This window comes from Paroedura picta, chromosome 12, assembly GCF_049243985.1.
Source record: "Paroedura picta isolate Pp20150507F chromosome 12, Ppicta_v3.0, whole genome shotgun sequence".
Lineage (NCBI taxonomy): Eukaryota > Metazoa > Chordata > Lepidosauria > Squamata > Gekkonidae > Paroedura > Paroedura picta.
Genome location: NC_135380.1, coordinates 33,052,535 through 33,340,892, shown reverse-complemented (window position 1 = coordinate 33,340,892; position 288,358 = coordinate 33,052,535). Strand labels below are relative to the sequence as shown.

The 288,358-nt window shown below is 47.5% G+C and overlaps 1 protein-coding gene and 1 long non-coding RNA gene across 6 annotated transcripts; one reads left to right on the top strand and one right to left on the bottom strand.

Moving 5' to 3' along the window:
• Positions 1-64,698: 64,698 nt before the first annotated feature.
• Positions 64,699-242,193, bottom strand: LMX1B (LIM homeobox transcription factor 1 beta). 4 transcript variants are annotated; one of them, XR_013225759.1, is made up of 9 exons: positions 241,532-242,124; positions 239,573-239,759; positions 87,524-87,756; positions 86,409-86,587; positions 83,719-83,796; positions 82,137-82,203; positions 78,118-78,279; positions 69,154-71,907; positions 64,699-69,079 (listed from the first exon to the last, which is right to left on the bottom strand). XR_013225759.1 is itself a non-coding variant. In XM_077305057.1 (8 exons), exons 1-8 carry the CDS (start codon positions 241,668-241,670, stop codon positions 71,750-71,752), a joined length of 1,182 nt encoding a protein of 393 aa, XP_077161172.1. In that variant the 5' UTR covers positions 241,671-242,193; the 3' UTR covers positions 64,699-71,749. The 4 variants fall into 4 exon arrangements, 3 of the variants coding, with proteins under 3 accessions (XP_077161172.1, XP_077161171.1, XP_077161173.1); XM_077305057.1 differs by having other exon boundaries at positions 64,699-71,907; positions 78,139-78,279; positions 241,532-242,193; XM_077305056.1 differs by having other exon boundaries at positions 64,699-71,907.
• Positions 242,194-242,382: 189 nt separating this feature from the next.
• On the top strand, positions 242,383-275,451 carry LOC143821718 (uncharacterized). Of its 2 annotated transcripts, none has more exons than XR_013225886.1 (5): positions 242,383-242,589; positions 265,655-266,045; positions 266,215-266,337; positions 272,912-274,096; positions 274,241-275,451. It is a non-coding gene; the product is annotated as an uncharacterized LOC143821718 (long non-coding RNA). The 2 variants fall into 2 exon arrangements; XR_013225887.1 differs by having other exon boundaries at positions 272,912-272,995; positions 275,179-275,450.
• Positions 275,452-288,358: the final 12,907 nt, after the last annotated feature.

The window sequence follows — 288,358 nt, the reverse complement described above, 5'->3', positions numbered from 1 at the left end:
CAGGGTTTAAAAAAAAATCAGTTCAGTTTTTCTTGTACCATACTGGGGTCACAATGAAAACTTCAAGCCACTTCCACTGTCCATGTCCACCTCTGAACCCACGGATCTAGCAGTGACTCCCTGAATAAACTGAACCACGATTCATTGTTTTTAAGGCCATTTTCTGTTCCCTAGACCCATTTCCCCTCCCCCAGTAACTATGTATTCTTCAACATTTCTTTGCACATTGATACGTCAACATTATACGCATACATGTCCTACATTGTGCATATAAACATTGCACAAATATGTGCACTCAAAGTCAGCAGCAAAAAGTAGAGCCCCACAACCATTGTCAAAAAATACAAGCCAATAGGGAGAAATTAACTAAAAGAAAAGACAGTCCTTGTTCGCACTTCCCTACCTCGATGACTTAATACAGAGGAGAATACCTCTGAACATGTGCAAAGTGTAATTCTGTTGCCACCAAGGGTCCCATTAATCACCTGCCTATTCTGTGCAGAACGAGATGGTGATGAGTAAACGGCCTCTGCTCTGGCAACTTCCAGGCATATATGGGGGTTGGATCACATGCATCCCAGTCGTGCTGTGCATGGGGCGGGGATGAGCAGCAGTTTCCAAAACCTCCAGCTGTATGCATTTCCCTGTGGGGAATTTCCCTCTTCTCCTGAGCAGTCTCAACTGGGGGTAGGTCTGTTGTTCCCAGCTGGGGGCTTTTGAAAGTTTCCTCCCACCTAGAGGCAGCTTCGCCTCAAGGGGGCAGGAGAACAGGCTCGGAGGATCCCCTGCTGCCTGAGGCTTGGTTAGGGTTAACATACAAAAAAGGATACACAGAATGAAGCCATAGCAAAAGACACAGCCTGTGTATTACTGGCTATCCGCAATCATAAAGACGTCTTGGAGAAAAGTTCTTCATGCAGTTGTCAGCTTAGATACTCTTTATTCCATTAGCTTCAGTTTTATTATTCTAAACTTCGGTTATAATCTCCAATAGTAGCGTAGTGACAAGCAGCTAGTTCAGCTTGTTTCAATAATTCTATCTTTATATAAAGGCACTTCCCTTCATTTGATCCTCCAGTATTTAAGAGCTATCATCGCCAACATCCAGAGCTAACTATGAAGAAAATTTTGTGGCAGGCTCCGCCGTTATCCCCTTACCTGGGGCTTAACCACTGCACCAACGCTGTCTCTGCAAGGAAGCTAAGCAACCGTAGCTAGCTAAGGGGAGGGGGGACAGACGTAACGTTTAGGAGATGCAACATCCATGGTCTGAAGCTGGCTTCCCCCCAGCTTCACCATTTGCATGACAGACTTCCACTCTATTCAGTTGAACACGAGGTCAGCTGTTAGCTTCCTTCATTGCTTCAGTCCTTTTTTGTTTCCTTTTTTTAATGCACCCAATGTACACTTATCTTAGGGGAAATAAAAACACAGAAAGAAGGTGAGCAGCTGCAAATTGCTTATGGGGGCTTGAGGGAGGAAATGATCTCGATAACGATGCATGCGTTGGTCAACCAGTGCCATGCGCATCTGGGCTTCACAGCAAACTTGCAGAATCCCTCAACTCCCTTGGCTTGACCCGCAAGAGGAAAAGGTATTTGATTACAGATTTTGAGTGTGTTTCACCATCAGTCCAATCACTCTGCAAATTTTATGAATGCCATTCCTATGGACAGACTTGGAACCACGGGGAATACAGTTCTATGTCTGCTCTACATTGGGCTGCTCTGGAAACTCAAACTGGTCCGGAACACAGGAGTTCAGGTCCTTACAAGGGCCCCATGGAGAGCACACATTGCCCCTGTGCTCCCTCAACTGCACTTGCCCAGACTGGGGACCAAATCAGGTTCTTGATCCTTATGTGCAAAGCCCTAAACCAGGGGTAGTCAAACTGTGGCCCTCCAGATGTCCATGGACTACAATTCCCAGGAGCCCCTGCCAGCAAATGCTGGCAGGGGCTTCTGGGAATTGTAGTCCATGGGCATCTGGAGGACCGCAGTTTGACTACCCCTGCCCTAAACAATCTGGGACCCTTGTGTCTGCAGGACCACTTCTCTCCTCCTAGTATGTCCCCCAAAGAGCATTAAGGTCAAGTAGTCACAACCTACTTTGGGTCCCCGGCCCCAAAGAAGTGAAACCACAACCAGGGCCAGGGCTTTTTTGGAGATGGGCAATGGCAAGCCATCTCTGACGGTCTCTTGCCTAGAACACCTGACAGAATGGGTAGCCAAACTGTGGCTCTCCAGATGTGGCTCCCCAGGGTCTCATGGTCATTGTAGTCCATGGACATCTGGAGAGCTACAGTTTGGCCACCCCTGCCCTACAGGGTCACTAGAAGTCTTTTGCAACTGGATGACACTTTATGCACAAAAAAGGTGTATACACAGAGGTGCATGAGGTTGTACTGGCACCTCCCTGAATGAAAAATTTTCCAAGGTATCTTTCAGGAATGCTCCTCCACCACTACTGTCCTTCTCACTGGGGAATCCTTCCAAGATGCTGAGGACACAGCTTGAATATGTCATCGGCCACCCCTCCATCATTATTCCTGCTCCTGTGAATGATGCCTCCCTCCCAGGTTACCTGCCTTTGGAAAGTCAAATTAGGCAGCCCACGTGGCACGGCACAGAATAAATGCTGAACCGGTTTCCCCTCCAGCCGCTAGAAGGGTTCCCTGCTGAGATCCGTGCACCATTAACGTCCATGCTTAATATTCCACAAGTGTATTGTGTGTGATCGATCTGATTGTGCACTATGCCAGCAGATAGCATCCTTCATCTTGGTAGCAGAAAAGCCAGGCTTCAAAGGACACCCATGTTGTCTATGGTGCTGCCTCTGGGTGTGATGGCGTGTTTGTGATATTTGAAATGACATAATTCTGCTGCACGTTTCCAGATATGTTTGCCATAGTGTGGCCTACAGTTGTATTAAGGGATATGAAGGTATGGTGTCTATTGTGAGAAATAAGATGCTTTTGGATTGGTGAATGACAAGGATGATCATATGTGTATAACAAGGATTTCTTTACCAAGAGAATCCAACGGGAAACAGACTGTACTCATTAGAATACACTGACCTATTTTAGAGAGCACATAGCTATGCACCATTGGGTTATGGGGAAAATAAATTAAGTTCACGGGCAGTCTGGTGTTAAGAGAAAATTGGTATGAAAAGTTTTTCAGATGGTGTATTGCTCCAAAGGATATTGAGAAAGCAGATAAAAATTAAAAAGAAAATTGAAAATGTTAAGTTATAGAGAGAACTTTTTACCGTATGTGGTAGACTTGTAAAAATGGCCACAAGATATTGAAAGGAAATAAATGGCAAAATGCAAACTATACAGAAATTTAAATTCCCTATGGAAACTAAGGATATTGCATTAGGAATATTGTCTAATAAATTACCAAACATTTTGGAAGAGATATTTGAATGTACAGTCGTAGCAGCTCCATCTCTCCTCAGATTGCAAAATTGATCTGTTTCTCAAATAGGTTGTCAAATTTGCCAAAATCCTTTGCCCAGGGCCTCTCCCCTTACCTGCTGCTGGCTCCAGGCACTGAGGCATCTGAGAGCAAAGAGGCTAGAGTCCAGGGCCAGAGGGAGAGAGCTGCAGGGGCAGGGCCAATCAGAGCAAAGCTGGCTGCACCCTGATTGGCCCTATTCCAACTTGGACAGCCGGACACGTCCCATCCCCTAGGCTGCTCCATAAATATATAGAGGAACTACAATGGATAAAGATACACACTCACACATATATGAAGGAACAGAAGGTAGAAAAGAATCCTTGGCGCGATTTGCATGAGGAAGAAGAGAAACTGAAATGGGGATTTTCAGGTTGAAGGGAGGAGAAATTCAGAGCCTGCTCAACAGAAATGGGCTATACACGTCCCGTATAAAGAGAGCTTCACAATTGTGGACTCAAAATAATGGGCATTCTACTGCTCAGAATAATATATTGAAGAGCAATGCAAAAGGGTAAAAGAAACAGAAGCAAACAAATAAGCGCTCCTAACTAATATCTCATCCTGAAGTGTACATTTCGTTGACAAGCATTTCTCAGTAGCTGGCCTCCTTAAAAGACCACATCGGGTGTTTTTAAAAATGTGTTTTGGAACGTTTTAAAACAATGTTTTCCAACTGCTTTTCTCTCAGGATTATGCTGGTAGCATTCTGTGAGGAATGAAATGAGGACAGGAGGTGGGAGGGAGGGGGAGGGGGAGGGGGACAGAACTCCAGGTGAACATTCCAAAAGCATAACTCTGGTGCAAAGGCACTTTTGCTCATGACATTAGAAGGCGGTGGCCTCCCCATATCGAGCGGTGTCAGGATGGCTGCGGACAGCTAAGAAGTCTCGATGCAATTGAAGACATCTGTTTTGGTTTTCATTTTTCAGTGTTATTAGTGCTCATTGGTACATGGCTCAGGAATGCAAGCAACCCTTTTGAAGTAAAGAGTGGGATTGCAAAGCCAGAGGTGTTTTGGTGGCGGCCGATGACCCCACTGACTCACCTTGGAGCAAAGCATCCCAAATGCAAGGGCTGGGGGGAGGGGTCAGAGACATGGATTTCAAACCAGGGCCAAAAAAAAAGAAAAAAAAAGAACACACACCACACACAAACACACACAGGAATTTTCCATATGACACCAGAGGGAAAGAAATGCAACAATGCAAGCCTGTCCTCTCCATTTCTCTGTCACTAAGTGCATAGAAACAGAATTGATGAATCAGCTCCCTTCCAACAAATGGAGCTATTAACACACAAGAATTGTGTCAATATATCCATGCTCTACGAAGAGGTGAAAACTGAATAGGGTTGCCCCAAATATTCTATGTTTCCCATAGCACAACGTTGCTAGGATTAGGAGACAATTTAATATTTTTTTAATTTCATTTTATCATTCAGTCTGGGTGGGACACATGGTTCTCCCCAACCTCATTTCTTCCTTACAAAAGGCTATGAAAGTAGGCTAGACAGAGAGAACTTGAAAGGCCCAAGTAACCCAATGAGCTTCATGGCTCAGGGTCAAACTACATGTGACATTATCACTGGGGAATATTGCATTATTGTTGTTGTTGTTGTTAGTTTGATTTATGGTATAGCCCCATCTTGTCCGATCTCAGAAGGTAAGTAGGGTTGGAAGGCCACCAAGGAGAGACTCCGCAGAGGAAGGCAATGGCAACCACTTCTGCTTCTCACTTGCTTTGAAAGCCCCTTGCCGGAGTCACCATAAGGCTAAGCTAAGCAGGGCTGTTGCTTGAAAGAGAGACCACCAAGGAAGACTCTGCAGAGAAAGACGATGGCAAACCACCTCTGCTCACTTGCTTGGCTTGCTCTATGTCAGTTGTGACTTGGCCGCATAGGGGTACATTCTGAGGGATAGTGGTTTATTTTCAAGAAACCAGAATGTTCAGGGAGCTGATAAAGTTTGGAGTCTTCATTTGAAGAACAGTATTCTACTTTTTAAAAATGACAAAAACTAATCTCATCAAAAAACTGAACTTGAAGAGTCTTGCTGATAAATGACATTGGATATCTTAGAATATTTCTTTATAGCCAGTATAGCCCAACCCTCTTCTGCCATGGAATGCAAGGTGGCACATGATGGATTTCAGGCCTGCTTGGTTGTAGCAGGGATGCTGACTGTGAAGATGGTTCTGCATTTCTCATCCCTGCCATTTGGACCCCAATACCCACTTCAATTTTGCTTCTCTCTTGTGTGACCCAAACCTGGGATTCTTAATTTCCTTGCCATTTTCTGCTTCCTCATGTCAATTTTTCCCCTGTCAAATGTGTGCGTAGATCAATGTTATCGGTGTGACAGTAAATCAACATTATACACAGTATGTTTATTATACAAATAAATCCTATATAAATTGTGCGGTTGCCATACAGAAGAATTCAACAGTGAAAAGTGAAGTCCGGAAACCATTGACAAAAAGATAAATGGATGTAAACAAGAAGGAACATTTCCTTATGCCTTGGTTGCTAGGTTGTACGTCTCCCTGGATATGCTTATCGCCCAAAAGGTTTCCCATTTGGTCCCCAGCATGTTCTATTATAGAAGATTTCAGGTAATGGAATGGGCAAAGACCACAACTTAAGATAAGGGAGAGCCATGTTGGACTGACTTGAACAGGTCAGTTGCTAAAGGCAGGTTCATACTTCATTAAAAGCAAGTGTCTGAGTCCTGTTATCCACGTTTTGAAGATAGTTTAGAAGTTTCATGTGGAACAAAACTTTGACTACCTTGAATTGGCTACACTAGATACTCCATGATAAGACCTACATAGCTTGGAACATAACTAAAGAACTTCCTTATGAACCTGCCCAGTGTATTTTTGAGACCGCCTCCCTGCCTTTACCCCCCAAAGAGTCATACGCTCCGCCAACTCCAACTGGCTACAGATCCCTGGCCCCAGAGAAGTGCATCGGACTTCAACAAGGGCCAGAGCCTTCTCGGTCCTAGCCCCCACCTGGTGGGACGAGTTACCTGAGGAAATCAGAGCCCTGCCGGAACTTCCACAGTTCCGCAGAGCCTGCAGAATGGAGCTCTTCCACCAGGCATTCGCTTGAGGCCGACCGACTCGGAACATCTGCTGGTCCCCCCCTCAGACACCCTTCCATGACTGAACAATTTGATCTTCCCAGCATTGTTGTTATTCATGTTGTGTTGTAATTGTTACTGATAGATTGTGATGTTATATTGAAAATTATATAATGTTATATATTGTTATAATGTTCCATGTACATTTATGCAGTGTTTCATGTAAACCACCCAGAGCCATAAAGAATGGGCAGTATAAAAATTCAAATAAAATCAAAATAAATAAAGAACGAACAAATGATGAACAGTCGTTGGTGATGTTGCTTTGGCTGCCCCCAGCTTTTGATGTTAGGGGGGGTGGCAACCCAAAAGAGGATCTTCTTGGCCATAGTGCCGAAACTCCGGAACTCTCCTCCCAAGAAAGGACTGTCTGTCCCCTTCTGTTGCCATCTTCCACTAGCAGGTGAAGACTTTGAATGTTCGAAGGCTTTCACGGCCAGAGTCAACTGGCTGTTGTGGGGGTTTTCAGGCTGAGTGGCTGTGGTCCGGTAGTTTTAGTCCCTGACTTAAAGGGACTCTCCCCATGCCCTCCACCCAGTCACTACACACTTCAGCACGAAGAGATTCCTACCTTCCCACGTCCTACCTCTGTCACACTTACTGATGACGTGTCAGGGACTAAAACTACCAGACAACAGCGAGGAAAGCCCATAACAACCAGGGGGAGGTGTTGTTGGGGGAGCCAGCTTGTGGTGTAGTGGTTAGGAGTGCGGACTTATCTGGCATGCTGGGTTTGATTCTGCGCTCCCCCACATGCAACCAGCTGGGTAAACTTGGGCTCGCCACAGCACTGATAATGCTGTTCTGACCAAACAGTAATATCAGGGCTCTCTCAGCCTCACCCACCTCACAGGGTGTCTGTTGTGGGGAGAGGAAAGGGAAGGCGACTGTAAGCCACTTTGAGCCTCCTTTGGGTAGAGAAAAGCGGCATATAAGAACCAACTCTTCTTTTCTTCTTCTTCTTCTTCTTCTTCTTCTTCTTCTTCTTCTTCTTCTTCTTCTTCTTCTTCTTCTTCTTCTTCTCCTTCTTCTTCTTCTTCTTCTTCTTGTTTGTCCGGTTTGGGATTCCCTCCGTAATTCTTCTTTCCTAACCAATGTTTTATTTGATGATTTTATGTCTTGGATATGTTTTAACCTTGTTTTCAATGGTTTTAATAAAGCATTTTTTGGCTGGAAGGGTATTTCAATGATATTTAAAATGTGATTTAATTGTGTATGCTTTAAATTGCCTCGGTGGCCTTTATAAGGGTAGAAAGGTGGGTTATCATTTTTTTTTAAATTATGAAAAAACTATCTTAGTTGCCTATTTGCTTCCAGAGTGAATGCTGGAACCTGGATGCTAAAAAGATTCCCTTCTCCTGGATGTATGCCAGTTAAGAACTTATGGACAGGCCCTTTTCTGAGAGCTCACAGCAGCAACAAAACCATGTGGATGGAACGTTCTTTCTGGAACGCATGTGCAGTTTGGAACGCATTTTGTGTGTGTGTGTGTGTGTGTGTGTGTGTGTGTGAAGCTGGAGCTTCTCTGTGCTCAGACTCTTCCCAGACTCTTAATTGAAGGTCATTTACATCCAGTATTTTTAAAAATACAAATCTGGTGTTTGTGATTGTGAGATATTTCGTGAACCCAGAGGGGTTAAGAAGAAGAGACATGATTTTAAAAGGGAGGGGGAAACCCCGAAATGAAGAGAAAAAACAAGCAATGGAGATCACGTTTGTTTTCCTTTGGCACAGCCCATCAATGTCAGTTCCGAAACAGAAGCCACAATAAAGATTTTTTTTTTCTTTCTGAAGCAAAAGCAATTTGATTTTAAAAAGCAAAACAAAAGCACAACACCACCAGAATAAATTCCACATTTAGGATTCTTGGCCCCAAAGATGGAAATAATTGTTGCTTTTTGTAATAACAATAAAAGCAGATGTTGGTAAGAACAAGAATTTTGCGCAGAATGTTCCACAGAGACTATTGGCCATTGTTGTGTTTTGGTGCCGTCGGGACGGAGCTGCAAATTGTTCTTTGTGGATTATCGCTGGTGGATTCAGTGGGGGGCAGGCGCAGTTAAACAAAGAGGGGGAGTTAACAACACCGCGGGGTCTCTTGAGCAAAGGCAATTTAACACAGAACTATTTTTCTCTGTGTGGGGTGACATGGAAAATGATTAGCCCGAGAAGCCGTCACCCACCCTCCAGGGCCCTGAGATCTCCGCTTAGATTTCCTGTTCCTATGAAGTGGTGGGACTTCCATATCCGTTTGGGGTTGCTCTGCTTTTTAATTTGGTACAACCAGTAAGTGCAGAGTAGATTTTCTTGCAACTATTGCTGTTTGAAAATATTGACTAAGTCTGACCCGGTCCTTATGTGGATATATGAAATCTGGATGGTAGGGAGCCTGAAATGTTAATGTTCTTATTCACCCCTAGTGGCTGGATTGTGGAAACGTGAAGCTGATAATCATTGATTTAAAGGAAGGCATATTTTTCTCTTGGACTGCAAGGCGAACAAACCGGTCAGTCCTAGAGGAGATCAGCCCTGACAGCGCCTTAGAAGGCCAGATCCTGAAGATGAAACTCAAATACTTTGGCCACCTCATGAGGAGGAAGGACTCCCTGGAGAAGAGCCTAATGCTGGGAGCAATCGAGGGCAAAAGAAGAAGGGGACGACAGAGAATGAGGTGGCTGGATGGAGTCACTGAAGCAGTCGGTGCAAACTTAAATGGATTCCGTGGAATGATAGAGGACAAGAAGGCCTGGAGGATCATTGTCCATGGGGTCGCGATGGGTCGGACATGACTTCACAACAACAACATATTTTCTGTAGCTTGTTGTGATCGGGGGTCACCAATTTAGTGCCCAGGAGCTCCATGGCATCCAAGAACCTTCTTCAGAAGTGGGTGGGCTCAGATTGTGTAGTAGTCAAGAGCCAGTGTAGCGCAGTGGTTAAGTGTTGTGTCTGTAGACCTGCAGAGGACCGAGCTTACAATGTGTCTGTAGACCTGCAGAGGACCGAGCTTACAATGTAATTGACCAGTGAGCAGCTAGATCCCATATGCCAGATCCAGTCACTTTAAATCGAAACTGACCAATAGCGTGCATCGGCAGGAAGATCCATTGTTTGTTTGTATATATAAATTGGGTTTTTTCTAGGGTGGTTAGTTCAGTTCCGTTCTTCTTTGTACCATGGTGGGATCACAATAAAAAACTTAAATCATTTCCAGTGTCCATGTCCACCTCTGAACCTACAAATTTAACAAGTTGGATTCCCCACTCCACACAAACTTTGCTTGAGGCCTTGTGCCAGACCCAGTTCTCTCAGAGCTCTCTCTGCCCCACCCTCCCATAGTGTCTGTGGTGGGGAGAGGACAGGAAGGCAATTGTATAAAACCCAACTCCTCGTCTACTCTACTTTTTGCCCAGTAGGGTTTTTGACTGGTTTTGCAGATTTTTAAAAAACAGCTTCAGCAGCTCCTATCACTACAGTACAAAGATCTTCGCCAAACGACGGAAGCTCAGCTGTGGCTTCATTTTAAAAGGTGTACTGTTAAGCAGAGCATCGGCCTGAATTGTTGTCGTGTTATGATTAGAGTTATCCTTCACCTCACTCTCTGATAGTCTGCGTTTGGCTCTGCCTCCTGCAGCAGCCATTTTGTGACCACCCACGCCAACCCATGTAGAATTCCAAAGGTACACACGCAGGCGAAAAATTCGGGAGACCCTTGGTCTAGATCTTTGGTCATAGGTAAATCGTATGACATTTAGAAATAAGATAGAAAAAGACAGTTCATGGAGATAAACAATGAAACAAGCTATTTTGGCAGGGCGATTAAAGAGCCAGCCTAGAATACGAAAGACCTATGAACACAAGCAATCTGATATGTTTTATTTGGGCCAACCCAGTGGCATATAACAATCTACAAGCTTTTGAATTCTTCATCAGGCCAGAGGCTGCAAAAAAAGTGGGAAAGCCAGGTTTTTTCAGATCAGTGTTTTAAGACCATGCCATGAGAGCATGTGGTTGATCTTTTGGCAGGCAAAAAATAATTTGGTTTCAAGCACTGGTAGACCAAGGCCCATAAGAGCAAAACCCTAGAATCCAGCAGACCTTGAATCAAATTTATGTATTTTTTTTTCACCATGCCCCAAAAGGAAGGGTAGGATTTGAGTGGCTCAAAATCACCCAGAGAGCTTCACAACTGAGTTGTTGTTAGCCAAACACAGTCTCCTCTTGAAGGCCTCTTGAAATGCCTCAGATATTTATGAGGAGCTCCTCAAATTATCTTGGAATATCATTTTAACTGAAATATTGATATCGGCTTCAGATGCAAAAGATACACATCAGGAGCATGCATTCACCCAAGGGGCTTCTTTCCCCTTCGTGACCAATAAAAACATAACAGTTTTCTGGTATTGCTACTAAAATGTGTGTGAATGTCCTTCAGTAATGATGTTAATGTTCACAAAGAAAGCCTCAAAACCTCTCACAATAAATCCATATGGTTAAGATATTAGCAATAGAGATTATAATCTTTTTCTATGTTTTTTATGGCTGACAAAGTGGATAACCAATAACTAATATTTTTATGACTTCTAAAGCCCTGAAGGAGTAAGGTCTTTTAAATTATTTCTGAGATTCTAACAGATTTTTAAAATTAATTTTATGTATTTATTTAAAATGTTTAAAGATTCTGCCTACAATCAGGGTACCCAATGTGAAATGTAACTGTATAAGATTAAGGGAAAAACTTAGAATTACTATATATTTTTAAGACACACCAAACTTTAACAACTGGCAAACAAAACAATTTAAAATAACATCATGACAGACAATAAAACTCCACAAGGAGTACATCTCAAACGATTACTTCCAACCAAAGCATTCTTCAAAAGTATGATTGTTTCTACTTGCCTTTGGAAAGCAGATGTGACTAATGTACATTTCTGTGGAAGGAACTGGGGCTAACACCAACAAGTCCATGTCTCTGTTAATTATTCTTCCTTTTCTTCAGTCAGTAGGAAAACCTAGAAGATGGTCTCTGGGGATGACCTGAACATCTAGGAATATTCACATGGGGTAGGTAGTCCTGGACTTTATGAAAGCATGGTATGTCAAAGACAGGTCAATATTTCAATAGCCTGAGGGCATATATGGAAGTATCTTCTGGGAACATCTACTTTCATATAAACCTATTCTGCTCAGAATAATATTTCAAATGGATGCAAGATTGTTCAGGTTCACACATGCAGGGAAAGAAGCTGGTAGAATGCCAAGGAGACACAATGCACTACATTCAATCCAGCTTTGCTATTTCCTGGGGAGGTGGGGAAATCCCCCTGCAAATAGAAATTGCTCTGGAGCTGTTTCTGGACTGGTACCAATGAAACCCTTATATGGTTCAGCAGATGGGGCTGGTTTTGTGCAACGAATCCTTACCACCAGATCCACTCCCACATCCCAAACATACCCTTGTGAGGATGGGCAGCAGTGAGGGGACATTATGTTTAAGCATCTGCAGGAGTATCTATCGTGAACAGGAACCATGGGGAATATAATTAACCAGGTTGCCAGCATGAAAGGGTGTTCTGCAATGCTCCAATAAGCACATTGGTAGCACAACAATGTGTTGGTAACTTACCCCTTGGGCAAAGTGTTGAATGTATGCTCACATGTCTTCTTAACTGAAGCCCTCCTGGATCCTACAGTGCACAGGAGTAGTGGCAAGCACATTGTTCTCATTCCATTCCTTTGGAAAGCTCATTCCACGCTGCATCCCACTCTATCTTAATTTTGGTTTAACAAAGACCATTTATAAAAATAACCCCAGAAGTGCGCCATGCGCATTTTGCCACAGTTTTCAAATCCTTCAGCTTATTTGCATCTTTCCTCTCTCCGTTTTATTGATGAGGCTGTGTGCATGGATAAACACACTGCAAAATGCTCTCTTTATGCAAGTGTACATACCATTAGTTCCCATTTTGGCGTGGTGTTTTGCTAAAAGGCACATTAGTAAAGCACCAGATTTTTAAAAGAACCTTTATAGAGCCATACATACGATCGCATCAAGAATGCTATGAGGCAGTATTTTATCAACCTGCATGTGCGCATCAGCAATGCCAAGAGGAAAAAGCATGAAAAGGAAGGGACCAAAACCTGTGACAAACTGTGGATGCTCAGTGCATTGTACAAAATTCAGAAATTTTGGGGGGAAAGAAAGAAATAGCAGAGATTTCCTAATTCTCCAATCCATAATACAATCCCATGTCAAAAACAAGACAAGTCATTCCAAATCCAGGGAAAAGTTGCACAAGGAAATGTTTAGAAATATCCAACATGAGCGGCAGACTCCTTTCGTTTGGATTTCCCATGTTACCGTTGTGATCCATTTGGGTCCACCTAACTGGTTGTTGTTATCATGCCACTTTCATGCCACTGATATGCCCATTTACCCCAAAGTAGATTGAACAAGTCCTGACCTGGACGGCCCAGGGTAGCCTGATTTCATCAGAACTTGGAAGCTAAACAGGGTCAGGCTTTGGTTACTACCAAAGTGGATGGGAAGCCACCAAGAAAATGCAGGGTTGCTCTGCAGAGCCAGGTAATGACAAACCACATCTCTGGCCTTGAAAACCCTACAGGGTAACTATATGTTGGCTGCAACTGGATGGCACTTTTCACCACCACCACCACCACCATTGAACAATGTGCTCATTTTTAATGGGGGGGGGGGGACTTTAAGAAATGAGATACATTTTTCATGGGTTCACATAACAGGGAAGAAATTAAATCAGGAAGAGTCAAAGCTTGCCGAATTGAGGCTCATTCTCATCAACAGCTGTTCATCCAATGTGCCGTGAACCTGTGGTCTGGAAAGTTTAGATGATTTAGAGAAGTAAAAAGGAAAGTGGATCCCTGCCTTTGACTTCTAGGAGAAAAAAGATCTCCTTCCCTCCGCTGACTGTGTTTGCTTTCCTGGGACAGGTTGCACAACCTTCCACTGGGATGAAATGTCTTCCAACATCAACGGAGTATTTTTTTGTTGTTGTTGTTCTCAGGTGTGGCAGGAAACTATTTTGGATCACATACCTTGTTTTCCCTCCCTCCCCACCTTTTGATGTGTGCATTCCATGCAGGCAGGGATTGGAATATGCTGGATTGAACTAAACAGGGGAAAGAAAGAGCTGCTGAACACAAACTGCCTGCCAAGTCTCCTGGGAAGGGATGACGAAATAATATCTTTTTTCAAAAAAAACAAATAACGAATGTGACTGAAGTTGAGCGGCAGAGAGAACATGCTCTGAATGCAGCAAGGCTGAAGCTCCATCTCAGGCATCCTCAGTGCCAAGGAATACCAACAGGAGGTGCTGGAAAGACTGCCTTGGATAGCCACTCAATTGGGGGAGACAATACCAGATTAAATGGGTCACTGGTCTGGTTTGTATCAAGGCAGCTCCAGTAATTTAAGGGCAAAAATATCTGGATGTTTCCCTGGGATGCAAATACTTGAAGAATGCCTTGATTCTGCATAAAGTCACATGGCACAGAACAAAGAACTGGTGGGGACAGGGTTGGGAACTACCTGGATACTTTGGGACTGGGCAGAATTTGGAGCAGGGAGGGACTTCAGTAGAGTATAACACTAGAGTGCCACCTTGGTGTAGTGGTTAGGAGTGCGGACTTCTAATCTGGCAAGATGGGCTTGATTCCGCACTCCCCCACATGCAGCCAGCTGGGTGACCTTGGGCTTGCCACAGCACTGATAAAGCTGTTCTGACTGAGCAGTAATACTGGAGCTCTCTCAGCCTCACCTCCCTCACAGGGTATCTGTTATGGGGAGAGGAAAGGGAAGGAAAATGTAAGCTGCTTTGAGACTCCTTCGGGTAGAGAAAAGTGGCATATAAGAGCCAACTTTTCTTCTTCCTACTATGGAGTCCATCCTCCAAAACAGCCTATTTCTCCAGGAGAACTGATCTCTGTTACCTGGGGACGAGCTGTGATTCTAGGCGATCCACAGGTGGCCCTGGGAATCTCCTGGAATCATAGCTCATCTCCAAACTAAAAATCTTTGGCATCCCTAGGTGAGGGAAAGCTCAACTTTCATTTTTAAACTTCCTTTAAATAGTATAAATAGCACTGACAGTCCAAGCTGGAGAAATCTTAGAAGCCAGGAGAGATTCTGAAGATGCAGGATGGCTGCCCTGATGTTCCTACATCACTGGGATGCGGCTCCCTACTGATGGGTGGTAGCCAGAGCAACTGTCTTCATTACACAACTAGATCAGGTTAGCAACTGTGGGTTGAGGAATTCCTGGAGATTTTGGGGGTAGATCCTGGGGAGGGACCTCAGCAGGGTACGCTCCTGAGCAGCCATTTCTCCAGGGGAACTGATCTCTCTAGTCTGGGGATCAGTTATCATTCCAGGAAATTTCCAGGCCCCACCTGGAGGCTGGCAACCCATCTCAAACTAAAAAAAATAAGAGCTTACTAACCCCCCCCCCACCTCCCGCACAATTATTACTCTACATCAGGGGTACAACTGCAGCCCTCCAGCCCTACTCTACAACTGCGGCCCTCCAGATGTCCAGCATTCACTGGCAGGGGCTCATGGGAATTGTAGTCCATGGACGTCTGGAGGGCCGCAGTTTGACTACCCCTGCTCTACATATTCTTCATGGTGGAAGATAGACACACACACACACACACACACAAAGGGAAGACACTTCCACCAGCGTCTGTTTGTTTGCTTGTCACAATTTGCTCATGTGAGCGCCTCTTAATCCCAAACAGGTGCCTGCAAAATGACAGACTACTACCCGGGTTTTGGAAAGGAAAAAGACAAAAGCATTAAACAATCTTGTAGGTAGCTGAGATGGCTTTTGCTGATAGGACGGAGCCTTGAGGCTTCCCACGCCCACTGCTGGCAAACCTGCCGCACTGACTCATTTGGGGACGAGCCCTCTTGAAGCAGAAGCAGCTTCCCTCAGTGGGAGGCGAAGGCCCCGGAGACGCCTCCTGCTCTGAGTCCCCCTGGGCAGGCCGTGACGTGACTGATGGGTCACATGAGCGTGGCGGGGAGAGGGGGGAAGGGAGCATTTCCAACTTCCTTACGGCATAGCTCAGATGGGATGGCCACCTGGCATTGACTCGCTCTGCACCTGTGCATTTAAGAGCAACTCACCACAACGGCTTCCCGGCTTCTCTGTCCCTTTGCCAGGAGGAGCGTCACTCACTCAGCTCCTTGCACAGGCAGCAAGCTGTCCACATTCTCCCTGCCAGGCTCCTGTGCTTTGAAGAATGATAAGACAGGCAGAAATCCAATAGGTGACACTTCATCTGACATGGAGATGCAGTGGTGGGAATGACAGAGACATAGACGCCCATGGAAAGCTGACCCCTGGCCTGGCAAGTTTTCTGAGACTGAGGGGCCGGGTGAAGACACAACAGTTGTCGTTTTTGTCAAGCATTCTGCTGATAGTGTTGTGAGCTTTCTCTTGTCAAACTCCTTTTGAGTTCTTTGCTGGAATATTTCACTGTCCCCACTCCCTGCTTCCTTCTAAACACCTGATATTATGCCACCCCCTTTTTGAAAATTGTTTATAGTTCTTACGGTGCTTTAACTTTCTGATTATTTTTAATCCTTCCTTAAGACACTTTTAGGGTTTGTACGGGGGTTTGAATCCTCACAGTATTTACTGTAGATAGATTCAGGTGTGTTGCCAGGTTGGTCTGGAGCAGCAGAACAAAGTTTGAGTCCAGTGGCATCTTTCAGACCAAAGCTTTTTCAAGGTGCATCTGATGAAGTGTACATGCATGAGAAAGCTTAAAACTTGATTGATCTTAAAGGTGGCATTGGACTCAAAACTTTGTTCTGGATTTATGCTTGTGAAGTTTTATTTTTATTTTTTTTTAAATTTTGCACATTTCACATTATCCAGCCCAAATATTAACTCAGCTGGGTTGGTCAGGGAGAAAGATCTAAAACAAATGAATAGGCGAAGCTGCCGTAAATCACATCAGATCCTTAATCTGTTTTTGTCTTTAACACTGATTAGCGTGATTATTAATTTTTGCATTGCCTCTACTATGTAATCCACAAAAGAGCTGCTGCTAAAGTTAAAATACTACAAAGCCCATGTTTCCATTTAGTGGATCAGGACTAGGATTTTTTTTCAACCAAGACTACAAACCCTATGGTGCATTGCGCAGCCCAGGAAGAATGCACATATGACAATCACTGGCATCTATCTTATCTATCCAGTGGGAGCTTTTACCCAATGCGTGTTCAACTGACCACAGGAAAGGAATGGAAAGATGAGCAGCAGTGAATAAAATATGAAAACAAATGCATTTTCCTACGGTTCAGAAGACAGACTGAGAAACTTCACCAGGCGTTCCTCATCGCGCAGGAAAAGGGTTTCTCAACTGCCTTCCGACTGACAATCTTTATTCATTATTCTCAATTTCTTTCTTTTTTTTTTAAAGGGGGGGAGGGGCAAATTACATTTCCACAAAACTGACGCCCACCACGTGGCCTGTAAGCCGTATTAGTGTAAATCCCAATTAAAAGGCACTGGAAAGCTATGACTAATCCCGTCTGGGCGGCGCAGAGTGAGGAGCTGCCGTTAGCTGTCACCGTGCGTCAAGGAGGCCTGACAGGTTTCTTCCCACCACACTTGAGGGGCAAATCAAGGACCGAGGGAGACCAGCAGGTGGACTGGCCCCAGCGCTCAGTGGTGGCAGCCTGGGGATGAGAACCCCTCCGCTCCCGGGGAACGGTGGCCCCTCTGGCCGGCCTCTGAACGCAGGTGGGCGCTCTGGTGCTGCCTCCCTCGCCCGCCCACGGTTGCTGAGGCACCATGTAATCGGGTGAAATTGAAACACATGTCTAGACTGCCAAGAACCGGGGCCCACTCTCAGGGTTATTTGCATGTGTGCACAAAGAGAGGGAATTTCTCTTGTCAGCAAAACCGCCTCCTTCTACCGGCACTGTGGAGCCGGGAGGCGGTAAGCTTACATATAATTAGCAATGAAAACACCGGCCCACTTACCCATTCTGATGAGTCTCCTGGCAAGGAGACAGATTTGCCTCAGAAGCAACAGCTAGGGAGGTGGGGTGGGGGGAGGACACGGACAAGCAGCTGCTTTGCAGGGTTTCTAGAGGTTTTTCCAGGTGATTTTTTTAAAATCCAGATTTCCCTCCTTTACCATGCTCAGCATGAGTCATGCGCCAGTCCTGATCCTATTCTCGTCCTTTCTTCTGGCATTTCTCTTGGGGTTGCACTATAACCCTTGCTAATACACCTTTAAACTCCAGGGTTTTCTCAAACGCATTCCTTCATTGGAAAAGGTGCGGTTTTTTTGAAGCACTCCTCCCTGTGTGTTCTTTTCTCTACCTTGCGAAGGTGCTTGAGCACACTGATCAAATACGGCAAAGGGAGAGAAAGAGTCCAGTCTTGATGCACCTGTCTAGGTGATTGAATTGAGATTCTTTTTCTTTTAGCAGCTTGTGTCTGAGCTCCTAATAGGGATGCCAGTCCTCAGGTGGGGCCTGGGGATCACCTGTATTCTAGCTGCTCTCCAGACTAAAGGGATCAGTTCCCCTGGAGGAAATGGCTGCGTTGGGGACTGGACGGGACTCCACTGAGGTCTCTCCCCACCTACAAACCCTGCCTGTTCCAAACTCCACCCGCAAAGTCTCCAGGCATTTCCCAATGCAGATCCTATATTTTGGTACAGCTGTGTACAAAAAGGATCATGGTCTACAAGGTTTGTCAACCTCCAGGTGACATCTGGAGATCTACCACCGTTACAATTGAACTCCAGATGACAGAGATCCCTTGCCCTGGAATAATGGCTGCTTTGGAAGGCAGGCTTTATCGCTTTATACTTATACTAGGGACCAAGCCCATTGCATTCAGGAATACAACGCTAGATTGGGGGAGGGTGGAAGAACTCTGCGGATGGCCTCTCCCTTCCCTCAGGACCTGGAAATGCAGCAGGCAGCTTTTAGGGTGGTGTGACCCTGGCCAAGGCTGGGGCCGGGTGGCTCAGTTGTCTAGGGGCAAGTTACCCTCCTGGGAAGCCCCAAGACTAAGGGGCTGGAGGCCCCTGGGCAGGGAACTCACTGTCAAGGGCAGCTCTTACACAACAGGGATCTGCAGCCTCTGAGGGAAGTAAAAGGAGGAGGGGGTGGTTAGGGGTAGGGGACAGAAGGTGATTGGCTGGCCGCTGGACAGACAGGCAAGCCGGTTGGAGGAGGAGGCACTCAGGCAGGACAGCTGCTCTGAGTGGGTGTTAAGCACTGAGTGGCACTTAAGCCGTGAGACCACTCTCTTCCTCCAAGCCCTTACCATAAATATATTATGCGGAACAGATGTCCCTCCCTGAACTCGACCTTCCCCAGGCTCCACCCCCCAAATCTCAATTTTCCAGCCCAGAGTGAGCAATGCTATGGTCCAATCATCTATAAAATGTATTCTGGCTCTCCAAGTACTTGCTTGTGGTGGCAACAATCATGACAAAATTATTCTTTATCGTGTCTTTAAGGCAGCAGACATGCAGTCTGAAAGCTCTGCACATGAGGCTGGGAGTTCAACCCCAACAGCCGGCTCAAGGTCGACTCAGCCTTCCATCCTTCCGAGGTCGGTAAAATGAGTACCCAGCTTGCTGGGGGGTAAACGGTAATGACTGGGGAAGGCACTGGCAAACCACCCCATATTGAGTCTGCCATGAAAACGCTAGATGGCATCACCGCAAGGGTCAGACATGACCTTTACCTTTACCTTTTAATCTATGCATGAACTACACACACACAGCACATTGTACAAAATTCAGAAATTATATTAAAAAGAAACAGAATTATAGAGGAATGCTAAAGCTTCAGTTCTAGTTCAAAAACCAGGCGAGGTCTTTCCAAATGCCAAATTTGGGCAGGAATTCAGATATGGAGAATTTTGGGTTAGCAATAGAAACCTTGTGTAAGGTGGAACTTGATAGTATTACGGAACTTTATTTGACGTTTCTCCTTAAGTGAAAAAGGAATCTCAAGGGAAAGCAAAGGCCACTGAAATGGCTCCAGTTTCCACACGTCCTTTAGGCGCCACTAGATTTTGCCCCACTCAAAATCTGAATAATGTTTACCCTTCTGGTAAGAATCTTGTAGGGAAAAAATTCCCAGAGGGAAGCATAAAGAGTTTTAGTGAGAATTAGTGAATGGTCACATCACTTTACAATCCTACATCCACTTTGGTGAATGGGACTTATATATAAGATTTGCACTCATAGTTATTTTGTTAATTTTTATTCCTCAGTCCATTAAAATGTTGTTAAATGTTCATACATTTTCCTGATGATAAAACAAAGCCCTGACAAAAAAAAAATTCCTTGTTTTAGAGATGTCTCAGCAAATGCTATAGTTCCGCTGGATCAGACCCAGGGTCCATTCGTCTGGCCTCCTGTTTCTAACAATGACTGACTGAATGTTGCAAGGTTGAGCTGCTTCCTTCCCCTGCATCTGCCCAACAGAGGTATTTCGCTCTGAACCCGGAGGGGTAGTCAACCTGTGGTCCTCCAGATGTCCATGGACTACAATTCCCATGAGCCCCTGCCAGCAAATGCTGGCAGGGGCTCAGGGGAATTGTAGTCCATGAACATCTGGAGGACCACAGGTTGACTACCCCACAGCATACAGAACATCTCTATCAATTACATTTTTCTCCTCCAAGAAGCTCAGGGCATGGGGTGATATGAAATACCTTGACCTGAGGCCCTGGAGAGACATTCTCAGTGTGAGTAGACCATACTAACTTTGACGGACTGATGGTCTGATCTGGTATAAGGTCACTCTAGGTGTGTTCACAAGTATGCAGGATCCTCTCTTCCTTTCCATTTCCTCCTCACACTAAAAACAGAGGGATTTCTTGTAAGGTAGCAAAGGAAATCAAGGCAAACAGAAGACTTATTTTTGTACTAATCAGGCCTTGGAATTCACTGACGCTGTACGTGTTGACAGCACCTTACTGAGTTGGCATAAAACAACAATGGAACAAATTCAGGGATGTATCTATATCACTAGAGCCTCTGTATACAGGGGTAGTATATCTGTGGCCACTAACTGCTGCTGAGGCCGAGCCATCCCTCCCATGCCTTGCTTCAGAAGATCCATGGGACTCTGGCTGGCAGCCTTGTTCCTCTGAGAAAAATCGCTGGATACATTTCAGGAAAGGAAGAGGAAAGCGGTGTGCATTACAGGGGGTGGGGGTGGGGAACGGGCTGGGAGGAGAAGGCAAGCTTGCATAAGCAGGGTATAATTCTAGGAAAAGCCAGCCTACCTCGTGGGAGGATGGCAGAATGCTTTGCAAGCTCAGGGCCCTTGCCAAAGGGCACCGATGTTATCTCGCCGGTGCAGAATGGGCAAAACTTGCTACCCCCGAGGTGTCGCAGTGAGTCACCGGTATCCTTGGGAGGGACCCAAACATTCTGCCTCTTGCTCCTTCCACTCCAAAGGGCTGGGGAGCTTTGTCGGTATGAGAATGTGCCCTGGGGATCGCTTACCGCGCCGGGCAGAGGTACTATCTGAGCTCTGAGTGCAGTTCACACACATACTTAGCTTAGTTCAAAGCAAGGCCTCCCACACAGAACCTTCTCCACTCTCCGGGGCGCTGGAATGGTGGCACAGCCTGCAGAGTAGCAGCATAACAAGCGGAATTACAATCAAGGTTTCTAGTAGGGACAAGTCTATATGTTCGGGGTGTGTGTGTGTTTGTGTTGCACACAGCAGTCCTCATCTCCCTGCCTCTCTCCCAAGAGTCCATAGAAGGCTTGCCAGCCTCCAGGTGGTGGCTGGAGGCCTCCTGGGATTGCATCTCTTTATTTATTATTATTTATCGTATGGATCGTGTGCAGCGTATTCGGCAGAGCCAACAATTGTAGGACGGTCTGGCAGCCAGGGATGGGACATTTGGAGGGCTTTACTGTTGTGTATACAAATCTGTCGAGGACCAAGCTCCTGATTGGTTTGCACAGACTGGCTTCCCCCACGAGAGCCAGTTAATTCAAAAGGGGTTTGCCATGCCCAATTGGGCCACTCCTGGCAGGATCCACTAGGATCTATTAGCCTTAAATCTAGCTCCTAACCAATCGCCTGCGACTGTGGGTAGGTCTTTTGTGTCCGACCTGTATATATTGGGGAGAAGGAGTTGTTCAAGAGTTGCCAGTTGGTTCTTGTACCATGAGCTGATCGCAAATAAAGAGCTGAAAGATTCCAGTGCCTCCGTGTTCCTTGACCCACGGATGTATTGTTTATCATTGCCTGCCTCTGCGATCTCCCATCAAAGAACTAGTTAAGGCTGACCCCACTTTGCTTCTGATGAGATGGGGCATGCCTGGGCCATCCAGGTTACAAATGATCTCCACATGACAGGAATTAGTTCCCCGGGAGAAAACATTTGCTTCAGAGGGGGACAGCTATAGAATTATACCCTGCTGATGAAGTCACTCCTCTCCTAAACTCCACCTACTCCAGGCTCCACCCCCCTCCCCAAAAATGTCCAGGTATTTCCCACCCCAGAGCTGGCAGCCCTGGCCGATCGACCCTCCAAACACATCTATTGGAGGGCTTAAAATCTATCATGTTTTATCCCTCCCTGCTTCCTGGAAGGAGCTCATGACAAAATTCTCCCCAGGGCAGAGACAGAGTGGCTGGGCCAAGATCAGCAAAATGATTGACATGCCAGAGCATGGGTTTGAAGTCAGTCTGCCCACTACACCACCCTGCCTTTCGGTGCAAAATCCAAAGAAAGACATGGAGCAGGTGCAGGTCTGCATCTCTTGGTTTCTTCTCTTGCTTGGAGGTCTAACAAAATCCCACCCCCGCTTAATAATAGCCTTTGGGCTTGCTCGCTTTCCTGCTGGCCATGATTTTGCCAGCACAGCACTGTCCAGTGGCTGGAGAGCTGGAGGAAGATCTAGGATGCCCAGATCTGAACGCCCACTCTGCCAGGGAAGCTTGCTGGTTCTCCCAGCCTAGTCTACCTCATCAGGTTGATGTGATGATAACATGGAAGGGAATGGAGGATGGGTTGTTTTTATCATTGTTTGTTTGTTGTTTGTTTGTTTGTTTTTGATTTTTATACCACCACTACCCAGCACGATAAGCGATCCCCCAGGCACATTTTCATACCAGCAATGCTACAATTGTGTTCAGGAGTGTTCATGCACCATATGGGATTCTCTTTCCCCCTTCATTTTCTTTTCACAGTATCCCTGAAATGTTAGGCTAACCACAAGCAATACATGCCAGGTCACCCAGTGCGTTTCATGGCTAAGTAGGAATTTGAACTCAGGACTCGCCAATCCTAATAGAGACTGCTAATTTCCACACCAGCACTACAACTTCGGTACAAAGCTGGAGTACTTTCTGTCTTCCAAAACTGAAAATTCTCAGCTTTTCTGTAAAATTCAAAGAGCTTCTGAGAGAGTTAAACATAAGATTTGTGTTGGGGAGACTTCTTACACAAACTCACGGTGTGCCCCTGGGCAAGTCACAGCCTCTCAGCAACTCACTTGCAAAAGGGGAATACCAATGGCCAGCCTCAAAGGCCAGCTGGGGGGACGTGCAACCAGAAGACTGCTGAATATATTGCCTATGAATTTAGTCGGCCATGCGATTCATCTAGAAAACACATTGAAGTTACTTTAGAGTCCTTTTAATATGCTTTTACAGAGTTTTAGATCTATTTGGATGGCACCCAGTTTGTAGATGCTTTGGGATGCGTTTATAGAGCTGTGGGCAGACGTTTAAAGAGAAGAATAGCAGAAAAATAATTTTAAAAAGAGATTCCCCCCGTTATTTTCAATGCCATCCTGCCTCTCTCTCTCTGTACAGTAAAAGTTACTTACCTCACAGGATGTCAGCTTCCAGTGGTTCTTGACCTAGCTGCATGGAGATCACAAAGGGATTCTGGGCATGTTGCCCCAAAGTGGGAATTAAAACAAGCTCGTCCACAGCTAAACAAGACTCTTTGCAGCGACTGGCCAGAGTCAGGCTTGGAGACTTTTTCCTGTCTCTTATAAACACTTCCAGATCAACCTTCTCTTGCTGCTGTGAACCGCCAGATCTTTTAGACCAGGGCCTATTCTGCACACAATAGATAATGCACTTTCAATGCACGTTAGAAGTAGATTTTCCTGTTCCGCACAGGAAAATCCAGCTGCATATTGAAAGTGCATTATCCTATGTGTGCAGAATGGGCCAAGGCTTTCTCAAACGGGATTTCCTGAGGTTTCTTGATAGCCCTGGAAGGGTTTCCTGAATCAGTGGGAGTTAATTCATTCTAATATTTGTTTAAAATTTGCTAAACCTTTATAAGTGATGTAAACATATATGGTCATGTCAGCCCATTTCCCCCCTCCTCCCAAAATGGCCAATGATGGGACTGGAGGGGGTGGGAAGGGGCGGGGCCCTGGGTGGGCATGTACAGAGCTATGCTTCCCAACCATATTCTGCATGATTGCATGGCGGTATACCCTACTGAGGCCCCTTCCCTTCCTAATGTCCCTCCTCCTAGGCTCCACCCTTGAATCTCAGGTATTTCCAATCCCAGATTTGGCAACCTACTATTGCATGAATGCACACATGCAGTGGCCTGGTGCTGAATCAGACCTCTCATGGTCAGCAAGCATGGTCTTCTCTCACCAGTAATTGCTCTCCAGGCTCTGAGATGGAAGTCTTTCACACTACCTGACCCTTTTAAACCAGAGACGGCAGGGACTGAGCTGGGGATCTTTGGCATGCAAGATAGATGCTCTGCCACTGAGCCATAATCCCCTTCCCTGCATTATGGGCTCGGTGTGTAATGGATCGGTGTGTCTACACCTAAAGCCCTATACCTCAAAGAGCCAATATGGTATAGTGGTTAAGAGCAGTGGCTTCTAATCTGGTGAGCCAGGTTTGATTCCCTGCTCTTCCACATGCAGCCAGCTGGATGACCTTGGGCTCGCCACAGCCCTGATAAAACTGCTCTGACCAAGCAGTAATATCAGGGCTCTCTCAGCCTCACCGACCTCACAGGGGAGAGGAAAGGGAAGGTGATTGTAAGCCACTTTGAGAGTCCTTCTGGTAGAGGAAAGCACCATATAAAAAACAACTCTTCTTCTATCTTCTGTGGGAAATAAATCTGTGAATCCCTTTGTCGTGCAGATGAGCAGAGTTCTATTTAGCATCGTATGGCAGACTCAACTATGGGCCGAGGGACACTACATGTGCCTCTTTCAATCAAAGTTATGATGGGAGATAGTGCTGCCATCCTCCAGGTTGACCTCTCATTTTGGACCTTTTTGCAAAGAAGCACATAGCAGGATTCTCCAGTTCCCAGGGGAGAAATAAGAGATATTTGCTGGCTGAGGATTCTGCTGATACAAATACCTTGCAGGACCAGAACCAGCCATAACAGACCAAAGAAGTTTGTTTTAAACCCCCTGTTGAAAATTGTAAACAAAATGTTATCTATAACTGCGTATCAGTATATTGACCTCTGATGAAGGTCAGCATGATCGAAACACATTTGGTTTGAACTTGATGGCATTACTGAGATGTTTTACGTACCAAGTAGATATTCTTTTACAGTTTTTAGACATATTTAGACATATTTGCACTCTAATAATAAATGGTTCCCATTTTTCTACATTTGGTTTTATCCATAACTTTTTTCATTCTAACCTCCAAGTAGGGCCTGAATTTATCATGGAATTACAACTCATTTTCAGTGGAGAGAAGTCCCTTGGAGAAAATGGCTGCTTTGGAGGGCAGTCCCTATAGCATCATAGCCCCGCTGAGGTGCCTCGGTTTCCCAAACCTTGAGCCCCCCCAGGCTCTACCCTGCCCCCCAAATCCCCAGAAATTTACCGCCTTGGAGTTGGCAACCCTAGCAAGGGAGACTGGAGCATGTTTCAACAATCTGCCTTGAAAGGTGTTGAGAGTGGAGACCAAGATGGCAAAGCTGAGGAACGTGTTTTGGGATGGATAGATGTCCAGGAGCCATTCATCGTCTGCATGGCTTTGGGATAGGTGTTATTCTTCTAAGGCCCAGACTGTTCCTGGCTTTCAGAAAGACCATGTACTCTGCAAAGTGTTCCTTGCCGCGAGATGCCCACAGGCACAGTGTTGGCACCGCATAGCTGGCAGAAGATTACCAACAGTTCTGCACAGCCTGTAAAATGGAGCTCTTCCACTAAGCCTTTGGCTGAGGCCAGCATGGATATATTCAAGCAACTGTGGGCCTCCCCATGCTCTCCGTTCCCACCGTCCCACCAGGAACTACTCTGATAAGCAGTGGGTGGCCATCAGGTGGCTGAACCCAAAGGACGGGTTTTGTTATTCTAGCAAGGTATCCTCCAATCTTCACCATCATGTTTCCTGTTTGTTGTGATGCTGTTTACTAATTTGCTACTAATTTACTCTCTCCTTATATTTGTACTCTTAAGATTTCTGTTGCATTGTCTGAGGAAGTGTGCCTGCACACGAAAGCTCATACCTTGAATAAAATTTTGTTGGTCTTAAAGGTGGTCCTGGACTCGCATTTTGTTCTCTGAGTTTTATTGATAGTCAGGTTTCAGACTGAGATGTTTTATTGTTTTAAATGTTTAATGTCATTCAAGCTGTATTTTAACCAAGCTGCTCCGAGACGGGATGGATGGAAGGCAGCAAGAAAAGAAGAGTCAACATGAGACGGATTGGCTCCGTCAAGGAAGCCTTGGCCCTCAGTTCACAAGACCTAAGCAAGACCTACCTTCCCAGAGGAACTGCCATGAGGGCCTTTCTAACATAAGTAATGATTGGGGGTCTAACTTCATCTCACCCCTATCTGCATCCTTAGCAACCAACTTTGTGGTAAGAAGCAGGGGAAAGGCTGCCCTGCTTCAAGCCAGGAGTGAAGAACACACGTGGGCTTCACAGAGGCTTAACTCTTCTCTTTATTAGAGAAAGAAGATGAATTTTGCAAACCTGCATTGCCTTTTTTGTTAATTCCTTTCAAAGATGGAAATCTTTGCTCTCCTTGCTCTCCCTAAGCCAGTGTTGCAACTGTGTGTGTGTGTGCCTTCTAGCTGTGAATCTAATTGTTTTCAGGTCTCCAGAGTACAGTGGAGGGCTTGCCTCCAAAAGAACACCAAAGCTCCTTCCATTCCCAAGAGTTCTTTCGCGTCCGGGTGCAATGAGAGGCTTCAGCCATGGACCAAGGGGGCGCGAGGGAGAAGGAAGGAAGGACGGTTGGTACAGACAAGATCCTCGAGCTGCTAAATACGACACGTTCAGGCAATGAGTGGATGGGAGTGAAGTAGTTTTCCTTTCTTTGACCCAGAACTACCACTGGCACGCACCAAAAAACCCAGAGTTGATCCCTAGCAGAAGAAGAGGATTAGCGTCAGGAAACGGCTGTACAGTAGCTTGGATTGCCATGCTGAATAGAAGGCATTCTCCCCCCACCCCCCTCCACCCATGCCCACAACAGGAGGATGTTTTTGCAACTGCCTTTTGCGGCGCCCCAGTTGGGTCAAAATTCTCTTGGCAGAAAGGAACACCCTCTTTTGCAAGGCTATTGGAATGCTCTGCTCTCAGGGCCAGAATTGGACCAGAGGCTGTACGTGGGTCTCATTGTCAAGAGTTTGGAAAGTAGCAGTCCAGAAGAAGAAGAGCTGGTTTTTTATACCCCGTAATCTTTACCCAAAGGAGATCCAGAGTGGCTATAAACACCCTTTCCTTCCTCTCCCCACAACAAACACCCTGTGAGGTAGGTAGGGCTGAGAGAACTCTAAGAGAACAGCTGAGCTCCATGAGAACTGTGACTAGCTCAAGGTCACCCAGCTGGCTGCATGTGGAGGAGTGGAGGCTCAAACCTGGTTCCCTGGATTAAAGTCCATCGCTCTAGATCACTACACCATGCTGGCTTTCAAGAGTATGGAACGTAGTGGTCCAGAAGAAGAGCTGTTCTTTTATACCCCATTTTGCTCTATCCAAAGGATTCCCAAAGAGGCTTACAAGCACCTTTTCCTTCCTCCCCCCACAACAGACAACCTGTTAGGGAGATGGGGCTGAAAGAGCCCTAAGAGAACTGTTCTGTGAGAACAGTGACAGGCCTGAGGTCACCCAGCTGGCTGCATGTAGAGGAATGGAGGATCAAACCTGGTTCCCCACTACACCAAACTGGTTCTCAAGAGTTTGGAACATAGCAGTCCAGCAAGGGATGGACAGGGACATACCAGCACCCCAGAAGATGCTGAGCCAAGGGTCCACTACAATGATGGAAGAGCCACAAGAACTGTTAAGCTCTGATCAGAGCCACAGTAATTATGGCACCTTTTTCTAATTCAGAATGAACATGGCTGGCTCCTAGTTTGTCTCCAGTATGTTCTGGGGATCAAATGGAAAGTGTGCAAAAGGGTAGGGCGGCTAGCTTTTAAGCATGCGTGTACCCAACCCAACAAGCTGGTAGCAGGCTGTTGTTTGTTTACCTATTGCCGTCAGTTAAAATATAGGGCAATAAATAAATACATCAGCCCAAGGTAGCATTAGTGGTCAGAAGTCTGAAGACGGGGGAAAAGAAAAACATGATTTCAGATACGTGTGCTCTTTCAGCAGCTATATGGATGAATGTCCTTGATTACATTTTTTGTTTGTTGGCTTTAAAATGTTCTTTCTTTCTTTCTTTCTTTCTTTCTTTCTTTCTTTCTTTCTTTCTTTCTTTCTTTCTTTCTTTCTTTCTTTCTTTCTTTCTTTCTTTCTTTCTTTCTTTCTTTCTCTCTTTCCCTGCTAAATCAGCCCAGTCCTCCATCTAGCATAGCATCCTATTTTGCCTAGCAGTGAAACCATAGCTCTGATAGAGCAATAAACTAGGCACAGAGACCCAGGCAGAGCACTGGCAGTCCTAGGGATGCTGCCTCTGAGGTTCCATTCAGTCCCCATGACTAGTAGACATTGATGGATCTCTCCTCCAAGAATCTGCCTGACCCCCTTTTAAAGCATTTATGCTTTGGCAATCTTTACATCCCCTAGTAATGACACCCACACACACACATTTAGTCACTAGTTGAGTAAAACAGTATTTCCTTTAATCCATCATGAACTGATTGCCAGCAAACCTAATTGGCTGCCCCCTCCCAAGGTCTAGTGCAGGGGTAGTCAAACTGCAGCCCTCCAGATGTCCATGGACTACAATTCCCATGAGCTCCTGCCAGCAAATGCTGGCAGGGGCTCATGAGAATTGTAGTCCATGGACATCTGGAGGACCACAGTTTGACTCCCCCTGGTGTTATGGAAGAGGGGAAAGGAGAATATTCTTTTTGCCACTGGATTTTGCAAATTTGCTTATACACTTCTTATACATAATGCAAATAATTCCCTCCATGCGGAAGCCCAATCGGTCACCTTTCCCATCTATTAAGTTCGTTGTTTCCCAGTGGAGCCTGTGCCAACTTAATTATGGCCTCTACTCTGAGGAAGAGCCTACTGGAGGAAGCAGAAAAAAGCTTGCATAGTGCAGGGGGTTGGACTAGATGACCCATGAGATCCCTTCCAAATCTATGATTCTATGATTCTATGCCCTTTGACAGGGAGTGCAGAATTCTCTGGTTGTGCAGGGCCTTTATAAATCGACAGATATTTCCATTCGATAGCATCACTATTGCAACCAGCCCTCTACAGGCCAGCTAGAAGGCAAATAAACAAGTAAGCACAATGAGCCCACATGTGTGAACAAGATGTGCATGCTCTGGCTGGCTGTCTCTCTTGATGGTGGAAAGAGCTCTTTCTTATCATCTTGTGAATACCATTTAAAAAACCAACTCATTTATTATGTTGCCGGGCATTTCGCATCCCTGTTTTTCCCTGTTGGTTTTGTCAATTTGTTTCCATCAGCCGGCCATATCACTGACGTCGGAAAGGAGCGATGTTAAGTGTGCTGCACAGGAAAGCTTATATGGCTGAGGAAATTGTGTTCCCTTGTATTGGAAGAAGCATGCTTGTACACAAAGACTTATATTATGAGTGACGTTTGGTTGGTCGGAAAGGTGCCACCGGATTCGAACTTTTATCTGGAATAAAACTCCGTGGGCCTGACTGGCGCCAAGGGACTCAAACTTTGTTCTGCTGCTTCAAGCCAACTGGGCAACCCACCTGAACCTCTCTGCCTTCCATTTGGACACGGGGCTTCAGGTGGAATCAGCAGAAGGACGCCACATTCAGACTCCTCCTTCCAAGGCAGCCTTTTGGCGCAGGCCAGATTTCCTTCCGGGCCGCCAAGCTCGCCTCCTCGCCATTTCATTATTATTAATTAATTATATTTGTTACCCACCCTTTCTCTTCCGACAGAATAAGTAACCTATCAAGGCAGTATATGATCAGTAATTGACAATCCAGGGGTAGTCAAACTGCGGCCCTCCAGATGTCCATGGACTACAATTCCCATGAGCCCCCTGCCAGCATTCGCTGGCAGGGGGCTCTTGGGAATTGTAGTCCATGGACATCTGGAGGGCCGCAGTTTGACTACCCCTGAAACATCTACAGTCTGTTCTATTCTTTCTCTAAAAAAATAAATGTCAGCTTAGACAATAAGGGGAAAGATTTTTTTTTAAAATATATAGTAACTCCCTTCTCCTGCGATCCATCCAGATTTGCCCAGCCTGACTTCCAGCGCAAGGGAGGGCGGAGGGGCCCCAGAGGATGCGCAGGTGGGGCTTGGGGAGGGAGGCCACCTCAGTGCAGCCCCAGGCGGTGGCACAAGCCCCCCGGGAGCGAGCCGGGCCCCGCAGGGCTCCGATCTCCTTGGCTCTTACGCACCCGCAAGCCCCCATCTCTGCGCCGACGGAGTCCCCTTTGGCTGTGCTCGCCTGGAGCCGCGTCACCCTCGCAGCGCAAGGCAGGAGCGTCCTGGGCCAGGCGGAGGCGGAGGCGGCTCCCTCCCGGGGCCCGGCCGCAATGGAAGCCATCCGGTTAATTGTGGCGGCTGCCCGCGAGCGGAGGGCGGGCGGCCCGCTTCTGCCGCGCTGCCAGACAAAAGGCCTTTCTCTGCCCTCCTTTTGTGGGCCGCGACAAAGGCTACAGCTGGGATCAGGCCCCGGGGCCGGCTCCTTTCAGCTCGGCCGGGGGCGCGTCCGGAACAAGGCAGGGGCTAGGGCAAGGCGGCGGGGACAATGGGAGGGCGCCGCGGGGGGAGCGGGTGGGCCGGCCCCCTCGCTTGGGATGTCGCCCCTCGCCTCGCAGGGGGCCGGGAAGGAGGGCTTTTGTCTGCAGAGCCCGGAGGGGGCACGTGGGAGAGAGACGGGCCTGCAACCTCTTTCCATGCATTCATGGAGATTAGATAGATAGATAGATAGATAGATAGATAGATAGATAGATAGATAGATAGATAGATAGATAGATAGATAGATAGATAGATAGATAGGTAGGTAGGTAGGTAGGTAGGTAGGTAGGTAGGTAGGTAGGTAGGTAGGTAGGTAGGTAGATAGATAGATAGATAGATAGATAGATAGATAGATAGATAGATAGATAGATAGATAGATAGATAGATAGATCAGAGTCCAGTGGAACTTTTAAGACCAACAAAGATTTATTCAAGGCGTGAGCTTTCGAGTGCAAGCACTCTTCCTCAGACTATGAACTACCATCATGACAGTGGGAATGGGTATATTCCCCATTTAGATGCACCCATATATGGTATGACCATATATGGGTGCATCTAAAAAAGTGGAACTTGGGTCCAGAATTCAACACCCTGAGAATCTTACCTTTGAAAAAGTGGTCAGTGCTTAACACTTCAGATGTAAACTGGAAAGTTGGGTAATGTGTCTCTTAGAGTCAAACTAGACAGGCAGGCATCTGTGTGTCAGCCACAAAGACATTGTTATGTCTAGTTTGTCCCTTAGGATCTGGGAGGGAATAGAGTGGGCTTCTCATTGGTTGGGTGGCTTGCCTTTCCCGGTATTGAACAGAAGCCGAATCAACCACAAAATAAGCCACTGAGAACAACTCTGTTAATAGGTGTAATATATGCAGGCTGAAGAAATAACGTTTCCAGGGGGCAAACTCTGGGTTTCCATAGAAGGGTTAGAGGGGTAGTCGAACTGCGGCCCTCCAGATGTCCATGGACAACAATTACCATGAGCCCCTGCCGGTATTCGCCGGCAGGGGCTCATGGGAATTGTAGTCCATGGACATCTGGAGGGCCGCAGTTCGACTACCCCTGATAGACATTATGCAAACAGGTTTGAAAGGACAGAATTTGGTGTCACGACTGCGGACATCACAAATGCAACGATGGACGGAACGGGAAGGCACCCCATAGCAGTTCCTGGGGAGAAGTCAGCTCTTCCCCCTCTTTACCAGTGGAACAGTTTCGAAGGAGAAGGTGGACAAGCAGAGTTGCAGTGTTGATGTCTAGCTTCTCATCCTTGCTCAAGGGCAAAGGAAAACAGGAACTAAACTCATGCTTTCTGTACTGGCATATCATTGGAGAGTCAGTGTTGTGATGCCAGTCTAGGACAGCTTTTCTCAGCTTTTTTGCCACTGAGAAACCCCTGAAATATTCTTCAGGCTTTGAGAAACCCCAGAAGTGTTGCGATTGTGCAGAATATGGTTGGGAAGCACAGCTGTGGACACGCCCATATGGGGCCCCTCCCCTTCCCACCCCCTCCAGGCCCATCATTGGCCATGGGGGAGGGGGGAATGATAATATATATATATTACCAATTAACTCCCACCCTTCCAGGGCTGTCAAGAAACCCCAGGGTTTCATGAAAGCCTGGTCTAGACTCTGTAAAACCCAGGTTCTAATCCCCACTCGTGCATGGAAGCTTGTTGGATGGCCTTGAGCCAGTCACACTCACCCTGACCTACCCCACAGGGTTGTTGTGAGGATGTAATGAAAGAGAAGAGAATGATATTCCATTTGGGGAGAAAGGCAGGGTACAAAGGAGCCATTAAAGGTTTTGTATTGTATTGTACAAAGGAGCTAATTTAATTAATTCAATTTTTCCGTGTCATACCAAATTATTCCTGTAAAATGTATGACTTGGTCAGCATTATTTGAGCACTGTATAGCAGCATTCTACCTCCTGTGCATATGATATACATATTAAAAATTGCACACTGTATATATAGAAACGCTAAAAAAAACTTGCATCATGAAAAAGCAAAGAAACAAATCTACAAGACTGAGAGAGAGACCAGAAGAGAATCAAAACAGCTGACAGAATATCATAAAATAAAAATAAACAAGAGCGGAAGCTTTAGCTTGTCCCATAAGATGTCACAATAACCGTTGACTTGTTACCAGGAAACCCCCAAATCAAGGCACACCTTTCCCAAGTGCCCTGGAGCTGCTTCTTTGGTACCTTTTGTTAAGGCTCAGATTCAGGGGCTGCCTGCACCCTGGGGCTGGCAGATTTTGTCAACTGCTGTTGGCGACCTGCCCCCTATGTTCTCATGGTGCCTGCCCCCTCCTGGGTCTCCTGCAGGGAGTTTGCAAACAACAAAGGCTTCCATTGAGAGCGACTTCAGTTTTTCTCACCCATGTCTGAACAAACAGCCCTCTCGTCCGAGGAAATACTAGAAGAAAGACAAATATTTTTGCCACACGAGTGAAAATTTATTTCAGGCACTGGATTTCCTGGTGACTTCTTTTGCTGATCAAAGAGAACGTTATAGTCAGAGGTTATGAGTATTTCTGAGGTTCATTGCTTTTACTGAGACTTTGTTTCTTGCCCCTTTCTTCAATAGTAGCGTTGAAAACTGTGGGTTGGGAAATCCCTGAAGATTTGGGAGGGTGGAGCCTAGAGAAGGGGGGGGGGTTTGGGAAGGGACCTCAGCAGGGTCCACCCTTCAAAGCTCCTATTTCCTCCAAAGGAACTGATCTTGGTCATCTAGAGATATAATAGTGAGAGATCTCCAGGTCCCACCTGGAGGCTGGCAACCCTACTTCATTAGCATGTGGCCAGTGACTCTGGTGGCTCCTTTTCTCCACAACTGGCTTACACAGGGCTCTGTGATGAATCAGAATCATAGAGTCGGAAGGGACCTCCAGGGTCGTCTAGTCCAACCCCCTTCAGAATGCAGGAAATTCACAACTACCTGCCCACCCACAGTGACCCCAATTCCATGCCATGATGATGCCCCCCCCAAAAAAAACCCCCACTATCCATGGCCAGTATGGCCTGGTGGAAATTTGCCTCCTGAATTAAGTATTTTGGTGGTAACATCCAGGGTGGACGTTTCGGGAAGAGAGAAGGCAGGGTCTGACTTGCATTGCAATTCTGAGCAAAGTTACACTCTTCTGAGTTCATTAAGGTGAATCAAGAGAGTTCTGAGAACCAAATAGGTTTCTTTTTTAAAAAGAAAATTCAATCTTTCAGCAAAGGAGTTTTGGAGAGGGAGACGGGATGCTAGAATAAGCAGTTTGTGAAAGGATTGGCAAGGAAAGGTTTTCACGGTGCTAAAAAAGGCTTTTTAGAGATGCTTCATGGAAAGGGAAATGATAGAACAGTTGCCAGTAGTTTGAGTGCTGCAAACCATGCACAGATTTTTGCCACTGCACTAAAATAAATGCAGGATGCTCCTGCAAATCTTTAGTATTAACTGCATTTAGTATTAACGTCTTGATAAAGAACTTGCAATTAATGATATAGAACTTGTTTTGGCTGAAGAAACTGTATGGATTATTAACAAACATATCAAATATTAGGTGAATTATATATTATATGTGTTGTAAGCATTAATGGCATACATTGCACATAAAACCCCTGCAGAATCATAGAATCATAAAGTTTGAAGGGACCTCCAGTGTCATCTAGACCAACCCCCTTCAGAATGCAGGAATTCACAACAACCTGTTCACTCCCAATTCCATTCCCAGATAATGCCCCCCCCCAAAAAACCTGGAATACATGACCAGTCTGGCATGCGCATCAATTGATTTTTTAAAGGTACAACATGCATTAACCTCCTATGCAGTCTACCAGAAGAAGAGCAAAAATCAGACAACCGAAACCAACATATTAACAAATATAAATGTAAGTAACATAGGAAGCATTTGCTCATCCCTGAACTGTAGTCACTCATTTATGAGAGAACGCTACTCGGAATCTGTCTCTCCTATGCTTCTGCTTTACACTCAGAAAGAATGAAACCAACATTGACAAAAGGTCTTAGGGATTAGCAGGTTTCCCTCTTTCCCTTCCCATATTGTTCTGGAATTTCACCTTCCTTTGTGTTTCACATCTCCTGAATTCAGTTTAACAAGGAGAACTCCCAAAAATAATGTTATCCAGCTCTGTTTGTCTCTTGCCTTAACCCTACAGGGTCACCATAAATCAGTTACAATTTGATAGCACTTTTCACCACCACCGTAATCGTCTTAAAGACTACTGAACCGTCACTAAAAACTTTGCAGCAGCGCTCATAAAGCTCCACAGAATTTCATTACTTTCACAATAAAATCTCGCAATTCAGGTGCATCGCCGAATGCACTGCCTGTTAGCTGCGCATTTTGTGAATCCCAAGAAAACATGATTTCCCCCTCTCCCCTGGGAGGAAATTCACAGTAACCTAAAATGGAAGCTCAGAAGTCACATTGGCTTCCTCTACTGCAGGGGTAGTCAAACTGCGGCCCTCCAGATGTCCATGAACTACAATTCCCAGAAGCCCCTGCCAGCATTAGCTGGCAGGGGCTTCTGGGAATTGTAGTTCATGGACATCTGGAGGGCCACAGTTTGACTACCCCTGCTCTACTGTTTCTTGCCTCAAAATGGTGACGTTTGAGATCCAACCCATGTGGTGTCTCTGCCCACCCGCCTCCCCTCCCCACCATGTTCAAAAAAATTGTGCTACTTTGGAACTGTGTTTTGGAACTGGAAATTGTTTTGAACATGATTGCATTACAACACAGTTCCAAAGCAGCACAAGCACAACAAGCGTAACACCTCCCTGTCTTCCCCTCCAGCAAGACTGACAGAACACTCTTTGTCAACTTCATGGAGGGAAATGAAGCCTTGGTCAATTTCATGCAGGGAGACTAGGAACATTGTTAATTTCTCCAAGTACAAAAAAAAAGTGCCATCTCTGTGTTACTATGTAGGAGCATCCTAACATAATAAAAACAACAACAACATGCACTATATGGGGGTGCGGGGCAGGAGAGGCAATTGACAGCACAGGATGCTTGACTGAAGGGATATTTTAAACAGAGGTGCAAGCAGGCACCATTTTTTCCAAAGCTGTCTTTGAATTTGCATTGCTCCCAAGAAGGCTGGGGTGGGGGGGAGAGTGATGAACCACAAAGCATATGGAAATAGGGAGCACTTGGGCAGCTTTCCCATGGGAGGGGGAGGAAGGGAGAGGGAGAGGATGGTGATGAGAATGACGTTATTGCACATGCTTGAAAGTTTTTTTAAAGGGAAGGTAAGCAAGGTGGGAGCCAGGAATACAGACTCTCCCAATGGAAGTGTAAAATGCAAGCCACAAACAGACTTCTGGGCAGCGCCGAAGAAAACCACAAATGTAGAATGCCAGGCGCAAAGTTGGGATTGGCTTCCAGAAGTCAATGTGGCGAGAACACGCTGGCAAATACAGGAGTGGCTTAAGGATTTGTGGGGCCCGTAGCACCAGAGACAGTGCAATTGTGGTGGAAGCAGCCAGAGTGGGGGTGGAGGGGCCCCCACAGTGGAAAGGGGTATCATTCCACGTGTCCTTAAAGAGAGAAAAGGGGTGTCACTAAATGGTGCCCTAAATGGTTTGAATCATAAACCTACCCGTTCATTCAAATCTTTCCAAAAGGGAACTTCATGGATCCCCCTTATTCCAAGGTACAGCAGGCTCTGATGCCACAGGGGGTCTTTCCAGCAATGGTACTAAGGCTATGGAGCATCCTGCCTAGAGAGGTTTGCTGTGCCTGTTCCTGGTTGTTTGCTAACGTCAGAGAGTTTCGTTTCAGAAGGTGTATGGCACATGATCCGTATTACAGCCATTGTTTCCCATTGGCTATGCTAGGTTGATTGGGCTGTATTATTCTCGACTTTCTATGCCGTGTGCATGTTGTATAATGTGCCAACATAACACATTTTTTGTTCCATAGATGGGCTACAGGTATTTTAATGAATAAAATTAATTATCAGATCTGAGCTAGACCTAGTTCTCTGATACACCAGAAAGGGTTCTGTAGAATTCCTTCTTGGCTGTCACAGGTAGGGGCTCAGCTAATGGGGTGATTTGAATATTAAAAATCAATATTCCCAGCTAAATTTGGGAAATTCTTGGAGATTTGGAGCTGGAGCCTGTGGAGAGTGTGATTGGGGAGGGACCTCTGATGTTAGGTTCTGTCAAATTGTTTCTGACTCCTGGTGACTTTATGAACAAAGGCCTGCAATCCAATTCTGTCTGAAGTCACTTCTTTTTAAGTCATGGGAATTGTAGTATCTAGTAACTAAAGATTTATATATATATATATATATATATATAGATTTTATATATATATATTTGATCTCTGAAGCAGCCATTTTCTTCTGGTGAACTGAACTCTTGTCATTCTGAGAGATCTCCAGGCCCTACCTGGAGGGTGGTAACCTAATTCCCACAGAAAACTAGCACACTGAGGAGAGCTCTAGCTTAGTCCATTCAATGTACACAGAACCGAAACAGACCGTCCCCATCTGCAGTCTGATGTGGTCCAGGAATGGTGGAAAGTGCCTTCAGGTTGCAGCCAGTTTTCATGGCAAGAGATGAACACTCTTCATGGCCTGCCTACACATAGCAACCTTGGACTTCCTTGGTCATCTCCAATCCAAGTCCTAATCAGGGCTGAGCCTGCTTAGCTTCTGAGACTGGGCTAGCCTTGGTCTTCTAGAGGTCTCTTCTGTGTTAGTTTCTGAGATTGAGCTAGCCTTGGTCTTCTAATCTAGAGGTCTCTTCTCTTCTGGGTGAGCTTCTGAGATTGGGCTAGCCTTGGTCTTCTAGAAGTCTCTTTTGAGTTTTGTGAAGTTTTTTTTTTTTGAGAATGTATTGGCTCTTTCACTTTAATCAGTTTGGTGTCCCATCTCTTGTCGGTTCAGTCTTGGCCTTGAAAATTCATAGCTCTCAGAAACCACTCACAATAGACAGCTTTTGTAGAGCACCAGAGGTGAAGGACTCAAAAGCGGCATGTCTCCAGGCTGCTTAACAGCCCACAGTTCTCCTGCTGAACCGGAGAAACAAAGGCGACGTCAGAAGTTCCCTTTGGTCTTAGTGCTGAGAGCACTGAGCTAATTACAGAACCTCAAGGTTTAAACCTACTTTGGGGCGTGGTGCCTGATGCTCAGATCTAGCGATTGCTGAGGAAGAGAGGATCAGCAGACGCTGGCCCAGTTCTTTGAAAGGCACCATGCTTGAGGTGATCTTGGGAACTTCAGGCCAGAGAAGCTTAAGCTTCTGCAGCAATGTAAATCAGGGCTTATTAAGCAGAGAGTCACAAAACCACAAGATGAGCCCATGATAGGGAAGGGAGAAACCAAAAAGCTTAGTGTCATGGAAAATCATGCTCAACCAGGCTGCAGAGATCTCTTCAGCCTTGTCAGCACAGCGCTAAGCTGAAAGGGAAAGAGGTGAACGATGTTTATCTTGGACTCCCTGAATCCCTGAGGAAGTTGTTCCCATGATGTTACAAGTGGATTTTCCTTATCAATTTCCTTTACTATTCCAGACGTTCACTACATTCCACTCTTCCGTAGTTCTTGTTTGGCGAGAATTTCTAAAACGAATTATTCATTTGGGGGCATGCGCAGTTTGCCAGTTTTGCTCCATCAGTTCGCTTGCATATCCCCAAATACACTTCACAATGCACACAAACGTTGATGATACATTGCACAGCAAAGCAACCTTGGTGGGATCGGATGTAAGATTTATTTATTTATTTGGTGTTTCACTGGTGCACATAAGGACTGTCATGCAGGAAAACCTGCGCGCTGGGAATGTATATTTGATCTTACATATTGCCGCATTTGGTCACATAGATGGGTAAAACATCATGCATTTTAATGTACTCATGTTGAGACTGCTTTGTATAGTGTTTTAACAATGAACATTGATAAATCAGTGAAATGGGGAAGGGGGAACCGTCACAAATAAACTCAGAACTGTAGTGAGCTGCGTGTGTGCAGTCCTCTGAGCAAAATCTAGAAATTTAAAAAATGAAAACATTAGAAGATGCCTAATGCAGCATTTCCACTTTAGAAACAAGCCTGGGTGGTTTGAGATGCCAAAATCCAGGATGAAAATTGGCCAAGATGATTTTTGGCAGTAGCATTCCACGTGATAGAGTGAAGGACTTCAAAATACAGCTTAGCTAAGAAGCTCACTTGGCAGTTTTGGCAGAACGGGCCTAATTCTTAACCCACTGGGTGGCTAGCCCCCTTGTGTGATGAGGAAACTGTATGTGGGCTTAGGGGTAGCTTCTCTCTTAGCTTGCAAGAAAAGAGACATTGCAAACAGGGTAAATTCAATTTCGGAGCATGTCATTTTTCAGAGTTACTTCTTGTCATATATGGTTGGTGGGAAAGGAAGAGACATGGACTGAAATCTTTTGAGTGATCTGTTATCTCAAAGTGACGTTTACTTTGCAGGGTAAGAACGGGGCCTGCCACTGATGCTTACAAGAAAAACGAGATAATTCAGCCACTGAAACATCTGGGGTAGTCAAACTGTGGCCCTCCAGATGTCCATGGAGTACAATTCCCATGAGCCCCTGCCAGCATTCTCTGGCAGGGGCTCATGGGAATTGTAGTCCATTGACATCTGGAGGGCCACAGATTGACTACCCCTCTAGTAACTAAAGATACACTGCTTAGGAATGTGCAGGTGCCACCTCTACCAGCCATTGATAGTCGGGAAGAGGCTTGGTATCCAGAAGGCTTCAGGCCCTGTCCTCTATGACCACCAGTTAAAAATAAATCCAGGGGAGTTGGTATTTTAGAGAGATTCTGCTAGTTAGAACAGACCATTCTTTTCCCAAAGGACCAAATCATCCGTGTGTAGAATCTTGAAACAGTACGGAGAAAAGAGAAGAATGAAAAGTGTGTGTGAATTTATCCTCTCCCTATATATATATATATATATATATATATATATATATATATATATATATATATATATATATATATATATATATATATATATATATATATATATATATATATATATATATATATATATATATATTTCTAGCACTTTTGAATAGTTCTTAAAAAATCCGTCAGCTTCCTCTTGAAAACCTGCTCTTTTCTGCTCCGGCTAGACTAAGCAAGCCACTCTCCCCCTCCTTCTACAATGTATACAATGTAAATCCTCATTCTACATCTAAACAAGTTGCTGACTGATGAGGATTAGGAAGAAACTCCCCCCCGGGGGTGCGTTTATTATCATTATCTCATAATTGTCAATTACAGGGTTGCTTGAAGATTCCCTTTGCTATACCAAGTGCTGGGCTCCAGTGAATGCCAGGTGCTCAAAGAGATGGACTGGATGGGGCTGCTTGGATAAGATATCTTGTCTAACACAACAAACTCCAGCAAGCATGTAGTACTTGCATGGAGGTCTGGAATCTCAGGCTTTAATCTCAACTTCACCATCTGCCAGTTGCAAGACCATAGTAGGAAAAATAGACTTGAGAAGCATTGGTAGATTATTTTATTTTATTTACTTTTGATGTCAAATAATGTTATCATGACATTTTCAGAATTGTGTATCTGTGCACAAAGGGCAAACCTGGTTTGGGGGTTGGGTAATTCCTACCCTGAGAAACAAATGGGTATCATATGACATGCTGGAATGTGTGGTCTTTCAGGGAAATTGTGGCTTTGCTAGTTTACCCTTGTCATCAGATTAATTTGACAAAAGGAAACACCTGAAGTAAACACAGACCACGGTCTTAGAGATTTCAGTAGCTGTTTGCTATAAGAGTTCCAGCTTTAGAACGCTAAAGTGAAACCTCCCTAGCCATTGGTTCTGCTAGAGAGGTGTTATGGAATGTTTATGAACATTCCAACTGCTCAACAGAGAAGTCTAAATTCTGTCAGCCCATGAAGAAGCCTATGGACTAAGAGGATTGCTTGTGATTGCTGGCAGGAGTTCAAGTGTGTGTTTGGGGGGCGGGGAGAGTAGGAACCACTGCTTGCTTGCACAGTGATTTTGGCCTGTGAAAGTGGCCTGTGAATGGCACATCGGTACAAACATTGTGCATATGCAGTGTGCACTGTGGTTTGCATATACAGTTATGCATATATAGATTCCATGCACTTGAAGTCCCACGAGCGCATGGCAATCATCCATTCACTTAATTCATTTTAGTTATAACTCAGAATAAGCAGATTAGGCTGGGGTAATGCTAACATTTTGCTCTCAAAAACCTTGTGAGTAAAGCTAGCCCAGGAATGACAAAATTTATGGCCATACTGGGGACTTGAATGTAGAGGGAGTTTCCTCTGTAACATCATTAGAGAGAAATCTCCCTCCATATTTTAAATTTAGGTTAGGGTCCCTTTTGTGCCTCCAGGTATGTTGCTTATAGCTGAGCTCCTTTGGACCCTTTGGAAAGTACAGTGGAGAGGTCAGGCAGAGGGAAGCTTGACATCACAGGAGAGCAAAAAATGTGCCTCTTTGACTTGGCTACTGTATTTGAACAAGAGAGCCAACGGCTGAGGTCTGGACTGGGAAGAAAAGGATATTTGTGCTATGCACATTGATGAAATTGTGAAAAAGAACAGTTAATCCTTGCAAAAATCTTTGCTCTGGACATGTTGCCAGGCTTGATGTCAGCAGCAGTTGATTTGCCAGGTGGTGGGTTAAAAGCAACCGCTTGTTCAGAGTAATAGGCCTGTACGCCTGGTGGGAAAACATGAAGTTGGGAGCAGCTAGACATGTCTAGGGTAGCTGCTTCCATGTCGGGTTGGACAATATCTCTTTGCCGCATCAGGTATTCCAGGCCACCTCTTTCAGAGGATCCACTATGCATTTTTGCAAATTTGGTTTGTGTGGATACAGCTGTGATCCACGTTTTGACACTATTTTGTACGTTTCTTAAAAGCTACTTGCTGTGTGTCACAATCTGCTACTTCCGTAGTGGTAATTTCTATCCCAATGCACATCCAAAAAGAAAAGTGAGAACAGAGAAAGGCAAATCCACATGCTGTTTCATTCCACAAGAGGGGCAGCTCAGATGGCAAGGGCATCTTCTTGGGGAGAAGCCCTATCAGAAAGGAATTTGGAAGCACTCTTACTCCCACCTGGAAGGCCCCTAAACATTCTTTGCCAAAATATAGCCCCAGTTTAGACCTATAAAACAAATATCAAAATGAAAACAAACAGGAATCTCTGCAGAGATTTTTCATTTCCAAAAGGGAGACTCAAATAGAAATTCAAATAGATTCATGGGTAGCCAGCCATGCTGGTCTGAAGTAGCACAACAAAAATTGAGTCCAGAAGCACCTTTAAGACCAACAAAGATTTAATAAAGGGGTGAGCTTTCAAGTGCTTGCAATCTTCTGTAGACTAAATAGAACAAGGATCATAAGCGCTCAAATATAAGGCAAAAGTAAATTGTAGCAAATATTTGAACGCTTATGATCCTTGTTCCATTTCATCTGCAGAAGAGTGTTAGTTAGTTTTATTACGGTCATAGACCAGCATAGACCAGAAGAGTGTATGCACTCGAAAGCTCACACCTTGAATAAATCTTTGTTGGTTGTTGGTCTTTGTTGGTCTTAAAGGTGCTAGTGGACTCAATTTTTGTTGAGAAATTCTTATCGAAATCTTATATTTCTGAAAGGGAAGTTCAAATGAAACAGTCTCTACGTGCTTGCAGATTCCACAGTGGAGCCAGTGTAGTATAGTAGTTACAATGTTAGACTAATGCAGGGGTGGCCAAACTGTAGCTGTCCAGCTGGCAGGGGCTCATGGTAATTGTAGTCCACGGACATATGGACAGCCACAGTTTGGCCACTCCTGAGCTAGTGTCTGAAAAGACATGGGTTCCAAACCTCAGTTTGCCATGAAGCTTGCTATATAACTTGGAGCCAGTCCTTCTCTGTCCAAGGGCTGTTATAAGGATAAAACAAGGAAGTGAGAACTATGAAAGCTATTCTGAGCGCCGTGGAGAAAAGATAGAACAAAAAAAATGTACTAGATAGATAGACAAAAGAGGCAGCTAAAGTAAACAGATCATGGTGCAGGATTTCGACATTTGTGTGATATTGGATTACACTGGATTAAGTGTTTGACAGTATGTAGTAGTTGGCACGCAACAGTACTTAGAACTTGACAGCTGATAAAAGTTCAAATCTGATGTCAACCAGAGAACCCAACTAGTTTAAAAGTCTATTTTCAGTCAAGAATACCCATCCAGAACGCACATGTGTTTCTCCTGTTTGAAATTATCAATCCACACTTGAACAGAAAAGCTGGAAATTTTCGCCAGATGTTGAGTAGATGCAAAACTGTGTTGGTGCTTAGTTCAGTCAGCTGGTTGTCTTTGTTCGGATCCAACCTTCCTATTGTTTTTGGCCTCCGTTTCAATATGTAAAACTGTCGGGTTAATGAGCTGTGACTATTGATTGGTGGCTGCTTATGTCCACCTGCTTGGATGGAGACCGAGGAAAATGGTTTGCGCATCCACGTTCTGCTTGCATTTTGAGGGTGCTGGTTAAAGGCACGATTGAACTGGACCTTTGAATTTTTCAGCAGCAGCTATTGGATTACTCTGGAGTAAGCAACTATGGAAAGCAGCAAGGGAGAAATGACCATTTTGTTTGCATATTCTTCCAGAAAGCTTTGCATTTGACAAAGTGTTGCCATGATAAACCATTTCCTTGGAATCGCTTTCATTAAAACCAAGTGAGCTACTCTGGAGTAAAAAAACAAAATGGATTGCAGCCAGGCTAAATAATTACCCGATTTTTATCTTGACAGTCACAATCTTTAATGATTTGGCTGTTTTCACTCTCTCTGGATGTCATGAATCCTTTCTGTAGTTCATCTGTCATTCAAATGGGGAGGATTTGGCTGGAAATTTCACGCATCTGGCAAGAAGCTGGCTTGTGCTTGTTATATCTGTCTCTACTTTGATGCAATGAAAAAAAAGATGCCCTTTGCAACTTTCACTGCCCCACTTGACATGAATGGGAAGCATACATGTGCTTAGAAATTAGCATGCATCTGAAACTCTGCTCTTTCTGTGTAGCCAAAATATAAATGGGGATGACGTGGTACTTGCAAAATGTCTGTCATTTTGATAGATGATGGACACATGGAGGGAGGAGGCACACATGGGCTCACATGCAGAGGACAGGGAAGAATGGCGGTTCCCTGTTTCAGGTCTCTTTATTGGTTGATTATTTATTTGCAAAATGTATACCCTGCCTTTCTGCCCTCATCAAGGGCTACCGAGGTATTTAGTGGGATAAAAACATCTTAAAAACCCTTAAAATCAAACAAAAGTACATCAGGGGAACTATTAAAACCAAGTTAAAATATGCACACAAAAACATTAAAAGGACAAAATATAGGGCATTAAGGAGGCTTCACTAAGGGAATGCTACTGAAAGAGAAAAGTCATCATTCACTGGCAGAAGACACAAACAGAAGGGGACAGGCAAGTTTCTCCTACCTAAGGAGGTGGTGAGCTCCCTCTCATTGTCAGTCTTCAAGCAGTGGTTGGAAAAATACTTAGTGTGGATGTTTTAGGCTGATCCTGCACTGAGCAGGGGGTTGGACTAGATGGCCTGCGTGGTCCCCTCCAACTCTATGATTCTGTTTCTGCAAAGAAAGCTCCTGAATTTGGTACCATGACTGAGAGGGTCATCTCCCACGTTGCCACCTGCCTGATCTCAGAAGTCAGGAGCACCCAAAGCGGAGAACACATGAAGCTGCCCTATACTGAATCAGACACTTTGTCCATACAAGTCAATGTTGTCGATTTAATACTGGCAGTGACTCTCCAAGGCCTCAGGCAGAGGTCTTTCACATCCCCTACTGCCTGGTCTTTTAAAACTGGAAGTGCCAGGGACTGAACTTGGGACTTTATGCATGCCAAGCAGATTCTCCACCACTGAGCCACAGCCCCTCCCCAAGCTGGAGTTGGTTGTACTTTAAGTATGCTCGTTCCAAGCCATGTTAGACTTTAAAGGGCAACGTTGACACCTTGCCTGGAAACAAACTGGGAGGCGGTGAGTTGGCCAGAATGATATGGCACCTACAATCCTAGGGCTGCCAAGCCCCCAGTGAGAATGTGGGATGACCTGTCCCCAGTTACCATTGCCTGCTGCCACTAAGAGTGGAAATGGGTCATTAAAAAAGAAGAAAAAAAACAGTAGCATTGTGTGCAGCTCAACATCAGTTCCATTAAAAACCCAGTAGTAACATAGGGTAGCTCTAAGAATCATCAGAAGCGCTCTGGTTTTTACTATAGAGTTTCCAGTGAGTCCTAGGTCTATGTGTTGTCATTTCTGTCCTCCCCCCCCCTTGAAGAGACATCATCTCAACTGAGACAGAATGCTCTACTGCAGTGGTCCCCAACCTTTTTCTCACCGGGGACCAGTCAACGCTTGACAATTTTACTAAGGCCCGGAGGGGGGGGGGAGTCTTTTGCTGAGGGACATTGCCACAGCCACCTGAACCCCTGCTCCACTTGCATTCCTGCCGGCACCCCTGACTTCCCGCCACCTGCTGGAGGGTGCTGCCAGCAGCAGCTGCGTAGTGCCACACCGAGGGGGAGCCCCAGCCATGGCAGCTACTGGAGAGCACCAAAGGTGAGCCAGTGGCAGAGTGGCAGGGCAGCCCCCGAGGCAGCAGCCGGGGAGGAGGACAAGGAGGAGCCGTGGCCGGGTGCCGACTGGTTCATGGACCAGTACGACTACTGCTCTACTGTATCTACTCTAACTTGGTGCAATCAGCTTGCGCCAATTAGCATTTTGTCTTCTGCATTCTGCATCAACTAAGCTTTCTAGGGCACCACAGAATGGCTGAGGCCACTCACCAAATCTGGGAGGCAGCAGGCTGAACATCATCTTGTAATAGCTGTTTTTCAATGGGTGTTCCCCATGGAGAGACAGACATTGCCTCCTTAGGCCAGGGAGACAGAGCAAAAGCAGAGGACTTGATTTGGGGAAGAGATGCTTTTCAAAGATGCAAAGAGACAGCAGGAAACTTGGTGGGGGTGATGCTGCTTATGGGTGCTTTTCTGGGGGGGGGGGTTTCTGGCCTGCTGCTTAGCCCCTTCCTCATTTGCATAAACATATTTCGGAGTTTCTGTCTAGAGTGGACTGGGAAGCTGAAGAATGGGATTCTGTATAAGGCATAGCCAAAATGGGAAGGTACTTCTATCCAAAAATTGTCATCTGTGTCAAACAATACTTCCGCTCTAGATGGGTTTGGGGGATTCTTTTAAAGGGAGCCAAAAGCCTTCATCAAATGGATAGGCTGCATGAGTTGTCCCCACTCTCAGTTGGGGGTTTTCCCCTTCAGTGACATCACCACATAGCCGAATCTGAGGGCAAATGTAATGCCAATAGCATCTCTAGCTTCATTGGGGGATCGGGGGGAAAGATAGTCATGAAAGGTCTTTATGGAAATTTAGGTCCCTTTTTATTGCCAGTCTAAAAATTGACTGGTGAATATTCAGCAAAGCCCACTTTATGTATACTTTTTATAATAATCTCTGAACCAGACAGAGGGATGCCAGTCTCCAGGTTCCAGTCCCCAGACCCTCTAAGGAAGTCATTTTCACCATGGGAACTGGAAATGACCTATAATTCCAGGGGGTCCCCAGGTGGGTGGACTACATAGCATTATACTCCTCCCTGACCCAAATATTGACCCTTCCTGCCAGCAAATGCTCTCAGGGGCTCATGGGAACTGTAGTCCACTAACATCTGGAGGACCACAGGTTGACTACCCCTGCTTTAGGATGCTTTGGGCTGATCCTGTGTTGAGCAACGGGTTGGACTAGATGGGCTGTATGGCCCCTTCCAACTCTATGGGCCATTTCCCACGGCGATCTTTGTTGCAAATTGTTTGCGGAATGAAAAATCGCCATTTAAAATAGTGGAATTCGTCGTTTTGCACACCTGGCTTTGTAGTGGAATCAGTTGCGTTTTTTAGCGTTTCCCACAGGCTTCCGGTCTCGGCAGAAATCGCTAGAAAGGAAGCGCTATTGCCAAGCTTGTCCCGCCCCTGGCCGTCAAGCAGCCAATGGGCAGCCGTTAGCATGCTCCCAAACAGCCCCTTTCCCTTTAAGAAAGCTTTTTTTAAAAAAAAAACAGACCCATAGCAACGAATCTACGTAGATTCCTTGCACTGGAGAGACCCATCCAGCTGCCTAATGTGATCTATCATTTGATTGTATGATCGTTGGCACGCTGGCTCGAGTGATAAAAAAAAATCCCCCCCCCCCCTTCTCACGGGCTCGATTTTCGGCTGAATTTATGTGTAAAAAATAAAGGGACTTTATTTCTGCAAACGGGCTTTTATGTGGTTTGTGCTTAGTGACTAAAGGTGAAGGACTGAAGCCAGGGAAGCCTCTAAACAGAAAGAGGCTCGCCGGTGCGTTTATCCCCGCTCGCTCCGAGAAAAAAAAATGGCGATCGCTTTGCCGGAAGTTTGGAGGAGAGATCCAGGGGGAGGGACTTTGAAGAACCAGCTACAATGGTAACGCACAGGTCTTTAGCGCTACTGTTGCAGATTGGTTGCAGGAGTGTATCGCTATCCGGAGGGTGAATCCAGTTTTCTGGATTCCCCTGAAAGCGCCACAACGAAGCGCTTATTGCTGATCGGTTTCAGGATTGTTGCAGATTGTTGACGACGTCGTGCGTTATGGCAAATTAGTAGCGTTTTCAATCGGCAACCATTGTGCTATTTTTAAGCCGTGGGAAATGCCCCTATGATTCTATATCCTTTGTGAGCACCATGGGGATGCCATTGCCAGTCATTTTAAAATGCTGTGGTGCAGGACAGTGGGCTGAGACATTCATTCCCTCTTTAAGCCTTGTACCACGGCTGTTTGGGCACTTGAAAGGGGGGTGGGAGTGCTGTGCTGCACGTATGATCAGACTGAGGCCCTTTCAGGCTTTAAAAGGGTTCCCTTATCCTTGTGGTGGCCTCAAGAACATCATGTCTAGTTTGGCCCTCAGGGTAGCCTTGGAACTAAGTAAGGCAGAATAGCAAAGAGGAAAGAGATGGTCACCTGAGGTAAATCCACGGAAGAGACTCTAGGCAGAGGCAGGATGGGGAAAGAAAGAAAAAAAGAAAGAAAGATTGTATTATATTTATTTACTTTCTTCATTTATCATTGGCCTTTTTCATTTCTCCTCAAGGTGGATACAGAGTTATATAAACAGTGCAGTAAAGGCCAGAATAATACAATGATCACTGTGGTAAAACGGGAATCACACCATTATAGAACACTGAAATTAAAACAGTATACTACATTCCATAAATGGGATTTCACAATTAAAGAACAATAGTCCAATAAACTGGCTTTCTCAATTAGAGGCCAATGAAATAAAGGCAGTATAATATATCCAATAAACAATACAGTCTAAAGGGAGAGGAAAAGAAAACTGCTTAAAAATTTCACAGGCAGCTAAAATTAGAACCCTGTTATGTTTACTGAAAGTGTCCTTCCTCCTGAATTCTGGTTTCCTACATCTTGGTTCCCTTTATATAAATGCCTTCCTCAACAGTTCCGATTTATACTGCTTGTGAAATGACAGCAGAGTGGGAATCTTCTTGACCTTGTCAGACAGGTTGTTCTGGAGATGGAAACCACAACAGAGAAAGCTCAGGTGAAGGCATCTGAAGCTCCTTCACTTATCACAGTCCCAATCTGAATTGGACACCGTGCATGTGGGAACTGAGGAGGATCTGTAACTCATAGCTGACTGTTTCACAGGCTATAGGGAAGAATACCCCTGGACTCACCCAACCTGTGTATTCTGTAATATGTAAAGAGGCCATGACTTTACCAAAAAAAATAAGGGAAACCAGTGTAAGGTATGTGACAGAGGGAGTCTCAAGCCAGAGACTTTGATAGCAGAATTCAGTCGCCATATTCCACATCGCCATAGAAGCTTGCCTGGGTCTTCACCTGCTTCCTCCTGCACTTCAGTGCCACCACTATAGATGGCCAGAGACGGTATTGCAGCTACTACCTTAGCAGGAATCAGGTAGACCAAGGGGCCAATAGAGTTCCATCTGATCTGTAAAGCTACTGATGCTGGCCTGCTTCTTGTCAATCAGGCACACAACTGACTTCCACCTCCCAAAGAGACTGGGGAAGTGGACATGGCATTTGGCTGTCTGTTCAGTGGAGTGCCCTCATCAGGAGGTGGGCATCTCATTGCTGTTCCCCCCCCCCCCCGGTGCTGATCTGATGCCATGGTGCTCTGGAATCCACATCTCTTCTGGGTTTCTATCGATGGGTTCTGTTTATACCGCAGCATGAGGTGGCAATTGTTCCCTGGAAGAATCCATTGTTTAATTTCTCAAATTGAAGTACAAAAGAAGAGGAGAAAGGCCAAGAGCCTGCAAACAGTGCTTCGATGGCAAGAAAGCTTTCTCCAGACAAAATGTCAAACAAAAAAGTGGAAACAAGCCCAGACCAATAAACAGGTTTTCAAGATTTGACAGTCACATTGAGGAAATCTAAAGGTGTCAGCGTCTGGGATGTTAACAGCGCTACTCAGGACCACCGCTACATGAGCCACAAAAAATTCCATAAGGGATAAGGTTGTTTACATCAGTTTGCACATGTTTCTGTCATAACTATTACGAGCATAAGCCCCAAGAAATGCTTAGCCAAATCAGAAGCTTTTTTTTGGTTTTGCTAGCAAAATAAACTCTCACTATTTCTCAACCACTCGTTGGGCAGCTGGTGGTCACAGGCCTGAATCTGGCTTGCGAATGATCAGCAGCCAAGTTTTGCTTTGAAAAATTACCAGCTCCCTTGAAAAATTACTAGCTACGTGAGGCCTAGTGATGAAGTCAGATTAAAACTTGGTGGGTTGGGCAAGGGGGTTCACAGCCAGACATGGTAGGTTGGACAGATCAGGACACACTACAACAGGGGTGGCCAAATAGTGACTCTCCAGATGTCCAGGAACTAAATTAACCATGAGCCCCTTCCAGCATGATGCTGACAAGGGCTGGTGGTAATTGTAGTTCAAGGACATCTGGAAAGCCACTGTCTTGCCCATCAGAATATAAGTGCAGTTTGGTGTTTACTGGAATTTTCAACTCTCCCTCTCTGACTGGTTACCTGAAAGCACCCAGATTTACAGTTGAAAACAGAGAAATTGACTGGTCGATTAACTTATTAGTTATCTACTGCACCGTATTTGTATGTATCATTTGTGGGGGTGGAAATACTGTCTCTTTTACAGAGTTATGGTTGCATTATTGGGATGTAAAGTCTTGGAGTTGTTACAGCTGGCCTTGTGATCTCTGCTTCAATTGAAAGACTCCACATCATACTATATTTCATAGGATTTCTTGAATTGATGAATGAAAGAATATATTGATCCCAATTAATAAAATGCCACAATAACCCCAGACTTAACTTACAATAACAATATGATGTGAATGACAGTCATCAGTGGGCTCAAGCATTATTTGACTACAGATTTCCTTTTAAAGATAAGTTGCCTTGATAATCCCCTAGTTCTTGAGCTGCTACACTTGTCCCATAGCAAATGGGCATAGGGTTGTGTGCAAGCCCTGGGACGTTTGGGGGGCATGGAGGGGGAAAAAATCATGTTCATGTTGATGCCACTTCTGGCCAAACTCCAGAAGTGATGTGACCAACGCTCTAGGTTTTTGCAAAATCCTAAAGTGCCTCTAAATTTTTGTCAGATGTGACATCACCATGATATCTCCCTCTTCCCCCCCAGCCCAATTCTCTCCAACTCAGTATAGCAGTGATGGAAGATGGTGGTGGGAAATCACCCCCAACAGTGTGGGTGAGCTGGCAAGCCTAGATGGGCACAGTGAGAGAGCCAGCATGGTATCATGGTCAAGAGTGGTGGCCTCTAATCTGGAGAGCCAGGTTTGATTCCCCACTCCTCCTTCAAATGCAATCAGCTTGGTGACCTTGGACTAGTCGCAGAGCTGTTCTCACAGAGCAAATCAGAGCCCTCTTCGCCCACCTACCTCACAGGGTGACTGTTATGGGGAGAGGAAGTGAAGATGACTGTAAGCTGCTTTGAGACTTCTTTGGGCAGTGGAAAGCAGGGTATAAAATCAACTTTTCTTCATCTTCTTTTATTTTTTAAAATCTCAAGTGCTCTGACCTACTAATGAAGGGCCCTGTGAGGTATTTCTTCTGTTTATAATGAAGAACAAAACAAAAAGTCACTCCTACTCCCATCACAATCTGCCTTCCAAACTTATAATAATGTAATTTATAATAAAGTACCAGCTATTTTAATGGATGTGGCTTCCCCTGAGGAATCCTGGGAACTGTAGTTTGGTCAGGAAGCAGAGAATACCCTGTGAGATGTATCAAGCATTTGCCAGCCTCCCAGAAATTCAGTTCCCGGTATACCCAGGGGCACGGGAGTATCTTGTAAAACCAGTTTTCAGTTTGTAGGGTAGAGTAGATCTACTGCTATCTTGTCAAGAGATCTACATCGATCTAAGCCAGTACGAAAATTATCGTATGCATATTTGAAATGGAAGAGAGTAGAATGTTGCAAGCCTCGTTGGGGAGTATTGTGGGATATAAGTGCAGTCAATGAATATTTAAATGTCTGTTTGTTTAAATATTTAAATGTTCAGGATTTCTCTCTCACACATAAACAGGCACCATACCCAAACTGTTGTATGGATTTTAAAATTATCTTCCAAAAGGTACTTTCTCCTTATTCTTGTTTGCTCCAAATCTAGCTATGAAAGGGGAAAGTGCCATAGTCTGATGCTGCAAGGAGAAACTGAGAAACCTCTGGAATAAATAGAACTGGGATGAAAATGGTCGAAATCTAATGAATAGCTGGGTGTGGAGGGTGAAAGATCCGGGGAGAAGGTTAACCTGGGGCAGCCTTTCCCAACTTTTTTACCCTTGAGAAAATCCTGAAAGATTCTTCAGGCTTCAAGAAACCCCAGAAGTGGCAGATCATGCAGAATATGGTTGGGAAGAAGAGCTGTATACACACCCACCTGGGGTCCCTCCCCTTCCCACTCCCTCCAGACCCATCATTGAACATTTGGGGGGAGGGGAGTATTGACATGACCATATATGGTCATAAGGTAAAGGTAAAGGTATCCACTGTGCAAGCACCGAGTCATGTCTGACCCTTGGGGTGACACCCTCTAGCGTTTTCATGGCAGACTCAATATGGGGTGGTTTGCCAGTGCCTTCCCCAGTCATTACCGTTTACCCCCCAGCAAGCTGGGTACTCATTTTACCGACCTCGGAAGGATGGAAGGCTGAGTCAACCTTGAGCCAGCTGCTGGGATTGAACTCCCAGCCTCATGGGCAGAGGTTCAGACTGCATGTCTGCTGTCTTACCACTCTGCGCCACAAGAGGCTCATATCACCTGGTAAATGTTTAACTTTGTCAAAAATTATGTCTCACTGTTCATGAAGAAGAAGAGTTGGCTCTTATATGCCACTTTTCTCTACCCGAAGGAGTCTCAAAGTGGCTTACATTCGCCTTCCCTTTCCTCTCCCAACAGACACCCTGTGAGGTGGGTGAGGGTGAGAGAGCCCTGATATCACTGCTCGGTCAGAACAGCTTTATCAGTGCTCTGGCGAGCCCAAAGTCACCCAGCTGGCTGCATGCGGGAGAGCACGATATCAAACCCTGCTCGCCAGATTAAAAGTCCGCACTCCTAACCACAACATCAAGATGGCTCTCAAAGTATGTAAGCTGGACATATTGGGTAGGAAATACTGCCAGAATATAGCTGCTAGATTGCCGAGTTGGTCCTCATTGTCTGCACACAGAACATCAAAATTTCGGCACCTGCACAGGCTTCTGATTAGCTTTTGGTACAAAGTCAAAGAGCTGGGTTTGACCTATAAAGCCCTTAATGGCCTGGGACCATAACCCAACCTGATGGATTCTTAAAGCAACATATTGGTGAAATGCCTTGAAGCTAGGGCATTGGCAGGGAGGGGGAAAGTTCTCTGCAACCGTGAAGGAAGCCCCAGTTTTGTAGAAAAATCTGAAAGGTAAAAAAAATCGTAGAAGGGGATTAAAATGCCTCCAAATAAGAGAAACAACACCTGTAGCTTTAAGAATGTCCACTGAATTCTTGATCACTATTTTAGAAGCTGCTGGATAACCACAAAAATACTCCCAAGTCTTCCAAGCATTGTTTCTGGACTTCGGATGGAGTAGGACTCTCCAGGGATAAACCCATAAGTGGCCACCAGACACCCACTAAACCCACATCACTCATCGCTGGCTGCTTTGCAACTGGTCCTGACTCAGAGCTGCTGGCATCTACTGTGTAATTGGACCAAACTTAGAATGCCAGCCACTATGGATGCCAGTTCCCAGGTGGAACCTGGGGATTCCCCGGAATTACAGGTAAACTCCAGACTAAAAAGATTGGTTCTCCTGCGGAAAATGTATTTTAAGCACTATTTAACACCCTATGTCCCCTGCAGGGCCTCGTGCTCTGCAGGTATGAACAGGTTGGGGGTCCCTGGCCCTCGTGAGGTCTGCCTGGCCTTGACCTGGGCCTGACCCCTACCTGGTGGAATGAGCTCCCAGGAGGGCTGAGGGCCCTGACAGAACTTCTTCTTCAGCCTGCAGGTTGGAGCTCTTCCACCTGGTGTTTGGTTGAGGCCAGGATGCGGAAGATATGGCCCCTCCTCCAGTGCTCGGGGTCTTTTGGCACTTTGGTGCCCTTGATGCCTGACTTGTTTTACATCTTCCTGGGCACATATGGCAGCATTGCCGGTTTGGTGCGGGGGAGGCGGGGGGGAGGGGAGAGAGGGAATTTAATGTTATGTTCTGTTGCTTTTATTGTATTCTATATTTGTTGTAAGCTGCTGCGGGCTTGCTGGTCCAGGAGAGGCGGCATAAAAATTTAGCCAATAAATAAAATTAATTAATTAATTAATTAAATGGCTGCTTTGGAGGGAGGACTCCATAGCATTATATTCCATTGAAGTCCCTCCCCACATCCTGACCACCCCTGGCTCCATCCCCAAAGTCTCCAGGTATTTTCCAACCCAAAAGAGGCAACCCTACCAGCAATCGCTGTGCAACTGGGCCAGACTTCCTGGGGAAAGGCTGCCAGGGAAGGGAAGGAGGGAAAGCTAAGGACAAAGGTAGATTAGCTGCTGGGTGGGAAGAAGAAAAGGAAGCAAGAGAGGCTGTGGGGGCTGCCAGGGAAGGAAAAAAAGGGAAATAGTAGAGAGATACATGGGAAAATAAGATGCTCCGATGAGTCCTTGTGGGTCTCCTGCTTGCAAGACTATAAAACCTGTGATGGAGTGTGACCATAAGCAGGAAACATCGGGGCATTTTAAGTGAGGCAAACATTTGGCAATCCACATTGTTGGCACCATATGAAACAACAGTAAGGACGCTTGCATTGTTTTCTTTTGCTATCTGCAGTCTTGTGGCCGTTTAACCCCTGTGTCAAATTTCATGTTTTAAGCTCTTAGACACCAAATCATCTTCCGTCACAGCAGCAAAATAAAGTTTAAAAACCCATGCTGAAAAAAACAACCCTTGTGTTACTTGAAACGTTCTGTTCTGGCCTGTCTGCCCACTTCTAAAGTCAATAACCAAGTGGACACTTGGACTGGAGAGAAGATCGGGTTTGTGATCAAGGGAAGATTGCCTTTGAAATCTCTCATTGTGAAAGTTGAATCCTCCTTAGTCCTTGACTACGATGGGCTTGAATCCATGCGTGGACCAAGATTCTAAAGAGAGGTAGCTTTCTGTTCCATGTTACTACGATACAAATGCTATCATTGATCAGCCTTGCTGATGAATCCCCTTCCTACACACACACACACCCTTTTGGGTAGGTGGTGGCAGCCATTGATGCTCGGAGACGTGTGCTGAATGGACGGGGCGAAATTTATTTATTTGTTAACTTTATACATTCAATAAACCATCCAACACACAGACTTATTCTTTCCGAGTAATTAGAATGTACAACAAGCTTACAAACGTGCCTAAGACTGAGAACTCAGGGTAAAATCTAATGAAAATATTGTTGCTGAATTAATTTCCTATGTGGTGCCAGAGCTGTGGAATAAAAAGAACACTGGAAATCTTTGGGGACTTACGGTCAACAGTGCCCCATTGGCTCTGGCTTTGGAGGAGGACAAGATTGGGTTTCCCTTAACTTAATCATACATGTACTAGTGGCCCTGTAAGGGCCCAGAAAGGCTTCTAAACATTTTTTGCAGGTGTGTGCTGAGAAAAAAATTAAATTCAATTTAAATTCAAGACTCCTGTGACTTTCTTTTTTTTCCCCCAATTCAAATATTTTACTATGATATCAAACAAAATATCCATACCCATCACTAATCCATAAATTCATCAATCTAGCATTCAATCACAAATAAATACAAATATATATTCAAGACTTCTCTCCTCGTCCTAACAAATGAAATAGTAAACCTAAATCTGTGACATAACTATGCTTAGAACCTGCTGTTGCTATGTTAAATTTTACAAATCTTCTCAAAGTCTGGATAGTTTTTTTTTTCATATAATTCCAAAACAATGTCCATTACTCTGCATATTTTCCAAGATTGGGATCTTTGTAGATGGCAGACAATTTGGCAACTTCAGCATAGTTTGCCAGTTTTCTTAACCACTCTTCAGTTGAGGGAATGTCAGGGCTCTTCCATTTATAAACAAAAACAATTCTGGCTGCAGATGTAGCATACATAAATAAAACTCTATGATCTTTGTGGACCCTGCCCTCCAAAAGGTTCAATAGAAATAACTCTGGTTTTTTTTCAAAATTAAATTTTAACATTTTTTTTAATTCCACAAGTATATTCTCACAATACTCCCGTGACTTTCAAAGCTATGAGGAATCATCTTCTAAGGCAGGGGTAGTCAACCTGTTTTCCTCCAGATGTTCATGGACTACAATTCCCATGAGCCCCTGCCAGCAAATGCTGGCAGGGGCTCATGGGAATTGTAGTCCATGGACATCTGGAGGACCACAGGTTGACCGCCCCTGTTCTAAGGAGCACTGGAGGTCATGTACAAGTATAAGAACATGTGATTCTCTTTCTCCACAGCTCTGCAAGAGAGGTTATGCTTGGATGTAGATGGGTACATTTTTTGGCTACGGGGCCAGTTGTGCAATAGTAATTAGGTTTTGTGCAACCAGGCAGATTTGATTTATTTATTAATTAAAATATTTGTACCCCACCTTTAATTGTAACTCAGTGTTCTTTCTTAAGGAACTTGGTCCTTTGTTAAGAATTGCAGAAGGTTAGCTGTGTTAGTCTGTTGGAGCAAAACAGAAGTCCACTGCCCCCTTAAAGACTAACAACATTTATTTCAGAACAAAGTTTGAGTCCAGTGGCACCTGTAAGACAACAAAGTTTTGCTCAAGGTATACGTTTTTGCGTGCACATGCACTTTGTCATGTACACATGAAAGTCTGGAGTAAAACTTTGTTGATCTTAAAGGTGCCTCTGGACTCATACTTTCTTCTGCTTCAGACCAACCCAGCTACACAGCTGAAACTTATTTCAGTACACGTTTGGTGTAGTGGTTGGGAGTGTGGACTTCTAGTTTGGCGAGCAGAGTTTGACTCCTCACTCCCCAAATGCAACCCGCTGGATGACCTTGGGCTTGTGACAGCACTGATAAATCTGTTCTGACTGAGCAGGAATATAAGGCTCCCTCAGCCTCCCTCCCTCACAGTCTGTTGTGGGGAGAGGAAAGGGAAGGTGAATGTAAGCCACTTTGAGACTCCTTCAAGTAGAGAAAAGCGGCATATAAGAACCAACTCTTCTTCTAATTTGCAGGGGAGGGACTTCAGTATGGGGAGAGACCTCAGCGGAGGATAATTCTACGGAGACCACCCTCTAAAGCAATCCTTTTCTCCAGGGGAACTGATCTCTGTTGCCTAGAGATGTGCTACAGAGAATCCTGCTCCTGGGGACCAGCATCTCTCCTGAGCATTCATGTTGCTGCATCTGCTGTCAGGCAATGGCTCATGATCTTATTGAAAACCCTACTTTCTGAGATAGCCAAGGCTGTCTGGACCCAAATCATGCAATGGTCTTCATGAGTAAGAAACTCCTAACCCCCTTTGAAACCACAATCTTCTTTGAAATCCCTCTGTGTAAACCTTCTGAGATGAATCCATACTCCCTCACAGAGCTGCCACAAGTTCTAGTCTAGAGATGCCAGTCCCCAGGGGGGACCTGGGGATTCCCCAAAATTATAGTTCATCTCCAGGTGAGAGAGATCAGTTCCCCTGGAGAAAATGGCTGCTTTGGAGGAGGATCACCATCTCACCTACACCGAGGTCCCTTCCCACCTCAAATCCCATCCACTCTTCACTTCATCCCCAAAGACTCCAGGTATTGGCAAGTCAGAGCTGGCCATTTATCTCCTGGATTCCCCATGGGAAAACTGGCTAAATCCACTGATGTGTAAATTCAGGTCCATGATGTTACATCCCTCCAAAAGAAACAGGAAAGTTTGGGGGCCAAGCCTTTAATCTTTATTCTCAATAGAAACTAAGATATGTATGTTTATGCAACCTACCCAAGTATGTATCCCCCCTCCAGTTTACTTCCTCCTGCATTTGCCTACCCTCAAGGGATGCTTCCCAAACTATCCTCTTCTTGAGAGGTTCTCTGAGCTCCAAATTATTGGTCTTTTCCAAAGTGATGGATTAGCTGTTCTGTGTGGGTGTCTTTTTCATTTTCAGGGTTTGTCCAGAGCACCATGCATGCACAATTTACTGCATCTCTCTGTTCTTTCAGTCCACATGCATTCATTCCCTCACCACATGCACAGCAGTCTCGATGTGAGACATATAAATGGATCAAGACCCTCAGCATGCGTGTGTATGTGGAGGACAGGTCTTGTGCCTATGAACTCCTGTGCACATCATTAAAACCATAAGATTTTTGATGCAATTATAGTTACAACAAAATAACTTTTGGCAGTGTTTTATCAATGGCCATCTCTGCATCCATGATAGGGAAAGAAAAATATAAAGGAACTGATAGCAGGCACTTTGGATCTGGAAACAATTTTAGAAATTCTTCAGAATTCCAGAGGACAGAGAAAAAAAAACAGATAATGCTCTTCACTTTCCCCCTACTTGCTATATTGTTAGTTACTTGGGACATGGTGATATCCATGGGGAAGGGGATTTTACATTGCAAATCAGCAAGCATGTTTGTGGCCCCCCAAAAAGTGTGATAGTTATGATGATTCACTTTCCAGGGTCATTATACTCGTTATCCTAGATTCCTGCGGAACATCTTGAAATCCAATTTACTGAGATATGTGAAAATTACTGGATGTTTTTCTAGCCCAGATGTTTCTGAAGATTGTGAGTTAAGCTTGATAATGTGAAACTACCATGGGGAGAGGTCAGACAGACCCTGTACACAATTAGGACTCGAGTCTCTTCTTAAAGACAGCCTGCTAGCGTAATTTGTCTTATGAAGAAGAGAAATAAAAATAAGCCGAAACGTGAAGATTAAAGGTTCGTGCTCTTGTAATTGCACAAATCATTCCAAAGCACTTGGTGAGTTCAGGCTGTGGTTTTCTGATTTTTGGCTTTGAGCAGGGGTAGTCAATCTGCGGCCCTCCAGATGTCCATGGACTACAATTCCCATGAGCCCCTGCCAGCGACCGCTGGCAGGGGTTCATGGGAATTGTAGTCCATGAACATCTGGAGGACCACAGGTTGACTTCCCCTGCTTTAGAGTGAGAAAAGACAGTTGGGGAGAGGGCGGTCAGGCATTGGGACTAGAGACAAAACCTAGGCTAAATATTTGAACTGTTCAGGAATCTGTCATGGGCCAAATGCAGTGGCAAGACCGTGTGGAAGAACGCTGCTTAGTCACCAAGGATGGCCTTGGGCATGCCAGCATGCTGTAGCCTGCTTCATAGGTTTTCCTGAAGAAAAGCTAGGAAAGCCTCCTGGCATAAGATCGGAAGCTCATTAGGGGAAAGGTCAGATCTAAATAATGAAAGATGCAGCCCATCTGCCCAGCTGGATGTGGTTTGGTGGTAAAACAGTCACTGGGCATGCAGAAGGCACTGTGTTCTGCTCTGCCATCTCTCTCTGATAGCAAAGTTTTGGAAAGTCCTCTCTCTGCCTGAGGCCTTGTAAAGCTGCTGCCTGTCATGGTAGAGAATATCTACCAGAGGTGGACCAACCTCTGGGGAAGGGCAGGGGATAAATGCAATAAATAAATAATTTGAAAGGGGGGAGTGGATCCATTTAATCCTCCTCCTTCAAGAAGACACCAGCTGTGTGGCCTGCATCTGTCACTGCTAAATCCTTTTGGGCTATCTGGCATATTGGCTATAGATTTGTTACTAGAGCAAGGTACAAGCATGCGTGTGAGCAAACCACAGGCTGGGAACAATTGCTGAGCTGTCCTTGTCGTTTTCTTTTCTGGCAGGGATTAAAATGGTAGATACTGTAACTCTGCATGCGAGAGGATCTGGAAAAGAAAGGGTTAAGAGAATTCTCTCCCTACACCTGGAAGTTGACTCCAACCTCTCATGGGTTAAGCAGGGGTAGCCCATGGACTACAATTCCCATGAGCCCCTGCCATTGTAGTCCATGGACATCTGGAGGGCCGCAGTTTGACTACTCCTGGGTTAGAGATTGAGCCTCTTCGGCTCTTTCTTGCCTTCTGTTTTCATCTTATATAGGGCTTCTCTTCTTCTCTCATCTTATATAGGATCTCTCTTCTGTACCAAGTTAACCTTTTTGAAGTTAATCCATTCACAATAAGTTAAATGTACCTACATCAGGCTTTCTCAGCCAGGGTTTCATGAAACCCTGGGGTTTTCCTGGCAGCTCTGGAAGGGTTTCCTGAATGCGTGGGAGTTAATTAATTTTAATATATTTTTTAAATTTGTTAAACACTTCTTGGATGATACAACCATATGTGGTCATGTCAACCCACCCTCCCCTCCCAAAATGGGCACTGATGGGCCTGGAGGGGGTGGGAAGGGATGGTGCTTCCCAATTACATTCTGCACAATTGTGCCACTTCTGGAATGACTCAAAGCTTGAAGAATGTTTCAGGGGTTTCTCCATGGTAAAACAAGTTGAGAAAGGCTGACCTATATGAACATGTCTGAAATTTCTTTCTCCTGTTCCCATTGGAGTCAAGTTGTCTTTGTCATTCGTTGGAACAGCATTGGGAATCAGGGATAATGCATAAAGCTTCTGCACGTCCAAGGCCAATGGTTGGTTGGTTTTTTTTAGCATTTAACCCAGTACTAATGACACAGGTGTGGGAGAAGATATCACCTACATCATATATCAACAAAACATCAGATTGACAGTAACTCATTCACTGAGGAGCTGGCTACCAGCTTGCTGGCAAAGCTCCTCCACCAGGCATTTGGTTGAGGTCGACCAAACCACTGCTTCCAGTTGGCCCTCAAGCTCCCCCCCCCCTCTACGACCAACATTAATCGGTTGCCCACAGGGTCCAGTAAGAGTTGAGCTGAGGCTCTTACAATTTCTATTTTATTGTATTATTGTTATGATCTTGTTAAATTATTATTGTTACAATATTACCGCTGTTACTGTTACCTGTTACCATGTGTTAATTGTATCCTTCCCTGTTTTCTGAAAACCGCCCTGAGAAAGAAAGAAAGAAAGAAAGAAAGAAAGAAAGAAAGAAAGAAAGAAAGAAAGAAAGAAAGAAAGAAAGAAAGAACGGAGCCAGTCCAAGGCACCTAGCTGAACCTGGCTGCTTGAACAGCAAGAAAGGGGGTGCAAGTGAGAGTTCATGCTGAATTCAGAGGGTGCAAGTGAGAGTTCCATGCTGTCCAGAGATGTGCATGTGAAGTAATCATTACTTGACATGCACAAGCACATATCTCAGGGAAATGGGGAAAGACTATGAAAGGAATATGTGTCCCAGGTGCACAACATGCTCCTTGTGTAATCATACAGACCAAGCCTGGGAAACTTACCTTTTGAAAAATAATGCTTTGGGATAGCAGAGGCCAGGTGTTTGCATGCCCCAAAGCCAAATACCACTGTGGTCAGTCGCTCAAAACTCTTGCACGCTTGCTGCACTGCTAAGGCTGCCCCAAACAGAGGGAAGTTGCATGCTGGTTTCAAAACATCTCTGAAGTCAACATTGAACCATGGGGCAAACAAAAACTCTAATTGTTCAGCTAAATGTCTCAGATTTACTTTTGTTTAACTTTTGTTTTCCTTGTACGAAGGCTGTGATAGTGAAATCGGAAGCCAGAGCATGCTAAGGAAGGCTCTGAGGGTCAGAGTGGACAGCTCCAGGGGTGACGTCTGAGGAAGGTGGGGTTTGGGGTGGGGAGGGACTTCCATGGTGCTTAATGCCATAGAGGCTGTTGTGTCTGTAGTTCCGCCGAGGACCAAGTTTGAGGTGGGAGGGAGGATTGCAAGCCTGCACTGTAATTGACGAGTGCCTGGCTAGATCCCTGCTACTGGATCCAGTCAGTTTAAAGTGAAACTGACCAGTAGCACGCACTGGCAGGAAGATCTATTATGCAGGGTTTGTATATAAGTTGGGGTTGGTTGTGGGTTTCTTCGGTTCAGTTTTTGCTTCTTTGTAACATCATGCTGCGGTTGCAATAAAGAGCTGAAATGAACTCCCAGTGTTCTGGGTCAAGTTTGCACAGGGCTTTTTATCCACTCCCAGGCCAAATAAATCCCTCCCCTTTGCACTGAATTCGATTTCCATTTTGATTGTGGGCGCTTTAAATTTTCCCTCTGCAATATGCATGATTGTAAACTTCTTCTAATAAAGTGGCATAGAAGAACCAACTCTTCTTCAGGGGTGGAACTAGGAGTGGGCGGGATTTGGGGCAGGGAGGGACCTCAGTGGAGTATAATGCTGTAGAGTCCCCCCTCCAAGGCAGCCATTTTCTCTAGAGAAACTGATCTCTGTCACCTGGGCCCATTCTGCACACATAGGATAATGCATTTTCAATGTGCTTTGGGAGCTGGCTTCTCCTGTGCAGAACAGGAAAATCTACTTCTAAAGTGCATTGAAAGTGCATTATCTATTGTGTGCAGAATAGGCCCTGGAGATGAGATATAATTCCAGGGGATCCTCAGATCCTGCCTGGGGCCTGGCATCTCTAAAGGTGGACTGTAGGACATTATACCTTACTCAAACCCCTCCCCTCCATAAACTCTGCCATCCCCAAGCTCTACCCCCAAATATCTGCAGGAATTTTCTAACCCAGAGATGGCAGCCACCCTATTCCAACAGGCCACTACCCTCCTGCTTATGTTTACAGGGATTGGTCTTCTGATAGAAGGAGTAGGAAATGGTTACACTTGCATGGGGCTTAGTGTTGTTAACTCCAGCCTGAGAAATTCCTACGGATGTTGGGGGTGCAACCTTGGAAGGACAGCCGTTGGGGAGAGACTTCAGCAGGGTCTGCCCTCCAAAGCTGCTCTCTTCTTCAGGGGAATTTCTCTCCATGGTCTGAAGATCAGTTGTGATTTGAGGAGATCCCCAGGCCCCACCTGGACCCTGACATTCTCTGCAGAATTTGTTCAAAGATGTCCCCCTCCCCACACACATACATTCAGTGTATCAGCTACAGCACCTGCACACCGCAATCTGGAGGCACATATGCTCCATGATTTTCTAACTGAAAAAGATAAACATTAGAATGGAAAGGAAGAAAGATGACAAAGAGCAAAAGATAGACAAGCAGATATAGACAGACAAGCCTTTCATTTATATAGCACCCTCCCTCAGAGGAGCTCAGAGCAGCATCCTTTCTTCTCTCTCTCCCACATATCTCTTCACATCCTTCTCACTCTTTGTTGTGTTCATCTTCTGAGGACTGAGCTTGAGGTCCAGAGTAGGATCGTAAGCCTGCAGTGTAGCTGACCAATGCACTACAGCAGTAGTCCCCAACCTTTTTATCACCAGGGACCGGTCAACATTTGACAATTTGACTGAGGCCCAGGGGGGGTAATCTTTTGCCGAGGGATGTCACTACTGCCGCCTGAGCCCCTGCTCCACTTGCTTTCCCGCTGGCACCCCTGACTTCCCGCCCCCACTGGAGGGTGCTGCCAGCAGCAGCTGTGCAGTGCCATGCCGAGGGGGAGCCCCAGCCATGGTGGCTGCCGGAAAGCACCAAAGGTGAGCCGATAGCATAGTGGCAGGGCAGCCCCCGAAGTAGCAGCCTGGGAGGAGAATGAGCCCCAGCCCGGTACCGCCTGATCCACGGACTGGTCCTGGTCCTCGGACCAGAGGTTGGGGACAGCTGCACTACGGGATCCCATCTACTGGATCCTGTCAATTTAAAGTGACCAATTGTGTGCACACTGGCGGGGAAAATCTGTTATGTCTCTTCTGTATATAAAAGTTGGGGTTGGGTGAGGGGTCTTTGGTAGACTCTTGCAACCTCATGCTGGGGTCACAGTAAAGAGCTGATTCAACTCCCAGTGTCCTGGCATCCTTTGAATCCATAGATCTAAATCCTTCCTTGTTTTTTTTTTTTAATTTCTTCTTCTCAAAGTATTTCAGGTTTCCATGGTGGATGCGTTCACTTGCTACCTGTAAGAAGGCCTGTCAATTTTACCCTACAGAGCGTTTGAAGAAGGGCAAAACATTTCGGCAGATTTTGCTGTGTTCTTTTAAATGCTTAAAACAGCGCTCTTTTTAATCTTGCCTGTTTTTCATCTGTGTATTTTTAAAATCTTGTTAATCAGACCATTCTGCTTTAGAGTTCTTGCAACCCGATGCTGCATGGTTAGCCTCCTTGGGTCTGAAGAGACAAGGTGAGATAAACATGTTTCAAACAAAAACAGACACACCCTTTATTACCAATCCCCCCTTTTCCCAATGGCCAGCTGCACAAATGGTGTCTTCCCACTGCCCAACTACATCTGACTGCGGGCAGCTCAAAATGTGCCAGCGTTTGAAGGTTTTTTGGTGACAGTGTCTCTCTCTCTGTCTCTCTCTCTGTCTCTCTCTCTCTCTGCCCCTCAACCATCCCAGTGGGTCTAATGTTTTTCTTTGCAAATTTGGATGAACAAAGTAAGTTTGTCCTAATTATTTGAGGTGACAGCCCCTTTGCCCCAAGCTGTCCCTCCAAGCTTGGCTGATGAAAAGCAAAGTGTTTGTGTATGTGTGTGTGTGTGTGTGGAATACCCAAGGAATTAAGATAAGGCAGCAATTATTAAGACAAATCTTTTGAAGGGCTATTTGAACTGCTAGTGTGCAGAGATAATCTGATTTTCCAAGGTGCTGCGAGGGAGGGAGGGAGGGAGGAGGGGAGGCAAAGAGTACCCAGGTGTATCGTCTTAGCCTTTGCAGGGGTATTTTACGGACCTCCAGACATTGTCTCCTCTCTGCCTCCCTTTCACTCTCCTTTTGTTCCAGACAGCTCTAGGGTGTAAATCAGTCTTCATTCCCACCGTGCTGACACCAAAGAGAGAACCCAAGACAAACAATGCAGAATGCCACCAATTAATCATCATCCGGCCCCTCTCTCCTGTCTTCTTCAGGGTTGTGTCTTTTTCCGTGGGCCTCTCAGGTTGCCAACTGATGGGGGGGGGACCCTAGCCTCCTCTTGTGTCTTTAACCACATCTTGAGTTGCAGAAGTCACCAATCAAAAGCGTTCCTGCCTTGGATATTAATAAGGCTGCTTGCTAATGCTTGTACATTGATGGAGTCACTGACTCCATCAAAAGTTATGGGAGTCAGTACCAATAAAGCCAGAAAACCTTGTTGCTGACACCATCTGGATTTTCGTCAATCATCATACTCTTACAGGCTCATCGCTATCCCAGATTTATCAGAGGTTGAGAAAGGCTGGAGTCGAGAAGGCACACGCAAAGACGGCAGAAAAATAAAACTCGTTGCAAAGAAATATCCCATTTCATTTACAGGTTGCTTTTATTTACAAATATACTGAAGTGTTCATCTCTCTTTCTCTTGCTTTTATAGAAAAAGCCCAAGGAAGAAGAGTCGCATCGCTTAGCTGCCAGTTGACGGCGGCAGAGGAAAATCAAAACCTCATGACGTGAAAATCGAAGAAACAAAACAAAAACCCAACAAGAACACTAATAAATAATTTAACAAGTGGCAAGTCATTAAATAAAAAGAAAATGTCCAATCTACAAACCTGACATAGGCGGTGAGAACCAACTGAGTTTGAAAGGGGGGGGGGGGAGAGTTAGGAGCTATGCTTCAAAGGAGAACTTTGCGGAGGGACGGGAGACCATCTTAAGAACCGTTATCTTTTCTTTACAAGTTAAACAAACTGGAACAGCTACAAAATACTACATTTTGGTAACATAAATACAGAGTATATAAATATACAATTAATACAGCCATATGCAGCTGAAGAAGTGGGGTGGGTGTTCCTTTCATTAAAAAAAAAAGAAACAGGAAGTCCATCCCAAAAGTAGCTGAAATCTTTCAATGGTTACTTGATTCAAACAACTGAAAAAAAAAATGCAGAAACCCAACAGGAGCTGCACACCCAGTAAAGCCAGGGAACCAATGGAGGCATTAAGCAAATGGTTAATTCTATTTCAGATAGCCCAAGGCCGGTTAAGAAAGTCTGATCCCTATTCTCCTGCACAAGTTTCTTTAAAACTAATAGCTTATTCCTGTACAGACCATGTCCAGACATTTCAACAGAGCTTTTCCCGGAGAGCTGGGCCCCATAGTCCTCCATATCACAACAATATAATTTGACCAATAGAACCAAAAATACAAGCTGGAGCTTTAGAACTTTAAAGGTAGACAGAACATTTTAGATTATTTAGGAAGGCCCTTCATGGCACTCATAATCAGTTGCCTAAAACGGCCATCATGCTTTGCTCTGCCACAGGGCCTCAGCAAAGCAATTCATGGAGATGCCTGAGATTTCAGTAAAACATCCTGTGACATTACCTGAAGCCAAAACAACGGTCTCCAAACATTTAAAAAAAGAGAAATTGTGTGCCTAGATTTTTGTTTAATCTCTTCATACAAATTTCTAGAGACCCAAAGACACTGTTTTGACCGTAGTACCTCTTTCCGCTTTTTATGTGTAGTCTAGAGGTACTTAACGATCACCACAATATGATATCCAAATCTCCATGATTGGACATTCTGCTCACGGGAACCAAAGACGTAGAGAGCAGAACACTCTACACAGCCCTGAAAGTTCCAAAAGGGATTTCTCTTGATAACAGTCCTCCTGACAGCTTCTTTGGTGCTTCCATTGAGCCTATCAGTTTGGAAAGCGCATGTGAGAATGTGCCTTCCACTCTAGGCTCCTGGGAGAAGGCATTGTCAATCATCATCATCAATCAAATGACCTCCCAGCAGGGCTGCATCACAAAGCAAGAGACAGAATAAGATGCAAAAACATTTCCCCACCCCAGAGAAAAGGGTTCATTTTAGCTGTCTCTCAATGGATCTTTCTGAAATTTGGAGAGATATGGGATTTGGGGAAATGTCATGTCACAGTGTCATAGGGTTCAGCTGTAAGTTGCATGAGACTCTTGCTTAAGGTGACCAGATGGTCCCACTTTTGGAGGGACATCTCGGGGAACCTGGCAAATTGTACTTATGTTGAAATTTAAAAAAAACATATATTGCAATACTATTTTTGTGTTCTAGGCGTTCTATGAAACTTTTTGTTGCTCCAAATAGAGCAACAAATTTTTAATCAAGAACCATTAATCAATGGTGTCCTGCTTTACCAATGTTAAAATCTGGTCACCTTACTCTTGCTTTGGGTACCAACATCCCATAATAGGGTTGCTGAATCTGGGCTGGGAAATGCCTGGAGACTCTGGGGGTAGAACTGGGAGTAGATGGGATTTGGTCTGGGGAGGAACCTCAATGGAGTATAATGCTATGGAGTCCACCACCACAAAGCAGACATTTTCTCCAGGGAAACTGATCTCTTTAGTCTGGAAATGAGCTATATTCCAGGGGGTCCTCAGGTCCCACCTGGGGACTGCCCCCTGTTCAATAATGCTCAACAAGAGACTACTAAAAACCCTGCTCAACTGATCTGATGCATGTCAAACTTTATGGGTAGCCCCCAACTGGGAGAGGAATTTCTTAATACAATAGCAATGCCCTGAACTTGGGCCTCTGTTTGACAGATGGATCATTCCAACATTGATAGGCCTGGCTGGGTGTCTTTTATGCATTTAACATTTGGCACCAAACTAACCCCGATCATGTACCAAAGTGGAAAGTATGAACTGTGCGGACTCAACCGATATGCTGTGTTTATGCTGCAGGTTGCAATTTAAATTATTTTACTGTCTTGTATCACTTTTAAAAAAAGAAATGTGATGTTTACGGGAGGACAAGGAGGTAGGAAGAAGAGTTATTTTTATACCCCGCTTTTCACTGTCGGAAGGAGTCTCAAAGCAGCTTACAATCACCTGAGACTAGCTGAAGGTCACCCAGTTGGTTATATGAGGAAGAGCAGAGAATCAAACCCAGCTCTCCATATTAGAAGCAGCTGCTTTTAACCAGTACACCAAACTCTCTACAACACTGAAATCTTGAATCCAGCCACCACAGTGCTTTATGAGTGATCTGATTTCTAAAATTACAGCTTTGGGTTGCCAGGTCCCCCTAGGACAACAGCAGTGGATGGGGAAGGGGGTAGGAGTTGACAGATTCAGGTTGAGAAACACCTGAAGATTTGGAGATGGAGCCTCGGGAACACAGGGACCTCAGTGGGGTAAGTGCCACAAAATCCAACCTCCAAAGCATCCATTTTCTCCAGGGGAACTGATCTCTGTAGTACAGAGATGAACTGTAATTCCAGGCGTTCCCAGACCCCACCTGGAGGTTGGCTTCCCAGTTATAGCCACATAAATACCTCTAATCTTAAAATTCATAAGGACTAGAAACTTTTTTTTTAAGCTGAAGTTCTCAGAAATCTAAATGCTCATTATATTTCCTATAGTCCAGTGAAATCACTCGGCTCTGGTAATAACTATTTTCTGGGTATACGTATCAACATTGGTTCTATAGACTTATTGAGTCATTACCATTTTGGTCTTCCAACATTAGAGTATTGGAGAACACGTGACCTCAAATTCTCCCTATAAGCATGGGAAGGTAACACACATTTTCTAACTTTAGTATGTGTGAATGAATGCCTTCACAAGTTTAGGTTTTAGATTGTGTACGTTGAAGCTAGAAAATATGCACATTCATACACTATGGTTGCCATGAGTATTGAGAGAATCACACACAACACAATTCAGTATCTTTCTAAATATTTCCTGAACCACATCAAAAACACACCCTTGAGTTGCCGGTGGCTGACATAATCTTAATGAGCAAAAGGGTTTTTTTTTTTTTTAAGATAATAGATTCTTTCATCCTGCTAGTGCCAAGTTGGATAACACTTTTAATTCCTTTCAGTGCTCTGTAGAAGTATAATCTCTACCTCTTTGGTTCTTTTACAGCATAAGAGAGAAGACATTAAGACTAAACAGTCATATATTTTTTCTCAAGCATACAGGGCTAACCAGCTGTCTTCTGGCTTAGGTGACATTATTTCCTTACCTGGAGGAACACAATTGAATGGCTAGAAGATGGTTTATTTGCACCAGAGAGAGGTTTATTTGGGACTGTACTGTGACCCTTAGTTTTCAAATTTCCACCTGGCCAATTATCCTTTGTGGCTTTCTGTAGCTATGCGATATATTTGTGAAGTGGTTGTGAGATGCTGTTCCTTCTTCTCCTCAGCCTTTCTTTCTTTCTTTTTTTGCTTTTCCTCAGCCAATGACTCCTCCCTTGGTAATACATGTATAAACCTAACAATCAAGAAAAGGTCAAAGGTCTACATTGGACTCTTTGACTGGAAGGTCCTAGGTTAAAACCACAATGATCGTGCTCCTGTGGTATAATGTCCACCACAAATAAGAATGGTGTTTTTCTTTGCCAAGATAATACAGGCACTCGGAAATGGTAACGTGAGCCTGGCTCTCCTGTTTGGAGTCCCCTCGGTGCTATGAGTAAAGAAAAGTACGTTTTCAGTTTATCAACCTGTTTCTGACATTCCATCTCATCTTTTCAACATTCTGCCTTACTTAGGGCAGGAGTGTCCGGTGATAGTTTTTCAGGAGTTTCCATAAAAATCTGTAATTTGGAGGAAGACAGAGTGAGGCCAAGTTCAGAAATGTAGCCTCCTTGTTCTGCCAGAGGCAATACCCTCAATGATGGGTGGAGGGATGGAGAATGTGGGAAAAAAACCACAAGAACATGTGTTGGGAAAGAACTGGAACCTTGCCTATCAAGGATTAACTTGGTCTATCAGTTCTGAGAGGCAAGGTTCCAGTTCTTCCCTAACACCAGGAGTGGCTAGCATGGGGCGAGGGGTACTCTGTGATCAATAGTGTATTTTTCACCTCACAAAATGACTCTCTCACAAGCAGTAAAACTCTGTAACGAAAACGGTGCCACCAAGTAGTTTGATTATAACATACACAAACTCACGTATAGATGAGGTAATACATGTAAAATTTGAAGAAAAGATGTCTAAAATATCAACTATATCTCTGTCAACTTGAAAACATCTTACCCCTTTTTCCTTTAGAAGCATAACTGTGGAGAAACTTGCTGCCACATCTTTAATTAAAATGTTGTACAGTTGCCAGGAGAACACAGATAAACTCCAGTGGATGACCAGATTTTGACTGATAGTCACCCTTCAAGCATCAGGAATAAGAAAAACTTTCTGGTCATTATGTGATAAGTTCAACAAGAGAGCAATGCATGAGCTCCACCCTATAAGTGTTATACTCACTGATAATTTTCTACTTTCCTTTGAAATATCTACAGATATTTCACTTGAGGAGAAATTTGCTTTAGGCAATTTTTTACACTGCTTCTGAAGAAGCTTCTGGATGGGATATTTCCACTAAAATTGTTCACACAATTGTTCACACAATGCACTATTCTCTTGTGGAATTCATGACCACATGGGAATGGCCAATAATTTAGAGAACTTTATTTAAAAAAAAAAGAAGATTGGAAAAATCTCATGGAAGACAAAGCTTTCCATGGATATTTAGTAATGACACTAATGACCCCAGGACTAATGACTAATGTCATTTCTATGGAAGCTCATGTCACAAGAAATTCCATAAGTCTTTAAGGTGTCACATGACTACTGTTTTTACTTTAATATGCAAACACCCCCCCCCCCTTTTGAAGAACATGGCTGTACTCAGACTTCACACACACAAAAACCTTCTGTTGTCTGTCATCACAGGAACAAGACCTGTAGGTCCTTGGTCTTATGACATCTTTCCCCTCCAACATCCTATTTATGTAGCTTGGGAAAAGAAGACTTATTGATTCCAAACAAACCATAGTTTGTCTTTTTCTTATGACAAACATTGGTTTGTTGCTATATCTGAATGTAGTCTGTACTCCCAAGACCAGAATCACTACAACTCTGATTGCTACATGTTCTTGCTATGACACCAAGCCAATCCTGGGAATTACCTGTGGCATTTGGTTGCCCATTGTTGGAGACCTAATAGACACGTAATTTTTAAACTCAGGATAGAAGTCATTAATTGATACCTTTTAAATAGCCAACAATGCTCACTGCTATTTTCTAATACCAATACTAATGAAGTGCTTTGATTAAGGAAGATTTATTTAACATTTGGACTTCCCCAAACATCTTTAGCTTTTCTTTAGAATAAGACTCTTGGTTTTGTCCCTCCTGTGATATAGATAATGAATAGTAGTTATTAATTTCAAGTTGTTACTAGTTTATGTAAATCTGGACTAAGTGAGACGCTGAGGGGGGTGACTCTCCTTTTAAATGGGTTGACAGGACTGAAGGAAAATTCTAGTACTTCCCATAAGCTCTTGCTTGTGGCTGCTACCTGAGTGATATTTGGGGCAGCCTTCTAGGGCCAGGAGGATAGACTTGTTTCTCAGACCAAACAGAAAAAGAACAAAAGCCATTTCTAATTAGTTCAGGTTATGACAATGGAGTTATTTCTGTCAGAGAAGCTGAAAGGAATGACTAACAGAGGACTGGCAGTCAAGGGTGAAGATCATTTGTGGAACTTAATTTACTTTAAGTTTGAACTTAATTTACTTTAAAAGTTAACATTTTATACTCATTCTCCATTACCTAAAGAAGTGATATGAAGGTTTGTGCCCTAGAAATACCTTTTGTTCAGTCCTTTTTGTAATTTTTTTTAAAGCTACTACTAATCTAAATGCATCTGTCCTTCTCATGCACTTTCCTGGGCCTTTAATTTTTAAAAAGAAGTTAACTATTATTTCATTACATTTTTTCTCGCTGCAAGTTGACTAGATTCTCCCCTCCCCCTCCCGTGTTCCATACAGTACAAGGGGGTATTAACTAATGGTCCAGGGTTTTATGGAAAGAAAAAGGTACCAAGAGGAAATGATTACTCAGGAATCACATTTACATCAAAATATCTCACAGTTCTGCGGGCCGTAGGTCCACAACAGAAGGTGAAAACATGCAGTAGAAATGTGGGGGAGAGGCTCTCTCCAGGTTTCCCAAACAATTTTGGTCACGTTGGCCAATCCAAAATATCACTTCCTGTGTATCTGGCAAAGCTCCAGTGGTGAAACACTCGGACAACTCAGGGATGATGGCAACGCAGAAACCAAAAGGGCGGCTGTCGACATCTGGGGCTGCATGGAATGGGTGGTTTCCTCCCTTCCCTGTATTTCTCTTTGGCCCGATGCCAGTGTAGTTCTGAGGGTGACAGGCACCTGTTTTGCAATGTTGGAGAAGATTATTTTAAGTCTTCCTTGACTGAATGCTCCTGCTGTCACAGTGCCGGAAGGAAGAGCAGAGGAAAATATGGCTGTCAGTGTCTGAGCTGGGACATGGGGGCAACGTCTGTTGTGAAGATCCGCTTCCTTTTCGTTTTGCTTTCTTTGAATTTCATGAGGCAAAATAGGAACTCTGCATAGAGTACAGCCTGTCAATAGGGTTCCCTACCCTAGCCTGCATGGAGTTTACTTCCGAGGAGGCCAGGAAACAGTCGCTCAAGCTAGTTAAAGAGGTATCGCTGTCGATGTCATGAAAAATGGAGTCGTTTCCTGTAGGGGAAAAAAAACCAAACAGGCAGGTTAATAGGTCAATCCACCCAGAGAAAGAGAGTCAGGGGTCTCTGACACAATAACGGCTAGACTACACAGGTAACAGAACCATGTGTAGCAACTGGATTCTTGAACTGTGCCACTTCAGATGCTGGGGGTGGTGATGGTCATCATTTGTGTCAACAAAATACCCTCCATGGATGTAGAACATTACTGCATTGGGGCTGGTCTAGAACCCTTCAGCCATTTCTTTTTCCTAATGGAAGGAACACATCCCCCTCCCCAAGAGAACCAGACTTTTTTCAGAAGATCTTGGATTTAACACATTAGCTGATGGGCACACAAAAGCCATATGATGCAGTAGCACAGGGGTAGTCAACCTGTGGTCCTCCAGATGTTCATGAGCTACAATTCCCATGAGCAAACACTGGCAGGGGCTCATGGGAATTGTAGTTCATGAACATCTGGAGGACCACAGGTTGACTATCCCTGCAGTAGCAGATATCTCACTGTTGTCATGTCAGAACAGATCCTAGATCAGGTCTGGGGTGCTTCCTATGTTCCTTAGAATCTGTAAAACCCCAGCGATTAAACACATCCCCACCTCCACCACACAATGTCATCGATTCTCTGTGAAAAACTAACATCTTGGGAAGAAAGTTTGTAATCTAGCCCAACTTTTCTCATCATTTTTACCGTTGAGAAACCGCAGAAGTTGCACAATTGTACAGAATAAGGTTGGGAAGCATAGCTGTGGACACGCCCACCCAGGGCCCCTCCCCTTCCCACCCCCCTCCAGGCCCATCATTGGCCATTTGTGGAGGGGAGATAAAAGGTCAACATGACCATATATGGTCATATCACATACAGATGTTTAACAATTTTTTTTTAAATATATAAAACTTTAACTCCTATGCATTCAGGAGATCCTTCCAGGGCCATCAAGAAACTTTGGGTTTTCATGAACCCCTGGTTGAAAAAACCTGATCTAGCCAGTTCTTCTCCTTTTTGTGTTACATTTTTGATGTGTAGATTTGATGTGCATTTGTAGGAGAATACATTCCAAAAACTGCTTTCTAGAATGGGGGCAGTTGAGTGGAGGACTGTACCATGTATCTGTCTGCAAATTTGGACTGGAAGCAAATATAAAAACATTGATCCTTAATTGCTAATTGCCTTTCTGAAGGAAAAAAAAAGGGAGGGCGAATAAATTAAGCAGGCTTGGTTTCTTAAACTTTATAACAGTTGTCCATGCAGCAATAACCCTGGAGCAGGGAGGGAAGCAGAGAGAAGAGGCATGGATGTTTGCCAAGGACTTGTTTGCACTGCAGCCTGTGACATTTAAGAAGGATAAAAACAACCCCCCCCCAAAAAAAAAGTGGGAGAGTTCCTTTTCTAACTGACATAAGTAAACAATCTGTGGAAAGTGGTTTGGCCAAGGAGAAGGGATTTCGCATTCCAACTCGGAAACTGCAACTCCTAGGAATTCCAACATCCGATCACGTCAATATAGGAGGCAATTTCTTGAAAGCAAGGCACATGAATGAAGGTTCTCCTGCAAAATAACTGAGCACCAAAGCAAGTCTTGGCTTTCCTTAAGATGCTCAGCTGGGCTCATGGCTGCATTTCTATCTAACTCACTCCCTGTTTGTATACATGACTCTTCCCTCCTTCATTTTAGCAGCATGACAGCCTTGTGAGGTACACTCAGCTGCGAGGGAGACTGAATGGACCAAGCTCTTCTAGGGAGCTTCGCAGCTGCACAGCGAATTGAATCTGGGCCTCCTTGTTTAGGGTTGCCAGCTCCAGGTTGGGAAACAACTGGAGATATTGAGGGGAAATCCTTAAGAGGGCAATGATTGCAGAGGAGAGGACTTCAGTGGGGCATATGATGTCAGAAACATCATAAAGTCCACCTTCCAGAGCAGCCCTTTTCCCGAGGTGAACTGATCTCCATCACCTGAAGTTGCTCTTATCCCAGGAGATCTCCAGCTAGCAACTGGAGGTTGGCAACCCTGATGTAGCCCTACTCCAGCAACTGAATTGCTGTTCCACACTGGATCCTTTCCAAGAGCTGGAACAGACAAGCAGAAGACATGGTGCATCTGCTGCTGGGCTGTACCATTTTGGATTGCAAGCAGGGGGGAATGAATGGGCATGAGGAGGTTTTCCTCCCTTTCATCTCATTCTTGTCCCGGAATTTTGCCCTGTATTGCATTCTCAACTCCTGCCAAATCCTACTTTAAGTAGGAGATTTTTAAAACAATGTTCTGGGATTGAATACAGTTTTCATTCCTTGGGACACCTGTTCCTTCTTCCTCTGTAATAGCAAAGTGCTGCTCACCTACAGTTGCCACTCTGGGTTGTTGCTGTTGTTTTTTTTGTTTGTTTGTTTTGGGTGGGGTGGAACCTTGGTAGGGCAGGGCTTTGGGAAGGAAGCAACCTCAGCAGGGTACAATGCCACAGAGAAGACTCTACCCTTCAAAGTCTTGCAGTGTGAGAAATGGAGTGTTTCAAACACATTGTGAAATATTGCACTGTGTACAACATATGTAAGGTAGGCTCCTGATGACATGAAGAAACGTGATTTGTTTGAAATGGGGTGCTGGAGGAGAATTTTAGTGATACCGTGGACTGCCACAAAGTCAAGTCAGTGGGTTCTAGATCAAATCAAGCCTGAATGCTCCCCCCCCCCCCAGAAGCTAAAATGGCTGAACTAAAGCTATCACACTTTGGTCACATGATGAGAAGACAAGAGTCAGTGGAAAAGACAACAATGCTAGGACAGATTCTTATCCTGGATGATTTAAGCTGATTCTGCATTGAACAGGGCTAGATGGCCTGAATGGCCCCTTCCAACTTTGGTTCTATGACCCAACGTGAGATGAATTGACTCAGTCAAAGGAGTCACAGATTTCAGTTTGCAATACCTAAGTAAGGCTGTTAATGATGGGATGTTTTGGAGGTCATTAAGTCTTGGGGTCACCATAAACCAAACTATTCTTGGGGGCTAAATTGCAATTTATGTTGGGATGGTCATTAGCATGCAACAGTGATTGGTGTCCGCTCACCAGTCACCACTTCCTTCCCCATTGCTGAGCCAACTCACAATCTATGATTCTAGGCACACTGCCTGTATCTGACCTGAGTGGCTCCTGAAGGGCTTGCAGGTGACACCCCCTGGGCCCCTTGGCTTGCCTTGCTGCTGCACTGTTCTGACCTCCCAGCCCTCCACTGGCCTGCTTCCGAAAACAAGGTATGCATGGTCAGAATGCGGCTTGTGGAATTCAGTCACAGATTGGCTAAGAGGGCTTTAATCTGGTCATAGTGATTTTCTGGCCACCGGTCTGCTGAGGGAAAACCAGAATTTTACCTACAGACAAATTATTGGAAGGGCACAAGAGACAAGAGCCATCAGTTTGCATGCTAAAGAATTCTATACACAATAAGATCCAAACTGCAGCAAATTTAGCTGTCTGCCTAATGCAATAGTATATATTGTCTGAGGTTACTCATCCCTGCGTCCTCCAAAGTCTAGGGCAGCATATACACTGCAAAGTTATTCTGGCTTGATATCAGTTTTAATCATTTTAGGGTCTCTCAGATCTGCCTGGCATATTGATTAATGTTGATTAATGTTCTCTAGCATTCTACCGTTCTACATTGTTGTTTATTGTTATCACTATAATGTTGTTATTGTTATCACCACATTATTACAAACTGAGTTACCTGTACCTCTGTGATGGAAACACACACCCAAAAATGAAATTCTTTAAACTATGCAAACTGGGACTGATTGACCCAGGACCTAAGTTTGTACATTCTCAGGCATCGGACTGAGCTTGGTGTCGTAACCCCCTCCAGCCTACTCAGCGATTCTGACTTGGAATCCTCTAGTGCAGGGATAGTCGACCTGTGGTCCTCCAGATGTTCATGGGCTACAATTCCCATGAACCACTGCCAGCAAACGCTGGCATGGGCTGGCAGGGGCTCATGGGAATTGTAGTCCATGAACATCTGGAGGACCACAGGTTGACTACCCCTCCTCTAGTGGAGGAGCCAAAGTCAATGAATGAGGAGTGCCGGAGGAACCAGGAAGGGCCCAGCATTGTGGAGTCACCTGCAGACGATGCCTTCTCAGGCCCAGAGGCAACTCTGCCAGAGCCCTGGAGATAGTCACTGGGTCTTTGCCACGCAAAACTCAAGCCTGGTTCTGTAGTCTCCAGGACCTTCTTCCAGAACCAGGCCAAAGTGGCACAAAAGAGGCAAAGTAGCACAAAGGAGGCACAAAGGAGGCTTCTACATGCAGCACTAGGGTAGAGGAGTGCACTGTGGTGAGATCTTGCAGGATCCTGGCTAGAGTCCAGAGCCCTCTCATGAACTGTCAGCAACACAGCTGGGCTCAATTACACCCCAGCCTAATAACAGGGTTGCAAGGTCACCACTGGCAGGAGGTTGGATTGTACTGTACTGTTCTACTCCTATCCTATCCTCTTCTAGTCTGGAGATTTAGGGATGAAGCTTGGGGGGCGGGGGCGGGGGCAGGGACCTCAGTGGGGTACAATGCCACAGAATCGAACCTCCAAAACATCAATTTTCCAGGGGGAACAGGTCTCTATAGCCTGGAGATGAGCTGTAATTCTGGGAAATACCCAGGTCTCACCTGGAGGCTGGCATACCTCCTACTTAAGCAAGGGTCTGGAAAGTCAGCCTTGTTGGATCAACTGATTTATAAGGTCACAGATCTTGCTTGCTAGATCTGGCTCCAGACCCTGTCTGCCCCTGAATTCCAGATCCAGCTCGGTGATCATCTGCCTCTTGGGGAAGAACAGCTGGAGGCCAGAACAGTTTATGAGCATGCCATGCAATATGGAACAGCTTGCGTGCTTGCTGTGCAACAAAGAAATCTGTGTTATGATGCTAACCTATACGACCTGCAGCCATGGTGCCACCATCATAGGGTCTGTCCGACTTCAGTATCAGCTAGATCCAGTGGAGGCATAGTTGTGCATCATAGCCTGTAAGTGAACCCGTAGGTTGCTGTTTTCCAGCCCTCTAAACCCAAGCTGCTTATTTTGCATGTTATCAAACACTCTGCTCTGCGTGGAATTTGGCTTTGGGTGTCTGTTTCTAACCACTGCCTCCCCACCCCCCACCACCACCTCCAAGTTGAGGAAGAAGTGAAGGGAACATGCTTGGCCCTTATTGCTTGCTTGTGGCCAGATCTACTCCTCTCAGGCCACAGGAAAGCCTGTGAGGGAACGATGCCTGTTCATTGTACTGCAGACTTCATTCAGTGGCTAGGAGAATGGAAGAAGAAGAAGTTGGTTCTTCTATGCCACTTTTCTCTCCCCGAAGGAGTCTCAAAGCGGCTTACAGTCGCCTTCCCTATCATCCCCACAACAGACACCCTGTGAGGGAGGTGAGGCTGAGAGAGCCCTGATATCACTGCTCGGTCAGAACAGTTATCAGTGCCGTGGCGAGCCCAAGGTCACCCAGCTGGCTGCATGTGGGGGAGTGCAGAATTGAACCTGGCATGCCAGATTAGAAGTCCGCACTGCTAACCACTGCACCAAACTGGAAGGCAGGAAGAGGCTTGTGTCTTACGAAAGTGACTGAACAGAAGGGATGGTTGCCAGCTCTGGGTTGAGGGATACCTGGAGACTTTGGAGGTGGAGCTAGGAATGGGAGAGACTTGGAGTCGGGAGGGGCCTCAGTGAAGTATAAGGCTGTAGCATTCACCCTCCAAAATAGCCAGGGGAGCTGATCTCTTTAGTCTGGAGATGAGCCAGGTCTCACCTGGTTCCTGGCTTCCCTAACAGAAGGCCATCTGCACCTTTTGCCTCATGTCTCTGGTTCTGCAGAATGCTAGAGTGTGTTTGTTTTAAAGCTGGGAGGGGCAACGAATGGTCTGAATGGACAACCCTTTTTAACGTTACTCTGTGAGCCTCTCCTGGCCTTGCTATTTGGGCTGGGCCCTGGAAACTTCCACTTCCTTCCCCGGAGTTCTAAAACAAGCCAATGAGAGTACAGAGATACATGGTAGTAGCTGAATAGTGTGTGGATCCTTTTCCTCCCACATTTGCTTTATGAACCAGCCCTTATAGGTCCAGAAGACTTCTCAGGATCTGCATGGGGGCAACCCTGGACAGAAGCCTTGGCGCTCTGACTTGGATGTGTCAACCACGGCTGGTTCCCAGTGAGTCTTACCATAGGGGTTCATGTGGTCACCTGGCATTTGTGGTGGGGTGAGACCTTGCTGGAAGGGGTCAGTGGCATAGTTGCTTTGATCCATCGCTACGATCTGCTGCTGCGGTGGTGCTAGCGGCGTGTAGGATGTCATCATCCCTTCCATTCGGTTGGACATTACTTCTGCAAAGAAAGACAGTGGACTTCATCCTGTTTCTTCAGTGAAACGGCTCAAGTTGCAATGCCTTCAAGCCCTGAGAAGTGGCCAAGATTCTCAGGGATGAGCCAAACTGGGAAGAGACGTTTTAAGGAATGTTTTCTTCAATCACAAATGGCAATTCACCCTTTGGCAGCTTTTGGGTGTGCGTGTTTGTGTGTAACTGACATGAAAGGAGACAACAGTGTGTGTATTTTAGGAAACATTGGCCAGGACAGGCCATCTTCACACTCACTAGGTGATCCCTGATTGGCTAGTATCACATTTGCATTTCCATCACTGATGTCATCAAGATAACGAAGTAATATCCAGGAGAAGACAGAAAAGAAGCCCTGAGCAGGAAGAAAATGGTGCAGAAGCAACAGGGGACAGGGAAAACCAATGGCCTTAAACATGACTGGGAGAAGGTGGATGTTTCTTCAATTAAGGGTTTTCTAAAAAGTAAACTTCAGCTGTTGAAAGAACTCATTTCCACCCTCAAATAGAAATGGGGGAATATTTGGCATAGCCTGTGTTATTTTGGAAAGAGTTTTTGCTCTCCAGATCTATCAGTCACAATTCTATCCCACCCTTTCTCCAAGGGCCACTGTTTTAACCCACCCTTTTCCCCCTTCAAAACATCACTGTAAGATTGGTTAAGAGACTCTAACTGGCCCACAATCACCCGGTCAATTTTATGGGTAAGAATAGGATTTGAACCTGGGTCTCCTGGGCTACTGGATAAGGCCCAGGGACCCCTTGGCAAAGCTTTCCTCCAAAACAATTTGCACCCATTGATTTCTGTTTGTTATGAGAATGGCGAATTAATTTAGTAACAATTTAAAAATGGAAAGGCCCATTTATTATTATTACCTTTCTAAATGTTATTTTTTTCTTTGTTGTTCTGCTCTGCAGAGTTCAGTGAGATCAGACTCAAAGGGGTCAGAATGGAAAGCTGCCTGATGGTGGTGCTGTGTGTAGGCTGGGTCAATATTTTATTGAATTATTATTGTTTTGTTATATTACTAAATGCATACCTCACCTTTCTCCTAAGATTCAAGGTTAGAGCTGGTGCTACAAGCCCTGTCCTATCAGGGAGCCTGTGAGCAAGCAAGAAGAAAATCACCCATCTTCTCGGGTCCTGTTTCCAAGTTGCCACGCCACAGGGCATCTTGGGAAATGTAGTCCCCAAGATGTCCCAAGGCATGACCCTTCAGCATAGTTTGAAGGCACTGCACCGCCATTGGGATTGGCACACAGCACAGTAAGTGGGGAAGGGAGAGGGGGAAAGAAGCAAAAATGAGTGGAAATCTTAATAAATAAGGGTTTTTTTTAAAACAAAGAATGTGTCGATATGCTCCTCACCAAAGACACAGTCTTAATATCCGCAGGGGGCAGGGAGGGAGTTCCAAGCCTGTGAGGCGATTGTCCGAAATGCAGATTTAGGAATGAGCAACTGCTAAAATTGTTGCTGCTGCTTGCAGCTTATTACCTATACAAAAGGTAACTGGAGCATGAGATAGCTGCACCATTGGCAAAATTCTCTCTCCCCTGGGAACTGAAGGTTGGATGTCGTGGAAGGGTAGGATCTCAACAGATGCACCAGAAAAGTTGCCAAGATCTTTTGGGGGAAGCTATAAAGTTTACACCAGTTTTAAACCATTTTGTCTAAAACCAGTGTAAGATTCTTGTATTTCAGGGGAGGCAATGAGGAGTGGAAAGTTGAGTAACCTCAGACAATATAATGTGGCCTTTCCCCTCTGTGAGTGGATGACTCCAGCCCTTTTCTGATCTACGCTGGAGTGGGAAACCATAATGGTTAAAAGGGTGTAAAACAATTTTGCGGTATTTCTAGCTTCTCGCCCTTGAAGCGTCGCAGCTACAGCCAATGGAACTATCTGTACCAGGAATTCTTTGCACACAATTCCTAGCTCTTAAAAATAATGTAAAGTTAGGAAAGAAACTGGATTTCCTCGTGCTACGGAAACATTCGGAACCCCTTGTGATCCTTCTGAGATTGTTCAAAAGGGCCTATTTATTTCTGCCAGGGTGGAATTAGGAGCTGCTAATTGTTTCCTTGAAATCAACTCCCACGATCCGGGCTCAAGACTCCAACATTAAGCAATGCCAGTCTGGTGACTGTTTCATCTGTCATACATATGCAGTGGTTTGTTGAATGTTCCCTTCCATGAAGGTTTTGCAAGCCATTCGGGGTGGAGAGTCATGTTTGTCCAGAGCTTGGTGCAACAATGTGCCAGCCCTGACTGGCGCCGATGGGTGCCAATACGGCAAAAACAGATAACACTAATCTGAGGCTAATGGTATCTGGAAAGAGGAATTGCAATGGGGAATGTGTCAGTGCCGTTCAGGAAAAGTGTGACTCGGAGGCGTAATCGGCTTGGGTTCCTTTTTCCTCTCCAAGTGTTGGGCCACAGCTGCCTTTTAATGGGGCCCACATATTGGACAGGTCAGCAAGTCCAGCACCACCCACTAACTCAAGGCCTTCATGGGGCTGTGGCTCATTGGCAGAGAGTCTGCTTGATATGCAGAAGGTCCCAGGTTCAATCCCTCGCATCTCCAGTTAAAAGGAGCAGGTAGGAGGTGTTGGGCAAGACCTCAGCCTGAGACCCTGGAGAGCGGCTGCCGGTCTGAGTAGACAATACTGACTTTGATGGACCAAGGGTCTGATTCAGTAGAAGGCGGTTTCATGAGTGCCTTTTGCAATGCAGAGAGAGGGCAATCAAGATAATTAAGGGTCATTTGCAAGGGGGGCGGGGACTGAGAGCTGGTCTAGCCTAACATTTAGGACATATTAATCAGAATCCTGCCTTTCCTGCAGATTCAGTCTGTGGCCTTAGGCAATCCTCAAACAATAATGTGAAACTTCCTTGTAAGGAGATAGAACAAGGTTTGAATCCAGGGGCACCTATAAGACCAACAATGTTCTATTCAAGGTATAAGCTTTCATGTGCCTGCACGCTTCATCAGATATGCGAGGCTGGCAAGAAGATGCTAATGTGTAGCATTTCCAAGACCTGAAAATGCCTTAAATTTCTAAGTATTATTAATAAACGGGGGGAAGGGGTGCTTCCCTACCAGCCAAGTCCCCACCGCCATTATTGACTCTGGCTAGGCTCTAGGTCTGACTAGGGGGTGAACTAGAGTGGGGGATAAAAGGGAAACCTGGGTGTTGTGGGGAAGGCTACAAACTCTGGTTCTTTGGAAATCCCATCTCCCTTTCAGCATACCTCCAGAAAAGGTGGTGAAATATTTTCCCTGCATGCTGGAATCCACTTCTGGGTTGGGAAATTCTTAGGGGTGGATTCTGGAGTGGGTGGGGCTTGGGGAGGGGCTGGACCTCCATGGGGTATCACCCTCCAAAGCAGCTATTCTCCCCAGGCAAACTAAGCTCTGTCGTTTGAAGGTCAGTTGCAATCCCAGGAGATCTCTAGACCTGGACATTGACCACCCTAGCTATAGTCCTGGACCAGCCATCTCATACAATTTCACTTCTCACTTTTCGTTGCCTATTTTGCACTGTAAAGTCTTTTCTTTTCACATTTAAATATTTTGTGGGTGCCCTGATCGTGATGGCCCAAGATAGCCCAGATTGTTCAGATCTCAGAAGTGAAATATGGTCAGCCCTGGTCAGTACTTGAATGGGTGACCACCAAGAAGTCCAGGATCATTACAAATGCTCCACCATTTTGTCATATTCTGCATGGTTTTGGCCATCTAGTCCAAAATGGTGTAATGGGCCAGAAAAACAGGACAACTTGGGCAGAACCCAACACCACCACCAGGAATCCCTAGGGTCCCATCCACGTCCCAATCGTTGCTTCACCTTGACCTAATCGCTGAGAATTCTGCTGTTCCTGCTGCTGCTGATGCCGTCGGGCCAATTTCTTCATCTAAGGAAGAGGGGAAAGCCAGAGTCAACAGGTGTACCTGGACTGAAACGCAACAAACACAACACTCCCTCTTGCCACACACCTACCTGGTGGTGCCTCTGTCTCTTCCTTCAGTGCTATGAACACTATGCTTTATGCTAAATACCTAATATACAAGGAAGAGTCATTTGCTCCCAGCCTTGCTGCAATTTAACTAGAGCCTTTTAACTGGAAATATCAGGAACTGGAGACCTCTGACTGGAAAACACGAGCTCTACAACTGAGCTATGGCACCTCTCCCGAAGTCCCATCATATCCCCACTCTTGTTCATCCTCTTAATTGTCATTCCTGACTGAGACAGAGGCTGCCTTCTGCATTTGTATGTGTCTGTCTTCAGCACTATCTGCTCATGTTCCGAGCTATCTGTAAAGCAGTTTGCATCTTGCAATCATAGATGCTATCTGGGTGGCCACAGGATCTTTCCCCACATCTTCTAAAGCTCATTGAAAGTGCATTATCCAACGTGTGTGGAATGGCTTGGGGGAAAAATGCACATCGTGTATATGATGGACTCTGCTGGTTTAGGTCCTCAGATTATGAGGGACCCCCCTCCAATACCTAAAGACACTAATCGATTTCAATTATAGAATAATACACTTTTTAATATAATGCTTTTTATAACGTCTTACATTGGACATAGCACAGTCTGGCCTGGCTGACTGATGTTACAAAATCGACTTCAGGTCCTGATTTCTGAGTGAGAGGTATAAAAATGTTGGTATTTCAGGTTTTGGGAGATATGTTGGAAGTATGTCTGTAGCCAATTTCTGGTTTCTGACTTGAATGGAAATGCCAAGAACATTAATAACTCCGTGTGTGAGACACAATTGTCTTCGTAGGAATTCTCATCCTCATCCGTATAAGCCAGCATTATCCTGTGGTTCTTTCTGGGTAGTTCCAGATGTCAGGGAGAATCCAAATGAGAGGCAGTAGAAGTGACTCATAGTTCCTACACTGAAATCCCATATTTTCTCTGCTGCTTCCCCCAGTCTTTATATAAACCTTGGACATCTCACCTTGAGGGAAAATGCATGAGGGACAGTTGGGGGGTTGCACAGGAAGTACCACAAAATGTAATAACAACGTACAAGTCACTCCCACTCCCGCTTTCTCCTTTGTGACTCAATTCCCTATCTCCTCCTTCCAATTAAAGCCAAATCCTATGAATGGAGGCAGATTTGTCAGTAGAAATTTCGCCCAGTGAAACCTGAAGTTCATTTCTGACCAAATGCCAGGAGAATTTGGAGAGCGGTCAAAAGTGTTTTGATAAGACTAACGAAACGATCAAGACAATCTCAATTTTAAATAAACACAACGAGGGTGCGTATATCTGCGCATGTGCCACACATCCCTGACTGGAGCCATTCTGACTACATTTTCGTGCTTGTGGCTTTTTTCTCTGCCATTTATTTATTTATTATTTATTTATTTATTATATTTATATATCGCCCTCCCCGGGGGCTCAAAGTCCTTACCTTTGCTCTTTGATTCTGAAACCACACCTGGACAACGCGAACACTGAGGCCTGTTTCAGCTGCTAGCGTCTCCCTAACCTGGAGGGTAAAGAATGCAAAATAAAGAAATAATTTTTTTTTAAACATTAAAAGATGTTAGGGGGCTTACATGGGATGTTGCTGAAATCCAATGAAGATTGCTAGAGTTGCTACTACTAAATCTGGAAGTTACGCCTCCCACCGATGTCAGTGTGATTCAGTGAATTAAAGAACAGCTTTTGGAATAAGATTGGGTAGGGTTGCTATAGTCCAGTTTCCGAAACCCAGGCGACCTAATCTGCATATTATGTGAATGGTTTGCTAGGGACGCAAATCAAACAGATTGAATGTTGCATTGTGTACCAGCTGGTTTGGGTTCGCTCTTGGCTGTATTCACAAAACAGCTGAGATAGGATCAGAGGATCCACCTTTTTATCTGATGGCTTGCTCCTGCCAGGGTTTGATCCTGCTTTCTTCTTAGACAACATCAAAAACTTATTAGGGAAGAGACGTCAATCACAGCTGCGACTTTCCTCGCTGGCGAGAACAATTGGGAGACAGGAGCTGGCTGGTTTCTCTGCAAAGAACTAGGCAGAAGGCTGCCTGTACGTTTTGCCTCCTGTTACTTGATCGACAACGATGAGAAGCTTTGTAAAAATGAGAGTAGGGAATTCTGGTCAGCTAGTAGCTGAAATGAACACTGGGGAGGGATATGCTCAAAATCCAGCCCAAACAGAAACTACTGGAAGCCCTAGAAATGCAATGCGGAGATAATATATTGCACAGGATAAGAAGGGGATTGTGTGATACTAGTTTTCAAGATGGAGGTGTCAAATCCATTTTGTTTTTCCATGCCCGTCTATAGACGGGCTGTTCCTACATGTTGTTGATGCAAATGTCTGTTGCATTTTGTTTCCGGTAGTGAAGCCATAAACATTTACTAGCTGAAGTAGCAGAGGGGCATGGAAGGGTTTTTGTTTTTGCATTTTATTTTTTGGGCCAAAAAAGGTTAAAAAAAATGATTGCAGTCCAACTCCAGCCAAGGAAAACAAAGTTGTTGTTTGTCCAGAGCTAAAATCTAGGGAGTAACAGTAAGTTTGTGGAAAGATTCAGGTGGGTAGCTGCTTTGGTCTAAAGCAGCAGAACAAAGTTTGAGTCCAGTGGCACCTTGGACCCCAGTACAGTTTTATTCATGGGATGAGCTTTCGTGTGCATGCACAGTTTGTCATAGCTTACAATTTGAATAAAGCTTTGTTGGTCTCAAAGGTGCCTTGGACTCACTTTGTTCAGTAGGTTTGTGACTGCTGGGTGCTAAGTGGGAAGCAGCCCAAGGAGAAAGGGAAGGAAGGGAAGAAGTACAGAAAAGGAAAGAAACCTGTGACAGAAGATGAAGGGAAATCAGGCTTGATTGGGGGTGAACGGCGTTCAGTTCCCTTTTCAGGCACAAAGCTAACTTGAACAAGATCTGGTATCTTTCAGCCTATCTTATGCTTGTAAGAACAGTGCTGTCCCTGAATTGTCAGAATTCCAATATAAGAATGAAAATAAGAGTAATAATGTATATATTACTTTCCGTGTTCAAAGTAAGAGCTCTGTATTGTTTGTTTGCTTATTTACCCTCCTCCCATACAACTCAGGTAGGCTAATGTGATTTGCTCCCTGTTTCAAATGTGAGAAGGGAACTGAAAGACCAGGAAACAGACAGAGTGAGAGGCATCCCAGGCCATTAATCTGTATGCTGTATGCCAGATACTGAAGACACATCAGGGGCTGGAACTACTGGACCAGGGGTAGTCAAACTGCGGCCCTCCAGATGTCCATGGACTACAATTCCCAGGAGCCCCCTGCCAGCATTTGCTGGCAGGGGGCTCCTGGGAATTGTAGTCCATGGACATCTGGAGGGCTGCAGTTTGACTACCCCTGTACTGGACTATGACCACACAGTCTGGGATACCCACCACAGCCACTTGACTCCAGCTGGGAAAGCCTTTGACAATTCCATATGCACAATTCATGCCAAGTTGGACCAGATAGGGCTGCTCTGATTGGAAGAATCTCATGGGGATCTTCAACAAAGTTTTGTTTCCAGAGGAGCAGCCGGAGAGCCAATTCAGCCATTAATTTTCCAGGGGTAGTATCTGGACTCCCCTATTCTGTCATTCAGAGTGACATGAGCTGCAATTTCTTCTCAATCCCCCCAGTTTGGATCATGACTCTGGCATGCAGGGAGAGGGGGGCTTAGCCCAACTTGGGAAGCACTGTTTGAACTCCCTTGGGACAGACACAGCCCCACCGGGGTAACTACCAGCTCGGGACCATTTCAGGTCAGGAAAACAAAGCAAGGGGAGGAGGCGGAAGCATCTTCGTTGCACCTTGTGGCCCCAGTGTCCAATCCAAACTGGGAATTGCAAGCTTGGGAACCGAGGAGAGCCCACAGCTCACCCTGGCCTGAGTGGCAGAGTGGGGAAGGCAGACACGATTCACGGAAAGCATAGCGTGCAGTCTGGTCCTCCTGGGCTGAGGGCCTTGAAGTGAAGATCCCAGAGACCAAAGCTGAGATTGTCTATATGCAAATATGCTTTTATTGCTCGGTCTCACGGAAGTCTTAACGACACAAAGGACTCATGACAAGCATTTGAGTAACAAGGGGGATTTTCCACTGAGCAGCATACCTTCCTACATGGCTTGGAAGAAACTTCAAAGGAGGCTTTGAAAGCTCTTCTCTGTTGTGTTGTCAGTATCGTCCGCGGCCGCTTTGGTCTCCTCGGATCCTTCCCGTCGTCTCCGCCCTTCCCTGGATTTGCTTGCCCTTTGGTGGGTTTGACGTCTCCATCCTCATCGTCACTTTTCACTGTAGATCAATTTGTAAAGAACAACCCAATAACAACACCCGTATGACAATTCCATCCCACCATCCCTGCACTAAGTACCGTGTGTGTGTGTGTGTGTGTGTGTGTGTGTGTGGGTGGGTGGGGAGGGACGCAACACAATTCAGATTTTGAGTTTAAAAGCTCCAAATCTACTCCAAGAAAAGCTGACTTACCCAAGCTGTCTATATTACACCAATATTTCCTCCTACTTTGCATAATATAATCAGCTTCTGCAGTCACAGGGAGGGGCAAAGAGCTAGGCATAATGCTGAAACCCTCTGACCTTGATCAAGTTTCTTCTGCAACCCATCTAGTTCCTGAGAATTTATTAAGTGTTGCCCACACACTTTGGAAATTAGTTTCATACACTGCGGGGTTAGAAAGCTGCAGGGTTTTGTTTTGTTTTTTTTAAGGAAGGTGAGATTTCTAGGGAGCTCACTTATGATATTAATGGTGCAATCCTAAACGGGATTCCTGGTTTCTAGGCTTGGATGGCTAGAAGGCTGTAAAACTGCGTAGGATTTCACTGTGGTTTCTCTCCCAATCCTTGGCTCTTCTTGCCCCTGGCTTTGGTAGACCTCCAGGGCAGTGACCCGCAGGGGTAGTCAAACTGCAGCCCTCCAGATGTCCATGGACTACAATTCCCAAGAGCCCCCTGCCAGCAAATGCTGGCAGGGGGCTCCTGGGAATTGTAGTCCATGGACATCTGGAGGGCCGCAGTTTGACTACCCCTGCTCTAGTGGCTTTCCATGTGAATTTGTGGAATTAACCCTCTCCATCGGAATAGCAGCAATGGGTGCGGTGTCTCAGGTTGCTATGCGGACACCCCAAAAGGCTGCATACCTTCGTTTGCTGGTCAGTAAATTGCAATCAGCCCCCCCCCACACACACACACATGCCCCTCCTTCTGGACCCACCTGAATCAGAGTCATCCGGACTGACAGAGCTCAGCAGGTCTTTCTCCTTCTCGTAATCGCTTTTGCAGAGCAGCTGCCCTTCCTTCAGGACGAATTCGTCTCCTTTCCTCAGCTGCCGTTCGCAGACGCAGCAGCAGAAGCAGCTCAGGTGATAGACGCACTCCAGAGCCCTCATCACAAACTCTGTTGGGGCGATCTTCTCCATGCAACCGCTGCATTTTGCAGCAAACAGCCTGTTGGAAGGAGAAGAGAGGGAGAGAAAGGGTTAGAGAGGACACGGCAGAGGTCCTGATGGAGAACCCTGCTGGGCCAAGCCAAAGGACGACCCAGTCTGGCCTCCTGTTTCCTGCAGTGACCAATAGGGTTGCCAGCTCTGGGCTGGGAAATACCTGGAGATTTGTGGGGTGAAGGTAGGGTTGAGGAGGGGAGGAGGTGCCCTTAATGGGGTATAATGCTACCCTCCAAAGCAGCCATTTTCCCCAGAGGTGCCTGGTTGCTCTTGGTTGCCTGGAGATAAATTTTAATAGTGCAAAATCTACAGATGCTGCCTGAAGGTTGGCAACCCTAACAACTAATCAGATGCCTGCACAAAGGTACGCTACCTCTGAATGTGGGGGTTCCATTTAGCCTTCCAGCTAATGTGATTGATCACTATTATTTGTGGAGGGACATCAAAAAAGATGTAGACCATCCTAATGAGCTTCTGGCTTAGGCAAGAGTCATCCCGGTGGGGAGAAGTGCAACCAGCAACCAAAGTCCCTTATAACTGCCCAGCCCATCCGTGACAGGCAGGCAACTAAGCCAAGAATTGTCTTTAGGACATGATTGTTCTACTGCGACCTCCACAAAGCTCTGAATGCCTTACTGAATAGTTAAACCCCCTCCCCTTGCATTTCAGCTATTGCACCCCAATTGTCCAATGTTGTCAAGTAATAAGTGCTACTGCATGTTGGCTACTGCTAGGGTCCTCATGGGAAAACCTCGGAGGGCTCATATCCAGCCAGTGCTGATGCCGCGGTATTGGTTACCAGTTGCAGCCTGGATCAGGTTCAAGGTTTTGTTTTTAGCCTTTAAAGTCTTCCGCGGTCTGGGACCCACATATCCGAGGGACCACCTGTTGCCCTATGCCCCCCTGCAGGGCTTTGCCTCGTTGGTGGTCCCTGGCCTCCAGGAGGTTTGCCTGACCTCGACCAGGGCCAGGGCCTTTTCGGTCCTGGCCCCAACTTGGTGGAATGAACTCCCCAAAGAGCTAAGGGCCCTGCGGGAGCTTTCGGCATTCCACAGGGCTTTCAAGATGGAGCTCTTCTGCCAGGTCTACGGTTGAGGCTAGGTCATGGAAGATCAGATGGGCGCCCCTAGAAGAGATTGCCCCCAGGCCGGACCACTTCTGTTGGTGGACCACCGGCTTGTGTAGTTACCCCGTGGCATACTGAGAGGCAGCTTGTCACTGCTGTGGGGCTGGGAGGATAGGTTTGGCTGCTGGGGTATATAATTTTAATGAGGATATTATACTGTGTTTTTATGTGTGTGATTTTTTTCACTGTGTAACCCGCCGTGAGATGGCTTGCCAAGAGCAGCAGGAAATAAATACAACAACAGCAACAATCCCTAAATATCATTCAGGTGGATAACCACAGCACACAAAAGCTTACAGTTTGAATCAAACTTTGTTCACTTGAAAGGTGCCACTGGGCTCAAACTTTGTCCTAAATGCCAGCCAGCATGCTAGCTATCAGACATCTCCGGTCAAATATCAAATACTGAAATAAATCTAGGGCTGGATGCCCAAAATTAACTGGCTATTTGGCAAATTATTAAAACATCCAACAACTACAGAAGGAGAAGGAGAGAAGGAGAAGGAGAAGGAGAAGGAGAAGAAGGAGAAGGAGAAGGAGAAGGAGAAGGAGAAGGAGAAGGAGAAGGAGAAGGAGAAGGAGAAGGAGAAGGAGAAGGAGAAGGAGAAGGAGAAGGAGAAGGAGAAGAAGAGCTGTTTTTTTGTACCCTGTTTTTTGCCATTCAAAGGAGCCACAAAGTGATTTATAATTGCCTTCCCTTCCTCTCCCCACAACAGACACCCTGTGAGGTTGGTGGGGCAGAGAGGGCTCTGAAAGATCTGCTTTCTGAGAATAGCCCTAACAGAACTGGGACTGGCCACATACTGGCTGCATGTGGAAGAGCTGAGAATCAAACTATGACACCATTTCTAATCACTGTACCAAACTGGCTCCTTGACACAAATTCTTGACACAAACTCTGAGGGAAACAGAGAGAAATTGCGAGAAGCAAATTCTTTTCAGTTCAAAGTCAGAGTGAAGAGGAACACTATGCAAGGGATAGACCTGGCCATGGGGATTGGCATCTCTGTTTGTTTGTTTGTTCATTTATTAAACGTATTGACCACCGCCCTCCAGCCAGCCAGCTCGTGGCAGTTCACAACAAGATCATAAAATAACAATAAAATTACAAACAAACATGACAAACCCGCCCCACCCCCCAGTACCCCATTGGGCTCCACCCAATTGACATGACTCCAGCCTCAAGTTAAGTGTAGGTGTTTAATAGTTTCTAGATGTTAGAGATTAAAACATCTGAAGGAGGAGCCATATAGGTCTTTCTTGCCCTGGCCTCAACCAAATGTCTGGTGGAAGAGCTCTACCTTGCAGGCCCTGCGGAACTGTGATAGCTCCAATAGGGCCCTCAGCTCTTCCAGGAGCTCATTCCACCAGGTAGGGACCAGGGTCAAAAAGGATCTGGCCCTGGTCGAGGCCAGGCATATGGGCCAGGGATCACCAAGCTATCTGATAGGGCAGGGGTAGTCAACCTGTGGTCCTCCAGATGCTCATGGACTACAATTCCCATGAGCCCCTGCCAGTTTTTGCTAGCAGGGGCTCATGAGAACTGTAGTCCATGGACATCTGGAGGACCACAGGTTGACTACTCCTGTGATAGGGTCTAATCCCTTCAGGAAGGCCTTCTGCCTGCCTCTGAACTACAACAATTAGCAGTGGCAGGATCGGGGCCCTTTGGACCCACCCTGTTCAGGATGCTGCAGAGAACCGCCTCTCCCTCATACCCTCCCTCTTCATTCCCGTGGAGTCTGCAGAGGGTCTCTTTCCTTCAGGGGACTGCAATTATCCCCCCCCCCCCCTTTTAGCCATCCTCACTCATTCACTAGGTTGGACAACAACAAGGGCCTGCTTTTGTGTTGCTGTTGACAGGAGGGAGCAGCAGTAGAATCTGGGAGACCCGGGTTCAAATCCATACTCTGCCATCGGTGCTGGCTGAATCATTCACTGTCAGCTTCACCGACCTCTCAAGGGGGTTGTTGTGATAAAATGGAGGAGGGGGGAATATGGAGAACCACTTTGAGCCGCCAGTAGAAAGAAAAGCGGGGCTTAAATATCTAAATCAATCCATCAGAGCTGGGTCACTCACAAGGTCCTGCTTCCCTCCGTTGTAGACAGACATCACCAGGGGGATCCCATGCTTAGAAATGAACAGGGCAGCCCCAGACAAGGAAGGCAGGATCAACTTCAACTGGGCTGAAAGTTTGTTTGGCTTCTTTTTGTTTCCCCTGCAGGAGAAGCCGAAACAGGAAGCTGGGCTTGACAAATGACCTGGCTTTGATATCTCTTGATCAAAACCACAGCTCATTAGAGGGCCTAGTGTCTTTAAAAGCAGGGCTATAAACCTGCTCAGAGGTCGGTGGGGAAGTTGAGCAGATCACCCGAGGAACAGGTTTCAGTCAGAGCTATAAATCTGAAAAGGGGGAAATGGATGGTCTCAGCAGACATCGATGCTTCCCCCCCCCCCCCTTCACCCCGTAAGGACATAAAAATTGTCTTGCTGGACAGGCCCGGGAACCAGAGCAATTGCTCTCCAAAAGAAAACCAGAATTGATTGCTGTGCTATAATAGGGATGCCAGGCAGAGGCTGGCAACCCCAGGGGTTTCAGGGGTAAGGCGAGGGGTGGAAATGACATCAGGCTAGGGCCTTGGGTAAAAACCCGGACATGACATTGTGGCATCATCCAATGCTCTTGAAACTTAATGGTTTTATCATAGGGTTTCTAGAGAGTCAGCTGGCATCTGAGGTTTGGCCGAGATGTGATGTCCTTACGTAACTGGTGTCATTTCTGCCTCAACCTCCCACTGTTTCTCCTCAGCCAAAGAGCTGGGGGATAAGACGACCCTTCCCCAGGAGATCATTCACAGATTCACATGGAAAGGCTAATATAGAGGATTAGGCTAATGTAGAGGAGAAAGGCAAGGTCACTCAGCAGAGCAGAGAACTCCTCAGTATTTCCAGCCCTTGGATGCACATTTCTTGTTACCTTCTTGCCTCCAGCTCAGGTTTTGGACTAGTGAGGGCATAACATCATCAGCCCCCTTCCTGTCATGTGACATCATGAGTTGACAGTATTGTGCAGGGGTGGCCAAACTGTGGCTCTCCAGATGTCCATGGGCTACAATTCCCATGATCCCCTGCCTGGCAGGAGCTCATGGAAATTGTAGTCCATGGACATCTGGAGAGCCACAGTTTGGCCACCCCTGGTCTAGTGGGACCCATGTGACCGCCTGGAGTTAGAGGTTCATCCAACGTCTGGGATGATTGAAGATTGCTGATGTACACCACCATGAGCTCCCACTCTGGTAGGCTGAATGTTTCTTTAGGGTTGGCTCTGACCCAACAGGGATGCTGCTATGTTGTTAACACCTGCAACGTCCCTGGAGCACCTGCAACGTCCCCGGAGATTTCCATTCCGTTCTGAACAGCAAAGGAAGATCTTTGCCAGGGGGAGGCGTTATAAAAACAAGATGTGCGGTGGATATTCCTGGGAAGCCTCCCGTGGACGTCCACGGTTGAAACGGGGCCATTGCTCTTTTCCATGCGAAGGCACCAACCATCTGGCATTTTGTTTGGGTGGTTGATTTATTGCCGCCCGGATTGTTATCTTGCTTTTAAATATGGCCCCGCTCCGCCACCACCAAATCACCCGTGTTCCGCACTGTTTACTCTTATAATAATGTCCTAACAACCTAACCTTTACCTTTTCAATCGCCTCGCCTGGGTCTTTAATTTCCTCCTGTTTGTGGGGCAAATAGAGTGTGATGGTTTTCTTATAACTCATTTACTGCACGGGGAGAGATAACGGCCACGCAGTGTCAGGTTTGCCGTTCACATTAAGTGCGGTTCAAGAGGTTCTCTAAACAGGACAGAGTCGTAAAAAGAGGCCCGTCCTGCCAGTTGGGCTCATTTCACGGCAAGGCGAATATCATAGGGGATATTATTAAACCTTGTTTAATTTGTGCCCAGGTACTGAATCAGATACAACTTGTCAAATTTTGTGGGATTTTATATCGTAGTTCCTTTTTGTTTGATTAAAAAAAAAACCTAGAGCAGATGCACACAGCTGCTGCCCTCGCTCCTACCCCCCCCCCTAAACACACTGACACATTAATGCAAAGACAGCTGATATCCATCTTGTTCATCCTCCTGGGCAATGTTTTCCAGATTTCTGATAAGCTGAGACCCATTTCTCTTGCAACATATCTTTTTCAGACTGTTGCTATTGCAACTCAGAAGTTTGTTTTTGGAATGTGAAACGGGGGGTGCTCTAAGATGTGTCTCTACGTGTTTCTGATCTCAGTTGAAGGAAGAAAGACTAGAGCAGTACATCACTTTGAGACCGAATGGGCAAGCTCTTCTGGGGCTGGGCAATTCTGTGGCATCTTTACAGAGTGATCACTTCTCATGTGGCTGGCTTCTCTCAAGACTAGTAGAGGCAGGAGCAGTTATGCAAAATAAGCCAATATATGCAAATATTGGTGATTCTTGGTGTAGAATTTAAAGGGGGAAGGGAAGAGAAGCAGGCAATCTGGTTCTTTTATTCCAGAATATCTTTTAATATCAACTACCACTAGTTATAAAGAGCCTCTTGTGGCGCAGAGTGGTAAGGCAGCAGTCATGCAGTCTGAAAGCTCTGCCCATGAGGCTGGGAGTTCAATCCCAGCAGCCGGCTCAAGGTTGACTCAGCCTTCCATCCTTCCGAGGTCGGTAAAATGAGTACCCAGCTTGCTGGGGGGGGGGGGGGTAAAAGGTAATGACTGGGGAAGGCACTGGCAAACCACCCCGTATTGAGTCTGCCATGAAAACACTAGAGGGCGTCACCCCAAGGGTCAGACATGACCCAGTGCTTGCACAGGGGATACCTTTACCTTACCTTTAGCTTTACCTTTACCACTAGTTAACTAAGGAGGATGTCTAAGATGGATTGAAAAGTGAGAGGACAGACAAGGACTTGAAACAGAATTATAATAATAATTAACCCAAAGCCTTTCTTCCCCCCATTAAAGCAATAAAAACAATAAAATAACAGCACAAGCCAACAAGTAACCACTTTTTTAAAAATGCTCCATATGAAAGGCTTGTGTAAAAAAAATAAAGTAACATTCATCTAAAGGAACGTTGTGCAAGCATCAGACAAAAGTGTCCAGTGAGGGAATTCTGCAAATGGGGTGCCACCCCAGAAAAGGCCATGTTAAAAAATATTTTAATGATATTACGCAGAAAAATTGTAGCTGATGTTAATTGGTAGGTATAAATCTCATATTCAATTCCCTATTTATTTGAATGTATTTTAGTTGCCTCCACAGGAATGATAAGGAAAGACACAATACAGGTTCATGTTCTTTGCCCTATTGAGCTTATAGCAATGGGGGAGAGGGTCAATCAATGAAAGGCACAGGGAAGGCAGTAAAGCCTCTTTACTATCTGCTCTGGCCATTACCATATGAGCCATATGCATACACTGTCTGGAATACGTATTATGACAATCTAAATCACATGTAGTTTGGCCTCAAGAGTTTAGGCCAAAGGCAGGATTTGAAGGATCAGAGAGACGTTATCCTAGGACAAGAGTAGTCAAACTGTAGCCCTCCAGATGTCCATGGACTACAATTCCCATGAGCCCCTGCCAGCATTCACTGGCAGGGGCTCATGGGAATTGTAGTCCATAGACACCTGGAGTGCCGCAGTTTGACTACCCCTGCCCTAGAACAAGCTTTCTCAACCAGGATTTTGTGAACCCCTGGGCTTTCTTGATGGCCCTGAAAGGGTTTCCCAAATGGGTTGGAGTTAATTAATTTTGTATATAATTTAAAAAATTGTTAAACATTTCTTAGGAGATATTACCATATAGGGTCATGTCAGCCCCCCACCCAGTGGCCAATGATGGCTCTGGAAGGGGTGGAAAGGAGAGGGGCCTTGGGTGGGCGTGCCCAAAGCGATGCTTCCCAACCATATTCTGCACGATCGTGCCACTTCTGAGGTTTCTCGAGGCCTAAAGAATGTTTCAGGGGTTTCTCAATGGTTAAAAAGTTGAGAAAGGCTGTCCTCAGAGGATGTCTGTGGCTCAGTGGCAAAACAAGTGCTTTGCCTACATAAGGTCCCAGGTTTGATTCCCAGCATCTCCAATTTAAAAAAATAAGGATTAGGCCAGGGGTAGTCAAACTGCGGCCCTCCAGATGTCCATTGACTACAATTCCCAGGAGCCCCTGCCAGCATTCGCTGGCAGGGGCTCCTGGGAATTGTAGTCCATGGACATCTGGAGGGCCGCAGTTTGACTACCCCTGGATTAGGCAGTAGGGGTTGATCCTTTCAGTGTCTGAGAATAGTGGCATTGAGATATCAAGATCTGACTCAGTATAAGAAGAAAAGTTGGTTCTTATATGCCGCTTTTCTGTACCAGAAGGAGTTTCAAAATAGCTTCATGTAAGTATTCTAAAAATCATTCCATTGGTGCAAGTGTAAGATCCAAACAGAAATAAATAAATATGCCTTTCCCCTGTTTCTTTTTCCTTGTGAGCAAAGCAAATAGTTTTTGTTCCCAGCTTTCCCAATTCGCTTATTTCTCACACACCATTTTTATGCCATCAGCCCCCTCCCCTCCAAAAAAACACATTAAAAATATTGTCAACTCCATAGGGCAAATATTTGGCACAGAGAAACAGGAAATGACAAAATTCAAGATAAAGGCTCCTGGGTCCGATTCACAGAGAAGAGAAATGGGACTTTTCAAGTGGAAATGGTGGGGCTGAGAAATTCAGTTTCATCTCTGGCACGACGGGCGGAGAGCTGGGATAGATGGCAGAACCTTAGGGAGGGGGATTTCAAGATAAAGACCCCACTAGCTTCTCAGTGACCGTTTATGCACTGGGAACTTCACTGCCCCACCCCCCTATCAAGAGCACAAATGGGGGGGCGGATGAGGTGCACCAGGCCAAATGCTCCCCCATGTGGGTGCAGGAAGAGGTGGGGCAACCTGCCATGACTAAAACCCCAGCCTGCGGCCCGGCATGAAACCTCCAGTGCATAATTGGTCAGTATGTAGCAAACTATTCCACAAGAAAGCCTGGGCTGAACTCATGGCCTCGGTGGCCGGGCCACAACATGGAGCAAAGAGAAATAAGACCTCCCCTCTGACGATCTGGAGTTTCTTGGGGTGAGTCAAACATCAACAAAACAGACGCGTTCTCTGTTCAATGGCCACGCTGCCCCCTTCTATCACTATCGCTCACGTCGCCTCTGTGGCATCTTTCCCTCCCGGCACTTTGATGGCAGAATTTATGAGGAATCAAATTATTGCTGGGAGAAGAGAATTAAAACAATCCTTCATTTGCAAAATCCCCAATATTGCCTTGCCGTGCTCCACCTTTGGGATTCTAAATGAGCTTCCCTCTCCTGCAAGTCCCACAGCTCTTTCCAAGAGCAGCAATTGCACACTACAGATTATGGCAGCAATTTTCTTCTAATCTGCTCTGGAGCCGGGAAACGATTATATATAAATATATATATATATATTTAGGGTGTTTTTTTTTTTTTTAAGTTAAGGGCGCCGATTGAATTCATAAAACCGGCAGCTGCAATTAAAAAGCCTAATGGATTAACGAGCAGCAATTATTTGGGGGAGAACCGTAGTTTCAAGTTGAACTTTCTCAACGGACAAGGACAATGGCTTCACAAAGCAAGGAGGCGCAGGCGGCTTCTTTAGTCTGAAAAATCCACCCGGGCTGCAACAGCCAAGAGATTATCAAATGCATTTTGGCCCCTTTGCATCCCTCCTCCCCATGTGTAGACACAGAGCCAGCTCAGCAAGACTCTGCATCTCCCGTTTAGGGGAATGGCTGTGGGCCAGAGAACTGTGCACATGTCTCCATGTGTTCAGCTCAGCTTCCTTCAAGCTCATTCAGATTTCAACAGCAGTCTAAAGAAAGCCCTGGGCTGCACCTCCTTCAGGTCCCACATGAGCACATGAAGCTACCTTGTAAGGAATTAGATCCTTGGTCCTTCAAGGTCAGTGTTGTCTATTCAGACTGTCAGGGGCTCTCTGAGGTCCGGGGCAGAGGTCTTTCACACCACGGATTGCCTGGCCCTTTTAACTGGGATTGGACCTGAGAACTTCTGCATGCAAAGCAGACGCTCTCCCACGGAGCAATGGCTTCTCCCCAAATCAGGTATAAAGTTCAGCCATCGAGGCTTTTTTCTCACCGCAAAAAAAGAGATGAAAATGCTAAGCTCCTAATTCATAGGCTGACACGGAGGGGGGGGGGAGTCAAAATGCAAACGTTACACGTGTATGAAAGAGACCCTTCTGATCAGATTGATTGGACTCCAGGTGCTGGCAACTGGTAGGAGACTGGGGGGGGGAGGTGGAAACATAGGGGGTCATCAGTACAATAGCCAGCAAATGCAATTAAACACGTAACTCAGCTGATACATTCCTTACTCATCAAAGCACTCTGTTTCCTGCAGACAAGGAAGTGGAATTTTGCAACACAACATGTAACCTCTTTCTCTGTCCAAGGGAGATCAGTTCCCCCTGGAGAAAATGTCCAAGGCCTTTCCCCTCCCCTCCCCAAGCACCTCCCCAAGCCTCACCCCCAAACCTCCACTAATTTCCTAACTTGGAGTTGGCAACGCTATACGGTTTGGGTGGGGAAAAAAAACTGTTCCCAGCTGCTCACAGGTTCTTTCTTTCTCTGCTCCTGCCTATTCAAGCTACACCTTGATTCAATTTTTTTTTCTTGGCCACATGCCCAAGTCCTGGTCCCTGACCATCTTCTCCAGATTTATATCTCCTGACCCTCTTGGCACCTGTCTCAGTTTGCCATCCTGACCTCCAGTTTCCCCTCTCTGCTTGGTCAAGCTGCTCACTGAGATGCCCTCCCTCCCCCCCCCCCGAAAGGCCTTAACCCTGGTGGAGGGGAGGGGTGAAGAGGGCACCAGAGCCAGCCGTCCCCATATAATTCATACACTTCCTGTGCAGGAACGAACATGAAACTGGCATTTAAATGGATACACGCTGCGATGCTGCACACACACACACACACACACACTCACACACTGTTTTTACACATTGAATACACAAATAGCTAGAATGCCCCCGCCAAAGTCCTCTGTGAGATCACGATGCATTAAAAATAATCTATTCCCTTAGACTCCCTTCTCCGAGCTCACAGATGTTTCCCAGGTGGATCTGGGCCAGGCTTGTTCAATTTCAGCAGCAGAATTGCTTTCAGGCTGTTTCCCCGGCCAGCTGACACAATGAACGCCTTGACAATGTATGTGGAACTTCAATGCTATTTCCGACCCAAGGCTGCCTTCAGCGCTGGCATTTCACAGAAGTGCCACAGTGTCCTTTGAAGCAGTCCTCTGACAAAACCACGCAGCTGGGGTTCCATGCTTGGGCCTACCCCAGCCTAGCGCTGAAAATGAAATGGATAACTCCTCTAAATTGTTGCTTTGTCTTGAAGGAAGATATGTTGGAGGTTAGCCAGCAAGAGTGACTTAGGCAGAGAATTTATTAGGGCCCTTTCCTCTCAAATGGGAGCATTAAAGAAGGGGGGAAGGAAAAAAGAATCGGGGGCTGCATAAAACAAAATAACTTCATATGTTGGCTTGCTGGGGACACCGTTCAAGAGTTCCTCATGCCCAAAGCCCATCACGGAAGCCATTTCGTAGCTGATTTGCTAGGGAGAGATTCCTTAGTCCTGTGGTGTTAATGGCTTTCCAGTGGGGGGTCTATTGCCAAATTCCGAACTCATCAACGCAATCTATTATTAATAACCCCTCGAAAGGCTTTTGCGGTGGCGTTATTGCGGAAGGCATCGAAAGCTCTGCGGTGTCATTCGTTATCTAGATTGCAAGGGGGGGAAAATATATGTGGGGAAATAAAACAAGAGCCTCGACATTTTATAAACAAAATGTTTCATGTGTTACATCGCCTCGCCTTCCCTCCATATAAAACAGTGGGGTGCAGGAAGGAGACGCTGGCGAAGATTTGCTGCAAGGGAGGGAGCTGCCATTGGGCTAGAAACTTTTTCCTCCTTGATTTGTTATGAGGCAAAGCAGGATTGTTTGACCCAATTGGCTTCAGCTTTCAGCTTTCAGCTTCTCGCCTGGGTTCGTGCCAGGTCATTTTCTGAGATGGGATGGCGCATGAGCATGGGACCACTCCTTTCTGGAAAACTGGAAAAGGTGGGTAGAACTCCCTTATTTGGATGACTTTTGGTACATTCACAAATGCCCATTCTAATAGGGATGTTTCCAAAATTCTCTTCTTCTAAATTTTGTCCTGAATTTTGGAGTGTCAAATCTTCCTTCTACAGAGGAACTGGTGCACTGGGCATCCTCCATTGCTTCATCAGCCACCCCCACCCCCCAATTTCTGACTTTTATACAGAGCACCATGAATCTGCAGTTTGCCACCCTTTTCCAATTATTTTGGCTCATTTCCATCTTTCTTCCATGCTATGCTACCAACAAGCATGTGCTCTCTGATAACAGAATCTGCAAGAAAAACAACTTAACATGTTGGATGCGTGGTGGTGACAAGATCCTTTTTAGCATGCCATTTTACCAATGCACATGAGCACCTCAATACACCGCCTCTCGAAAAGAATCGTGGCACAACATGAGTTTCTGACCATGTGTTAGTGTGTACATCTTCATTAGTAATGTACATTAGTAATGTAAAGAGGAAACAACTACAAATGAGCTAAAACTGGGGTAGTCAACCTGTGGTCCTCCAGAAGTTCATGGACTACAATTCCCAGGAGTCCCTGCCAGCATTTGCTAAAGGAATTGAAACAATTTTTTTTTAGAACTGATTTCAGAAATTCTCTGTATCAAACTAGGATTAAGGAGGAGTCCATTGTAGCACTGAATTAAATTCTGGAATAATAAAGGAACAGATCAGGGAAAATCTCTAATATTCCTCACTTGATAACTGCAATATGATGTGGTGACGTTGTCCAGGAAGCAGCCATCACTGATCAAATGCAGCAGAGACCTGAAACATTGGCTGGTCTCCTGCAGTTCTTTCTTTGCCCCCAGTAAAGCATTGACTCCTCCCAATGTACCTTCCTGGTGACCGATTCAAGAATCATTTGGATCCAAGTCTGAAATTCTTCCGCTGAGATTCCGGGACTACTGTTGAGCTGAGGCATGGGCTGCCCGACAAACTGAATCAGCCTTCCCCGATTCTGTGTCCCCTCCCAGGGTCAGAAAGTGACACTCGATACCCCAGGAAATCTAGACTTTCCTTATGGAACTCACACTTTGACATACAAGTGGTTAGTTCCTAACCGGTATTAGACCAGTCCCAGATGATGGTAATCTATTCCCGGTTTTCCATTAGGATCACTTAGATCACTAGCTGTACCCATGCTAGAAACCATAGCTACAAATCATTGGGGAAAGGAGTTTTATTGCATTATTGCTAGCTTAGTTATAATTTTTGCTATTTTTTTTGGTATTAGCTGTATTTTTTGTATTAATGAGGTATTGTAAGATATTTTTAATTGACGTTTCTATTTGATGTTTTACAGTGTTATTGTAAACCGCCACGAGCCAGCTTGCTGGGAGCAGTGGTATACAAATTGAATGAATGAATGAATTCTCTTGGACCATGAGCAGGGATATGCAGCTATGTTCCTTATTCTGTTTGTATATTTATTTACATTTTCATCAGTAGTTTCAAGACTTTGCTTTTCACTGTATGTTCTTCAGGTCCATTTGCATTGTGAAAGAATATCAGATAACTTTATATTCAATTTATGCAGTGCATACACTATACATCACAGATACACTGAATATATTCATGGTACTGATTTACTGATGCACAAACAGTACAGAACAATATGTATATTTCAGGGGGGGGGATTAGGTTTTGGGGACACAGAGAATAGTATCGATACAAGGATCCAAACAAGACAGAAGTGAAATAAAATCTGGGATTTCCAGGTGGAAACAGCAGGAATGGAAAATTCAAATCAACCCTAACTGCTAGGCTTCTGGGCTGCAAATATTTACTCTGCAATAAACGAGTGTGCTCATTTTATTATAATTTGGTTTGTTGTTTTACTGTTGTTAGCCATCTTGAAAGTTGTCAAGCTAGAACTATTTTAAATTAACCCAAGCATCTCTTTAACGAGAAGAACCAAATGTGCTTTGCTCGTAAACGGTGGCTGGGCTGAGAATTTGATTGTCAGAGAGGGATGAAGCTGGTCGGTGCGAATGTCCCTATTTTGATTTCCTTGCTCCTTTGTAAGAAACAAACCTTCTTTTCATGCTTGTTTCTCCTCATTAAACATTCCCTTTTGGTGCAAATATATTTCTCCATTTTATTTTATTTTGACATTGTTTGGATATAAACGGTGTCTAATGAATGAGCCTCTTGTGGCGCAGAGTGGTAAGGCAGCCGTCTGAAAGCTTTGCCCATGAGGTTGGGAGTTCAATCCCAGCAGCCGGCTCAAGGTTGACTCAGCCTTCCATCCTTCCGAGGTCGGTAAAATGAGTACCCAGCTTGCTGGAGGGTAAACGGTGATGACTGGGGAAGGCACTGGCAAACCACCCCGTATTGAGTCTGCCATGAAAACGCTAGAGGGCGTCACCCCAAGGGTCAGACATGACTCGGTGCTTGCACAGGGGGTACCTTTACCTTTACCTAATGAAAACATGGAGTCCTAGAAACAGAACGAGCCCTCACGTAGACTGATGAAAACGAGGCAGACCAAAACTGACCTCAATAATGACGTACAACCCCCCCCAAAAAAACAAAAATTGGGGACTCCCCCTCATTCCTACTCTTGGCCTAGCAGAAAAGCTACAAGTGTTGTGTTTTGTTTTTTAAAGACCATTGTCGTTTTGGTGAAGCGATAGCCCTGTTCACCGGTTCACTGATGAAGGAATGCATGCGGAGCAGAAATCAGAGTGATACCCATTGCTCCTGCTGCTCACCTCTACGTCACTGAGCACCATGCGCGGAGGCCCAATCATGCATAGACTAACCCATACAGCAGAGTAGCTCCTAAGCACACGGGGTCTGAATGTATGGTGAAGGATCGCAAGCTGGGTGTCCCTCACCCTCTCCTGAATGCACTTTATGCAATGAATGAGTGCATGTTGCCATGGCCAGCCATCCCCGACATCTTCCAGAACCTTCTAGGTTATCATAGTGTAAAGTTTACATGGGTGAGAGCTCACAATGGTTGATGCCCTGTGAATCTTTAATTGAACAAATTAGAGGCATGCCTTGAGGATTCTGGCCGGATCAGAACACAGTCCTAGAGTGACACTTGTGGGGTATCTATGTTGGCACACAGTCTGGGAATTCCAGGCCTTCGTCCCTCCTGTTGTGATTTGACTGCAAAAATTGTGCCATCCCTCTATAAGGGGCTGAATTGTCTTCATGGGATACCCCTCAATGAACAATGAGATCATGTTGAAAGAAAGAAAGAAAGAAAGAAAGAAAGAAAGAAAGAAAGAAAGAAAGAAAGAAAGAAAGAAAGAAAGAAAGAAAGAAAGAAAGAAAGAAAACAGCTGGCTTTATTTCCAAAATGTACTATTTTCTAGTCTCTCCCCACCCCCGGCAACCCTGGAGCAAATAAATTGTTCTTTTGCCGCCATTTTGCTTTCTTCTTTTCAGTTGCTCCGCTATTTCCTCTTTTTTGTCACGTCACATTATTTGGGGGGCTGTAATTCCTATTTGTTGCCACGCCTGTCTTCCTGTCTGCCATTGTTCCCCGTTTCTAATCCTCCCCTTACCCGTTCTCCTCTTCTTTGCCTCTTACTCCCTCATCCATTCCTCTTTCTGCTCCCCCTTCCCTCCGCCTTCTATTCTCCAGTGGCTTTTTGAGAGCGGGGTGACTCTCTGCTATAGCAACCCCACCTCTCCAGGAAAAGTCACAACAATCTCTTCAGGGGAGTCGGGGAGGGGGAGGAAAAAGCCTTTTCACAAGCTGGCAGCAGAAACAAATCCGGCTTGAAGGAACAAGGAGGATTAGCCAGGGGGCAGAGGGTTGCGGACTTAACTCTCTCCCCTTGTTTCTTTAGAGCACCAGTCATTCAGAACCCTGCTGCTGTGTACAATTAAACACCGTGATATTTTTTTGTTGTTGTTTTAAAAAAAAGTTCAGCGTGACACAAGGAGGGGAATTGTGGAAAGGTTTAATTCCACTTTAATATCTTTCCAAGTTGAGAATTCCAAAAGTGAGCTATTTAACCCACCAGTTTCCACTGGGACATAAAAACGAGACTGGGATTTTCTCAAAAGGCTGCCTGGTCTACTGGCCGTAGAGCTCTCTGTCACATTTTTTACCCACCCTTTCAAGAAGTGGTTCACAGAACCATACTCCCTATAAGGCTATAAGAAGGTTATAGCCTTTGGAGCTCATAATTTTTAGGTTCTTGCTTTCCCAGCTCAGCCAGGAAGATCCAAGGGTCACTCTGGGCAACTGATTCTCCCTCAGCCTAAACTAGCAACCTCATGGGGTTGTTATGAGTGGAGTGCCCTGAGCCCCTTGAGGGAATATAATGAAGCCATTAAAAATGGAGCTAGCCCCAATAGGTATTCCTTGCTTCCACTGTAGACCTTTAACCTGCCCCATTACGCTACTTCTTGGGGTCCCCTGATCTGCATTTCAGGGAGTATTCATGAAGACAAAGAAATCCTACACTGCTGATAGAAATCACTTTTTTCTGTGAACATTGCGGCTGGATCCAGCCTATTATGAGCATGGCAGCACAGGGATACCTAACAAGATATCCATGAGCACTATGACACATATGAATATATCTGTAGTGCCTCAAAGCATCTCTGCAGAGCAAAATGCCACTTCTGTCTTTCTCCCACATCAGTGCAGCTGGAAGAGTTCCAGAAGAGACCAGGAGGCATCTGCTCTCTGTCTGTAGGGACTACCCATTTGGAAGCAGATGTCTGTATCATAGGTGGGCACTTGGCTTGGAAGTCCTCAGCATTTTGCATTTGGCCCATACTTTATGGTAGCCATTTTGTATTGGTGCCTACAACCTGTCCACAGAATTCCAATAAAGCCCACAGTCTCAAGAGGGTTGGGTACCCCTGGCCCAGAGGACCTACAACCAGCTGGTATGTCACATGCTTCACATCTAGAAAGTTATAGGTACAATTTTTGGCATTTGCAGTTAAAGGAGTTCAAGTCAATGGGATGGGTAAGATCCTTTGTTTGACTGACAGCCTGAGAGCAGCTGCCAATCATAGTTATAGGGGCTCAACAACAATACCACCACCACCACCACCGACGATGGCGATGATGATGATGTTATTCTTGTTGCTCACCCTTCCCTGGTAGGCTCAGGGTCATTTACAACAGTATTCAAACACTCAGTACAATAAGTTAGCCTTTCTCAACTTTTTTTACCATTGAGAAACCCCTGAAGAGGCACAATCATGCTGAATATGGTTGGGAAACATGGCTGTGGATATGCCCACAAGTGGTCCCTCCCCTTCCCACACCCTCCAGGCCCATCATTGGCCATTTTGGGAGGGGTGGCTGGGTCATATCACCCATATATGGTCATATAACCTAATAAATATTTAAAGAATATATTTTTAAAAATAATTAATTGCCACCCATTTGGGAAATCCTTCTGGGGCTGTCAAGAAACTCTGAGGTTTCACAAAATAAGTAAACAATAAATATAATTGAATACTCTTAAGTTTTAACATTTGCTAAATAAATTAAAAGCCATCTCTCCAATGTAACTAAACCATCTAGGGGGAGGGGCTCGGTCTATGTTGGGCAGATTTGTGCACGATGTTTCTCAGCTTCAGATTTCAGATAGGGAGGCCAAGTACTTGTCTGGCGTTGGTTTCCTGGTCATGAAATTACCAGTGCTGATGAATATCAAGGCATGTAAAAGAGAGACAAAATACAATCACTTCTGTTCTGTTCCCCCTCCATTACAGATCATAAATGTTATTGAACGAATCTGAATTGTGGCTGTTTTGGAATTAATGCAGCTAGGGCCTCTGTGGAGTGTGCTATACTTCCCTTCCCAGAAGTGGAAAAGTGAGTAAACCTCAATAAGTAAACCTCCACCTGCTCTTGGTCACCTTTTTATCCCGCCCTTTCAAGAAGTGATTCATAGTGGCATCAGGGGCCCCAGCAGACTAGGCTAGAGCAAAGTTAATGAGTATAACCAAGAGGAAGACTTGAGGGGAGAAAGCAAAGGGAACAAAGGGGTGGTACAAGCCAGGATTTTGCTGCACTCATCGAACGCATACTTGGGAGAATGGAGGTCAATAAAAACTTCATCCATGGATACTTTAATCCTATGTATACTCTGCCAAGAATGTGGAAATGAGACATATTTGAGGGGATAGCAACTACCCCTTGGAATCATCCTTTACAACAAAGAGTAAGGATAGATTCAAGTGGGTAGCCGTGTTGGTCTGAAGTAGCATGACAAAAATAGAGTCCAATAGGACCTTTAAGACCATCAAAGATGTATTCAAGGTGTGAGCTTTCGCGTGCAGGCCTTGAATAAATCTTTGTTGGTCTTAAAGCCGCTATTGGACTCTATTTTTTGTTGAACAAACAGTAAGGAGGGAAAAGCCATCCACAGAGTTCAATAGGAGGAGTTGATGCACAGGTATGGCATAAGTTTGGGAGGCCCGTTAGAGATCAGAAAATGTTCCCTGTTTTGTGTCTTTTTTATATCAATATGTCAATTTTTTTAGCCTCCCGCTTTTCCTCCTTGGTTCTGTGGATCTGCTTCTGTTGTGTGTGCAAATTATTCTTATAAGCAACTTGCATGGTAGTTATAACTACATAGTGCAGCTCATATATGGAGAATTCTAATTTATTAAGGCACAAATAATATTGGAAAAGGCATAGGCTTAGGGAGAGGAAATCATCATGAAGAAGCTGAAAAGGGCATAAGAATTCGTGGAAGGAAGCAAAACTGGAAGGGGAATTTTCAGGTGGAAAATATCAGGGATTCGAAATTCAAAATTGGCCCTAACTTCAGAGGCAGCAGAATGTCACAGTTTTAAGAGAAGAAGAAGAGCTGGGTTTTTTTGTAACCCGCTTTTAACACCCAACAGAGTCTCAAAGGGACTTAGTTACCTTCCCTTCCTCTCCACACAACAGACACTCTGAGAGGTAGGTGAGGATGAGCCATCTCTGAGAGAACTGTGACTGGCCCAAAGTCAACCAGCTGGCTGCATGTGAAGGAGGAGTGGGGAATCAATCCTGGATCTCCATGATAGAGCCACCACTCTTAACCACTACACCAAGCTGGCTCTCTGTTAATCTGTCTGCTGCTGCTTCCTATGTACAAAGGGCTTCTTCTCACAAGGAGAACCTCCTTCACTGCCACCAAGCAACCCCCAGAGATGACAATCAAACAATTGTGGCCTTATGAATGCAGGAGAGGAGCGTAAGTTTGAGGATGGCTCTCTCCTTCTTAGTCTCCTTGCATACCTTCTAAACTCAAAGGGCTCTTGATCAGAAATCCCAAAAGGACAATTTAAAATTTGGCCTGCACACCCAGTGAAAACTATTTGTAAAGATCCACTGACTGATTTTGAAACACATTTGTGGACTACCATAGCATCAGGGGACATCAAAGGAGATAGAGTTTACAAATTTAATAAGAAGAGATTGCCACATCTATCTATCTATCTATCTATCTATCTATCTATCTATCTATCTATCTATCTATCTATCTATCTATCTATCTATCTATCTATCTATCTATCTATCTATCTATCTATCTATCTTTCTATCTATCTATCTATCTATCTATCTATCTATCTATCTATCTATCTATCTATCCATCTATCCATCTATCCATCCATCTATCCATCCATCCATCCATCCATCCATCCATCTATTATATTTATATACCGACCTTCCTTGGACCTTCCTTGAGGCTCAGGGCGGTTTACATGGAACTGGAGAAAAACAGTACAAATAATGTGAAGGAATAGTTATCAGGAACTTTCCCTTGTAACGCAAACACTCTGAAAAATGTAACAAGGGCACCCTTTATCCTACAACTTAATATTTGAACCTGCCAAATTACCTGCACTAATTAAGAGAACCAAAATTTGCAATTGTGGGAGTTAAGTTGTTGCTCAAGAGAAATTTTTAGCCAGTGAAGGGAGGTATTATTGTCCAGATAAGGACCGGCAGAGGGGGCTGAATCAAGAATGGCAAGGGTTAACCTAGATGTGCATTATGCATCTTACATGCACTCTAGATCTATCCTTGCAGTTCTTCATCCAGTAAGGGACACACACGCTGGAGCCTGTCTCTGCACAGACGTCCTTTGTCAGCACAACGTTGCTTTCAACCGTTTGCACAGCCGCATCCTGGTGCAACTAGTCAGTGAGCAATGGAGTTGACAGCCAACGATGGGCCTCAGAACTGAAATGCCGCCTGTTTTAGAAACACCTTCTGATATCTGCCTGTGAATCTAGGGATGGGTGGGTTGACAACTGAACTCTAAAGTCAAGCTGCGGAATCAAGAAAATATCATCTGTAAACAGAGAACGGGTTCATGTAGGAGCACAGGAAATGCTTTGTTGGATCAGACCACAGATCCACCCAGCTCAGCATTCAGATGCTTCTTCTCTAGCCTCAAAGAGGGTGATCCACACCTCCCTTCCCTCTTGCAGACCGCTCTGGGATCCTTGAAAGGAAGGCGAGAGCCAAACATGCTTTAAAAAAGTATTGTTGGGATGTTTTTAATGACATCGATGTGAAGAATACTTTAGAGAAGACAGGTCCCTGCCCCAGGGAGCTCACCGATCTAAAATTAACCATAAGGAAGACAACAAAAGGAGAGAAGGGAAGAGGAGGTGGATCAGCAGGGGAAACAACTCAATTAGTTCCAGCTCTACAGGGTTAGGTTTAGTTTCAGCCAAGGAGAGGGCATGAGAAGAGATGGCAAAGTTTTCATTTTTGGGCTTTGGATTCCCCACCCTCCACCCCTGTGCCATCCTCTAGGGGAGTCGTTCTCAACCTTTTTTGGCCATGGACATTTTAGGAGCTCTTCTCAGGCTCCAGGGCCCCCTGTAGGCTGGCCACATAGACAATGAGCTAGACTAACAAAGGCCTAAGCTAAGAGTGAACTAACTATACTTGACCCACCTTGTCTTATATATATGTGAGACAAACGTCTAGAACATTCCACGAAGAGAAGCATGTCATGATGTCATACATGACAAAAAGGGTCTTTCATCGGTTCAGTTACCAGGGTCCCTCATAAACCCTTTGGGCTCCCGTTCTCACCTTTGCAGTCTGTGCCCCCCCCCCAAATGTGCCAGAGCCCCTCAAGGGGCCATATGGTCCCCATTGAGAATGGTTGCTCTAGGGGGTTTATTTTGCTCAACTAAACCATGAGACAGAAAGACAAGGGGATGAAACGCTGCCACTCAACTGCTGCTCCCATCATCCCTGAACAGGTAACATGAAAAGATCCTTTGAAGTAGGGAGAGGCTGTAGTTCCTCCGTGGGAGGACATTTTGTATGCTAATAGTCTCTTGCTCAATTCCTGGCAGTTCCAGTTCAAAAGGATAGCAGGTAAGATGCCCGAGGAAGACTCTTTTTAGTGCCTGACACCCTGGAGCACCAGAAGGAGCCTGTAAATGTGAATCTGATTTAAAACAGAACCGCCCTCCCGTTCTTCAGTGGGTGCCAGGGTACCAGACCTTCCTCCTGTATTTTATCCTCAGAACAATCCAGGGAGATAGGTTAGGCTGCAGCTTCATGGCTGACTAGGGATTTGACCCTGAAACTCTCTACTCTAGTTTGATGTTCTAACCACTACACCAGACTGTTTTGTTTATGCATGAGCAGATAATGTGCTTTTGGCACTCATTGCAACATCTTCTCTCTGCTAAGTATGGCCACAGTGATAGGCAAATTAGAAGACTATATCACGTCTAATTCATAACCCAACTAAAAGAAGAGGCCTCCTGGTTTAGTCCACTATCCTGTTCTCTCAGAGGTGATCCCAGAAGTAGAGTATGACCCCCACTCCCACTCCCATCTAGACTGTTGCCTGAGCCATTCCCCTGCAATCAAAGCCAACAAAGATTATTCTTTCTTGATAGGTTTTAACGTCAGGCCTGGGAGATGGTTAACTGACGGGATAACTGGAGTAGTATTTTAGTTGAATTTCAAGATTTTTAAAGTTGTATTGTACAAGATTATTCCTCTTGTTGTAAGCCACCCTGAGATCTTTTTGGAGAGGGGCGGCCTAGAAATCCAAGGAATGAATGAACGAACGAATGAGCGAACGAACGAACGAAATGAAAAAAGCTTCCCTCTGTTGCGTCCCCCCTGGAACAAGCATTGGTATAGTGCCCTGAACATGAGGGATTCATTTAGTCCTCTTGGGTATGGGTAGCAGGCATTCTTGATGATGTCCATGAATTTGCTGAACGTCCTTTTAAAGCCATCTAAGCTGATGGCAATCACTGGTGGTAGAGGAACATTCCATTGTATTTGAGAGCAGGGAAACAAAAGTGGGGAACATGAGCACAAGCAAAGGAGAGGCCATTTTTATTTAACCTTTTACTACATTTTCATCGCACTTCCCAATCAAGTCCGTACATGCATGGAAGGTTGCCTACTGTGGGTTGGGAAATTCCTGAAGATTTGGGGAAAGCGTGAGGGTTGTGGAGGGATTGTTATTTATTTAGCGTATGGCATGCATAGTGTAGCCACAAGATCCAGGGCAAGGGACGTTTGGAGATGGTTTGCCATTGCCTGCCTCTGCATTGACTTCTAGAGCTCCTTGGAGGAATTTCATCCAACTCCTTGGAGGTATCCCATCCAAATTCTAGCCAAGATCAGCCATGCTTAGCTTCTGAGATCTGATGAGATCAGGCTTGCCTGGGCTACCTAGCTCAGGGCAGAGGGGAGGGAGCGAAGAGAACTTTAACGTTATTGTTTATCAGTGTTATGAAAATAACAAGATGTATTTGTACATGTCCTGGGAAAAGACCCTGGAAAAAAGATTTTGGAAACAGTAAACAATATCCGGGAACTCCGGTGGTCTTCATTTGTTTATAGGAGGACTCTTATCTTTTGAAACTTTTTTTTTGCATCAGCCAGAGTTTGTGACTCTATGAACATTTCTACCAGGCAAGAAAAGAGAACATACAAAGAAAGTATCTTTCGGAGGCTTTTCGTGCAGTGAGTGGACTAAAGATTTTTGGGGATTATTATTGAATGGCTGTTAATGTAATTCATGTTATTTGTTAATACATGATATATGTGTTGAATAAAGTACTCTTCTTTTTGGTTGCCCCACATGCATTGGGGTGAGGTGGTTAAATCCTGATGTGTTAAATCCTGTGCTGCTTCCAGATGTGGGTGGGGCAGCCACCTTGGTTTGCTCCTCCATGCTACCGCAAAAAAACTCCCTGCACAAAATATACTAGCATCGGCCTAGTCTGGAAACTACTGTTGTTTTTAGGTTTGCCAGTTTAGGATTGGGGAATACCTGGAGACTTTGGGGGTCGAGCCAGGAGCGGGCAGGATTTCAGATGGGGAAGGACCGCAATGGCGTATGATGTTATGGAGCCCTCCCTCCAAAGCAGCTGTTTTCTCCAGGTAAACTGATCTCTCTCACCTGGAGATGAGCTGTAAAACTGGGGGATCTCCAGGTCCCACATGAGGACTGGCATCTCTAGTTGCTTTGCCATGTTTTTTTTTTGGGGGGGGGTGTTTTTAGGTTTATCACCTAATTACCAGTAATTGCCCCAATGTTATCATCATACAACTCCTGAAAATCAAGGGTTGGAGCCTCAGAGTAAGCCCCCCACACACACACACACACAACCCAGCATCTGTGTTTGCTCTGCAGATTTAGCCAACCGGACACTCTGCACCTGTATCTACAGATTTACTGATAAGCCCAGAACCGTAAGGGAGACGGAGCACCTTTCACCAAAAGCATCAACACTGGTGGGCTAGGAAAGCGTGTGAACACATCCTAGTCACCCAGCAAGGCCACATTTAATTCTTGACCTTTTTGTAAGTCTCCTTCAAACCCAAGTAGCCATATCCAAGATCTGGCCATTTGGTTCGCTTTCTCCCTGGGGTGAAACGTTCCTTCCAAGCCCAGAGCCTGTTTCAGGTACGAACTATCCTGGCATCCCTACGAGACTATTTATTTCATCACATTGTCTGTGGCACTGATATTTATCAATCAGGGATTCCTTCTTAATGAAAAAATGTGCCGACTTCATAACACCTGCATGGCTAATTTTTGCTCAGCAAAATCCCAAGGAAAGAGAATTGGTTAGAGAAAAAAGTAGAATTAATAAACTGTCTACTGCGTGGCCAGATTTGGAAAATGGAATGCTTTCCTATCTAGGACGAGAAATTAATTTCGAGCTTGTATCCCTGATGCTTTCTAATAGCTTTGTTGTTTGTATTTCAGAATATTGTTTGTATTCATTTTGTTTCTATTTTTATCAATAAAAATTAGAAAAGAAAAAAATGTACCGAGTTATCTGCAAACCATCTAATAAGAGATCTGACACACACACACACACATCCCCCCAATACCAAATAAAGGAGGTCTGGTTTTGCTTTCTCAATGGTATGAAGACAAATACTCTGTACATGGCTAGAATCACTTTCCTCCTCCATATTATCATCATTCATATTCAAGAAATGTGCTCTATTTCAGGGGTAGTCAACCTGTGGTCCTCCAGATTTCCATGGACTACAGTTCCCATGAGACCCTGCCAGCGAATGCTGGCAGGGGCTCATGGGAATTGTAGTCCATGAACAACTGGAGGACCACAGGTTGACTACCCCTGCTCTATTTGATTGCCCTGTCCTCATCACAAATTGGAGGGAAATGGGGATTTGGAGAAGCAAATCAACAAGTGGCAGAGGAAGTTTTGACTAACTATTCCCCACCCTACATGCGAGTATGCACCTTCCCTTAGTTCAGAGCTAAGTGGAGAGATGGGTTGACTCTCAAACAAGTTCCAATGTCTTTGTACTGTACCCTAAATTAACTTACTCTGCAGCTGCCTGCCCTATAATGCATTAGCCTACATAGGACTTCAAAATGAACCTTGCTAGCTGCTGCGTATGTAATGACAGGATGAGCTCTCCATGGTACCCTAGTGTGCATGTGCAAGTATATATGTTGGTTTTCATGTGTGACTTTATTATTTGTTAACTGCCTTGGTGGCCCTTGTGAGGGCAGAAAGGTGGGATTTGTAAAATAAAATAAATTTGTAAAATAAAATAAATCTAGCCAAGCACTAAGCACAATGAATGGCCTGCTGTGCAATCCAACCGTTCGAAATAAGTTGTCAAAATTGACTTCGTCCACTAAGAATTGCTTAGTAATGACAATGAGTCAAAACCATCCCTAATGTAATTACTGGAACCCTTCGATTATGGCTTTTCAGAACGTGGAATTCCTTAATTGCTCTTGTGCTCTTAACTCTGGACTCATCCTTGTATGCCCATAACTTGATTCCCACCCCCCAATTGATTTGTATAGCTTTGGGGCCCAATTCACACATGCTTGAATGTCACAGTTGGATGTCTCGGCATTTGATTATACTTGCAGCTGACTATGTAAACCAACTACATTGCAAACTGCAAAGTAGTTATTATTAGAGTGTCTTAGGGTTGCCAGCTCTGGAGACTTTGGGTCTGGGAGTGGGCGGGATTTGGGCCAGGGAGGCATTTCAGTGGAGTATAATGCTATGGGGTCCACCCTCCAAAGCAGCCAGATTTTTTCCAGGGGATCCTCAGGTCCCATGGGGGGACCTCCATCCCTAGCTCAGGACTAGGGAAAGCGACATTAAACTCCTGAGCCTGCTATGAAACTCATGGAACTATCTGGGGAAATTTAGTCTGCCTCAGCTACTGCACGGGGCATTTGTGAGGATAAAATGGAGAGGGCAAAAGTATAATTAACACAGAGAAAGAAAAGTAGGTGGCCCATATGTATACATTTGTGGGGATCAGAGAACCTGACAGGGGCCCATTCGGACATGCCCAATTTGCTTGCCTGAATCAGCACCCAGAGCTTGTGAAGGAGAGCTCGGTTTTGATTTTCTAGCCCTCCTTCCCTACTCCTCCCTGCCTTCTGCTGCTGGAATTAAGCCCAGGAACCACCGCCTGTCTTTGAACAGATCAGAGCCCTGTTAAAGTGCGTGACAACATCTTAAGCTTTCGCCGCATGTTGCCCTGCATCTCCCACTAAAGATGTCACCTCCGTCCCGCTGGCCCCACTGACGGAACCCACAGAGGAGAGGGGGAGAAAAGCAGTTTAGTCCAAGAGTGCGTGGAGAATTCCGGCTCGCTAAGCTGACTGCCGACTCGCTCGATTTCACCCGAGAAAGCACCAAATCCTTATCATTAAGGGCTTAAGGCCGCTTTAAACCTCCCCGCCCCTCTTTCGGAGACAAAAAGAATACTGTTTATGGGGCATCGGACGACGCAAACCATCTGTAAACAGTCCCTTTGATGCAGAAACCCTTTCGAACTTCCCGCCTGCCTGGAGGCGCATACCCACTGTGTCAGTAATGAAAGGAAGAATGTAAGGTGTATGCCAGGTCAGGATGAAGCTGGGGAGGGGGAGGATATATGAAAGAGTTCCTAGTTAGCTTTAAAAAAAAAAATCCCTGTTCATCCTCGAGCACTTTTTTTGAGCCTCTTCTTCACATGACCTTTTACACGCAGAGGCACCTCTGTGACTAGACCCAACTTGGCAAGTCTGACCAAGCTGATAGCTACATTTGCTGGACAACCATCCCGCTTTTCCAAAGGCCTCTCCTCTCTGGTCGCTGTCTTTTCTAAAGCATTGGCCCGGTTCTTTCCCTTTTGAGTCAGTCTTGTTATTACATGTTGGTTAGCACGAAGGGCTGAAGCTGCCCATCTCTAAGGTTTACTTCCCTTCCTAGAATCTCTAGGCGTTAGATCTCAGCACGGGGAAGGGATGCATCGTGTCTCTAATGCTCACGTGTACAAATGCACTTGCACAGATTGGCATTTCACAAGTGTTGCTGTTGCTGTTGTTGTTGTTATAATATTTTGATTTTTAGGCCGCCCCTCCCTGCACAGCAGGCTTGGGGCAACTTACAACATAAAACTTATACAAAGATTAAAATCATAAAACATAAGCATAAAAACAATATGTAGGCTAGTAGCTGTATATGGTTGGGCGCTGCGGCCGCCAAAGTGGCCGTTCCAGCCCGAAGCAGCCAGCACTGCGGTGCAGGGAGGAGTGGCGGCACCAGTGCCAGCGCTCCAGTCGATGCATGCATGCTCTGCACCAGTGCTGCTCCTCCTCCCCCCCCCCACGCCACAGCGCTGGCTGCTTCAGGCTGGAATGGCCACCTTGGCGGCCACAGCACCCAACTCTAAAGGAGTGGAGTTTGAATAATTAAATCAGTGGGATTATACAGTTGTTTCCATTTCTGATTTCCCTTGGAGGGGAAGGGGGCATTTTGATGATCTGTTACTCATTTGGACCTCAAGCATGCGCCTGGTGGAAAAGTGCCATTTTGCAGGTCCTGAAAGGGCCAGGCTCTCCACTGGCAGCTCATTCCATCAGGCTGGGGCTGGGGCTGATATGGCTCTGGCTGAGATCAAACATACTTCTTTGGGGCCAGGGACCAGCTGAACACAACACTCTTTGGGGGGTATCCTCGGAGAGGTGGTCTCTTATATACGCAGTACCCAGACTGCATAAGGCCTTTATGAATTATATATGGTTAATTATGCCTTGTGGTCAAAACTTGGCTTGCAAAGAGACTCGTGGGAATCAAAATGCAAGACAAGCCCTGATTTTATTATCTTTTAAACAATTCAGTCTAAGATGTTCCTTTAGCTATGGAGCTAGGTGTAGTGGAGGCAGGGTTACCAGGTTGGGAAATTCCTGGGGATTGCGGGGGGGGGGCAATTGTGAGCACAGTGGGTTTCGAGGAAGGGAAGGACCTCAGCAGGAACTGATCTCTGTAGGATGGAGAGCCTCATAATTGTGGGTTACCTCCAGGTCCTACTTGGACGCTGGTCACTCTAAGCCGAGAATCAAGTGGCTTCTTGCCCTCCTTCCATTTTGGACAGTTATAAGACAATGATTTCTTTTTAGTACATTTTAACAACACAGAGAGTTGTATATTTGGCTTTAACCACAGCGTCTACAGCAGTGTAAGCAAGCGTAATGTACAACCATCAAGGAGCATCTTAAACAATTTGGGGAAAGAGGCTTGGGCTTATCTTTTTAGGCAACCAGCAGGAGGTGTGAGGCTACAGACATGGAACAAGCACTATGTCCTGTGTGCTGTGATGTCACTTCCGGGAGAAACCCAGAAGTGATGTAGTGTAGCTCTAGGAATCACTAGAAATTCTATGGTAAAACCACAGCAGAAATGCTGCTGGTGCAAGGCCTCTATCCATAACAGAAGACCTTGAAGCCCTACTTGCTAAAAAGACAGAAAAACACATTCCTCTTTTCATCTAGGAAATGTTGCAGATATGCCCTGGAATTCTGGCAGTTGCAACCAGTTGGTAGAACAACTGATATTAGCCTTGCCTGTTCCCAGCATCCCAAATGTTGAGACTCATGAAGTGCATCGCTTGGTATCTGTGAACATGTATAGCCATGACCTGTGGCTTTGAAGAGGTGGATGATTCACTACCATTCATCACCACCTCAAAAGACAAAGAAATTAACCATGTGCTCAACGTAAACGTAGTCAGTCAATGGCAAATCGCAGTCTCCCATCTCCAGGCGGCACGCACAGACAAAACCGCAAGCCACCATGCACCGAACTCTTAAAAAGAAACCATCAAGTGTGTGGGTTAGCTGACAGCCCTGCAATGTCAGGGTACAGCTCTGAAGAGGAGCCCTCAAACCGAAGGCTCAGGGCCAACGCCTGGATCCTGGCAACTGTAATTGGATCCCAAGTGTGTCCTCTGTTTCTGTGACCACACTTCCCCTAAAACAGGGGTGGGCAAACTGTAGCCCTCCAGATGTTCATGGACTACAATTCCCATGAGCCCCTGCCAGCATTCGCTGGCAGGGGCTCATGGAATTTGTAGTCCATGAACATCTGGAGGGCCACAGTTTGCCCACCCCTGCCCTAAAAGAGCACTGTGTTTGCAGAGTTCCAGTGGAGACCTCGTAATGGAACCATGCAACTTTCAAAAGTGGGTCTCATTGTGACCCTTCTGAATTACCCCCTATCCGAGAGGCTTGTCTCTCCCCCCCCCCAACCTTGTTTTTCCTTTGTGAGACATTGTCCTGGTTCTACCTTCTGTTAGGGAAGAGAGGAGCCTCGCACAGGGGACCATGAAGAAATGCCACGAGAAACCTTGTCAGAGGCAAGTCAATCTCTTGCATCTCTGCATTGTTTGTGCCTGCATGCGCCAAGCACATCTGATGCTTAGATGGGGCAGAATGAGAGCTCCCCCCCCCCCAGCAGAGGTTGATTGGATAGGGAAAGGTCAAACGAGGAGATCTTGCAGAGATACAGCAGGCACCTTCTTCTGACCTTTGAGCTCACAGGAGCCTTTAATAATTTCGTGATTTACGTTTTCACAGCTTGCTTGTGCCGCCACCTGAGCAAGGCAGCCTGAAATTAATAGCACCAGCTAAATATTAGAGGATGTGAGATGAGTGTGTGGGTTTTAAAGTTGCATGGGACTCCAAGCCAAATGCAGCTTCCTGGGGGACAAGCACAGACCTTTTCCTGAAGAATGCACATGTTCGTTCTCATCATGTTCTATTCTGAAAATGTACAAGCAGCCTTTGGGGGGACCCTCCATTGGACAATTGCATGGACTATACCAACACCAACCACAACAAATCACTCCCTGCATATAGAAAACTAGTATTTCAAGAAGGGTAATGATGGACAGGCCATTCTCTCAATAAGAAAGTTTCCCCCACACGCATACAAAAAAAAAAAAAACAAACCCAAACAGGTAATTCTAATCACACAGAGCACATGACGTTCATGAGCCATCAGCTCATTTAGTTTTAGGGTTCCCAACTTCTAACCTGGTTCCTCTAGCTGTCCCATTAATATCAGATTGATTTGCAAGCAATTATCATATGATTTAACATCATTAAAAAACCACACATACACAATTGGCAACCTTACCATATTCATGTTGGGCTAAGGTGACCAGATTGTCCCACTTTTGGTTGGGGGCACCTGGCAAATTGTAGTTATGTTGAAATTAAAAATATATATATTACAATACTATTTTTGCATTCTATGTGTTCTATGAAACTTTTTGTTGCTCCATATAGACCAAATTTTTAATCAAGAACCCCCCATATATACCAAATTTTAAATCAAGAATCCCCTTCCTGGTCAATAGTGTCCCCCTTTACCAATGTTAAAATCTGGTCACCTTATGTTGGGCTCATGTCGTCCCCAGACCCCACGCCTGATCTCTATCCTGCAGCAGGTGTTACTCTAGGTTTGAATTTCTGCATGGGGCCATAGCCTTACTGTGATGCAAACGACAATCACTTTGACTGTGTTATTAATTTGCATTGATTAGTGTCAGTGCAGGCATGTGGAGATCACAGGATATCAAAGTCCATGTGAAATATGAACAAAACTCGGAAGGGGAAAGAATGGCGGCTTAATGTTTTGCCACATGAAAAAGATCTGGTCACACCATTGGCCCACCTAATTCCGGCAGTGGCTTTCCAGGATCTCAAGCAGAGAAGGGGTTTTTCCTGACACCTCCTTCCTGAGCTCCTTTAACAGGAGATGCTGGGGACTAAACCTGGGGTCCTTCTACATCCAACCATTGAGCCACAGCATCCCCTAACAAATTCTGTTGTTACCTGCCCTGAGACAACTGGGAAGGGTGGGCTATAAAAATAAAGTTATATGATGATGGTGTTGGAATCTGCAGGATCTGCATAATTCAAAAGGATATGAAGAATATCCTACACGGGGCATAAGGGGGAAGATATGTAATTGGTACATTGAGATAGGAACTTCCTAGTATTTTCAAATATTCTCCTCCAGTGTCTTCATTGGCTTCTTTGGAGACTTCCTGCACCTTTGAGTGCACTTCCTCTCTGCTTGCCTCCAGAACAAACAGGACCAAAGGAACAATAGAACAGACTGTTAGATGGTTAGGACTCATTCTCTCTTTCCCCTTTCTATACCAAGTTGCTTGTCTTCATAATATATTTTATTCTTTTAAGCAGCCTGGCGCAGTATTCTTATTTGCATATCTTACTCCGCCAATGAACAACTAGAAATCTTTATGACTCGTAGGAACCAATGGTCTTGGATGGGTAGGATTTACACAGAACCTGGAAAAATGGTTCTTTAAACCGCAGCTGAGTTCTGAATTCTAATCCATAAAGTGGTTCTGGGTTCTAATCCCCATCACTCCCCCCCCCCCAAAATCCCCAACTCCATGTAAACAACACTTCTAGAAATCTAACCATCTCAGGATCCCAATGCTGGGGGTGCCGTGTGACTAACGAGACCATCCCTGTCGCCCTTTCCTGCCAGTTCCCCCCAAAAGCAGAGTCTTAACGACACATCTTGATAATTTATTCTAAGTTAAAAGACTTGCTTGCCTACAGTCTCATAAAACTCTTTGCCCAAACAGCCTGCACTTCATCTTTATTGTCACGTTGATGTCTTTATAAACGTATTCACGTGATCTATAGGGAAAGCAGAGGAGACAGTCTTGGATTTATGAGCACATATAAAAAGCGTCTTATATTTAACAAGTGCATTTAGCTGTGTTAACTGCAAGTCACAGTAATAAAGACCCCGCACGTTTCAACGCTAAATTAAAAAACAAGGGGGGGAGGGAGAGAAAAACTTCCGCTGCTCAATAATACATAGGCACTAGGTTTTTTTATGACTCTTTAATATCATGATTTCCATTTAGTTTATAAATAATTGTAGCCAGCTAATGAAACGAAATCAAAACGGCCTCCAACCCATTCCCCCAGGGCAAACTAAACCCCCCTTTTTAAAGCTTCTTAATCGCAGCCCAGTTCTTACAAAATTAGCATAGTAATGGGCTTTAAATTGAGCCTCTTTGTTTTTTAATTAAGCTCCCAGCAGGTAAAAATAAAACAGATTATTGAAGAATATGCCAACCCTAATAGCCTGGAGCTCTTTTGACAATTAAAAAGATCCTCTGTTAACCCTTCAGAGAAAGAAGGCTCCCGGATCATTAGCTTTAAAAAAAAAAAAAATTGAGGCTATGCCCATCAATATATTTAGGTGCCAACATCCTTGGGCATTCGGAAATATGAGGACAACCCTGCCAGTTACACCCTCTTGCCCTCTTACAACAAGGTTCATCCTACGATATGGTTCATCCATTTAACCCACATTTACAGTTCAGGTTTTGACTGAAGCTGGGACAGCTCTTGGCACCATGTGAAGCATTGATTATTGAGCAAGAGAATCTCTCTCTCTCTCTCTCTCTCTCTCTCTCTCTCTCTCTCTCTCTCTCCCTCTCCATTCATGGCTGGCTTGCTGGTGGGGGCTGAACATTTGAAAGGCAGAGAGAAAGAAAGAGCCAGAGGGAAGGATGTGTTGCAGGGAGAAACTGGAGGAACGGCTAGAGGGGGACGTTGCATCTGGCTGGTTATCCGATTCCTCTCTGGGCCACAAACTTGAATCCCTTGAGTGGGCAGATTTGTCAAGCAAGGATTTTGATGCAGGTACAATCCAATCCCTTCCTGTTCATTGGCTGAGCCCAGAAGCAGGAGGCTACACAGATCCAAGAAGACATGGCTCTCTGGGTCCAAATCGGATGTTTTAAAATAATAATAATAATAATAAAAGACTGTTTGTTTTTTTAAGCCCTTATACAAAGGTACCAGCTACTGTGGCCAGGAAACCAGAAGAAAATGTGCCCTCTCACTAAGCACAGCACCATCTTGACAGGCGGGAGCACTTATGCATCGACTGGAACATGGTGGGTTTAGAGCTGCCAAATTTAGGAGGTAAAATGTGAGCAGTAAATGAACATACAGCATAATGAAAACGTTTCACAGATTCCAGAATCAATCAGGGATAAGGGGCTTAGTTTATAAAGTTACAATTTGTTTGGGTTTGATTCCAGGGGAAAACGTCGTGAGGACAATAAATATGTCAATAGGGGAGATTTATGGGCAGACGTATCTTAAGTATGGACTGGTAACTCCCATTTTGTTGTATCTGAGGAAGCCTGTATGCACAGGAAATCTTATCCCTTGAATAAAACTTCATTGGTCTTAAACCAGACCAGAACTTTGTTTAGCTGCTTCAGACCAACATGGCCACCCTCTTGAATCTGGAAATCAGCTGTAATTGCCAGAAACCTCCTGGCCTCACCTACAGCCTCAGTGATCCTTTGATCCATTAAAAGCTGTGTTACATCCTTGGGTGCTGGGTGTGGTTTATTTCCTCCGCACAGCACCACTCAGCAGCCATGAGTCCGATGCAGAACAGGTCTCTGTAGTACAAGCAAAAAAGTAATAATCTTGCGAGTACTACTGATCTTACACATAGTTCCACTCATCCCATCCCATCTTTGACTATGCTCCCCTGCAGGGGCAAACATGACATATTCTCTCCGTCTCCCCCCATTTTTATTGGCAGCGGAGAGAAATAATTGGGCAAAATACTGGGAAAAACACGGAAAGGAAATGATCACACAGCTCTGACAGTCAAGGCTGACTTTCCAAAAAACTGACTCTTTCCCACATTTATTGATTAAACAGTATTTTTATTTAAACCCTCTGATCAATGGGTACTAGTAACACGTAACAATGTTTATAAATATATTTAAAGTACTGTGTAGGTAAAAAGCATTTAAATTAGCAACAATAACCATCAGAGAAGGGCCTGCTCTGGGGTCCTTGATTGCGAAATAGCATTCCACAGACTTGAGAAAGACATATGTAATAATAAAGTCACTGCGAACATGGACAAAGAACATTTTTCTGTGTGCAGACTGGGCAGGAAAATGTACACTAATGTATACTACTGGCTTCCCTTCCTTGTTCCATCAGATCAAGGACCTTAGCTATATATTTTCTAATAAGATTCCTCTTGCTACCCTACAGACAACTGTTGGTTAGCAAACCTTGGGGGTAAAAAGCGGCATTCCCCACTAAAACCTCTTGTTCTGTTCAAGATTTACCTTTGCCTTGGGGGTCAGCCCAATGTTGCTAGGCAAAGGCTATCGCTGGCCTGCAAGGATGTTTGGGACTCTTCTGGCTTCATTCAAACAGCTAGGCAGATACTTCAAATTAAGTGTCAAGAGGCCAAGACATCTCCTCGAGCTACTCACTCTGGCATTTCGCTTTCGGGTGGGTGAGAGAATGGTACAAAATGGGGGGAGGGTGGCAACAGTGATTCCGAGGAACAGTTGCCAAACAGAGAGGGGACTGGAGAGTGGAAATAGCATTGGTTGTCCTGGCCACCATTTCCCTAATCACTCCTACCGCCCCAACACTCAACTCTGCTGTTTGCAGCTAGAAGGGAAAGCACCAAGCTTGAAAGGAAATTTGCCACAAGCCTGCAGACTTCAGCGTTGGACCCGAATCAACCCTGGATGATGTTAGGCCCCTCTGAGCTGTCTGCTAGCAATGCCTGGGGTGTCTTGGAAGCTTCTCAGGTTCTCATGGCAGAAACGCTTCTGTGGAAGACGGCTTGGCCACCACAACCGATGTTCCCTTGCAGCAGCAGAAGGAGGTTGGGTGCGTCTTGGGACGCGTTCTCCGTTGCAACAGGTTTGGCCCATGTGAACTGAGTGTGCATGCCCTGGGGCACGCTCCCAAACCTGCTGGGACATGCTACTGTACACAGGATCCCTGAAGGCAGAATGTCTGGAAATCTTTATGTTCGCTGCCTTCGAGCCTTTTGCGCTCCGGGTGCGCACCGTTCTTGAATCCGGACAGCTTCCCCCTTCCCATGCTTTCAATTGTGTTGAGTGTGAATACGACAGAGACATGTTTGCAAACCAGGGCTGCCACCTTTAGGGGAACTGGGGTCTGCCCCCTGGGGATCAGTTGTAATTCTGGGAGATCTCCATCCCCCTGCCTGGAGGATGGCAACCCTACTTCAGACACAAGTCTCATTGGGAAGCTGCCACATGCAAACATCAGGTGCAGTCACTATTTCCAGTCCTGCTTTCTTGCCTATATGATGGCCATGATGTTAGCCATTCTGTTGAGTCTGACTCTTGGCGATCCTGTGGTTCAGCTGTCTCCACATCTTCTGATCTTGCACCACTTCTTCTAGTTGTATAATGTCCTTGCCCTTAGTTCTTGCCTATGGGGGTGGCTTAGCCAAATATGTTTCTTAGAGCCGTGAGCATGAACCGCTCCCTCCCTTGGTTCCACTGGCCTGAGATTGCACCTTGCCCCTAGTGTGCATGCCAGTGGAAAATGTGTGCCTATGAACAGCAGGGCACCATGTAGTGTAGTGCACAGCCTGTCATGTCACATCACAGTACCGAGCTGCATAATTCAGGTTTTCAAGCTCCTGATAGCATATTTCATGCTGTCTTCCTGGAATATTGTCCAGGAGAAGATACAGCATTGTGGCTTCTGAACAAACGCTCTCTTCAGACTGGGTTCTATGGTAGGGTTCATGTTGATGTTGACAGATTTTTGCTCCAGTAAGTATTTTTGGAAGGGGGGAGGGAAATCACTCTGCAAACCTGAATCGCTCTCTGCAGTGCTTGGAGATGAGTGAGGCTTTTAAGCAAATGAGCCAGCCCCTTGGCTGTTTGAAGGTGAGCAGCTTTTTGCTGTTATTTATTTCCATGGGCAATCCTTTGGGAATTTCCACTGCACTGTGGTGTACAAACATCTGTGGGGTACTCTTATCAGCCTTGTGGGAGAGGTTTGGTGTGTAGAGATTGGCCCCCAAGTGAGCTTTGTAGATGAAGAGGGATCCGAATCCAGGGCTCAGAAATCTAGATTCAGTGTCCTGCCCCTTCTACAATTCACTGGCTTCATTTTAGGCTTCCTATGTATGATTTCTTCCCTACCCAATTCACTTTCCTCCTGAGAAAATCAGTCAAGAAATAACATAAATCAGCCAACCAGAAAAGTAGAAATGCCAACTCTGGCTTTGGACATCCTTGGAGATTCGGGAGGAGTGTCTGGAAACCAGTTGTTATTGCAGAACTCCAGGCCCCACCTGGAGGCTGGTAACCGTACTCCCCAAATATTGTTTCTGCCTCCCCTTTGCTCTTCATCCCTGATCAAAGCAAGGCATTCTTCCAAAATGTCTCCAATTTCTTCCCATATTTTAGCAATTTGAGTGACTCGGAATTGTTTCTGAAATGGAATTTGGGAATCTCCCATTTCTTTAATTCCAGTGTTTGGACAAATCACGGCACGTGTGCGTCCCCCCATGTTCCAGTCCATTTATGTTTCCTACAACAACATCCTGCCTTACTAACATACACATGGATTTTTACAAAGCAATCTTAATGTGAGTTTGTGTACAGTGTGTACAGTGGACTCCTGGTTAATAGAACTGTGGGCAGAGTCTGAATATGGAGAGAGAGCAAAGCACCAGGGCTCCTTAAAGAATAAAATGGTTTATATTCATAAGGACAGAGAGAGAGACAGAGACAGAGACAGAGTCTGAACTAATAGTTCTTGTTGTTATCCCGAGTCAGTCCCTGTTCGACCACAGTTCTGGAGGCAATCAGAGAGAAAGTATGCTCAACCAAGCAGAAAGTCTCTTGTTAAGCCAATGAAGACCCTGGAGATAATCTGAAAACCATCAGGAAGCTCCTTTTCCAACCATGGTAAATGTGAATATCCTCTGACTCCCCCTGGAGGATATTCTTTATATTCTGCTCCATCATGCACACTGTGGATCCTGCATAATCTGACCAGAACCTCCCCCCCCCCTCAAAAAAATAATCTTCACCCCACACATTCATTCTGTGCTTCTCACCAGCACAGTTTATAAATTCCTTGGGGATAAATATCAATTCCAAGTATGTATATACATTTGGATTAAGTTTACCAGATGACTTAATAACACAAGTGGGTTTGCTAGATTCCAGGCAGGGCCTGGGGATCCCCTGGAATTATAGTTCATCTCCAAGCAACAGAGATCAGTTCCTCTGGGGAAAATGGCTGCTTTGGGGGGGGGGGGGTGCTCCATGGCATTATACTTGCCCGAAATCTTGTTCAATCCCAGATCTAACCTGGAGTTTCCAGGTCCTTCCCAATCACGAACTCATGCTGAAGGGAAAGGAAGGGCCAAGGAAAGTTAAGAAATAAAATGAGCAAGTTTTTTTAAAGTATATTTAAATCTAATTTTCATGGGCGACAAGCATGTACCAAGATAACTTCTAAAGCTCTGCACCTCTCTGCCCAGTGACATCATTTCCCTTCCTCTGTAGTTCTGGCTTTTTCTGCTCCACCCATGTTTATCTCCTACCTGCAAAGACAGGCGAGTGTCGTGGGAGGCTGGCAGACAGGGAGAGGAGGAGGCTGGCAAAAGCAACAGACATCTCTGGTGCAAGACCAAATTCTGGCTGTTGCCCAAGAAAAGACAGAACCCTAGCCTGCATGCATGGGCCACCACAAGAAACAGATGGGCTACCTGGGGTGAGGAGGATGGACCATGCTCAGACCTGGGATGACCATATCACCAGTGGGTAGGGATGCCAACCTCCAGGTGGGACATGGGGATCCCCCAGAATTACACTTAATCTCTAGACTACAGAGATCAGCCACCACCACCACCCCTTGAGAAAATGGAGGCTTTGGAGGGTGGCCTCTGGCACTTGTCCCAGCTGAGGATCTTGTTCTCCCCAAGCTCCATCCCCAAATCTCCAAATATTTCCCAATCTGGATCTGGCCACTCCTACTCCTCCCTATCCCGTCGATGGCTAGGGGGGACCTGGCAACCCTACTTGTAGTTTTCTAGTGCTTATGATCCAGCATGCTGCTTTTTAGGCAGACGGAGTATGGTTGCTAGATCCTGGTTGGGATATACCTGAAGATTGGGGGGGGGGGAGCCTGAGAAGGGTGGGCTTTGGGGAGAGGAGGAACATCAGTGGGGTATAATGCCATGGAGTCCCCCTTCCAAAGCGGCCATGTTCTCCAGGTAAAGCGACCTCTATAGTCTGGAGACCACTTGCAGTCTCATGAGAACTACAGCTACTACCTGGAGTTTGGTGACCCTAAAGTAGTCACTGTTTATTTTGGAGACTCCGGAATGAGCTGTGCCCAGAGACAAAGCTGGAAGTAATAAGGATTTTGCTTTTGTTATTGCTTCATGTAGACTAGATCTAGATCTAAATAGTTCTCAGCTATAAACACTGTCCTGCCTCATCTTCTTTTACTCTGTTGTCTTGAGCGACCAATCCCAAAGGGCACCAGCATTCAGGCCAGGAGATTCCCAGTTTGACATTCCAGTTCATTAGATGGTCTTCAAACAGAGCGAATGAGAGGGGTGGGGAGAGGGGGGGAGGATCATTCCTCTATGCTCTGTTCCCGGCAGTAACTGGCAGACTCTAAAGCAACTAATACGTCATTGGTGTGGTGTCTGTTCCAATGGAAACTGTGAATTTGGCTGAATAAGGGTTTGTTTTTTTTCTAGATTTGGTTGCTGTTCCAAGATTATTCAGCTTCATGGCAGAGCTGGGCAACCTCTCCTGGTGAGACCATATTCTGAGGCAGAGGCCTGTTAACGTTCTGGCTCAAACCACCCCCCCCCTGGCTTGATTATCTTTGCTCTGTCAACAGGCCCCCATGTCTGTGCTCAGCGGCGCGCTTGTTCACCGTCTCCATGGAGACCTCCGCTTCCTCGCAAGCCTCCCCTCCAACCCATGTGACTACTGCCGAGTCACTGTCCTTCAAAATGGACACTGCAGCTGTCCAAATAGCATCTGTGTACCTCAGGTGGGAGAGGCCTACTTGTTGACTCAGCTCTAACAGAATACACAATGGTAATTCTTCCCAATTTCATCGCCATCTCTTGCTTTACACGTCCTTGAAACTCCCCAAGGGAACTGAGGAAAGGCATTGTTCCCTGACAAACATTAGCGGTCACCATGCCAGCAAAAGTGCTCTCTACCTGGGCTCCACTTCCATAGCCCGCAAACAAGGGCATGAGAATTGAAGGTCCCTCCTACCTCCCAATTGTCCCTATTTACTAAGGACAGCCCCTGTTCAGGCATCTGTCCTTGGCACAGCAATGACTACAGTTTGTCTGTATTTGCCTTAGGGGGAGATGTTGAAATGCCAGCTCTACTGCTCTAGTGGAGACCTCCTGCCCAGCAGCCTTGGCTCCCTGCTGCTGCTGGATAGAAAAGAGGGAGAAGGGCAGGAGGAATAGCCATCAGTCTAGTGCTGCAATGTCACGTCTCATGCAAACTCAGAAATGATGTCATTGCTTTGGCACAATGCTTTATGGTAAAACCATAGAGTTTGGGAGAGGGGATCCCAGAGTGTTGCACTGAAACAATGACATCAGTCCCAGGTTTGGACTAGAAGTGATGTTGTTGCGTCAGTAAGCTCTTGCTGAGTGTCCACATAAGGCTGGCAATCCTAGCTGGAGGATGTCTTCTTAAACGTTTGCGAGCGTATGCACATTTGCACTCAGTTTCTTCCTATTTCATATACTCCTCAAAGTTGAAAAGGTTAAATCTCTGAGTAGGGTAACATATCTCAACTCCAATGCAGACAGTCATCAATGCATGCACATAGGCATAGGGATGCTGCCCTCCATGTGGGATCTGGGGATGGGAGAGACCTGGCAACCTAACATAAACACCATGAGCTTATTTACACCTTCCACCCAATCGCTGCACATCAGCCTAGTTGGGTAGACATCAAAAGCCAGCACAAGGCAAAATGATTAAACAGGAGATAGAGAAGAGGTGATATATAACAACGTCTGGGGGGTGATCTTGAGTAGGGACCCTCGGTGAGAAAATAAAGGTATTTCAAGTACATAATAAGAAGGGACTGTACTTTCCTCTGTGGAATGTGGGCAGATCTGCTCCAGACTGATGTATGAAAGCTTGCCAAGGGGGTGTGGAACCTGAATTAACTGTTCGTGTGAGAGCAATCATGAATTTGCAACATGGTTATTTACAGCTTTCCAGCAAAATAAATAACAGATAAATAATTCCAAATTTAGAGGAGCTTGTTTCTAATTTCAACAGCTTCCCCTCTTGCTTATCAAAAATTCTGGCATTGTGGGGGGAAAATACCTGAACTCTTTTGAGAAGTCGTTTTACAGTCTTAATATTACTGTAATATTAAGGGAACAAAGATGCGGAATAATCTTCCTGTCTTCTCCAGACCAAGAGTTACCAAGGATGGGTTGGTATACGCCAACCAGGAAGAGTTCTTAGGAAAAGCCCTTTAGAAGTCAATTGAAACTCCACCTTTTTTATTGCATGGGAAGGGGTGACTTTCACATCCTGCTGCACAGATGAATCAGAGGGTGGCAAGCAGAAAGGAGAACCAAAATGGCTTATTTCCCCCACTTAGAAGAAGAATAAGAAGAAGAGTTGGTTCTTATATGTCGTTTTTCTCTAGTAGGAGTCTCAAAGTGGCTTACAATCCTCTTCTCTTTCCTCTCCCCACAGGTGAGGCTGAGAGAGCTCGGAGACAAACTCTTCAGTGAGAATAGCTCTAAGAGAATTGTGACTAGCCCAAGGTCACCCAGGTGGCTGCATGTGGAGGAGCACAGAATCAACCTGATTTGCCAGATTAGAAATCTGTACTCCTAACCACTATACCAAGCTGGCTCTTACAAAATATCCCCAGAAAGACTTGGAGCTGCGTGTTTTAAATGACCCCAATTACTGCCAATGGGTAACTCACTGGTTGACCATGAAGATATTCCCCTGCCTCCGTTTCTCCACCAGTAAAAAACCTCTAACAAGTTAACATTAACAAGGACCTTTATAGTCCATGAGACTGGAGTGGAAATATTAAACTTCTAATAACATGAAAATTGAAACAAAAGGCCATAATATATAAAACGGTTGCAACATAACACTTAAGACATGTTATCCTGAAGGCAAATAATAATCTAAACAGATATATTGTTAAATGGATTCATATCCAAGTAAGTTTTCAAGTCACCTTGAGAAAACTGATATCAAAATCACAGCAGGTTATCCTACACGAGAATGAGGGGTGGAGAATAAGGACTGTTCATGTTTCCAAAATTGTAGGGTTTGGTGATATTTGCTTCTCTGGATAGTAAACTTGAGAAAAAGAGTGTTTGATTGTCATTCCACATTGAGCTCAAATAGCCTTTTTCAACCCTTTGACCACAGAGGAGTCCCTGAAATAATTGTTCAGACTTCAAGGAGCTCTGGAAATGATGTCAGCTGGCCACACCCCCTGAAGTGACATCACTTTCCATACCCTTAGCCCTCCTTTTGCTCCCCCCCCCCAACCTTTACTACTACTATGGCAACTCCACCTCATGTAGGTTGGAAAAAAGAATAGGAGCTGTGAAGACAACCCAGAACCTCCTCATACCATGCCAATTCAGAGCTTCCGCAGACCCCCTTCAGAACTCTGCAGACCCCCCAAGTGTCCATGGGCCCCTGGTTGGGAATCTCTGATCTAAACTCTTTGACTGTTTGATACACTGACAACAACAAAAACCTAAGCACGTGCACAGTACATTTTGGTGACTGTGACGATGGACTGTGATGATGGGTTTCACTTCGGAAATAAGATCCGGTAATTTGAAACTCCAAAATGCAGGGAGAAATTTGGATAAGAATAACTTTTGAACAATTTAGACACCTCAGGTTATCATGGCATCTGAGCACTGCCCATATCCCCCTCTGGCTTGGTTTACTTAGTTTTCATAACCATGGCACAGGCAGCTTGGGTGAAGCACTCAGTCAGCAGTGCTGCAGCATCAAGATACACACACACACACACACACACACACACACATGTATGGTCCTTCCTCCTTTCATGACAATCCCAAAATCATTGTTCTAGGCTAACTCCTGTGAATCTCCCTTCTACTGAATCAGACCCAGCAAGGTGAGTATTGCCTGCTCACTGGCAGCAGCTCTCTAGAAAGCGGACTTTCACATTACCTACTGCCTGGTCCTTTTAACTGGAGATGCGGGTGGGGATTGAACCCGGGACACTCAATGAGCAAAAACAAGGCTCCTCCTCTGAGCAACATCCTCTCCTCCAAAGATGCAGCTGTGCCAGAGTATAACAAATAGGCTTCCTTTGCTGTGCACTAATATATTTTTTTTTCTAGATCATATCAATGTGCTCACAGGAGAAAGTAATTCTCGGGTCTTCTGGTGCAGAAATCTTTCTGCCCTGCTCCGGCATCTCTCTGGGCACTTTACATCCAATTTAGCCTTCTCGCTGATGGATGTGCCGCCGCCTTTCCTGCTATCATTCTCAGCAGCACAATAAAATCCATTTTGTCAAAGGAGGTCTAAGAGTCATCCTTCTGGAAGAGATGTCCTATTAATCTAGGCCCGTTGGCCGCAGCCACAAAGGGACAGCCTTTTGCCTGGCCCTGCCTGCAAAGCTGCTCTTAAAGCAAAGCAGAATTTAATCCAAGCAACAGGCTTTCCGTTTCCTCTCCAGAGCCTCTCAGGTTATAGTTATGAGTTGCTCCACGGCCAACCAAGATCCGGTTCACACCGTCCGTGGCAGCCGCTTTATCTTTTCGTGAAACATGACTGCACAGAGGCCAGAGGCTGTAGCTCCGTGGTAGTGGGGTGTGGCCTGAGGAGGGGGGGTGGGGAGGGACGAGACCTCACTGGGGTCTAATAGAGTCTGCCCCTGCAAGGCAGCCATTTCTCTAGAGGAACTAACCTCTATTGTCTGGAGATCAATTGTAATACCAAGAGATCTCCAGCTCCACCTAGAGCAGCCTCTCTCAACTTTTTTACTGTTGAGAAACCCCTGAAACATTCTTCAGGTTTTGTGAAACCCCAGAAGTGGCATAACCATGCAGAAGATGGTTGGGAAGCAGAGCTGTGGACTTGCCCACCTGGGGCCCCTCCCATTCTAGGCCCATTATTGACCATCAGGAGGGGCGGGAGGTTGACATGATCATATATAGTCATCTCATCCAATAAATATAAAAATAATTAACTTCCACCCATTCAGGAAACTCTTCCAGGGCACTCTCTTTGGAATGGTGGCACCCTCTTTGGGAGCAGGACTCCCTGGTGCAATCTTCCTAAAACTCCCTCCCTAAGTTCCCCTGCAAATTTCAAAAAGATTGCACCAAGGGGTCCAATCCTATGGGCTCCCAAAGACTGCAATGATGGGGGGTACCTTCTTTGGGAGCCCCTAGGAATTGACCTCTTGGTCCAATTTTCTTGAAACTTGCAGGGGAGTCAATTTCCCTGAGCTCCCCATGAAGTTTAAGGGGTACAACTTACACCCCTTCCCCCCAGTCCCCGGGAAAGGTGGGGACAGGATTTCCAATGCAAGTCAATGGCACCATTGACTTGCAATGGCTCCGAATTGGTCCGAATCGGCCAAATCTGAACCCAAATCATCCGAACCTGAATCAAACCGAATCGGGCCCCCCCTTGATCCTTTCATGAGAAACCCCTGAAACATTCTTCAGGCTTCGAGAACTGCCAGAAATGTGATCATACAGGATGTGGTTGGGAAGCATAGTTGTGTACACACCCAGCTGGGGCTCCTCCTCTTCCTACCCCCTCTAGGCCCATCATTGGCAATTTGGAAGGGGAGGCAAGTCAATAGGACCACATATGGTAATATCAATTGATAAATTAATTAACTTCCACCCATTCAAGAAACCCTTCCAAGTCTATCAAGAAAGCCTGCTCTGAGCAGATGCAAAGTTCTGGGAGCATGTTAATGCAAGGAGTTTTTCTAGGAAGCTGGTTCCTGGGCAAAGCAGAGTTTGGAGGGGGGAGGAGACTCAAGGTGGGGGGGACATGATGCCATTGAGCCAACCCTCCAAAACTGCCATGTCTTCCAGGGAAACTGTTTTCTGGAGATCTGTTGTAATTCTGGGAGAAGTCTGGGCCTCAACTAGAGGTCAGCAGCCCAACCTCCCAATAAGGTTTTGGGGAACACCAGAGTCTCCCCGTCTGAAAGCTGCAGTTTACAGGGGAAGTAGACATTTGGACGTGTTCTCTTCCAGTCCTGTTGGCTGAGGGAAGAGGCTGACAGCAACGCCCAGCCTTCTGGCTCCATCACCCACTCGTCTCCCCAAATAACAGGAACTGGGATAATTAGAATCGTATTTAAGGAATGAGCGGAGATCTTTCTTATTTTATCCCCCTCCATTGTTTAGAAAAGGGAACTGGGGTGCATAAGTGTGAAAAAGATCTCTGCCGCCACCATCTAAACAATCACCCATGCGCTGGCGAAAGACAACAAGGTTGTAATTCTGACAGCTTATTATCGGACAGCCGTTATTAGCAACAGCACATTTGTTCCTATGTGATACTGCTTTGTGCTTTCAAGATGGCTGAGTCCCCCTTGGCTAACCACCAGTATTAAAAGTACTAGCAAGAAAGCCCATTGCAACCAGGAATGCAATGGGCGCTAGGACCCAGGGGACACCAGGAGGTGTTTTTTTTTCTGCTGCGTGGAGCTGTGAAACGCTCCGACAGGGTTTTTTTGTTTTCTGCTGCTTGGAGCTGGGAAAGGCTCCTACAGGGTTTTGTTTTCTGCTGCTTGGATCTGCGAAAGGCTCCTTCCGGGGTTTTTTTTCTGCTGCTTGGATCTGTGAAAGGCTCCTGCAGGGTTTTTTTTTTCTGCTAGCTCTCGTGGGCGTGCCGGCTTGGAGCTCCTACAGGGGTTTTTTTTCCTGCTGCTTGGAGCTGGGAAAGGCTCCTTCAGGGTTTTGTTTTCTGCTGCTTGGATCTGCGAAAGGCTCCTACAGGGTTTTTTTTTCTGCTGCTTGGATCTGTGAAAGGCTCCTGCAGGGTTTTTTTTTTCTGCTAGCTCTCGTGGGCGTGCCGGCTTGGAGCTCCTACAGGGGTTTTTTTTCCTGCTGCTTGGAGCTGGGAAAGGCTCCTTCAGGGTTTTGTTTTCTGCTGCTTGGATCTGCGAAAGGCTCCTACAGGGTTTTTTTTTCTGCTGCTTGGATCTGTGAAAGGCTCCTGCAGGGTTTTTTTTTTCTGCTAGCTCTCGTGGGCGTGCCGGCTTGGAGCTCCTACAGGGGTTTTTTTTCCTGCTGCTTGGGAAAGGCTCCTTCAGGGTTTTGTTTTCTGCTGCTTGGATCTGCGAAAGGCTCCTACAGGGTTTTTTTTTCTGCTGCTTGGAGCTGTGAAAGGCTCCTTCCGGGGTTTTTTTTCTGCTGCTTGGAGCTGTGAAAGGCTCCTGCAGGGTTTTTTTTTCCTGCTAGCTCTCGTCGGCGCGGCGGCTTGGAGCTCCTACAGGGGTTTTTTTTTCTGCTGCCTCTCGTCGCGCTAGCGGCGAAAGGCTCCTCCGGGGGTGTTTTTTTTTTTCTGCAGCTTCTCGGCGGCTGGAGTCTTGTGTTGTGTTTGCGGCGGGGGCTTCCTTGGGGCCGGCCTGACGCGGTGAGAGACGCTTCGCGCCTCTCACCACGTCAGGCCGGGAGCAACTGCGAGCCGCGCTGAGCGCGGCTCGCAGTTGCTGGGGCTGGGAATCGGAGGGACCAATCGGCAGGCGCTTCGCGCCTGCCGTTTGGTCCCTCCGGTTGTCTGTCATGAGGAAGGGTCCAATCCGGACCCTTCCTCATCCCGGACACATCCCGCCCCAGAACCCCTTACTGTTTTATTTAGTCCGTGGCGCCCGCGGCGCCACGGGCGGTGTACAGATGATAGCTTTAATTCAAAGCAGACAGCCCAGGATCTTCAAGTGGTTTGACGACGACGAAGAAACAGATTTGGGAATGTTTTCTTTTTTGCCTGCCTATCATTTCGTAAAATTGATTTTCTGGAAATTCGGCAAGCTTCAATACACATTTCCTCACTGCTATCCTCACTCAGGGAAATTCACACTATCTTTTCTAGCATGCTGGGGGGGGGGAATAAAATTGCGGTGGCAAGCCCCACCCCTGAATTATGCATGCTGTGCTTATGATCTCTCTGTGCATCTGAGAATCCCCTGCAAAAGCACAGCTCCTGATCATGTGGACAGAGCCGTACATAACTGCATACATATGTACATGTATAGGCAGTGGAGACACATTGTGCTGCATGTGCGTAGGTCACAATGGAGTTCATCACCATGCTCCTGCTCTGCCCCCTCCCCCAATTCTACCTGGTTAGAAAGTTCTGAAAAGGAAACCCCTTATTTTTGAGTGAAAGATGTATTTGATTGCAATTTTAAGCCCTATTTCTATATATTTTATACACATTTTATGCCAATAAAATGTTACTGACTGAGTGAAAGATGCCCCATTATCAGGTTTCTATAGTAATTAGGATGTATTGGATTATATTCATCATTTGGGGGTGAAAGTCAAACCAGAGGTTGTTAAATATCCCAGCTAATTTTGACTGCATTGCTTGTCAACAATTTGCAATGCAGTTTTCCCCTGAAACCCTGACTTCAGTTAGGATCACATGTGGGAAAAGAGATGGCAATGTCCACAGCAGCAAGTCAGCATAAAAACAATGTGCATGCATGTGTGTTCTCATGTGCATCCTCTGCTACAGCTGTGACATCTTTATGGAATGTGTGAATGTAAGCACCGGGCTGGGTTGCTCTAGGATGGGAAAGGCTTGAGATGCGAGATACCTCCTACATATCGCTGATTGTAAATTCTTGGTTTCCAGGTTTTTATACATAATAACCTACTGGTTGGATGCAGCATGTCTGTTCCATCCAAGTCAATTTAAATGAGGCAGACCAGATTCCGAGTCATAAAGTGTTTCATACTTGTGGAGAGATATTTAACTATTGTTTCCTTAGGAGGAAAAAAAAAATTCTAATAGCTCGCTTGGTTTAATCACCGTCAGATGTGGCTCAATGTCGCGACTGGCAACTTGGTACAATATTCAGCACTTTGAATCAGGAATGTTTGAATGGAACCTCAGAGGATGGCCTTTTCCCAATATGCAAGTAGATTTGAAAACAAAACAGCGCTTCCAATTTATTGTTTTGCCTTTACAAAAATCAGGACTTTTTGGAGCTGGATGAATCGAGCTTTTATCTTTTCTTTTTCTGCTTCACAAAATAATAAAATTCCTCACAAGGAGGGGAGAAGGAGTCACCGGCCTGGACGAGAATACAGATCCAGAGCTTAAATCTCCTTCGCATCAATCGGCGGTGGATATTAACTGGAACGAGAACGCTGTCTTCGGTGGAAAGGGGGAGAAAAAAAGAGCTTGTTTGCGAATGCCTCTCTTGACTCAGAAATTGCTTCAATGAAAGCTCAGCCTCCCAGCTATGTTATTTGACTTAACTCCGTCTCTAAAGAGACAATCAAAGGCCTTCTCCCCTTTCCCCTCCTTCTGATGTGTAATTAAATAGACGCGGAGGATAATCCTGACACCAAAAGATGGAGAAAAGGTGGTGGCCAGGCAGAAACTGAAGTGGCCTCCTTAATCGAAAACGACTGTCCTTTCTCTGCATACATCATGATTTGCTTGGGGATTTCTCTCTCTCCGTCCCCCTCTCTCTTATTATCTCCCTCCCTCCTTGTTTATATTGTCGTCGTCCCCCAGCCTACAGGATATTAGAACAGCTTTTGTGCGCCCAATGACGCAGCTGCTCATTAATAAAGAATTCCACTCCTCGGCTAGGACTGACCCCCTCATTTTAAAGGACGTTACTATCTTTCAAAAGATACAGGATTAAAGGGCTGATTGAGAGGGGGGAAATCTGGAGAAAGCAATGTCTGAGGGCCCTTTTCTCGCCCTGCGCCACCCCCTTTCCTTCGATGTTTTCGTTGTCTTTTGAAATATTGGTCCAGAGAGGGATGTTTGGACAGGATTTAATTAGCTGAAATCGGGCCCGGATTATTGCTGGGATTATTGACACAGCAAATCTCCAAGTCTGAGACCAGGGGCATTCAAAATGAGACCGAGGAAGAAAATCAAGGAGGGATTTGGTCGGCTTTTTATGAGATAATGGACACTCAGGAGTCTGATCTTATGAGAGGGCTGGATGCCCTCAAAATCCGATGGGAACAGGGAAGGTCTGGATGAGGGGAAGGAATGAGGCCGCTTATTAGCAGACATGAAATGAATTGGGGGGGGGGAGAGAAAAGAGCTTGTGAATCCAATCGGCCCAAATAAGAACAGAAGAAAATGATTTTTTTTAAAGCCATCTACCCCTGTGTATGTTTACCATTCTTTTTAAAAATAGATCTCATTTATATTGGTTGTTATTATTATTACACTCATCTTGCGAGACTCAGAGCAGAATATAGTACAGTAAATACACAAGATTGTAATATAAAAATAGAAATGTAAAATAAATAAATTGAATTTTACGTTTTAAAACAAGAGATAGACTCATTGCCCGCTCTTCCTTTCATGCCATGCAGTGCAACCCAATACAATCAGTTAGATATAAGTGCATACTTAAGATGCCACAATTCACCAGGAAAGGCACACTTTCTGAGCAGGGTTCCAAGTCCAGGTTGGGAAATTCCTAGAGATTCCTCAGCCGGCTATTACACCTAGACACCATAGAGTCTAGCTTCCAGACTGTTTCCTCCAAAGTAGCTGATCTTTATCATTTGACAGTCAGGCATAATTCCAAGAGACCTCCAAGCCCAAACTGAAAGCTGGCAATCCTGTTTGTGAGGGAAATTGAGTCAGCAACTATAGACCAAGTCCTTAGACCAAGTTCAGGCCCTGGAGAAATATTTGGCCCTCCACAGGGCAGGAAAACATCATTAGGAGTATGTCGAAAGGGAACCAGCAGACTGGCCATTTCAGTGGGAAGGAATAGAGACACTGCCTACCACCTGCCTCTCAGGCTGGATCTGCAGAGAGACTAACTGCTGACATGTCAAAATGGGGAGCTTCAGTTCTCACCATCTCTAGTGAGCAGGCCTGGGAAGGACCTCAGATCGAGACCCTGATGTCAGGACCAGGTCAAAAGGATTGGGTGACGCTGATTTAGTTCAGAACGAGGTCATTCTTCATCTAGCTATATAAAGTTCTCAGCCTGTCACAGCATGTCACATTCTATTCCCCAATGTTTTACAGACAGGCAGGCGCTCTCTTATGTAATTGCAATGCCTTTCACACCAAGGATCAGTGTCTGAGCACTCTCACACAAACCCCATATACGCTATTACACATTGCTGATGTCTTCTGCCTGCCAAGATTTGTATTCGTTGACTTGCAGTAGGCTATCCAGCTCCAGCTCGGAGGCTCAGAGATTAATCAGTGGTAAAACAACGGCTTTGCACGCAGAACGTTACTGGTTCAATCCCTGGTACCGGCAGGTTCTTCTTATTTTAAATCAGATAATAGGAGAAGGGAAAGACCTCTGCCAGAGATTGTGAACTGCGTCTGCCAGCCAGAGTGGACAATGTTGACACCAAGGGCCTGACTCAGTAAACCCTGTGCAGATATGGAGGGACGGTGGGCATGAGTGGAAGTCAGCATGATGACCCCATGCCCCACTTCTGCACAATCGCTGAATCATCTGCATGGTACAAATACGCTGAGGAACCATCTGTGTACATACTCCCTTCCTGTGTTTAGCAATGCCGCTGATCAGGGGTGCAGGAACATACGCGGGCTGTTTCCCAGTTGTTTGCACCACACAGGCAACTCAGTGATTGCATGGAGGTAGGGAAGTATCTGCTTGTTCCTTTGTCTGCACAGGGCTACAGACCGTTGTGAATCAAACATTTTTTTGCAACTTTTTACTAACTAGATGGGCAGTAATGCTGAGAGAAGTATAGGGTAACAGTGTGGATATATCCATACCCTGATACATTTTAAAAGCCGTCACTCAGATTTTACCTAGATCAGGGGTAGTCAAACTGCGGCCCTCCAGATTTCCATGGACTACAATTCCCAGGAGCCCCCTGCCAGCAAATGCTGGCAGGGGGCTCCTGGGAATTGTAGTCCATGGGCATCTGGAGGGCCGCAGTTTGACTACCCCTGACCTAGATAGTCAAAATAGTGGTTTACCAGTAACAGGAACCGCCAAATGCCCATGATACATGGGGTTCATTGGTCCAAGATGCTATTTTAAGAACACCGAATTCTACAGGCTACTCATTAATTGCGTAAAGGAGTAATTACTTTTTTGAGTCCTGAGCCTCCTGCCAGACATCTGTTGATATCTGGGCAGGGCATTTTCCACTCTCTCCATATTATAAGTATGGGAGCCATAAAGACAATGGCTTGCCTTAGGCCATCCAGTGAGTTTTTGGAAGAGGCAAGATTCAACCCAGGGACTTCTTGGCTCACAGCTTATCTGTTAACCACTATGGTGCAGAAACTACATTGATCCCATCCACAGGCTACTGTTTTGCATCTGGTGCAAAAGGATGTTTCCATGGACAAATTCATAGTAACCAAGCACAAGAAAATTAACTTATTAAAAAATACTTATTTCAGATTAGTGAGCTCAAAGTCTGATCTCTGGCATGTGCATGAAAGCAGCAAAGAGGGTACATAATCATTTGTCAATAGCCAGAGGGATGAAATTGCTTCAGCAGGTTTCTTCTCCCCTCTACACTTTGCAATCGTTACTATGTACTGAAATGGCTGCTCACTGTGGGATGGCAGAAGTTCTCCTAGAGACACCCTGTTGCCATGTGCACTGTCAAAATATTGGCTGCATAACCTCTACCTGGCAGACGTGCAAAGACAGCAAACAGGATGCTGTAGTTATCATACGCACTGCATTGCAAGCCCCACTTAGGGAGGGCAGCCTGGCGTTTGGGTGAGCTTTCTGAATAACAGTGTTTTACAACCAGAGGTTTGACGTAACAGGTAACAGCCAGTGCTCCAGGAGCAAGCGAACATTTTGCAGTGGAAGCCAGAAATGTAAATCTGAGGCTGAGATATACCTCTCGAGCAAATAGAATAGAGAGGAATATAACTTCCCATTTTAGCAAGCCTTGCTTTGTGCAAAAAGGCATTCCTGGGAATATGATGTGTATAAAGAAGTCCCAGGTTCAAATCTTGCCCGCTCCACAAATCCCCTAGGTGGCCACAGGCAAGCCTCTTAGCTTTGTCCCACAATACATACATCTGCGAAACGGTGGTAATAATAACAACCTAGAACTATCGGACTGTCGTATAGATTAAGATACGTGGAACACTTTGAACAATGAAAACTGGATCACTGCTAAGTAGATGGATGTAAATTCTTTTCATTTCATATAAAATGGCTGCAACACACTCCTTGCTATGGGCATCGATTGCATAGTAATGTAGCTTTTAACTGGCCAGACATATTGAGAGCATTTCAACATTTTTTCAAAAAACTGCGTAAATCTCCTTTTCTGTAGCATCAGGGAAGATCCTGGAGGTTTGTATCCTGCCACTGGGATAAAATGAATATACTCCAGCCAGCCATGAAGAAACTGTTTTGTTTTGCATTTCTGCTTCTCTAGTTTGTTCTTTGAGAGACAGAAATCAGGTTATCATACTGTGTGTGTGTGGGGGGGGGGGTGCAGTTGAGAAAGGAGGGTTGCTGAGTGTGTGTGTGTGTGTATGTGTGTGTGTGTATGTGTGTGTGTGGAATGGCTAGAGGAAAACTGTTTAACCTGGGAGCATGAAAGTCCCGCTGTTCCCCAGATTACAACAGAGATTAGCAAAGGAAAAAAATATTTGAATTTCTGATCAGCAGGACGCCTGAAAAGGGACAAAGTGCGGATTGGCAGGTGTTAGGAAGTCCTTTCCTCCCTCCCACTCCCCAAAAAGCGAGGGACCAACAGAGCTAGCTTTTGTGGTACAAAGTTGTGCCAGCAAAACAAATATGTCTTTCACTTTGAAGATCTGGGGAGGAATTTGTCGCCGTTACCATGGCAACCTGCAAGGCCCTGTGCCTTCCTTGCACACTGGAGACCCAAAGGCCTACTTGGAAATTTCTACCCTGTACTTACGCCACAGAGCCCAACTGGAGTGGCTTTTGGATAAAGCACTGGCCTGCTTCAACTGCACCATCTAAAAAGAGACGGGGCATTTAAACAGGTTTCATAGACTGTTTCTGCGAAACCCAAAGTTTCTGTTAAAAGAAGTTTTTTTAAACGCTGAGCAAATGAAGCCGACTGAATGTCACAACATTAAACGCCACAGTCAACCACAGAACTTGTACTAAAGATCCCGAGCGAGAGCTCTCTGTCACATTTACATTCGTGTGAGCCAAACAGCACGATGCATTTGTGCAGGCTTGCCTGGAGATCTCCTGTACAACTGTTCTCCAATACAACGATTCTTCAGGGATCAGTTTTACTGGAGAAAATGGCTGCATTTGAAGGCGGACCCTATGCTGGAGTGCCTCCCTTTTCCACCCCTGGCATCTCCAGGCTGCACCCTCAAAATTTCTAGGTATTTCCGGACGCAGAATGGGCAATCCTATCAAAAGGACACATTTGCAGTGTGCACTGTTCACAACTTACAATGTACAAGAGTTCTCTCCTGCTTATCTTCGAGAGGCAAAGGTCTCCTTTAGGTAAGGAAATCTATACACATGGGTATGAATTCCAGCCCAGTCCCAAGTTCAGTACTTACATGGTGCTTGAACAAAATTTTTTAAATACCCATGGGCACCCTGACTATTAAAAGAGTAACAAATCTCAAAGGTGTGGGCTCAGGCTTTCCTGGTGTTATAGCTCTCTGAAGCTCAGGCTCAGTTACCCTTAGGGTTGCCACCCTCAGCCACCAGTGGGGGATGAAGAGGTTGGGTTGCCAAATCCAGTTCAGGAAACTCCTGGAGATTTGGGGATGGAGTCTGGGGAGAACAGGGACCTCAACAGAGTAAAATGTCACAGAGGCCAGTCTCCAAAGCATCAGTTTATCCAGGGGGACTGAGCTTTGTAGTCTTGAGATGAGTTGTAATTCTGAGCGAACCCCAGGCCCCACCTGGAGGCTGGCTTCCCTAGTTATGCTGGAGGAAATGCTGCTTCAGAGGGCAGACATTATGATGTTACAAACCCTGCTGAGCTCCTTTCCCTTCCAAAACTCCACACTTCCCAGAGTGAGCCCCTCAAATCTACAGGAATTTACCAAATGGGAGTTGGTGGCCCTATGGTCAATACTGAGAGAACCTTGTCCAGGGGATGTCCAGTGCTCAACCCTTCTCTGTAAAAGAGCTGTCCCTCCTCAAGCAACTGCTCTGTATTTATCTGAACCTGTCACCTGACAGGGAAGCAAGCAACAGCAAAAACTAAAGAGGGATTGAGCCAGGTAGATTAAGAATTGGAGGGCCCTTCAGACATTTGTGGGCTCCTGCAGGCGCCCTACCTTGCTAAGTGCTGGCGCCAGCCACAGGAGTTCCTTGTGGTTCCTAAACCTTGCTGGCCTGGCTTTCTGTTCCAAATTCTTATCAGATTCATCTAAAATATTGCATACTGGCTTCCCTGACAATGTAGATCCTGCTATAAGTAGCAATTAGGATAATATAGTTACACACCGCAGAAACTGAGTCACTCCAGTACGTGACAAGAGTGTTGGTCACTGATTTCCAAGGGTTGCTTATTTACAGATGCACACAAAATGGATTTGTGCAAGCCATTGTGCCTCAGCCTTGTTTTATGGTCTGTGAGGTTAGGACAAGAAAGGCCTAATGTGCAGGGGGAGGAGGATAAAGAAGATCATAATCTGTTTACCACTTTCAAAGTGCAATACAGGATGCTGTTCTTATTAATACCAGACAATTATAATAATAGGTTATAAAAGCTAAACTGAAATCTCCTCCTGTGCTATGTGTTAGAATATCTCCAACGTACATCCCATAAGCACCCTGGTGTTTCCTGGTACCCACTTAGTCCTTCCTTCCTTCCTTCCTTCCTTCCTTCCTTCCTTCCTTCCTTCCTTCCTTCCTTCCTTCCTTCCTTCCTTCCATGTACATCTTTACTGGCCAAAAAGGCTAGTCTTTGTTTTGTCTCAATTTGAGCAGGAAGTTGTTTCAGAAGAACTAAAGCCAGTGGTGGAAAGTGCCATGAAATCTCAGCCAATGTAAGAAAATCCCTCAAGGTATTTTCAAGGCCAGATACAAGCAAAGGTGGGTTTGTCATTGCCTGCCTATGGGTAGCAACCCTGGACTTGCCTACATGCAGCAACCCTTGGTGGTAGGGTTGTTAGCCTCCAGCTGGTGGCTGAAGATCTCCTAGTTATACAACTGATCTACAGACAGCAGAAATCAAATCATAGGGAGGAAAAGGGCCAGTTTGGAAAGTGGACTCTATGGCATTATACCCTACTGAAGTCATCCCCCTCCCCAAATCCCATCCTCCTCAGTGTCTACCCTCCAAATTTCCAGGTATTTCCCAACTCATAGCTCACAACTGTCACCTATCCAAGTGCTAACCAGGGTCATCCCTACTTAGTGTATGAAATCTAACAGGACAGGACTATCCAGGGTCACTCCGGTCAGGGCTTCAGAAAAAGCTATCCTCAATGTAGGAGGATATTTGGGTTGGAACCTCCAAATGATGGAGGTTCCACTGCCCTGGGTGGTGGGTGGTGCCCAGCACCCTTGCTCAGAATTCCAAAAGTGCCCATACTGGTTTAGCAGAATTAGGAACTATTGACATATCATGTAGATAGATCAAGATGGGTAGCCAGGTTAGTCTGTCTGTAGCTGTGGGAAAGAGTCCAGCAGCACCATGAAGACTAACAACATTTGTGGCAGAAAAAGCACTTTTTGTGTCACTACTCACTTCTTCAGATACTTGTAGAGAGCGAGTCTATCTGTCCTATATTTTGGGTGTGTAGTGATAGTCTAGGAATACGGAGATCTGGGCTTAAGCCTTAGTTAGCCATGAAACTCGCTGGAAGCAAATCACTCTCTCTCTCTTTCTCTCTCTCTCTCTCTCTCTGCCTAAGGTCCGAACTCACAATCTGTTTTTCCTGGACATGTCCCTAAGCTGATCTGGAAGTCAGTACCTCCTAGGCGTGTATGGGCCCAATTTGGAATGGGACTGCAGTGTTTGAGAGTGGGGGCTTGCTTAAGCCATCCCCATGCAATTGTTTCATCCTGAAAGGGCCCTGGGGGTGCTATGCGTAACACATCAGTATGCATTGCCTGGACATATGATCTTCCCTCGCCCCAATGGGGCAAACACAGCATGCTCACAGCTATCTGAGGTTAGGAAAATGGCCTGAGAGGAAGCCTACATGCTATCCCTCTGCATGCCACAATCCAATCAGAAATGGGCCTGCACTATCTGGAAAGCACAGCCTCCCAGACTGGGTTGCCAGCCTCCATGTACGGCCTGGAGATCTCCCAGAATTACAGAGATTTGTTCCCCTGGAGAATATGGGACATTATGATGTTACAACCAGGCTCTACCCCCAAAGTCTCCAGGAATCCCTGAGCCAGAGCTGGCAGCCTTGCGTTCCCGATGACATCAGCCAACCCGATTGGGTCAGTCCCTGAGGGGGAAGTCTTGTGTGTTTATATCCTAACATGCCTTTTCGTATTGTTATGAGGATAAAGTGAAAGATAGGGAAAACAGGAGCTCCTAGGAGGCAGAGTGGGATAAATTATGACTAATGGTTGACAAATGATGTGCTGTGCTACATCACATGCTGCCTACCTCTGTCTTCTGATGCTTCCAGGTGATTTCTCTCTTGTCACTCATTCGGATTCCCCGGCATATCTGGTGATGTGGCACGAGCCGGAAGCCACCCATTTTCCTCTGTCTTTGTTTCGAGACTCACCCAGGCAACTATATCCTCCACACTCATCGAACCTTGCCTCAGCCGGAAACTTCCCTTCTTCGCTCCTGTGTAGTGCCCCATTTCTTTTGTTCTCATGGGGACACCTTCACAATGCCTAATTACCAGGTTGGTATAACACACACATCCTGGTTGTAGTCTTTAACGCTTCTGCAATAAGGGATGCCAGTTCCCACATGGGACTTGGGGACTCCCTGGAATTGCAGGTCATCTCCAGACTAAAGAGATCAGTTCCCCGGGAGAAAACAGCTGCTTTGAAAGGTGGACTCCATAACACTATGCAACACTGAGCTCCCTCCTCACCCCAAATTTCACCCTCTTCCAGTTTCACCCCCAAAGGCTCCAGGTATTTCCCAACCCAGAGCTGGTAACCCTACATCTGATGCATATGCCTTTTGTTTTAGAGAAAGCATCAGAACAATGTAGTGATGGCTACAGGAATAAACAGCTTTAAAGGAGGATTAGATGGATATTCATGGAGGATAGATCTGTCAATAGCTACTAGCCATGATGACTGACGGGAACCTCCACATTCAGAGGCACTAAACCGCGGAATCCCAGAGCCAGGAGGCAGCATTAGGGAAAGGCCTTGGCCTTTATACCCTGTTGTTGGGCACCCAGAGGAATGCAGAGGTAGTCCAACTGTGGCCCTCCAGATGTCCATGGACTACAATTCCCATGAGCCCATGGGAATTGTCGTCCATGGACATCTGGAGGGCCGCAGTTTTACTACCCCTGAATTGGTGGGTCGCTAGACTCGACAGGATGCTGGACTAGATGGACTATTTGTCTGATTCAGCAGGGCTTTTCTTGCATTCTTAACAATTCCAACCAGGTAGCCTGATTATCAGAAAACAAAACACCCAACAGGCTCCACCAGTGCCATGCCCCATATAAAAATCCTGAAGCCCATCAAGAACACGTCCAATATCAGCACTGAAATGTGAGCTGTGTTAAATGAGGACTTTGAGATTCACCCCCAGTGACTGACAGGACGCTGCATGGTCACACCAAACTGAAATCTAAAATACTTGCTCCAACCTGCACTCTCTGCCTTAGATCTCGTTTTCGCTTCCCTTTGTAGAAGAGTACAAACTTCCTGCTTGTCATCATCAGTTCTCTTAGGCGGCTGTAGTCACAAAGTATGAATTTTGCCCCCAAGAAATCTGGCAAAAAAATATGCAAATTGTCCTTTTACTTGTTGGATAGTTATGAAAAGACTCGTCGCATTCAAGCCTCGGAAACCGGTTCCGTGATTCTCTGAGGGAATAAAAATGCAGAAATGTTCTGCATTGAGAATGACTATGTTTCATCCTCTCTTTGCCCCCCACTGAGAACAAGGTGTCACGAACATATTGTGTGTGGGGGGGGGAGAGAGAGCTTTAATCAGCCAATTATCAAGGGCCCTTGCTTTCGAAAGAGCCAGCATCAGCCACTACCTGCACAATCTCTAATGAGAGACCTGTTGGCAAATGCTCCTCTTCCAAGCATATTTCACATGAGCCAAAGCATTTTGAAACTTAAGTGCAGGACAGGTAGTATTCACATTCTCCTTCGTAAGCACCAAGACACACGACTCCATCTGAGTCCCCCTGCTCAAAAAAAAAAAGGGAAAAAAAGAAACCCAAAACAAAAACCCACACCAGTACGCTTGCATGCAGCCATCTTGTTTATATTTCCCTTTTGAAAAATATTTAAATTCCATGTTTAATTCAAAGGTAAATATAACACAGCAGAGACAATCTTTGCAAACGCAAAGCAAACGAGAAACCAACCAACCAACCAACCAGCAGCCCAGCACGCTCCCTGGCTACACTCCCTGGCTAGCAGTGTTCAAAAATAATACTCTCGGCTTGTTCAAAATGAAAGGGATGGGGAGAAAGGCAAAGAGATAGGCTATAGTTTATACTCAAGGGAGTAAGGGGGGGGGGTGCCTGTGTGTGTGCTCTACCCCCAGCCTCCCCAGTTCCAGATATGTAAAGCAGCAGCTGAACAGCCTAATATGCCGAAACCAGACAAGTGTGGTCAGCCTCTTGGACACATTAATTTATTATCACAAATGTCACGCCTACACAATAGCCTTATTGTTGATTCATTAGGTAATTTCCCTTGAAGACCAGCTGTTTCGAGTGCGGCCGGATGAATAATGAAGATGATATTCAACGTTCGGGTTGCCACCGGCAGGCCAGAGGGGGAGTGCTGTGCTCCACCAGCACCCTACAGCCTAAGGCACCAGCACCAGAACAAGGGCAGAAGGTCTCTCACCTCCCACTTGCATAGAAAAGTCCTCCAGGTGCTGTGGATGGTAAGGAGGCAGGTTGCCGGCTAATACCTTCAATAGAAGCGGCAGCCCCTCACCACCCACTCCACAACCAAGCCTCAGGCTTCTTGTCAGCTTTTATTTCTCTGATATGCCTTCGAGGCGGGAGGGGGGTCATGCATTCTCCTCCCAGCTGGCCCGTTCCCAGGTGCTCCTCCCCTCTGTGTCCTGCAAGCAGAATCACTTGCAGACCCCCTCCCCCCTCAAACCTCGTCCCCAATAACCCAATAACACACATACACAAAAGGAAGACAGCCCTCGAGGCCTTGCTCCAGGCCAGATTTTTTGATCCTATTTTCCAGAAGGGCCTCCACTTTTTAACCCAGGAAATAATAATTAATCCATAATTTAGTACAGCAAGCCTGTTCTCTCTACCCCCCCCCCCCGCCCCCTCAGCCCCTGCAGCCTGGTGTGTTATTTCTCATTCAAACAATCCCTTTGAGAGCAACATTTCCATCACATAAGTAACACAACAATTACAGCATGTTCAACCCCCCCTCAATAAAGCAGACGAGTACTGCTTGGTCCTTGTTCATTAGGCATCAAAAAAAGGAGGAGGAGGAAGAGGAAAGGTAATATGAAGTAAGGAGAGAGAGGTCTATTATCAAGTCTTTTTAAAAAGTGTGGCAGAGTCTGAAGAGGAGCCCCAGAATTGCTGTTAATCCCCTTGTGGGGGAGGCATATACGAAAACATCAGTTTATGAGGGAGGGTCAAAGGGGCAAATGGATCATTAGTGAACTGGTACCCACCTGCTGATGGGGGGAAAGCGCGACATTTGTCATTTTGGACTTGTGACAGTAGTCAGGGGAAGGAAGGATGCTATGCCACGGAAAGAAAAAAAATAAGACTCTCTCAAAATTATGATAGCTCTTCCTCTGCAAGAGGTCCTCCTGAAATTATTCATCTTTAATTTGAAGGCTTGGTGTCGCATAGGAAGTCCAATGTATTTCTTAGTCTTCAAAAGGAACCAACAGGGGGGCAAATTGGACCAGTGATGCTGCACTGTAGGATTAGACCTTTAACCCTTTTATGCCCACAATTCTCCCTTCTTCCACAGGTATGCTCTGGTGTGTATGGGGGGGAGTTAGATATAACACAGATTCCTGGCTCTCCCCCCCTCCTAAGTCTAAGAGCAAAGTTAACTCATCAGGGAGAAAATTTCTAGTGTAGCCCATCACTTGTTCTGCTGATTTTCCACCTACAATGAATGTAAAGGGATTTATTTTTCAAAAAGCCACTCCTCGCCTCTAGCCTAAAGTGGTACACTTCCATGCTCTGCAGAGGCTGTGGCTTCCTTGCCCTGTTTGTAAAGGTGCTTAATTGGCTACTAAGTGAAGCAAGATGCTGGACACAATGGACCACACACAATTGCTGGCACCAAATCAGACCACTGGTCCATCTCTCCCAGCATTTTCTGCATTGACAGCAGCACCTGCTACTTAACAGAACCTGGCAATAATTGAACCTGGAACTGCTGCACACGAAATAAATACCGCCCCATTGAATTAAGACCCTTCTCCTTTACTATGATCCACCAGGGCTCTTCTTAGGTCACCCTGAACATCTTTCTAAAAAGGTTAATTGGGGACCAAAAAACAGACAGCGATTTACAAGGGACAGGGACAGGGAAGAGGGACTCTGCCTGGGGTGCTGGGAATGTGTGCAGATAAAACATCTTTCACAATAGATTCAAGTGGGTAGCTGTGTTGGTCTGGAGCAGCACAACGAAGCAAAATCAGAGTCCAGTGGCACCTTTAAGACCAACAAAGATTTATTCAAGGCGTGAGCTTTCGAGTGCAAGCACAGAGTGCTTGCACTCGAAAGCTCACGCCTTGAATAAATCTTTGTTGGTCCTAAAGGTGCCACTGGACTCTGATCTTTCACAGTGTCTTTCCTTGTCCTGGAAGGATGCCTGTAATCAGCAGACCAGACCCCCAGAGTGTGTGGCAACCGCAAGTATCCTTTCTTCTCCCCCCTGCAATTAACGCACGCACCCCCTCGCCTTTTCTGCATTTCATCTTTGTAACCTGATTATTTGTTCGGCATTCATCTTAGGCAAAGGGGCTGACAGATAACTGCAAAGTAATGTGATAAAAACCATTTATAACGCCAGTTCCTTCCAGGTCTTTCTCCCTAACTAGTTATGACAAGGTAATAATACCGGTTATGCATTTGTCTGCCTTTAAATTGGTTACTTAAAACAATGATGGATGAGGGAGAAAGAGCCCTCTGAATTTGAAGGGCAGCTCTTGATTTCGGATCTCATCTTTGCAGTTAATGAATTATATCTAATTAGCCATTCCCAAATCTAATTGAGGGGTTAAAATGCTGACCCGCAGAGATGGCTCCTTTTACGGTTTTGTTTTTTAAAAATAATGTTTATCTTAATTTTTTTTTTAAACGTGCTTTATAATGTCAGTCTCCAAAAGAATCCAGAATAAGCCAAGGCAAAGATGGAACCAATTTGAGAATTTGCCCGTCTGTTTCAGTTAAGGTTTTAATGAAACTCATCTTAACAGATGTATCCTTTCCATTGGGAATGTAAACTCTCAACTCGCCATTATGCGCTATTTATTATTTTTCTCGTAAAAATACGGGCAGTTATTACGCCGTCATTGGAATCAAATCAGGCTAGAAGTGAAAGAAGCCGACGACGCCATCCGCCCCACACGAGCCCGACGCAATGGAAAATAAAATCGCTCTCTTCCCTCGCTCGGGAAAAGTTGTTCTTGGATAAAATACTAGCCCCAGTTCTTGCATCTCATGATGAAAGCAGAAGACCGGGGAATGACAAAGGCCTGTGCAGTCAGCAGGCCTTCTTGATGCAAATGGAGGAGAACATCTAAGTCTAGTTTCCATCAGAGTCCAGTCAGAAAGCATTAGGCCTAGTGGCGTGACATATCCAGGGTGAGGGAATGGGTGAACATGGAGGGAGGGATGGTAGGATGACCACGATGTTCCCCACTCCCCAACTCTCTGGGCTCACATAAACATTTGCATGGAGCCTGTTGTGCCTTATAGATGTTTGGTTTAAGGATTTGCAGGGCCCGTAGCCCCAGAGCCAGTTTAATGATTTGCTGGGCCCTTACAGAGTACAATTGTGATAGAAGAAGCCAGACTGGGGATAAAGGGCCCTCCCCACCACAGTGGAAAGGGGTGTCTGAGTGTCCTTAAAGAGAGAAAAGGAGGAGGTGAGAGGATACAGCTCTGATCCATGGGGGGGGGGGAGAGGCACTGCACCAGTTAGAGGCATATCCTCAATGGTTTTCAGTGGGACAGAGAAATTCAAAGGTGTTTCTGCCTCTAACCGCCTATAAAATGTGGGTGCTTTATTCTATCTGTTTGAAATTTGGCAAGTGGTATTCTATAGCCGATGGGTTCGGCCTCTGAGAATTCATCCATACGGCGCAGGAAACAAAACAAAAGCACAGAAGTGGCAGCTACAAATGTGTTGTTTTGCAATGGAAACAAACAGAGAATCCCAACATGCATAATAGCTAAAATAAATTTTGAAATGAACAAATAAGAATAAATTCTTGACACACCACTCCAGACTTTCCAAAATAATTTCTGGCAATGTTCACAGAGATCTTAAAACAATGAAAGGACCCACCAAGTTGGGGAAATGTCTGTAGACTAATTCTATTTCTTGGCCATCAACTCTGTATTCCCGCAATGATTCTTGACCCTTTGCTTCCAAACTTGCAAAGCAATATGGCCATTTGGTTGCTGTATATGCAAATGGGCGTGAGGGGAGGCTGAGGTCCTGCCTGCCGCTTTCACATAGGAACTGATGGTTCCCTGAAACAAGAGAAAGCAGCGCTGTCTCCATATTCCATTCCTGGGGCAACAGACTCTCTCTCCCAGATGAAAAATTGCAGGTCCTCCAAATCTAATCTATCATCTTTCCCTCCCACTCAGATCACAGGCCATTTCTCTCCTACCTGCTCCAGCAAAGCAAAGCAGTTCTTGTGAGAAGAAAGTAGTCAGGGAAACAAATCACCTTCTAGAGGTGTCAGATGCTATTACATTTATCTAACCCAGCCTTTTTCAACCTTTTGACTGTGGAGGAACCCCTGAAATATTTTTTTCAGGCTTCGAGGAACCCCGGAAGTGATGCCATTCCCCTTCAGAGAAGAGGGTGCAGAAATAACATGCGGGAGCCAATCAGCCAATCAATCAGTGGATCATTTGCCATTTTTCCATTGTGAAGAGAGATTAGTCCTGTAGTACAGTGGGGGAAGTGAGCTCCAGTGACGTCTAATGATCTGAACTTCTGGGAAAGACTGTGTAACCCCTGAGGAGCTCTTACAAAACCCTGGAACCCTGGTTTGAAATCCCTGATCTAACCCTTCATGCGTTCTTTCTGTAATCTTTCTGTAATGCATTCTTTCTGTAATACAACCCTGTATTATGATTTCCACATTGTAGAAGGAGCACACGTGGAGGTGGCTGAGACCATGGGGTTGGCTCAGAGGACAAGTCTGTGGGGAAATTTTAACTGGCACTTTCCCTGTAACTCAGAGGTAGTCAACCTGTGGTCCTCCAGATGTTCATGGACTACAATTCTCACGAGCCCCTGCCAGCGTTTGCTGGCAGGGGCTCATGGGAATTGTAGTCCATGAACATCTGGAGGACCACAGGTTGACTACCCCTGCTGTAGCTGACCCATGGGCCACACCGGATATGACAATCTGGGTCCCCAGCCCAGGTTTCCTCCTTACAGCAGTAATGGGAGAACTGGAGAAGGGAGAATTTGCGAGGGAGAATTTGGGGGTGGAAGGAAGCCTGGCCTTTCCCCCCATTATCTGATTCTGCTTCCCAACGCTTTCCACCAAAGCTGGACTTCAGCACTGGAAGTGAACCCCACTGGAAGAGACAGAACAAACAACCTGGGGGAGGGGAGCCAGCAAAACAATCTATGAGTGCAAGATGGGTAGGGCTGCCAATCTCCCGGTGGTAGCTGGAGAGCTCCCACTATTACAACTGATCTCCAGGCAACAGAGGTCATTTCACCCAGAGAAAATAGCCACTCTGGAAGGTAGACTCTATGGCATTAGGCCCCCATTTAAGTCCCTCCCCTCTCCAAACCCCACCCTTCTCAGGCTTCACCACTCAGTTCTCCAGGTATTTCATAACCCAGACCTGGCAAACCTTCTCTTCGGCTCTCTTATGCCCATATATCCTTTTTGCATTTTCTGGGTTTTTGGTCCAGACAAAGCTGCCATAGTGTGTTTGCTGACAGAGTATCTTGGTTTGCCCTTGGATCTGAAACACCCTATCTGCCTCCAGGCTGACATCTTCAGCTTTACATTTCTTTCAAGCTTAATTTTTTCTCCTAGCCTGTAACCTGTAGCCCTACGGGAAATCCTCTCAGCCAGTCTGTAGCTGACATTTCTCAGGACAACTGGTTTTATTGTCCAAACTCCCTTTTCTCTTGCTGCCTTGTAAGGGAGAGCCCCGGGGCCTGCAGAAGGGACCTCTTTCATCAAGGGTTATCCTCCTCATCTAACATTACCACAGCCCATCCATCATGGGCTCTTATTTGTTACAAGTCACTAGAGCTTATCAGGGCCTCTTTTGACCCCCCCCCCCAAAAAAAAGAAAGGCCTTGAGGGATTGATCCTAACCCTAAATTCTCCGTTACAGTTGCTTCCAACACTGTCCTTAACCAGATTTCTCCCCAGAACCTGGAATTCTGAATTGCCTAATCTATTTTTCGAAGCGAAACCTGCGCATTGGCACTCCATGGTTTAGTCTGAATATTGTACAGAAGGCCAAACAGTTGCAGTTCATCACAGTTTTCCATTCCTTTGGCTCATTCATACCCTTTCCTGTTCTCCGTGTTACAAATGCACCCTGATAAAAGAATCCTGCACATCGATTAGTCAACTAGTGCGCGCACATGGCTACATTCATGGTCCCTAGATGCAATAGAGTGGATGTGCATGTCCTGATGCTCACATGCATACAGTCACATCAAGATGGCTGTTTTGCAGGGTTGTCTTGAGGCACATGACACTGCTCCAGTTCTGAAATTTATTTTAGAAATTTCCCTCTTTACTAAACTAACTGAGAAATCCACTCAGGGACAGCCTGCTAAGGTCTTCCCCCTCATATTGCATCTCCTTCTAGACCAGGCTTTCTCAACCAGGTTTTTGTGAAACCCTGAAGTTTCTTGATGTGCCTGGAAGAATTTCCCAACCAGGGTTTTGTGAAACCCTAAAGTTCCTTGATGGGCATGGAAGAATTTCCCAAATTGGTGGGAGTTAATTAATTTGTGCGTGTGTGTGTATTTAAAATGGTTAAACATTTATCAATGATATGACCATATCTGGTAATATCAAGCCACCCAAATCAAGCCCCCCAAATCAAGCCAATGATGGGCCTGGAGAGGGTGGGAAGGGGAGGGGCCCCAGGTGGGCATGTCCACAGCTCTGCTTCCCAACTATATTCTGCATGATCATGCCACTTCTGGGGTTTCTCGAAGCCTGGAGAATACTTCAGGGGTTTCTCAACAGTCAAAAAATTGAGAAAGGCTGTTCTAGAAGATCGTTCCCAGGTAAATTCTTCCTAAAAGGGCTAAAAATCATCTCATACAAGCAAATGTACATATACATTTAGATGCTGTGAGCAGATAGAAGTACTGCAAGTATGAATTCTACCTGCAGCATGCGCTTTGCCAGAGGGAAGGGGACATACAAACACTCCTCAGAAACAAACAATGCCTTTTGTGAAGAACTTTTAAAGCATATAGCTGAATTTTGGATTTCGCCGGATAGACCCTTTTAGAAAATGCTCCACTGTTACAGCAATACAAACAAGGTAGCGAATCATAGCACAGATCCTATAAATCTGACTTTCGAAGGAAAAAAAATTGCACACATTCAGAGCAAGACAAATCCCTAAAGAAGCATTTTGTGAGCCCTCAGCTGCCACTGGCTAAGCGGTTGTGATGTCACAGAAGGCTGGAGACATGAGCTGCTTGCGTAGCAAACCAAAAAAATGTTGATTGTTCTAACTATCAAGGACACGTTTAGTATTTCTGGTACCTTGCCTTGTTAGTTTGATGTTTCTTATGACTTCAAAGATACGCTTGAATCTGTGCGGCCACTGCTTGCAGAAATCACAATTGTCAACAGAGCGGATGCATTACGAGTGCGTAATGAGAGGAGTTTCAGGGCCCTCACTATGAGTAACAGAAACCAAATAAATTATGCAGATTAATAATTTCATTTCCGTAATGCCCATAGGTCACATAATTTGGCCTTCCTTGGCATAGCTGTTGCCTACAGCAACTTCTCCCTCCCCCCCCCACAGCTTCCCCACCTAAATCAGTTATTTTGCACACATAAATAGGCCATATTTAGGATTTGTTTCAAATCTGATAGAAGTAGATTACTTAGACTTTGTGCAGTTCCCTTTCTCAGTTTTCATCTGGGCTTTTGCCATTTGCAAAGCCATGGCACTCTGTGACGCTCCCCCCCCCCTCTAATTTTCACACCAAATCATTCAGATTTATGTGGTTTTGTTTTGCTTTGTTTCTTTTCTTTGGAGAAGGGAAATGCCAAACCAGCCTGTCTAAAGTTATCCATGCATTTTTAAAAGCCACGATCGTCGCAGTATCCAGGCTCTGTTAATAAAACAATCTCCAGCAGGCACTAATGGTCCGTAATTATCTAGGATTTGGGAGGTATTTTAGAGTGTGCAGAGGCAGGAAAACATTGCCGAGAGATGAACGTCAGGCTTCGGCAGTTGGAAACCATCTTTGACATGAGAAACAGAGGCCTGCTGTTGCGATTAACTTAAAACATACACTTGGCATTTGGAATGCTCCACCACTGGATGTAAACAAATAGGTTTGCGCAAAGGAATAACAACTCCCTCTTCTCCTCCCAAGTCTCCCATTTAATTGGTGCGAAAACGCCCTAGGAGAGCAGGAAAAGAGGGGAACGCTCTGATGGGAACGCAAGAATGACTTTTTGGTAACCTGCTTCTCCTTTATTGTATTTTCCTCGGATGGTAAGAGGCAGCACTTTCTTATTAGCCCAAGTAATTTCTAAAGCAAAGCCACAAAGAAAAGATTAGCATGAAATTCAAAGCACATGAAGGCATCGTGGCTTTGTTTGTCCACAAGATTTGCTCCGCCACCAGCTTTTCGGTGCCACGCCATTCCTGGTTTCCCCACAAACACATCGCCTTATGGTATCGTCACTAGGGATGAGCGAATGTCTCTGGTTTTGCATAGCTTTTTTTCTGACGCACGTGAGACACATTCTCAGCACAGAATCATATAACAGCGAAGAGTGGTGAGCCTAGGCATATGCCATAGGAGGTGGTCTCCAAAAAGTCTAAAATTTACATATATTGGTTGGAGCCATAATTTACAGATCCCATTCAACCACTCAGCTACACTTTATAATGAGTTTAGACATTTTATATAGAGTGTATTGTTACAATTCTGACCACTGAGGAAGACCCAGTAGGGTCGAAACGCGTTTAGTCTTATGTGCAGTTAGTTCTGTATAGTTTTTATGTAGTTTTTAATTATTCACTATAATAAATAATTACCGTTTTTACATTATTTTATTGTACAGCTCAACTTCTGAGTTCTGCCCTGCAAGAGAAGCCATGTTGAATGGGGAGGAGATCAAAATAGCAGGAATGAAAAATTCAAAATCATTCCTAACTATCACCAATTTCTCCTTTATCTACTTGCTAGTTCTGCCTCGCTGGAGAACAGAACACACGATTCCCCCAGCAATGAAGGAACACCACCACTGATTTAGCCAGCAAGGGAGACAGATTTCACACCTTCAGATGAGGTTATCACAAATATAGGCCCAATACATGAGGAAACCAGCCAAGAAGGCTAGGAATGGCTAAGGGCTGCAATTACCTGATAATTACAGCTGTGCCTCTGTGTGATTGATAGAGGCTTAGAGGGCTAGACCATGTCTTGTCATATACTAATAGCCCAGACAAGATGCTTCACTCAAGACTGAAGGATTTTGTCTTATCTCAAGAGAGATAAGATAATCAGCAAGTAACCTCATGCCTCTAGTGAAGAGAAAGCTTACACTTCTGAAGCCAAAGTTCTTTCATCTACAAAAATCTCCAAGGACTCTCCTCCAGGATCTCTTCTTCCACTTTCACATCCAGCGTTCAACAGTGGATTTGGATAACAGCAGAACAAAAATCCCACCAAATTCCATTTTTGAAAGATCTCCTTAACTGGTAGAACATGATGGTGCTTTGTCTATTGCGACAAAATTCTTCATCATTTGTAGCTTGGTGTAGTGGCTAAGAGTGGCTAGACCGCATAGGAGCCTGCTTGGTGTAGCGGCGGACTCTAATCAGGAGAACCAGGTTTGGTTCCCCACTTCTCTTCCACATGCAGCCAGCTGGATGACCTTTGACTAGTCATAGTCCAGATAGTGCTGTTCTCACAGAGCAGTCCTGTCAGAACTTTCTTAGCCCCATCTACCTCGCAGGGTATCTGTTGTGAGGAGAGGAAGGGAAAGAAAACACTTTTGAAAACGCTTAATAACCGGTCTGCACTCTGGCATACTTTGTTTTTTGGAATTAATTAAAGAAGACTTCGCTTACTGACATGAGTTGCCCGCCTGGAAGTGGGCATCTCTCCACAAAGCTTCCATCACGACTGGCTGTGGTACAGGAAAGGATTCTGTCTTCTAATACTGATAAGTCCTGTGAACTGCCTCCATCAAAAGTTACATGTCTGAACAGGAAACTTCTAACTATGATGTCCATTTCACAGCGCAAACCATGGAATCACCATGGGTCCCTACAGAGGTTACTCAGGTTGCTTAGCTCAACCAACGTCATGTGAAAACTATCACATGATCTGCCAACTCCGTGGGCGTCCCAGGAAAACGAGGATCACAGCAATTTTGTCCCCCAAGTCCCCCCCTGTTCCTGGTGCTGGTTATGGACATATATGTTAGATCTCTGGGAAAGTGTATTTTGGTACTCTGTATTCAAACGCAGCCAGGACATACAAAAACTGGTTTGGGGGGGCAGCAGACCGGTTCTTCTTTCTCCTGGAAACTGCCCCTATCTCCTTAGGGGATTTCCCTTTGCACTACAAGAAATATAGCACTGGGACAATTTTTTTTTTGAGGTGATGGGGTGGGGTCTAAAAATTGCTTCCTGCATTTTTAAACCCCAGCACGCATCTGTGTCATAGGGGTATGTGGTCGACCCAATTACTTATAATAAACAATTCCGTTTATCTTTATCAGAATCATTATCTAAATTGGCTACATGACACATACTGTTTCCCTAACTGCACCCTTGGGAAAGAGCCTGCTATAAAAATCTGTGATTCCGTACTTTGTAATTATCCCTCCATGGGCTATAAACCATTACACTTGTGTTTAAAATAGGTATAGCTAGCAGTTTCCACCGCACAGTACCCTGGAAAGGGGGGGGAATGGAGAAATATTTGGCGTCATCCATGTCTAGGCATTTATGTTCAGCTCATGAAAAGTGGTTGACGAGGCAGAGGACTGAAAGGGAACCATCTTGTTTAGTAAAAGTACTTCTGTTCCCCACATCTAAGCATTGTTTAAAGTCCATTTGACTATGGTTATAGACAACACTAGGAATGCTGGGTGAAAATTACCTCACAGCCCCATCAGACTTTCTCTCTGTAGCACGGCAGCAATTGCAATGGGGTTCCTTCCTGTACTATTCTTGTACTAAGCTAAAAGAAGCCCATAAAAGAGCTCTTCTCATACTAGAAGAAGAGTAGGTTTTTATACTGCATTTTTTTTGCTGCCCAAAGGTGTCCCAAAGCAGCTTACAAACACTTTTCCCTTCCTATCCCCACAACAGACACCCTGTGATGAAGGTGGGGCTGAGAGAGCTCTGAGAGAACCTCTCTGTGAGAACAGTACTATCAGGGCTGTGACTAGACCAAGGTCACCCCGATGGCTGCTTGGGGAGGAGTGAGGAATCAGACTCAGTTCTCCATATTAGAGTCCACAGCTTTTAACCATTACACCAAGCTGGCTCCTATGAGGTCTAGCTCCTATGAGGACCAGCACTAATCTATTGCATAGTTATTTTACCTCTTTTCTGATGTGCATGGCTCTCCCCTCCTGATGTGGGAAACTGCCCTCTTATTCAGGGTAGGCAATAATTAGATGGACAAATTGACTCTATTTGTATGTCCCAATCACTGAGTGCTCAAGGATCTGCCATGAAACCTCTTTACATTGAAAAAGATTCTGGAATTATTCTAGAGCATATGCTCACTGTTGATCTGAATGATGGTGGATTACAAATAACAAACAAAAGATTCTCATTGCGGAACCAACGCAATCAGATGCCCAGAAGAACAAAATGGAGGGGGGAAATGAAGCGCTCCCAGCTGTAATCAACCTCTGGGGAATGGAGGCGGGGGACAGCTCCCAGGGTGACAATCGATCACTAAAACATTTACAGAAAGCTTCTTCAAAAAACACTTCCCAAATCCTATTTCCACTGATTTTACTGGACAGAAGCAAAGCACAGACATTTCAAATAACTGGCTTCCAAAAACTGGACAGGTCTTTGAAAAAAAAGAGTTAAGTGGGCAGCATTGCGGCCGAAAGCCCATTTTTGTGCTCTCTGTGGACCAAAGAAATAATGTATGGACTTTTTCAAAGAACTGCCTCTGTCTGTTTCGTCTCTCTTGGATGTGCATCACAGGGTCATGACAGTCAGGCCTCAAAAAAAGATAGCCATGATCTGGGGGGAAACGACAGAGTGGGCAGCCCTCAAAAACAAGCACAGGCCACTAAAAAAGAAGACATCTGTCCATACCAACGTCAGAGATTATGATGTGTCAAGCAGAACAACCAAAAGTATGCTCACTCCCAGCCCTAATTAATTTTCTGACCTCAGGATCCTCCACATTCCCTTTTAGAGAGAGATACGTGGCAAAAATGGCTGGCTGACTCCTCTCCTCTTTGCTGACTTTTGTTTTCCCTTGCTGTTTTGAGAAAGCCCTCCTTCCTCGGGATTCCAGAGTCCGGCTCACGCAGTGCCGAGCCAGCGGTTCTCCCCATGATTAAAACAAAACACTTGAGTTCTGAGGGAACAAGAGGCCCAGCCGCCCACCTCACGCAACGTGAGGAGTCCTCCTGGCTTCCCTCTCGAGCTGATTCCGCTGCCGGGACGTGCTCTCCGAAGATCACTGACAGGGAGCCAGAGGGGTCAGGCTTGCCCCTAACATGCTGCTTCTCATGCTTGACATGTTTTTCTACTGTCCGGTTCCTTCGCTGTGGCAAGGTCACAAGGGCTGACGGAGAGCGAGAGGTGGGGAGGGAGGGGGACCCAGACAAGGGGATTGGGTTACGCCAACAACAGGGAGGAAAGAAAACCCAGAAAAAGGGTCTCAGTTACCAAATGTATATTTTCCGTGACTATCAGGCCTTGCGGAGATGTATCGGATTCACAGCGTTTTCGTTGGGAGGGCTTTGATCCTGTCAGCAAGCTGAGGGACTCTTAGTGTGTTTACTCTTCCAGCTCTGATGAATTCCAGTATTTTCTCATGGCTACATCTACATGTGGATATACAAGGCTTCATTTTGACTGAGTCAGACCATCGGTCCATTTAACCTTATCTGGTCTCTTCCAACTAATATTGGCCTTCAGACAGAGCTAAATTTTATGGGCAAGCTAAGTTAGGGACAGTTTAGGGCAGCCTTTCTCAACTTTCTGGCCATTGAGAAACCCCTGAAACATTGTTCAGGCTTTAAGAAACCACAGAAGTGGCCCAATCGTAGAGAATATGGTTGGGAGGCATAGCTGTGTACATGCCCACCCAAGGCCCCTCCCCTCCCCACTCCCTCCAGGCCCATCATTGGCCATTTGGAGGAGTCCGCAGGTCATCATGATCATGTATGGTCATATCACCTGATAAACGTTTAACAAATTTAATAAATATGTTAAAATTAATTAACTCCCACCTATTCAGGAAACCTTTCCAGGGCTGTCAAGAAACGCCAGGGTTTCATGAAACCCTGGTTGAGAAAGCCTGATTTAGAAGAAGAAGAAGAAGAAGAAGAAGAAGAAGAAGAAGAAGAAGAAGAAGAAGAAGAAGAAGAGTTGGTTCTTATATGCTGCTTTTCACTACCCAAAGGAGGCTCAAAGCAGTTTACAGTCGCCTTCCCATTCCTCTCCCCACAACAGACACCCTGTGGGGTGGGTGAGGCTGAGAGAGCCCTGATATCGCTGCCCGGTCAGAGCAGTTTTCTCAGTGCCGTGGTGAGCCCAAGGTCACCCAGCTGGTTGCATGTGGGGGAGCGCAGAATCGAACCTGGCATGCCAGATTAGAAGTCCGCACTCCTAACCACTACACCAAACTGGCTCTCTCAGATTATGAAGAGCCTCTGAATTATTTTTTTTAAACCCCTAAATCACCATATTTCTCTGTAGCTGCTACAGGGCTTTCAAAATCTGACATAGTTTCAGGCCTCAGCATGTCATATTCTGGCCCAGCCTTCAGGCCTAGGGAAGAATGAAGCTTCGAGTCATTTTTCAAGGGTCTCTGGTCTATTACGGGAGCAATTTTCTACCACATTAGGCAGTTTCATGCTCCGTTGTGCTATGCTGGGTCTTAAGTGGGACAGAAGAAAGTTTGGAATTGGGGCTTGGAAAAGAGGTAAGCTTTCGGGTTTGCAAGAGGAGAGTGTTAATAAAATAAACAGCCTTGATCCGCAGGGCAGGGTACCAAGCTAAGGAAGACTGGACTTGCAGCTAAGGCATGCTCTGGATGGAGATCCTCAGGGAACGAGGGTCCGCACACAATCCTCTCCATGCTCAATTAGGTGTCAGCTCCATTTACAAAGAGCTCTTTGCAGATGATTGCTGTTAACTCTTCCAATCTGAGCACTTCACATGATTCTCCCAATGCATGCAGCTCTCACTGTGTGTGAGTGAAGCCGCACAAATGTTGTCCATGTGCGTATAGTTTCAGGACCTACAAAAGGCTTCCCTCGAGAATCTGCAGTTGCCTTTGCATGTCACAAAGCCATACGCACATGGAAAAATACATTTGCCACCCCCACTCACACAAAAGGGTGACCACGCGTTCTGGGAGAAGGGTGCACGTACTCCAGTGGCGTGCAGTTGGAGCAGCAAAATCAAATACGGCCGGGATAGTCAAACTGCGGCCCTCCAGATGTCCATGGACTACAATTCCCATGAGCCCCTGCCAGCGCTCGCTGGCAGGGGCTCATGGGAATTGTAGTCCATGGACATCTGGAGGGCCGCAGTTGGGCTACCCCTGAAATACGGTATTTGAAAAGGGCTAAACTGGGATTTACTTCCTAAGTCCACAGACTAGGGTTGCCAGATTTGGGTTGGGGAATACCTGGAGACTTTGGGGGTGGAACTGGGAGTGCACAGGATATGAAGATGGGAGTGACCACAGTGTTATATAATGCAATGGAGTCCACCCTCCGAAGCAGCCATTTTATCCAGCAGAACTGATCTCTGTCGCCTGCAAATGAACTGTCATTCCAGAGGATCCCCAGGTGACATCCCTGCCACAAACATAGGATTGTCCTGTAACAGTCTAACCAGATCAGGCCGTGTCAATTCCACTCTCAGATTTTACTGTCATGTTTAATACAGCACTGTAGCCACATGCAGCCCCTGCTCCAGGGGTGTTCAAATACTGGCTCTCCAGATGTCCTTGAACTACAACTACCACCAGCCTCTGCCAACTAGCCATGCTGGCAGGGACTCTTGGTGATTGTAGTCCAGAGACATCTGGAGAGCCACAGTTTAGCTACCCATAACCGACATGCTGTCTGAAGCTCTGCCCATGAGGCTGGGAGTTCAATCCCAGCAGCCGACTCAAGGCTGACTCAGCCTTCCATCCTTCCGAGGTCGGTAAAACGAGGACCCAGTTTGCTGGGGGGTAAACGGTAATGACTGGGGAAGGCACTGGCAAACCACCCTGTATTGAGTCTGCCAAGAAAATGCTAGAAGGCGTCACCCCAAGGGTCAGACATGACTTAGGGTTAAGCCTCCGTCCAATGCATGGTTTTGATTCTTGAAACCAAGCCTTCCCACACAATTGTTAGCCCTTTATAAGAGACCACTGGTTAACCACGTTGCCCATTTTCCCTTCCAGCACCAGGAGAGGGAACGTCGGTTTCAATAGGTAAAATCTTGGGTAAAGGCTTGGAATGATTAAACTCCCAATCGCCTTGTCATATAGCCTAGGTCTGAACTAAGCTCACATTTGGCTGCAATTCATTTTTTTTTTAACACGCCAATGTTGATTGTTCCAGCATCAATTCTACCCTGACCCTCTATCTGGTAAAAAAAAAAGGGGGGGGGGACCCAAACAACCACAATCCTCCTATAATCTGAGCTCTGTCTGTCTCCATCCTTACTGAGAGCAAGACCGACTTGGATCAAAGCAAAAAGCACTTTGCACCAAGACTGGCAGGTTCTCGGTCCATGCCAAGGCCTGTTATTCTTCTTCACAAGCAGAGGGAATGCTCTGTGCATGCATGTGGCTGCCATGTGTATGTGAAGATCTTCCTGGCACATGGAAGAGAACAAGACAACCTCTGCAGGCAAGGAACTCCCCGCAGAGCTTTGGATCATGGCAGAGATCTAACAGCTGCAGTTGACTCTAACAGCTGTGGTTTACTGTCTTTCAGAAGACAAGAAGTACCCCTCCATTTCTTGATACAGATGCTATTGACTTTCCCAAGTTTGCTGCTTCAGTTCCAATATGCCAGTTTTGAGCTTGCTTTTCCTTTGGGCAAATGAAGCCTGCAAGTCTTTATTGTCACATCATTTTCTGTTTCCTTTAGCTAAATATTTTCCCAAAAAGTGCATGCACTTTTTTTTATAGCTGTGCATCAGTAAAGTACACTATACTAACTAGGCTGTACATATAAATTATGTTCACCGTGTGTAGAAATACCATATAAATAGCATCAAAATTCATTGACGGAAGAAACAGATCATTAATCCTAACAACAAGAACCAACGGATAACAACCACTTGCAAAGGCAACAAGAAGACAGATTTGTGCATTTGTATTTTGGGCGTGCTGCAGACAGTCTAAAAACTGCATCTGCTGCAGCATTGCTGAAGTTAAGCAGGTGAGGATCTGATGGGTGATTGGCACAGTATGCTCCTATATGTGCAGGATGTACACAAAATACATAATGTTCAAAATCGATACTCCTTCACACTGTCTCCAAACAAGGGGACCACCATCTTAGGTGGCTATGAAAGAATTAGTCCTATTTTTATGGGTGGGTCTATCAGATGTTGCACTCACCTGGTTGGCCAAGGCTGGCCCAATCTTGCCTACAGGGATGGACACAAACCAAGTTTTACCATTAAAATGCCCTGGATAGTGTCTCCTGAGCATTTCACAGATCTTTGCCCAGTTCATTTCAGCGGTTTGGCTGGCACCCATTTCAGACTGACAGCAGGGAGCACACGTCCCGCAGCTGTGTCCGCAAGTCATTTCAAGGGACCGCTCTGCTTCCCCTCAATTCTAAGCAGGAAGGAGCAAAACAGATCAGCCCGAACTGGACCAGTTTGTTTCATGAGGACTGGGTCATCCAGGTTTGGGGGCTTCGACTCAGGAACACCCCGAACCCCAAAGCCTGAACAGGAATTTTCCAATCTATGCCCATCCCTACTCACCAGACCCTGGCTGCTAAACAGGGTCAACCTTGCCTGTGCTTGGATGGAAGATCACCAAGGAGGTCCAGGGTTGCCATGCAGAGGTGGTTAGTGACAAACCACCTCTGAAGTCTCTTGCCTTTCAAACCCTACAAGGTTGCCGTAAGTCAGCTGTGATTTGGTGCCACTTTCCCCTACCATCTATCAGATGCTGTTGCCCATGAATGAAACTTTCATTTCAGAGGCAGTCTATCCGCATCGACTTAGGAGTGCTAATCTTACACACCAATTGGCCAATGCATATGGAGAGGAGGGAAGGTGTTTTCACAAGGGATTTAAGGCCCTGTGCAGGCACTGGACGGAACATCCACCCATGTGATTGGCAGATGCTCCGTGATCAGACAGGCCTGCTAGAAACACAAGGAACTTGGCCCACTGGCCCAGCATGGTTCACAGAGCAGTAACTTCTGCCTGCTGCACTGAAGCATCCTTTCAACAAAGCTTTCAGGAATTGGCTTTGGGGTCCCAGGTTTGGAGCACAAATGCTCCACATCTGGATTGGGGTACTGTGGGCTCACAGGCTCACCCCTGTGCTGACAGGGTCTAACTTGCTCCCCGGAGCCGCTTGAGTGCGGCCTTTACCCCCCGTCCCCGTCGATGTCCTCCGCATCATTCAGCAATCTTTCCCCCGTTCCAAGTTACACACAAGCCACTGCGAGTTGCTGGCAGCAGTCATCGCTATTGTGGTGCGGCTCACATCTGTTTCGAGTTTGGCAACTGTGCTGCACTCCAAACCGGGGTAGGAGTGGGGGAGAGACGGCTTCACTCTGCCACAGAGGGTCGGCTCTCGGGTTCCTCGTGTCACCCTCCCCCTTGGGAAGGCAGGTCAACCCTGCCCTCCAGTCCCCGGTCAAGCAAGCACCAGGTCTATTTAGACCAGCAGCTTCTTTCTCCGGCACACGGAGATCCGATGGGAGGCCCCCAAGTACAGTTCCATTCATCGCTACGCTCCTGGATTCATCCAACCGCTGCATTTTTTGGAGACGACTAACAGAGGTGCTTTAGGAATGCCCCATTCTCCTGCTGAGGATCACTCGTTGGTCCAACTTCTGAATGGGCCATTCTGCTTTCTGTGTGTGCATTTATTGACGCCACTGGTGTATCGGCTTTTCAGTGTTTTAGCCCAATTGAAAAGCCAAAAGCATGACAGCTATTTGGAGGAAAGATAGCGTTGAAAGCTATAATTGCCCTATGAAAGGTTATCAATGGTTAGAAGTCCACACCAGCCACAGAAGTGACAGGGCAGGTTGCGTGCTACTGGGATGGGGATGAGGCTCCCTGGCAGAGCATCTGCTTAGCAGGCAGAAGGTCCCTGGTTCAACCCCCAGAATATCCAGCTTAAAAAAATCAGGCAGTCGGTGATGTGAAAGACCTAAGTCTGAGACCCTGGAGAGCTGCTGCCAGTCTGTGTAGACAAAACTAACCTTGGTGGACCACGGATTTGATTCTGTTTACAGCAGTTTCATGTATGTTCAGGTGTGTTCGGTGCCAATGACAGGAATTTAACACTATACAGCAGGGGTAGTCAAACGGCGGCCCTCCAGATGTCCATGGACTACAATTCCCATGAGCCCCTGCCAGCATTCGCTGGCAGGGGCTCATGGGAATTGTAGTCCATGGACATCTGTAGGGCCGCCATTTGACTACCCTTGCTATACAGTTTAAACAAGGCTTCCAGTTCAGACAAAAGCAGGAACATTGATTAAACAGAATGGAGGCAGAAAACAGACCAGTCCCTGGTCAACAGGGATACTAAGGAGGTCCCTACGGGCAAGCAAAGGCCCATGCAATACCACCAGTGGGGTCCCTTCTTAGGCAACATTGCCGAATCCCATAGAGCTGGCACCACACTGCGAGCATCTTGGGTTTGGGAAGCATTGATCTGGCGTCCCTAAGTCCTTGCTAAGTTCAAACAGTGTTCCTCCTCCTTCACAGGCCCAGGCCAAACCAGCGCATAGAACAATTGCTCTGAGTCTGGGGCTTGGAATGTGTTCAGCTTGGATGACGTCTTTCAGGTGCGAGAGCTCCAACACGCACCCGGGGTGCCTCACCCAGGGAATGACTGCCTCTATCATTGGATGATGGGCACATATCCACCCACACCCCTTTAAAAACACCAGACGGTCACGTCTACCGAACTGATTGCAGATCCTTGTGCACACCGCAGGATCCTGTTCGCGTGTTTGTATTCAAGGATAGGAAATATCAGTTGTGGGCTGTTGGAACACACAAAAATTGCAGTTTGCATAATTGAACAGAATATGAAGGATGTCCTGCAGGGGGCATCAGAGGAGATATCAATTTAGCATAGAGTGGATAGGAACTTCCTGATGATTTTCAAATTACCTGCTTCAGTGTCTTGACTGGCTCAACAGATCTCCTGCTTTTTTTGAGCAGACTTCCGCTCAGTTGGTCTCGAGAAAATTTGTTGCACAGAAGAACGATTGGAGACGACAGCTAACCGTTAGGTCTCTCCTCTGCGCTTTCTGTACAGAGTTGTTTCTCTTCTGAATAAATATTTTATTTTTAAGCAGCCTGCTGAAACTCGCTGCCTACTGAAACTCAGCCAACTCTGGCAAATAAGAATTCGGTGATGTTCCCTTGTCAAAGTGCATAAATTCGGAGAGAGAACCTTGGAGGAAAGGAATCTGGTCCCTTGTGGAATCTGTTAGGGTTCTGAGAGAAGCAAGGATGATGCCTGCATCAGCAGTCTTGACTTTCCTTCTCCTCTCTGGGAAACCTGGGCTGACTTCAGTGGTTGGCATGACCAGGCAACCCCTGAGGGCCACAGCCTGGCTAAAGGCCTGTCTCCAACACTTGGTCTATCTCCCAAAGGTAAGACTACCTGGCGGGGACAGAGGAAACAGAGCACAAGACACCCATGCTCCACTGCTTCCTCCATGCACCAAATGGGACATTGTCCCTCTGAAAGAACCACAGTGCACCTGAGGGGATCCTGATCTCTAGAACGTGGCTGACAGGTGTAACCAAGTGGAGGTGATGGACAGGGAGAGAAGGAAACATTGCCTTTGCAAAATAGACCCCAAGACACCCGAAGAAATGGATGCAGCCATGGGCACTGAGGGAATGCCTACATGGCTGGGAACTTTGGAATGCCTACATGGCCAAGGGACCAAGCCCTATGAAGATAGGTTGAGGGACTTGGGAATGTTCAGCTTGGAGAAAAGGAGGTTGAGAGGGGACGTGATAGCCCTCTTTAAGTATTTGAAAGGTTGTCACTTGGAGGAGGGCAGGATGCTGTTTCTGTTGGCTGCAGAGGAGAGGACACGCAGTAATGGGTTTAAACTTCAAGTACAACAATATAGGCTAGATATCAGGAAAAAGTTTTTCACAGTCAGAGTAGTTCAGCAGTGGAATAGGCTGCCTAAGGAGGTGGTGAGCTCCCCCTCACTGGCAGTCTTCAAGCAAAGGTTGGATACACACTTTTCTTGGATGCTTTAGGATGCTTTGGGCTGAGCCTGCGTTGAGCAGGGGGTTGGACTAGATGGCCTGTATGGCCCCTTCCAACTCTATGATTCTATGATTCTATGATTCTATGATTCTATGATTTGGCCTGTGTTGTGCTTCTGAAAGGGATGGCGGTCGAAAGGAAGATGTAGCTAACCTCACAACGGCACCAGCCGCTGAGAACGGCTCTGGCCAGCCAGTATGAAGAAAGTAACCCCTCTCAGGAGAATGCATATATTTATAGTTAGGATTTTTGGTTCCAATGTAAGACAGGCCGGTATATCCTTGAGGAGGCAAACCAGTGGCATACAAAGAAACTTTAGTTATACAAACTTTAGTGTGTATACCACCTCTCCAGACCTTCACCCAGGAGCTCCCAAACGAAAACAAAACTGATCAGGACAATGAAAGAAGCCTGTCCAGTAGGACAAAGAAATAAAACCAGATCAATAAAAACAAGCCAAGCCCATTATAAACACCAGGCACGAATGCCTAAAACAAGCAGAGCCGTAGAAAAACAGTATTATAAAAACAGGCCCCCCGTCTAGGAGGAGACTGTAAAAGAACTACAAAAAGCAACCTCATCGTTTAAAATAAAAACAAGCAAAGAGAAATGTTTTGGCTAGAGTTGCCAACCTCCAGGTGGTAGCTAGAGATCTCCTGCTATTGCCACTGTTCTCCAGGTGACAAAGATCAGTTCACCTAAAGCAGATGGCCACACTGGAAGAGGGATGCTGTGGCATTATATTCGTTGAACTTCACCCCTCATTAGGTCTAGCCTTCCTCAGGCTACACCTCCAAAACTTCTGGATATTTCCCAACCCACACCTGGCAACCCTAGTCCCGGCTTAGTTCTTAAAGGAAGGAAAGGCCTCGAGGGGGCAACCATTCCAAAGGCCAGAGGCCACCACTGACAGAGCCCTGCCTCTGGCCGTACCTCTGCAGCGTAGAGTTCCCAACATTCAGGCGGAACCTGAATTCCTCCTGGAATTACAGCTGATCTCCAGACTGCCGTGGTCACATTTCCTGGGGGAAATGACAGCTTTGGAGGGCAGGCTGTACAACATCATACCGTGCTGAAAATCCCTCTCCTCTCCAAACCCCACTCTCCACCTCACAAATCTCCTGGTATTTTCCCACCCAGAGCTGGCAACTTTTACAATATGGTCGGTCTGAAAGTACCCTTGCCCCAAAGCAATTTAGGGTCTTTATAATGTCCTCATATTATAGGAAAGCCCTCATGTTTAATGAATATTTTCAAGACCCTAGTTTAAATACGACCTCCAAGACAAACCTACCAAGTAGGCAAAAATATTCAGCAGAGAGAGAGAGAGAGAGAGAGAGAGAGAGAGAGAGAGAGAGAGAGAGAGAGATTTGAGTCTCTGAGAAAAACAGCATGCAATTGGATTGAGTCAATATAAAAAACCTCATGGTTTAGACTTCACGTGGAGGGATTTTCCACCTACAAGAGACCCACGGCCTTCTCTTCACTACGCAGCTATGTTATTAATTTCTTGCTGCTTTAGTACAAATGACATCCTCTGGCTTTGGGATGCAGTTCAGCGGGCCTGGACGCCGAGATCTGAAAGAATTCTCTCCCTTGCTCTCTTTTTATTGGCAAACATCTCCGCCGTATTTATAATTAGAATCCAGAAATCATACAGTCAGTCGGATCACGCTGAGAAGAGGAGCGGGGAGTGGGGGTGGAGAGCCAAAGTATTTTGTTTTTAAAAGATAGCAAGAGAGGAGAAGGGGAGAAAGCTGGGAACAAGGACAACTCGCGTTTGGTAAAGAATGGCAATTATGCATTCATGAATATTATGGTTTGACGCTGAGATCCTTCTTCTTGGCTATAAAATTAAATGACATCAATCAAACGAAAACATGAGCCTCTTTCTGTTCTCCATTCCATTCCCCCGCCCAAATATGAGATGATGAGAATTGATGCATCATAAAAGGCAGACTAGTGAATGCGCTGGGTACGCATTGGGTTGCATGTGGACACAGTCTGGGTACCTTTGGACCCTTTGTATTTGAGAACCCTGTCCTAAAAGGTCTGTGCAGAGCCAGCGAGGACTGCCAGCTGCATTTGGTAGAGAAATGGCCCAGGGCTGATAAGATCTCAGACCAGAGGAACCACCACATTTTACCCAAAGCAACATTTCAAGATGGAGGTTCATTCAGAGGAAGAAGGAAAGTGGAAGGGATTTTTGAGAGAAGCCCTTTTCCATAAGGTTGGTGAAGGCAGGGATCCCACAAGCCCCCCCCCCCCAACTTCAAAATTTAAAAGACTACTACCAGCCAAAGGGCCATATTTAGAGAGCCAGCTTGGTGTAGTGGTTAGGAGTGACTACATCTGGAGATCCGAGTTTGATTCCTCGCTCCCCCACATGCAGCCAGCTGGGTGACCTTGGGCTCGCCACAGCACTGAGAAAGCTGTTCTGACCGAGCAGTGAATTCAGGGCTCTCTCAGCTTCACCTACCTCACAGGGTGTCTGTTGAGGGGAGAGGAACTGGGATTGTAAACCGCTTTGAGACTCCTTTGGGTAGAAAAAAGCGGCATAGAAGAACCAACTCTTCCTCAGTAATATCAGGGCTCTCTCAGCCTCACCTCCCTCACAGGGTGTCTTTGGGGCGTGGAAAGGGAAGGCGACTGTAAGCCCCTTTGAGACTCCTTCGAGTAGAGAAAAGTGGCATATAAGAACCAACTCTTCTTCTTCACATCATCCTCAGCCTTAAGTAGGTTTGCCCAGACTCTGTAGTGAAAAGTTGCAATAGTCTCTCTCTCTTACACACATACACGAGAACAACCTGTGAGGATTCTTATCGGCGCCTCAAATGACTCTCCGAAGTCATCAGTCATGTCCAACGGGCATTGCCTATGGAAGGTGCTCTGGATTTGTGTTTTCTTTCCTAAGTGGAACATCAGATTACGCCTGTCTCGTTTCGCCACCCACTGCAGCCAACCACTTAACATCTTGACAGATATGCCGAGCAAACGTCATGGGCCCAGTGGCTTTGCTGAGGGAAAGGAAACACTCATCCATCATGCGCTAACAGACCACTGGGAGGCTCATGCCTTCAACGTCATTAGCCAGCTTCCCCACCAGAACTTGGTGTCCATCCTGATCTGAGCTGAACTAGGTCGCCCAGCAAGGTGTGTTTGGCCGCCCAACTTGCAAACCCAAACGACAATGGGCTCATCGCTTCCCCGGGGCTGTGGAATAGGGAACATGGAAGTCATATCAAAGGTTTACAATATATGGAGTCTGGAGGAGAGGGGTGTCCTTGCCAAATCGGGGTTGGGGATGGGAGAATTATCCCACATCCAAACACGGAGCCAGGTTGCCAGATCTCACAGGGGGAGGTAGGGTTCCCTAACCTTCAGGCCAGCTCCCCCAGTAGCTGATCAGCTGACCAGTGAAGAGATTTACCTGCAAATAGAGAAAAGCCCAGGTCTTGTCCCTGATATCACAAAGGAAGTGACATTATACACCAGTGGCATCCTGGTGACGTTCTGGTATTTGGGCAACAACTCTATGGAAGAAGCTGGTTTTACCATAGAGTTTTTGCCCAAATGCCAGAGTGTCATATTGCTGGTGTGAGGATATCATAACCTGTGCAATGCCAGCGATGAGGTCTGATCTTTTCCCTTTCTCCAGGTAAGTTCCCCTCCCTCATCCTCTGCCAATTGCCAGGAGGGACTGGCAACCTTAGGTGTAGTGGTTAAGAGTATCAGAGGAATACCTAGGAGTCCCAGGTTATAGAATCATAGAATCATAGAGTTGGAAGGGGCCATACAGGCCATCTAGTTCAACCCCCTGCTCAACGCAGGATCAGCCCTAAGCATCCTAAAGCAGCCCTAAGCATCCTAAGCATCCTAAAGGTTCAAATCTCCCCTTGTGCCATGGAAGCTTGCTGAATGACCATGGGCCAGTTTACTCTATCAGCCTAACCTACCTCACAGGGATGTTGTGAGGATAACATGGAGGAGAGGCAAACAATGTAAAACACTTTTGGTCCCCATTGGGGAGAAAGAAATGAATTAAATAAATAGAGGATGAGGTCTTGGTCTATGACTTCTTTATCCTGCTCTTCTTCCACCTAGAGTCTTTGATAACTCAGCAAAACTGAATCCAAGTCTGAGTCAGAAGAGTCTGTTCTGTTGATAAATTCCCAGTACTGAAAGCAGGTCCAGTTTATTACAGCCCCTCAGAGTAGGCAAGAACACCTCTGTCATAATCCATCCCCTTGTTCTGGATTTTTGTTCTGCGCTCCTCCAAAAGCTAGCTTGGTATAGCGTTGCATATGGGCCTCTCATCTGGAGAACCAAGTTTGATTCCCCACTCCTTCACAGCTGGGTGACCTTAAGCCAGTCATGGTTCTCTCAGAGCTCTCTCAGCCTCACATACTTTACAGGTATCTGTTGTAGAGAGGAAGAGATGGCGGCGAGTGTAAGCCTCTCTGAGACACATGAGGCCTGCTGGGTGACTTTGGGCCATTAGCCTGGGCCATCCAGATTCAGTGACACAATCTTAGGAGCCCCAGAAACACTGCTTGGTAAACCCCGGACTAAGGAAACACCGTTCATGGGTCCAGCAAAGTGTGCCATTTCCTCCCTTTCCTTGTAGTGTGTGTACAGAAATGGAACTTGGGCATCAGAGTCCAGCCCATCTGTTTCAGATTGGGAAATGGACACGATCCATCGGCTGTTTCTGGTGTAACACTGGGCAATAAAAGTTGGCATGTGCCTGAAGAAGCTAATACTCCAGTTCACATTCAGGATCAGACATGTCTGTTTGTGGGGATGTATGTTCTTGTGTAATAAAATATGTGAAATGTATGTGCGGTAAACGGTGGGGAAACTAGGTTAGCTGCACATTATGGCTGCCACAGACTATAAAGCAGGGGTGGGCAAACTGTGACCCAACAGATGTCCATGGACTATAATTCCCATGAGCCCCTGCCAGCATTCGCTGGCAGGGGCTCATGGGAATTGTAGTCCATAGACATCTGGAGGGCCGCAGTTTACCCACCCCTGCTATAAAGTGTTCATTTGCAGCTAGGGTAAACCCTGACCAGGCAATCCAGGCAAATCCAATCCCATCAGATCTCAGAAGCTAAGCAGGGCTGACCCTGGATTATATTTGGATGGGAGACCTCCAAGGATTTGGATGGAGTTCCTCCAAGGCAGGGGTAGTCAACCTGTGGTCCTCCAGATGTCCATGGACTACAATTCCCACAAGCCCCTGCCAGCATAGTCCATGGGTATCTGGAGGACCACAGGTTGACTACCCCTGCTCCAAGGAAAACGAGGGGTCAAGACACAGAGGCAGGCAATGGCAAGCCACCTCCGAACATCCCTTCCCTGGCTGCCAGACAATCCTCGAGTCTCCTGGGCCTAGTCTGCACACTTAGGATAATGCACTTTCAATGTGCTTTGGCAGCTGGATTTTCCTGTGCAGAACAGGAAAATCTACTTCTAAAGTGCATTGAAAGTGCATTATCTATTTTGTTCAGACTAGGCCCTGGTTACACTACGCATGCCGTATGATAAATAGATGTGCAGCTAGAGCAACTAAGGGACACGGCTGATGAGGTTCAATAGAGGGAATGAACTCCTCTTTCCTGCACCAAGATCAGTTTCCTCCTTTGAAATGAATTGGAATTCCCATGGGCAGCAGCGGGCTTAGAGTGAGCATAAATGCTCTGCTTGCCTCGAAAGCCCATGACAAAGATACCTGGAATAGAATCCAGAGGAAAATATGGCTGTCATTTACTTCATTAAAACATTCCCAGTTCCAAACCTTCAGCAAGGCAGAACCTACTGTTTAAAAAATGTACATAGTGGCTACAATTGTTTTTTATGCCCCAAAATTGCATGAAATAGTAAAGTGACTGGCTATTGTCTTTAGTTCAAATCCATTCATTATTGCTCCCCCCTTTTGTCTTTATTTTTAAAAGAGTTCCTCCCCCCCCCCCTTCCTTATATTGCATCTTTCAGAAAATCCATGCCGCTCTGTGATCAGCGTTAATGTCATTAGGGGAGAAATTATCAAGAGAAATCAAATTTTCCAATGGCGTTCTGACGCCATTAAAATGCCAAACAATAAACTAGCAGCCTGCAAATTAGATCAGTGGGAAAATATCAAAGGCATTGCAGGGATCTCCAAAATCCATAATTGCATTTAACGCCTGGCCCTCCCAGGGGGGAAGCCGCTAAAGATCATCGCTGGGGCCTAGATGAGAAGCTATTGACGGAACAATAAAAATCGACATGTTAACCAAATAAACGCAGGGCCGGGCGTCATTAAATATTCAGCAGGTGAAACCTGAGCAGGGCCCGCCTTCCGTCAATGACTCCTCATTCGGAGCCTCCCGCTGCTGGGGTGCTCTGGGGGTTTGGCAGTGACAGCAATAAGGAAGCTTCGCCCGGAGGCTCGGTTTTGGCACCAAAGGGCTGAGGGGAGCGTCCAGAGGGGGAGACGGGGCTGTGCGTCAAGCAACCCTCCTGACAGTTCACTTTGAGCACCAAACAGAAATGATTAACGTTTGGCATGCGGGAGCAGCCACTGTCCCAGAAAGACCGGACACATTCGAGCCTCTAATTAGGTGATTAAATTTTAATTTCCAACAAGGTCTACTTTTTGCATTGGCCTTTGATGTGCAACCATATTGTGATGGGGTGTTAGCGGCTAAGCGTTCTCCAAAGTGTCCGTTTGACAAAATAGGACATACAGACACTCCAAAGAAAGGATTAGCAGGACCCGGGAGAAGAACTGCGTGACAAAATTGACTTGTGTGCCAAGACGGGTGTAAGTACTAGAACCTCACTGACAACAGGCGCTTCTGTGCAGGTGTCTGTTAAGTAGCCCCAGTGTGGCTGCAGGGATGTAGAGAAAGTTTGCCCACGGACATCGCACAAGGACGGCGATACACCTACAAAACAGCCATCCATCCCAGCTCAAGCAGTACTACAGACCATTTGGAGGAATCCATCAACAAGTCTCTATGACCCACCAAAAAGTCTCCAGTTGAGTGATTCAGGTGGGTAGCCGTGTTGGCCTGAAGCGACAGAACAAACTTGAATTCTGGGAATGAGTTTTGTGTGCATGCATGCACACAAAACCTTAAACTTTGCTGCTCTTAAAGGTGCCACTGTACTCAGACTTTGTTCTCCAGCGGACTGTAGCAGCTATCTTTTCTGACAACTTCTTCAGCACCCATGGGAAGCTCCTTCCCACCGCTTCCAGGTCTCTCAGCTTACCCATCCTCAAACTTACCCATCCTCATCTTCTGGTAGAGTTCAGTGTCATACCACAGAAGCAAAGGATGAGGGACCCTCCCCGCAGGCACTGTCCAAGAAGGAGCTGGCAAACAAGGGCGATGTTGCCAGGACTCTCCGCAGATGACTGTAGCAGCCATCAGACTGGATAGCTGCTACAGTCACTCAAGAGCTCCTTATTATATGGAAGCTTGTTCAGAGGCTTCTATGTAGCCCAGCCCAGATATTCCATACTGTTTTGACATCACCAATAATGCTCCTCTATGGATGCATTTTACAAGTTCAAACCCAGCCTATACAGTCAGGGGAATTGTGAGGTAAAGTTCTTTGTTGTCTAATTTCATATGGATGCAGAAGAGGGGATTTTGGAATGTTTGTTTGCATGTTTGAAAATTCCCACCCTGAATGCAGACAACTAGCATGCGGGGGAGGGGGGGAGTGTATCTTAGAAGCCTTCTCCCCAATGTGCCAGTTTTCTGCAGATTTTCTTTCACAAATGGTTGCACCTTTAGTGCAAGTGGTATAGCCCAAAAGAGGCATTGCCCAAAAAAACCACCTGTGATATACCCTGTCTCTTCTTGAGTAATCCCTTATTCTGTCCTCCTCAGCCTCCCTCTGAAATTGAGCATAATAGAACTGATTTCATGCACACAATTGTTTTAAGGAGATTATGCATAAAGAGCTTTGGAACATGATACGTTCCGCAAAACTGCGAAGATATCAGCGATGTCAGACAGCACATGTAAGGCGTTCTGTTCTTCCTGTCTTTCCTATTCCAAAATCGATTTCTGTTCTGCACTATCACCAAAATTTGAGATGCATGAGGTCAATTTAGACATGGGGGGTCTGGTAGGTTGGAAAGGATTCATGCCATTAGCCCCCATGCCAGTCTCCAGTTGGATGACCAGCCTCGGTTCTTGACAGAAGGAGCATTCAATCAAAGCAACCCATTCGAAAGGGCTCGAGTAAGTAAGCCAACAAGCTTCATCAATCTCTGAGGAGACAGAGCCCCGTAGGTTGCCCAGACAATGACGTTCCCTGTTCAAAGTTGGAGGTCAGGTTTCCACAGCAGCACAGCCCCAGGCACCAAGGCCATTGCAGAAAAAGGGGAAAGCAAATCCCTGCATCCAGAGACCCAAAAATGCAAGAATAGACTTGTGCCCCTCTTGAATGCAAAAATCCACATCCACAGCCACAGGATCGGCTCTATGTAATAACAGGCGTATCCTCTCCAATCTGCTTCATATTTCACTCAGAGAAGCCAAAGGAATTCCCCGGACATCTTCCAGACATTGATCTGGATTAGTGTCAGCCCAGGGCTTGCCAGAGTGGGGGGGAGAACTACATTCCCTGCAGACGACAGGGGATAAGACACTCGGGGAAGTTTCTCTGCATGCTCACATGTGCAGCCCACTCACAAATGCTTGCAACAATGGGTTATCAGTGATTCAGGTAGATAGCCATGTTGGCCTGAAGCGACAGAACAAACTTGAATTCTGGGAATGAGTTTTGTGTGCATGCACACAAAACCTTAAACTTTGCTGCTCTTAAAGGTGCCACTGTACTCAGACTTCATTCCCCAGTGGACTGTAGCAGCTATCTTTTCTGACAACTTCTTCAGCACCCATGGGAAGCTCCTTCCCACCGCTTCCAGGTCTCTCAGCTTACCCATCCTCAAACTTACCCATCCTCATCTTCTGGTAGAGTTCAGTGTCATACCACAGAAGCAAAGGATGAGGGACCCTCCCCGCAGGCACTGTCCAAGAAGGAGCTGGCAAACAAGGGTGATGCTGCCAGGACCCTCTGCAGATGACGGTAGCAGCTATCAGACTGGATAGCTGCTACAGTCACTCAAGAGCTTCTTATTACATGGAAGCTTGTTCAGAGGCTACACATGTGCAGCCCACTCACAAATGCTTGCAACAATGGGTTATCCAGAGGTAGTCAAGCTGCCACCCTCCAGATGTCCATGGACTACAATTCCCATGAGCCCCTGCCAGCATTTGCTGGCAGGGGCTCATGGGAATTGTAGTCCATGGACATCTGAAGGGTGGCAGTTTGACTACCCCTGGGTTATGCAGTCATGACAGGGGGCCAGTCCCAGAGTCTCCGATCCACTCCAGAGATCTCTCCATCTTCTGCCTCAAGTGAGCGGCTCCCAGTTTAAAGAGTGCTCATGGTTTCCATGGCCACATGAACATGGGAGCAGGGATTGCTGGTTGCAAATCCTGGAGCAGCAGCGCTTAGACTGCTGGGCCAAGAAGATCCGGGTTCAGATCCCCACTCTGACACAAGGAGTATAGGGACCTTGATCCAGATGTGCTTTCTCTTGGCCTACTTCGCAAGGTTGATGGGAGGGGAGAAACGGAGAAGAGCCACATAAGCTGCTCTGAGCTCCTCTGGAGGAAGGGAGGAGGGGAAAATGAGGGAGAAATGCCAAACCACAAGACCCCAAAGTACCCAGACGGTCTGCTAAGGATCTGACTAGAAGCTTGGCGACCCCAGTCTGATCAGATCTCAGAACTCCAGACCCAACCTGGATAAGCCCAGGCAATTCAATCCTTGTTAGATTTCAGAAGCATAGCAGGGTCGACCTTGGCCTGCATTTGGATGGGAGACCTCTAAGCCAGGGGTAGTCAACCTGTGTCCCTCCAGATGTTTGTGGACTACAATTCCCAGGAGCCCCTGCCAGCAAACACTGGCAGGGGCTCATGGGAATTGTAGTCCACTGACATCTGGACTGCCACATATTGACTACCCCTGGACTAGACAATGAAACAAGAAACTGGGGGTGAAGGATCTGATCCCAAAAGAGATCTGGAGGGTGAGCCACCCCTTACCTTGGGGACCTTCCCGTAAAATCTACCCAGGTCCCTACACCCCTCCCCACCGGGGATCGGCGGCTTCTCAGCTGCCCTCAGGATCCTCATCTTTGGTTGGACCGGCCCTGGGGTCTGAAACCGAAACAGCCGGCAGCAGCACGGCTAAGCTGGGGACAGCCTCGCCGTCCTCTGTCCCTGCGCCGCGAGCGCGGGGAGCAGAGCGAAGGCGACTTTATGTAAATGACCAGTGACAGCGAGATTGCGCGAGGAATATCAATGGAGTAATTACAGTTACAGGCGCTCCTGCGCTGCTGCCTGTGCCGCCGCCGCCGCCGCTGCTGCTGCTGCTGCTCCGCCGCGGAGCCGGTGTTAATTTTTCACACTGCTCCCTCGGGAAAGATCGGAGCCCGCTCCTAAGAGCAGAGCTAATAATCGGAGCCTCTGAGCCACCGCCGCCGCAAGTTGCCCCGAGGTCTTTCCGAGCAGGCTGCTAAACGCTGCCTGTCTCCCCGGAGAGGGAAGGGAGAGAGATAAAATGATTAAAAACTGCCAGATTGCCTTGGCAATCACTCGGCTTGACTGTCAGCCAAAGACAAGATAAATCTCAGCGACTGTCCCCCCCTCCCCTCCACCCCCCTCCCGCGACTGCCCCGGCCTCTTGCGCAAGCTGGCGGAGCGGAACGCAAAGCTGCGGGGAGCAGAGGCAGCAGAGGCAGCGGGCATCCCCCAGCCCGAGAAACCTTCCGGGCAGTGCCCTGGTGGTCCCTGGCAGAAGGGCCGGACGTGCCTTGCGCACTGTGCGCAGGCGGGAGGCACATCATGTGCATGGGAACGCAGCCATGCTCCAGGGTTTACCGGGCAGTGCTTCCCACTCTTTAAACGCTACCTGGGAGTCCCAAAGCAAAAAAAAAAAAAAAAAGGGGGGGGGGACCGGGTCATTGTCCTTGCAAACTCGCTCTCCAACCTGGCATAGTGGTTCAGAGCAGCAGCTTCTAATCCGGAGAACCGGGTTTGATTCCCCTGTCCTCTTCCACGTGCAGCCATCTGGGTGACCTTGGGCCTGTCCCAGTTCTCTCAGAGCTGTTCTATAGCAGCAGTTCTGTTTGAGCTCTCTCCACCCCCCACCTTCCTCACAGGGTGTCTGTTGTGGGAACAGGAAGGGGAAGGAGTTTGTAAACTGCTTTGGGAGTCCTTCGGGCAGTGAAAACAAATTTCACCAAGGCCTAGACTAGTGAGTGTGTGGTCAAGCCTCACTGCCCTCTTCAGGGATTAAAGGGACCAGGACATTTGTGACATCTGCTACAGTGCCTGGCAAGCATCATGAAACTGGAACCTTGGAAGGGGCCTGCCCTAAACCTAAGGGTCCTGCTACTGCTGCCATATTCCAGGTGGGGCCTGGAGTTCTCCTGGAGTTACAACAGATATTACAAAGATCCATTCCGAGAAGAAGAGGAGGAGGAGCTGGGTTTTCTTGTACTCCACTTTTCACTACCCACAGGAGTCCCAAAGCAGCTTCCAGTTGCTTACCCATCCTCCCTCCTCCACTGACACCCTGTGAAGCAGGTGGGGCTGAGTGAGCTCTGAGAGAACTGTGACCAGCCCAAGGTCACCCAGCTCTTACTCCAAGCCTGTGGGTGAGGCCAGGGCAATCAGCACACCCAGATGTACCACCTAGCTTGCCCCCCCCCATCCTCTCTTAGGAACTGATTCATTTGGATCAGAAAGACAGAAGTTGATATTCAATCTTAACGTTAATTGCATAATGCTGGTTTAAAAGGATTTCATAATTTCATGGTTTTATTGATTGTAATAATATGTTTAGGGTTCTCAACCACCCTGAGATGACTTGCTTGAGAGGGGGCAGTAGAAAAATCGATCGATCGATCGATCAATCAATCAATCAATCAGTAAAGGTTCTCTCTGATGCTGCCTCATTGCACTGCTATTCCAAGGTTTGCTGTCTCTGCATATAAGGATCCTTTTAGACACAATGGCCAGTCGCTCTTTTAAAGCCACGCATGATCATGGGCATATCTATGTCCACTCACAGCAAATTCACAGTTTGGTTCCTAGCAAGAGTAAAGGTTTCCTTTGGTCTGTCTTGACTTTGTTGCCCATGGTGAAAGAAAGGGCAGCTGTGGAGGAAAGACAGAAGAAGAACAGTCTGGTTTTCATATCCCACTTTTCACTACCCGAAGGAGTCTTCAAGCAGCTTCCAATCATCTTCCTTTCTTCTCCCCACCACAGAGACCCTGTAAGGTAGGTGAGGAACAGCACTATCAGGACTGTGATGAGTCCAAGATCATCCAGCTGGCTACATGTGGAGGAGCGCGAAATCAAACCTGACTCGCCACCACTTTTAGCCACCACACCAAACTGGATGGCAGCACATCTGCCCTATGTTCCCTCCTGTGTCAGGCACTGCCTCCAGGTGTCCGGAAATTTCTCAAGGTGAAGTTGGCAAGCTCAGACCCCACAGGTCTAGTGAACCTCTTTTATTGGCCATCAAAAGGGGTTCCCATCATTTTCTCTCTTGGCTGCTGGCACACGTGGTTGGATAATCCACTGAATATGCTGCAGCGATCCCTGGCAACTGGATTTTCCAGTGTGGAACAGGAAAATCCAGCTGCAACAATTGCTTTCATGCACTGAGCATGAATTGATAGCACATTGCACAACGTGCCTGAACTATTGGTCAATGGAGAGACACACCAGAAAATCCCACTGAGAGGAAGGGGTGGAGCCGTGCATTTGGGAAGGGGGTTTCATCCTCAATAACTCCAATTAGGTGACAAGGCAAAGAGGCTGAAACCGGGAGCCCTGCTTGACCAGGAGGGATGTGTCATCATCCCCTATAAATGAGTGTTGGGCTTGCTCATTCTTCGTGGGGGAGGGGGATGCTGCCCTGCCTGCCCTGGCCAATGCACTGGGAATACAACTGACGCACCACTCCTGAAAGTGATGGGGGCCCACTTGCTGGCCATGATCAATAATGTGCCTCCTGGACCATGTGCAGAGGTTAGTCATGTCCCATTTGCCTGGAATTGTGTTTGTCTCGTATTTCCTTCAGGGAGCTCAGAGTAGAGTGCAGGAATCGAACCCTTGTTCCACCCATAACAAAGGGCCTGCAATGAGGGTCATTCTGAGGGACACAGAGAGAAAGATCTTCTCAAGACCAGGGAGGTTGATCGCTTTGACCTTCAACACTCCTGGTCAGGATCCAACACCCTCTGCATCCAGGGCCTCAGGACAGATTCAAGGAGGATAGGACCCACAGTGGCCACTAACTATGGTTGCCAAAGAGGAGCTCCACATCCAGCGACGGTATATTTCTGAAAACTAGAAGAAGTCTGTTTTTTATACCCCACTTTTCACTACCCAAAGGAATCTCAAAATAGCTTACAATCGCCTTCCCTTTCTCTCCACACAACAGATGCCCTGTGAGGTAGATGAGGCGGAGAAGGCTCTGAGGGAACTGTGACTGGCTCAAGGTCATCCGGTAGGCCCCATGTGTCTCAAAGCGGCTTTGCTTTCCCTTCTTCTCCTCACAGCAGACACCCCGTGTGGTGGGTGAGGCTGAAAGATCTCTGAGAGAACTGTGACTGGCCCAAGGTCACCCAGCTGGCTACCTCTGGAGGAGGAATGGGGAATCAAGCCTGGTTCTTAACTATGACACCACGCTGGCTCTCAAAGGAGGTCAATACAAAGTGGCTGCCACGGGGATTCGGGTCAATCCCAAAATGCTGGGAAGCTCCAATCCAATTGGATGTAGCTGCTTCTGAATAGGCATTCTCTATTCACAGAAGGCGAGGCTTCCTACCCTGTTCTGAAGTGTCTCCTGCCCCAGTGCCCTACACTACTACGGCATCAACGATCGCCACTCCCCAAACCACAATGATCACCTCCAAAAGAACAGATTTACTTAGTTTCATATTGAAGCCTTTCCATTTTTTTTAAGTGCAAAAGGCAGATTTTCTAACTCAACTTTTGAAACGTTTATCTGTTCCAAGATACTTGAAGGGGCTCTCCAAGTAAAGGTGGTCACTGTGACACTGTGACTCCCCCCCCACTAATCCCCCACTGTGCTTGCCCACAATCTCCACATGTGTACCGGCCCTCACCCTGTGTGCGGTGGATGGGAGCCTCTGCCCACGGCCCAACTGAGCTGGCTGCCCCCCTCCATTGATGCCCGGGCCCAAGAGTGGTCACCCCCCACCCCAATGGGGCAGCAGCCCTTGTTGCTCCCTGGTTAAGACTACACTCTTCTCCAAGCTGTCTGGCAGAGAGGGAAGGCAGCAACACCAGCTGCTTGAGTTGCAGCCCTCTCCGGGATCAAAGCTGGATCTTCCAGATGCAAAGCTGGCACTCGGCCTTCTGATGCGCGCGAAGGAAAAGTGAGAGCCCCGTTGGAGCCTTCTTGGGAATGTCTATTTGTCCCTGCAGCACTCAAAGCACTCCTCTGAACCTTGTAGCGAATAGGTCAGGAGGAGTAAGACATGGGATTCTCCTGCCTTGGATGCCTTGGATGCTTACCTTTGGGGGTGTTCAAGGAAAGAGAGCTGACAGAGAAGGGAAGGTTGTCTTAACTCCAAATAAGCCCTCAAAGCCAAGGGAGTTAATAAGAAGCTAATAAGAACTCCAGAAAAGTAAAGACCATATCAGGATCCCCGTTCCTTCCTCCTCCAGGAAATCATCCAAAGGGACTGAAGTGGTGATGAAAAGCATTTTTAACCCACTCCCCTTTGGAGCAACTAGGAGGAAGTTTGCCAGAACTAAGCTATAGATGACAAGGTTCCCTCCCTCTTTGAACTGGGAAATCTATGCCTAAGCAAGACAGGATTTTAAGATAACTTTTTGTATGATGCATGCAGGGATGGCTTTTGGGAATGGTTTTGTGGGCACACAGAGATGTAGGAGAGGATGAGAGATTCTGGCATTTCAGTAGTTTTTCCAGAGAGGGCAGGAAAGGATGTTGCTACCCTCAGGGCTGGTGATAGCTTAGGCTGTGCAAGATTTTTCTGTTTTGCATAATTTATTCTGCAGTCTTCACTATTTTGCATAATTTATTCTGATTCTGCTTATCTCGAGAAGAACAAAAAGGCCCGCACGGAATCCCTGAAAAGTTTATTCAGCCACTTCTCTGGGTTCTGAGACTAGCAGTTGTTCCCTGTATGGTTTCAAAATATATCTTAAGAACCATGAGGGCTAGGGACTTGACTTCTATTTTTAAAGCAAAGATCCCCTTTTCAGGGACATGAAGAATACATAAAGCTGAGGCCTGCACAATATGAGTCTGTGCCTCAGAATCCCATCTGATACCGCAAATCGTTTGGGGATATCCTTCAGTTCGCCCCAGAGTTGTCTTGCCCCCAAACAGACTTAAATTTCCTTCCTCCACAATAAGGACCCAAAGCAGCTTACATCTTCCATGTGAGGTAGGCTAGGCTGACAGAATGACCAGCCCAAGTTCACCCAGCCAGCTTCCACGGCAGTGTCTCCCAGTCTCCCAGTCTTCGGTTTGCTTCTGCTAATACCTGCTGCATGCTGTCTGTCATCTGTCACTGAAAAATCCTGACGGTTTCTGCATGTGGACTGTCAAGACCAGGGGTAGTCAAACTGCGGCCCTCCAGATGTCCATGGACTACAACTCCCAGGAGCCCCTGCCAGCGAATGCTGGCAGGGGCTCCTGGGAATTGTAGTCCATGGACATCTGGAGGGCCGCAGTTTGACTACCCCTGGTCAAGACAGTTCACCCTGGTATGTCAGATGTGGCCTGCTCTTTGAAGAAGAAGAAGAAGAAGAAGAAGAAGAAGAAGAAGAAGAAGAAGAAGAAGAAGAAGAAGAAGAAGAAGAAGAAGAGTTGGTTCTTATATGCGGCTTTTCTCTACCCGAAGGAGTCTCAAAGCAGCTTACAGTCGCCTTCCCTTTCCTCTCCCCACAGCAGACACCTTGTGAGGTAGGTGAGGGTGAGAGAGCCCTAATATTCCTTCTCGGTCAGAGCAGCTTTATCAGTGCTGTGGTGAGCCCAAGGTCACCCAGCTGGCTGCATGTGGGGGAAGAGCAGGGAACCAAACCTGGCTCACCAGATTAGAAGTCCACACTCCTAACCACTACACCAAACTGGCTCTCACTAGTCCTTATGAAACAAGTTAGACTTCTCTGCAAATAAATATGGATAGGATCAGACAACAGGTCTGTCTGTTTGTCATTCACACACACACACACACTGCACACACAACACATAAGCCTGCCGAGACAAATTCTAGGGGTGAGGGAGAAGAAAACATGATATTTTCCAAAACCAGGACGCTGCTTTTTGTCCCTGGCGCTCCACGTCCAGATGCCCTCTCTGTTTTCCAGTGGTCCAGAGTTGCCTGATTAACTAGAACATGCCAGGTACCCCACCACTATTAAGCTGTTCTATACAATTTACAATGGCCATATAACCTTCGAGACGCTTGGATTTCGCCAAAAAGTTAACTGGAGCATTAATCGTGGACTGAGCAGTCAGGAAAACAAGTTACAATCGGTGATTTAGAAACAGCAACGTTTTTTTTTTAAGCCCACAAATCCTTTCATTTACTCTCTCTCTCCGCCCTCCGCCCCCCCTCGCCCCAAGACGTTCGTAATGCTTGATTCTAACCAGGTATTTCACTCTGAACGTGCTTTAATGCCTTATTTTTGGAACCTCTCAAAGCATTTTGAGCTGTGATGTGTGAAATCCTACCCAACCAAAACAACACTGAGCCATCTCTCATTGTGCAGAATTCAGCATTTTTGTTTAAAAAAAACAAGGAAAGCAAGTGGCTAGTCCTTTTGTTTTCAAGCATATATTAGCAATGATTGCTTCGATCCCTGCTGAGGCTATGTGGCTAAGTAGGATTTAAAGGGGGGGGGGGCACAATAGTATCATGCCTTTGTTATATTATGGATACCTTATTGCCTATTTTTAAACTGTATAAATCGCCTTCCCCCAATGCTCAAGACAGTTTTTCTAAGCAAAATCAACTGGGTTTTTTGCTGAAGCCACATGAATTCTACAAAAGGCAAGAATCAAACAGACCTTAATTTTAGCCAGAGGTAAGAGTTGTGCTCTGGAACTGGTCTACATAATACAAAAAGTGAGAGTCCCTGAGCATGCCCAGATAGATTCATCTGTTCTGTTCCACTTAATATTTCTGGTAAGGCCTTGGAGGAGGAGCATGTCTCATGGCTTAAGTGCCACTCAGTGCTTAACATCCACTCAGGGTGACTGTCCCACCCCTGAGTGCCTCCTCCTCCAACCACCTTGCCTGTCCAGCAGCCAGCCAATCGCCTTCCATCCCCCACCCCTGACCGCCTCCACCACTTTCCACTTCCCTCCGAGCTGCCCCTGCTGGTGAGTTCCCTGCCCAAGGGCCTCCAGCCCCTGGACCTTTGGGCTCCCTGGAAGGGTGCCTCAACCCTAGACAACCAAGCCACTCGGCCGTAGCGTGGGCCAGGGACACACCACCCTAAGAACTACCTGCAGCCTTTCCAGGTCTTGGGAGGAGGGAGAGGCCATCCAGAGAACAGCCGCCTTCCACCTTTCCAGGTCCTGGGTGGAGGGCCAGGCTGTCTGCAGAGTTCCTGCCAGCAAGACTATGTCATCCCCACTTCAACACTCCCTCACGTCCTTCAAGGGGCCCACCAGAGAAAGCCATGAGCCCGTCTGTCCCTGTGACATGTATGGCCGCCAATCTCCATCTCTCCACTAACAAACCCTCATTCACCCCCGTATCACAACAATCCCCACTACACCCCCCACACCTACATGCCCTTCCACACAGAACACCTCACCACCACCTTCTTCCACCCCCCACCCCCATCTAGTGCCCATTGTATTCCTGAATGCAACAGGCTTTGCCCCTAGTTACCAAATAAATTATGGTCTATGTAGACTTATGTGGGTATGTTGGATACAGGATTGCCAGCTCTGGGATACTTTGGGGGTATAGCGGGAGTGGGCAGGATTTGGGCCAGGGGGAGACGGACCTCTGTTGAGTATAATTCTATGGAATGCCCCCTTCAATGCAACCATTTTCTCCAGGGGAACTGATCTCTTTAATCTATAAACTGTAACCCCCGGGGGATATCCCTATTTGGGTGTGGCTTATGGATGAGAAGACCCAACTTCAGGGCTTGCACCAGACACCCTCTATTTTTTTAGAAATGGAATCAGGGCATGTTCCCTTCCTATGGTCTCTCTATCTCAGAGGACTGAGCAATGGTAGATTTGTGCATTCATCTCCTGATAACAAGCAGAATCAAGTAATGACCTCCATGCCTGGGCTCGATCAGGGTAGTATAGGCAGGGTTTCTCACTGTCTCCATTACTGCTCATGCTTTTCAAGGGAGCCAAGCCATACACTCAGTTGCAAGTGCTGAGTCAATCCAATGCTTTACATGTAAGAAATTAGTTATCAGGGTCACATCCACATATACAAGTCAATTAAATGGGCAAAAGCAACCACTGTGGGGGATTCCCATGTGTGGAACAATCCGCACAGATCAAAAATCACCCACCAAGCTTCCTGATCACCTGGCATTACCTCAAGCCTTGTACATCAGGTCTGGGTTGGGAAATGCCTGGAGACCTTGGAGGTGGTGACAGGAGCGGGCAGGATTTGGAACAGGGAGGGACCTCAGTGGGGAATGAAGCTAAGGAGTCCCAAAGGAGCCATGTTCTCCAGGGGAACGGATCTCTGTCACCTGGAGATGAGATTACACCTGGAGACTGGCATTCTTAGCTTCATAGGAAGGGGGCAGATCCATCCTCTCCAGAGAGGCCGCCAACCAAGAAAGGAGGCCAAGCTGAAGTTGTTGGTATCCCTCAGGGCAAAAAGGGAGAGCCAAGAGTTTGCAGGAAGAGCCAGTGACATGCCCACTCCTGGGGCTGCAGGACCTTGGCACCTGCCCAGTGATCCCAGGTCCTGATGCCAGCCCTGCATGCACGAAGGTATCACATACTCACTTTGGGACTTCCATCTCCTCTCAGCTTTTCTTGATTGATGCAGAGAAATGCAGTATTCCCCCACCCCCCTGCATTTGGTTGGCTGAGGCAGACAGCCAGCTCACTGAGGTTGATGTGCCAAAAGGGTGACTCTCCAGGTGTGCAAATGGCCATCTGCCTTTGCCACAGGTGCATGCCTGAATCTGCCCGGAGGAAACCCAGGTCAGCGCTTCACCTACGGACGCGAGCACACCAAAGGCTTTGCCGTCTGCATGTCTCTCTCGGGGTGGAGCAGGAGGGCTTGTTCGGTAAGGCGGTGTCTCCCAGCATCGTCAAGCTGACACACAGAAAGGAAGCCACAGATGTCTACCACATGAGCAGGTTAAAAATGTGCTGGTGACGGGGCCGCGATGACAGCCCATGTCCCACAATGCAGTGCGGCGGGAATGTTCTCATTCCATTGAGAAATGACTGCAGGGCCTGCTTGAGAGTTTCAGGCTTGCAGAGCCGGGAAGAACCAAGAGGATGGATGGGTTTCCTTGTGGAAGATGACAGAAGGCGGGGAGGAAGAGCCGTCCCCCTCCCCTCGGTCCCCCTCCCCATACTCAGCCCAGCTGCCAGAATAATTTAAAGGGATGTTAAGGAATCCCTCCATTTTACTCGAATAGAGACAATAGGCAGGTCTCTGTGTTGTCTTTACACACACACACTCATACACAAAATAATCTACAACTTGTACCCGGAACAGCTGACTTCTGCCATCTGCATACTGTCTGCAAATTAGCCTGCTTTTTATTGACTTGTGCATAATTTATTCTGCTTTGGCTGGTCCAGAAACCAAGCAAGGGTCTCCTGGGGGGGGGGGGCTGAAGTTGCCCCCTACCAGGTAACTAAGCATAACCTTAGCAATGTTACCAGCACCTCACTGTTTTCGTCTCTGAAGCTGAGTTTATGCCTCGTGGGTCCCTCCTCTCTAAATGGGCAAATGTATTGTGGTGGTGGTGGGGGGGGGGAGGTGGCACCCCGAGGGAACCAACCCTGACTTCTGGCCTCTGGTCTGATCTTCCCGTCACTGCTGAACGAGGAGCTCATGAAAGACACCAGCGTGTGCACGTGCCCGCATGCAAAATGAGCTTAGTAAGCAAAAGCTATCTTCGTAACAGTTAATAAAAGAAGCCCTTTAAGCACTAAGTGGGAAATTATAACCACTGTCCTTCTGCTACGTTGAAGCTTCAACGTCTTTAATTATGTTTGGCCTAGTTTTATTTAACTGGTGTTGGGAGGCGAGGATGAGGGAGGGGAGGGGGAATAATCCGAGCAGAGCCTTCCTGAGGCTGTTCCCAAGGCAGAAGCCATGGGCTCTGTGCAAGTGAATGCTCCCCTAATGGGAGTTGAATGGCGCACAGATAGGAACTATGTGCTCTCTGACTGACTCAGCTCTGGGTGGAGGCAAACAGCTCCTGAGCTTTATCAATGGCCGGACGTCAGAGATGCTTCCAAAATCTCCCGCCTGCAAATTGCTTCCCAGGTTTGAATGACCTGGTCTGGTTTCCAGTGCGGAACAGAAGGCGCATTTTGGGGGACTTCTCCAGTGTTCCATTTTTAGATTTTGTGCAGACCCGCTACGCATGTGCAGTTTGCTGGAACTTCCTTGACTTCGTTCCTCCCCCCCCCCGCAAGCATGTTAATGATATGCATTTGTGCATTCATTAAAATGTACAAAAAGAGTCGTTCTGATGAGACTGCACATGTGAAACCGCATTAAGTTCCTTCTGTATGGAACCAAACCGATGAGCAGGGTTTGCAAGCGAAACTGCCCTGCAGCGGAATCATGGCGCAATCATCCATGCAGCTGAATCTTTTTTTTTTTCACAATGTTGTTGTCAGCGTCCTCCTGTGTATTGATAAGGTTGCAGGGCTGGGGGAAATGTTAATGAATGGAAGGGAAAAGTAATCTTGGGCAACCAGGGTGGAGTTTAATTCTGGGATTTATTTTGGATCTACTGTCAGTGGAGTGGAATGCAGCACAGAGCTAAATTTTGGATCCAAACAGGAATTGAGGGGAGAGGGGGAGGTCACCTCAAGGGACAAGCAAAGATTCAGGATAAGAAGACTTCCCTGTTCCACTGTTTTCTTTTTCCTTTTTTTAAAAAAATTGATCTCTCCATTTTCTGGATCACACTGCTTGATCCAGGACTCAAACCCGTTCATTGACAGCTGGATTGGTGTCATGAGGTGTTTCCAAAAACAGTGAGCATTTAAATTGGGGAAGGGGATTGCTTTTCAACTCTAACACTGCTCATGACTTGATGACAGCATCTCACCCTGCCAAAAGCAGGGTTGGCAGCTCTGGACTGGGAATCACCTGGAGACCTTGGGGTAAAGCCAGGAGTGGGCGAGATTTGGGGCAGGGAAAGAGTTCACTGGAATATTAAGCCACCCTCCAAAGCAGCCATTCCTTCCAGGGCAACTGATCTCTGTTACCTGGAGATGAGCTGTAAAACCGGGGGATCTGGCATCCCTAGCTGATAATAACACAATGCTGCAAGAGGGCATCTGCACAGAAGCACCTTTGTGGCTTGCCAGATTGCAAGGTTAAATCAGGGCTTCTTCCTTATTGCTTCAGAGCTCCTCTCTTTATAATGGGGAGGAGTGCTAAAAATTGCATCTGAAATTGGGTTCTGAGCAGTTTCCCCCCCACACACACACACAGACACACACACCCCTGTTCACTTGCATCCCCCCCCCCCACATTGTGTACATTGATAAACCCTTGCAACAAAGAAAAGAAAAGCAACCTTGATGTGGTTGCGTGAGTGAATCAAGATGCCTTGCGATGCAGCAGTTTCTTGAAGCGCACATGTCCTTGGTAATGGTAACAATGAAGGGCCCGACGAGTCACAGGAACCGGCTGCAAGCTGCGTGTGCCGCGCTGGATTTGTGGGCAAGCCAAGTATACTACAGTTTAGGACATCAGATTATGAGAGGCCTCTAATGTAAAATAAAACCCTAAAATTACTAGATTGTTGAAGGCGGGGGGGGGTGTAAAGCTATGAAATTCAGCGTAGTTTAGGCTGGCCTTGGCGTGTCTGAATTGTGGAATAACAAAGAATGGAACAATGGAGAATTTCCAAATGTATCACTTCCACTTTGGGAGCCAGACCAGAGAATGTGGAACTCTGGAATCCAGGGAAAAACAGAGAGGACGAAAATTTAAGATGCATCCCTCACAAGCTAGCTCTGGACTGGGAAATACCTGGAGATTTTTGTTGAGGGGGGGCCTGGGGAAGGTAGGGTTTGGGGAGGGGAGGGGAGGGACCTCAGAAGGATACAATCTCATGGATCCCACCCTCCAAAGCAGCCATTTCCTCCTGGGGAACTGATCTCTGTTGTCTGGAGACAACAGGGGTAACAGTGGGAGATCTCTGGGTCCCACCTCACAAGGTTCATTGCTGCGTGTCTAAGATGGCCGACTCAGACATGGCAAATTCCCAGAAAGCTGAAGGTGGGGCCTCAGGAGAGCAGGGTTACCCAGTCCCCCCTGGCCACTGGCAGGGGATGGGGAAGGAGGTATGCCAGTTCCAGGTTAGGAAACCCCTGGAGATTTAGGGATGGAGCCTGGAGAAGACAGGGACCTCAGTAGGGTCCAATGTCATCGAGTCCACCTTGCAAAGCATCCATTCCCTCCAGGGGGACTGATCTCTGAAAGCCTGGAGAGGAGCTGTAATTCCGGGGCATCCCCAGGTCCTGCCTGGAGGCTCCTATGGGGAGGGCAGGGTTTGAGAAGGAGAGGGTCTAAAGCAGGGGTAGTCAAACTGCGGCCCTCCAGATGTCCATGGACTACAATTCCCAGGAGCCCCCGCCAGCATTTGCTGGCAGGGGCTCCTGGGAAATGTAGTCCATGCATATCTGGAGGGCCGCAGTTTGACTACCCCTGGTCTAAAGCCATAGAGTCTGCCTCTAAAGCGGCCACATTATCCGGAGGAACTGACCTCTGGAGTCTGGGAAAGCAGCAGCCCTGCCGCACGCTGCAAGGACAGATAAGGCCTCCTTTTTATGCTGCGGTTACGGCACGGCTGCCGTTGCTCTGCGGTTGGCGTTCCCGTCGCTCCTGGTCATGTCAAACGCGAGGGCTGCCTGCTGCTGAGATCATTTTTCCTTGATTAGTCATTACCTTCCCCCTGATTAATGCCTTCGCCGTACAAATTACCTAAACCTCAATATTAGGTATATTTATGAGAGATGCAGTAATTGGCTTGGGGGAAACCGCTCTTGCGTTGGAACTTTTCCTTTTCGATCCTCGGGGCAGGAACATCGCAGACTCAAAGTGGCCTCCAAAGAGAAGACGTCGAGCTCTCCCGGCAATAGGATTCTATCGGGCGGTTGCCAAATTCCAGAGCGGGCTGGGAGGTTCCCCTCCAATTCCCAAAAGATCCCCAGACAACAAAGTTCCCTTCGGAGAAAACAGCTGCTTTGGGGGGTGGACTCTAAGGCATTATAGCCCACTATAGCCCACCTAGGGTCACCAGCTCTGTGTTGGGATACTGGAGATTGGGGGTTGGAGACTGGAAAGGGCAGCGCTTGAGCTAGCAAAAACCTCAGCGGGGTATAAGGCTGTAGATTCCACTGTCCAAATCCGCCATGTTCTCCAGGGAACGGATCTTGGTTGTCTGGAGAAAGGTTGTAATAGTGAGAGATCTCTAGGTGCCATCTGGAGGGTGGTACCTTAGTCCCTCCCCACCCCCACCCCCTGCTCTTTCCGGGCTTTACCCCAGACCTCCAGGACATTCCCAACAAGGAGTTGGCAGTCCTAACTCCGCACCTCAGAGAACTTGGAGCTCTTCCTGTAAGCAATAACCTTGGGCCTCCTGTGAATTGCCGTACGCCTTCTAACATGGAAGCTCGCTGGACGGGAAGTTAATAAGGCCCATTTGCATCTCTCGAGGATCTCAGTGCCAGCCTGAGTTCAGCCCTGCATGTCCACACGTGTGTGAACATTTCATACTTGACTGGAAGAACCCAGCACCCCTATATCAAGTTAGCTCAGTTCGACTTGGTCACCAGGCCCTTCACGCAAACTAAGCAAATCTACTCAATTCCTCTTCCTTCCCATGTTTTCCTTCTTGCCAGGGCAATACTCTGTTCACTGCCAGTCATACCCAACTGCCTATCTGGCATCGGAGGCAGCCGTAGACAACAGACGCAACACCATCCAAAATATCTTTGCAACCAAAAGGACTAGAAAATTCCACCCTCCCCTCCAAACAAGAGATAATCCCCACCAATGTGGGTGTTATTAGAACGCCCGGTTTTACAGCCAGTGCCCTGTGGCAGCATATTTGCTCTGCGGCAGCATCGTCATCATGGAGCCCGGCTTCTGCTTTATTGCTGAAACGGAGTCTTTAGAAACCTGGCCCCCGAAGTACATGTGCTGCCCTCTGCCAAAAGCCAGGCTCTTCCCTCCTGTTTCGGATTTCCCAACTGCCACTGATCTGGAGCCAACAACTCGGCTCCCAGAAGCTTCCCTCCATCCACTCGCAGCCCTTAGGGCTCTTACTGGATGCTGCCAGAGTGAACAAGTCACAACACCGGGAAAAAAAACGCCAGCTCCAGAAGCAGCCGCAGTGCCCACACGAGGCCGAGCACAGCTGCAGCCCAGAGGGGACAGGCCCCTTAGCCTGCCAGGGCACAAGCGCAGTTGGCAGATGGGCGGCGGGCTGCAGATGCCCTGGCAAGGACACCTCAGTGTGATCTGCTAGCTAAGGACTGGCACCAAGCGGGGGAGAAAGACACCCTTTCCCAAGGGGCACATCCATTCAGAGTGGCTATGAACTGCAATGCCACTGGACCCCAGAAAGGCACATCCTCTGCACATCTGCTAGGGACACCTACAGGTCTCCTGCTTAATTCCTTTTTTTAATGCATCAGTTGACATTTTTGCTATCATTTTCAGTTCACACTTTTGCTACTGATCTTGTAAGCTGGTTTCTGTTGTGTAGGCCAGCCTTTCTCAACCACTGAGAAACCCCTGAAATATTCTTCAGGCTTTGAGACACCCAGAAGTGGTGCGATCATGCAGAATATTGTTAGGAAGCAGAGCTGTGGACTTGCCCACCTGGGGCCCCTCCTCACGCCCTCTAGGTCAATCACTGGCCATTTTGGAAGGGGTTGGCATGATCATATATGGTCATAACACCCAATAAATGTTTAATGAATTTTTTTTAAAAATGAACTCCCACCCATTCAGGAAACCCTTCCAGGGCTGTCAAGAAACCCCAGGGTTTCATGAAACCGTGGCTGAGAAAGCCTGGTGTAGACAAATCATACCACATTTTTACATAGGGGTACAGCATGGTTATGTATAGCCCTGATTTATGCATTCCCGATTTATGAATACTGGAAAGGAAGTAAATTTTGCAGGGAAAAACTGGTGAAAGCAAATGGGCCATGGGGAGGGGGAGAAATGGGGATTTGATTTTTACAAGGTGAAGAAGAAGAAGAAGAAGAAGAAGAAGAAGAAGAAGAAGAAGAAGAAGAAGAAGAAGAAGAAGAAGAAGAAGCAATAGCAATAATGAGACCTTTACCATTAGGGTTATCCAGTCCTAGCAACTGGGAGGGGATGAGGGGGGACATCAGGAGAAGGAGGGAAGTCCACTCTGCATTGCTAGCAACATGATGATGTCACATTGCCAGCAAACAGCAAATATATAATAGGAGCATTACACCATCAAGACGCATACAGCCACATTCCAAACTGGGAGAGAACTCGTGAAAACAGATACGTTTGGCTGACATTTTTCAGTGCTGAGTCCGTTCTGAAACCACATCCCTCCCACAGGGAAGTCTGCCTTTCTCTCCAGCCCTGTCTGCCCACTGAACTCTAACTATTTCCTTTGCTCATTCACACCTTTTTTTTCTGCGAACCCTGGTCTCACCCAGGGCGTGCACCATGACACTGCAGATGTTGGAAAGGGTATGCCAAAGCAGAGAAGACCCCTGGATTTATAGCATGAGAGTTGGGGAGGGGGTGGAGCTGAGGGTTTCATTCCCTCTGCCCCGTCTGTTGAGATTTTCCATGCTCCGGGTGAAGGGTGACTCCCACGCCCACCTCTGCTCACTCTACGGCTGCAGTCTGCCTCCACTTCTCAATAGGCTTGCCGAGTTTCCAGCCCGTCTCTGCTGAAGGATCTTCAACAACAGTTTTCCATGTCTTGTGAAAAGTGTCACTTACTGGTTTCAGCCCAGTGCAGTGCACAAGACCCGGACTGGGGAGGGAGAGGGGGTACGGTCCTCTGGCAACCTTAACTCTCAATGGCAAGTGAAGGTCAGCTCTGTCCATGTGCCTTAAAAAATCCTTTCATAGGTCTCTTGACCTCCACCCCTCCCCAAAAATGTTGTTTAAGTACTTGGTACTCATTACAGGCAACCGGCGGATGGATCTCTTCTGCTCCCTGTTTAGCTTGCTGATAAAGACACCAGCGAGAAAGATGTAAGCTGTGAGATGACATCCCTCTAAATCACAGCTCCGGTGGACAGAAATGACTTATGATACAAAACAGCTTCTCACATTCTCAAAGAAATGAGCCAGGATGATTTAAGAGGGGCGTGCTTGACTGTTCTACGGCAGTAGAGGGTATAAGAGAACACACCATATTTGTCCAAGATTTATTTCTTTCTGGCTCCATCATGCCAAAGACGTCAGGGAGAAGCATTCGAGCCACCTTCATTTGCCGAAAAAAAGGAGGGGGGGCCCCCACCGATTGGACTTTGAAACTTTCGCTATAAATAAGGGAGATCTGTATACTCTGAAAGCACCTGGCGTTTGACAATTACTGTACAGATACCCTCCAACCTTTCCTGAAGCACGTTTGCATAAATCTTCCCCAGCAGATAAGCATGCAAAAGAGATAACGGAGGGATAAAGAGGTTTCAACAACCTTTTGTGACTTACAACTCTGGCAGCAAATCACCTTGACTGCAAACAAAAAAAAAAGGGAGGAGACTATTGACAGTGGGGTTGTTCAGACCACCACTGGCAATTTCAAAGACCCAGATGAGAGGGAGGGGACAAGAACTCCAGAGACTGCAGGCCAAATACCCATCTGCTTAGTTGAAGTCAAATTAGTTTTGGGCTCTCGGAACACCTTGTTGCCATTTTAGCAGACCTCTCTGCCTCAAAAATCCTCTTTCTTCAGCCAATCAACAACTTTTAGTCCTTGGCCTTCTCTGGCTCCACATGTTCCTTGGCCACTCCTTTGCTCAGCTGCTTGTGGCTTCTGACCCACTTCCCTCAATGTACTGTTTAGCCTTAGTTCCTTCCTCTCTGTGTCTCTGTCCCACTTCTTTGTTTGCCCAGACCCCCTTCTTGAGGAAGGAGGACTACAATTGCCATGAGACCCTGTCAGCATCTAGAGAGCCACAGTTTGGCCATGCCTGATCTAGAACAGGGGTAGTCAGCCTGTGGTCCGCCAGATGTTCATGGACTACAATTCCCATGAGCCCCTGCCAGCAAATGCCACCACGCGCCTTAATTATAGCAAATGCTGGCAGGGTCTCATGGCAATTGTAATCCATGAACATCTGGAGGACCACAGGTTGACTACCCCTGATCTAGAAGACCCAGGTTTGAATCCCAACTCTGCCATGGAAACTCCCTGAGTGACCTTGGGCCAGTCATTCTTAGCCTAACCTACTTCTCAGGTAATTGTGGTGAGGGTAGAATGAATATGTTGTAGCTCTGCTGGGGAGAAATGTGGAGAATAAACATCTAAATAAATGCAATCAGTGCATGAGAAGAAATCAAACAAAGGGCACGTGGATGTCTGTAAGTGTACATGAACCAGCCTATGCAGGAGGTTGTCAAGGAGTCTGAAAATGTTGTCAGAAAGTGGAATTTTCAAATCCAACCAGAAACCACAAAAGTCCGCATCGTCACCGCTAATAAAAAACTGTTCCTCAACATCAACAAGGGCTGAGAGTTACAAAGATACGTCATCATCGCTGTTTAGACGCACAGGCAAATTAAAGTGCAGATATTCAAATAAAACCAGACAACTTTTTAATGTTTGATCTTTCCCTGTCTACCTCAATCATCCCTTAAACTCCACCCTTCCGGCATGGCCTGGCTCCACTCCCTACCCTGCCAGCTAACAGAAGGCATGCTCCAAATGCAACTAGGCCCCATCCTTGGCCCAGCAAGCTCCACCCACAGCTGCCAGGCTCTACAATCGAAGGCTCTGAACCTCAGGAAACCCAGAAACCCGAAGAAGGAGTCAGTTTATGCATCACAAATACATTTCTGATCTGTGAGCCAATGTGTGGAAACTGGCTTGGACTAATCGTTTCCTTGGGCAGAAGGCTGTCTATAAACAGAAGACAATTTTCTCCTCAGATAACTGGATTTCAGGAGCATCTTAGGGTACCATAGGAGGGAAACAGGAAACTAGTGTTCCTTGGGCTAAATCCCACCAACATTTGTCTAGATCTGACCCATATCAAAACCTTTGCACAGAAGTTAGCAACCTCAAAGCAAAACCTTCTCAACCTCCCAAGACCCCCTTGTTGGCTTGACCCCTTCTCTCTCTCCAATCCAACTTAATTTTGTTCCCTAAGCTACTGACAGCCTCTGCTTGAGGACGACCATTTCATCCAATCCTGGAGGGAAACAGTGCTGGCCGATTCCCCTTGGAAAGTGGCGTGGAGCTCCCTCCTTTACCGAAAGACCACAGGAATGGTTTATCACAGAGGCTCTTCCCGGCTAATTGAAGCCAGCCCTGACTTTTGAACCTGGAGGCACTCAAGAAACTTTTAAAGTGTTTTCTCCTACCAGAATGGGGTCTTTGGGGACTGCTTACAGCTCCCTGCCCCGTCACTTTGAATTCATTCTCAATTGCAACCTTCAACGAATCCTCCATGTGAAAGGCAGGATGTAAGCAAAGCAAGAGCCTGGCATGCAGACACGTAATTCTAGGGGATCATCAGGTCCCCCCAGGAGGCTGGCATCCCTGTTCCAGTGGCTGGAACCACCTTGGCGTAAACAGCAGTAGAATCATCTTCGCTAGTTCCTGGATGTGGTTTGGTTACATCAGCTGGGTGGTTTTGAAAAAGGAATTAGTCCATTCTGTGAGCCCACTGAATTTCTAATTGGATCAATCCATTTTCTAACATGGAATCTTTCTCCATAGGATGAGATTGCCATCATCTTCTTCTCCTCAACTAATGAAATCTACTAGAAACACTGGCATCCACATGGAGCCTTCTTGGGTATGACGGCCAAATGAATCGGATAGAGTCAGGTGGGTCGCCATGTGAAGCTGCAGGACAAAGTTGGAGTCTGGTGGCGCTTTGAAGACCCACACATATTATTCAAGGCAAAAGTGTGTGCTTGCACAAAAGCTTATGCCTTGAGTACAGTTTTGTGAGTCACCTGACCTTGCCACCTGGCCTTGGATACCCTATTGCAGCCTATCATAACTTTTCTTTTTTACCATTGAGAACCCCCCTGAAACATTCTCCAGGCTTCGAGAAACCCCAGAAGTGGTGCAATCGTGCAGAATGTGGTTGGCAAGCATAGCTGCGGACACGCCCACCCGGGGGCCCTCCCTTTCCCACCCTCTCCAGGCCCATCATTGGCCATTTGGGGAGGGGGGTGAGTGGACATAACCATATATGGTCATACCACTCGATAATAGTTTAACAGATTTTTAAAATATATTAAAAAATTAACTAACTCCGACTGCTTCAGGAAACCTTTCCAGGGCGGTCAAGAAACGCCAGGCTTTCATGAAACCCTGGCTGAGAGAGCCTGCCCTATTGGGTCACTAAAGCTGTGACGTGACAGTGCTTTCCACCCGCTAGTCCCCTAAAAGAAACCAACACGGAACACCAGCAACTGAAAACTGGGCAGCATGAAAAGGCACACGAGGACAACATCTGAAAACAACCAGAAAAGCCACATTCATAAGGGTTGTGGACCTCCTGGCGGAGGGTCTGGAATTATTTGAGAAATAAAACTGATCTCCACCCTACAGAGATCAATTCTCCAGGGAGGGTGAATTCTATGGCAGGGGTAGTCAAACTGCGGCCCTCCAGATGTCCATGGACTACAATTCCCATGAGCCCTTGCCAGCGAATGCTGGCAGGGGCTCATGGGAATTGTAGTCCATGAACATCTGGAGGGCCGCAGTTTGACTACCCCTGCTCTATGGCATTGTACCCCAGTGAGGGCACTCGCTTCCCCAAACTATGACCTCCCCAGGCTGTATCCCCAAATTCCAGAAATATCCCACCCCCAAGCTGGCAACCCTAGAGATCTGCCTTGCTCACTCAGTGCCGGTCAAAAATCCCCTTTCCACGCTCCAGAGTCTGTGCTCCTCCTTGATCTTCCTGTGACCTTTGCAAGTTTGAATTCCAAATGTAACATAAAGAGGAACGTTTTTTGAAGCCAGCACAAAGAGTTTGAGAACTCGCCCTTTTCCGAATGGGATAAGCTGCTAGCTGAAGGGCCTTTAAAACCACCACGCGCCTTAATTATAGCTCTTAAAAGTTGCTCTGTACTTATCCCTAATAGCATTGCTTTTATGAGGGGCTACGAAAGAGCAATCCCAGTTCCCACTTCTCCGGCAGCTTCCCTGCAGAAAGTTCAAGACTTGAAATCAGGGGCATAATTATGAGAACCCCTGAAGGTCTGTCCAGGAGCCATTGTCCGGGGGCAAATTTGCAGTCATATGCAAGGGAATTTCCTCCCAAGAAATTCTGTACATGCACAGGAATATCAGGACATTGCTATTACAGAAATCACAGTCCTGAGCAGACCTGTCATTCGCTCTGTATAGGGATGCCAGTCCCCAGGTGGGACCTGGGATCCTCCTGGAATTAATAGCTTATCTCCTGGTGACAGAGATCAGTTCCCCTGGAGAAAATATCTGCTTTGGAGGGTGGACTCCTTAGCACTTCGGTCCCTACCCATCTCAAATCCCACCCACTCCCAGCTCCAGATATTTCCCAATCCAGACAGAACTGGCAATCCTTGCAACCAGGTTTCTAGTCCTCATGGCTAAACCTTCAAAGCACATCAGCAATCCCAGAAAGGTTCAGTAAGGTCTGGGGTGGGGGGAAGCAGACTGTTTGGAAAGTGTTCTTGCCATTTCCCTGATTAGGAAGAAAGAACCTAAGCTGACTTTCTGATCTATTAACATAATGTGTCCCACATATACAAATCTGACCATCCTTTTCTAGCGGAAAGGCTTCATTTGTGCCCCCACGTTAACTTGTAATATGTTTAAGGTTGACAGAGCCAAGCTGGGAAACTCCTGCAAATTTGAAGATGGAGCTTGGGGAGGAGAGAGACTTAAGTGGGGTCCAAAGCCACAGAGCCCACCCTCCAAGCAGCCCTTTTCTCCAGGGGAACTGATCTCTGTGGTCTGGAGTAGAGCTGTAATTCCAAGGGATCCCCAGGTCTCACCTGGAGGCTGGCATCCCTGCACACATTTGTAGGACTCAGCTGTGGGCTGTGAGAAGTCCTCCTGATCACCAGGGTGTGCTTTTAATCATATGCAGAGTACAGTTCCCCTGCCTCATCCCTGGCATCTCTCAGTTTAGCGATTCGGCAGTGCAAGAAACTCTTTAAAAAGCTGGCGATGCTATTCAGCTATTTGGTGTTTCAACCCCCGAAGCCAGTAAAACCTTCCATCATCATAAGAGTTCTCTGCAGAATGAATGCAGTTCTCTTTTGTGAACTGCAAGGCTTTGCTCCTTTTACAGGCTTCATAAAAACAGCTGTTCCAGATGTCACCTCGGGCTGCATTCTCCCTGGGATGTTTTCTCTCAGAGACCTCCAGTTGCCCTTTATTGGAACGCTCCAAAAATGCCTGTCATTGTGATGGGGTGAATGTGTCGGAGGGAGGAGGATCTGGATCTATAAAGTGTGGGAGGGGCTCAGCTTGCTTTCCGCCTCTGGTGACCCCCAGCCCTCGAGAATCAAGTCTGCTCCTGTTTCTGTTGCCCACCCCTCCATCTGCCTCGCTTTGTCCCTCCATAGCCTTTCAGTCCTTTAGTTCAGTCCCAGACCTGCTACTTTGAATTATTCTAACAGCAATAAGCATGGAATGGAGAGGGAGGGTATAGCCTGATCTCTTCTGATCTCAGAAGCTAAGCAGGGTCGATGCTTGGAGGAAAGACCTCCAAGGAAGACTCTACAGAGGAAGGTAACAACACTTGCTTTGAAAAGCCTCTTGCTGGGGTCAGCATAAGGCTAAGCTAGGCAGCACTGGTTCTTGGAAGAGAGACCATCAAGGAAGACTCTGCAGAGGAAGGTGATGACAAACCACCTCCGCTTCTCTTGCTGGGGTCACCATAAGTTGGCTGCAGTTTAACGACACTTTGCATGCTCTACAGCGTGGCAGGTCATCTGCCTGGCATGCAGAACATTCAAGGTTCAGTCCCCAGCATGTCCCGCTAAAAGGTTCAGGTGGGAGGCGATGGGGAAAATCTCTGCCTGAGATCGTGGAGAGCTGGTGCCAGGGTAGGAGCAGGCATTATAGTGACCTTGAAAGGCAAAATTGGTCTACCTCCAATGTTGTGCATTTGCATGTGTGTCAAAGAAGAAATAAAACCAGCCACAGGCATGTTTATTTCTCTGGTTCTTTCTGCTAGGAGAGCTACAGGAGGGATGATCTCGCAAACCTCCCCGAAAAGATGGATGGGAGAAAGCGAACCTAGAGAGAAATGTAACCAGAGTCGTGAGCAAGAGGAGGAGGGAAAGAAATATCTTAAACATTTGGAATCCGTACGCTTAGCAAAAATGGGGGGGGGGGAGTCTTTGAACTGCAAAATAAATGAAGAACTCTTGGAGCGGAGGCATATTTCAAGTGCAGAGACAGGAAGAGGCCAAAGCACTCAGCCTGAACTTTTGGGAACAGCCACCACCAAACACCACTGTTGGCCAAGAGCTTCTCTGGGCACCAAGGTCCTGCCACAAGACTTGGCATCTGTCTGGCGAAACATCTGCATGCTTGGCTCTGGGAAACAAGCCTGAATTGCAACGGGTGGATTCCCGCTGTAAATATCGTTTCGCGTAAAAAACATTCACACAAATAGTAAAACAGCCAGGAAAAGGCAGTACACTGATTCTTTTTGGCTCTGAGGGTTTTCTATTTTCTAGGAAGGCTTGTTTCTCCTTTTAAAAAAAATAGGACAGCAGGATTCTCCAACTGCCTTCTGAAGAGGAAGGGTCTTTTCTATGACCTTGTTTTCCAGCAGGGATAGACCAAACCTCAGGGTCTGTTTAAAACCAAAAGTGAGTATCAGTACTATGACTTCCTCCTTTGTCTCTTCCGACTTCATCGTTTCAAAAAGCTGAACTTCTGTCGTACCTGAAGCTAGATCTGGAATCTCACAGATTAAACAACACAAGATTTCTTACGAACGTTTTAGACCATTCACACCAACGCTCCCTCCTGTGACCAGTGTCATCTTTAGGGCTGACAGACAGTTCTTAAGCTCACGGTCTTGTCCTCATCTGATAAACTGGCGGGTTAAGCAGCTACGGATGGCTGTTTCACCACACATTCTCCCCGGCATCTGTGCCCAATGTGTGACAGGATGCAACCAAACCATTGCGGGGTGAATATTCCGAATGGCATTCAGCAACGTTCTGCCATATGCTAAGGCTGCAACGGAGCGGAGACAGCAAGGGACTCCATGTGTAAGTTATGAAACTCGCCTACAGCATGAAGGGTTCTGTCCACATATCCACCCCCTCCGAAGAATTGCTCGTAGGCCCAACCAACGCAATGGTTTCTGCAGGGTGGCATTGCCGTCTTGGTTTACCTTTTTATTGTTATTATATCATTAACAACATTTTTACCTCGCCCTCTCTGCCCTCGGAGGGCCACCAAGGTAGCGAACCAGTTAAAACACACAAATTGCATGCTGCCCTATCTTAAAATCTTCCCGCTCACAGCAAAATAACTTGTGCAACCCACATCGTGATATGCGGCCACTCTTGTAACATCATCCCACGCTTCTGCTACCGAGTTCGGGAAACATGATGTGGTTTTCCCCTCCTCCGTTTTATTCTTACAGCAATCCTGTGAGGTGAATCCGGGATGGGGAAGAGGAGGAAAAGACAGGCTCAAGCTGTAGCACAGGCTTTAGTGAAGTCTCTCTCTCTGTCTCAGAGTGGCATACTTTATAAGGTGGTTGTGTTGTGAGAATACGCAGGGGTGGTCAACCTGTGGTCCTCCAGATGTTCATGGACTACAATTCCCATGAGCCCCTGTCAGCATTCGCTGGCAAGGGCTCATGGGAATTGTCGTCCATGAACATCTGGAGGACCACAGGTTGACTACCCCTGCGGTAAAGCACTTGGGCCAGCAAGCACCCAATAAAAAACCCAAAGAGTTAAATCATTATTGCTCCCCCAGCAAGCTTTGCCGCCAACTCGAGATAGAATCAAGGTCTTCCTTGTCCTGCACTTGAAGCTGTAACCAAGAGTGACGTGCCAGGGCTTGGTTTACAGTCAGGGTTGCCAACTTCCAAGTCACTATTGAAGAGTAATCGCACATTGTGAGATTAATATTAGTGTTCTTGTTGTTGTTAGTTGCAAAGTCGTGTCCGACCCATCGCGACCCCATGGACAATGATCCTCCAGGCCTTCCTGTCTTCTACCATTCCCCGGAGTCCATTTAAGCTCACACCAACTGCTTCAGTGACTCCATCCAGCCACCTCATTCACTGTCGTCTTCTTCTTCTTTTGCCTTCAATTGCTCCCAGCATTAGGCTCTTCTCCAGGGAGTCCTTCCTTCTCATGAGGTGGCCAAAGTATTTGAGTATTTGAGTTTCATCTTATTATATTAGTAGACCCCTACAAATCTGGATATTGTATGACCCTTTGGGGATTGAACTATACAAAACATAATATCACCAGAGAGAGGTGTTTTCTATAATTTCATCATCCAAAAGAATACATTTAGAGAAAATTCTGTTATTGACAATTTTGAGACTATCACTGATAACGATACCGAAAATGGATTATACCTAGGGATCCATTTTGAAATTGTTTTGGACATTGTTTTCATCGGAATAAATCGTTTCACCATCACCAGATTGAAAAATTTTTCTTCTACGTATGTTACGGCTGACAGGGTCAGCTGGCTGGGAGATTACTTAAAAGCATTGTCTCTTTCTCGATTTTTCAGTGGTGCTGACTGTTTTAGTTTTTACAAGTCGCTATTTGATTGGGTTGGGGTAGAACAACAGTGTATTTCTGTATTGTCAACTCATCTGCATAACCTGCCTTGTGTGCTCAGTTTAATCACACCCTTCAGACATTGCCTTTATGATACTGTATATTAATGATAATACAACGTTTGGAGTTTATTAAGTGAGCTTCAGTCCTGTTGTAACTTCCAGGTCATGGTTGGAGATCTCATACATATACAACTGAGCGGCAGGAAGCAGAAATCATTTCACCTGGAGGAAATGGACACTTTGAAAGGGGGACTGTGTGGCTTTGTACCCCATTGAGGTCCGTCCTGTCTTGAAACCCTGCCCTTCTCTAGCTCCAACACCCCCCTCCCCCCATCTCCAGATACTCCCCAACCTGGAGCTGGCAGTCCTATTGAGGAAGAAGAAGAAGAAGAAGAAGAAGAAGAAGAAGAAGAAGAAGAAGAAGAAGAAGAAGAAGAAGAAGAAGAAGAAGAAGAGTTGGTTCTTATATGCCACTTTTCTCTACCTGAAGGAGTCTCAAAACAGCTTATAATTGCCTTTCCTTTCCTCTCCCCACAACAGGCACCCTGTGAGGTAGGTGAGGCTGAGAGAGCCCTGATATTACTAAAGAAGAAGAGTTGGTTCTTATATGCCGCTTTTCTCTAACCGAAGGAGTCTCAAAGCGGCTTACAGTCACCTCCCCTTTTCCTCCCCCCACAACAGACACCCTGTGAGGTGGGTGAGGCTGAGAGAGCCCTGATATTTCTGCTCGGTCAGAACAGTTTTCTCAGTGCCGTGGCAAGCCCAAGGTCACCCAGCTGGCTGCATGTGGGGGAGCTCAGAATCAAACCCAGCTGGCCCGATTAGAAGTCCACACTCCTAACCACTACACCAAGCTGGATCTCAATTGACAGGTCATTGTAAAATGAAAACATAAAGACACCTTCACTCTGCAGGCAACTATCACGAAATGGAACCATTCCCTTAAAATAGTAGAAGGCGCATCTTCCTTCTGTGGAGACATACAGGGGTTGTTTATCTAAAACTTGGAATGCGGACAAGAAAATAACTAACTTCATGCTCGGGTAAAGCAGCACTTGACTAAAACCAGGTTTTAGGGTAATTTTGTGGTTGTGACAACTATTTTTTTAAGCGTCCTGTTATAGGAGAGAGCCTCTTTCCAATTTAATTGAAGACACTATCAAGAGTCAATAGACCGTTTAAAAAAAATAAAAACAGCATGGGGGAACATTCAAAGTCAAATAATCAGATGCAATTTGTGCTCCTAAGCAAGAATGATGTGTTTCTCTCCCCCCACACACCAATTTCTCCTTCCCACCCCCCCCACCCCAAAAAGAGTCCTCTGTACTAGATCTGTTTGGAGTCCGTTTCAGCCTATCCTCAAATAACGAACACAGCAAGGGCTGAAGATAGCTTGAAAAATACACTGGGAAAGAGAAAACACATGGCCCAAAGTGTGGTACAAAAGTCATATTTCATGCATGACTTTGGAGAATGTTAATAAGGATTAGAAACATACTTTGGCAGAGCCGTAATCAGTCAAGGCACCATAATTAATTTTATTTTTTGCTTTAGATCTCAGTTAGATCTTTTGGTTTTGGGGAGGGGAAAGGAACACTAAGGAGACACAACAGAAGTTCACAAAGTTAAAGATGGCATGGAGATTGCTTTCCTTTTCTTTCTTTCTTTTCTTTCCTTCTTTTAGCCTTTTTGTTTTGTTTTGTTGGGGGGTTTTTTTGCTCCTTCAAACACTGCTAAAACTCAGGTCACACGAGGGAATTAATGGGCCACTGGGTTCAGCACTCAAAACAAGCAGATCTTATAAAACTTTGCATGGAATTCACAAGCCGAGAGTAATGAAGAAGACTATCTATAGATATTATCCATGGTAGCAACAGGAAGGCTCTGTCTGTGGACAACCTTGTGGTCCACTTGCCAAGGAAAAACAAGGGGCAGCTCTTGTCCTTGCTTATGATCATCTCAGGGGCATCTTGCCGACCACTGTGGTGTAGATCAGGGGTAGTCAACTTGTGGTCCTCCAGATGTCCATGGACTACAATTCTCATGAGAATTGTAGTCCATGGACATCTGGAGGACTACAGATTGACTACCCCTGGTCTAGATGAATCACCGGGTCTAGATGAGCCAGTTTTTTATGGCTAGAGAGAACCTTTTCAGTTCAGACTGCACCAGAGTTTCAGGGTTTGATTTTTGTATGGAACAATCTTTCTTTGGTTAGCATTTTCTACAAGTGTCCAATTCTTCCTTTTAAAGAAATACATTCATATTGTAAATGGCAGCTCTCGGTTGAAATGATCATTGCTTTATTTTGCTCTCCATGGATTGCGCTTAAACACCATTGAATAGATCAGATCACTGTCACTGCCCTTGGTAAGCATTTAAGGGGTTAACACATCCTTTGCCCCCTCCAGAGTCTCTGTGGTTGGCAAGAAGGTGGGAATATGGAGGAGTTATAGGATGTTATTCTTGTTTAACAGGAGTTTGGGAGATGATAGATAGATAGATAGATAGATAGATAGATAGATAGATAGATAGATAGATAGATAGATAGATAGATAGATAGATAGATAGATAGATAGATAGATAGATAGATAGATAGATAGATAGATAGATAGATAGATAGATAGATAGATAGATAGATAGATAGATAGATAGATAGATAGATAGATAGATAGATAGATAGATAGATAGATAGATAGAAGCAGGGAGGAAATGCACTCAAAGAACAGAAAGTCTCCTGTTGAACCAATCAGGACACTGGAGAAGATTATTTCAAAATCATCAGGAAGTTGCTATCCCATCTATGCTAAATTTACATCTCCTCTGGTGCCCCCTTCAGGACATCCTTTATATCCTGCTCAATTATGCACACTGCAGATCTTGCATGTTTCAACAGTGTTAGCAGCATGATGGAAAGGACAGATCTATGGCCAATTAGCCACTCTCTGACCAGTCCACTGGGGCTATAAATCTGCAAACATCCCCTATTTCATTCCCTTCCCAAATTGTTTACACGTCTTCTCATAGGCAGTGTCCCATGTCTTTAAGAGGGCCGGGCATTCATTGACAAGCTGCTCCTTTAATACTTTTTATGTATTAAAAAGGGGAAATGTTATAAAACAAAACAAATGCAAAAGGATTGAGGGTGGGAAGGTATCTTAGTGATATCACAGGGCCCTAGGCAATCCACACGATGCACGGTTACCCCCTTGCAGAACTTCTTCTTTTGTTTGTTTGTTTTAATTGGGTCGAAGTTGTTTTTTTTCTGGAGAAGACATGTACCATGTGTTGCTTCAAGGCAGTCAGATTTCAACAGCCCTTTTTGTGACAGGTTTCTCTTTGAAGATGAGAAACACATTCACCAACTTAAAAATAAGAAAAGAGATTCTTAAAAGAATGCTTCCAGGGAAGAGGAGCAGGCCCCTAGCTGGAAATCCAACCAGCGAGGCGACAGGAGAAGCTCCTTGGGTCATCCTCGGGAGCTCTTAATTGGAACCACCTGCATTGTCCTTTGCTTGGTCATCTATGTCCACCCTTCCCCCCCCCCAGCTCCAAGTCCTTCCCAGGGTGGCTGTTTGATGCCTCTGTGGGTCACAGACCCCGGAACACAAATCATTTCAGCTTTTGGTGGGGGGCTTGGGACTGAGGTTGGGAGACTCTGAAACTGAATCTCCAAAGTATTCCTTTGGTTCACTTCTCGTGGTGGGGGTGGGCAGGACAAATGACCTTCAACAGCATGCTTGGGGTCTCTGACACTCGCTGTGTTCTTATCCAGAAACAAGTGTAAATTTTCGGCAACGAATGCAAGGCAAAGGGTACTGTATTCATTTGTTAAGAACAAAAACCAGAGGGACAGAATGGTTGGAGTGACAGCCTAGAACTGAAGAAATCTGGGCTTTCAGCCTGGCTTACCTTGCAAGGCTGTTGGGAAGATTAAATGAAAGAGGAAAGGACTCATCCAGACTGGTTTGAGTTCTTGACAGCTGCCCCTGTTGCCCATTGGTGAAGACCCTCTGGAGGGAATACAAGCACGTTGCCTTTGTCTTCCCCTTTCCTCTACAGCAGCCTTTCTCCACTTTTTTACGGTCGAGAAACCCCTGAAACATTCTTCAGCCTTCAAGAAACCCCAGAAGTAGTGCAATCATGCAGAATATGGTTGGGAAGCATAGCTTCCTTTAACAAATCGAAAAGATATATTAAAAATTAATTAACTCCCACCCATTCAAGAAACCTTTCTGGGGCATCAAGAAACCCCAGGGTTTCATGAAACCCTGCCTGAGATAACCCTTGCCCCTGTCTCTGAACCAGATCAGCTCCCCAAAGCTGCTTCTTAAGGCCAGTCTGTATTCTGCAAGACTCAGCAGTGGCTATTTCAAACCTCATCTGGCCCTGAAAGCTCAGCCCTAAAGGCACTTTGAATCCTGGGTGCTCCAGTGACACCATTCGGTATCCTTTGGCCAGGCCTGCTCTCTTTCACCACTGCCTAGCAGTGAAGCCCGCAGGGGAAGAAACACCTCTTGGCAAAGTTTTGTGCTTTGAATGTCCAGCTCCTTCCTTAGGCACATGGGCAGGAAACATACTCAAACACCCTCTCCCTGAACAATTCTCTCTGCTTGTCCACCTTAAAAGAAAATAAACCACAGATAGGCCCTAGCCCATGTCCCTGGGGTGCTCTGCCTGCCAGAATTTCCTACCCCTGGTGCCCACTCCCCTCCCTCCCTCAGTGGCCCCGTCGAAGGCTACCAAAGGGAGAAACACGAAAAGGGGAGCCGGCCACCTGCTGTCCACGCATTCGTTCTAGCTGAAGAGAACACAATGCAAGAGGCAATGGAGGAATTTGCAGGGCTGGTTAAAGTAATGAGATCGTGGCCCCTGCTCTTTAGTCTAACAGACTGCCAAACAGTTGACCAAGTAAATAAGGCCCGGCAGGAGACGGCCAGTCGAAAGGGGTTACCACAGGGATGAGGACAAAGGAATCCCCCCACCCGAGGGGAAAAGCCGACACTACAAAACTCAGATGAACGACTGGGAGGAATTGTGGACGGCCCCGGGATGGAAAGGAACGCGCCATTGCCCTCTGCTCCAAGTGACAGAAAGGGGCTTCTGGGTGGAAGGGCAACAGAAGGCCAACAAGGGAGTTGTTGGAGCATCTTCCGGGTGAGGAAAGGAACAAACTTTTAGGCGCTCTCATTTCAAGGGACCGGAAATCCCCCAAAGGGTGGGCTAAATAGGGCTGCATGATACAACTCAGGGTGTGGAGCAGGGGTAGTCAAACTGCGGCCCTCCAGATGTCCATGGACTACAATTCCCAGAAGCCCCTGCCAGCGAATGCTGGCAGGGGCTTCTGGGAATTGTAGTTCATGGACATCTGGAGGGCCACAGTTTGACTACCCCTGAAGATTCTGTTTTCTCCTCTCAGAATTCAGGAGCCCTGGATAGGCAGTGGGTCCCAGGAAAGACCGAAGAAGCCACTGCTTTCCAAAGTCCAGACTCAACTTTCAGGACGGACTGCCACGAGATGCGTCCGTCGCCAATAGCTTCAAAAGCGTTTTTTAAAAGACACTAACAAAGCCCACAAAAGAAGTTAGTTCCATCAGAGGCCATTAGGTTCAATACCTAGGATCGCCACCTCCTGGTTTGGAAATTCCTGGAAATTTTGGGGAGCATAGCAGAGTGGGGGGATTACTGCAAGGTACAACGCCACAGATTCTGCCTTCCAAAGCAGCCATTTTGTCCAGAAAAACTGATCACTGTTGCCTGAAGATGAGCTATAACTCCAGGTGATCTCTAGCAATAGCTGAATGGACCTTGCTTGTTCACAGGCAGCTTACTGCTAAATACCCATTTGATGGGGACAAATTGCAAGGAAAGGTTGTTGTCTCCTTGGCCTGCTCATGGCCTTCCTGGAGGCATCTGGCTCTCTACCGCTGGAAGGAGAAGAGTGTGCTATATGGGCATTTCATCCAATCCAGAAGAACTCTGGTTATTTCCTCACACCATCTTCCTGGCCAACGCCCTGCTCTAGGTTTAAGAGGGGTTGATGATGCTACAAACTGGTTCTCCTAGGCAGCCTAACTATTGCCAGCCTTAAAACATTGGTACTCACCCCTCTGCACGAGGTTGGCTGGTTACAAACCGAGCAGGCCGGAGCTGGGGAGGGGGAGGCAGGGGGGCGGCAGTGCAGGAGTAATTAAATGTAACTTTTCCTCATGAAAGGGATTTTGATGGTTTATCTTCTAATAAGATTATGTCACGGACACAAGTGCCTCAGAGTCCTTTGACTGACAAGCTCCTGTACTTTTATCAGGCACTGTGACACTAAAACCTCAGCCTCCTTTGTCCACTAGAGTGAGCCAACGGAAATTTGCCAGGCCTAATCCCCTTATTCATGTCAGGCACAGAAAAGGAGGCCTGCTTAGAAGGCCCCCGATGACAGTGGCCTCCACCCCCTGGTCACTGAGCGGACATGGGACATCTTTGGCTTTGCCAAGCGGGCCTCTCAGGAGAAAACGCCCAGTGCGTTGACTTTGCGTTTCGGGGGGCTTGACGGGGGTGTGCAAAAGTTGGCGTGCTCCCGATTTGAGCTCTCTCTTCCTCCGAATTCCCCAGGAATTAAGTCTAAGGAAAGGGGGCGATTTTTCCTTCTCAATCCCAAATGCACTAAACAACTGTGTTCACACTAAAACACCACGCAACACGCATCACTCGCCAAGGAAAGGGGTGAAACAAAAAAAGCTCATTCCTTTATCTCTAGCACTCACCATTTTTCCATAGTATCTCATACTGGTACAGCCAGTTCTGTTGTGAAATTAAACTTGATGGGGTATTTTTTTTAATTAAAGGAAATTATGCTATGGGCCCCAGCACTCTCTTGCTTCAAACACCACTCAGGCAGGTTATTGCAGAGTTTTGATGGCACACAGAAGAATCTCCCCAGCAGTGCACTGCTGTTAGAGGGCTGGGCATGTGGTCATTCTCTATTAGGCACGGACACAATTACTATCAGCACAGGGCTGTCCCTACTTGCATCAAGAAAAGGTTTACAGGTATACCTTCCCAGGCCTGCTTGTCTCAAGCCTTTCTCAAGCCTCCATCCCATCCATGGCTATTTCCTTTCTGTTGCCCAACTGGCTATCTTGCGAGCCTTTGCACACCTAGGTTCCTGGTGCAATCTCTGGAGTGTCCCGTTTAAGGATCTCAGGCAGCACTTGGACTACGCAAGATCTGCATGTGCATGATTAAGCAGAATATAAAGAGTGTCCTCCAGGAGGCATCAGAGAAGATGTGGAAGTGAGAATTTGGGCCAGTCATTTGGGCCATAGTTAGAATTTACTAATTATTTTTAAAATTGTCTTTTCCAGTGCCCTGATTGGCTTAATGGGAGATTTCCTGCTTCTTTGAGCACACTTCCTCCCTGCTTGCCTCTAGAACAGCAGTTGAACAAAAGAATGACTGCAGACAACAAGCTAGCTAGACAGTTAGGTCTCTCTCTCTCCCTCCCTCTTTCTCCTTTCCACACAAAGTGGTTTCTCATCTTAATAAAAATGATTTTATTCTTTAAGCAGCCTGGTGCTTTGCTCTCTCGTTGCATCTTCCACCCTCCACCAGCCATTATACAACACCTGTCTGCCAGAGACCCCGGAGAGCTACAGCCAGTCAGAGGAGACAAGACTGGGCAAGGTGGACCGATAATCTGACCGAGCACAAAACAGCTGCATTATTTTCAGCTAGGGAAGAACGAGACTCCCCAGGCTAGCCCAATCCCAGCAGATCTCAGAAGCTAAACAGCATTGTCCCTGGTCAGTTCTTGGATGGGAGATGACCAAGGACCTCTGAGGCCACTGTGCAGCTGCAGGCAATGGCAAACCACCTCTGAATATCTCTTGCCTTGAAAAGAGGTGCCATGAGTCAGCTGTCACTTGATGTCAAAAAGCAAGAACTCCTTTGAAATCCATTCTCTTTCTTTCTAGTTGTTTCAGCCTCATCAGTGAGTAACACAGTCAGGATTGGGGAGATTAACACTGTGGACTAGAAGCTTGTACTGCCTTATTGGCAAGCTGGCTATTGATGAAAAGCCCTAAATCAATTCTACCTGAGAACACCATAAGCTCTTCTTCTTCTTCTTCTTCTTCTTCTTCTTCTTCTTCTTCTTCTTCTTCTTCTTCTTCTTCTTCTTCTTCTTCTTCTTCTTCTTCTTCTTCTTCTTCTTCTTCTTCTTCACTTTCGTTTTCACCTTATGAAAATCAAATCCTTATTTCTCCCCCTCCATGGTCCATTTTCTTTCACCAGTTTTTCCCTGCAAAATTTACTTCCTCCTCCTCCTCCTCCTCCTCCTATTTGTTGCTCTCATGAAAGTTGCCTCGTTATATTTTTAAACATAGATTTTAGGCTGCATGTGCACTTTATATTTCAAATGTTTTTTTTTTTAACCAAGCCGCTGAGCATCATTCAACTTAGCAACTGGAAGGGGAGAACGAAGACAAAGATTTATTTTGACTGTGGAAACCTAAGCAAACCCACGGACCCATTAGGAAGCCCTGTCAATTCCTGCATGAAATCTAAGGACTTGGCTGCAGGAAAACAGCCAAGGTCCTTATAAACAGCTATATCCACCCAGCTGCAGTAGTTAAAGCAAACAGCTTACCCTTCACTGCTCCATCAATTACACCTTAACTGGGGGGAGCAGGGGGGGGATTACACAAACTTTGCCAGACTTTTTGTTTGTGTGCCTCTGTGTGTGTGCCGGAGTCCGGACCAAGAAGATAGATTCTTTCGGAGGCTTAAGGTCAAGAAGAGGCTTTTAAAACACTATTATTAACCAACCTTTAAAGCCAAGCAAGGGGAACCCTATCGGTCTTAGGGGAGCAACGGGGTGTTATTCTTGGCATCCAATGACACCCGTCATATACAACAAGGAGCACCACCACCAGTGGATGGATACCCCGGCAAGCAGACCCCAGTCAAGCTTCCTGAACAAACTTTCCTGACACACATCTCCCCCTGCCCCCTTACAATCTTTCGTCCCCTTCCTCCATTATCGCAACAGCAAGGAACTCATTTCGGTGGGTCTCCCTCCTCTCCCCATTCCGGTTATGCAAGAACTGTAGCCAAAAAGGGTGAAAGGTGCTTCCAGATTCAAGACTTGAGGTCCCCCCAGAGACTCATTGGGGGTGATGAAAATCAGGCTGTTGAAGAGTTACTTTGGGGGTTACGTCCTTCCCTTGTTTATGTGTCTTGTTTTTTTTTTCCTTGAGTGGTAACTTAGCATTGACTTTTAAGTGGATGGGTGGGAGAGAAATCCAAACCTCCGAGGCTGAGCTGGGGCCTCCAACACATTGAAAGTTAGACTTCTTTGTCATTGAATGCATCCACTATGGGTTCAGGCTGACAGACGCCAGCATTCGAGCCAAGTTTTTAGAAACTGTTCCATTCCCCTTCCCGCTTGCTGCATTGTCTCTCTTACCGGCCTCCCACGCTCTCAGTGTGTGTGTTGGGGGGGGGGGGGAGGGGGTGAAATGAGTACCCTTCACTGGAACCTACATGTCTGGGAGGTAGATAGCAAGGATGGAAGGCATTGATGTAAGAGGGTCTAATGAGGTCATTTCCAAAATCAAATGACATTCTTTTCACCACTCATGAGATCGTATGTGCACGGGAGGCACATGTCACCAAAGAAAATTCACTTTGGCCCAGTGTGATATGTATGTCTGTGTCTATGCATGTACATGTGTGCGTGGAATACATAGGAGCCCACAAGCATAATAAACTTTAGTTACCCGAGACAGCTCAGATTTTTAAAAATATGTATGGAAATGCTGGCACAGTCTGGAAATTCCCTTTATAACCAGCTTTCAAACAACTCTTCACAAGGCTAAAATGAAATGTTGCCCAACATTTAGACATTTTTTTTTTAATCGGATTCTGTTTTGTGGTAGGGATGAGGATGGGGGTGAAAAAGACCAGCTGTGGATTTGCCTCTGGAGAATTCTCTCCCAGCTACAAAGCTTTCTCGTTAGTTACAGCATGCGGTTTACACAGATCTTTAGACACAAACATGACGGTTGGTATGTCCACACCATAAATTTAAACCAGATTCAAGCCTGTTTTGAGAACCTGCACTTTTCTGGCCAAGGTCTCCAGTAGCTGAGGGACGTTCTCATACAGAATGCTTAACACCCCCATAACACCCAGGTAGGAACAGGACCAAAGTTTGCATCCGTTCTGGTTTGAGTCAAAAGTTTGATTTTCTTGGTCCATCAAGATCAGTATTGTCCACTCTGACTGGCAGCAGCTCTTTGAAGGTCACTTCTTTCTTTGAAGGTTTCAGAATCAGAATCAGAATACCTTTATTGGCATAAAATTGCAAAGTGTAAAACAAAAATTTCAAACAGTTCCAGATGTAGATTCCATCGTAAAAAGATTTTCATTTAAAATTGCCAGCAGAAACTTAGCTACTTTTACAATAATTGCTGAGTCCCTCACATTTAGTATCATTTTAATTCAATGTTTCTCCTCAACACAGCTGAATTTCAATTTCTTCAGATAGTTAGCTAAAGGGCATCAAACTTAGGACCCACTTTGAAGGTTTCATCACACTCAGAATGAAACTACAGGCTTTCCTGTCCATCTTAACAGAAGACAATAGAAATCCCACTGTTTAAAAAACTATGCTTTTTGTCTGTGTTAGTTACATCAAAATGGCATCACACACACACACATACACACACACACACGCACAAGGGCAGGATATTTGCCAAAGAAAAGGGGCAAGACAAAAACAGCCTTTCCCACCCATGCACAAAAATTAAAAGAATTTTTTTAAAAAAAGAATACATTCATATAATTTCTAATCCTTGGATCCTTTGGGAAAAGCCATGCCAAACCAGCCTCAATATGTCATGGAGACACAAACGTCTTTTAATGTAATGTGAAAAGTACCCAGATGTTCAGGGTATTCCTCAAATGCTCTGGAAAGCCAGAATTAAAACCCTGCTTTTACTAACGTCTGTAACCCTCGATTGCCAGGCACTTCTCTCACTTTTCCAGTGGCGCCACCTTACCTATGTGTTTCCCTCCCCTTTGAGGTTCACCTGGTGCCTCCTTAGTCTCTCTTAGATGGCCAGGCCAAAATATTTCTTTTAATCTTGGCTTTTAACTATGGAGTTTGATCTTTTAGAAATGTTTTTGCAGTCTGCTTCCAGCCTGAGGACTATTTTACAAGCATCATTTTAGACAGTCAAGTGTTTTGTGCTGTTTTTATGCTCTGGCAGGATTTTTTCGGTGGTTGTTTTTTTTAATAGTTTGTAAATTTTACTTATTTTTAACCTGTTTCGTGTTCTGGCTGACTCATTAGGCAGTTCTCTAAAGAGGCGGCGTATAAATTTTCTTAAGAAACGCAACTTAAGTAAATAAGGCTGGCCTTTGTTCTTGAAAGGTGGCCCACACAAGCACTCCCACTGCTCTAAGCCCCCCCCCAACCCCCCAAAAAGTTGTTCTTAGTGAACTTGGAGGCAGTCATGGCCAAGCAGGAACTAAAGGAACAGAACAGTGGTGTGGATTTTAACAGGGCTGTTAATGGGCAGAGACCCGGGCAGGAGACGGCTGCATGCTAAAATCCCAGCAAAATCCATTTTCCAAAGTCAAGGACAATTTTATAATTTCTCAGCTGGTATGGTTTGACTGACTTGCATTTATACCCTGCCTTTTCCTCAGTGGGAACCCAAAGAGACTGTGGCTCCATGGTACAGCATCAGCTTTCTGTCCAGAAGGCCCCAGGTTCAATCCCAGCACCTTCAGCCAGAAGGACCAGGTAGAAGGTGATGGGAAAGCCAGAAGGACCAGGTAGGAGGTGATGAGACCCTGGCGAGCCACTACCTGTCTGAGTCCATGATTCTGACCTGGATCGACTGGTGGTCAGAGTCAGTATAGAGCAGTTGGTGGATTCAAAGCACCTTACGCTGCTTGCCCCTCTTCCATTTTATCATCAGAATAACCCCGTGAAGGCTGAGAAAGTACGAATGACTGGCCAAAGCCTCGACAGCAGAGTGGGGATTCAAAACCAGGACTCTCCTGTTCTAGCCTGACCCCCTAACCCAGGAGTAGTCAAACTGAGGCCCTCCAGATGTCCATGGACTACAATTCCCATGAGCCCCTGCCAGCATTCGCTGGCAGGGGCTCATGGGAATTGTAGTCCATGGACATCTGGAGGGCCGCTGTTTGACTACCCCTGCCTTAACCACTCCTTAGACAAGCAGGGACACCGTGTCATAAACCTACAATAAATCTCTGTGAACATCCCCAGATTTATGGGCTCCATTTCATGTTCTTTTGTTTGTTGCTTATCAGAAGACGGCATTTTTGCCAGGTTGTCTCCTGAATATTTGCAAACTGCAGCCACTCAAACGGGGAGAATCGTCACCAAGACGCTATGCTGACTTTGGAGCATCAAAGCTGTTTTCTTATACTCTATGGCAATACGTGTGTTCTATCCAAAAGGATGTGGTGAACATGCATTAGAGATTATAAACTTTTCAGGGGAGGTATTTGTGAAAGAACTTTGCATTTTGGGTCATTCTTCTTATCATGTATTTGATTAGTTTGCTGCATATAAGCATATTTCCATATATTGTGCTTTCATTGTTTGTTACTGGATATTTATCATATATCATATTGATCTAATTTTAGGATGCTTTTTTCCCAGTGTTGTCCTCTGTAGCCAGAACTTTACTGCAAGTCTAGCTGTTTCACCAGACACTGTGCTGGGATCACCCCTAGCTGGACAACATTATTCTCCTCCCTGAGATGGCTGACCCAGATCTTGTGTCTGGGGCTGGCATGTTCAGATCTACTCTCAGTAGGAGTCCTGGCTCCGTCCCCCAATTCCCAAAGGGAGGCACACCTGGAGATAGAAGCAAGAGAATTTTTAAAATTTATTTTAACTTTTATACCCTGCCCTTCCCTAGAGGCTCAGGATGGCTTACAAAAAATTTAAAATTTGCAACAGTGGTTAAATAAGTTTTAAAACGCCACAATGCATAATTAAAATTAAAATCAACACAAAGAAGAAGAAGAAGAAGAAGAAGAAGAAGAAGAAGAAGAAGAAGAAGAAGAAGAAGAAGAAGAAGAAGAAGAAGAAGAGTTGGTTTGTATGCCCCATTTTTCACTGACCGAAGGAGTCACAAAGCAGCTTACAATCGCCTTCCCTTCCTCTTCCCACAACAGACCCATTGTGAGGTAGGTGGGGCTGAGAGAGCTTTGACAGGACTGCTCTGTGAGAGCAGCACTATCAGGCCTGTGACTGGCCCAAGGTCATCACCCAGCTGGCTGCATGTGGAGGAGGAGTGGGGAATCAAACCCAGTTCACCAGTTTAGAAGCCACCACTCTTAACTACTACACCAAGCTGAGAGATTCACCATCTTCTCCCTGTAATGCAGCCACTATGAAAGAGGGAAAAAAGGAGTAGCAGTAGGGTAAGGGAAGTAGTGGGGAGATAATTTAATCACCATCTAGGGGGAAGAGAGGCGTTTGTGATGGATGGAGTCATAGAAACGCTGTTCCCCTAAAAACTAGCACAGGGACACTATCGACCTGTATCTGGGCTGGACTACTTCATAGCGCATGTGCCACTGGAGAGAATGACATTCCTGCACACAAAAAATGTGCCTTTCATTTATAAAAGTAGCCAGTTAAGGAGGAGTGTAGAAACAGTTTGTTCACATGAAATACTTGGAAGTTCCAGGGCAAAATGTGAGACTTTTGCAATCAAATAACAAAAGGTTGTGAACCACCATGAGCCCACTAGCAGGGAGGGTGCAGTCAATAAATTGAAAATAATAATAATGAGGAGGAGGAGGAAGTTCTGATTCTAACTTATTCTTGTTGTTGTTAAATCTCCTCCTGTGTCCCTTAGATAAAAACAGCAGCAACTGACCACAGCCTGGAGTCACACACTGCTTACTGACTCCCAGCGCTGCAGAACTGCCGTAAGGCCCATTGCTGGAAAGTGCAGACACAACACAACTTGTTACCAAGCACACGTCTCTCCCACTGGATTCTCCAAACACCCTGCTTTGAAACAGAGATCTCTTCTTTCGGCTGGCGGCCAAAAAGAAACCTTCCCTGAGTTTCTGGGGAAGGATTCTAAAGCTGCAGCCCAACACGCAAAGCCGAAACGTTAAATAATGCAAGGTTGTATAATGAAACAGAAATATCTGAGACGATGAATCACCCCGATCCTCAAATGCACACTGTTACAACATGTCGGCAAGATTGCACCAACGATGTAGAGTTTCAACCTTAAACCACATAAAAATCTGCAACTCTGAGATGACTGTACTGAAAACAGCTTGGGGTGAACACAGCTCTTCCAAAAAATTACTGCTTACGGCTGATTCACACATGCACATACCTCACCCCACACCTCCTCCCTTGGTGATGCCTATTATGAATGGTCTCCCTTGCAAAGAGGCTGGGTTTTGACTGTTTTCCAGAGATTCCTTGGATACGGATCAGGTTTCTGTCAATAAAAACATGAGTAATGGCCAACAAGCTTCCCTAAAAGACTCTGTGGCTCTCCCCCAGCCTGTCTTTGTGCTGTGCAGGTACAGAAGAGGGGAGGAACTACAGCTCAGAGATAAGAACATCAGTTTAGAATGCAAAAGATTGCCGGCTTTGTTCCTCGCATCTCCAGTTAAAAGGTCTCGGGCACTGTAAGATTTCTGCCTGCAAATTTGCTCGGGCACCCATCTCATGAGGATGCCATCGCTCAGTGACAGAACACACATTGACCATCCCAGTTTCTAGCTTTGACATCTCCAGTTAGAGGCACCCATGTACTGCGAAAGACCTTTCTCTGCCTGAGAGCTGCTACCAGCCATTAGACCATATGGGCCAATGGTCCGACTCAGAAGAAAGCAACCTTTTACATTCCATCTTTTAAAAATATATATCTATATATACTGCGCTTCAGAAAGATTTTTTCAGCTGCTGCATGAAAATAAAAACAAGATTAAAACTATCAAAGCAATACACATACAGAAGAGGAATAATAGGATGCAAGCGAAGGTGATAGGCATCAGGGCAATGCATGAGAAAGATTTTTTTTTAAGAAATGAATTTTAACCTTGCCTTTAGAATGGCAGCATAGGTGGGGTCATGGAGACTGCTGGGAGGGGGTATTCTAGAGCCTAGGGGCTGCCACGGTAAAGGCCCTGCTTTGCACAGAAGCCAATTAGGTCTAGTTTAAGAAGGATGCTGGAGGTATAATCTCGCTGTAGGGAAGGAGGCTGTAGAGGGATCATAGAATAATAGAGTTGGAAGGGACCTCCTAGGTCATCTAGTCCAACCCCCTGCACAATGCAGGACACTCACAACCCTATCACTCATCCACTGTAACCTACAGAGAATCAGCCTCTCTGTCAGATGGCTATTCAGCTTCTGCTTAAAAATCTCCAAAGATGGAGAACCCACCACCTCCCGAGGAAGCCTGTTCCACTGATAAACCGTTCTAACTGTCAGGATGGCGTTAAATTTTGCATCCCTACAGTTTCAGCCTGCAAAATCCTCCTTTCATTTTCACTTCTCCCCTGTGCAAATTAAATCCAGGATGTTCTTTTAAAAAGAATAGCATTGTACCATTTTCCATCTCCACCTAACTATTCCTGAAAAATGTACAAGCGATGCTGAGAAATGTACAGGTCACTAAATCTGCTGGCTATGCACATTATATGTGTCAGTGGACCAGTTAAACGGCACATATAAACCATACCATGTGGGCACGCAATGCAAACAAATCGATCAAGCCGGCAACAGAAAGCAAAGAACCCAAACCAGGCCACACTGTAAACCCATACAAAACCCAACACAGATAGGGAGAGCGGGCTCGTCTCTAGGTGAGTGACCATGAGACGTCTGGACAATGCTCCACCTAAACAAGGTGGGCCAGATCATGCTCCCAAATTCTATGCAATGCAGAACATTCTGCCATGCATTCCTGCTAATTAATTTGCTATGGGATAAGTTCACTCAACGGGGAGAGGCTGGCTGTGTCTGCTTGTGGGCGATTCCCCATGTAATTCTCACTGTAGCTGCAAATGCAGTGGCAGTCTCATGTGAGATGCAGCACCCACGAGAAAGTTTTCCAGGAACTTTTCTTGCCACCATTCCTCCACTGGGCCACTGGAGGGATTTAAAAAAAAAAATCAGTAATTGCTATATTGCTGTGCCATTCTAACTCTATAATGCTACGGTTATCTGGATTTGTAGAAGGCCTGAAGAAACCCTCCAGTGGATTGTGTGGAGGGATGGATGGAAGGGAAATGAAATTGGCATGGGTGGGACCAGCAGAATGGCACACCTTCCCGTCCACCCAGCGCACCAAGAGTTTTGGCACCCATCTTTCCAAAAAGATATTAAAACCCAATTGGGAGAGATGAGAGCACAATGGGGATGGGGGGGGACCCAGAGTGTGAGTGACTGGGGTGGTGGTTGTGTGGATGCCTTAACCAGGGGTAGTCAAACTGCGGCCCTCCAGATGTCCATGGACTACAATTCCCATGAGCCCCTGCCAGCATTTGCTGGCAGAGGCTCATGGGAATTGTAGTCCATGGACATCTGGAGGGCCGCAGTTTGACTACCCCTGCCTTAAACAAATCATTCCTTTTTGGATGCCAAACTGGAGCAACACCTCCATGCAGAAGCCACCCCTGCCACCTACAATGGTGGGAAGTTGGCAGGCAACTGGAAGGCTCAGTTCACAGTGATGGATCTGTGATGCCCGTTTCATGTCTGAAGGTCACACCTGGAACCCGAAGTAAAAGACATGCCTGTGTGAATTTACCCATGTTGGCTTCTGGCAAGCAATTCTCTATGGAGATGAGAAAGCAAAATCATCATTTTCTCCCTAAAAGGAGGGGGGGAAGTCTCCCCATACAAAACAGAAACTAAGGCGATGACAAGAGAGAACAGGTCTAATAATTATCCAGCCCACGAAGTTCTCATAAAAAAGATACATTCCCCATAGAGCTGAAATGAACTCAGATCACTGTAAATACGATTTCACATTTTCTCCAGCTATTCTCCAAATGCTCGAATGTTTGCGGAACAGCTTCCCAATATTTGAGATCGGTATTGAACCGAAGACAATCTCTTATCGCAGTGTGTGATTTTATATTTGAGCTGACTGCTTTTGAACAGCTGTTTCCTGCCTGCCAGAATCAAAAGTGTCACCAGGTGTCAACGGGGCTGGACAACCCAAATTCTAAAGCAAACATTCATTAGCAAAACTAGACAGACAGACACATCTTAATTACGGTCATAGACGAGCTAAGTCAAAATTAGCAATTTCGCAGTTACAAAAAATAAAATAGCTGAAAACATGGATTTACTCATAAAATAACATATAAAATAACTTAGACCATAGATCTGCTAAAATATAAATTAAAACTGGTTGGAAATACAGGGAATTGTTCTAACTACAGCTCTCTGGGTCAGTTAAGTTTTAGTAAACTTCCATCGAGTTTTCATGGCTGTAGCACAGAACCTGGCAATGCTATATGTGATAGAACAGTTTGTGTCTGTGAGGAGCAGGGAAGTATAAAATTGTCCTGAATGCCCTGGGACTCTATGTAACCATGGTGTAATAAAAATGGAACGTGTAAATATTAAGGATTTAAGATGAGCACCGCTGGTTCAGACCAGTGGTCCATTTGATCCTTCATCCTGTTTCTCACAGTAGCCAACCACTTGGCATGGAAGGCCAACAAACATGGCCCAGAGGCCGATACCCAACCCAAATGTTGGACAGAATGTGAGCAGGGATTAAATTTGTGTCTAATCTGGCCAAAACAGAGGACTTTGGAGGGATCATCCACTCATAAGATGACACACAGTCTGGGCCATACATGATCTGGGCTCTGTGTACCTAAATTACTACCTCTCTAAAAATGTCCCCAGAAGATCCTTTTAGTCAGCCGATATGAACAGGCTAGTGGTCCCCAGCCCCAAAGAAATCTGGATGGCTTAACCAGAGCCAGGGTCTTTTCAACCCTGGCTCCTGACTGATAGAATGAGCTCCACAGAGACATGAAGATGGGATTGGGGTGGAATATTCTATCAAAGAAGGAAATCAAGATGGATTTCGCTAGGAAGATCCCTCATACTGAAGGACATGTTCTGGCTAGCTTCTGGTTCAAGACACTTCCTTTGAGAAGAAGGTCCTGAATAAAATTCCTCCTGGTGCCTATTCCTTACACAGAACCCAATTCTATTTATCCTCTTTCTCAGGTAAAAGGGTCTCTCTCTCTCTCTCTCTCTCTCTCTCTCTCTCTCTCTCTCTCTCTCCAGAAGGAGAATTCTGCGCACATGCGCACACACACACACAAAATCTCTGAGACTCGCACTTTTGACTCGCACTTGAAAGGATTTCTCAGCCTCCACCCTAACCCTGCCCCCCAGTCAAATACATATATGTTCTAAGCAACATGTTGAGACAAACCATATCTCTCTTTCTGAGTTTCTCAGGGTCCCAAGCAGCATTTCATTTATCTGCTATAGGTATATCAACACCTATGGTACATTTCTCTTTTCTTGGAGACCACCTATGAACTCTGTCAGCCTCCTGCTTGTCTCTGTAATGCAATATTTGCATGAAGGCAAGGAAATCTTAGAAAGGAGATAAAATTGGGAAATTCCTCTCCCATCCTAGCTCCTCCCTCTAGGATACCATAAACTCTTCACTATCAACAGGCTCCCCCCCCTCCTATTTTTCTTACTCTTCCCTTCTTTAAGTGATGCTTAACACTTCTCATCATTTCCTGGCTCCCAGAAAATGGCAAAGATGCTCATCGGGGACCAGTTCCAGGAGAACCACAATTCCCATTTTCACCTTTTGGAGAGGTATTGGTGAAATTTCTGTGGGTATTGTCAATTTTATCAATCTTCAGCACAGGAGATCTCCAGTCACCACCTGGATATTGGCAACCCTACCCAGGAACACATAAGTACTATATGGATAGAACACTGAGACTCTGTGCTCACTTATGCTGACATACCACAAAACCTGCATTTACATTCGTTTTGAAGACTATCACCAGGAGCATTGCCCGTTGGGAGCTGTACACTCCAAGCCTTCAAATGAACAATAAAAAGGGAGAGGAAGATAACATTGAATAACTGGAAGTTTATGCAGAAAGGCATGAAGTTAACAGATGGGGATGCACACAAAACCAGCTGATGAACTGAAGATCATCATGAAATTTTGGCTGGTTCGTGGTTTGCGAACTGAAGAACTGCTGTGAACTTTCATGAACTTTCATGCAGTTTGTGGTAGTTCGTGAAGAGCAGAAAGCAGAGGTTTAAACCCCTGCTTTCTGCTCTTCGGGAAAAGCAGCTGAGCCCCAGTGTTCATCTGTCTGGCATAGACGGTTGGGAGCCATTTAAACCACTGCTTTCTGCTCTCTCTGAAAAACTGCAGGGAATCCCAGTCATTTCACCCCCTGCTTTCTGCCGACCACCTGCTTTCTGCTTTCCATTGGTTCGCAAAGCAACCTTCCAGTTCAAATCAGTTCATGATTCAGTTCATAGTTCAAACCGCAAACCGAACCACAAAAATGCTGTTCATGCCCATCCCTATTAACAGAAGAGTTAGCAGCAGATCGAGCAGTTAGAAATTATGTCCTTCGGTGGTAATCTTTATCCTTCTAATATTTAAAAATAGAATTTCAAAGCAATAATCCAATATTACATTAAAAGGGAAGTAACATAATTGAAGAGAGTTTGCCAAGCCGTCCTGAATCCTTTAATGTAAACTGACAGAGAATTATGTACGAGGCATCAAAAATTCCCTGTCATGGGAGAGTTGGACAAACAGCGGTGCACTTAGCGATAATTAAAGACTGCAGCGATTTCGAAAGAGAGCGGGGAAGTAATAAATGTGAGGGAAAGATGTCGACCCATTTAGCTCAAGGCAGTATATGATGGGTGATCTCCAGCTCCATTGCCAACAGAACTAACTCGAAACAAGACCCAGACATATTGGAATCCAGTAGATTCTGGTTCTGGCAGGACCCCCTTCTCTAGTATTGCAGCTTTCAATATATATGCCCAAAGTTCTCGTGTGTTGGCCAGGTATGATTACACCATTGCACCATGTCAGTGCAGGAAGCTTCTATGTATGCCTTACATCAGGGGTAGTCAACCTGTGGTCCTCCAGATGTTCATGGACTACAATTCCCATGAGCCCCATGGGCTGCAAAGCTGCAAAGGGGAGCAGCCCAGAACAAAGGAATGGGGAATGGGGTTGAAGAACAAAGGAATGGGGAATGGGGTTGAATGGGGAAGGGGTTGAAATGTGGACTGTGTGCCATCTTTATTGGCCAGGCAGCATGAGGAGAGGAAAATGAAAATACCACCCTCCCTTTCTCCATGGCTGAGATTCAGGGGTTCACCATGAGCCTTTCTAGCATAAAGGCTAGGATATGAGTAAATTAACATTTATTTTCCTACATGCAGAGATACAGCCTCTCATGTATTGCCCTTGATGATGTTCATAAGCATGCGCTTATCCTTAAGATAAAATAGGACCTCCACAGACGGGGGAGGGGGCTGCTTAAGGGAGAGATGTTTCCCAATGAATGCAGGCACAACCAAGCATTTTTAAAGGTAAAGGTAAAGGTATCCCCTGTGCAAGCACCGGGTCATGTCTGACCCTTGGGGTGACGCCCTCTAACGTTTTCATGGCAGACTCAATACGGGTTGGTTTGCCAGTGCCTTCCCCAGTCATGACCATTTACCCCCCAGCAAGCTGGGTACTCCTTTTACCAACCTCAGAAGGATGGAAGGATGAGTTAACCTTGAGCCGGCTGCTGGGATTTAACTCCCAGCCTCATGGGCAGAGCTTTCAGACTGCTGCCTTACCACTCTGTGCCGCAAGAGGCTCTTAAGCGTTTATAAATTCCTCCTTTATAACGGGAGAGATTTAAGCACGTGTTTCCATCTTGCATTCCAACCAGAACTGAAGGTATTCAGCCAGCTGGATTGGGCCCACTCGGAATAATAATAACAGCCCCACGCTGCAAAATTATATTGTCGAAGGAACTGAGATTATGTCTAAGGGTATGATCTCAAATGCTGCAGGGGAAATATCCATTTGTTTCCCAGAATGATTTTATTCTATTGAGATTAGCTGAGGTTTTTTTTTTTAATCAGGATGTTACTAATTATACAGCTCCATCAATATACATGGCAACAGGCAGATTTCTACACCAAGGAGTTACAATTTAGAGAGAGAGAGAGAGATTGTGGTTGAGAAGACAAAGGGTGGGGGGAACGAATATAAACTTTTATCAGAGTCTGCTGGTCATGTTTAAAGGGCTGTGACTAGGGGTGCCAACCGATGGCTCTCTAGGAAGAAAATGGCAGTTTCGGAAGGTGGACATTGAAGCCCTCCCTCAAAAAAAAACCACCTCTCACCTCAGGTTCCACCCCCAAAATCTTCTGATATTTCCCACGTCGGAGCTGGCAACCCTACCTTTGACCCATTTCAGATTTTCAGAACTAGGGAGACCTGACCACAAGAAGAAACCTGCTGGCTCCAGCTGAGACCAATAGTCCATCTGGTCCAGCATCCTCTTCCATACAGAGTAGAACCAAGTGTTCCCAGAAGTAACCTACAAGCAAGGAATGGAGGCCAAACCTATCTCCTGTTTGTTGTCTTCATCAAGTGATACTCAGAAGTTTACTGCATCTGAACATGGAGGCTTTATCTAGTACTAGTTAATAGCCATTAATGAACCTCTACTCCATAAATTAGTGGCCATTAGTGACTTCCTGTGGCAGTGAATTCCATAAATTAGCTAATTCATTGGACTTTCTTCTGTTTATCCCAAATATACCTGAAATTTTGAAAAGAAGAAAATGAAATGGGATTCCTGGTCTAAAAATCTATAAATAAACCTGAATATTTTAGTCAGTAGTATATCTTGTCCAGATCAAAGTGATTCTCTTCTAGGTCAATTATACTGGGTTAAAAAAAACACATACACAGGTAAAGAAATGAAAACACTGATGCTCACCAAGTGAAGCATGTACTTCCAAAAAAGGGCGTAGGTATTCTTGGAGTCCAACACCAATCCAGCTATTTGAGCTATTTAGGAACTTCTGACCCCCTCACCAGTTTAAGAATATATCAGCGAGACGACTAGCAAGTTCCAGGAAAGAATATATATTGTTCACTTTAACTAAATCACATCTTGGGCACATGCCCATCCCCTCTGCTACAATCCATACTTAATAGAGAACTGTGGGAGATCAGAACCCCATCTGGTCCAGCATCCAACTTTCTATAGTGGACAACTGGGAGGTTGTGGAAAGCCAAGCAACAGGGTGATGAAAGCCAACTGGAAGCCAACTGCTTGGGGACACGGACGTTCCATTTCAGCATCATGTCTGAGGGTGCAGGATCGATCTTTCCTCCACCCGTTGGGGCAATTTGACAGCCAGCCCCGTAGCATTAGCAGAACAACCTGGTCTCATCAGATCTCAGAAGCTAATCAAGGTGGGAGCTTGGGTGGGAGACCATGGCAAGCCATCTCCGGTCGTCGTGTGAGGCAGAACTGCATGAGTCAGTCACAACTCAGCGTTACACTTGACAGTAGCTAGTAGAAAGCAGCTCCCCCCACGTGTTTATTGCACGTGTTTATTGATATCCTGTTTTTCCCCAGTTGGGAATTAAAACAGCTTTGAATATCATTCTCTGCCCCCAGCGTTTTCTCCCTCCACCAACAACCCTGTGAGGTAGGCCAGGCTGAGGGTTGATGATGGGTCTGAGATCACCCAGTGAGCTTCCATGGCAGAAGTGGGGATTTGAAGCCAGGTCTCTCTTTAGGGATGCCAGTCCCCAGGAGGGACCTGGGGATCCCTTGGAATTATAGTTCACCTCCACACTACATAGATAAATAGACTAAATAGAAAAAGTTCCCCTGGAGAAAATGGCTGCCTTGGATGGTAGATTGCACAGTACTATTCTCCAGTGGAGTCCCTTCCCACCCCAAATCCCACTCCCAGCTCCAACCCCAAAGCCTCTGGAAATTCCCCACCCCAGAGCTGGCAACCGTCTCTCTCGCAGGATGCTAGTCCAATACTCTGTCCACAGCTTCTCTCACTGCCTGAGGTACCACATCACTTTGCCTCATTATGGAACTCGCCGGGCCGAAGCCAGGCCCAATTGGGCTGCAACCATTTGAGAGAAACACTGCTTCCTGAGCAGGTCTGGCAAACCCGGCCTGGGGTGTAGTTTCCCACCGGTGTTCTTCAAAGACATGGCGTAGGCCTGTAGAAACCAAAAGCCCAGGCCCAAGACAAATATTCCACATATTCTCGAAACAGTTTGTTTTTCTTCACATAACTATAGCTAAAAAGGATATTCCCATGCTAAATGCCCCCACAGTGTCTTTCTCACTAGGGCTTTTTAAATATACTTTTTTCTTCTTCTTCTTCCAAGAAATAAAATTTTTCACTGCCTCGTTTCTGGCATCCAACCCTTCGCGGTGTGCCTCTTTTTAAAAGGCAGCTTTGTTTCTTTGCTGAGTGAACTCCGCGGCTACCTTCGTTTCCTGACACGGCCATAAGGCCCGGCATTGTTCCCAGGAACAATACAGCACCTTGGTTAACGCCAGTCCTCCCAGTCTTTTTCGCATTCTCCAAGCTGGAGTTACAAAACTGCTGAATGTTCCAAACTGGGGGAGGGGGGGGCATTGTTCATGTTTACATAACCCAGAACAGCTTGATCACTTCGAAGCAGGAAAACGTATCCACAGAGCAGAGGGGAAGGGAGCTGCAGTACATAGAGTGTACTTGGTGTCCTTACGATCTGGAGAACTGGATTTGATTCCCCATTCCTCCTCCACAAGCAGCCAGCTGGACGACCATAAGCTAGTACCAGTTCTCTCAGGGCTCTCTCAATCCCACCGACCTCACAGGGTGTCAGTTGTGGGGAGAGGGAGGGATTATAAGCCGCTTTGAGACTCCTTCAGGTAGTAAAAAGTGGGGTACAAAACAACAGCTCTTCTTAGCAGAAGCACTTCAGCAGGAGATGAGATTTCAGGCCCTTTGACAAGGATGACTGAAAATCTCTCATTCCTGACATGTGAGCCTGAAAATCCCCCTTTCAATGTTGTTCCTCCCTTGTGGGAGCTGAAACTGAGATGCTGTCCTTTGTCACCAGTTTTACACACACACACACACACTGAATTTCCCCTATAAAATGTACAAATTTTGCAACATGACTAGTGCCAGGGGGATTGAGGCCCAGTGTAGAAAAGTGGGTAGCCTGCCACAGTAGGATAGAGGAGGCCCGAGTTCAAGTTTCTGCTTGGTTAGGAAAGCTTCCTGTGTGCCCTCAAGCCAGTTAAGTACCTTAAACCTAGCTTACCTCACGCAAGATTGTTTCAGCGGTAAAATGGAGGGGGGAATTGGGGAGAAAGGTAAGCGGCAAGCAAAGTTTTAAACTTTATATACCCCCACAAAATGCATCACAGATAGCATATCCAGGCCTGAAAAATGCAAATGAATCAACGAGCCAAGAGTAGGGAGCCAAAAGAGCTTGCAAAGATTAAAACGACTAAGAAAACTGGGGAATGTTTGTGTACTACGGAGGCCTGCTCCAAATAATTCATTGTCCCTCTCTTGCCTTTATGAGAAGATTTGTTGGGTGTCTTTAACAACAGAATTAACAGGCAAATGTGGAAAGTGATTCGAAAAGTTTCCCTCCCTCCATGGAGCAAATGTCACGGAATCTATGTGAGCAGCATAGAATAGAATCTATTCTATTAGGAGTACGGCCAGATGGACCATTTTGTTGAACTTTCTTGACTCCCAAAAGATTTTGTGACTTGACTAGCACGTTTGCATAGGACAGCGGAGGAGGGATTTCAACCAGGCCTAGATTTTGGGAGTCTTCAAATCCTATATATTTAAGGGACATCAAGTTCAGGGTTTTTCTTTTTTCCATAGAGAAGGCATAAACCCAGATTGGCAGATCCTTGTGTGTGACATCTCATAAAAATGAGAACAAGTTATACACAAAACTGGGAATCTGCACTGCAAAGTGGGCTACAGCCGAAAGAAGGACTGGAGGGAGAGGGAGCCGAAAATTACTCCCGCTCCTGGCCTGGGGCACCAATAAGTCTTGGGTCAGCCCAGCAATGCACAGTAGTCTGCACACAGAGGTGGGACATGCTCAGACAGTGATCAGGGAGACACAGAGGGGGGAATTGTTTGCACTAACAAAATACATACTTTCAGACCTTCAATAGGCAAATCATCAAAACTGATAGAAAAGCAATGGAATTGACTGGGGGAAAATCACAAAGGTATAAGCAAGCTTTCGTGTTTAGCAGAACTCTATTTTTTAAAGGGGAGGGAAGAGGAGGGAAAGAGTCATGCAGTATGCTAGGAGCCCCAAAATCTTGAAGGTAAGACTCACAGGACAGAGGAGAGATGCTTCAGAGCTTTCAGATAGATTAGAGATTCTGGCAATGAAAGATACCTGTTTTCCAATAATTTATTTCCCACACGTTTAATTCCTCTAAGACCTCTCTCTCCCAACCTTATCCCCATTCCACAGAAGTTAGATAATACACTTTCAGCACACTTTAGAAGTAGATTTTCCTGCTCTGCACAGCTGCAAAATCACATAGAAAGTGCATTATCCAGTGTGTGAAGAATGGGCCTTATTTTGCTTTTTCAATTCTCTCGTGCAAGGATTTGACATGCAACAAAACATTTCCTTCCAGTTTTACGTCCTCCAACAGCCCCTTCCACAAGCCACCTTGGCAGTGGGTGCCGCTGGAGCCCCATCTGTTTCAGTCCTGCCAACCCCAGGGGCCGTCAGTCAGCGGGATGTGCCTGACGAGTGAGTGTTGTCAGAACTGCAACCCAGCTGAGAGGGAGATCCCCAGATCCTGGCATAACTGGCTGGCAGGCCCATCATGAGAACTTTTGATGTCTGAGAGCCCAGAAGGGGGCACTGCCAGTCCCTGCCAAAGCCTGAAATATAAAGGGGCCAATAAAGTTATCTTGGTGCTGTGGGAAGACTGGAAGACTCAGGCCCAAACCCCCCACTCCGAAATAAAGTTCAGCAATTCCCACTCTGAAATAAAGCCAGCTTTGGGTTTTTGCAGTCATGCCTACCTCACAGGGATGTTGTTGAGATCAAATGAGGGCTGCTGCCCTAAGCATCTTGGAGGAAAGCAGCAGGTGGGGAAATGCTGTGTGCACACACTGTCCCTGACAGTTAAAGGGGGGAAACCTCATGGGTGGGTTTTTTTTAGTGGAACCTGAACACTGAATAAGGCAGTTTGGAATATCCTGGAGGAAGCCAGTCCCTCCAAACCCACAAGATCAGGGCGGCAGGTTTACATATCAGGCTGATGCTCAGGCTGTGTGTTGCTGGAGTCCTATACCTGGAACTTCCGGAGGGTGGGATCTGGATGCTGGGGAAGGGGATTTATCTCCCCTACCCTGGTGTCACATCCCTGATCAGAAAGCCCCCTCCAAGCTGCTCTAAGCCAACAGACCCATCTTCTGCCTTGCTTTTTCTTTTCCCCACAACGAAGGGGTATTTTTGACCAGAGCAACCAGAGGGGGAGAGGTGAACCCATCCCAGCCTCTAGCACCATGGCCAGATCCACAGCAGGACCCCTGCAGCTGCTGTCAGGGCCGAAGGGCACTGCAGGAGATCCAGCAGTAGAACTCCAGAGCCACAGTGTGATTTCACCTCAAGTCCCTCAGAAGCTAGCCGGAGAAGAGCCTGAGTTTGGACTTCAACCTTTTCCAGGCAGAAACCCAGCCGGCTTCATTGGTGCCATGTATGCTTCAAAGGCCCCAGTCAGAGGTCATCCAGTTGCTTTGACGACCCTTAATAGAGCAGACCTGAGTTCCGGTTAGGACTTCAGGCCAATGGCCTGAAAACACCAGCAGCGTTCCTTGGAGATGAGGCATACAGCCTGCTCTTGAATGAAACACCTGGCAAAGTCGGAGTGCGTCCCTGAGTCTTAGAACAGTGACCATAAGGTGGGGTGTGGGACCTGCAACAGCAACTTCCTCATTCATGAAATGTAGCAATCAGTGGGTTGATTCTGGAGTGGATTGTAGCTAGAGCGAGCAAACAGAATGTTACCCAAATTGCTGAACTGTTCCTCCAGTGTGGATATAAAGTGTGCGGTCTCTGCACCACACATGTGCTAGTGTACCCTGAACATATGAGGGCCCTCAACGCTGAATTGTGTTTTAATGCTTACAGCCAAGCTGCGGATTCTCAACTTTGCAACATAGCTTTCTGCCATCAAAGAAGAAGAAGAGCTAGGGGTTTTATAGCCCCGCTTCTGAAGGAGTCCCAAAGCAGCTTACAAATACCTCTCCCTTTCTCTCCTCACAACAGACACCCTGTGAGGTAGGTGGGGCTGAGAGAGCTCTGACAGAACTGATCTGCAAGAACAGCTCTAAGAGAACAGTGACCCGCCCAGGTTACTCAGCGAGTGGGGAATCAAGCCACTGCCCTCAACCCCAGTTGGGGCACATGCCTTTGGATCCAAACCTTCTATATCAATCAGTATTTCTCATACAAGTGGTCACCTGATCTACTCCACTTTGAAGAATCAGGAATGTGGAGGTTAGTTTTGATTTCTCCTCCCTGCCGTTCAAGTAAAAAATGTTCATGCCGGTTTGGCTCTCCCACGTTGGGCAAATCAGAACAGTGATTTTTCTTTTTTTTTAACGCACATGTCTTTTCAGATTTCCTCACTCCAAATGGTTTCTCCATCATATGATCATTCATGATATTATTTGTGCATCAGTAAATCCTCATTACAAGTATTATATAGACAACAGATGTACACAGCACAGTAAAAGCAGACAACCTGCCTGCACAGTATAAACAAGTCTACAAAGCCAAGAATGAAAAGCAGAGAACTGAATCCACACGCAAAAGCCGAGATAACAAGAAACAAAACAGAGAATGCTTGTTGCTCTCCCCTGTTTTAAAGCTGTTTTTTTTTCATTAGAATACTTTGCACAAAAAAAAACTATTTCTTGAAAATTGTGATAAAAAAGAATATTTTCTTGAATCAGTGATACACTTGACCCTGGCTCTCATGGGTCAATTAATTGGCAGAGGCCAATTTCAATCAGAAAGAAGGTCACGCTGGTTTATTTTCTTGAAGCTACTTTGGGCCTGGTGTGTAACAGGCATAAGAAGCAGGGGCGAAAAAAGAGAGAGAACATTTTCCCTTTAAATGAGTAGAAGATTTCTGTTTTATTACTTTGTCAGGTAATTTACAGCTGCTTTCATACCTCAAAAAAATAAAAAACCCACCTCTTGAGGTAATGGTGGTGTGGGCATATCCCAAAATGTAAGCCATTAAAAAGCAGATGGTCTCCCCACTTTGTGGCACTTAGGACTCCTGACTCCTTCCAAGCAAATACACAAAGGATCTACTAGAAGCATCCTTTGGCATTCATAATCCATGAGAAACCACGTTTGATCATTCTCCAATTTCAGTTCTCGGAGAAATATGAAACACGAGTATTAAAGCCCGCTCATAGGACTGCATGCCAGGAAGTTACCCACACATGGCATTTTTTTTACATCATTTCTGGCGGTGAAAAGGGCAAGAGGCATTCAGAGGACGGTGGCCATGGCCTGCTGGCCTGCTTCTTCACAGTGACCCTGGACCACCTTGGAGACCTCCCATTTAAGTACTAACCATTCAAGTAACATTTTCCCAGAAGGTCATCCCGTATAACTCTAAAACAGCCTTTCTCAACTTTCTTACTTTTGAGAGCCCCCTGAAGCATCCTTCAGACTTCAAGAAACCCCAGAAGTGGTGTGATTGAGCAGAATATGGTTGGGAAGCACAGCTGTGGACATGCCCACCTGGGGCCCCTCCCCTTCCCACCCCCTCCAGGCGCATTATTGGCCATTTTGAGAGTGAGGGGCCTGGTCAACATGACCATATTTGGTCATAAGGTAAAGGTAAAGGTATCCCCTGTGCAAACACCGAGTCATGTCTGACCCTTGGGGTGACGCCCACCAGCGTTTTCATGGCAGACTCAATACGGGGTGGTTTGCCAGTGCCTTCCCCAGTCATTACCGTTTACCCCCCCAGCAAGCTGGGTACTCATTTTACCGACCTCGGAAGGCTGAGTCAATCTTGAGCTGGCTGCTGGGATCGAACTCCCAGCCTCATGGGCAGAGCTTTCACCCAATAAATGTTCAACAATTTTTTTTAAATATATTAATAATTAATTAACTCCCACCCACATGGGAAACCTTTCCAGAGCTGTCAAGAAAGCCCAGGGTTTCATGAAAGCCTGACCTAGAGGTTGGCTTCAGCTCTTCCTTCCAGATTGCTTTTCTCCATGGCTTCCTCGGAGAACAACCTAGCTCTGGTGTTGTGGTTCAGCGCTCAAAGGATGAAACCTCCCAGGTTGTGATCCAGCTTCCAGAGCATACCAGAGCCGGAGGTGAGAGAAGGCATAAGGTGATGACCACAAGCTGTCCTGTGGCCAACAAGCATCCTGGCTGTGCTCACGACCTCCCTGTAGCTACATTGGGGCACCATGCACAGAAACCCTCGATCTGGGATTGATACTATCTGAGAAGCTTGCAGATGTGGGAGTGAAATTTGGGTGATAAATGGCTTTTTCATACACCTTTGATCTAGTCACCTGCATTCCATTCGCCAGCATTCCAAACAGCTCCCAAGAACCTACTTTGCAAAAGGACCCTTTCAAGCAAATTGCATTTTGAACTCCTCCTTCATTCCCCCCCTCCCCCCCCCCCACATACTCTCTCACGCACAGATGGAAAAATCGACGATATTCTGGGCTTATTCATGGCAGGCTCCTGAGCTCTATGTTCAATGGGACTTAGGCCCTGGCAGCAAACTGCAGCCTCAGCAATTCTTAGGCATGCAGAGAAAGGTATCCGTGCAGGGAGTTATTGCTCCAAGGAAATGACACAGGGCAGAGGATTGTAGAGGGGAGGAAAAAAAGATTTCCTTTCCTTTCATTCTTGTACATGTTCTCTCTTTTATTCGAGCTTTGAAAATGGGATTTAATGCAAAGGTAGCCCCTCCCAGATTTCAAGGATATTAACACAAAAGTGAAATCTACAGCCTGCAAATAGAATATATTTTTACGTTAAAATGTGCTAGCCAGTGCAATTCCTGGCCTATGTGCAGCTCCACAAAAGAACACATTAAATCCGATCTGATACCAAAGCGTAGCCTGAGAAACTCGAGGCAGAGTTATATTCTCCTCACGGCTAGAGGCTGGGTCTGCAAATCCCAGACAGGCACTGCAGTAGAATTTACTTTTCCTTGAGTTGTGCTGCATGATAGGATCATTCCCACCGGCCAGCCCTCAGCGCATGCGATGCAAAAATGCTTGCCACCGCTTTGGGTGGAAATTTGTTTTCACAGGATAAATTCTGCCACACTGAACCCGTTCGAGCTAGAGGTTGTTCAGCTCCTAGTTAACGCGCCCGGTTGTCTAATGAATGTGATAAGACGCTGATCAGAACCTTCCTCATCAACATGGTTCCATGTCTTATTCTCAGGTTGGGAACTGAACTGCTGAAGGAAGTCACAACAGTGCTACCTGGCAAACATCGCAGCAGGGTCACTGCGTGTGGAAATTCAATGGTGGATTCCAAGCAGCTTGTTTTTCCAATGCTAACTTCCAAGGAAACACAGTTTCTTTGCACTGCAAAACAACCCCCCCCCCCCAGCTACCATTCCAGCTGGGAGGGGTGTAACACCCTCCATTTTGTGAGGGCGGGGGCATTGTATTCACGCATAGCCATTACTTCGTGCTTCATTACAATTATGGCTAAGGTGTGGAGCGGCCTTTCTCCAAAGAAGAACCTGGCTTCTGAGTATCCAATTTTGAGCATATCATTCCATCTGTGTATTTACCAAAACAAAAACAATAAAAGCAGGAAACTATTTTTTTTAAATATACTCAAGGAGAAATAGCAAAGGTGAGAGGTAAATGCTGCACTGGAGAATATACGCAAGGGCAAGGAACAAATCCGTTGACTGTATCTCTTCAGTCTCCCCTCTCTGCATCCCCCCCCCCCCATTTTCTGCTGTCAGGACATAAGAGCAAACCCAGCAGGCGGCCGTGTTGTGTCAAACCAAGTGCTGGGATCTAACAAAAGGCCAACATGTTGATATCTTTTTATTCCTCCCGGGCCTTAGATCCCCCCCCTCAGCCCCCTCTCTGCCACCATCACATTGTCCAGCTAGGGGGAGGGGGGAGGTTTCAAAAATATCTGAGGATACTTTTAATTTACAGAATTCCTTATTTATTTGATTTGATTTATATGCCACCTATCCCTGTAAACAGGCCCTGGGCAGTGCGCACCATAATATAGATGTAATACAAGTAAAAAAAAATTAAAGATTAATTTAAAATACTTTCAAATAGCGTTAAAATGGACCTTTGGTTGGAAAAGTATCCAGCGTCAACATTCCTAGAATGAGATACACTTATGTGTATCTGTCCAGTGTAGGGGGTGTTGATATGTACACATGAATTCCAAAAAACCCAGGTGCATTTTGTCAATGGCCTAAAAGGAATCTGGACATTGACTATATGAATGCCTGCCTTTCAAACAAACACGGGAAAATACTTTGATTTAAAATTTAAAAAACAGTGTAAGTTGACTATTTCAAATACAGCCCAATAAAGACTCATCAGCCAGTATGCAGAGCAAATTGTCAGTCCAATGGCACTTTTAAGACCAGCAAAGTTTTATTCCAAGTGCAAACTTTTGTGTGCATGTGCAGTTCTTCCGAGTCAATGAAATGGGAATTATCAGTCCATACATATTTATAGAGGGAGCAGTAAATTCGTATGCAGCATACTGAAGATGTTTAACAGATTCCAGGACCAAACAAGAATAACAAGTTTATTTTCTATGGTCATCATATGTTTGGGTTTAATTCCGGGGGGGGGGGCATAGTGAAGGGAATAAATGTCAAAATTGGAGATTGGTGGGCAGATGTATCCTTAATTGTGGGGTGCTGATTTACTGCTGTTCACCCTCTACCTATATGTATGGAATGTTAATTCCCTTTTCATTGTTTCTGAAGACGTTTGCATGCACACGAGAGCTTACACTTCCAATACAACTTTTTTGGTCTTAGTGGTGCCGCTGGTCCCAAGCTTTGTCCTGCTGCTTCAGACCAAATCAGGTACCCACCTGAATCCAGCGGATACGCATTAGGTATTTACAAATGTTATCTAAAATGGCTAAGAATGTGAGCGGTCACAAATCCAGGATAGACACTGTAATACCAAGAACTTTATTTGATCCAACAAATTAATTCACCACTTCCACGGATATGTTACCAAAGCTTCATCCAGGACATTTTAAAAATAATACCCAATGGAAGTCTCAGCTCATTCTCGATTTAGTAAACAAAAGCCATTCTTTATTTTAGAGAGAAAGGGCTAACTGTACAATTCCTTCTCGTTCTCTTGTAGAATAATACACTGCGATCCAAAGAGGCATTCAAAAATAGCTCTGTCTTTCTTTACCACCAGACTTAGCAAATGCATTTCATTTGCCACTTCTGATTGATCAATTTTAGCATTAATTGATTCAACCGCCAATGATAGCTTGCAGCCCTCACATTTCCACAATCTTTCCCCAGCAAAAATAAAAAATAAAAATAAAATAAAATTGCAAGTAATGGCTTTCCTCTCTCGCGTGAACAGCCCTCTCCTACCTCCCCTTTAGAGCAGACAGCTTCTAAATCTCATATTTTACGCTGATTTTAAAGGGTGTTAACCTCTTATATCCCACCTCTTGACATGTTATTTTTCCCACATAAAGCATTCATGGATCCTGCTTTGTGGGGAGGGACAACCACAGACTGGGCAAATCAAATCTTTCATTGGCCCTAATGTGTTCGGATGTTTGAATAATTTTTACTGCAACATAGATTGCAGAATTACAAACATTTATTGCACTAAAGGGCTCACATCAGCTGGGCACGGCTCAAAAAACCCCGTGCATTGCACAAAGTCTGTTTCCATCAGGAATGGAAGCATCGGAGCGGAGGTCTTCAGGTCCCTTGGAACTTGATTCCCAACCAACCAGGCCGGCTTTCCAAGTCCATTTCTTGTTAAAGCTGAGGACGGACACTGTGTAAACCATCTTGCACTTACAGGCTGAGGGCAAATGCCCCTGTCTGAAATAACACATTTGGGGTGTCATTCTGAAATAAAAGGGCATTAATCCCCCCCCCCAGTCAGGAGTTATAACCTTTGGCAATATTTATACACTGCATGTCTGGTTCCCGTTTACTCGCCAGTTTCCATAGTGAGGGATTTGGGGGCTGTTGCTATGAAATGCACAAAGTCTCCCCCTCCCCAAGCTTCACTTCAGGGTCTTTTTGGAACCCTCCTGAATGTTAGACAAAAGCCGATGGAAAACAAGAGATGTTGCCTTTTGTTCCTCACCAGACTACTCACAGAGTCATATTATGTCCCTGCGATTGAAGTGACCATGTTCTACCCCACTCCGGACATAAAGAGGGTTCTAAATTTTAGTGACAAGCATGAAGTGGAGGGGGAGGGAAAAGGAGGGGGGAGAATTGGCCCCAAGCAAAAAAAAAAAAAAAGGGAAGAAAGAAAATAGCTAGTGGACTGCCAAGGCATTGATTGCTCATGAAACGGAGGTGGGATTTTCCAGAAGGCTGACTGCTTTTCCATCATTCTGCAGAGCCATTTACCAAGCAACAGGGCAGGTCTCTGCCCCAGGGAGTATCCAATGTACATTTCAACTGGCACGGGGAGGAAGATCAGGAAGAGAGACTAGAAAGCCCAAGGATAACAGGAAGGGTATGGATCGGCAGAGGGCAGCCCTTTGATTTCATCTGTGCACCCCAAATTAAAAAGGAATGTTGCTTTTTTAAAGATCATCAGGCTCCAGAGATACAAGGACCCAGGCCCCTAACCAAGAGGGGGCTCAAATCCATACAAATTTTGGCCCCAATAAATCTGTAAACTTCAGGTATTTATTTCCCCCCCTGTTTTATAAACTGGGGGAACGGGTGCCCTGGTCATTGGGGCTGTCTGGAATGCTTGAGATGTTCGCCAGACGCAGGACTTCTCCTTTGGACAATTGGGGGGGGGGGCTTTTGGAGGGTGGCTTTTTTTTGTGGCTCAACACACAGTCCTCATCCAGACACCCCCAAACAAAAGACGTCCATTTCATACCAGGTATTTCCATGGCTGCTGCAACATGCCCATCATTGCTGGTTTGGAGCCTGGCAGAGCCTACAGGAGACGCAGGGCAGGGCAACCTGTCTGGAGTCCTCCCTTGCCAGGGCCAGCACGTCAGGGGTGTTCTGAGAGTCGCAGCAAGCCGCACTGCATTGCTGCTGAAGACTCTCCCTCTCCGACCCTGTCTGGCCTTCTGTGGCTGGACATTTGGCAGGGCAGCGTCTTCAGGGGCATGGAAAGGGGGGGGGGAGAAGGGACATTCTTTGCCAGGGACTGACTCCGTCTGCAAGCCCGCGACTCGGCTGGAGAGCAGGGGAGAAGGGGCGCCTCCTCGGGCTGGCCATCCGCACGAGCGGAAGGCTCCGCAGCGGACACGACGGCCGGCAAAGACACGGCGCCCTCGCTCATCCGTCAGGGCTCTTGCAAAGCTAGCGACAGAGACTCACCGGAAAGCCCCTCGAAAAGGAAAAGCCCCTTTGCCGACCAAGACCAGCTGCGGCCCAGAGCGGCCGCCCTTGGCCCTCTGCTCCCTGGCAAGGCGTCTCGGGGACCGCACTGGGCCGCTGGGCTCAGAGGGCAGCCCGGGAAGGCCTCTCGGCGCCAAGGGCCGCCCTTGCCAAGGGAGCAGCTGAGCGATCCGTCCCAGCCCGGACAGTCCGTCGAGGATCGGTTTCCTCTCGCCTGCGGGGGGTTCTGCGCCTTCATCTGCGCGACGGAGAGCAGGCCCCTCCGCGAACGTCGGGCTTTTCTAGTGATCCCTCGGATCAGCCCTTTCTTTCGTTCATTGAGAGACCCCCGCTTTCCTCCCCCCCCCCTGCATACCCACGCACTCACACAGAGGCACCAAGCGGCTGCCCACCCTCTCCCTTGCCCCGGCATTTATCTCCGCAGCAACCAGCGCGGCTTCATGCTTTGGCCCTTGTTCTGCAGAGGTTTCTAAACACGCCGCCCTCCCACTGACCTCACCCACGCTGGTTTGGCCGCCTCTTGCCAGGGGAAAGGACCCGTCCCCCAAGCTCAGAGCCACTTCTCTGCCCCCCAACCGCCCCCCCCCCCCAAGCCTTCAATGCAATTTCCCTGGAAGTTAAACTCAAAGGGATCCTGGAGCAGCTCCTGTCTCGCAGTCTGCGCTGCTTTACTATGGATCAAAAGGGTTTCAAAGTGGATGTGCAGCTAACGAAATAAAGAAATTCTTCCGGCTTTATAAACGGGGGTGCCCTGGTCTTTTTGGCCGGCTGCAATGCCGGGAATGGTCTTTTGGACGACCTCCCTTCAGACCCTCGCCAGACGCGGCGCTTCGTCTTTGGACAATCAGGGGGAGGGGGAGGCTCTCTGGTAGCGACTGAAGACTGAAAGGGGGAGGGGGGGCGTTTAAAACCGAAGCAGCAGAACAAAAGTGGTTCGAGGGCCCTTTCCCGAGCTATTTCTCTCCCCCAGCCAAGGCACTGCGGTCCTTCCCAGGCCTGACGGAGGGCCTCCTTTCCCGAAGGCGCGCTCTCAGTCCCCGCCGCCAGCCTGGCTTCCTAGCCCTGCCTGGCTGTCCCCAGCTCTGGCCTAAGACTTCCCCGGCGTCTGAGCTCCACAGAGCTGCCGAAGTGAGCGCCAGGCTTTCCGGCGGTCCTGGTGAGGCTCTCCGGAAGGCAGCGTCTTCGGGAAATGTTCGGTTCTCCGAACCTCGCGGCCTCTGCCGACTCTGTGTCCCTTCCCGCCGGAGACCTCGCCAAAGCGGCGACAACTCCAAAGGCGCACGGCAGCCCAGGACAAGAAGCGGCGGGAGAAGGAGTCCTAAAGCGGCCCTGTCCCCGTCCCCAGCGGCTCCTGGGAATCTTTCATGCGCTGCTGAACTGCGCTGGTATTCGTTCAGGCCGCAAACAGGTCAGACCCCCCCTCCCTCCGCCCTAGCTCTTCCCAAAGGTCAAGCAGGCCCCGAGCAATGTTGCGCTTGCCCAGCCGCCCCCTCGCACCCCAGGCCCTCCGAGTTCGAGGCCTGAGCCGCTGCGAGCCCCCCCCCCCCCACGCCCCCGGCAGGCCGCCCAGCTGTTTCCCAGGCCCAGGCCAAGCGGACTTTGCGGGACTCGGTTAGGAACGGCCCTTTTGCCCGACGGGCTGTGGGTTTGCAGGAGGCGAGAGAGTAAAAGCGTGGAGTCAAGGGAGGGGAAGGGAATCCAAGGGGGAAAGGGACGGAAGAGGGCGAGGAAAGGGGCAGCCCGAGCGGAAAGAGGTTTGAAAAAGTGACAGGGAAAGGCAAACGGGTTTCTTTTAAGGGAAACGTTTCAAAAGAGAAACGGGAGGAAAGCCCAGAAGGAAGAGCCGTCTGAAGGGGAGGGGGGGAGAGGGGAAGGGTCTCGGAGCTCCGGGCATCTCCGCTCCCATCTCGGGGCCTACTGCCGCCGGAGGAAACCGCGAGCCGCGGCTGTTCTTTCCCCGACCCTTGTAGCGGCTTGCCTTCCCTGAAGTAGCCCCCGGCCGGGAGGCCCCGCCGAGCCCGCCGCCTCCCTCCTCCAGCTCCCTGCTCGGGCGGAGCTCAAGCGCCCAACGGGCCGAGTGGATCCCAGTCGGCACCCCCCCAAGGAGACGCTCCCTAAAAACCGGAAGCTTTCCGAACCCTTCCAGCCAAGACGCTTGGAGGTTGGGTTTGACTTTTTTTTCTAAACCGGATCAGCTCCGTGGAAACGACTGGATTCCATCCGACCTTCTTTGCCGCCGCCCAAACCGACGCAGCCTCCACCCCAAGCGCTGGGAAGCTTTGCCTAGTGTAAACCCGAGTGCTACAATCCAGGCTGAATACTGTTTAGACCCGATTCGGAGCCGAACCGGATTGGCCCCGGAAGGACGCGGCCGAGTCCAGAGAATTCCCTGGGCTTGGCTCCCGGGAGAGTAGCGCGGCGCCCAGGGCTCGTTAGAGAGGTGGGGAGGCCGAGGGCAAGTCCACGACATTAATAATACAAATAAGAATACACGATTAAGGAAAGAGTCATAAAATATGTAGACTGTTAAGTCAAAATTAATCGGATGGATGGGGCTGGACACTCCTTTGTTTCTTGTGCTACTACGGGGGGGGGGAGGAGATCATTTCCCGGGGGGGGGCGGTGGAGTAGATCGCTCCACCTTTTTCTCTCTTTCTTTCAAAGTGAAAACATCTTTCATTCCCTCTGCGGGGAAAGCTCCTGGCCCGTCCGCACAAGTGAATTCTTCGTCGCCTCCAGTAAACACCCCACACACACACACACATTGACCCACTCCTTTCCTCCCCACACGACTAGGATCCACGCCTCCTTACTCGGAAGTAAATCACCCTGTGGTTCAAAGGGGCTTGATGCTGGGGGAGGGGGGGCGACTATAGTCACGCTCTCTGCTCATGCATATATTTGCAGGGAGGGGGTCTCCTCCAGTACCGGACCGACCAAAGATTCGTTCAATTGCACGAACGCTTAACAGGGAATTCCGAAACGAATGGACAACAATGTTGAAGCAAATCATAGATTCATGGAATCCATTAGATCCATAAATGACGTGCCTTCCGAAGGACAGATTCCTTCTAAAACCTTGAAGGCTCAGATCTCTTTTGCGTCCTTCCTTCCATGAATTTTTTTATTTTCATCTCCCCTACCAAACCGTGAATCCCTGGACTTGGAGGGGGGGATACACTAATATTTTTTCATTAAAAGGAAACCCCCTGCTTAAAAGGCCGACAATCCAGACGGAAACAGGATTTAAAGAAGGAACTTTGCAATCTCTTCCAGCTTTTAATTGCTCCTATAACTTGCTCCTATAACTTGCTCCCACCCCTGGCGTATTTTTAAAAGGAAAACTGCTTTAAATATATTTTTTATATCAAGTCACTAATTGGAGGACAAATATGATTCCGTTTTGCAGCAACTACCACCAGACTTGTGATTCCCCCCCTCCCCCCAAAAAGAGGCCGTGGGTAGATTCAACATTTTAAAACACACAAAAAGCGAGCAAAACAAGATTCGAGGTAATTTCCTGCCTAGAAGAATCACAGGGCTGGCGACGTACAGAAAACTCCAAGCACTTGAGAGAAAACCCCATGGAAGTCTTTGGGGCTTTCGCCCGAGTAAGAGCGTACAACACCTCGGCCTTCTTGAGACCTTCCCGCCCCACCCACCCCCCCTTGCCAGTGGACAGACTGCTGCCGTTATGGATCGGGGGCGAGGACCCCAAAACGACCCATTAGCAAGTTAAGGGGAAAAGAGAATTCCAAACGGATATTTGCATCTTGTAAATGGATTCCGCTTTGTGGGAGGAAGTCTGCTAGGGGCTGTATATGGGGCTGACTTCGAAGGCGATCCGAAGTGGATCCGGTAAGGGTAAGGGAGGGTAAGGGAGCGGAGTTTCTGACCCCGACCCGTCCCCACCACCGCTTCCTCTCTGGACCGCCGAGGAGGCGAATAAACCGCCGCCGGCCTGGCTGGAGGGGAAGTAACTTGGGTCCAGGCACCTCTGGTGACCAACCGTGGGACAGACAAGGAAAGGCCTTTGATCCTGGAGTTTGGGCATTCTGTTGGGGGGCGGGAGAGCGAGAGCGAGAGCGCCTCTGACGTGCGATCTTCTCCCGCAGACTGAAGAGGTGAAATCTGCTTGGGCATCAGAAGGATCCGACCTGCGCCGTCGTGTCCCCCCCCCGTGCCGTGACCCTCCCCCCGCGCGTCATGCCGTGCCCAGCCGGACCGTCCCGAAGTGCAAGGGGGGGGCGGGGCGGGGTCTGGCCCTTACTGTTGGTAGTCTTGCTTGCAGTACAGCTTGCGATCCCGGAAATAGCAGCTGGTCGTGAGAGCCTGTTGACACACGGCGCACTGCAAACACTCTTCGTGCCAAGACGACTCGTTGACGCGCATCAGAAAGCGGTCCGAGATGGGCCGCTGGCAGCCCTCGCACACGGCCTGGTGCTGGCACTCCGACCCTGCGCGGCAGTGGGAGGGGGGGATAGAGGAGGGAGAAAGAACACGCGTGAAAACACACACACGCCCGCACTCAGACACGGGTCGACTCGTTCTTGAGATTGTTTCTCCCGGGAGGCTCCTGTTGGAGCAAGCGGGCCACCTGGGGGGGGGTGGAGGTCAGAGATCCCCCCCATTGCTGAAGCCTTGATCCGTGCTTGGCACATGGGCAGCCTCCAAGCCACGAATCCCCCCTTCCCATCCCCGTCTCGGGCCGACCCCAACGAAGTATCTCGCATCAGGCTCAGTCGGAGGGGGGAAGAAGGGATTTAAAAACATATATTTCCCCCCTAATGTTGGTTTGTTAGCCTTGATTGTTGCTGGATTTTGCGCTTTCGTTCGCCGGGGCCGCTCTTGGCGCCCGGCTCGTTTGGGAAGCCGCAAAAGCCGCAGCGGAGCCGCCCGAGCGGAGCGACGGAGCCCCTGCCCGCCTGGCCCGGGCCTCGCCGGTAGAGCCCTCGGCCACTCGCGCCCGGACGCCTTGCCACGGAGGCTGAGCACAGGGCGACCCACCCAGGGGGCCCCACGCGCAGAGAGACGCGCCTTGGGTCGCGGGGATCACCCGCTGGCAACTCAGCCATTGCACGCTCCGGACCCCGCAGATCAATTGGAGACTCGCCGGAGCCACCTGGGCCGAAGCCCGACCAATTGGCCTTCCGTGGCCCAGAGTATTGGAGGTGGGGGGCGGGAGACACCCCCGGGATGTCACGAGAACCAAGTCCCCTCTCTTTTCCGAAGTGGGGCGGGTGGGCCAGCCTCTGCTGACGGTGCCAGGAGGCCGGGGCATTTCCAGGCAAGCCGGCAGCCGACGTTTCCCTGCCCCCATCTGCCTGTCCGCGGGGAAGGGGGGGGGGTTTGCACCTCTCCGCCAGATTTGGAGAGACGCTCAAGTCGCGCTGGGAAGCCAGGAAGTTCCGTTGGGCCCACGGAGAACCGCGACTACTGCAGGAGATGCCTCTTGTTCCCACGGCGCTGCCAGCTCGTTTGGGGAGCGATACGAAGTTACTCAACTGGCCGGTGCAGGGGGGGGGGGGAGAGCCTTAAAAGAAACCCAGCGCTCTTTAAGCTTCCGGAGAGGGGGGAGGGGACTTCTAGGGAGTTTGCTGCAATGGCGCCGCTTTGAAGTTTGTTGGCAACCAAACTCCAGCCTTTAAAGAGCAATCCTTTCCCCCAAACAACCAAAAACCAAAGCGTCCACGCGCGCCAGTGAGACCTGGGGGATGAGGCGGAGACCTGACAGTCGCTGGCCTTGGAAACCTGCAACGGAGCGGGAGGAGGGAGGGAGGGAGGGAAGGAGAGGGAGAGGTCGGGACCGAAGGCTGCAGAGAGGGAGCCCCGGGGGTCGGAGGTGCGGATCGCATTCAAGCTCCGGAAAAAGGGCCTCCTCCTTCTCCCCCCCTCCCCCGGTTGTCCCGTCGGATCGAGGCGTTTCAGGCTCGGGGTGAGACGGGTTTCCATTCCCGGATCCGTTCCCGCGGGACGCCGCCACTGGCTCAGCTACCAAGGCCAAAAACTCCTGGTCCCCTCCGCAGGGCTCATCGGAAGGAAAGTCCTTCGCGGCTGCAGCCGGAGAGATGGGGCGCCCGGGATCGGGGCCTTTGGCGTTCCAAGCTTCGTGGTGGTTGGGAATAATAATAATAAATAAAATAATAATAAACGGGAAATCGTGCTAGAGGGGGGGGGGCGAAGGGAATCAAAGCGGGGGTGGGGTGGGGGAGACGTTGGGGGCACTCACCCAGCAACACGCCCAAAGTCGCGGGCCCCGACCGCAGCGGGTGATCCTCCATTTTAATCCCGTCGAGCATCTTGGCGCAGTCGGCCGGGCCCCGGCTGAAGCAGCTCTCCAGCGCCTCGGGCCCCGCGGCCACGTCCATGGGGCGCCGGCTGGGGCTGCGCGGCGGCTGGGGGGGGGGCGCTCAGGGCCGGCGGGCGCTGGGATCAGGGCCGGCCGAGGAGGCGAGAGGCGCTGCGGAGCCGGGAGAGGCGGCGGGCTGGGCGGCCATGGGATGTCAGCGCATCGCGGCCCGACGGCGGGGCGGCGGCGGGAAGCGGCGTCACCTGCGCGTTGGAGGCGGCCTGCCGAGCCCCTGGTGGGCCGGAGGGGGCGGCGGGGCCCTCCCCAGAGCAAGGGGGAGCCCGGCACGGCATGCACTCCCCGGCTGCGGCGCTCTCTCCCCCGGAGCGCTCCCACGCCGAAGTGCCATCCAGCGTCCCGAGCCGGGCGGCGCTCCGTTTAGAAGCGGCGGAAAACTGCGGCGGAGGGACACGCCCACCCCGCCGGCCGCCTCACCTCCGCCGCGCCCCCTCCCCCCGCCTCCCGCCCCCAGAGGGAGGGGGGGAAACTTGCTGACATTTGAACTTCCAATTGGTGCCTCCGAGATCCTTGCGCGGCGGTGAGGCGGCTGCCTCGACGTCAAGTAGTGCCCTGTGCTAACGCGCAAAGGGAAGCCCGGCCAGCGAGCAAGAGCCGAGAGAGAGGGAGGGCGGGAGAGGGAGGGAGGGAGGGAGGGAGGGAGGGAGGGCGGCCGAGAGGGGGAGAGAGAGATAAATATATAAGTCAGTGGCGGGAGGGGGGGATGGGGAGGGGAGTTGCGGCCCCTTCCCCTCCTCGGGCGCTTGACAAAAGCCGCGCGGCCAGGTGTCTCTCCCCAGCAGCCTTGAGCCAGGTGACCCGCCGGGACGAGAGGAAGGATCCGGAGCGAGGGGGTGGCGGTGGCGGTGGCGGCCGGGGATCGGGACTCGAGGGCCGCCCTGAAGGCTGCTTCCCGCGAGCCACGGCGCAGGGCCGGACAGGTAGAGCCCTCCCTCTCGCGGGAGAAACGGGGTAGGGGCGGCGGCAGGGAGACAGCGGCGGTAGCTTGGCTGGGCTGCTTGTGCTCCGGGCTCTGCCACCTGCCTGCGATCCCTGGGGGTGGGCAGCGGGCGGGCCGGTGGGCGGGCGAGGGCCAGAGCGCTTGGCCCGGGCTCTTTGGGCAGCGAGGCCAGGTGTGCTGCGCCCCGGCCGCCGGAGCTGGCCAGCCGCAGGGTGGGCGAGGCCTTGCCCAAGAAGCGCCGGCAAGTGGGGCCATCCTTTGGCGGGGTCCTGGCTCTCGAGCGAAGGTCTGGCCTCTTCGCCCCAGGGAGGCGCCGCCTTCGCCCCTGACAACGGACCGGACCAGTGCCCGGGCGCCTCCCCAGGGAAATCCTGGATGCGGGGCGGGGGGCGGGAATAAGGACGGGAAAGCTCCTCAATCTGTTTGGGATTCCCACGAGCTCTGCACCCCTTGAGCTCTGCCTGCGAGGGTCACCCCCACCGTCAGCCAGGTACTTGGGGGGGGGGAGGCTTCAGTAGCTGCCACTCAGCTCCTTCCCCTCAGTGCTCCCCCCCCCCCATTGCTACACCAGCTACTCTTCCCCTACCCCCAACCACCCCTATCTTTGGCCTCTATGCGCGGCACAGCCCTGCGGGACAAGAGAGTTGGATGGATCCTGCGCCGCCCGCCTGACCGGAAGGGCCCTGGGGACACAGAGCCGGAGGGGGGGGGATGGGTGGGGGAGGGGAGACGGGTAGCATTTTTTGCGGGGGGAGGGTCCTCTCGGACCCCTCCTGTTCTAGTTGCTTCCTCCCTCGCTTGACACCTTGGGGCTGGCTGGCCGGAACTCAACCCGACATCTGGTCCCATCTTTGGGGACGGGTAGTCGGTTGCCAACCCGATCTGGCGGCAGGGAGAGCTGCCGGCCAAGCCCAAGCCGAAAGGCCCAGAGTCGCTGGGGCGCCCTGAAAAGTTTTCCTGGGCTGAGAGCGTCCCCTCCCCAAGATACCCCCCCCACACACACTCGCTTTTTTGTCCTCCCCTCCTTCTTTTTGACATGGGCTCGAAGCCTCTATGTCCGGGTAGCCTCGAGGCCATCAGTTCGGGTCGCGGGAGCGGCGGGGCGTAGGCTACGAGGGACGGAGGGATTCGAAGGAGGCTTAAGGTCCTTCTTCCTTGCCAGGTCGGGTTTATGCCCTGGTGCAGGGGTAGTCAACCTGTGGTCCTCCAGATGTCCATGGACTACAATTCCCATGAGCCCCTGCCAGCTGGCAGGGGCTCATGGGAATTGTAGTCCGTGGACATCTGGAGGACCACAGGTTGACTACCCCTGCCCTGATGGATCCTGGGCTTTAGGGAAAAGACGGATCCGTTCAGAACAATACTGACGATAACCTCATCACAAACTGGTGTCTTTTGTTCAAAGCATTTCAGCTTCTCTCGTTTTCTGTTTTGTTTTGCTTTGTTTTGTTTTTGGTGTGTGTGTGGGGGGGGGGTCTAATTTTGCTAAATTGAGAGATTCTCCCTTGCCAACAAAAATTTGAAAAAGGGGGGATCCTCCGACTGAATGGCACAAATATGCTGCATGAGAAATGTGGTCCCAGTTTTGGCGAAATTTAAAAAGTACATCCAAACGCCTGGAAAGGGATTTCTTCTGGCCCGGGAATGTCTCCTGGCGAGAGAGGTTGCAAATTGACCCAAAGACGATTTTAAATGGGCCGGACAGAACGACAATGAATACGAATCGGGCTTAGAGTGGATCGCTGCCCCACTCCTTGGTCGCTCCCCCCGCCGCCCCCCAACTCCCCGCTGTCTCTATCGAACCCCGATCCCCTAAACGCCAGAGTTTGGCTCCTTTCGGAAAGTTTGTTTGTTTTTGTTTTTTTCGTTCAATAAAATGTAGTTATGTGGTTACAAATGTTTTAAGCTGGTCTGTTGCGTTGTGAGGTGCGGATGGTGGGGGAGACCCATGGTTCTTTAACGCGGCGCTCTAAAGACTGGGGCCCTGTGCTTTTTCGGGTTCAGGAAGAAGCCCCTGGCGCCCATATCAGGAGATATCACCCCTCCCTATTTTTGCATCCCGAATTTCAACACGATCGTCTCGTGAAAAAGCCGAGAAAAACTCCCGACTCGGGTGGGTGGGGAGGCGGGTCAGCATTGGAGAGATCCACGACAAGGCGGCGATTGTGCGCCAGACGGCAGGCCGCAGGATTCGGTGGAGCCGCTACTCGGAGAAATACGCTGTCTCTCTTTCCCCATAGTCTATGAGGACGCATGCCACCCCCCACCCCCACCCCCCAACCCGCCGCAATTTCTGTTCTCCCCGCGGCCCAGGCATCGCCGCCGCTGTCTTTGTTGTTTCCGTCCTTGTTGCTTTATTCGTGGCCCCTTTCTCTCCCGTAGCACAAACGCCTCCCATCCTTGAAGCAGGCAGGGCCAGGGACCAAGTGGCCGGTTCGAATCCGGCACAAAGGGGGCGCCGGGAGCAAGCCGCAGCTCCGAAAAGGGACCCCCGCCTTTTGCGAGTCGTTTTCGTTGGGGCTGGAGAGTTCGGGATGGGGGCAGAAGAGACAGGGGGGCAGGAGAGCCCTACGAGAGGCATGGCCCTTCCCCCCCTCCCCCCGGCCCCGCCGCTCCTTTCCTGGCCCGTAAACGTGCTCCGATGCAAAGGCAGACCCCGAATGGGTCCCGGCAGCGGCAGCGGCTCAGTCAAATGCCCTGGGGTGTCAGGCGCTACTTCCGAGGGGGCCTGGTAGGACTCCAGACCTCCAGCCGCAAAGGAAGGCGGCCGGGGCGGAAGGACGAGGCTGAGAGCCGAATCCCTCGGACGGGGCGGACGGGGCCAGTGGGGACCGCAGGCAGGCAGGGCGGGCGGTGGGCATCCCAGGCCGGGGGAGAGGCGGGCTCCAAATGCTGCCAATACAGTACAGGAGAAAGGCAGGGAAGTCCTGGCGGCTCTACCCCGAAGGCTCTCCTGGCCCGGGAAGGGAGCCCTGCTCAGGTCTCTAGGCCGAGCGCCTTCTTGGCGTACAGCAAGCAAGACGCGGCTCTCCAGGTCGCAGGGGAGAACGCGACGGCCTTTCCTACCTCTGTCTCCCTTAGGAGACCCCATGGGTGAGTGGAAGGGGGACTGTTGGGGTCAGACCCTCCCTCTCCACACCCGCGCAGGGAGGCCGGTCCAAGGGCTCCCAAAGGATGGCCTGGCTGCGCAGCGCCTTGGCTGTGAGTCTGACGCGAGCTCCGGCCTGACAGCGCCGAGGGCCGTGAGTGACTCGAGGTCTGCGGACTCGGGCGCCGACCCTTTCTCGGGTGGGTCGTGAGGCCGGTTTTAGCCGGCCCCGGAAGAACCCGTCTGTCACGCGGGATCGAGGCCATAGACGCTACGTCCAAAGGATGGGAGGGAGGGTGTGTGTGTGTAAGGGAAGTGTAAGCCCACTGCCCCCCCCCGTGTTTCCTTGAAGTCAGTCCCAACAAGGCTGCGATCCTATGCAAACTGACCTGGGCGCAAGGCCCAGTGAAAGTGACAGACTCCTGAGCCAACATGGCGGGGACTTGCATTCCTGAACAGAGCGATCCTATGCAGAGTGACTTCGGTCTAAGCTCGTAGCAATCGAATACAGGCTTGCCCCCCCCCCTCCATAAGCCTAAATAGAACTGCGTGCCCGCCCCACAAAAAACTGCAATCGATGCGTCTTACTCCAGAGTAAACATGAAGAGTCGGGGCGTTCGGCTATTATTCTTATCCGAAATGGCACGAACGTCCCCCGGGAATGAACGGGAGTCCCTCCCAATGTGCAAGGACAGAATCGGGACTAGGCCGGAACATCCACCTGGGCCGCAAGAAACGCCCTTCTACTTGGGGGGATTGGGTTGGGCCTTTCCTTCTGGATCTTTTGGGCCCTGACCTTGCGCGCTCCAAAGCTGCGCTTGGAAATACAACGGGGGGGGGGGCTCCTTCCCCCAGAGCGCTGCGTGTCTCTCTCTGCTCCTTCGGAGCCCGGGTCGGAGGGGAACTTCGAACGCAGCCGAGCGAAATGAGAGCTTCCCTGCGCCTTCTTGGAGATTCTGCCCGGCTGGCTTCGGCTGGTGCCCCTGGCAGGGGAGGGCCTCTCAGAAGCCGAGTGGCCTTTCAAAAGAAAGAGCCCCGTGCGCCCCCTGCCCAAGTCCATAGCTCGGGTGTATCGCCATGGCCGTCAAAGGTATTTACTCTTGAGGAGACCGAGGAAGGAGAGACCGCGGGGGAATAGGTTTTTCTGGTTAAAGAGATCTGTTTCTCCAGAGGCGATTCCCAGGTCAGTTTGGACTTTCCAACGAATCCATTTCCTTTCCCCAATCTTTGTCATAGTTCCGGTTCGGACCCACTTCGCCTCCAGAAGGCGGCGTTTCCAACGCTGTGAGGTTTTCTTCCAGGGAATCTATTTACTTCTGAGTAAACATCGAGGGGCCCACGCTACGAAACTCCTGCCTGATTCGTTCCGTGGACCGAGTACCTTAATGCGCACCCGCCCCGACTGTCTCCCGGATCGCCGTTCAGTGGCTTTGCTCTTGATTTCCCTGCGGGATTCCTTCCCCGCAGCGTCCACTGCCCTCCACCCGCCGGCGTCCGAAGAAATCGGAGGCCAGAGAGAGACGTTTTCTCGGCAGCCAAGCGGCGGGGCGTCTTGCTCCGCTTGGGAAGCGTCCAGGTCGAGGCCCTTGAGAGGAAGTCTCGCCGACTGCTCTCCGGGCGCCGGTCTGTGGGCTCGGGAGTCCGATTCCGTGGGGTCGCCGCGTTGGTCTGAAGCAGCGGGACACGGTTCGAGTCCGGGAGCACCTGGAAGACCATCCCGGGTTGATTCCAAGAGGGCGAAACTTTCGCGTGGGAGGAAGTCTCCTTGCAAACCGTGGGAGTTACTCCCGATGCAACTCGCCCGTGAGCTGGCAAGTCATAAGCCGATCCTAAGCAAGTTTACTCAGCAGGAAATGTTCCCCAGTTTTTAAAAGATCCCCCAAAATTCAGGATCGCCACCTTAACGTTGCTGGTAATTAAGCCAGTCCCAGCCCAGCTAACCAAGCGCCCATCCCAATGGCAGGGAGAGTGACTCCGGAGTCCCTCTCTTGCGTGGCCTGCTGCTGATGGAGCAGAAGCGAGAGCTCCTGGCTTCCTTCCAGCCAACCACCCCAGATCTTGGTGTCCCTTCCCTCCTCTCCCCGGAACCCCCATCCAGGCCAGGAGTAATGAGCAGCGGTTGGCCATACCGGAAGTTCACCAGGTTTGACCGGAAGTTCCGCCATATTGTGCTGTTGGTGTTTCTCTCCTCTCTTGCCTTGGCTTCGCCTGCGCACGCGAACACGCCTCCCCGGTCCCCCCTACCCCCCCCTCAGAGCCCTGCGCATCCCTTCTGCTCACTGGCGCCGCCTGGCGGCCAGCTGCTTCCCTTACAGCACCGCACGCCCCTCGCGCTGCCCTAGGACTCCGAGCAGTCCCGCTCGTCGGGGACTCCGTGGGACCGGCCCCCAGGAAGTGGCGAACGGTGGCCCCCGCCTTCTCCCCTTAGAGATTGCCCCCTGCCCCCCTCCCCCCGCGCGACACGAGCAGGTGAAAGGTGAATGGAGGGCGGGTGGGTGGACGGACATAGTCATCCTCTTTCTCACGAGGGTCCGACAGAGTCCGCAGATCCGGTTTAAACACCGAAACAGAAAGCGATGCCCGGTGCAGGGAAAGGTCCAGAATCAATCATCACCTTTGTCACTGCGAAAGGTCACCAGAGATCCAGCCAAGCTCTTGAGAGTTGCAGGTGGATCCTTGCGGGAGTTCCGCGCGACTCCGGCCTCTGGAGATCCTGGCTCTTAATGGTCAGGGCCAGACCTATGTCGTGTGTTCCGAGCAAGTGCCTGCTGGAGCGGAGGCGGTGCCGTTTGTTCGACGCCCAGAATGTCCGGCTGATTCTTGAGACTTGTCCGCGGTGCTCCAGGGGCTGCCAGGCCCACCGGCACGGGGGTCGCCGCCTTCTCCCAGACGCGCGCTAACGATGGTCGTGCTGCTTGTTCTTGTTATCCTCCTCCTCCTCATTCTTCTTATTATTGAATTGTAATGTGCTGGGGGGAATCGATGGTCATGGCTGAATAGACTCCGGCCCAATAGCCTGCGGGGACGGGGAATCCAGGCTGATACAGCAGGTAGCGTGTTTCCCCCAGGTCCAGGGAGTCATGGGTTCAAATTTCCGCTTAGGAAGCATGGAGCAGTGGCCTAACCTGCCCGAACAGGGAGTGGGGGCTAGAGCGGGGTGAGAAGACCTAATGAGTTTTTCCATTTAAGGGAAGGGAAGAAGTGTTAGAAGAAGGTGCCGTTTGGATTTATGGCCAAGACGGAAACGTCGGGTGGGAAATCCCCCGGCAATGGAGAATCGCCCAAGAGCTTTCGGGAGGGCTTTGAAGTGAGAGAGCCCGGCTGGCTTCTCGGGTCTGCTCTAGAATCCCCCGTTCCATCCGACACGTTCCTTGGCGCAGTTCAAGAACCGGAGGGCTCCTTACGACTCCTCCCCCTGCCCTTTTCCTTTCCCCTTTTGTTCCTTCCTCGGCCTGGGCTTTAATCCACCGTTTCTTGAATTATCCCATTGAAACACCTGAGTTCCTCTCTTGTGGGAATGTCTCGCTCTTGTCTCTCGCACCTGTTTCCGGAAACCCTCCCTCGCTGTTGTCCCCCCTCACACACAAACACACCTTGCAACTGGTAGCCAAAGATACACTGCCTTTGAACAGAGAGGCTCCATTCAGCTAATAGCCACGGCCCTCCGTGAACTGACATAAATCCCCCCTTTAAGAGCATGAAAGCTATAGGTTGTCCTGGGGCCAAGCGTTCCATCAGTCAAATTATTGGGGGGGGGGGGAGCATGAATCCTCCGTCCGGGAAAATACACACACATACACACTCTTTGTGGATAGCAAAAGGGGCCCTCCCCCCAGCGGTGACTGGAGAATGTGACTCTTTGCCTTAGCCTTTGAAAGAGAAGGACGATGCCGGGAGCCCACGGAGACCAGCGTTTCCTTGCTCGCTAAAGGCGAGTCAGGCTCTCCGAGGTCGAACTCTTGTAGGCGACGCCAGTGACTCCGGCGGTGCTTCGCGAGAAAGCCACTGCCAGCCTTGCGCGCACCCTGCCCTCTGCTGGCCACTTCGCGCAAGCACAGGCTCTCCGGCTTCAGAGAGAGCCGAGTTCGCCCCCAAAAGTTTTCCGCGTTCCCGAGCCAGTTCTTCCATTCCATCTCTGGACGCCGCGGGGATCTGGCTGCGCCGGCTCGGACGGGAACTCGAAACGATCGTCACTCATTAGCAGCGGTCACAGCTCCTCATGCGGTCTTCGGCGTTCCCGGGAGGATGGAGCCAAGATTTTTCAAAATGGGAAAGGCAGACAGCACATGGTGTTTGCATTACTCTGCTTGCAGCAGCCTTTCGCTGCAGCGCAGCGTTATCCAACTTGGGGTGACCGTTTTTGCGCTTCAGATAATATGATTTCCATCGCCCCAGGGACCCTGAAGGACCGGCCACTGGTTTAACTCGGGAGGGACTGACGGGAGATTCGAACTGGTTCCCAGATGAGACTCTAAACTTCAGTCTCCTAAGAGCCAGCGTTGTGTAGTAGCTAATAGCGGTGGCTTCTATTCTGGCGAGCCAGGCTTGTTTCCTTACTTCTTCTCCAAATGCAGCCAGTTCGGTGACCTTGAGCACTGTAGAGTTGTTCTCACAGAGCAGTTTTGTCAGAGCTCTCTCAGCCTCAGCTACCTCACCGGGTGGCTGAAAGAAAGGTGATTGCAAGCTGCTTAGGGACTCCTTTGGATAGGGAAAAGCGGGGTATAAAAACGTACCCCCATTTCCCTGCAATTATCACAACTGCCCTGCGAGGGAGGCTGGATGAAAAGAGAGTGCCCGATCCATTGCCGCGTGTGAAACTAAACCTGGGTCTCCCAGATCGTAGCCCCCAACCCACCCCCCTCTAACCCCTGGAATCAGGCAGGGCCCCCGGCGAACTGAGGGCCAAGCTCCCCAGAGGGAGCACAGCCATTTGAGGCCAGGCTGCAGCTTCGGAGTCGCTTCGGGGAGTGCCTGGGGCTCTAGTTCAGGGAATTGTAGTCCATGAAGATCTGGAGGACCACAGGTTGACTACCCATGTTCAGCCCTCGCAAAGGAGAAAGCAAATACACCAACGCCCTGCCGAGGAGACCGGAGGGGCCGGCACTGGCTCTGCCCATGGGACGGGGGGCACAGGGAGGGGGGGAGTCCAGCCGCAGCCCCGTTGCCCCGTCGCCCCGTCGCCTCTCGCTTCTTGGGAGACCCGCACCCCTGGAAAGGCCGGGACACCAGCGCAGGCCGGGCTACTTATGGAACAGGGGGGGGGGGGTCAAAAGTTCTTGCGGAAGGCTTTTCCCGAAAGGGCCCGATCCAGCCCTGCTTTAGCGCCACGTGGATTGCAAGGAGGAGTAAAGCGCACGGCTGCGATCCTAGGCACATGTACCGGGGAGCTAGGAGAGCTGAGCTTCTATGCCTAGATCGGGGCCCCTACCTATCCGCAAGAGACAGGGGATGAAGCCAGGAAGGGGGGAGGGGAGAGAATCCTTTCCAAGGCCTGGGGTGGATGTGTTCAAGGAAAACCGTCCTTCAGGATCCGCCGCGGAAGGTGCGCAGGACTCCTGCCTGCTGACTGGGAAGCCACGGGCACGGGAGGGGGCGGGCAGAGTCCAGCAAGGATTGGGCCCTGGGCCGGCAGGTGCCGGCGATGCGTCCCCGGCCGCTTCTCAGGGAAATGGGCAAGGAAGAGCTGGGTCTTGGGCGACTGTCAATGGAAGCGCCTCGGGGCTGGACGCTGAAGACCCCTCCCCACACCTACACACACGCACCTGGGGACATTGAGGGCACACCATTCATGCTTGCAAGGGTGTGCCGGCCCTAACAGCGTTGTCCACGGTAGGCAGGCGCCGGGCTCGGCCTCTTTGGCCTTTGCGGAACATCAGCCTCAGCCGAAAGCAAGGGCAGGGGCCGAGGCGTCTCCCCGCCTCCCTGTGCTTGCCACAGCACTGATAAAGCTGTTCTGATCGGGCAGTGATATCAGGGCTCTCTCAGCCTCACCCACCTCACAGGGTGTCCGTTGTGGGGAGAGGAAAGGGAAGGCGACTGTAAGCCGCTTTGAGCCTTCTTCGGGTAAAGAAAAGCGGCATATAAGAACCTAAAAACTCTTCTTCCCTTCTTCTAAGCAGCAGGCGGGAAACCTTGCGACCACCGAAGGGCCCCAGGCTTACCCCCGCCCGTGGGAAGCATCCCGTGTCCCGAGCAGGCCTGGGCGCTCCGTTCCTGGCCGAGCACTCGCCACCCCCCCCCCCGTCCCCAAGCGCGCCCAGACAGACACCCCAGGTAGTCCTCGTTGTGCTGTCAGGCCCAGAGCTGCGTTCTCACGACCGGGATTTTCGTGTATATCCCCCTATTCCCGCGATTACATGCGGCTTGCGGGGTGGGGTGGAGGAGCGCTTGTCGAATCGGGGGAAGAGGCGGGGCGGTCCATTGAGGACGATAGGGGGCATAGCGGTGTGTTGGGGGGGGGAGTTATTAAACTTTTCTCACAACCTCAAAAAAGACACTTGGGATTTCCACGGACAATATTATCTTGGGCTGACTTCTTCTGAATAGTTGGGGGGGGGGGTGCCTGGAAGTCAGCTCGGCTGGAAGCCACAGGCTGGACCGGGCTGGAAGCCACGAATTCCATTTGTCAGAAAAAATAAAATTAAAGGGGTTCTAAAAACCACAGGAGTCGTTTAGGATACCGGGTTCCGTTTTGAAAGTCAGGTTCTCTCCCCCCCCCCTTCCATTAGTTTCTTACAACAAAAGGATGAAAGGTCAAGGGACTTTTGGGCTCTTTGTTCGTGGGGAGACGATCTGCCTGCGAAAGGGCAGCCTTCTCTGTGTTGAGGCGGACACGATCCCGCCCCACTCGTGGTGAACATTCAAGGGACTCCAAGCGAAATCGAGAGGGCCTCTGGAACGCGCTTCCGGCCGACTGGATCGGTCCGAACAGAACGGGCGCATCCCCCCCACACACACACGCCGCTCCCCCGGCTCAGCCCCCGACTGGTGCGCCAAAATTATTTCTGGGGAGGGAAGTGGGGGGTGGATGGGGAATGTGCCTTTTAGGAAAGGGATGCGTGTGCGCGCGCCCGTGCGTGCATGCGTGCGCATAACTTTGTCTGGATCCCGCGCAGAGCTCTTCTCCTTTCCATTCGATCCTGAATTGTCTCCTCGGCCTTTCTCTCTCCAGCATTACGGCCAGCCCGAAGGGTGCTTGTCGAAGATAGAAAGAGCGGCGCTCAGGCCATCCGAATCCGCCAGAGCCGGGCCGGTTCTCCGGGAGCACAACGCTGCTCCCTGGACTCCGGGGCAAATCTTTAGGAATAATGATTGAATTATTCTCCGCTTTGGTGGCCAGCCGGGCAGAAAGGCCGGGAGCAACCCTGGTAAAGAAAGCCAGGTCGGGCGTGCAGCAAAGTTTCATCCGAGGAGTAAGCTCCCGTGTGCACGCGCCCTTCAGGATTCTGGCGAAGTGGGCATTGCACGCCAAAACTTTGGGGCTCTTCAAGGCGCCCCCGGGACTCCGACTTTGTTCTTGTCAATACAAACATTGACACTGTTCTCCTTCCCCACGCCCCGGCGGGGAGGGGAGGGGAGGTTCATGCCGGGGGGGGGGATTTTGACCCACCAGGAGGCCCCTGAGCGTAACTGGGCACCCAATTCCCTTGCGCTCCATGGGAATTTCTCCCAGGTAAAGTAGAGGGACGGAGAGAGTTATTAGGACAGACACACAAACCACGCCTCCTGACATCCCAGTCTACTCAAAAGGAAGTGGGGAGATTTGGCTGGATCCATTCCATTCCATTCCATTCCTCCTGGCTTCTGCTCTGCTAAACCTGCGTTTTCCGCCTTTTAAACCGACGCTGAGTCCCGCTGCCTTAAGACGGGTTTACTTTCGAGTAGACGTGCAGAGTCTTTGGTTGCGTGCCTTACTAGTCTTAATCAGCCCCCCACCCACCCGAGGTGTTTGGCACCAAGGCTGCGAAAGATGGGGCTTCCTGGTGATTTTGGAACTTTCAGCTCTGCTTTTCGCCAAGGTTTCCAAGCCAGCCAGGCTGGGGGAGGGGGCCCCAGGAAGCAGCCCCCTGCGAACCTCGAAGGGCGCTGGGAGAGCGACCGGAGCGGAAGGCGGGGCGCGATTTCCTTGCACGACGAAAATAAGAGAAAAATTAAAACAGCCCCAGTGGAATTTGGCGCTGGTGGGAGAGAGAAACGTGGAATTAACTGGGATCATTTTCCGACCCGGAAAAGTGCCCGGGAAACTCCTTTTATGCCGGTGGGGAACAGACACGCCACGCCGGGCTCACATCAAAGCCCTGCGCCCGATCGAAGGAAAGCCCCCCCCCCCGCCCCCCTTCAAGGCGAGAGGTTTGAAATAACCCAATAAATCCCCCAGGACGGAACGCAGGCCTGACCCTCCGCCGCAAAGCGAAATAATTGGAGGGAGGGGGGTCAAGCCCCCCAGGCAATCTCCCAGAATCAGAGGGAGAGAGAGAGAGGCTTACGACTCGGGGGTCTCAGATCGGCTTCTGCTGAGCGTCGTCCGGGTGGCTACTTTTATTTTTATAATGACGCTCACGCGACTCCTGTTGATGCCCCCGGCCCCGAACCCGCCATCGCCTAGGAAAAGTCCCCATCAGTTCGAAGGCTTTTCTAGCAAACGTCCGAAACTTTGGCACGTGCTAAGTTGACTTTGAAACCAACTCTCTCTAGAGCAGGGGTAGTCAAACTTCGGCTCTCCAGATGTCCATGGACCACAATTCCCATGAGCCCCTGCCAGCATTCGCTGGCAGGGGCTCATGGGAATTGTGATCCATGGACATCTGGAGGGCCGCAGTTTGACTACCCCTGCTCTAGATTGTCAACCTCCAGCAGAGACAACACACATACATGTCTGTCTGCCTGTGTCTTTCTGTTGTGCTCTGGCTACCTTTCCTGCCACCTGATCTGAGGAAGTGCTTTTGCACACTACAGCTTATACCTCGAATACCTTGCCACAGGACTTTAAATGTGTTAACAACAACAACAACAACAAATTTTTATTGGTACACCACCCTTTCCTGGTCGGCTCGCGGGTGGCTGACAACAAATACAAAAACAAGTGCGCGCCTTTAAGCATTAAAACATTCAACCATTCACAAAACTCTGCCTCCTCCTGATAATTTGAGCCTTTTTGAGGATTGGCCAGAACTTGTTAGCAGAGCGGATAAGTCATTGGCCTTTCTACCTGTCTTCTTACTGCCCCCTTCAGGGTCTTCTTCCTCTTAATTTTGTACACCAGACATTGCCTATTCCAACACTTGGAAGGACGGGTAGATGGTCCCGCAGGGAGGCCAGGGCCTATGATGTTCATTCCTTCTTCTTTCTTCCCCCGCCCTACATGTAATAGTTGCTTCCACACGAAAGCTTATATCTTAAATGCAACTTTGTTGGTCTTGGACGCAAATTTTGTTCTGTTTCTTGCCCCCTCCCTTCTGTCTTTTTTCTTCCTTCTCCGCTCCTTCCATCTGTTCTCTACTCCTTCCTGCCTTCCTTTCCCCCTTCTCCTCCAAGGAATGAATCCTACCCAGGCCAAGGGATCTGTATCACTCAACGGCTTTCCAATTCCCCAGCTAGCTCAAAGCCAGTCGGGTTGGACTCGTGTAGCGCCGCCTAGAATAAGAACTGTGAGATCTTCGTGATTACGTGTTCTCAAGCGAAGGGCCCTTGCACACGGAAGCTGCTCCCGTGTTGGTCTTCAAGGCAGCCCTGGATTCGAATTCTGTTCTGCTGCTTCAGACCAACGCGCCGACCCACCTGAATTCTTACTGCATTCTTACTACCGAGTTTCCGATGACCTGTAAAACAGTCAGGTCTCGGAAGCGAAGCAGGACCAACGCGGGTTGGTATTTGGATGGGAGACCTCCAAGGATTTCGGTTGCAGTTCCTCCAAGGAACACCAGGGGTCAGGACGCAGACAACGGCAAACCACCTCCGCGCGTCCCTTGCCTGGCTGCCAGACAATCCTCGAGTCGCCTATGCCACACACGTGCCATTCGATAGGCATTCCTCGCCCTCGCAGTAAGAACTTGGTGGTCCCTGCGGGCTCAGACTCACCAGCCCATCCTGTCTCTCCCAGTGCCGCTGGAGAAGTGCCCCCCCACCCCCAGGAGCGCGGAGGTGACCCGCCCCTCCCTGTTGCTGCCCCTCATCCTCTGGACGCGAGGTGGAGCAGGTGTTCTTCTCGGAGCGGCGCTCTCCTACCCGAGCCTGGCATGCAGCGGCAGAGTGTCTGTGCCCAGCGAGAGTCGACTGACACCTCCCCCACCCCCACCCCCACGACTATTTGATGGACCCGTCAAAGTCATCGAGTAAGGAACCTGCATGGAGCGCGATCGGCCCAGCTGGTGTGCGAATGGATCCGGGGCGAGATCACCATGGCTTTTAAGCTCCCCTCCGCCCTCCTTCATTTATCCTCGCCTCCTTCCGGCGACGCACGCGTGGTCCTTATTGTGCCCGCTGACACCTGCCCCGGTGTTTTTAGAGAGTGGGCGGGTCTCGGTGGGCTTTTCCAGGCCACGGCTTCTGATTGGCCCTTGGAGATCTGATTGGCTGTGCAGATCCTTGAAACGTGTTGCTTCGGCAGCCGCCGCCGCCGCAGCGCAAGACTCTTCCCTGTCGAGTGACTGAAGCTAAGCGGGGCCTAAGCAAGGACCAGCTTTGCTTTTAAGACGTGGGTTTTAAAGCAGAGTCTGCCGGAAGTGTTGAAGGGCTAGAGTCAGGCTTAACCGCAGCCCCCAACATTTTGTGACTGGCTCCACCGCTCACCCCCCCCCAGCAGCTATGTTGCAGTTGCGGCCCCCGCACTGTCCCTCCCCAACCCTTTCCAAAGGTGCGGGCTTCAAAGGCCAGGGCAGGAGAGGACTTCTGGGGCGCTGTGGGCAACCCACGCAGGCCAGGCTCTTCCTTGGCCGGACTGGTCCTTATCTGACCGACCTCAGCCGAAGGGCTCGCCTTACCCAGCCGGCCACACTTGGGTAGGGAAAGGCTTCTTTTAACTGGCGTGGCTGCTCTGGCCTGGCGCAATGGGAGCCTCTCTTATGACTGCCAATAAGCAGCAATCCAACAGGTGCAGCTCTCTTGAAAGGCCTTGGGGGCTTTATGGTTTCCCTTTTCTATTCCCTCTTTCTCCCCGCCTGGTGACCGTGCTAGAGAAAATGAGCAGTCTTCGCAACAGGCTTTCCAGAGCTCAAGACAGACGAAGTGGGGCAGAGTCCGCCTGGATAAAAGAAACCGGAAGTTGATTCTCCCGAGGCTTTCTCAACCAGGATTTCATGAAACCCTGGGATTTCTTGACAGCCCTGGAAGGGTTTCCTGAAGGGTGGGAGTTAGTTTTCTGTATATCTTTTTTTTAATTCCTTGAACATTTATTAGGTGATATGATAGGGCCATGTCAACCTGCCCCCTCCTAAAATGGCCAATGACGGGTCTGGAGGGGGCAGGAAGGGGAGGAGCTCCACACGGGCTTGTCCACCGCTGTGTTCCCCAACCATATCCTGCTCAATTGTGCCATTTATGGGTTTCTCGAAGCCTGCAGAATGTTTCTGGGGTTTCACAATGGTATTAAAATGCGAGAAAGTCTGCCTGAGGCTGACTTCCAGGGCAGTGTTCTTAGCATTGCACTGACGGTCTTGTAGGACGGGCAAGGGACGTTTGTCCTATTTCTGCAGAAGGGGACAGATCAGCTTGGTGGAACGGTTATTAGCGGCAGCCTCTGATCTGGAGAACCGGGTTCGATCCCCCACTCCTCCTGCACATGCAGCCAACTGGGTGGCCTTGGGCCAGTCACAGATCTCTCAGAGCTCTCTCCATCCCACCTACCTCACAGAGAAGGGAAGGGTGTTTATAAGCCGCTGTAGGAGGAATAAATGAGGTAGGAAACATCCGATCTTCTTCGATAGAGAAAAGCTGGGTATAAAAAGCCAGCTCTCCTCCTCCTCCTCCTCCTCCTCCTCCTCCTCCTCCTCCTCTCACCATCCAGTTCAATACAAAAGCAACATTTGAACCCAGGACTTCTTGATGCATACCTTATGGTGCCATACTAAGCAGAGGCCCACCCTGGATTTCACAGTAGGCTCAGGAGGAAGTGATTCTATGTAGGGATGAACTTCTGGGTCTCCTGGCCACGCAGATGTCCCACCCCGAAGAAGAAGAAGAGTTGTTGGGCTTTATACTCTACTTTCACTACCCGAAGGAATCTCAAAGTGGCTTACAAAATCGCGTCCCCTTCCTCTCCCCACAACAAGCACCCCGAGAGGCAGGTAAGGTCGAGAGAGCTCCGAGAGAGCCTGCTCTGTGAGAACAGGGCCCTTGCAAGAGTTGGTCACCGTTTCAGACCTTCCCTTTGATCGCCGATCCCAACAGGCTGGCAGAAGGAATAACAACCCAGCCAGGACGTGTCGCCTTGGCAGAGGGAGCCTCAGCTGGCGCTTCTGGATCCGGGCACCGCGGCAGCTTATTGCTTTCCCCCAGGCGGGCTCCTGCCGCTAGAACTACCGTGCCATTTCTGGTGAGCTGTCAGGGGGGCCCTGCGTCGAGCCCAAGACGGCGGGGCTTGCCAGGAGGAGGGAGCCCTGTCCTCTGCTCCCGAGCCCGGAAGGCGCAGGCGCTGCGCAGCTCCCAACGCAGCCTTCTGGTGTTGGGAGTCCGCACCGGCATGCCTCCCACACAAAGGCTTTGCAGCCTTTCCCTTTTCACTGCATTCTGTAACGTCGGGGGTTGGCCTCGCTGGAGGAGATGAACGCCTTATATGCCCCCGAATGCCTGGAGATTCCCCATCAGTGTTTGCCCAGTATTATCAAGCTGGTCTTCACAACCATGAAGTCTAGAAGCTTGCTCCTGTGAAGCAAACACACAAACAAAAATGAAGTCCACTCTGCTGAATTCTGAATTCTAGAGCTGTTTTATATCCCGCTTTTTCCCACTTCCCCCAAGGAGTCCCAAAGTGGCTTACAAAAACCTTTCCCTTCCTCTCCTAACAACCGACACCTTGTGAGGCAGGTGGGGCCGAGAGAGTTCTAAGAGAACTGCTGTGCGAGAACAGCTCTAAGTTCATCTGTGACTGGCCCAAGGTCTCCCAGCTGGCTGCCTGTGAAGGAGTGGTTCTCCAAATGACTCTTAGACCATTTATGCACTGGAGGTTTCATGCCAGGCTGCAGGCTGGAGTTTTAGTCGTGGCAGGTTGCCCCACCTCTTCCTGTACCCACACAGAAGAGCATTTGACCTGGTGTGCCTCATCTGCCCCCAATTTTTGCTCCTGCACGGGAGCTGGGGCAGTGAAGTTCCCAGTGCATAAACGGTCTTAACCACTACACTGGGCTGACTCTGGAAGCCATTTGGGCTTTTTATGTGTTCTACCTGTCCAATAATTTGTGGAGGACAGTTGTCAGGTGTGTGCAAAACACACTCACCCATAAGTGTGCTGGTCTTACAATTGGCTTTGAATTTTTGGTAGAAGAGTACATTTGATCGATGTAACAAGAGTGACCTTCCATGTCCCAAGGCAGTACACCTCAGTTGCAGCGGGCAAGCAACCAGGGAGGACCGCTGCCTTCTTGCTCTGCTGCAGTCTTCTAGGAAGTCTCTGGGGGAAGCAAGTGGGATAAATCCCTTTGTTCTACTCCCAGGAGTGCCCTGTTTGTGAAGGGCCACATGGCAGCTCACACAGATCCTCTGTGTGCAGATGCAGTATAGCTTTGCATGATGGTGGCTCAGAACCAACAGGAAATAACCATCATGCTTTGCTTGTGCACTTCCCGGGAGCCTTTGGTTGGAAACAGAACCAGAACTCCCCCCCCTCCTTTTTTTTTCCTTGTGAAATTTTCTCAGGATCTTGCAAAGTGGAAAAACGTGCCAATTTACTGGTTGCCCCCCCCCCCATACACTTCTAGCTCCTCATCTATTGACTTCCGTGCATCAAAAGCTGTGCTGGAAATGTGCAGCAGGAGAAGAAAAGGGTCACCTCTTTTACTTTAATCAAAAATATATTTTATTTTAATTAACTTTTCACTTTCATTTTATTACATTTATATACCGCCCTTCCTTGCAACTCAGGGCTGTCTGTTCTGAAATAGAGAGAGAACCTTCAGAATCAGGCTGTAATCTCCAGCTGCGGTTCCACAAAGTCAATGGGGATGTACCCTCCTAAATCAACTTAGTGAAAACCTGAGGATTTAAGTCCCATATTTGAATGCTGAAGGGAGGGGGCCTTCCGAGGGGGCTGCTCCTAGTTTTAAAAAGGCGGAATGCCGCGTCAACCGCCCCCCCCCCATAAAATCCCATACACTCAAATAATAAAGGGGGTGGCATTTTAAAGCCAGGAAGGCTAAGATGGGAGAGGCAGGCGAGGAAAAGAGGATCTTGCGCGGGCCCCGGCACGTGTTGCTTCTGGACACCCCTCCCCCCCGCGGCTGTGGGATTCACTCTTTGGGGAAGGAGCGGGCGGTGGTGATCAGAAGAGGGGGGGGGGTTGCCTTCCGGAAACAAGCGCTGGCCTCCATGGCGCGCTTCCGAGGGGGAAAGACCGGCGATTCGAAACAGGGCCACGGGAAATGAAGGGGGGGGTATTCTCCCTTCCCCCCCCCCCGGTTCCGGGAAACGGGATCGCAGGCGAAGGTGTGGGGCTGGGGTGGGGGCGAGTTGCCACTGCCGGGGGCGGGGGAAGAATGATACGCCCCCTCCCGCTTTGGTAGGTCGACGTCCCGGGCTTGGCTTCACCGGCGCGCCCCTGTATGCGCTTGTTCGTTTAGAAAGGAAGAAGGGGTGGCCCGCCGCGACGCGGTTCCCGAGCTCTCTGCCTCCTTCCACCCGCCCGCCGGTCTCTGCTTGGCATTCAGCCGGCCAGGCGGCTTTTTCGAGGGGGTTTGGGCAGACATTGAACGTTTCCTTCGCGAAACTCCCTGGGTGGCGGGGGGGGGGGCGGGGGGAGAGAAGGAAGGGAAGGTTTGCGGTGGAGGATGACTGGAAGCGGCGGAAGGCACTCGTCTGACCCTCCAAAGCGCCCCCCCCCAGCCATTTGTTTGCCTCAAAGACCACTTATGCACTGGGAACTTCACTGCCCCACCCCTCTATCAGGAGCACAGATAGGGGGTGGATGAGGTGCACCAGGCCAAATGCTCCCCCATGTGGGTGCAGGAAGAGGTGGGGGCAACCGGCATGAAACCTCCAGTGCATAAACGGTCAAAATGGAGGCCCCACCCGGGGCTGAACCGGGGCTTTCTTGCAACAGTGGCTTTCGGGTCAACTCTTCGTACAGCCAGCTTGTCAACCGCACTGCCCCAAGATTGATTGATTGATTGAACTTATATACGGCCCAACCCAGAGAGCCGTCTCAGGGCGGTATATCGGGCACTGATCTGGCACTGGCTATGTACATAAGCGACTTCTGGGAAAGGAAACATATTCATAGCTGTTAGGCCGAAAAGCAAAGTAAAACCTCCATGTTCAGCTGCAGTGTATCGCTGAGCTCCGGGAACAAAAACAGGGACTCGTGGGCTACATTCGGGCTTCCCAGCGGCCTTTGCCTTGTCCCTATGCAAAATAAGTTTGCATCTCTGGTCTGACTCTGCAAGACTCTGGGGCGCTGGACCCCCTTAGGAGAGGCTGCGTCCCTTAGCGGAGCAACTGCTCTGCATCGCTCATCTTTCCTTTTCACCACTTCCCCTCTGTAGGACGAAGGAAAAAAACACGCACACACATACCGACCACCTCCCCGTTTTCTCCAGTGCCAGGTGCCTGGCAGGGGAGCGTTTCCAGGTCACCTTTGATGCCTCCTCCCCCAACGCCGTTTAATGTTTTGTTTTGCGTCCCAGATGCCATTTCTTTCGTTTTTACTTTGGGGGGGGGGAAAGGGGGGGAGACCCGCCATGGAAATGCAACCCTCCTTTGCGCTGGATCCATTAGACGGCTTTAATATCCGTCCTTTTACAGCTGGAAGTTAAAGGCAGCTAACCAGATCCGTGAACTCTGACATGAAGGCCGCCAGGCCCAACAGGCAGTTGGGGGTTGGGCGGGCGGGCGCATAAGGGGACCCAAGCTCCCCTCGCGGTGGGGGAACTTTTGCAGCAGGGAAACTACCGAGATGCTCTGGCCGGTGGCAAGTTTCGGGCGCCCTGGGAGAATCGCGCGCCCGGCTCTGGTGCGTCCCGCCTTTGGGAGAGCTCCGAGGAGTCTTTCACTCCGGTGTGCCCGAAAGCCACAGGCACAACTCCTCGCGAGAATCCCGAAACCGAGCCAGCCGGGAAGGTGGGGAGAAAGAACCCCACCTGGTTTTTAAAAGTTGAGCAAAGTCTTTTCCCCCGCATTCATCCAACCACCCGTTTGGGAGACCCTTCCTAAATCCTCCCCATTTCCTTCGCTGAACGTGCCGTCCCGTCGGGCTTGGCAAGGGTCCGCTCCCTTTGCCAGAAGTGTCACCTTTCGGCACTCCTTAAATGGGACCCAGTGGCTTAAGTCGGGCTGCCCTAAAATATTTCTCAAGTCCCCCGTCTCTTTCGCTCCTATTTGTCAAAACCGAGGAGGATTTCCTCTGTAGAAGCCCAGAGATCCTTGTCATTAGCGCCCGGGGTTCGCTCTTTTCCTTATATCCGGCCAGGGCGAAATAAAGAAATATTGTTCCTTAGATTCTCCAGAAAAAGTCGGTCACCAGGGAGAAGTCAGCGGCTGCGCTCCGGAGAACCAACAACGCCGAACAGATTCTAACGCGTGTCGATGGAGGGCGAAAGCTCGCGTTTCGGTTCCGTTTGTTTCGAAGATCTTTTTTCTCCTCCAGATTCCCAGAATCTGGTGCAGTTCCACTGGGTATGGAGGCTCTCCGGGACAGGTTGAAATCCCACTGAAGTCGGGCCCACCAGCATTTCTGGTTTTTAAAAAAGTGCCATTAAAGGACAAACCTAAGTAGATCTACTGGGCAGTAAATCCCATTTTATTCAATAGGGTTTAGTCCCACGAACATTTCCCCAGGGGCCCGACATAAGTGGCACCAACCTCTTTGGAAATGCCTTTGAGATTTAGTCCAAGCCTATTAGAATTCGACTTCACTTCCTTTCCTTCCGAGCGAACGGGGAACAATCCCATCCCGGTCTTTCTCAAGCTCCCGGTCTTAATCCAGGCCGTAGAGCAGGGGTAGTCAAACTGCGGCCCTCCAGATGTCCATGGACTACAATCCCCATGAGCCCCTGCCAGCGTTCGCTGGCAGGGGCTCATGGGAATTGTAGTCCATGGACATCTGGAGGGCCGCAGTTTGACTACCCCTGCCGTAGATCAACTTGGAAGGCTCTCTAGGGGAGATGTTTGTGATTTTCGGAGGCGAAGCGCCGCTTGGGGGACAGAGCGGATGCCATATTCAGCCACCCCTCTTTTTGCCAGGTGCGCCATCCTCTTGCCCAGAGAACGGGCGGGCCAGCTCCGTTCAAAGCAATGGCTCCGCTGACCGCAGGCAGACGCGGGTTTCTTGAGAAGGGATCGTGGCCATAGCGCGGCACTCCTGAACACTCTTAAGGAGGAAGCTGGCCCTCTCGAAGTCTGGGCAACTGAGCAGACCTGCTTGGGGCCGGGCGGGAGCCCAGCTCCTTTGACTCCGGGTGGGGTAGGGAAAGCGATTCCTGTTGAATTTAATGGGCAGTTGGGCTTCTCTGCAATCTGTTTGGGATGGGGCTGCAAGTCTTAGATTATTTTTAAGGGTGGTGGTGGTGCGGAACCCCTCCCACCTCTGTCCTGGCTCTCCTCCTCTGTTCTTTGGCTTTTTAATTTGGTTTCCTGGTGTTCAAAGGGTCCTTTCGGGAAGGCGGGCTCCCCCGCCCGGTTTGCGGCGCGGCCGGCGGGTAATTTATAGCTTCGCTTTCAGAGCCGGCCCAGCAAGCGGGCCCGCGTTCCACGCCTTGGCTGGGGCATAAATTACAGAGTAAAGACACCCCCCCCCCCCTCCTCGCCTTCCTCTCCGCGCTGCGGTCACTCGGCGGGAAGGGGCAAGGTGGCAGCAAACCTGCCTTCCCCAGCAGGTGCGCTTCTGGGCGTGCCCGTTCGCGCATCTCCCCGGGGCTCTCCATCTCCCCCGGAGCTGGTTCCCTTGGTCCTCTGGAGGGTTCCCTGAAATAAACGGGGATCCCCCCCCCCCCCCGCTGAGCAAGGCGCCTGTGGTCCCGATTCACAAGAGAATGCCCAGCGCCTCACTGTAGAGCTGCGGCTCTGGCGGAAAACTTTGGAAGGGGTCCGTACAAGACGGTGGGTCAGTTCAGAAACCTGCTGGGAACGCCCCGAGCAACCCGTCTTTCCGGGTTTCCATTGGGACCAGTCGCTGCCCCGAGACGTTTCCAGTCTGTTGAGGCCAAGCTCAGCGCTTGGCAATTCAGCTCTTCCAGTGACGGGGATGCGAAGCCAATCCCCTGCGTGCTTACTTGGAAGTAATTCCTACTGGATTCAATGCGGCTACTCTCAAGTAAGAGCACGCGTGGCTGCAGCTTGAAGCTTCGGCATAGAGGATCTTATAAGGGTTGCCTTTCCGCAGGATTCAACCAAGCCTGGTTCTTGGTTAAATCCTGCGCTAAATGCATAAAGGAACTAATTCTAAAACTCGGGCAGGGGAGTCTCCTTGGACTTGCTTGGCTGCCGGGGCCATCCCAAACAGACAGTTGCAAATAAAGGAGAGCTCCCGGCCACCCTTTCCTCCGTTCCCCTGCTGAACCCATCGCCCCGGAGAGGCGGCCCGTTTACAATCCTGGACCGCCGGTTTTCGTATATGTGTACAAATGCCTGTCTCAAGAAAACCCGCGCTTTGGGGTCCAGTTCTTTACAGCAGCAGCAGATCTAAAGCATTTGGCATTTTTTTTTGAGAAGTTTTTGAGAAGGCAGCCCGTGTATTGAGGGGAAGAGGATTGTCAAGGGGAGTTGTGCGGGGCAGCCCGTGGGCTGTTTCAGGCTGTCAAAGGGGGTCCTGGCAATGGGGCCGGGGGATGCAAAGAGCGTGCTGGGGAGAGGCTGCCGGAAGGCAGGGCCACTGGGCCCAGTAGACGGAGCTCAGAAGAGGGCCATCTATTCACGAGCAAATGCAGCTTCCGCGGTGCCAAAAAACCGGCCCCGACAGCCCGGCGTTCAAGAAGAGCCCAGCCCCAACGAAGCCCTGAATGGTGCCCGTCGGGCAGAAGCCAGGGGGCTTCCAATCATCCCCTCCCCCTCGGATCTGCCCGGTTCGAGTCCCCCTGACGGCAATGGCGGCGTCGGGCCCGTGCTATCGACCCCGGTCGGACCCAGAAGCGCCGCTGGATCCGGCCGAAGGAGGAAACTCCCGCAGCGCCGGTAGCTGCAGTACGGAGACGGCTGCAGTTTTTGTTTTCGTTCCCATCCATTTTACGCCTTTCAATCGGATTGACTTCGGGCCCCTTCCCCGTCGGCTGGAAGTCATTTCGATTGTCTGAAGTGGCTTCGGGTGCCGGACAGGATCCATCCAACCCCCCGATCCAGCCGAGGTCGCCAGAGCGGAAGGCCAAGGGGGCTGACAATCGCCCGACCCTTCCCAGGGCACCGCGGGGGAGCCCAGTCCCAGGTCGTGCTCGAGCAAGACGGCAGACTCCCCCGCCCGCTCTTGGCCGAGCTTTCGGTTTCCACCCTGCGGTCCCAGGACGGGGCTGACCCGGCGGCGCTGGGCCTTTCCCTCCACTCCGCCTCCCCCGAGGCCTTCCCGTCTGCCTTGTAGGGGGGAGCGCGGAGAGAGACATTCAGAGGCTATAATGGGGGTTCCCCCCGGATATTTTCCTCCCGTGAATGAACTGGCTCCCTTTGGAACGAACGGGGTGGGTGGGGGGAGGTCCAGGCCACTGAATTTGGATCGAATCCCTGTCTAGAGTGACCAAATCGCACTTTCCCCGGGCTGGCTCACCGATTCCGTCCTCCCCCCTTGCGCGGGAGGAGAGCTACGAGATAAGAAATCCTTCTTTGTGTCTAGCAAAAAAAGGAATAGAAAAAGCTTTCTCAAGACGGTTCCTTCGGCGGCTCCGGGGAGCTCTTTTCGTGGCCGGAATCCCTCCCTGCCTCCCCCCACCCAAGCGAAAGCGGCGGCTGCTCCGCGTCCTCCCGGGGATTCTCCGAAGGCCCCAGACCCTAGCCTGGCCCCGAACGGCTCCGATCCCCCGCTAACCAGGCCGGAGAGTCGGGCGCAGCGCAAGGCCTGGATCGCCGCCCTCTAGTGAGACTCCGCAGGCGGCGCGCCCCGGTGTGCTGGGAGTAGAGCCCGAGGAGGACGGCAGATCCCCGAGAAGGCTTCCGCGGAGCCCCTCGACGCCAAAGGAGGCGAGAAGCGGCGGATTCGCAGGAAAGGCACTCAGCAGAGAAAGAAGGCAAGTGCCACGGGAAGGAGTGGGAGTCACGACCCTCATACAGGGCTGGTCAGACCCTAGTCTTTACTGAGAGTATTAGAGGTGTACACAACCTCTGGAATCCCCCAAAGGACATGTTTTTAGCTGAGCCAACACTGGAATGTATCACTGCTTTTCTCTTATTTTGCAGATGTGAATCATTTCTGCTCTCCTCCTGTTGAGATTTTTGGTCTTTTAAGGAAGTGTTAGTGGAGATAAGTGGATCAAGGCTGAAAAATGGAATGAAAATGAAATGAACGTGAATATTTTGAAGGTATCGAGAAATCGAAATCAATTGTGTTCTTTCTTTCTTTCTTTCTTTCTTTCTTTCTTTCTTTCTTTCTTTCTTTCTTTCTTTCTTTCTTTCTTTCTTTCTTTCTTGCTAAGTGCAATGGAAAGATAGGCCAGATCATTACTTGGGAGTAAACCCGGGAAGGGAGGCCTTGACGGATCGCGCGTTCTGCTTTTGTTAAAATTTACGAACGAGCCATAAGAGCTGCGCCTTCCTCCCCCGTCCAGGCTCTTGGAGACCCGCTGGATGGGAAAGCCAAGCCCCGCCGGGCTCTCCCCGAAACCGAAAGACTCGTAACTAACTTTTCCGACTCATTGGCAGAACCAATCGGTAAAGAGACGGAGCCAGTCGAGGCCTAGAGGCCGCCCTGTCGCATGCGCTCGCCTCCCAGCGCGACATCCCTCCCTTTCGCTGACGGCTTGGTTTCGTTGGTTCAGACGCATTATTCAGATGGGCGCTGCCGGTTTCGGGTGAGGCGTCCTCCTCGGACATCCCCACCCCTCGGGGTCCTTGGGATAGTTGTTTTGCGTTGCGTCCCTCCAGGGGCCGCTGTCGCCTGTCCTTCCAAATCGGTGTGACATCGAATTCAGCCTCGCCTCTCCCCCCCCCCTTTTTGTGCCTCCGCAGCATTGGCGGCCCCCGGGGGCACTGGGCAGGTTGGCCCTGGGATGCCGTCCAGAAGCACTTGCTGGGCCCAGCCGGAGGGCAAGGCACTTCGCCGGAAATACTCACAGGGCAGTTTCGGCCGCTTGGCCAAGAGAAACGCCCGCGATGCAGCCCAAGGGTCAGTGCAGAAGAGGTGAGGCGCTCCGGCGCATCACTTGCATCCATTGGCATCCTCTGCCCCCCCCCCGCCCCCGAAGTTTACACCCACAAGACACTGGTGGGGAGGGAGCATCAGAAACCACCTGGCTCCTCTTTGCTCCCCTCCCCAGGGACCTAATCCCTTTCTTGCCAGCTTCCTTCAGGGGCACCTTTGCTTCTTATCTTTCTCTCCACGCTTGATCTTTTCCCCTCCCCCTCCCGTTTGGAAGGTCTACTTCCTTCCGCATTTCTTTCCTCCCCCCTCTTTTCTTCTTGCCCTCCTTGGCATCAGATGAGAGCAAGGGCATGACAGGCACTGCTCCACTGTGAATTGTTTTTTATATCAGGGGGATAGATTCCCACTTCAGAATTTCAGGTGTGTGCAGTGCAGTGTTTGAGAGGCACCACGACTGCAGAGAACATATTCTTGAAGGTGTGTAGATCAGTAGAAAGTCTTGGGAAGGGGTGTGTGTATAAATTTAGGCTTAGAGTGGCCCAAGGTTACCCAGCAAACTTCCATGACAGGGTGGGATTTGAACCCGGCTCTCCCAGGTCCTGGCCCGGAATTTTAACCACTACACCACATGGGCTCTTTGTCTGAGACCAGCCCCATTCCTTCCTTCCACTGGACTGGAACCCTGTGCTGCCAAACACCGGAGCGCTCTTGCAAGGTGCAAAATCCTCCCCTTTCTAGAGAACGTACAGAGAAAACACAACATGGAACTGCCCGGAGGTAAGCTCTGTATAAGCCTAATCTCACCTGACGTGGCCTCGAAATTGGTTCTCAAGAAAATCAAACCTCCTGAGTCGCCAACTGAAATGAAACCTCCTCTGCACACTTAGGTGGGCGAGACCCCTTGAGCGTTGATGTTGCCATCAAGTCATAGTCTCACAGATGACCTTTGGAGACCCCAGGGGGGTTTCAGGGCAAGAGACGTCCAAAGGTGGTTTGCCATGGCCTGCCTCACAAGCCTGGTATTCCTGAGAGGTCTCCCATTCAAATACAGCCCAGGGCTGACTCTGCATAGCTTCTGAGATCTGTTGAGATCTGCCTACCCAGGTCAGGGCCAGTGGAACTTACTTTTGAGTAAATGAACACAGGATTGGGCCACACATTGATGTGGCTTCTTTGTCACACTTCTCCTTCATTTTCTCCCCCCCCCCTTTTATTGCATCCCCCATGGATAACTTTACCAGCATTCCAAATTAGCCGCATGGAGCACATTTGCTGGACCACCCTGATTTTGCACAATGAATCCTCTAACAAGAGTTGCAAAATGTCATTGTTATTATTTCCTCCACCCCCACCCCCAACCCTTTGTAAGTCATGGAGAAGGAACCTGATGTGGTTCCATGGACACCCCCCTCCCCCCTTACTAGACAGTTTCCTTTGCTGGCCTCTGGCTTCTGAGAAGACACCAGATGGGGCCGACCCACCTCTAAGCCGAGGGCTACGAACTCCTTGCCAGCAACTGCAAGCTGCAACGCTCAGGGTCCTCCAGCCCGACTGATGCATGGGCATTTCAGGAAATTAAGGTGTGAAAACCCCAATGCAGGATAGGTGCCCTGAGGGCATACTTGTACCGCTTTGATCTCGAAGACACCTTTCTTAGGGAGTTGGTTTGGAAGCCTCAGTGGCTGGCTGTCCCAAGAGGAGTGTTTATCTCATCCCCCTTGGGCATCAGCAGTCTCGCAGGCTTCCCCCCCCCCACACCACCAAACGCTTAATCACTCCCCCCTTCAGACATGCCTAAATTTATGGGTGTGTTTTTTTCTAGGCTTAAAAGGCATTATTTCAAAAAGGTGTCTGCTTTAGAAGAATCCTCTCTCCCAAGGGCTGGAAGGTTATCAGGACCGATAAAGAGTTTCACCTCTGGCCTCCGGTTGTCACTGATGGATGAGTGACACTTACCTGGTATTCCTCTGCTCTCATTAGCTTGACTGGGCTCTTAATTGTTTTCACACCTTTTCCTTCCTCCTGGACAAAGTTTGGTGCTCTCCAGCAACTGCTCCCCCCTCTCTTGGGCGTCCCTCCGTTAGAGACTCTCTTGATGCATCTGGCAGTTCTCTTGAGGCTTTGAGTGACTCACTGGTTTCATTTATTTCAAAATGTATACCCTGCTTTTCTCTCCAGCAGGGACTCAAACGCCATCTCTGTTGTCCTGCTTCAACGGGTGAGAGAGGAGCTGAGCCCAGGTCATCCAGAAAGGTTTCAGGGCAGAGCAGGGAATCTACCCTGGGTCTCCTGGATCCTTTCTTGATACCCTAGCTAGCGCAGCAGGGCAGCTCTGTGGATCTATGCCCTTCACATGCCAAAGATGTGGCACAGGGAACACTTCAGGAATTTCTCATCCCATCAGTTCAGCCCCATCCAGAAATGTGTCCACCCTTGCTGTAGCTCGGGGGTCAACCATAAGTTCTGGCTCTGAAGAGTAAAACTTCTTTGCTAAAGATATTAAATAGACCGAAGGCAAATAGACAAAATCATTTTTTGAACTGACATGACAACTTGAGTTTGCTAGATATCTGGAGATGGCAAAAGGGTTCTTCCAAAGAATTTACCTATTTTCTGGAAGAAATCCTTCTCAAGGATAGTATGTTCTGGTTATTTAGAGAGAAAAAAATATTGATTTCTAAGACAGTTGATGTTGAGATTTTTACCCCTCCCCCCAATTTTTGGATCATGAGCCTGAAAAGTTGATCATTAAAAGGAAACCAAACAGATTTAGATGGAGATTAAACAAAATTTTATTACAAAGGGAATCCATTGCAGGAGGATTGCAAAATAAAACTGGGGGGGGGGGGGAATCTGAAAGCAACCTGAAAAAAAGGAACTGATATGAGAATAGTTTGGGATGCCAGTAAAGCTTTTATTGGAGATATTTTATTCAATATAATGTTGGCCTCAAGGAAAAAGAAAAGGAGAAAATTCAGAAGATTGAAAGAGAGATTCAAAAAGAAAAGGAGTTTCAAAAGTGTCCAGAAAATGCTAGTATATTGTCTAAGATAGATTTTTTTGTTGTTAATGCAGCAGATGTCAATGCTGACAGCAGGGCAAATGGAAATGGAACTGAACTTTAGAAAACAAAAACATTTTGAACATGCAGATAAACTGAGGAGATGGCTGGTTTATAACAAAAAAAAAACAGAATGGAAAAATATAGATACTGAGGATACAAGAAGGTGATAAAATTCATACAGATAATGAACCTATTCAAGATGAACCTTTTATAGATATTACACAAATTTATATAAAGAGTATGATGCAAGAATATCTTTAGGCCAAAATTGACCACTGATTACAGAAGAAAATGGGCACAGCCTGCTGCCAATGAGGTCCCAAGTAGGCTGTAGGGGGGACTAAATGGTAAAGCCTTAGTATGGGCCACAGGGGCCATGAAGGTGGCTAACAAATGAAAAACCTACATAACAAAAACCACGTCTTAAAAACTATTAAAAGCCAGGCAAAATTAAAACCAGAGCAAAAATACACGCAAACACAGAAGCATAAAAACAACAACTACTGTGCCACTCAAGGCAGTATGCAACAGCTTTGCAAGAGGCCTTCTGTACAGCTGGTGCTGGTCGCATGAATACCAGCTTAGCTTCAGCCAGTGTCTGCCTTGTGTGTCTCCCACCTGTACTGGTCTCTGCTGCAGTAAGAAGGCAGTGGGCTGGATCTCATGGAGGATTTCTGCACATGAAAAGGCTTTCCGTGGATGGAACGTGGCCACCTCACCTCTCCCCTCATTCTGCAGCCAAAAATGACCCTTGGAATGCTATATCTGAGGGGGGTGGGACTCTGAGAACAACCTGTGGGAGGAGCTGGAGGTCTGCTGTGTGAGGGGAGGATAAGGTGAAAACTGCCCCCTCCATCTGCCAAAATCTTCTGTGGGATCCAGCCTCCTGTCGTTGTCATCCCCAGCCATGTTACAGCCCTCCAGGCAATGTACGGTGAGGTCTTCTGTCCATGTCTGCGACAGCAATAAAGCCTCAATCCATGGGCAGCTTTGAGTCGAGCAACCTTTATTCCAGGATAAGAGTTCATAAGTCAGCACTCGCTTCATTGGGTGCCGAGGAGAGTCACAGGGGTGGCCAAACTGTGGCTCCCCAGGCAGCTCATGGGAGTTGTAGTCCATGGACATCTGGAGAGCCACAGTTTGGCCATCCCTGCAGGGTGATGTATATCCTGAACAGAAAGGTGGCATTTGTGTAAGTGCTCTGTGTGTGTGTGTGTGTGAGAGGTGACTGTTATAAGGAGAGACAAGATTCAACCCAAAGAATAGGCAGGTCACTCAGCATGGATGTGAGGCACCCCCAACTTATCTTCAAGAGCTGAAACGTAAAACCTATGGAATGAAATCAGTAAATACAATAGGATGTCACGGAGATATAGCTGGAGTAAGGGAGGAGAGGGAGAAATCCAACCTGCAGTACGGAGCTCTTCCACCAGGCTGATGGTTGAGGCTGGCACAGTGAGGATGATCTGACACCCCCCTACGTGTCATCTCTGCCCCCTCTTCCCCCTTCCTCTATTAGATATTGCTGGGGGGGGGGATTGGAGGTTGGGGTACACCAGCCTGTTCTTTGGGATTTTTGACTTCTTGTTTTATGATTTTTATGTCCTAATGTGTTTTAATGGAATCAGAGTCCAGTAGCACCTTTAAGACCAATGAAGATATATGCAGGGCATGAGCTTTGGAGTTTTATCATGGACAATTGTGCCTTGGTATGAGCCGGTTCCGGGAGTGGTGGGAAATAAATCGTAACAACAACAACAGCAGCAGCAGCAACAACAGCAACAGCAACAGCAACAATAATAGTACATTAGGAATGCCACCTCCTTTGTTAAGTCTTGGGGGGCAGAATTACCCGGTCTTGAACTTGTTGCCAGAGCTGCTAAGCTACACTAGGTGGGATGAGCCCTCCGGCTCCTGGTGCTGAGAAAGGGAAGTGACATTGTTATTATTCCAAAGGAATTTGGGGCAGATGCAGAGAAGCTCAGCAATTCTAGGCCTTTCTGGCCATGTCTAGAGTGAACCGTCCATCCTATTCTGGATGCTGATGTCCACTACAGATCTTTGGCCGAGTGGAACATTTTAACAGTACATGCAAAATATTCTGAACTCAAGAATGTATTATGGAGTAAGTGCTAGTATTTATGATTGTAATCATTTTTTGTTATTGCTATTATAGCCTTGTAAAGCTTCCGCTTCTTTTGCAGAAGAAGAGTTGTTTTTTATATGCTGCTTTTCCCTACCTGAAGGAAGCTCAAAAGGCTTACAGTCGCCTTCCCATTCCTCTCCCCACAACAGACACCCTGTGGGGTGGGTGAGGCTGAGAGAGCCCTGATATCACTGCTCGGTCAGAACAGCTTCTTCAGTGCTGTGACTAGCCCAAGGTCACCCAGTTGGCTGCATGTGGGGGAGCGAGGAATCTAACCCGGCTCGTCAGACTAGAAGCCACTGCTCCATCCTAACCTCTATGCTGGTTCTTTGGTAGTCCTGTCAAACAGGACTCTACTGTTCATTTTACTGGGAGAGGGTGGGTAGAATCAATGGTCTGTTAACACCCCTAGCTGTCTTTTTAGCCCCCACCCACCCAGGAGCAGGTCTTGTGGACACAAAGGCCTCCAGAGAGTAGCAGCGTGGTATGATGATCGGAGCATCAACCTGAGGAGGATCGAGTTCAAATTCACTTGCGGTTATGAAGTCCACAGGTTGAGTTGGGCTAATTGCACTCTCTCTTTCAGCCTAACCTGCCTCACAGGGTTGGTATGAAGGCAAGACAGAAGAGGAGAGAACACGGAAGCCCCCTCAAGCTCCTTGGGGGTCAGGTGGGCTAGAAATGTGATGCCTTTAATTTGTTGCTGTACCTGACGCTTCTGCTTGCCTGCCTTTCAATCTGCCTCTGTCTTTGCTCTCGCTCCTTCTGGCAAACTTTCAGAGAGAAACCCTTCTGGGTCCATTCTCCAGATATTCTGCAGTCCAGGCAGGAAAATCCGGTCCATATCCTGGCTGGAACGTCCCTTTCAGAAATGCAACTACCTCAGGGGACTGGGGGAGGGAGAGGAAAACCCCCGCAGCATTTTAAATATGGATTACAGTGCTTCTATGAAAGACAGATGGGAACGGTTAAAAATGTTTATAACGAGGCTTAGCATTAAAACAATATATTAACGAAAGAAGCAGGACTGAGGGGAGACTGATTGGCAGGCGGGATTAATTACAAGATTTTCACCTTTCCAAGGGGAAGGCTAAGCTCGCCCAGGCCCAGAGTGGTGACCCACTTCGAAATTGTTTATGTGTTTTAGAATAGCCCAGGAGTCAATTAAAGAGAGAGGGGAGCTGGGATAAGTCTCAGTCCAAGGCTGAAGCCTATCTCGGTTTTAATCCCGGGGGAAAGAGGCATCCTTTCAAAGCAAGACCGTCTGCCAATTAACACAGCAACAACCAAATCTTGCTTCCCCGAAGAAATCACAGTTTTTAAAGAAGGGGTTGAGTGCATGGTTTCAGTTTCCTGGCATGGCCCAGGGAATCCTGCGCCTTTGTTGGGATCAGGCCTTTAGGGCCAAAGGATGATGCTGGGAACCCATAATCAAATTCCCAAGGAATGCCAATTATCTGAAAAAGCAGCCCTTTGGGTGCAGGGAACGGGGTGGCTGTTAGTTTTGCTCACTGTTCCATTTTCTCATGGGAAAATGCTCACCCCCCACCTATTCAAGACCTGATGGTACCTGCCGTCAAGTCACAGGTGACTTACAGTGACTCCTGGTGGAGCTTATAAGGCAAGAGACAAACAGAGGTAGTTTGCCCTTGTCTGCCTCCGTGCCATGAGCCTGGCAGGCCTTGGAGATTTCCCATCCAGATTCTAGCCAGGGCCAACCCTGTTGGGACACCCTGCTGTCCACCTGTCTCTTGCTACCCACATATTCTAGGCCAGGGGTAGTCAAACTGCGGCCCTCCAGATGTCTATGGACTACAATTCCCATGAGCCGCTGCCAGCATTCACTGGCAGGGGCTCCTGGGAATTGTAGTCCATAGACATCTGGAGGGCCGCAGTTTGACTACCCCTGTTCTAGGCAGACCCTGGAGAAGCGAAGTTTCAACTCTGTCCACATGTCAGAGCCTTTCCGGACTCAAACTGGCTTTTCTGACTTGAAACTATAGAGACGGAAGTCCTGGACGCATCGCAAAAATACAGGTTCTGAATATACATTTGTATTATGAGGAAGATGACTGCACGCCCCATGAAGAAGGATGCTTGAGGCCTAGAAGGATGCTTGAGCCAGTTTGGTGTGGTGGTTAGGAGTGCGGACTTCTAATCTGGCATGCCGGGTTCGATTCTGCACTCCCCCACATGCAACCAGCTGCGTAACCTATTTTGCCTTTCTTCCAGGCAGCCCATTCTCTCTCCTTTCTCTGCTTCCTTCTCTTAGAGCCAGTTTGGTGTAGTGGTTAGGAGTACAGACTTCTAATCTGGCATGCCAGGTTTGATTCTGAGTTCCCCCACATGCAACCAGCTGGGTGACCTTGGGCTCGCCACGGCACTGATAGAACTGTTCTGACCGAGCAGTGATATCAGGGCTCTCTCAGCCTCACCCACCCCACAGGGTGTCTGTTGTGGGGAGAGGAAAGGGAAGGCGACTGTAAGCCGCTTTGAGCCTCCTTCGGGTAGGGAAAAGCAGCATATAAGAACCAACTCTTCTTCTTCTTCTTCTATTGCCGAATAATGTCCTACTGTATGGAACAAATGAATGTATCTTCTTGACACATGGCTTTGAGGAATGTTGCATGTCCCATAGTGGAGACATAAGACTGACTTCTAATTGTACAATAAATAATTGTGAAAATATATTCATTGGGCCACCTTGTTACCCGCCATCAGTTTGTTTTTCAGTTTGTTGTACTCTGTCCACGGGTCGACCAGCACCAGGATGAGGAGGCCGGCCTTCTTGGATGGTGCCTTCGGCCAAGCAGCCTCCGAGCCCCCCTCTGTCCTTTCTTTTCTCAAAACCAGGAACAAAAAGAGATGCCCTCATTGGAGCTCTTCTGCAAGATTAGAGCACACCGGGCAGCGACTGGAGAAACCTGGGCCCATTCCGCACCCATTGCACAGTGCTTTCCCAAGAAGTAGATTTTCCTGTTCTGCAGAGGGAAATCCAGCTGCAAAAGCACATATTTATTTATTTATTTGTTCATTCATTCATTCCTTCATTTTTTTGATTTCTACCCTGTACCTCCCAGCATGTTGGCTCAGAGTGGCTTCCAACACTGTTTATAAAACATTCATAATAAATAGAATTTTACATATATTAAAACTTTAGAAACACCTTTAAAATAGTCATAGTGGTTGTATCAGCTGTCACCAAACTGTTTTGTTTGAGAGCATCAGGTTTTCGGAAGGGGGCATATCTATATAGAGGGAGACCAAGTGATGTTTAATCAGAGTTGTCTTGCTGTTCATTGGTCCCCACCACATGCTTGGCGGAAGAGCTCCATCTTACAGGCCCTGTGGAATTGACCCAGTACCGTCAGGGCCCTTGGCTCTTCCAGGAGCTCATCCCACCAGGTCGGGGCCAGGACTGAAAAGGCCCCGGCCATGGCTGAGGCCAGACATACTTCTCTTGGGCCAGGTATCACCAGTTTGTTCATACTGGATGATCTTAATGTTCTCCGGGGGGTATAGGCCCTGTTAGCATGTGGCCTTAAAGGTGAACACCAATACCTCAAAGCAGATTCAAAATTCAACTGGGAGCCAGGGCAGCTGCCTCATGGCTCCTCCATGGTGTGCTGCTGGGTTCTGGACCAGTTGCAGTTTCCGGATCAGCATCAAGGGAAGGCCCATATTGAAAGTGCATTATCCAATTCGTGTGAAATGGGTCCTGGTTTCAAATCTCCACTCAGCCATGAACTTCCTTTGTGATCTTGGTTTTATTTTTTTGTAGTCAGGATAAAAGTTGGGGCAGGGGTCATATGGGTCACCCTGAGCTCCTTGGAGAGGGGGGTGAGCATAATTTCTTTAAAAAAAAACTTTTTTGCCAGTAAAATACATCATGATGAAATCTTGCAGTCCATCAATACCAGCAGTTTAAGGGAGCCCCCCCCCCAGCATTTATTTTTCTTCCTTCCTTGTTAAAATTTAGAATAACAGAAGGGACCTAAACTGATTAAAACATAATAAGTTAGTGCATATTTGGGGCAGGTGTTACTTTATGAAGTCAAACAAAGAAAGGACAGGTACGTTTCCCAAGGAGTTGGCATTAAAAATATCAACAATGGAAGATACAGTGAAAGGGTATGTGACATGAGAGGTGAAAGGTGAGAGATGAGAGAAAGATGGGAATGCTATTGGTTGGAGAGATGTCAGCTCTTGAGCACATATGAACTAATGTTCAGGTTTGAAAGAGAGGGAGAACTGATTTAGAGGTGTAAGGCTGGTGCTCTTGATGATGTCATACCTGGAAGGGAAAGACAGCAGGGAAGGATATCTATCAGGGATCCAAGCAGGCAGCAGGCTCTGAAGCACAGACTGGAAGCAGGGCAAGTTAGGTCCTAGCCTATGATTTCCAAGTGCCTCTGTTGTTGCCAGGGAGAGATTCCATCCACACCAAGGAAGCTTCTCTGCACCAAGAGGCAAGACAGGTCAGGCGCTGCCCTCTGACCTCGGGATGCTTCCAGGGCTCATTTCGCACACAGCGGATAATGCACTTTCAATGCACTTTAGAAGCAGATTTCTCAGTTTCACACAGGAAAATCCAGCTGCAAAAGCACACTGGAAGTGCACTATCCAATGTGTTGCCGAATGAGCCTAGGTCAGTCTGGTTATTAGCCGAGCAACTGCATGTCATTTATGTTAGCAGTGGGACAAAGAACTGGAATATATTCCTGTTGAAGAGGCTGTTGTAACATCTGGTGGACAGAGAGCAGCAGAGTTGGGTCAGCCCCACAAGAGGACCGGGGGCAGATCTGATGCACTTTAATTTTCATACACCCCATTATGTTCAGGACTGTGCATCATCCATTGAGTGTTGTGGCCAGATCTACTGGTTTATGGGAGCCTCCCTAATTCAAAGTACATGCTAAGGTGGGGGGGGGGGTCTGAACTTGCTGAGATTGAGGCCACTTTCAGGGCCTTTTGCAACAGGACGTTACTCCGTGAAATGGCGAAACCCATTTGCAACTGACGGATACAGTTCGTTTAAAGTGGATTGGAAGTGCATTATTCAGAGTGTGTGAAAGTGCCCTCTGAGAGGGAAAGAGACATTGAGATCATAGAGGACAGCTCAAGGTCAACCCTGGATGCCACTGCAGTGAAAAGGGAAAACTCTAGTGTTGGGATTTTTAAGAAAGGGACTTAAAATCAAATAGCCCCTATTGTCATGCCCCTTTATAGAGCTAATGGCTCGACTTCATTTGGGATATTGTGTCTTGAAAGTGGTGTGGCAGGGCTCGGGAAAGTGCCAAAGAGTGAACCTAAGATGATTAAGGGATTGGATTGTAAGCCGTGATTTCTTCGGGTAGTAAAAGATGATTAAGGGATTGGAGTGCCTTTTGGATGAGGAAAGGCTGAAGAATCTGGGCCTTCTCAATTTAGAAAAGAGATGATTAAAGGGGGTGGTGGTGGTAGAGGTTTATAAAATTATGCCCAGGGTAGTGAGAGCAGACAGAGAGAACTTCTCCTCCCTCTCCCAAAATACTAGAATTTAAGGGCATCCAGTGAAGTTGGTGGGCAGTTGATTCAGGAAAGATACTCAATGAGTGATTCAAATGTGGAATTTGCTGACCCATTAAGAGAGCAATCCTAAGCAGATCTACTCAGAATTCTGCTAAGGTCTACACCAGCTTTTCTCAACTTTTTACAGATGAAAAACCCTTGAAACATTCTTCAGACTTCAAGAAACCCCAGAAGTGGCACGAGCGTGCAGAATATGGTTGGGAAGGCTTGCTGTGTACACATCCACCTGAGGCCCCGCCCTTTCCCACTGCCTCCAGGCCATTATGGGAGGGATGGGTGGGTGGGCATGACCATATATGGTCATATCACCTGATAAATGTTTAACAATTTTAAAAAAATATATAAAAAATTAATTAACTCCCAGGCATTCGGGGGCTATCAAGTAACCCCAGGGTTTCACGGAATCATAGAGTTGGAAGGGATCCCCAACGTTGTCTTGTCCAACCCCCTGTGCAATGCAGCAACTCACAACTAACTGCCCACCCACAATGACCCCAATTTCATGCTCCAGTGATTCCCCCCCCCCACATACACACATACTAAAAGTCTCCAGAATCCAGCCTGGCCTGGAGTAAATTCACCTACCATCCCAAAGTGGCAATCAGCAATTCCCTAGGTATGCAAGGAAAAGCCACAAGAGACAAACACCGGCAACCCTTCCTGTCCACTTACAATCTGCCTACGTTCATAAAATCAGCATTTCATGACACCCTGGTTGAGAAAGACGGATGTACTCAATGGGGCTGGCTCCCACCAAAGGGGTTTTAGGACTGTCTTGTAAATGATGCAACATTTCAAAATGAGACCCTACTTACAGCAAACTATACACAGAAGTATAGGCTGCAGTCCCTGATTATTTATCCAAGCACCGTGCTATCCCACTGCTTGTCTTGAACGATTCGGTTTTGAATAGTCCAGGTCTGCCCTATCAAAGTCAGGGGGCATGTTTCAAATATTATAACAACAACAGCAGCAGCAGCAACAACAACAATTCATTTGTAGCCTGCTCAGGGTGGGTAACATCAGTAAAATCAACATACAGTTTAAAACTTTAAAACAATTGACATACAGAGGCAAGCCCTCTGAAATACCTAGACAGGGGAGTCCTCTACAACAGGGGTAGTCAACCTGTGGTCCTCCAGATGTTCATGGACTACAAACGCTGGCAGGGGCTCATGGGGATTGTAATCCATGAACATCTGGAGGACCACAGGTTGACTACCCCTGCTCCAGAAGGTAGCCAGTCTTCTAATTTCTCCTTCTTTGTGGTGCCCAAAACAACATGGTACTCTAACCAGAGCGGAGTCAAGCGGTACCCTCACTTGTGATCTGGACACTATACTGCTTTTTTGCACCCTGTCAGATCCCACACGGATGATCATGTAAGTGACCATTTTGCTAGTTGGGGATAATTTCCGCCCCAAAGAAAAATTAAATTACAAGTGTGGAATAAATGCAGGCCTTTTGGAGGGAATGGACTCTCTCCTCCCAACACTCTCACCAGTAGTTTCTTTGGGTGTGACTCACAAATCAGTCAACGTTCAGCAGATGGCAGCAGCGCCACAAATTTGAGACCCGTGAGTGAGCCAGCAATCCAGAGAAGGTGGGGGAAGAGGGGGGTTAGTTTCTCCACCCACCCCATCTTGAAGGAGATCGAGCAAAAGTGAAACCTACAAACGAATTTTCACTGCTATTGGAAAACTAAAAAATAATTGGAACTAGACAAGACCCGAAATGCAGGGAACTGAAAGAGCAGGTTGCTGTCAAGACTACAAAATACATTCTGACATTAGGTAGCAGAATTCTGGAGCCAGCAAAGGTCTTCTCCAGAATACCGGCCCAGTTTTCAACAAAATTGCTCAAAATTGTTCCCGGGCTTCTCCCTGCCAGGGCTCCATTTGGGTCAGGATCCTGCATGTGACAGGAGGGCAGTCTGATTTGGTGGTTAGGAACCCTGGCTGCAAGCCTAGCCCTTTGCCTTCGATGAATCACCTCCACATGGGCCTGGTGCCTCTGCCTGCCTTGTAAAGATGGGGGAGACCCTGAGGGGGTGGTGATTTGGGTCTGGGTCTGACTGAGGGATGGGCTTCCCTGATCCTGGCAAATTAACAGGACCTCCTGTTAGAGTAATGGTTCTCAACCTTCCTAATACCGCAACCCTTTAATACAGTTTCTCATGTTGTGGTGACCCCCAACCATATAATTAGGCAAGGGTTCTTTCACAGAAATGAAACAAAAACTGACCAATGGCATGAAGATCCATTGTTCATGATTGTAGATAATTGGTTTTTCCCCAGGGTTTCTCAGTTCAGTTCTGCCTCTTGTCCTATCATGCTGATCTCGCTCTTTTCCGCTGCTCCAGACAGATGAACGCTCTATTTCGATCTACCCTGCAAGGCTGTTGTGTGGATGGTGCCCCCCCACAGTCAAGCTGCTTGCCCTGCCATGACCCCTGTGAAAGGGTCGTTCGACCCCCAAAGGGTTCCCGACCCCCAGGTTGAGAACCAATGTGATAGAGCCATGCACTCATCTAGGGGTGGCTTGAAACCCAAGGCATCCACGTCTGACCACCCTTGGAATTCCAGAGGCCCTGTGACCTTCCTTGGGGATGGGCTTCTGCTCCACATGTTCTTCCTTGGATGAGGAGTCCATTGCTAAATCTATCAGAAGAGAAGAACCTGTGTCTTGTCTTGGCCTTCAGCAGGGGCTATGAGAGAGCAGAAGAGATGGGATGCTTAGTGCCCTCGCTTTCGCCTTGTCTCTGTTTTTATTGCTGCCCCCTTTGCTGTGTAGGCTGATCACTCTCAGGGAAGTTCCTTCCCTCCTACCTACTTCTTTTCCAGCGTCCTCTCAGGCACACGCAGCCACAATCGTCCATCTTAGGCACCATGGATGCTGGCATGGCTCCAGACACACAGAATAGATGAGGTTGGTCGCTCTCTTTCCTGCACATGTAGTTCCTTAATAAATGGCTTATATTACTTTGAGAAGACTAACGAAGTGGCGGCTCATTTTACCGTTTTCTCTCTTGCACACCCACACAGACCGCATGGTCAGTTTCCTGCTGTTCACCTACGGCAGTGGTCCCCAACCCCCCAAGCGAGAAGCTCTCCAGGCCGCGAGCAAATCGGCCGCCAAAGCGGCCGATTAGCTCGCGGCCCGGCAAGCTTCTTGTTTCGGGAGGGGAGGGAAGAGAAGCTTGCCGAGCTGCAAGCTAATCGGCCGCTTTAGCGGGGCTGGGAGGGGGAGCCGCGGCCGCCGGCATGGTGGCGGCGCAAACGCGCATGCGCAGCAGTCCGCGCATACGCGTTTGCACTGGGGCTGCCACGTGTGTGCGGGCCCCCGGGCCGCCCTCTCCCCTCACTCCAGAGCGGCGGTCCGCAGCGCGCGAGCGCTTGTGGACCACTGACCTACGGCACTCTGCTAACTTTAGGGAATATTGTCCAAATAGTCCATCCAAATCTGAGCACAGATGAGTGAATGGGTTTCTTTCATGAGCCTCGTACTGAAACGACTGGCAACAGAGGAGCCCATAATTTGCGCCCCAAGGAAATGCTTGTGGATCTCAATGTTGCCCAGATTCTTGAGAGCTTGGTGGGCCAAAATATCCTTGCAGGAGGGTTATTTTACTTTTCTGTTTTGGGGAGGCATTCCATTTCCCCAATTTCCATTGTTGTCATCGACATCTGACGATGTCTCCCACGGCGTTTATACATCCTGCGCCTTTTAAGTGCCACTGATGAGCAACCAGCAACAAACAGGGGTCGTTTAGGCAAGGTGTCTGGTTGATCGGGCCCCGCATGTGAGCCGTTTGGGAGAGCTGAGAGTTGGTTTCTAGTGAGGATTTGGATGACGACCTGATCGAACATAGTGTGGGACCTGCTACGAGGAAGATGTAACCATCAAAACACTTTAAAGAACACAGAGATTAGCTTCAAAATAGGTGAGGAGTTTGATGAGATGACAGGAGAATACAGGGTCTCGTGACTCTATTGGTCCCCAACCTTTTAATCACTGGGGACCGGTCAACGCTTGACAATTGTACTGAGACCCGGGGTGGGGGTGGGGGTAGTCTTTTGCTGAGGGATGTCGCCACCCTCCTCCGCTTGCTTTCCCACCAGCACTCTTGACAGAAAGATAGCGGATGGAAACTGGATTGTGGAATGCCCTGTGAACGATGTTGTATGCACCACAGACCAAGAAAAAGCATAAAGGCTCTTGCCACCTGACAAATGGGACCTTGAAGTGGAAGATAAAGTTCAGTTCATAAAGCAAGAGCCCTGTGAGGCTACTGACATCCAAGAACTGACTTGTTTCCTGGCTGATTCTAATGCAGCTGTGTGTTATCTGAAGTCCTGTGGTTATTCAATAATATGTTTGCCTTTGAGAAAAGCTAAATAATAATTTAAAAAACCACCCATAAACAAGTTGAATTGTGACAATTCTGTGGATTTTCACTGCTGTGGTTAGGAGAAAAGGCCATTTCTATTTTATCCTAAGTAAGCAGGATTCATCATCATCATCATCATCATCATCATCATCATCATCATCATCATCATCATCACCATCATCAATATGTATATAACCCACAAACAGGACAAGCTATAACTTATACAACATTGCTAGATGTTAATATTCACGTTTCTTAAAACAAGAGAGCCAGTTTGGTGTAGTGATTAGGAATGTGGACTTCTAATCTGGCATGCCAGGTTCGATTCTGCACTCCCCCACATGCAGCCAGCTGGGTGACCTTGGGCTCCCCACAGCACTGATAGAGCTGTTCTGACTGAGCAGTGATATCAGGGCTCTCTCAGCCTCACCCACCCCACAGGGTGTCTGTTGTGGGGAGAGGAATGGGAAGGCGACTGTAAGCCACTTTGAGCCTCCTTCGGGTAGGGAAAAGTGGCATATAAGAACCAACTCTTCTTCTTCATCATCATCATCATCATCATCATCATCATCATCATCATCATCATCATCATCATCATCATCTTATGATTTATTGGATTTATATACTGCCCTCTTGTATTTTGATGGCTCAGGGTGGTGAGCATCATAATCAGGCAATAGAAGTTAAAAAATAAATCCCTAATAAATCAAAAATTATTCTCATTAAAACAACAGTGTCCCACGTGGTTTAAAATCAATGCGCTAGCCTGTTGAACTGATGACCCTCAACTTTGCAAGCCTGTAGGCTGCACCTTAGAGATTTGGGTAGATTTTGAATAGTTTATAATACATGATATTACATAGTTAAATTCAAGAGATGTTAAGATTCATGTTATAATTTCAGACAAAGTTTGTAGCCATTTGAGTTTTTACTCTATGAAGAGCTCTGTTTTTGTATTTGGAAATAGTAAGTATAGGGGAAGGTGACTGGTGTTTTGTTAAGCTGTATAACAAGTGCGTATATGACTTTTACAATGTATATTTGTTGTTTTAGACCATTACTGAAGAAGAAAATATTTGTATTTGGAAATAATCATTTCTGAAGAAGAGCATCTCGAAACATAGCATGGACTGGTGGCTTGCCCAGTATTGAATGTTCAAATACAGAGGGTTTTTTTTTTGTTATACAGACACTACTGTTGTTTGTAATGCTGTGTGAGAAATGTTTGCACAGTAGCTGCATTTTGCCTGCATTTCGTTATTTATAACCCGCCCTCCTGTATTTTGGTGGCTCAGGGCGGTGAGCATTATAATCAAACAACACAAGTACAAAAATAAATCCCTAATAAATCAATAATAAAAGCTATTCTTATTAAATCAACAGTTCCCACTTAAATTATAGTTAGCAGCGGCCCAGTCAATTGATTAATTCCAGCACACCTTGGATGCTCTCCTCTGGGCATCTGATTGAGGCCCAATAGACATTAGAAACTGAGAGTATTGAGGTGGTTCTCAAAATTCAATCAAAAGTTGGCAACTACTTCTTGGCAGCAGAACATCTCCTAACCTTCCTCTCTTGCAGCTACTTAACATGGGTGTGACACGCTGAAGGGCAAGCATCAAGGGATTTGGGCCGTGGACTTGTAGCTCCTAGCTCTGAGTGAGCTGAACCAGCCAAGGATGTTAGAGTCTCGTGTCATTTATCATTGGGTCTGTTGGGGGGTTTCAAAAATAGTTTTGCGTGTATTTCATAAGCCGCTTGGAATCCTGTGACAGTTAAGAGATGCAGGGTAGAAGTCCCTACTTCATTTATAATCTGCCTTCCTCAATGAAACTCAAGAAGGATTACAAAATGAGAGGCCAGTGCAATAAGAACAGGATGATGGTTGCCTCTATACATTTTCCCACTCTGAGGTAAACTCGCCCTACAAAATAAAAAGTTGTTCCCTCAGAGACTGAGCTGCCTTAGTAGCACGGTTTTCTGTATTATAATAAATATGAACTCATTGTTCCAACTGTCTCTACATTGATCTTTTTGCCTTAATTTAGTCCTGAAATTTTTTGGGTATGTGAAGAGTTGCCTTTAAAAAATGAAAACAAACCTTTGGTCGGAGTGCACTGAGGCCTTTATACCAACCAACGATTAAAAGGGAATTTCTGCACGTGCAAAATGTAGCTGGACAGCCTCTGAATGTTGGCGACACATTCAGGCCCCTCCAGATGGCATCGCCTACATCCAGAGGCTGCCCAGCAGCCAGATTGTGATTTCACCTATTTTAATTTGCAATGCGATAAATCCAGGAAAGTGGATTTATCACCATAAAACACATGAGCCACCGATGAGCTACTAGCAAGCAACCACGGCAAAGTATGGAGGGGGAAAGACACGATAGACTCAGAAGCTTTGTCCTGCCCTCGCTCCTGCCCTCCCCTTCCATTTCCTGCCCACTGAGGGAGGCAGATCCCCCCCCCACCATCAGTTCATTAAGTCTTTCTGTAGTGGATTTTTACTAAGTACCTCCTTCCCTTCCTCTTCTCAGTTATCAGACCCCCCATCCCTTCTTCTCCTCTCCACCCCCCCACTGGTCCTCCCGCTTGCCGCTCAGCCATTCCCTTACACAATTGCATAGGACTCCTAACCCCCCTCTCCCCCCATGAGCACTTCTTAAACTGGGCACTGCCTCCTTGCTGCGGACAAGCCGCAGAGCGGTGAGTGAAAGAGCGCATTGCTCTCTCTTTTGTTTTTTGCGCAGCATGTGAGGAAGGGAAAAGGCGAGATGCTGCGGCAGGAAGGCTTTAAAGTGTGGAAGGGAGAAATAGCGTGATTTAATATCCCACTATTGTGGATAGGAGGCATCGTGCAATTTGATCCTCTGTGCAGAAATGGCCAAAGATTTTCTTTACAAAGAGAGAAAGGGTATTTAGAATGGAAGAATCAGTTTTCTTTATACAAATCTGTTATTTCACAGCTTTTGGTACTTAATTACTAGCTTTTCAGTTGTTCACAAGCTTTTCTATTAGTTCTTAAGGTTTCTTTAAACTGACAAGCTTCTTTACTATGTTTATCCCCCAAACAAGTTTGTCTTTGATCTTTTAATCTATAGAATTCCAAGAACTCCCCTGGGTTTTCATAAAGCTGGCACTCCTAGTCTGTACCACAACTTCCTTCCTTCTGGAGCTTTCTGAGGTAACTGAAGTGCTTTCTCCCACGTATCTTAGGAAATACACCCCTGATTTCCCCTTTCTAACTAGGCAGGGATCCTCCTTCTCTTTCTTAAAAGAGTTCACCTTGTACTTTGGCCTAATGTGGAAGTAACAGACAGACTATCATTCTCACTTGCAAATAACCACTTCAGTTGTCCAGACCTTGTATGCAATAGCTCTAAAAAAACAACAGCCAACTCTGCTCTTTCACTAAAAGAAGAAGAATTGGTTCTTATATGCCGCTTTTCTCTACCCAAAGGAGTCTCAAAGCGTCTTACAGTGGCCTTCCTTACCTCTCCCTACAAGAGACACCCTGTGAATTAGGTGAGGCCGAGAGAGCCCTGATATCATTGCTCGGTCAGTGCCGTGGCGAGCCCAAGGTCACCCAGCTGGCTGCATGTGGGGGAGTGCAGAATCGAACCCGGCATGCCAGATTAGAAGTCCACATTCCTAACCACTACACCAAACTGGCTCTCTAGAGTTTCTCCTCAGATGAGTCTGTCATCTAAGGACCTGCCAGTATCAGACTTCTCTCCAATACAGACTCCCACTGAATCCCCACCAGCCCAGAACCAGTATATCAACTACCACCCAGCTGTGGCTGGCCAATCACAGGGCTCAAAGCAGCCTGCAGCCCTGGTTCCATCTACCTAGTGAGGGGTTTTTTTTTAAGTGCTGTCCATCACAGATATGTACAAACAATGAGATAAAAGAGTGTAATACATACTACAAACAGTGCAAACACATACACTCTCACACCCCTCCCCAATGTAAACAAAAATATATAATTTTAGTCCAGAGTAAGTTGGAGGGGAGAAGGCAGGATGGCACAGACCCATCTTTTCAGATCTGTTGGGGTCATATTCCCTTAATCAGCAGAGTGCACAAAGGCAGAAAGCTCTGTGCTCTTTTGTGTGTGCATGCAGCAAGAAAGCAACAAGCAAATAAGCAAGCTGAGGATCTTTCTTCAGAGCCAATGCAGTTGTAGTGGTTAGAGTTTTAATCTTGGACTTGGGAGACCCAGGTTCGAATCCCCACTCTATCATGGAAGCTTGAGCCAGTCACACACCCTCAGCCTATCCTCCCTCATAAGACTGTTGTGAGGGCAAAGTGGAGAATGATATAAGTTGCTTTTTCCCATTGGGGTAAAGACAGGGTATGAACAGAGTCAACAAATAAAATCTCCTGATATTCTAAAGCAACTGAGAAGGTCCTTGCTTGGGCTTAGCCTTGGTCTTAACCTTCAGCTACTCATTTTCCCCAGGACAAACCCTCCAGCAGCTATGGGAGGGGAAAAAGGATCTCCTCCCCCCCAATAATGCTGCTGCACTGACCCAAATAGGGTCCCACCACAGCAGTGTTTAGAGCCCTGTTCTTGGCCCATTCTGCTCACGTTGCCTAATGCACTTTCAATGCACTTTAGGAGGAGATTTTCCTGATCTGTGCAGGAAAATGCAAAAGCACAACGAAAATGCATTACTTAACTTGGGCATATAGCCCAGGGAATCCCGATTCCATCAGGTCATGGAAGCTAAGGCCTGGCCAGTATTTGGAAGAGGGGCCTCCAAGGATTTGGGTGATAGTTCCTCCAAGGAACACCAAGGGTCATGACACAGAGACAGGCAATGGCATACCTCCTCCAAAAATCCCTTGCCTGGCTCCCAGGCAGTCTTCAGATCTCCTGGCTACACTACACACACTGTATGATAAACAAACAAATAAAGCATTTGGAACACGCAGTCCCCAGCGGAATGTTTGTAAGAGACCATCTGGCGCTCTTCCTGCTCTACTTAGGCATGAGCAGGGTTGAGTCAAGGCAAGTTTTTTCCCCCCACCCTAAGCAGGATAGACCTGTCCCACCCCCTTCTGGGCTGGCGCTGCGACCAGCCAGGGCCAGCAAGTGATGCCAGTGGCTACCCCCGTGTGCTGCTGATGGATGGGAACAAGCAAAGCCCTGGCAGGCCATTGGCACCCTTCTCATTGTGCCACCCTCAGCAGTCACTCGGGTGGCCTGGCCAGAAAAGCCGCCCCGGGGACGGGCAGACCTTCCCTGCGTCGATGTTTGTGTCGACAGGTTTCTCCAACTTTTCACGTCGGTTACCTGGATTCCTTTGTATTGTGAATACACCGTCCAAAACGCACAGCAACGACACGGAGAATGCCTAATGGTGATTTCTTGGCACACAAATAAATGTTGACTTTAAAAGGCTGTGTTTCCCAGGAACGATTTAGCACGAGGCAGCAAAACCGACTGCAGGAGAATACGGCACCAGCAATTTGCTCTGCCTAAGGGGAGAAGTTAGATCGAAACGGGGACTTGGGGCCAGAACAACAGAGGTGAAACATTTTCGGAGCGCTCCTTTTGACTACGCTGCCTCCATTTTGTTATTTTTATTGAGTTTACTTGATGCTGCCTTTTTTGTCCCTTTTGTCTCCTTCCAAGGAAATTTGCAAATGTTTAGAAATAGTGCAGTGTTCATCCCTACTTCTCCAGTTCTCTTGGAGTACTGCAGTCTTAAGATTTTTACAAAATACTTTATTTTAAAAGACCCTATTTACCTGAAATGAAGCATGGGATGCCCCTGTGCCCCAAATGGGCTGTCAGGGAAAAGAGTGGGGTGCCCTACATTTGAAGCAAGAATGAAATAGGAGGGGTAGGACCCAGGGAGGGACCAGACACAAGGCAAGCAAGGGGACACTGGGATTCCAATATGGTGCATCAAATATTACAATATGATAAACAGACTCCCAGGGAGTCTTCAGACTTCAGTTGATTCTTTAATATCCAGAATTCTAAATAGATCCCAAAGTGTTTCGCTGTGTAGCTTTATCAAGGGACATTGATTCTTAGAAAATATGCAAAAGTATA

What these genes read in the sequence shown, in the direction of transcription:
- LMX1B (XM_077305056.1), bottom strand. Translation starts at nt 241,670, where the DNA reads ATGGACGTGGCCGCGGGGCCCGAGGCGCTGGAGAGCTGCTTCAGCCGG. An exon ending in TCCGGATGACTCTGATTCAG is followed by an intron (nt 86,588 to 87,523) that starts GTGGGTCCAGAA and finishes ATTGATCTACAG; the next exon opens with TGAAAAGTGACGATGAGGAT. An exon ending in TTCTCAGCGATTAGGTCAAG is followed by an intron (nt 78,280 to 82,136) that starts GTGAAGCAACGA and finishes CTTTCTTTGCAG; the next exon opens with AAGTAATGTCCAACCGAATG.